Source organism: Eulemur rufifrons, chromosome 8 (assembly GCF_041146395.1).
Source record: "Eulemur rufifrons isolate Redbay chromosome 8, OSU_ERuf_1, whole genome shotgun sequence".
NCBI lineage: Eukaryota > Metazoa > Chordata > Mammalia > Primates > Lemuridae > Eulemur > Eulemur rufifrons.
Window position 1 is genome coordinate 90,249,305 of NC_090990.1, and position 288,358 is coordinate 90,537,662.

Sequence of the window (288,358 nt, forward strand, 5' to 3'; positions counted from 1 at the left end):
CACATCGAAATTACGAGAGATAGTTTCTTAGCTTTCTCCCTCCTCCGCCGGCACCGCAGAAGGCAGCCCCCGTTGAGGGTTGCTTAGGCTCGGGGTCCTGGGTTTCCTTGACGACAAAAAGCGTTCCGGGAAAGGACGAGGTGACCAAAAGCCAGGCTCGAAACACAGTTTGCGGGCCAGAGGACTGCAGGTATCCGTTTCTGGTTACTTTTCAGCAAGAAGCGGTGCGAACCCTGCCTAACTCCCGAGTCCATGGAATCGGCGTGCGCGAGAGCGCTGCCTGCAGGGGAGGCCGGGATGGGCCGAGCGGCCAGCGGGCGGCTGTCTGTGGGGCGGCCGAGCGTGTCCTTCCCTGCCTGAGCCCCGGCCCTGACGCACCCACAGGCTTCGTAGTCGCTTCAGGTGGCCTGGGAGAACACAGAGGTCTCTCCAAAGAAGGTAAACCATGCTAGATGAATTCTAAACTGCGATCTGAACACAAGCACGTAATGTGTCTTGCTTTTGGTTAGTTGTTTTTGTTTTGTCTGCAGGACGATGTGGCAGGCTGCAAGTCCCAGTATGGCGCCAATTTGTTTATAAATGAGATTTCTGGAGGAATATTTCAAATTACTAAAGAGTGATAAGAGGCATTGTTTATTATGTCTCTCCCGAAAACTCCCTCCACACAGATAAACTCTGCCTCAACATCTGAGGGCAAAAAGTCAAAAGTATCTGTGGCCAAGGAAGATTCAAGAGGTAAACTTCAAGGATCCCGCAGACATGAACACTCATAGGCATAGACAGAAATCACTATCCATTCACCATTTTTCTTAATCTGAGATTTTAGAATACCGTAATTAGCTGTTTTTCTAATACATGTTTAAACAAAACCAAAAGCCATTCCTTTTACAGTGGCTTTGAGTCAGAGACCTGTTTCACTACTCCATTGTGTTTATAGTTTTTTCACATGCTGATGAATTGTATATTGCTTTAAATTCACCCTATTTTAAATACCAATAGTTATATGAAACAGCACTTTTTTTTTGTTTCTGACTTTAAGGAACTTTAAAAACGTAATAGTGGAGATAAGAGAAACACATGCAATTTAGCACAACATGCCAATTTATTTTAGTAATTTTTCTAAATGAGAGTAATTCCTTAAGATTTTCATTCATATAGAGATAAATGCAGATCTGTACTAGAATAAGAATCAACTAGTGTTACCCTTACCCCTATTATGCTGAAGCTTTCTGGAGCCTTACCTTTACCTTGTGTTTAGGGGAAATTGTAATAAAGCCCCACTCAACAATTTTTTTCCTAGTTTTTTTTTTTTTTTTTTATCCAGAGAGAGAGAGATAGATTCATTTAGTAATATAAACCGTAAGAAGTTTCTATGGTACATGATACTTCCTTCCAGAAATAGATGTATACCATACTATGTGAGGCGCATAGATTAAGGACAATGATAACCCAACTCTACTTGGCTGACTTCATGGGAGAGCTTTTCCTATATTGGCCCTACAACTCCCCTTTATAACCTCTCTGTCCTAGTCAAGCTGAGTAGAACACTCTTTATGGTTCTTATTTCACCAATTTGTTCAGATTGTTCCGCTCTTCTCCTTTCCAACAGTCCCAGTTCCACTTTTACTTTTAAACCCAATTCAGTTCCCTTCCACTCTAAAAATGCCCCAATTTTATTTTATTTATTTATTTATTTATTTATTTATTTATTTTTTGAGACAGAGTCTCGCTTTGTTGCCCAGGCTAGAGTACAGTGTGTCAGCCTAGCTCATAGCCTCACAGCAACCTCAAACTCCTGGGCTTAAGCGATCCTACTGCCTCAGCCTCCCGAGTAGCTGGGACTACAGGCATGCGCCACCATGCCCAGCTAATTTTTTTTTCTATATATATTTTTAGTTGTCCATATAATTTCTTTATATTTTCAGTAGAGACGCGGGTCTCGCTCTTGCTCAGGCTGGTCTCGAACTCCTGACCTCGAGTGATCCACCCACCTCAGCCTCCCAGAATGCCCCAATTTAATGAAATTCTCACTTTTGAGTTTATGTAAGAAAAATTACTAATTTGACAATTTGGGGGGAGAGGAGTTTTTTTTTTCTTCTTTCATTTTTCACATCAAAGGGAAAACAGACATTCATTCCCATCTTAAGGGTATCTCAGTTAGCTAAGCAAATGAAGTGAGTTTGATTTTCAGCTTTAAATTTGGAATAATGAAGGTTCATCTTTGTACCTGAGTTTTTGAAACTGTATAATGTAATGTGAGTAGAGTGGGCAATATGTGTTATTTCTCTTGACTACATGATGTTCAGTGTTTTAAGTATTGTTACTCTTGTCAACTAGACGTAATGTTTCTCTGTAAGAAACATATAAATGGGTTGATGAGGCAGTCTGGGAAGGTCCATCTAACACCACAAAACTGTAGTAAGAGCTTTTCTTTTCCATTACTTTCTTAGGACTTCCTGAGCTAAGGGAGAAAAAAAATATGGTGGATCGTTCAAAACCCCTTCCTACTTCCCTTCAGAATGAGTTCATTCCTCAGGAAGTTCTTCTTTCTTTGACCTATGCAGCTAATGCTGGTCCTTGTCCTGAAAACTTATTGCCTCCTAAGAAAATTAAAACCCCAAAGGTGTGTATATACATAAGTAGAGTACTTGGGAACATCTTTTTGGCATCTGGTTCATTAAGTATTTATTGAGCATATGTTACATATTCCAGATAGCCTTAAAATGTTTGTTAAAGTAATTTCCTAGACTGAAAACTCAAATCTTTTGAATGAATATTTCCAAGACTTTTGAGTATTTCTATTAACCTGTTTTTATGCAGATTTATTAAAACGATCATTACTACTCTCTTAGTCTTACTATTTTTCATTTACTGTAGAATTGTTCTAGTTTTAGTCTTTCTTAGTTGTTGAATAAGAATTCTACTTTCTTTTTTTCCTTAGAGTATCCAAGTGTCCTTAATATAAATATTGTACTTGCTCAAAACTATTAAGAATAGATTTCATTTGACTAGAACACCCTCTGCTGGATATTCATTTGTTTTTGCTTTTTCCCAGGGTACCCTTCCACGCACTGTAGACCATGTCTGGCACAACCCTATTAGAAGAAATAAATTTAAATACCTGATTGACCATCCTGTCTCTTTAACAGGAGCTGGAAGGTAAAGAAGGAAGAGAGTGGGGGTAGATGCAGATAAATAGAGTTATTTTCTCATTTTGTATGGTTGCTTTGGTGGGGATCAGGATTGGAAAAATCATAGAATCATAGATTACAAAACTTGCAGTATATTTGATGAATTAGAATACAATCAATCCTAAAGGGCCAAGGGTCATCATTTTGTGTAAGATTATTATGGGTAGGATGGCTATAGGTGCTGGCTTTACATACTTTTGGCTTGTTTAAATTTGTTTTTTGCATGACATTGTATACTTGTCCCTATCCTCTCCTGTTCCCTATTGTACGCTAGTAAAAGGGGCAAGATCCAACTGGCAAAATCCCTTTAGAGCCTCCTTTATCTATATGTATATCTTTTTTTGTGATTTTAGAAGAAAGGGCAAGTAACATAACTTCATGATCTGGAGAATCTTGAAAAACAAAAGCTTTAATTCCTGGTTCTCATCAAAGGGAACCCTTAACTTTTACACTGTTTCAGATCAAATCAGTAAATAATATTTATTGTTTTTATATTATTTATAAAAAATATTCTAAATGTCAACATTTCCCCGTGAAGATTGAGACCTGCTCATTTTCTACATATTTTCCATTAATCGGTTTACTCCATGCATACCCCTTATTTAAATGTCACTTCTTCTGAAAGAAATGTTTAAACTTACCATATTTGGGTAGGTTAGTCTTTCTGAAGTTCCATTTTCTCATCTATAAAAAGTGAATAATGTGCTTGCTCAGTTTTGTGTGCCTCCAAGGAACATTGTAAAGCACAAATGAGATAATGGCTGTAGGAGCACTTGTAAATCTATAAAGTGCTATTTAAATGTAAGGTGTTATTATTCATCTATGTCTGGGTATAAGAAAAAGTGGCAGAAACTTGTCCTATTAACTTTTATATCCTGGGGCTTTAGTGTCATAAGGTATCTGTACTTTATTTTGTGCCTTCAGATCATGGTTACAATTATTAGTGATAATTAGTAGTTATGCGTTTGAAGTACTTTGAAAAATTAATTAGCTATATCTGCATTTGGCAATAGCTGATATTAAAGTTTTAATGTCAAATGAATTCTGAGTTGGAGTTTTTAAAAATGTGAAGATCAAGGTCTGGCTTGGGTGGGGCAAACAGCATTACATGTTACCAAAATATTTGTACCTCCATAATATCGCAAATAAATAAAAAAAAATGTAAAGATCAGGTAGACAGGATAATACCTCCTTACCCCCTCCCCACCCCCAAACATCCTCACTGTAACCCCAGAACCTGTGAATACATACCTTACATGGCAAAAGGGACTTTGCAAATGTGCTAAAGGTTAAGGACCTTGAGATGGAGAGATTATCCTGGATAGATCATCAGGGTAGGCCCAGCCTAATTACCTGAATCTTTAAAAGCCTTGAAAAGGAAGGCAGTCAAGTGGGTCAGAGAGAAGAGATAGAAGAAGACAGATTTGAAGTATAAGAGGAGTTCACCCTCCCATTGCTGGCTTTGAAGAGGGAAGAAGAGAGAACACAGCCAAGAAATGCAATTGGTCACTAGAAGCTGGGACTTCTAGTGACAACTCAGCTGACACCTATCAAGGAACCAGTGATCTCAATCCTATAATTGCAAGGAACTGAATTCTGTTAACAACCGAAACGAATGGGATCTTCCTCTAGAGCATCTAGAAAGAAAGACAGCCCTGTCAACACTTTGATTTTAGCCCTGTGAGATCTGTGTTGGACTTCTAACCTTCAGAACTGTAAGATAATAAATTTGTTGTTTAAGCTGCTGCTAAGTTTGTGGTGATTTGTTATGGCACCAAGAGAAAACTAATGCACATATGCATAACCACAAGTGTTTGTAACAAGAGGTAACTTGTCTAGCAACCTCAACTATACAGAACCCAGCAGTAAAATACAAAACAACAAAGCAAATAACTTCTGAGTAATAGTTTTTGATGGCTCTGTCAGTCAGAGTTCATGGCAGAAAATCACTCTAGGTATATTAAGCAGGAAAGAATTGAATGCAGAAAATTGGGTATTTACAAAATTTTTAGAAGGGTTAAAGGAGCTAGTATGAAGTGGTACCTGTGGGAATAACTCCCAGAGCAGGATTGAATTGACCTCCCGAGGAAGCTACTGTCTCCAAGGCTGTCACAAGAGCTTTGAGTTCAAGAGTGTGCCCCTTGAATAGACATTTGTGCAAAGAACACAAAAATGGCCGATAAGCACATGAGAAGATGATTAACATCATTAGCCATTAAGGAAATGCAAATCAAAACCATGAGATACTATTTCACACCCACCAGGATGGCCCTGATACAAAAGGTGGACAATAACAAGTTTAGGTGAGGGATATAGAGAAATTGGATGTGTCATACATTTCTGGTGGGAATGTAAAATAGTGCAGCTCCTTTGGAAAACAGTTTGGCCATTCCTCAAAAAGTTTAACACAGAGTTACTTTATGACCCATTAATTCTACTCCTAGGTGTATACCCAAGAGAATTGAAAACATGTTCGTGCAAAAACTTGTCCATGAGTATTCACAGCAGCATTATTCATACAGCCAAAAAGTGGAAACAACCCAAATCTATCAATTGATGAATAAACAAAATATTATATATCCATACAAGAGAATATTATTCAGCCATAAAAGGAGAGAAATACTGATACATGCTACTGTAAGAATGAACCTTGAAAACATTACACTAAGTGAAAAAAGCCAGTTACAAAAGGGCACATATTGTATGTTTCTATTTATATAAAAGTCCAGAATAGGCAAATCCAGAGAGACAAAAATTAGATTACTGGTTGCCAAGGGCTGAGGGCGGAGAAAGTAGAGAATAACTATCGGTATGGAGTATTTCTGGGGGCTGGGAAACTACTCTGGAATTAGATACTGGTGATATTTGTACAATTTTGTGAATATATTAACTTGCAATTTGTGAATATACTAAAAACTTGTAAATTGTATCCTTTAAAGGAATGAATTTTGTGGTATGTGAATTATATTTCAATAAAGAAAAATATACCCTGTGAGCTGTGATCCAAAGATCAGGAAGCTGAAATAAAGAAGTTGTCACTGCTGCTGCTGTTACTGCACTGACTCTCCAGACCTGGGTATCTGGAGGATGGATTCTGGAATGTTGCTTCAGAAAAAACACTTTTACGTGATACTGTCAGGAGAATCAGCTAAAACGTGGCAGGAAAAATGGTTTCTGCCTCACTTCAACCTCCAAAATCTCACAAGAGTGCATCTAATTTGTGGAACTTAATTCACACCCAGAACCTTAGCTGCAAGGGTGTCTGGGAAGGTGCTTTTTAACCTCTTAAATCCAAAGAAGGTATCCAACACATAGAAGGGTCTGCTGTATATACAGCACTATTCTAGGTTTTAGAAATATAACCATACATTAGAAGAAACTTCTAATTTTATAATTCATATTACCCAAATTATCAAGAAAAGATATTATGTTATATATAGTCTATTTAAGAATCTTGCAAAAATTTTAAATACATTTTAGAAAGACTCATTGTTTTATTTTAAAAAGTTATTTGGAAAATTGATCATTCCCTGACAACTTCAGATAAAAGGCATGCTTATGTATATACCTAACTCAACCAGTGATGATTTGGAGAAAAATTTCAATTATGAACTCAGTTTAATAATCTGAGGGCTGGAGAAAAGGACAGAAAGAGGATTTCTTAAAATCTAATAAAATACAGTTATTGTGTTATGGCCAAGAATCAAAGTTTTTTGGTTTTTGTTTTTAAATAAAAATAGATTTTCCAGAAGAGTGAAAGCTGGTGATTTACCACAACAGTTTTATTAAGAAATAAAACATCTCTTTATGGCCAGTGAAAAATTATATTTCAACAAATAAAACGTGTTTCCTCTAAAAATAAATCAACTAATCACCACTTAAAGGTCCGATCTCTTAATACTGTTACAATGGCAATTAAATTTCCAGTACATGGACTTTTGGGGGACACATTCAAACTATTGCAATACCCAATAATTCAATAATGTATAGAAGTACAAAAGTCTCCTAAAATGGCTTTTTGAGAAAATTTGACTAATGGTCACCAAACCAACATATTTTTTAGAAAGGGGTGTGTGTGTGTGTATATGAAGCATTCATTATTTTTAGCTAATAAAGCAAAGTTATATTGGCCAACTTCTCCAGCATTTATTGGTGTGATAGAAACTGATGATCCATCATACTGTCAGCAGGTTTTTAAGTGGTTTTTTGTGACTATCTCAAACCTGTAAGAGGGTGGAATAAACAAAGAATCATGAGGACTGGAAAATAAAGATCTAACATTTTTCCCCTGGGCATATCCAAAAGAGCCAGAGTATCACAGCACAACCCATCAATAGCCACCATGCCCGGCCAGAAATGTTTTTTACTAGTAATATTTACCTTTAAAAATAGTTTATGGTCAATATTGGATATTTCAGGATCTTCCTGGGGCACTAGAATTGGCCTGTTGCCAACAGCCTTACAGGCCACATCAGCTGCCAGCTAACGTTGCCCTCAAAGCACACCTTCTCCCACAATTTCACTATATTGCAAACATTATAGTCATTCTAAAAGACAATTATAAAATGTCATTTCGTCTCTAAAATCTTTCTAGGTTCTCTTGGAATAAAGTCCAACCTTTTTAGCATTCCTTGCAAGACTTTTTCCATGATTTGGCCCCTGTTTAGTTCTTTAATTTCAATGCCTTTGATCTTCACACTTCAACTATATATACAGTCATCTCTCGGTGTATGTGGGAGATTGGTTCCAACCCCGCCCCCCAACACCAAAATCCATGTCATACTCAAGTCCTGCAATATATGCAAAAAGTTGACCCTCTGTACGAGCGGGTTTTGCATCCAGCAAGTACTATATTTTCTGTGGTATTTGGTTGAAAACCAATCCATGTATAAGTGAACCCATGCAGTTCAAGCCTGTATTGCTCAAGGGTCAACTGTACTGAACTTCTTTTGATTCTTTGGAGTTACCCTGTACTGTCCTGTTTCAGGGCCGATGTGTTTGCTATTCTCTCTACCTGAAATACTTACTTAGTTGCTTATCTAAATCCAAATCAGTTTTTTGTTCTAATTGTCACTACCTCCTGAGGCTTTCCCTGACTCAGTCTAGATTGTAGTTAGGTGTTATTATTATATAATAGTTATTCCTATAACATTCTGTTCTCAATCATAATAGTTTCCATATTACACTTTTTTGTTTGTGAATCAACCCCTGTATGTTGAAAGCCTCACAATGGTAGGGACTGTGTCTTTTTTTTTTTTTTTTTCAGTTCTATATCCTTTTTATCTAGCATATTTTCTCTCACTTATAATATGCTCAATAAATATTTGCTGAAAAAAATTAATAAATTTTAGGCATTTCCATGTATAATCCTAGAACCTGATATATGTAGTTTTGTCCTGGTTGTAGACATTGGAAACACTCTCTGGTCTGGAATATCCTTGAATTTTAGCTCATACCAAATATGAACTCAAAAATTTAGTGTCTCTAGATTTGTGGGTTAAGTTTGGAGTCTTTGGACCTTAGATCAAGTTACAATTTCCTCAAATGAATGGCATTCCATAAGGGGTTTGCAACTCACCCTCCAGAAAGAGATTTGTAATCAAGCAGACCCTTTAGGATGGCTTTGGATCATGCTATTCTACCCAGTACCAGATATCTGCTTGCCTTATATCCCAGTTTATCTAAGTCAACACCAAAGTTAATGTCTCCAAACCATTCATCACTATCAAGTTTGCAATCGCCTCATATGGCTAGAGTTTTCTTTCTGTTTTCCCCACCTTTTTACTGCACTGGAAATGGGTTATAAAACTGCAAAGAAAATTAAGGAAAAGATTAGCATAAGTCAAGATAGCAGTCACTCTTAGGGAGTAAGGGAGATTATGGAAGGATCATGTGAAAGACTTCTGGGGTAACTGGTAAAGTTTTGTCTCCCAACAAGGATATTTATCTCATAATAAATCTATAAGCTATGTATTTATTTTATGCAGTTTTTGAATTTTACCAAATAAAACAAAAACATTTAAAAGTAATCAAAAGGAGAGCTTAATATGGTTGCTAGATACATGATCAACATATTCCTATACACTGGTAATCATCAATCAAAATAAAAAATCTCACAATAGCAAAGACAAAAACACTTAGATATCCTCAAAGGTATGTAGGAATAAATCTATCAAAAATCTGTAAGACCTTTATGGAGAAAATTATATATCTTTGTTGAAAGACTAAAGGAAGACCTGAGTAAATAGAGAAGTGTGCCATGGTCATGAGTAGGAAGTATCAATTAAATAAAGATGGCAATTATTCTCAAATCTATAAATTCAATGCAATTCCAATTAAAATTTCAACAAAGTTTCTCATGGGATTTGACAAGCTAGTTCTAAAATTCTCATGGAAGAAAAAAGGAACAAGGTGAGTTAGGCAATTTTGAGCAAAGAAAGCACATTGCTGGTGATTAATACACTATAATACCATTTAAGATATTAAACATTCAAAATTATGTTGCATATTTCTGTATATATCTATGTAGTAAACATAGATAAAACCATGCATGGTAATGATAAATACCAAATTCATGAAAGGGAGGGAAGGATGAATATTTTTTAATCTGAAGCAATTTGGTTATGTCTCTCAAATTTAGAAATGCATACATTTTGACCTAGCAATTTCACCTCTAGGAATTTATTCTGCAGATATACTCACATGAGAAATGGCATGTTGGCAAAAATATTCATTGCAGCAGCAAAAGAATGGAAACAACTGAAATGTTTAGCAATTAGGGAATTAATAATGATATATCCATACAATGGCATACTACATGATGAGCTTTTTTTTTTTTTTTTTTTGAGACGGAGTTGTACTCTGTTGCCTGGGCTAGAGTGCCATGGCATCAGCCTAGCTCACAGCAAACTCAAACTCCTGGGCTTGGGCAATCCTCCTGCCTCAGCCTCCCAAGTAGCTGAGACTATAGGCATGGGCCACCATGCCTGGCTAATTTTTTTCTATATATATTTTAAGTTGTCCAGCTAATTTCTTTCTATTTTTTTAGTAGAGATGGGGTCTCGCTCTTGCACAGGCTGTCAAACTCCTGAACTCAAATGATCCGCCCACCTCGGCCTCCCAGAGTGCTAGGATTACAGGCGTGAGCCACTGCGCCCGGCCTACGTGGCGAGTTTTTAAAAAAACTCATCATGTACTGATATGGGGTGATCTCTATGATAGTTAAGTGATAAAAGTAAGGTTTAGAACTACATAAAAAGGGAGAAGGATACATATATTGGTTTATATAAGATCAACATAAGTGCCTGTTGCTCCTTGTCAATGTAGTATTTTATCAAACATTTTTTTATTCTTGCCAATTTGATGGTTGAAAAACGGTATCTCTGGTTGGTTTTAATTTACATTTCTCTTACCATGTACAAGATCTATCATGTTCTCATTTGTTTAAAATCTATCTGCATTTTTTTTCTGTGAATATGTTTTTTTAATGCTTAAGAGTTATTTGTATTTTCTGGGAATTGCTTAATTTTCTAGTCAATCGATGTTTTTTTCTTATTTATAGGAAATTGTCTTTTTGTCAGTGATATAACCTGAAAATTCTCAGTTTGTGAGCTTCCTTTTGCATTTGCTTTTGGTGGGTTTTGTCATGTAAAAGTGTACGCAGTTGAATCTACCAATCTTTTCTATTATGGCCTCTATGCATAAAATCTTTTCAATGTAAATGACCCAGGTCATTGCTGTGACTTTAAATAACAAGATGACTGTTATAGAAATTTCAGAATATGGGTGATGAAATGTGAATATTCAACACAAATTTATTCTACAAATATTTAATTATGTCTGCCATATGAAAAGCATGGCTCCAGGTATTCTGCAAAACTCCAAGTGCTAAAAAGACGGAGCTCAGAGGTAGAGGAGACTTATTTTGACTGGGAATGGTAGAACTATTTTCATGAAGGTAACACTCGAATTAGACATTGAGGATTTGGATATGTGAGTCTGGTGAAGAAGGCCTTCTAATGCTTAATGCTTGAGTAGGAAGCCATCTAGTTTATGAAAACAGTAATATAGGAAAGTTGAAGGTGAGAGGTCACAAATTGAAGGAAAGCCTTTAGTACTCAGACTTCAGAAAAATCTGAATTTAAGGCAGCTCTGGAGAATCCGGTAGAAGGATCTGACAGTCAGCAGGGGCATCATTGTGGGGATGAATTAATGCCTGCTGTTTTCTGTCTTGGAAATCTTCCCTTAACATTCAGTTGCTCGAGATTCAGTCTCCCAGGAGAGTGTATTTATTTGGCCCAGCTTAGAACACTTGCCCATATCTTGGTTACCAGAGCCTTTTTTTGTTTTTTCACTTTTCACATTTCTTTATTTTGTTTTATTAAACTTCTAAGTTTGAAATAATCTTAAGACTTACATAAAAGTTGCAAATGTGATCAACTCTGGAAAATATTCCAGGGAAATGTAGTGGAAGATAACTGATATGAGATTGTTTGGTTGTTTTTTTGAGCATTCTTAAGTTTACCTGGGCAAACTGGGGGTGAGAGGGCCTCTTGGTGGTGAAGCGTGGCCTGTGCTGACAACGCAGCACCTGGCGGGGGCAGCAGGAACTTGATCCTGGAGTGGTGGAGCGGCTCGACTGCCCGTCCGCGTCGTTTGCAGGCGGCGCTCTCCTCTGCCTCCACGATCTGCACGGCCGGGCGCCCGTGTCTCGGCAGCACTGGGTGGCGGTGCCCGCCGTGGTTAGGTCCCGATATTCCCGGTACATATTGTGGGCGCCGCCGCGGGAGTCGTAGCGCCGCCAGATGCCGAAGTTCTTCACCCACAGGGGGATTACTTGAACACCTGCCCACAGTAGATAAATTCCCCCTAAGACTTCATCTCCTTTAGCTGAGACACAAAGTATCAGAAGCAAGACTGGGCGACAACATGGTCAGGCGCAAAGATCTTCACGCGGTAGAGGGGCGGTGGATGGCATTTGGGGGTGGGCAGCGTGCCGCAGGCCTCCAGGGCACTCTCCGCGCCCGCGGGCCGCCCCCCACAAAAGATAAGACATTGTTAAACTGGCAGTGGTAAGTCATCATCAGCTTTCTGTATAATGGTTTCGGAAGAGAGGTGTGGATGGAAGTCAAACTGCAGGAAGTTTCAGGAAGTTTGACATTTAACAGAAAGTGAGAGATGATGGATGGATTGATCAAAGATCGACCATGATAACAATGACAGCAATGCATAGTTAAGGGAAGATTTTTAGAAGGAGAAAAGACTTGTTATAGACCAAGGGGAATGTTCCAATAGAATGAGAAGATACGCAGAAGTTATGATTGATGAAATGAGATTCCTGAGGATATGGGCAAAGATGGAATCAAGGACCTAAGTGGAGGGAATAACCATAGGTAAGAGAATGTGTCTTAACCTGAGATAGGAGGAAAAGAAAGCTTGTGATGTGAATGAGAAGTTTCAGGTGGAGAAGAGGAAGAATGTGGTGGAAACTTATGTTTAAATGCCTGTCTTAGTAAAGTATTTGGTAAGGAGATAAGTTTTGCTGACACAAATGAGCATTTTACCTACTAGAAGGACATGTGTGGACCTTACTCTCATTTAGTAGCCAGACAGAAAATTTATTTTGTAAGTATATTTTTCTTATTTTTTAGGGACATTTCTTTTCTGTATGATGTTAAATATGTAAGAGGAGAGACTAGGGAGAATACAGTTTGTCCCCCACAATTGGACCGTTCACTACAGTCACATGATGGTGTCATTGTGCCTCATAAGGTAAAGTATTTTACAAATAACCTTTTCTCCTTCTCTCTCCTTTTAAAAATCATTTCCCCAAAATATAAACCAATGTCATACTGTAACAACAATCTGCATTGCTTACCAGTGTTCGTAGCACTTTCCAATTATTTATTAAAAGGGTATTTAGCCAGAAAAGATCAAAGATATCTTATTTTAAGCCATTTTCCTAACCACAGTTGTCCACTTTAGAAAATACTGTATGGGAGACATTTTCTCCCCAAGAAATCTACATTTAAAGTAGAATTCTTATCTTTGGTATTTTGCTAAGTTGAGTTTTAAATTTCCTGCTGAATTTAAAAGAAAATAATGAATAAATTTCTGACTATATGGGATATGTGTAACTAATACTAGAACCAAAGTTTTCTGATTCATGGTTATTTTGGAGATTTGTGCTCTACTTCGTTTTTTGTTATTTGCTATGACCTATATTACTAATATTGTTATTTCTCTAATCAAAACCTCTCAACTTAATAAATAGTATCCCTTTGGGTTAGGAGTTAGGACTTGTGGAACTCAGTTTTTTTCACCTATTAATGTATTCATTCTTTCCTTTTTTTTGTTTTTTTAAAGCCAAAGACACTAACAGATACTTTAATTCCTGAAGAATTTCATGTTGTGTCAAATACAGGAGTTTCAGGTTTGGAGTGTTATGATGAGTGAGTACTGTGATATATATTAAATATCTGACAAGTTGATACCATTTCCTCCTTCCCAGATGTAGAAGAATCTGAGGACAGTGTACTCATGTTCTTGGGCAGTAGCTACACTGAACTGAGGAAACATTTGGGCTAGCCATCCTAATACAACTTAAGAAAGATATATAAAAAAAGAATTAATGAAAAGGACTTAAAGAGTTTGGGATTTTAATGATTAAATTGTTTTCTATCTTTTCCTACCGTTTAATTTGGAATTTTTTAAAAAATGGAAGTTTGTTCTGAGTGCTCGACTATGCCCTTTAGGAATGGTTTTCAGCAATGACCATGGAGACAAAAGGAAGAAGACCTTTAAGCCAGAATCTCATAAAACAGCAGTCCCTGATCTTTTTGGCACGAGGGACCAGTTTCATGGAAGACAGCTTTTCCAGGGATGGGTGGAATAGGGGTTGGAGCTCTGAGCCCGATCCTTAGCAGGCCACCACTGGTACTGGTCAGTAGTCCCGGGAGGCTGGGGACCGCAATCGTAAGGTATGCTTCAGGGCTTCGCTTTATACTGCAAACTGATTATCTTGTTTTCTTTGATTCTTCTTTATGGGATTGAAAGTGGGATCTTACTTTTATTTTCTGAAACAACACTTGAATATTCATAGTTTAAAAAACTAGAACTTTAGACTAAATTTGTATAATAAAATATCCAGAGGCCGTCACTATTTTTATCTTATGTGATACGTATGTTATGTGTCATTTCTTCATGATGGTGGGTTTCAGAACAATATTTTGCCGAAGAACTAAATGGAACCCATTTTGGGGTAACTTTTTATATAATTTCAAACTTAAAAAAAGTTGCAAAAATAGGAAAAGGAATGTCCAGAGTATAGAGGGTATACTCTATCCTGATTCACTGGGCATTTACATCTTGCCTCATTTGTTTTTATATACACACACACATACACGCACTCATGTACATATTTTAAAACATTCAACATGGCCCTCCATTACCAAGTACTTTAGTGTGTATTTTCTAACTACTGAGTTACAGATCTTTTGATGACTTTTTTTTAGCTTCATCATTTCTTCTATATTTATTAGTTGGCATTTTACCCTATCTATTTTATTTGATGGGTTTTAATTCTTTATTATTATTTATTTTGATGCTCAAATTTTTCCAGAGTTAGCAAAGGGAATCTCTTTGAGCTGGCTTTTATGTTCTTTTGACATGTCCCTATCATTATTTGAACACTTCCTTATTTTCTGGCTCGATAAGATTTCTAGGTTCAGCTTGTATTTCCCAACTCCAGCCCTGGAATGAGCCATGAGTCACTTTTCTAAGAAGTACTAATTCCTTTTAGTGGAGAATGGTACTTAGAAACCAAGATTCTGGGTGATAAGTGTGCTAATTGATAAATAGGCCAGAACATATTTTTAAAATAACATTTACCTGTCTTATTTATTGCAGCAAATATACTACTCTCCTCACAGACAGTGAGAACAGGCTATTGCTGTTCCCATCCATGTAAGTACAGCTTATTTTCTAAAGTGTATCTCAGAAAGAACAACTATATACATATATATTACTTTTCCTTGGTACTTTGTTAAACAAAGATATTAAAATTAAAGCAGAAACCCAAGACAATAATTGCCCACAATTCCACATCTAATCAGTGTTTGCCTTTGTCTAATTATGTGTTCAATTTTACAGATTTATGCATTTACATATATAGCATAATATTTAAGTACTATCAAATACTTTTATATTATACATTTAACCATTAGTATTTCTCCATTTTGCTACAGTTTTTTTCTTCTTCTTATCTTTGTCTCTTTTCTTCTCTCCATTGTAAGGCAACCAATGTTAACATTTGGTGTTTCCTTCTCCACATTTTTTTCTATGTTCTTGCAATCCTGTACAATAGGTATACAGAATTTTAGGGAGGAGCATTTTTTTCTTTTCTTTTCTTTTTCTTTTATTTGCATTTTTCTTGCCCTTTTCCACTGTATTACTGATGTCCCAATAGGTTAATGGATACATATCTAATGCTTTAAAATACAGTCAATATTCTATGGTATATATATTCTCTTTACATGTATTATATTCTTTTTGCCACTTGAGGATGACCTGTTATAATGCTGATTACATAGGTCTGTCACCTTAATCTTTTAGGAAACCTAATAAAAGAGTAGAAGTGGTCAAGCTGAATGATGTGATGGATACTATGCTAGAGAAGGCTGGTATGGAAATTCAGGAATACACAGGACCAACCAAGGTAATTGCAAAGATCAGTGTAACCTTCGGTTAAAAGCATGCACTCTGGAGGCAGAATGCCTGGGCTGGAATCCTGACACTGCCATTTATTAGCTGGTGACCTTGGGCAAGTCATTTAATGCATTTGTGCCTCAATTTCCTCATCTATAAATTATAGATAATAATAGTATCTACTTCATAGGGTTTTTGTGGGGATTAAATGACATAATAAATGTACAGTACTTAGAACAGTGCCTGGCATGTGGTAAACACTGTAAAATTAATTGTATTTGTTATTTCATTGAACAGAAGGTACTTTCTCTTACCTGTACATAATAGAATTATCAAAATCAAGAAACTTAATGTTAATATGACAGTATTTTTTTAACATAGTCCACATTGAAATTTCATATTTCATCAATTGTCCCTATAGCTTTTATAGCTACTTTTTACCCCAGTATAGGATCCTAGGATCACACAATGCTTTTAGTTGCCCTGTTCCTTTAGACAAAGTTAATCTGAAACAGTTCCTCAGCTTTTCTTTGCTTTTTTTTTGACCTTGATATTTTAAAGGGCACAGGCCATTCTGTAGAACGTTCCTCAATTTTGGTTTGTCTGATATATACTCATGATTAGATCAAGTTTTGTGTTTTAGCAGGTATAACATAGAAGTGATATTGTGACCTCAGTGCATCATATAAAAAGGCACATGATTAGATAAATCATATATCACCTTTGTATGTGTGTGTGTGTGTGTGTGTGTGTGTACATTTACATGAAAATGTAAGTGAAATAAATTAAGATGTTTCTAAAACTTACTCACATTCAGGGTGCTTACCTCCTAAAATGGTTTTTACTGATAAGACTTTAGTAGGTACTGATTATGTTACTTATCTTCTGCCAGATGCACAAACTACTACACATGTTGAAGAAGGAACAGACCATTTATAATACAGTATTTCATGAACTTATTAGACAAGTCAGTGTGGACTGTGCGGATAGAGGAGAGCTACTGTCTAAAATCAGGTTAGAGCTATTATTGGGAATAGTCCAGTTTTCTTTTGAATTTTATATTAGAATTTTGTTGATATCTATTTTCGAGAAAGCCACAATAGTATACTTCTCTATTCTACTACTACTAAGGAACCTAATTGCATTTTTATTAAATTCTCTATAGTGAAAATATAATATAGTAGTTGAGAACTTCCTTAAGATGATTTCTATTCGGATGTTTGACATCATATTTTTTTATGATTGGGAAATAATGTAAAAAGTATAGGTTCTGAAGTCAGACTGATCTGGTTTCAAATCTTCATCGAGGTGTGTGACCTTGGTAAAAATCTGAGCCTTAATTTTCTTATATGTGAATGAAGATAATAGCTACTGTGAAACTTTTCATTTGTCTATTTGTTTATTCATAAATCAATGATATTTGTTGAGTATCTACTCTGTGCCCAGCATTGAGATGCTTCATAGGGTTGAGGTGAAGTTTAAACAAGAACATGGAGGTAGGTACTCAATAAATATAATTATCCTCAACGATGATAAATACTATTTTTACTGTAATTCTTTTTATGACTATTGTACTTCCCCAAAAGCTGAACGAAATAGTAGAATCAGACGACTTGGGTTCAAATTACATACCTGTAGCTCACTTGCCATGGAACCACAGGCAAATTATTAGATCTCTGTAATAATATCAGTTTCTTCTAAATGGGATTTAATAGTATCAGTTTGCCTGATTTGAGAGAGAGCAAGAGGGGGTGAACCCATTCCCACAATAATAACGAACCCATTCCTGCGATAATGGCATTAGTACATTCATGAGGGTGAAGCCATCATGACCTAAATGTCTCTTAAAGGTACTATTTCTTAATACCGTTACAACGATAATTAAATTTCGATGTGAGTTTTGGAGGGGACAAACATTCAAACTATAGCAGTTATTTTGATTGGTTGGCAAACATTGTGAATTCTACCTTACTGGATACTGTATATTTTGGGACACAATTAAGTTATTTAAAACGAGTTTGATCCTTTTAGGTCTGTAGGTGGGACTAGAGCCATGTTCAATTTAGGGCTAATTAATTCTGAATAACAAGGTACAACTTTTTTTGTGTACCATATCCAATTCCATTAATAATGAGTTTGTATAGTCTGGTTGTTTGGAAGAGGCACTATATCTAGCCCTTTGTGAGTGCTGTGCACTCTTACCTCTGATTCTTTCAGGTAATTCTTTCCCTAATCTTATGTAGTTTCTTCACATTTATGCCTTGATCAGTACTTAGCTGAACCCTTGAGGGGGACTCTTATAGATCCTGTGCAGCTCTTTTCTTTCTGTTACTCTGCCCTCAGGACTCTGGCCACTTTCCCCTCTCTAGTCTCTTAATTCTGTCTCCTTAACTCATGGAAGCCACTGGGGTCCTCCTGGATTTCTTTTCCTTGTGCTATAGCCTGGAAACTCACCAACAACACTTGCAGTGTTCACCTTACTTGTTTCTGGTCTCTCAGGAATCACTTTCCTTCATTGTCTGATATCTAGTGTACTAAAAATGATTTCATATACTTTGTCTTTTTCTTGTTGTTCTTTCAGATAGGAGAGTAAATTTAGTTCCTCTGGATTTCTTGTATATTCCCTGTACCAATATCTATACCACAATTCTATATATAGATTAATGTCTTTCATAAGTTTTGGAAAATTATCAGTGGTGGTCTCTGACTAATGTCTATACTGCACTCGCTCTGTCATCACTTTCTGGAACTTTGATTAGATTTATATTAGATATTCTCATTCTATCTTCTTTGTCTCTTAATCTCTTTTTCATAATTTCCATCTCCTTTCCTCTGTGATACATTCTGGGTAATTTTTTCTAGAACATTATTGCCTTCTTTAGCTGTGTCTGTTCTGCTGTAACCCATCTGTTGTTAATTCAGCAATTATATTTTTTCTCCTAAGATTCTATTGGTTTGTTTCCATATGTGTCTCATCATATATAATAATTTTTAATTGCTTATTTTTGTATTCCAACTTCTATTTCTCAAACATTTCACACATAGTTTGACATTCCAATTCTGATAATTTTAATATATGGAGAACTTTAATATCTAAATCTACTGTTTGTTGTTTCTTCTGAGTCTCATTCATGGTTGATTTACATTAGTGTTTTGCAGTGTTTGTTTGTGGAGCTATTATTTGGCTGATCTGAACCATAAAATCCTCAGGGTATAAATCAGGGATGCTTTCCTGAAGACAGTATTTGCATTTGCTCCCTTCTGGAATCTGGCCTTCATGCAGTAGTCCTATACTTGCCCACGTTTCTCATGTTAATGTGGGTCCACGTCTCAGTCTCTCAGTCCTAGTGTTATTAGGTTGGTGCAAAAGTAATCATGGTTTTAGCATTCTTGAAATTTGCCCTTTGATATTGGAATACGTTCTTAAATAAATGTGGTCATGTTATACATCATTTTAATGCACATTTCTCGCTTCATTTTTTTTCCCAACACAATTACATTTCAGCATTTCTCACTTTATGTTTTTTTTGCTAATGACTTGTTACTTGCTATTTATTTTAGACTATGGAAATGATGTTAGACAAAAAACAAATTAGAGCAATTTTCTTATTCGAGTTCAAAATGGGTTGTAAAACAGAGGAGACAACTTGCAACATCAACAATACAGTTAGCCCAGGAACTGCTAATGAATGTACAATGCAGTGGTGGTTCAAGAAGTTTTGCAAAGGAGACAAGAGCCTTGAAGATGAGGAGCACAGTGGCTGGTCATCAGAAGTTGACAATGACCAATTGAGAGCAATCATCGAAGCTGATCCTCTTACAACTACATGAGAAGTTGCCGAAGAACTCGATGTTGACCATTCTATGGTTGTTCTGTAGTTGAAGCAAATTGGTAAGGTGAAAAAGCTCAATAAGTGGATGCCTCACGAGCTGACCCAAAATCAAAAAAATTGTCATTTTGAAGTGTCATCTTCTCTTAATGTACGCAACAAAAACGAACCATTTCTTGATTGGATTGTGATGTGTCACAAAAAGTGGATTGTATATGACAACCGGCTATGACCAGCTCAGTGGTTGGGCTGAGAAGAAGCTCCAAAGCACTTCCCAAAGCCAAACTTGTACCAAAAAAATGTCATCACTGTTTGGTGGTCTGGTGCCGGTCTGATCCTCTACAGCTTTCTTAATCCCAGCAAAACCATTGCATCCATTTGCTCAGCAAATCGATGAGATGCACCAAAAACTGCAATGCCTGCAGCTGGCATTGGTCAACAGAAAGGGCCCAATTCTTCTCCACAACATGCAACGCATGTCATACAACCAATGCTTCAAAAGTTGAATGAATTGGGCTACGAAGTTTTGCCTCATCCGCCATATTCACCTGACCTCTTGCCAACCGACTACCACTTCTTCAAGCATCTTGACAACTTTTAGCAGGGAAAACACTTCCATAACCAGCAAGATGCAGAAAATGCTTTCCGAGAGTTCGTCGAATCCCTGAGCACAGATTTTTACGCTGCAGAAATAAACAAACTTATTTCTCATTCTCAAAAATGTGTTGATTATAATGATTCCTATTTTGATTAATAAAGGTGTATTTCAGCCTCGTTATAATGATTTAAAATTCATGAACCGAAACCGTAATTACTTTTGTACCAGCCTAAATAATTTTCCCGGGGGCAACTCTGACCTTGGGTTTGCTTACTGAATACTGCTTGCAACTCCTGTTCCATTTTGAATTTATTGTCTTTTGTTTATTCTTTTTGTTTTCCATCATTAGAGGCTTCTATTTCTTCCTGCATGTTCCATAATGCTTTGAAAAACATGCTGTCTTACAGATCTAGTTGTATTATAAATGGAAGGGCCCTTCAGAGTATCTACTCCCTATGTTGTTAAGAGGCGAAATACTAAATGGATGGCTTTCTAATGTATGAGCTGATAAACTCCCTGTCACTTTAAATGTTTATAATTCTTTCTCTCAGTGGGTGAGAAATTAAACTAAATGACCAGTCCAACTCAAAGATATTGCAATTCAAGGACCTCAGGCTTACGGTATAACACCTAGATCACTTTTAATACAAATGAATACTATTCAGGTATAGTATTTATAATTTATCATCTGTCATCACTTCCAAATATTTTGTTTGGTTTTATTAAGAAGCAGAAGAAACTACTTCTTGGCATTACATTTTGGGAAAAGTAGCTTTATTCAGAACTGAACTACTTATGAAAATCTCACTATATTCAAGGCACTCTGTTAGCTGTTGTAAAGATAAAAATATGTATGACATGGTTTCTATTCTCATAGAATTTATAATCTAGAAGAAGAAATAAGACAAGTCCTTATTTTTGTTTTACATCTCAGATATGTTATTCCAAATAATTTTGGCTCTGGTTACAATTCTCCACAATTGTTCATTCATTTGTATGGCATGGCAAAAAAACACAGCCTAGATTCTTTTTTTTTCCCTCCTATCTGTTCTTCCTACATATCTTTTGTGAATGTCTATTTACTATTTCTTTCCCTAATATTACTTTCTTGCATATTTTCTGACTCCTTTTTCTTTTCTTTCTGCATGATGTCTTTTTTCCCTTCTTTCTCATGCAGAGAGAGGTATGTACAATTGCTTGACCAGATTGCTCGGCAGATGATTGATTTCTACAAAGACTTGGTAACTCAGCGAGTGATGGACCAGCGCATTTTAGAAGAACTGTGTAATTTTAAGCATGTTATTGAGGAACTGACCAGGTAAAAACTGCAATTATCTTAAACACAAAACAAAATGCAAAGTCATTTGTTCAGGGGAAGTTGAATGATTAACGGTAAAGGCTTCTTTCATGTTTAGCAAGAGAACAGAAAGAAGTGGATATCATTATAGATACAGATGTAGAGAAATGCAGGTTAACACAAAACTAAGGTTCTCAGTATATTTGACAGGGAAAATATTGTTACTCTTCCTTCCAAGATCCAGACACTTACCTTAATCAGGTTTACAGAGCAGTATCATGATTATGGATATTAAGGTTCAAATCTCAAAGAGAATAAGTACTGCGTAACAGTCAAGGTTAGTGATCATCTAACCTTGAGGTGAGATGATTAGTGGCGAGAATAAAGAGGAGAGGAGAGGCACACCAGAGAGTGGGGTAGAGCAGCATGGAGGCCTGTCAGTATCTGCCTCCACTCCATTCTAGAGGATCCTCCTTCCCTCATCTTCTTTCTGCTTTTTCTTGCCAGCCTGATTCCGTAGCCAAAACTGTTGAGATTCCATCCAGAATGTCCACTAGATTTCTGGATTTGGTTTATAAGGTGGAAAAACTAGGAAGGGAAGAACACATAATAACTGAGAAGATACATCAGTATAAATCTGATTTCCTGAGTAGAAACTTTTTGAAGTTTCCAACTATGAATTTAAATTTTCTTTGCTTTATTTCAGAGAACTGTGTCTGGTTCGGGCACACGATGTGAAATTAACAAAGGAAGCAGAGAAGGCCCACAAGGATTTGGCACAAGCTCTTTTAGATGCTGAAAAGAATGCCAAGTGAGTTGCTTAAAGTTTGTGAAGCATATATAAGGGAAAGAGGAAAATCCTATATAGCTTCTGAAATGATAAATACGTTACTAACTTCTTGAATTCTAAAAACACATAGCTTACTTTATCTGAATTTAGTTGGTTTCTCATTCTGGATGGAAAGAAAATAAAAGATGATCTTTCTCTGAGATACAGACTATTGGTTTCAGCATTAATAATTTTTTTGAAGGAGGTTTGCAGCCTATTACTTCCTGGTTTTCTAGAAGAAGGTATAGAGAGACAGTATGAGCACAGACTCTGGAAGCATACCACTTGCTGTGCAACCTTGGGGAAGTTGCTTAACTTTTCTGGGCTTCAGTTTGCCCATGTTTTTGTAAAATTGGGATTATAATATAACCTACCTCATAGGGTTATTATAAGTATTAAAGGAATTAATATAAGTAAAGCAGTTAGAATGGTGCCTGACACCATAGTCAGTGCTATGACAGTATGAGATATTATTCTTATTCTAGTTCCATTTAATGAAATTTTTTAAGGTATGAAGTATTCCAAACATTCAGAAGAGGAAAGCATTATAATGAACACTTATGTACCCTCCATCCCAATTGTTAGCCATTGTGTCATACTTACTTCACCTTTTGTTAGAAAATGAAATTTTATAGAAACATTTGAGGTTTTCTTTCAAAATCTCTCTCTCTATTCTTCTTCCCTCTTCAGAGTTAATCATTAGTCAGCAGTTGTTATGTAACTTTCCTGTCCATGTTTTTCTACTACATATTTACGTACCAAAAACCATATATATATTATTGTTTCATATATTTTCAAAATTTGCTTTTACCAACCAAATACTATTCTTTTGATATCTGTCCATTATGATGCATATAGAACAAATTAGTTTATTTTTACTGTTATATAGTATTAAAATCATATAGTAAGTATGACATAATGGCTAACAACTTGAAACAATGTCTTTCAGTATATAGTTGACCCTTGAAAAATGTGGAGATTAGGGGTACCGACTCCTGTGCAGTCAAAAATCTACATATAACTTTTGACTCCTCCAAGACTTAACTACTAATAGCTTACTGTTGAGCTGAAGCCTTACCAATAACATAACCAGTCAATTAACACATTTTGTGTATGAATTATATAATGTATTATAACAAAGTAAGCTAGGAAAAGAGAATGTTATTAAGAAAATCATAAGGAAGAGAAAATACATTGACAGTCCTGTACTGTACTTACCAATAGTATAAGTTTGCATCATCTGTTTATAAGGTCAGTCATCTGTCTGAAATGGCGGCAGCTGCAGCCGCAGACCTCATTCTATGGTACATATCAAGCAATTCAACTTTTTTCTTGTAATATTATGACTTTTCTCTGCTTCCTGGGAGTATTTCTAGTATCACTAGTGGCACTTCATATCGGTCCCCTGGTGTTATTCAACGTTTACAGTATTGCACTAAACATGATGAAAAATACATGAGAACTGTGTAAGAGATCACTTTTTACTGCTATATGCAACTTAATGGAGAGATAGACTGCTCACGTGGTATTTTAAGCATGTACAACACTTGAGTTCACTGCAATAGCACCAACAGGTAGCTACAAAATTATTACAGTAGTACAGTATGTACTACAGTTACTTTTTAAAAAAATTTCAGAATATTATAGGGGTACAAACATTTTGGTTACATAAATTGCCTTTACACCACCCTAGTCAGGACTACAAGCATGCTTATCTTCCAGACAGTGCACTGCACCCATTAGTTGTGAGTTTACCCATCTCCTCCTCCTCCTCCCACCTGCCCGACACCGAATGAATGTTACTTCCACATGTGCACTTAAGTTTTGATCGATTAGTACCAATTTAATGGTGAGTACATGTGGTGCTGGTTTTTCCATTCTTGTGATACTTCACTTAGTAGAATGGGCTCCAGCTCCATCCAGGATAATACAAGAGGTAGTTTACCATTTTTTTTATGGCTGAGTAGTACTCCATGGTATACATATGCCACATTTTATTAATCCACTTGTGTATTGATGGGAACTTGGGTTATTTCCACATCTTTGAAATTGTGAACTGTGCTGCTATAAACATTTGAGTGCAGATGTCTCTTTATAGAATGTCTTTTTTTCCTTTGGGTAAATACCCAGTAGTGGGATTGATGGATCAAATGATAGTTCCACTTTTAGTTCTTTGAGGTATCTCCATACTACTTTCCATAGAGGTTGTACTAGTTTGCAGTCCCACCGCTAGTGTATGAGTGTTCCTATCTCTCTGCATCCATGCCAACATTTATTGTTTTGGGATTTTTCAGTAAAAGCCATTATCCCTGAAGTTAAGTGATACCTCATTGTGGCTTTGATTTGCATTTCCCTAATGATTAGAGATGTTGAGCAATTTTTCATGTGTGTGTTGACCATTATTCTGTCTTCTTTCGAAAAGTTTCTGTTCATGTCCTTTGCCCACTTTTTGATAGGGTTGTTTGATTTTTTCTTGCTGATTTTCCTGAGTTGTATATATTAATAAATTCTAGTTATCAGCCTTTTATTGGATGTATAGCATGCAAATATTTTCTCCCATTCTGTAGGTTGTCTATTTGCTCTAGTGATATTTCCTTGGCTATGCAGAAGCTTTTTAATTTGATCAGGTCCCATTAATATATTTTTGTTTTTGCTGTGATTGTTTTTGGGGTCTTCATAAATTCTTTGCCTAGGCTGATATCTATAAGAGTTTTTCCAACATTTTCTTCTAGAATTCTTATAGTTTCATGCCTTACATTTAAGTCTGTTATCCACTGTGAGATCTTGTTTCAGTCTTCTACATGTGGCTATCCAGTTTTCCCAGCATCATTTATTGAATAGTGATTCTTTTCCCCAGTGTATGTTTTTGTCTGCTTTGTCAAAGATCAGATGGCAATATGAGGATGGTTTTATATCTGAGTTCTCAGTCCTGTTCCATTGGTCTATGTCTCTGTTCTTGTGCCAGTACCATGCTATTTTGGTTACTATAGCCTTGTAGTGTAGCTTGAAGTCTGGTAAATTGATGCCTCCAAATTTGTTCTTTTTGCTTAAGGTTGCTTTGGCTACACGGGGTCTTCTCTGGTTCAAGATGAAGTGTCGAATTATTTTTTTCTAGATCTGTGAAAAATGATGTTGATATTTTAAAAGGGATTACATTGAATCTGTAGATCACTTTGGATAATATAGACATTTTAACAGTATTGATTCTGCTGATCCATGAGCACGGTATTTCCATGTGTTTAGATCCTCTGCTATTTCCTTCCTCAGTGTTTCATAGTGCTCCCTGTAGAGGTCTTTCACCTCCTTAATTAATTATATTCCTAGGTATTTTATTTTCTTTGATGCTATCATGAAAAGTATTGAGTCTTTGATTTGGTTCTCAGCTTGACTGTTGTTGGTGTATATGAATGCTACTGATTTGTGTACATTGATTTTGTAACCTGAGACTTTGTTGAATTTGTTGATCAATTCCAGTTGTCTCATGGCAGACTCTTTGGGGTTTTCTAGATATATGATCATATCATCAGTAAAAAGCAATAGTTTGGCCTCTTCTGCCCCCATTTGGATGTGCTTGATTTACTTCTCTTATCTGATTGCTCTGGCTAGGACTTCCAGCACTATGTTGAACAAACGTGGTGACAGATGGCAACCTTGTCTGTTTCCTGTTCTAAGCGGGAATGCTTTCAGCTTTTTCCCCATTCAGTAGATATTTACTGTGGGTTTGTTGTATATGGCTTTTATCTTTTTGAGGTATGTCCCAACTATGTCTATTTTGTTAAGCATTCTTATCATAAAGTGGTGCTGAATTTTGTCAAATGATTTTTCTGCATCTCTTGAGAGGACCATATGTTCTTTGTTTTTACTTCTATTCATGTGGTGAATTACATTTATAGATTTGCATATGTTGAACCATCCCTGCATCTCTGGGATGAAGCCCACTTGGTCATGATGAGCAGCAGACTTTGGTTTGCTAGGATTTTGTTGAGAATTTTATATTCATCTATATTCATAAGGGATATTGGTCTGTAGTTTTCTTTTTTTGTTGAGTCCTTTACTGGCTTTGGTATCAAGATGATGTTGGCTTTGTAAAATGTGTTGGGGAGGATGCCTTCCTTCTCGATGTTGTGGAATAATTTCTGCAGGACAGGTACCTGTTGTTCTTTGTGTGTCTGATAAAATTCAGGTGTGAAACTATCTGGCCTTGGACTTTTTTTTTTTTTTGGAAGATTTTTTACTGCTGCTTCAATGTCAGTACTTGATTTGGCCTGTTCAGGAATTCTATTTCTTCCTGATTAAGCCTAGGGAGGCTGTGTATTTCCAAGAATTTGTCCATTTCCTCCACGTTTTCAAGTTTATGTGCAGAGATTTTTATAGTATTCAGAGATGATATTTTATATTTCCATGGTATCAATTGTAATTTCTCCTTTTTCCTTACTGATAGAGCTTATTAGAGTCCTTTCTTTTCTGCTTTTAGTTAGTCTAGTGAGAGGCATGTCAATTTTATTTATATTTTGAAAGAACCAACTTTTTGTTTCATTGATCTTCTGTATTAATCTTCTTTTCTTTTGTTATAGATTTCATTTAGTTCTGCTCTGATCTTGGTTATTTCTTTTCTTCTGCTGGGTGTGGGATTGGTTTGCTCTTTCTTTTCCAGTTCTTTGAGATGACTCATTAGACTGTTGATTTGTGATCTTTCTGTCTTTTGGGTGTAGGCATTTATGGCTATGACTTTTCCTCTCAGGACTGCTTTAGCTATATCCCACAGATTTTGATAATTTGTGTTCCTGTTATCATTTAGTTCAAAGAATCTTTTGATTTCCATCTTAATTTCCTCCTTGACCTGACTATCATTCAGCAGTAGGTTGTTTAGTTTCCATGAGTTTGCTTAGAGATGAGTGTTTCTGTTGGAGTTGATTTCTAATTTTATTCCACTATGGTCTTAGAAGATGGATGGTATAATTTCTATTTTTTTAAATTTGTTGAGACATGTTTTGTGGCCTAGGAAGTGATTAATCTTAGGAAATATCCCATGAGCTGATTAGAAAAACGTATATTCAGTGGTTTTTGTGTAGAATGTTCTGTAACTGTCTGTTAGGTGCTTCTGTTCTAGAGTTCTGTTTAAGTCCATTGTTTCTTTGTTTATTTTCTGTTAGAAGAATATATCCTGTTCTGTCAGAGAGGTGTTGAAGTCCCTGGCTATTACGGTACTATTGGTATATTGTTTAGATCAAGTAGGGTTTGGTTTATGAATCTGGGTGCACCTGTGTTAGATGCATAAATATTTAGAATTGTTATGTCTTCTTGTTGAATTGTTCCCTTTACCATTATATAATGACTATCTTTGTCTTTCATTACTTTTGTTGATTTGAATACTACGTTATCTGATATAAGAACTGCTACAGCAGCTTTCTTTTGGTTTCCATTTGCATGGAATATTGTTTTCCATCCTTCACCTTGAGTCTGAATGAGTCCTTGTGAGTTAGATGTATTTCCTGGAGACAGCAGATACTTGGCTTAAATTTATGTTTCCATTCAGCCAGCCTATGTCTCTTCAGTGGGCAGTTCAAGCCATTCACATTTATTGAAAGACTTGAGAAGTGGAGTGGATTTCTGTTGATCCTGTTGAGTAGAACTTTGTTGCTTTGTTTTCTCTCTTGAGCCATTGTGGTATCTGGCCTTTGACCTTTAGCTTTTAGGTAGTTTTACACTGGTGGATGTCTGTTGTTCTTATCTGTATATAATGCAGTTCTGAGTACTTCCTGCAGAGCAGGTCTTATCTTAACAAATTCTCTCAGTGTTTTCTTGTCTGAGAAAGACTTTATTTCCTCCTCATATAAGAAACTTAGTTTTGAAGGATACAAAATTCTAGGCTAGCCATTATTCTGTTTGAGAAGACTGAGAATGGGCCCCAATCCCTTCTGGCTTATAAGGTCTCAGTTGAGAAGTCTTCAGTTAGTCTGATGGGTTTTCCTTTGTAAGTTACCAGCTGCCTTTGCCTCATGGCTTGCAGGAGTGCCTCTTTCATATTTATTTTGGCCAGTCTGAGGACCGTGTATTGTAGTATTTGCCTCTTTGCAATGAATCTCCCAGGTGTCCTTTGAGCTTTTTGTACCTGGATATCTAAATTTCTAGCAAGGCCAGGGAAATTTTCCTCAATTGTTCCCTCAGTAAGGTTTTCCAACCCTTGTGTATTTTCTTCTTCACTCTCAAGGATGCCTGTGATTTTTATGTTAGGGCTCTTTACATATTGCTATATTTCTTGTAGGCTTTGCTCATTCCTCTTATATGTCTGCTCTCTGTGACTGACTTATTTAATTGAAAGATATTGTCTTCAAGCTCTGAGATTCTTTCTTCTGCCTGATCTAACCTATTCTTGAGGCTTTCCACTATGTTTTGTAATTCTTTGAATGAATTTTTCAGTTCCAGAAGTTCTGTTTGATTTTTCTTTAATAATATAATTTTTTAGTGAATTTTTCATTCATTTCCTGTGTTGTTCTTGTGGTTTCTTTGTGTTGAGTTTCCATTTTATCATGTGTTTCATTGACCTTCCTTACAATTTATGTACGAAATTTTTCATCTGTCATTTCAGTATTCTGATTTTGGTTGGTATCCATTGCTAGAGAACTGGTGTTCCCTTTTAGGGGTGTCCTTTCACTTTGATTCTTTATACTTCCAGAGTTCTTTTGCTGATTCCTTCTCATCTGGAGCAGCTGTTGCTGCTTACTTTTGGTTTTTCTTTTGTTTTATGTTCATCTCTATGTTTATTTATACTTGTCTTGACTGCAAATAGTACCTTGTATGGTCTGTAAGTGTTTGTGTGCCTAAGTTTTGATATTAACTTTTTATGATAGATTTGTTTATATTTTATGGTATTAGAGGATCAAATAGACTGGTATCCATATATATTTTATGCATTCATGATATACCTTTTTCTTCTTATTTATTTATTTATTTATTTTTTTGGTATTCCTAGATTATGTTGTTCATCTACAGGTTTTCTCAAGTTGTCACAACACTCCAAAAAATTTTCAAATGTATTTATTGAAAAAAATTCTTGCATCTTGTCAATAAATGCCACTTGATGATCATGGTGAGTTGTTGTGTTTTTGTTTTTGTTTTTGTTTTTGATGTGTTGTTAGATTCAGTTTTCTAGTATTTTGTTGAGGATTTTTGCCTCTTTGTTCATCAGGGATATTGGCTTGTAGTTTCCTTTTTTTGTCATGTCCTTGTCTGATTTTGGAATCAGGGTAATGCTTGCTTCATAGAATGAATTAGGAAGAATTTCTGCCTCTTCAGTTTTTCAGAATACTTTGAGATGAATTGGTGTTAGTTCTTTTTTATAAGTTGGGAAGAATTCAGCAGTAAAGCCATCTGGTCCTGGACTTTTCTTGGTTGGTAAACTTTGACTACAGATTCAATCTTGTTACTTGTTATTGATCTGTTCAGGTTATCTATTTCTACCTGGTTCATTCTCAATAGGTATGTGTCCAGGAGTTTATCCGTTTCCTCTAGGTTTTCCAATTTGTTGACATATGGTTGTTCATAATAATCTCTAATTATCCTTTGTATTTCTGTGGTATCAGTTGTATACAGTAGCTGAGATTACAGGTATCTACTTGTGTTTCTGATTTTATTTATTTTGGGTCTTCTCTCTCTTGGTTAGTCTATCCAGTGGTTTATTGTTTTCCTTTATCTTTTCAAACAACCAACTTTTCATTTCATTGATCCTTTGTATTTTTTTAGTCTCCATTTTGCTTAGTTCTGCCCTGAGCTTTATTATTTCTTTTCTTATACTAATTTTGGGTTTGGTTTGGTTTTGCTTTTCCAGTTCCTTGAGGTACACTTTTAGGTTCTTTATTTGAAAACTTTCTACTTTTTTTTGGAGATGGGGTCTCGCTGTGTCACCCAGGCTGGAGTGCAGTGGCACAGTCATTGCTCACTGCAGCCTCAAACTCCTGGACTCAAGCAATTCTTCTGCCTCAGCCTCCCAAGTAACTGGGACTACAGGTATGCACCACCATGTCTGGCTATTGATTTTTTTTTCATTATTTTTAGAAATGGGTTCTCACTATGTTGCCCAGGCTTGTCTTGAACTTGTCTCAAGTGGTCCTCCTGCTTCAGCCTCCTGAGTAGATGGGATTATAGGCATGAGTCACCATGCCCAGCTCATGAAAGTTTTTATTTTCTCCTTAATTTCTTCATTGACACAATGGTCATTGAGGAGCATGTTGTTTAATTTCCACATATTCATATAGTTTTCAGAGTTTCTCTTGTTATTGATTTTTAGTTTTAATCTATTGTGGTCTGAAAAGATACTTCATATGATTTCAGTTTTTAAAAATTTGTTGAGACTTTTATGGCCTAACACATATTCAATCCTGGAGAATGTTCCTTGTGTGGATGAGAAGAATGTGTATTCTGCAGTTTTTGGATAAAGTATCCAAAATGTTGGATAAATGTCTGTTAGATCCATTTGCTTGAAAGTGCAGTATAAGTCCAATGTTTCTTTGTTGATTTTCCATCTAAATGATCTGTCCAATTCTGAGAGTGAACTGTTGAAGTCCCCAGCTATTGTTGTATTATAGTCTATTTCTCCCTTTAGATCTAGTAATATTTGCTAGTAATATATTAGATCTAGTAATGTTTAATATTTGCTTTAGATCTAGTAATATTTGCTCCCTTTAGATCTAGTATATCTGGGTGCTCCTGTTATTGGGTGCATATGTATTTCAAATTGTTATATCTTCTTGCTGAATTGATCCCTTTATCCTTACATAATGACCTTCTTCATCTCCTTTTACAGTTTTAAACTTCAGTCTATTTTATCTAAGTTTAGCTACTCCTGTTTGCTTTTCGTTTCCATTTGCATGGAATATTATTTCTATTCTTTTCTTTTAGTACTTTCATAGTTTTGGGTCTTACGTTTAAGTCTTTAATCTGTTTTGAGTTAATTTTTATAGATTGTGAGAGATAGGGGTCTAGTTTCATTTTTCTGTATATGGATATGCAGTTTCCTCAGCACTATTTATCAAAGAGACTGTTCCTTCACCTTGAATGTTCATAGTGCCCTTGTTGAAAATCAGTTGGCTGTAAATACATGGATTTATTTCTGGTTTCTATTCATTCCATTGGTCTTTGTGTCTGTTTTTATGCTGGTACCATGCTGTTTTGGTTACTGTAGGTTTGTAGTATATTTTGAAGTCAGATAGTGTGATGCCTCCAGCTTTATTCTTTTTGCTCAGGATTGCTTTGGCTATTTGGGGTCTTTTGTGGTTCCATATGAATTTTAGATTTGTTTTTTCTATTTCTGTGAAGAATGTCATTGGTATCTTGATAGGGATTGCATTGAAACTGTAGATTTCTTCGGATAGTATGGTCATTTTAACAATATTAATTCTTTTAATCCATGAACATGGTATGTCTTTCTACTTTTTTGTTTGTCATCTTTAATTCTTTCCTCAGTGTTTTATAGTTTTCCTTGTAGAGATCTTTCACCTCCTTGGTTAGATTTATTCCTAGATTTCTTGGTAGCTATTATAAATGGGATTGTCTTCTTGATTTCTTTCTACTAGTTCATTGTTGGTGTGTAGAAATGCTGCTGATTTTGTATCCTGCAACTTTACTGAATTCATTTATTAGTTATAAGAGTTTTTGGTGGAGCTTTTAGGGTTTTCCATATATAAGATCATATTGTTTGCAAACAGGGCCAACTGACTTCCTCATTTCCAATTTGGATGCTCTTTATTTCTTTCTTTTGCCTAATTGCTCTGGCTAGGACTTTCTCTATATATTTTTTATAAAAATTAGATTAAGTAATATATAATTTTATCATTTGGATTTTTCACTTTATATCATAAAGAATTTTCCTTAATACTTTCCAAAGTATTAAGAACATGGTCTTTAGTTAGTTGCAGAGTGTTTTTATCATAGAACTACATCATGTTTTCATCTGGCCAATCTCTTATTGTTGGACATTGAGATTGTTTCTGGATTTTTTGCTTTTGCTATTATAAATTAGGGTCATTAGTTCCTTTTTTAAAAAAAATTGAGAGGTCTCGTTTTCAGACAGTAAAGTGCACAAATCTTAAGGGGACAGCTCAATGAGTTTTTCCATGTATATTCTCCTGTATGAATTTCTTCTCAATTATTTTGAACAAATGGAAGCCTCCAAATAGGAAGAGGCTTCAAGAACTGATGTGATGGTTCCTGACTTTTGCTAGATTGGTAGAATTCTACATCATTGGCCTTTAATTCTTGTATCAAAGTTAACATCCTTTAGGAGGAAGGGTTTTGAAAGATTTCTGAAATGCTACTTGTCCTTTTACAATTTCTGTGTTCATCTTTACCTCAGAAAGGCTTTTAATTTTAAGAGAAGCTTCTGTGTAAATTAGAAGGGAAAGTTATGTTCTGGTAGACATAAAGAAGCAATATTTCAGAAAAAGCTGATTAATTATACTTAAGCTTTTGGATTGTTGGGAGAGAATTTTCTTGAATTTTGTACTAATTATATATAATTTGAAATTTTAGTGCCTCACAATTGTTGAGCTTTGTGCTGTCAATAAAGAATCCTAGGTCTATGAGCAAAAAAGCTTAATAATAAAACTACTACTTTACTGTTACTTGTATTCTGAATTTTTCATTAGATATGCTGTTGTTATACCATTGGAATATTATGTTCTGAAAATGCTAGTGAATAAATAGAAAAGAATAAAATAAAAAGTGTTTAGAGCAGGTAACAATATATTGGATTTTCACTTTCATTAAGACTATTGTAAGATTTATAAATAAATGTGAATTTTTTCTTTTCACTATATATGTGTTATCAATATATTCAGCAATTATGTCATAATTACCTTATGATGAGTCTTAAAGGAACAAACTACCTATTCTAGAATAAAGTTCTTTTTTTATAAAAAATATTTGTTTGAATAGCTGTTTTGCAATTTTTCTTATAGAATGGTAGAAGAATACCATGACTTATATACACTACAAAGAGGCAGGATGGAGAATGATATTAGACAATTAATGGCAGAAAGAGATATCTGGAGTTCAGCCACATATGAATTGGCCCTAAAGGTTAGTTCATATGGATTCACTACTCAAACTTATTTTTTATAATTTTCAATAATCTAGATAAAAACTTTAAAAAATGAAGATGTATATGATTAACAAATAATATAGCCTTTGTGGGTCTTGAAAAGGGAAAGTTAAACTTTTTCTTTGTTTCTTTTCTTATTTGGTACATAGCTATTACACAATTAAGGGCTCTTTTTTTCACCAAAATCTATGAAGTATGAAAAAGAATTCCTTTTCTGTTGTTTGGGAACATGTTAAAGTCTTCAACTTTAATTTATACTATTTTGTAAGATTTATACTATTTATCATAAGTTTATATTAACTTATACTATTTATTATAACTTATAATAAAGTAGGAAAGGTGGTTCTTATTTTTTTCACATAACATAACCATATTAGAATCACTGGATATCATACTCTATTATCTTGGTACACAAGGTAACAAGTCTGATGTCTGGGACTTACTGGTATTAACAGTGAATTTTGACCCTAAACAGATTAAAAAATTGGTTCAGTTGGATTGGTTCATTGCTCCATTGGTGGCAGGTCACAGAGTTCTCCATGGAGATATTCTGTATTAATACATCTACATTAGAGTTCTGTATTAGACCCTTCCCCATGTGGTTTGCTAATTATTTGGATGAAAATGTAGAAGGCATCCCTGTCAATGTACACATATGTCCCAAAGCAAGAGAGAAAGCTAATACGCTAGATGGTGGAATGAAGACATGTTTATTTAGGAAATTTCATTTACTTGACAGAAATAATTATTATAAATGTAGAACATTAATGGGGACATGTTAGAGCCATTCCCATTCAAGAAAGGTGAAAAGATTTCTGCTATCACTAGAAGCTCTAATTCACTAATGAAATGCAAATAAAATCAAGAGGTATAACTACTGAACGGAACCTACAAAATCACTATTGTTTGCTTATTATGCAATTATCTACCCAGAAACCTGGAAAAATCAATTTAAAGATTAAGTTAATTAGCTTTTGATAAGGTAGCTGGATACAAGATAAATATGCAAAAACTAACAGATTCCCTACATACCAATGATAAGCAATTAGAAATGCAAAGAGGGAATAAACTAAACAAGAAAGATAAGACCTATATGTTGAAAACTCTAAAACTATATTAAAGAACTTAAAACTAAATAAAAGGAGAGCTATATAATATATCACTGGTTGAGAACAATAGTCAATATTATATAGATGTCAATTCTCTCCAAATTAATTGATAAATTCAATATAATTCTATTAAAAATCACAATATCTATTATTTTTAGGAGTAAGTTGGTTATAAAACACATCTGGAAGAATCTGGACATGAGAATAATAAAACATTCTAAAAGAAGATTAATAAATAACTTGCTCATTATCAATCTCTAGTGTTTAAAAAAAGGAAAAAAAAGAAAAAAATAGTTTGCACTTCTAGACATCAGAATGTATTCCAAAGTTAAAGTAACTAGGATGTGGTTCTTGGGTAAGAATAGATAAATGCAAAAGAACAGACTAGAAAGTTCAGAAATAGACTCATGTGTATATGGGATATTCAAATTGGTTTGGCACAATTTGTTATCCAATTGTTAAAAAATTTAGATCTCTACTTTATAAAAAAGTTTACATAAAAGAGTAAATCCCAAAAGGAATAAAATATGTAAAAGTAAAAACAATGAAACTATAAATATGTTAGAATCAAATATATGAGAACTTTTTATAGTACTTCTTTCCAAATATGATATGAAAACTTAAAATTATAACTTTCACGTGATGACAGTCACCAGGAACAATAGTAAATAACAGACTGGGAGAAAATGTTGGTACCTTATATTACAAACAGTTAATATTATTAGCGTGGTCTACTAAATAAATTTTTAAAATAAAAATAATCTAATAAAACAATGGGAACAGAATATAAACAGATAATTCAGAGTAAGAAATTCAAATGGCTAATAAATATATGAACATATTTTCAACCTCACCAATAATCAATAAGATGGAAAATAAAGAATAATTAGATACCATTTTTAGCTTAACAGATTAGCAAACTTTAAACAGATGATAAACATGGACACTTTCATATACTGTTGATGAGAATATAAATTGGTACAGCCTTTTTAGAGATTTTTATATGGGCTAACAATATTTTAAACTTTTACCTCTTTGATCAAGCAATCCCACTGGCAAAAATCTGTTCCTGTGAAATACTAGTACAAGTGAATAAGGATGTGGATGTTCATTTCAACATTGCTTATGTTTACAAAAATACATTAGGTTATTGAAATAACCTACATATCCATCAGTAGGGGAAATAAATTATAGTTATCCAAACTGTATTAGAATACTTAGTATATTAGAAACTAAGCAGTCATTTAAAAGAATATTGTAGATATACATGTGGAAAGAGGGCTATGATAACTAAAAGAAACAGCAAGTTTCTAGCACTCTGGGAGGCCGAGGCGGGAGGATTGCTTGAGCTCAGGAGTTTGAGACCAGCCTGAGCAAGAGCGAGCCCCTGTCTCTACTATAAATAGAAAGAAATTAGCCAAACAACTAAAAATATAAAAAAAATTAGCTGGGCACAGTGGCGCATGCCTGTAGTCCCAGCTACCTGGGAGGCTGAGGCAGAAGAATCGCTTGAGCCCAGGAGTTTGAGGTTGCTGTGAGCTAGGCTGACGCCACAGCACTCTAGCCCAGGCAACAGAGTGAGACTCTGTCTCACAAAGAAAAAAAGAAAAAAAAAAAAAAAAAGAAAAGAAACAGCAAGTTTTAGAATAATATAAAATGCTATGTATATTTAATTAAAATTATCACAAGTATAAAGTACACAAATTTAATGTACTTAAGAAAAAGGAAAAAGGCATCACAAGTATATAACAAACTATGTATGTGTAGTTTGTACATGCACACACACATAAAATCTTCACTCAATGGATCAAAAAACCAATAACACTATCTTTAGTAAGGGTTGGGTGGGCTGCTGGGAATTTTGAATTTTTACTTTATACTTCTGTGTTGTTTGACTTTAACAATTATGTCTCAATTATTTGGCTAAGAAAGGTAATTTTTGGCCGGTCACAGTACCTCACGTGTGTAATCCTAGCACTCTGAGAGGCTGAGGCAGGAGGATCGTTTGAGCTGAGAAGTTCAAGAGCAAGAGTGAGACCCATCTCTACTAATAAAAGAAAAATTATCCAGGTGTAGTGGCACGCCCTGTAGTCTTAGCTACTCAGGAGGCTGAGGCAGGAGTATTGCTTCAGCCCAGGAATTGGAGGTTGCAGTGAGCTACCATGAAGCCACTGCACTCTAGCCAGGGCAACAAAACGAGACTCTGTCTCAAAAAAAAAAAAAAAAAAAAAAGAGAGAGAGAGAGAGAAGAAAAGAAAAAGAAAGATAATTTTGAGGATCTATCTATACTTCTTTTTTTTTCTTTTGAGACACAGTCTCACTCTGTTGCCCGGGCTAGAGTGCTGTGGCGTCAGCCTAGCTCACAGCAACCTCAAACACCTGGGCTCAAGTGATCCACCTGCCTTGGCCCCCCAGAGTGCTAGGATTACAGGTGTGAGCCACTGCACCTGGCCAAGGATCTATATATTCTTTTAAGAAAACTTTGAGCACCTGTTATGTGTGAGACATTATGCTATGTACTGGTTAGTGAAACAAAAATAATTAAGACAAAGTTACTGCCCCTAAAATCTTAGGGTATTCAAATATCTCAACAATTTAGAATTATTGACCTATCCAGACAAATGAAATATTGGTGGGATAAATGTGTAGATTAATCTTATTAATATGATTAACATTATTATCATAATTAATATTATTATAAAAATGTAGCAGCTGTCATTTATTCAGTTATTACTATGTGCCAGATATTTTGCTAAGGGAATAATTAGCATAGTTCTTACAGTAATCCCAATTACCCACATTTTTCAGACAAGGAAATAGACTCAGAGTTGTAATTTGCTTAAGCTCACATAGTTAGTAAATGGTGAACTTAGCAAGTCTGACTCTAGAGCCTGAACTCCCAATTATCATGCTATACTACCTTCAGGGACAAATAGACAAACAAAACTCAGGACAACCACCTAAAGGAGGAGAACCCAGTGTAAGAGCAGTCCATGAAGGAAAAAAAAGATCTGAGACGTTGAAATGACTGTGAATTCACCATAAGGCAACTGTATGAAATGATTCTTAAAACATTTCTAACTCTTACAAGATTAAAAGTAAAGAGACTAAATAGAAGGAGACAACTCTCCCCTTTTCCTCTGGAATGGTCAGACTTCATCTAGAACACAGTGTTCTATCCCGATGCAGAATTTTTAAAGGGACATTGACATAATTCAGAAGAAATAATCATGACAGTAAATATGTAAGAAACAAATATGAGTTAGGCATGTTCAACAAGAGGAAAAAAATACAAAAGACAAGTGAGCTCCATCATACTAAAAGTATTTAAAAAGTAGAGAATTGACCCAAGTAGAGGTTTCTATAGAAGAGTACCTTGCATTGATGGGCTCTGTGCTAGATCATCCCTAAAATTCCTTCCAACCAGAAGTGACAGCTAGAATGTCAACTCCCTGAAAATAAGGACTTTATCTCTTTTGTTGATGGCTATGTCCACAGTGTCTAGAACAGTCATTTTTAAATGACTATACAATTGATTAGATACATGAGTGGTTCTCAAAGTGTGGCCCAGGGACCCCCCTGCAAGTCTATGAGACCTTTTCAGGAGTTCCATGAGATCATAACTAGTTTCATCATAATACTAAGATGTTATTTGCCTTTTTCACTCTCATTCTCTAATGGGTACGCAGTGGATCTTTTGAGAAGCTACTTGGCATGGGACGTTGCAACAGATTGAATGGAAAAGCACATGTGAGAATCCAACTCTATTCTTTTAAGGCAGACATTTACATTTGTAACAATGTAAAACCATGGCACTTTTTCACTCATGTTTTGAAAAAATATAGTTATGTTTTCATAAAATGCTGTTCATGTTAATACAAAATGGGTTTATTAATGTTTAAGTGAATTAATATATACATATTTTAAATAATTTTAATTTAATTTCCAATACAATAAATATCAATAGATATAATTCATACAAATAAAAACACTTTGGAGTACTCAATAATTTTTGAGTGTAAAAGGGTCTTGAGATTAACTTGTTTGAGAACTTCTGCTGTCTACTGTAATTTGGTTCCAATTCAGTAGTTTTAGAAAATATGAATTTGTGATTCATATTAGTTAATGATTTAAATAAGAAATTTTGGTTGAGTTAATGATTCAGTGAAAAATAGATATATTTAATCAGTGTAATAAATTATAGTGGTTTGTTAATGTTTTAGGTTCTTGACTATAGTACATTATTTTTATAGGTAATTGAAAGAAACAGAGTCATATTGGCTAAAAGACTTTACCTTAATGAAAAAGGCTGGAATAAATACACTAAGCATTTCATCATACTGCTTTCAACTAAGGTAAAGCTCAATTCATTTAAGTTATGGGAAGAAAAACTCCAAATGTTGAGGGTTGAGACTATAAGAAATCTTTGCTAAATTTACAGATTTTTAAGCATGGCTTTATATTTGTGCTTTATTGTGGGCAGAATGAAAAACCTAAGGAAAGGTGAATAAAGGCTCTCAATTCCTTATATTTGTTTTCTACCCTAATTAAAATAATTTATCTAAGTTTATCAACATTTCAAAGTTGTTCATAGAATTATGGTTATATTAGTGCTTAGACTAAAGAAAAGTAAGTAGCTATGTTTATTTATTTATTCATATTTTTCTGAGACAGAGTCTCACTCTGTTGCCCAGGCTAGAGTGCCCTGGCATCAGCCTCGCTCACAGCAACCTCAAACTCCTGGGCTCAAGCGATCCTCCTGCCTCAGCCTCCCGAGTAGCTGGGACTACAGGCATGCACCACCATGCCCAGCTAATTTTTTCTATATATATTTTTAGCTGTCCAGATCATTTCTTTCTATTTTTAGTAGAGACGGGGTCTCGCTCTTGCTCAGGCTGCTTTCGAACTCCTGACCTTGAGCGATCCTCCCACCTTGGCCTCCCAGAGTGCTAGGGTTACAGGCATGAGCCACCACGCCCGGCCAAAAGTAAGTAGCTATGTTTATTGATAGTTGCAGTATTGATGCATTCTATGCAATTTTATGGGAAAATTCAGTGAACACACTGGGGAAGAAAAGGAGGGAACTGGCATCTAGTGTGTTTCTACTGAGTCAAGCCATATACACTAGTCATTGCATTTAATTCTGAAAACAATCCTATCTGTGAGATAGGCATTAAGTTCTTTATTTTATGGATAATAGAAATCAATGACAAATAGATTAATAGATTAACGTCACCCAAGGTTACACAGCCAGTAATGGCTATGATTCACATGTGGTTCCATTTGGCTTCGTGGTTCCTGTTCTTCCTAATGCGCACCACATGGCTCCTGTGAAAGTCCTGTGGGAAAATTGGGTTTGTGTTGCAAAGGAAAAAAATCTTGTCCCTAATACTTTATGTACCTTGGAAAACCCATCACCAAATGAACTATGTACTGATGATATTTTGAAAGAGGAATATCTTCAATTTTTTGATCAATTCCTTATGGATTTCTCTGTTATTACAATATTAATAATGGCCTGGTATATATTAATGAATATTTGTTGCATAAGTTAAATGAATAGGTTGTTTGATTCATGCTTTTTATCTAGGACACTGCAGACCTTGCACAGTTGCAGAAGTTGACACAAAAATGGAGAAACTCAGTGAATAAATTTAAACTGGAAATAGAACATACTGAAGAGACTACAAAGGAGAAGTTGCAAATTGTTAAGGACAGCCTTATCAAATGGCAGCAGTTCTTCGGAAACAATAAATGGATCACAAAGTATTTTGTTTTTCTGATTATATTATATCATGTCTGATAACTCAGTCCAATTCTGTTTCTCTCTTTTGGCTTATGATTACGCTAACATTGATTTGGGGGAGGTAATCAGCAATCCTTACAAAGGCACAATCCTGAAAAGGATCTTGAATAGTCTTGTGGTTTCTAGTGGTTAGTATCTTTGGAGTCCATCCTGACCATCCCCCTCCATCCAGCTGCTGCTACCTCCATTTGAGTCCAACTCTTTTTCTTGTCTTTTCTCTCTTTTAAAAATAAAGTCAACTTATGTCATTAGTATTGGCAAAGTTGAGTATCTGGATCCATCTGCAAATTCATGTGCGGAGAAGTAAAACCATGGGGTGGCAATTACAGGGAGAGTGATTTTGATTCGTTGTTATGCTTTGTAATGATTAGAGAAATCTGACAACGGAAGAAGCTTCTAATAAAGTAGTTAATTTGAGGCCAAATACGTAAGTCGTTGCCAAGGTTAATGAGAATCTATACTTTGGATGCAGCCCGGACTAGTTGATTTCTAAGGTTCTTTTAAACTTTAATATACTTTGTTGAGGAGACATATTTGGGTGCCATTTCCATTTTAAATTGAGAACAATGGTTTCAGTTTTTCATACCCCATAAAGGATTTCCCACTTAGTAGATTTGGAAGTTCTAGAAGCTGAAGCTGGTACATCTCCTAGCTGTTTGCTGCTGCCATGTGCCCATTTCTATTGTATGTGATGCTTAGCTGGGCAGGGAGCACAGGTGACCATGGTTCTCTTCTCTCTTTGTCTTCAGGAACTTCTTTATCAATAGCTTTCACCTTGTGAAACTTCATAGACATTAAAGGAAACTCTTTCTTACCATAGTTGGGACTCTTGACTTAAAAGTTGAGCCTTGATTATTCAGCAGGCTTTCTTTCTATTTATATATTGTTTTGGGAGCTGTATTTAACAGGAATTCTCATGATGATCTAGTTTTGAATTCTCAAAACTCAGAGACCACTCTTAAAAAAAATACTGTCATGGCCCATGGCCCTGTAGCTTGGTTACTCAGGTCTAATTGAAGCCTGAATTTATAATTTTAAAGATAAATACCTATGGAGAGAGGGGCTGGACCTGGAACGCATGCTTGAAAATCATTGAGGAGAAACATAATATTAATTGTTTAGTTTATGGACTTACGATTTTCTTTGTTTATACTTTGTTATGAAATCTTTCTCTTGTTCTATTTTCTTCTTTCAGTGGAAAAGGCATTTTATCCCCTAATAGGAGAAATACATTCGATTCAGTTCTTTCAGACTTCAAGCAGTGGCAAAAAGTAAGACTTTCTATTAGTAAAAAACAGCTTGGTAATCAAAGTGCTGGTTGTGAACTTGACATTCCTTCGTACAACTGAGACATATCTCATCCTTTAAAAATGCCATATAAATATTTATGAAAGGCAAGGAAAACATAAGACCATGGGAGATTTTTAAAATATCCTTCAATTTTTTTCATTTCTATTTCAAATTTTAGGGCCAAATACAGTTAGGCTACTAGAAAAGAAATTGGGAAAAGATACTTAAGTGGCAGCAAGGGTAGTTCTGATTCTCTTATCTAATTGTCAGACATAAGTAACATTTGTGCCTCTCCTGTATCTGGCTTTTGTTTTAAGGACAAAGTGGACTTTTAAAATTAATAACATGTTTTTTATTGTGGTAAAATATACATAACATAAAATTTACCTTTTAACTATTTTAAAATATACAGTTCAGTAGCATTAAGCACATTCACATTGATATACAACCATCACCACCATCCATCTCCAGAACTCTTTCATCTTCCCCAGCGGAAACTCTGTACTCATTAAATAGTGACTCCCCATTTCTGCCTCTTCCTAATCCTTGGCAGCCATTATTCTACTTTCCGTCTGTGAATGTGACTACTCTAGGCACCTCGTTTAAGTGGAATCATACATATTTTCCTTTTGTGGTTGGCTTATTTTCCTTGGCATAGTGTCCTCAAGGTTTATCCCTGTTGTAGCATATTTTAGAATTTTCTTGTTTTTTAAGGCTGAATAATATTCCATTATATGTGTATACCACATTTGCTTTTATCCATTAATAAAATCTTTCTAAAAGTGTTTGAACTTTGAAAATAGGTTTCGTTAATCAGATTACTTTCATGTTATAGTAATCTAACAAAGGAAAATATATGACACTGAAATACTTCCAAAGTGAGTATCAAATCCGTGACTTAATAAATTTCGTTCAGATCCCAAGAAATCATTTTTTCTTTCGGAATGACTTGAGAATACTCTCAAAATTGAAGATGTTTGCTGTTCTACATACAATATACCTAGTTTAGTGACTTTTTTCTACTATTTATCTAGCAGTTTTGATATGCATAGATAAAATTGAAAAACTCATGTTTTTTAATTTATTAGGACTAATAACTCATTTATTAAGCACTTTTTGTGAGGAGCTGAAAATGTTTTACATATATTATCTTTTATTAAGTACTTACTCTGTCAGGAGCTGAAAATGTTTTACGTATATTATCTTTCTTACTCTTCATGGCAGCCACATGATGTGGATCTTATAATCCCTATCTCACAGATGCAGAAACTGAAGCTTAGGGATGTTGAGTAACTTACCTAAGTTATCTATAAATGGTAAGTGGCAGAGTCAGAATTTGAGTCCAGGTGTCTCCAACTCAAAATTCTTATGCTTAATTGCTCTTCTCCACACCTCCCTACACTGATTACTCTTAATGAAGGATGAGTGATATTTCCATTATCTGAGTCACAAATAATGGCAAACTTTATGTATATAAATTGTACTTTATTTTTTCCATAAATATTTATTGATATGTCATGGTCAGGACTTGGACTTGGGGTTAGGGAGATAAATGAAACATAAATATAACCTGTAAATTCTAGGAACTTTCCCAATCTAGTGGGGATCCTGTAAACAGATATATTACAACCTTACTAAAGCAAATAGTAATTAAATATGCTCATCTCTCTAGGAGTTAATTACCTGTCACTAATTTTTTACCCACGTAGGATTTAATAGAATGATTTTTATTCTGGTAAACCATGGGTTATCTCAGAGAGTATCAAAATTAATTTAAATTTACTTTAATTTTAAAAATCAAATATATGTCACATACTATGTCTTTGGAGAAAAAATGGTATGTACAATAATAATAGGATATGCAACTCCAAAATAATTGGGAGTCACTGGGGAATAAGGATCTGAGTAGACTTTGATAAAATTATTACTGAACAATATGCAATTTTCTCCCCTTCCCTTTCACTCTCTAGGTGCTGCATGAAGAGAAAGAAAAGTTTACTGGGGATTTTCTAGTGTCAAAATATGATACTCTCAAGATTATTAAACATTTACAGGAAAACTGGTCAGATATTGGGCTTGGGATATTTGGTCGCCATAAAAGTTTGGAGGGAGAGATGCCACCAGAGCAACAGTACATGGAGCAGATGATCAAAAGCATAGGAAGACTCTACAAAGAATACGAAATAAGAATAAATGGGGACAATGGTAAGGAAAAAGCCATGATAGTTAGATTTCTTGGCATTATAAAGCATTTCAACAGTAATTATTATTTTTAATACAATTAATATTTAAAATAAAAGTCATACATGCATACAGTATTAAAAACAAGCAAAACTGCAAAGCATTGAGAATCACTTTATTGAAATATAATTTATTTACATTGTAATTCATCTAAAGTGTACAATTCAGTGATTTTTTAGTATATTCGCAGACATGTGCATCCATTACCACAGCCAAGTTCAGAACATTGTCCTCAAAAGAAACCTCAAAAGAAACCTCATACCCTTTAGCTCTCACCCTCTTATCCACCCCCATCCGTGCCTCAGTCCTAAGTCTACTTTCTGTCTCTGTAGAGTTCCCCTTCTGGACTTTCCTATGGATGAAATCATATACGATGTGAACCATTGTGACTGGCTTCTTTCACTTAGCTAATGTTTTCAAGGTTCTTCCATGTTTTAGCATGCATCCTTATTCATTCATTTCTATGGCCTAATATTCTTTGTATGTATATATCACAATTTTTGTTTATCATTTCATCTATTGATAGACATTTGTGTTTCTAGGTTCTGGCTATTATGAATAATGTTAATATAAACATTTGTGTACACATTTCTATGTGGACATTTATTTTCATTTCTCTTGGATATATACTCAGAAGTGGAATTCCTGGTCATTTGATAACTCTATCTTTAAGTTTTTGAAGACTGCCACAATGTTTTCAAACTGCAACAATGTTTCATAAATGCATCATTTTATATTCCCACCAGCAGCATATGAGGGTTACAATTTTTCTGTATACTTGCTAGCACTTATCTATCTTGCTTTTTAATGCTAGCCATACTAGAGGGTGTGAAATAATATCTCATTGTGATTTTGATTCGTGTTTTCCTGATGACTAATGATGTTGAGCATTTTTAAAGGCTTATTAGCCATTTGTATATCTTCTTTGGAGAAATGTCTGTTCAGATCTTTTGCCCATGTTTTTTATTTTTTCTCAGTTAGACAAAAATTGATATTTATACTATTGGTTCATAGCACACATAGAAAGAAAAGCAATATTCTAAAGTTGCATACTACTGGAGAACAGACACCATTGTTCAACATTGATGGATATTGTATGTTATTACGTACTATGATTGCTTGTATTAGACAAATGTTCACCAGCTGAAAGCATAACTCTTTGAGAATTTCAAATAAAGTGAGACCATCTGGGATATTAGTCCATGAAATAACATTCTACATCAGTGATTCTCAACCTTTAGTGTGATTCAGAATCACTTAGGGATTTGGTGAAAAATGCAGATTGCTGAGTCCTGCGATCCAGTCATTCTGGTACACTGTGTCTAGAGAGATGCCCACAAACTGGCAATTTTAGCAAGCATCCCAGGTGATTCTGATGCAAATGACCCATGTACCATACTTTTAGAAAAAAATATTCTTTATTATGAGCCAGTTAGTAACTTGCTCTAATATAAATGTAAAACACCCTCCCCTCACATACTATAATGATTCTTTGCCCATGTCTTAATTGGTTTGTTTGTCTTTTTATTATTAAGTTATAAGACTTCTTAATATGTTTTGGATACAAGTTCCTTTTCAGATACATGAGTTGTAAATACTTTCTCCTACTCTGTGGGTTGCCTTTTCATATTTTTGATAGTGTCCTTTTAAGTACAAAAGTTTTTAATTTTGATGAATTCTATCCAATTTATCCATTTTTTTCTTTTTTTGTTTGTGTTTTTGGTGTCACATCTAAGAATTCTTTGCCAAATTCAAAGTCATGACTATTTACCCTTATGTTTCTTCTAAGAGTTTTATAGTTTTGCTTTTATATAATGGCATTTGATTCATTTTGTGTTATGAGTAAGGTTCCAATGTCATTCTTTTACATGTGGATATTCAGTTGTCCCAGCACCATTTGCTGAAAATACAATTCTTTCTCCATTTCATGGTCTTGGCACTCTTGTTGAAAATCAGTTGACCAGAAGTATGGGTTTATTTTGTATCCTCCAGTCTATTCCATTGATCCACATGCCTGTCCTTGTGTCACACAGTCTTGAATACCATTGCTTAATAGTAAGTGTCAAAATCGAGAAGTGTGATTCCTCCTGCTTTATTTTTTTCGTGATTGTTTTGGCTATTCTGGATCCCTTGCAATTCTACATGAAATTTAGAATCAGCTTATCAATTTCTAGGAGGAAGTCAGTTTTGGATTCTGATAGAGATTGTGTTGCATCTGTGTATCTGGGAAGTATTGTCATCTTAACAATGTTAAGCCTTTCAATCCATAAACATGGGTGTTTGTTTTTCAATTATTTAAATTTTCTTTAGTTTCTTTCAACAATATTTTATAGTTTTCTGAGAAGTAAGTTTTATGCTTCTTTTGTTAAATATTTTCTTGAGCATTTTATTCTTTTAGATGTTATTGTGAATGGAATTTTTTTCTTAATTTCATTTTCATATTGTTCATTGTAAGTGTGTAGAAATAGAATTGATTTTGTATGTTGATCTTGTATCCTGCAACTTGGCTGAACTCATTTATTAGTTCTAGTATTTTTTTGTAGATTCCTTAAGATTTTCTATGTATGAGATCATATCATTTATGAATAGAGAGTTTTACTTGTTATTTGCCAATATGGATACTCCTATTATTTTTCTGGCCTAGTAGCCCTGGCAAGAACTTTCAGTACAATGTTGAATAGAAACAGTGAGAGCAGACATCCTTGTCTTTTTTGTTTTTTACAAATAAGAGTATAGGTTTATTTAATTACAATAAGAATATAGATTTCCAGGGTATACATACCTAGATCCACAATATCCACCCTGCTACTTAAGATATTCCCCAATTTCTAGCACCTAGTTTTCTAGAAAAATGGATTATTTGGCAGAGGATTTCTTGCATGTTGTGGAATAAGAGCAAAGGGACAGACATCCTTGTCTTATGCCCTGGCCCTGGAGGAAAGCATCCAGTCTTTCCCCATTAAATATGATGTTAGCTGTGACTTTTTCCTAGATACCTTTGATCAGGATTAGAAAGTTTTGTTCTATTACTAGTTTATTGAATGCTTTTATGTGAAAAGGTGTTGAATATTTTCAAATGCTTTTTCTATGTCTGTTAAAATGATTGTGTAGTTTTTGTTTTTTTTTTCTATTGATCTGATATATTATGTTAATTGATTTTCAGATGTCAATCCAAACTTTCTTGACTGGAATAAATCCCATTTGGCCCTGGTGTATAATTCTTTGTTGCTAGGTTTGGTTTATAAGTATTTCATTGAGGATTTAAAATTTTTTTTTTTATTTTAGCATGTTATCAGGGTACAAATGTTTCGGTTACGTATATTGCCCTTGCCCTACCCGAGTCAGAGCTTCAAGCATGTCCATCCCCCACATGGTGTGCACCACACCCATTAGGTGTGTATATACCCATCCCCTCCTCCCTCTCCCATCTTCCTGACACCCAATTAATGTTATTAGTATATGTGCACTTAAGTGTTGTTCAGTTAATACCAATTTGATGGTGAATACATGTGGCGCTTGTTTTTCCATTCTTGGAATGCTTCACTTAGTAGAATGGGGTCCATCTCTATCCAGGATAATACAAGATGTACTATATCACCATTGTTTTTTGTGGCTGAGTAGAACTCCATGGTATACATATACCACATTTTATTAATCCACTCATGTATTGATGGGCACTTGGGTTGTTTCCACATCTTTGCAGTTGTGAATTGTGCTGCTATAAACATTCTAGTGCAGATGTCTTTTTTATAGAATGTCTTTTGTTCTTTTGGGTAGATGCCCAGTAATGGGATTGCTGGGTCAAATGGTAGTTCTACTTGTAGCTCTTTGAGGTACCTCCATATTACTTTCCACAGCGGTTGTACTAGTTTGCAGTCCCACCAGTGGTGTATGAGTGTTCCTATCTCTCCACATCCACGCCAACATTTATTGTCTTGGGACTTTATTTGATAAAGTCCATTCTCACTGGAGATAAATGATATCTTATTGTGGTTTCGATTTGCATTTCCCTGATGATTAGAGATGTTGAGCATTTTTTCATGTGTTTGTTGGCCATTCATCTATCTTCTTTTGAAAAGTTTCTGTTCATGTCCTTTGACCACTTTTTGATAGGGTTGTTTGATTTTTTCTTGCTGATTTTCCTGAGTTCTATATAGATTCTAGTTATCAGCCCTTTATCGGATGTGTAACATGCGAATATTTTCTCCCATTCTGTAGGTTGTCTGTTTGCTGTCGTGATAGTTTCCTTGGCTGTGCAGAAGCTTTTTAATTTGATCAGGTCCCATTTATTTATTTTTGTTGTTGCTGTGATTGCCTTTGGGGTCTTCCTCATAAATTCTTTGGCTAGGCCAATGTCTATCAAAGGTTTTCTATCATTTTCTTCTAGAATTCTTATAGTTTCATGCCTTAGGTTTATGTCTGTTATCCACCGTGAGTTGATTTTTGTGAGAGGTGAAAGGTGTGGATCCTGTTTCAGTCTTCTACATGTGGCTATCCAGTTTTCCCAGCATCATTTATTGAATAAGGATTCTTTTCCCCAGTGTATGTTTTTGTCTGCTTTGTCAAAGATTAGATGGCTCTATGAGGATGGTTTTATATTGGGGTTCTCAGTTCTGTTCCATTGGTCATTGAGGGTTTTTAAATCCATATTTATAAGATATATCTGTCTGTAGTTTTTTTTCTTGTGATATCTTTATCTGGTTTTGGTGTTAGGGTAATACTAGCCTCCTGAAATGGGTTGGGAAGATTTCCTTCCTTTTCTGTTTTTATAAGAGTTTGTGAAGAACTGGTGCTAATTCTTTGAATGATTAGTATGATTTTGCAGTGAAGCCCTTTGGGCCTGGGCTTTCCTTTGTGGGTAAGTTTTTGTTTACCGATTTAATTCTCTTGTTAGAGTTCCATTTATATTGTATCTTTTTTCTCGGATCAGTTTTGGTTGTCTGTATATTTCTAGGAATTTGTCCATTTTATACATGTTATTCAGTTTGTTGGCATAATTGTTCATGGTATTATTTTATAGTCTTTTTTATTTGTGTTTCATTTCTGATTCTAGTAATTTGAGTCTTCCTTTTTTCTTGGTCAAGCTAGCTAAAGGTTTACTAACTTTCTTGATCTTTTCAAAGAACCAGCTTTTGGTTTCATTGATTTTTTATATTGTTTTTCTATTCTCTTGGTTTTCTATTCTCTTTCATTAGTTTTCACTGTAGTCATTATTATTTCCTTCCTTCTTATTGTTTTAGGTTTAGTTTTCTCTTCTTTTTACAGTATTATAAGGTAAAGGTTAGTTATTGATTTGAGATCTTTCTTCTTTTGTTATTTTTTTAATATAGACATTTAAAGCTATAATTTTTCCTTTCAGCGCTACTTTTGCTGCATCCCATGAGTGTTGGTATGTTGTATCTTCTTTTTCATTAATCTCAAGTATTTTCTGAGTTCCCTTTTGTTTTTTTCTTTGACTCATCGGTATTTTCTGAGTTCCCTTTTGTTTTTTTCTTTGACTCATCGGTTATTTAGGAGTATGTTATTTAATTTCCATATATTTTTGAGTTTTCCAAATTTTTTCATTATTGATTTCTTATTTCACCCCATTGTGGGATGATATTATTTCTATCCTTTTAAATTTTTTTTTGAGGTTTATTTTATGGCCTAGCATCTTATCTTCCTGGAGAATGTTCCCTGTGTACTTAAGAAGAATGTGTTTTTGTTGGGGTAGAATATTCTATAGCTGTCTGTTAGGTCTGGTTGGTTGGTAATGTTGTTGGAGTCTCATATTCTTGTTGACTTTCTGTCTGGTGGTTTATGAAGTAAGATACTGAAGTATCCAACTATTATTTTTATCTACCTTTCCTTTCATTTCTCTCAGTTTTGCTTTTTATATTATGGTGCTTTGTTAGTAGGTACATGTATGTTTATTATTGTTATAGCTTCTTGATGGATTGACCCTTATTATTATCATAAAATGTCTCTCTTTGTTTTTAGTATTATTTTTTGTTTTAAAGTCTGTTTTGTGGTATACTTTTATAGCTACTCCTGCTTTCCTGTGGTTGGTTGCTATATGATAATTTACTTTTTCCCATTCTTTTCCTTTAAATTTATTTATGTTTTTGAATCTAGACAACATATAGTTGGATCACATTTTTTAAAATTCTAGTCTGCCACTCTCTGCCTTTTGATTAAATCATTTAATGTATTTACATTTAATGTTTTTATTGATATAGTTGGATTCGCATCTGCCATTTTACTTTATTTTCTATGTGTTTCATGTCTTTTGCATTGAGTGAAAAATTTTAAATGTAGCATTTATTTTCTTTAATAATTTTTTCACTACATTTTAAATTTTTTGGTGGTTTCTCTAGAGTTTACCACATATATCTTAATTTATCAGAGTCAGCTTCAGATTGATAATAGCTTAATTCCAGTATCATATAAAAACATTACTTCTATGTAGACCTCTTCCCTTTTCCACCTTTTGTGGTATTATTGCTAATCATATTATATCTCTTAATGTTATAAGCTCTAGAATACATTGTTATAATTATTACCTTGGCATCTGTTATTATTTCTTTAGCTCATTTAAGTTTGCTCCGTTATACCTCCTCTGTGCTGTTTTTATTTTTGGTAAACATATTATACATATATTACATTTCTAATATGTTATTGGCCCCAAAGTATAATATACATTAGTTTATACAATTTCTTTTTAAATCAGTTAAAAAGGTAGGAAACACACATTTATACCTTTTGATTTTCTTTCTCTTCTTCTTGTTTTTTATTGAGGCAGAGTCTCATCATGTTGCCCAAGCTGGTCTCAAACTCCTGAGATCAAGCAAACCTTCTTACCTTAGCCTCCCAAATAGCTGGGATTACAGGGACGTGCCACCATGCCTGTCTAGGAATTTGAATTACCCCCTGGGGTCATTTGCTTTCAGCTTGAAAAACTTCCTCTAGCATTTCTTATAAAGTGGGTCTGCTTACAATAAACTCAATTTTTGTCTATTTGGGAAAGTCTTTATATCACCTTCATTTTTGAAAGATAGATTTGTTGATTATAGGATTTTTGGTTGACAGGTTTTGTTTGTTTTGAGCAGTAGGAATATGTTATCCCACTGCTTTCTGGCCTCTATTGTTTCTGTTATTCTTATTGGGGTTCCCTGATAAGTCCATGCATTGTTTTTCTCTTACTGCTTTAAAATGTTCTCCTTGTTTTTTACTTTCAGCATTTTTACTATAATGTGTCTGTGGTATCTTTGTATTTATCCTGCTTGGAGTTCATTGCACTTTATGGATGTGTAAGTTATTATTTTTCAGTAAGTTTGAGAAGTTTGCAGCCATTATTTATTTGAATATATTTTCTGTTCCTTCCTCTCTCTCTCTTTATGGTACTTCCATTATGTGTATATTGATGCATTTAATGATATTCCATATTTCTCTGAATGTCTATTCATTTTTCTTCATTATATTTTCTCTCTGTTCTTTGTCTTTCATAATCTCTATTGATCTGTCTTTAAATCTGCTAAGCCACTCTTCTGCCAGTTTTAAATATACTATTCAGTCCATTTAATGGATTTTTTGTTTCAGTTATTATACTTCATAACTACAAAATTTTCATTTGGTTCCTTTTTAAAATAATGATTTATATCTTTTCATCAATATTCTCTATTTGATACAAAATTGTCATCAAACCTTCCTTTACTTATTTAACCATGATTTCCTTTAATCCTTTGAGCATATTTATAATGGCTATGTTGAAATATTTTCCTATTAAATCTGACATCTGGTTGCTCTTACAGGCAGTTTAGGTTTCCTGCTTATTTTCAGATGTATGGGTCTTACTTTCCTGTTTCTTTGCATGCCTTATAATTTTTTACTAGAAACTGGACATTTAGATAATAGACCTTAGCACTTTTTGGTACTGGTCTCCTCCACACCCCAGTTCCCTGGCCAGATTGGGGCTTATTATTTTCTTGTTTATTTGTTTTGTGACTGGCTGTATTATTTTAGTGAAGTCTATTCCCACACATCCCTCACAGAGTTAAGCCTCTGATATTGCTCCTCAGGGAGGTGTAGCTTTGAGTATGCCTACCGTTACTCTAGGATGACAACAGTATTGGTAGGGCTCTCTTTTTCTCTTTCTCTGATCACATCCAACTATTAAACTCTAGTAATTGCCTGACAAATTTTCTTTTGTTTTCAGCAATGCGCTGGGCACAAATTCCCCTGCAAACTTATCTGATGAAAGTGTGGTCTCTTCAGTGGAATAGTTTTTGAGGTCAGTGTTTGATATTTGTTCTGACTCCAGGATGACTCCTCTCAGCTGTCTTATTTCTGGTTCTATCCTGCAAAGTAGCCAGTATATAGTCTAGGCTTTATCTTCATTAGATCCACAGTTCTCTTCCCAAGTGCCTTTCACTACAGCCTCCATTGTTCTTGAAAGTGGCTTAGGTTTAAACTCCAGCTCTGTTACAAATGAAATCAGTTAGTGAGGCAAGAAATTAGAAGCTATCTGCTTTTTGGCCTGCTTTTCTCCCCAGGCAAAATCTCTGAACTAGCGCTCTGGATCTGAGGCCTATGAAAAGGGAAAGCTTCTCTCTTGAGTGACACCCTGCTCCAGAAGCTGAATGCTCTGTGAATGGAGTGCAGTAACCTGAGGCCCTCCTGGTTTGCCTCTCTTCTAGTGGAACCACTGCCTCATGAGCAATCAGGGCCCAAGTATTCTCAGTGCATCACACCCAAGTTAGAGCCTCCATACCACGTGTTAGTGCTAGGTGGTAGAAGGGAGCCCCCACCTCTTGACCACAATTATCCCAGACGTAGGCTCAGAATCCAGCATGTGGGACAGGAGGAGAAATGATGAAGTTATGCTCTTCCCAGAAGCAGAAGAAAGCCCTCTTAACGGGACCTGGGGTGACAGGGAGCCCTGTGGTCTTAGCTGCAGTAGGTGGAAGTGGAGTCTCTGCCTCATTGAGCTGGGAGTAGGGAGGGTGCAAGTGTTCTTTGTTCAAATACCATAGATTGTCATAATTATTAACAAATTTTCATAGATTTTCTTGAATAGATGTTTCTTCATTTGCTGTTTGCCCTGAGGACCATTTCCAGAGGCTTTATGACATTATTTAAAAAATAATTTTCACCAGTTTCACTGGGTAATGGGTCAGCAGAGCTCTTCACACTGTCATGGCATAATTCAATCTCTTTACCTTTATATTCTGCTCTATTATCCATAGTCGTTATCTCTTGACTCCCTAGTTTGTGAGATCAGGATATTAATATCCCTAACCTTCTTTCCATGTCTTCTGTGATGTGCTACCTCCCAGCTTCTATCATTTGGGATTTTTCATTTTGTGTTGTGAAAGTTAATAACATTTATATTTTATTCTGTATCTATAATTAATACTTCCATGCTTTCTGTACAGGCTAAATCTAAGCGTTCAAAATAAATAGTAATTACATTATTTGGCAATGTAATTTCCCTGCATAGCTAGATATTATGACTACATTTTCTTTTTTTTTTAAAAAAAAAAGGCCTTTTATTTTTACTGTGGCTTTTAATTACATTTCTCTTTTTTTGTATTATCCATTTTAAAAATTATTTCCTTAAGTTATTCTGAACTCTTAAGAATCATATCAACTCTCTTTAATTCTTTTATTTGTTTGTTATTTTGGCCAAATTTACCTCCCTCCTGACACCCGTCATCCTCTTGCTGACTTTTAAGGTCTGTATACACACTGCTATCCTAGGACTTTTTAAAAATTATTCTTCTGGTTTGCATTTATTGTTTCTTGCCTTCTATATCTTTCTCTATCATGTTTTATTACCTCATTTTGCTGAAGCACATCCTCAAGTAATCTCCTATGAAAAAAGGGCAAAGTTTCTTAGTCCTTGAATGTCTGAAATTGTTTATTCTACCATCTCATCTAATTGACAGTTTGACTTGATATAGTTCTCTAGGTTGAAAGCAAAAACTTCTCCTATAATACTGATGGGTAGTCTTCTGTCAGTCTGCTTCTCCTGTTCTCATACATAGTATTTTTTTCTTTCTTGAAGTTTTTAGGATTTTCTTATTTTGAAATTTTACAATGATGTGTTTATGTGTGGGCACATGGTAGAGACCCAGTTAATATGTTCTTCAACTTTATGAAATTCTATTATTTCTTTAAAAATTTCTTTCCCTGAATTTTCTCTGTTCTCTCTGTAACTTTTATGCTTTGGAGGTTGAACTTCCTGAGTTGATATTCTGTAACTGTTCTGTTACCTACTTCTATATAACAAACCATCCCAAAACTTAATGGTATAACACAACAATCTTTTTAATATGTTTCACAGTGGTTCTGTTTATCAGGAATTTTGGCAGGGCATAATGGAAATGGCTTATCTCTGACTCAACTAGAGTGGCTCGAATGGCTAGAAGACGTCTAGGATGACTGTCTATCAAGTGGGTTCCTCAGCTTTGGAACTGAAATACCGGATCTGAAAACATCTAAGATGACTTCTCACTCACATTTCTGATGCCTAGGTGGGATGGCAGGACCAGGTTAGGGCTGTCAGGTATTTTTCTCCATATAGCCTTTTCATATATCTAGATTGGGCTTTCTCAAAACAGAGGACTCTTAGGGTAGTCAGATTTTTTATATTGAAGCTGACTTTCCCCAAGAGCAGAAGTTGCTAGGCCTCTCAAAGGCTAGAACTTATGCAGATCACTTGTATGGCATTTTATTGGTCAAGACTGTCAAGGGGCCAACCCAGATTCAGGAAGAGGTGAAAAAGACACAACCTTTTGATGTGACTACCTTTTATCTACCACACTGACTCTCATCTTTTCTCTCATTTTTTATCTTCTGAATTCTATTTTCTAGAAGATTTCTTTGACTTTATCTTCTACCCTTTATAATGAATTACTTAAGTTATAGTTTTAATTTCAAGAGCATTTCCTTATTCTCAGATTGCTCTTTATTCATAACATTCTATTATTGTTTTATTGATGATATATCTTCTTATCTCTCTGAAGAAAATTAGTTTAAAAATTTTTTTAATTTTCTCTATTTTCTGAATTCTTTCTTTATTTACCCTACTGTGGCTTATAGATATCTTTCTTTCATTTTTCAGGATTCTCCCAAATGTTTGAATACCCTGGTTATCTATTTATATTTTAAAATGAGGCAATAAGAATCTACCTGGAAGTACATTGATGTACTCTCATCTTTTCCCTTTCTATGTCTTTCTCACTTTCTATATTCCTCTGTTCCTGTCTCTGTCAGTCTCTCTCTCTCTCTCTCTCTCGTCATATGTGTGGTTTGTAGATTAGTGGTCTTTGCTTTAGGATAGTTGGGTTATGCTGGGCAAAATAAATGCTGAAATTTGGAGTTCTTTGATGTAGATATGTCTCATTTTAAAAAGAGAAGTCTGTGTGTGTGTGTGTGTGTGTGTGTGTGTATGTATGTATGTAGCATAAATGACTAGCTGTCAAACATTACTCGTGGGGATGGGTGGATGATCAATTATTTAATCTATAGATTTTCAGTTAGTTACCCTGTTTTTAGCTCCATGTCTCATTCCCACTCCCTGTTGTACTTGATTTCTGTAAATCAGGAGCCTCTTCCTGATATTTCAGGGAAGTTTAACTACTTCCTTGTTAACTTTTAAAATTCTCTTCTTTAAATTTGCCCCTCTCCCATTATGTTTAGCATTGTCAGTTTGCATTTTAAAATTCTTTATTATTTTGATAGACTCTGAGAGAGAAAGGAGATTTTTTCAAAAGTCTATTCTCATTAATCAGAAGCCAGTAATTATTTTAAAATTCTATTTTTATAGATAATACGGTAAACATATGTAGTGTAAACCAGATTGTGTACTCTGGCCCAAGCAGCTATCTCCCAAATGCATGTTAATGGTCTCAAAGGGGGACTGGGTAAGAAAACAAAATCTACTTTTACTAACAGAAAAAAAAAAATGCAGAAAAGTGTTCTGAGGAAGAACCACTGCTTTCATCTGTATATACCAAATACAGCCACATTATTATTTTTAGTTTTCTTTATTAGTCTAATTGTTAGAGGTACACTTCCCTATCTGATCTACCTGCTCAACTATTAGTCATCCTTTAAAATCCTGTATGGTCATCACCTCTGTAAAGTTTCTTTAATATCCCTTTGACAGAATTACTTGCTCCTTCCTCTCAACTCCTTTTGTACCTCTTCAGATACTTTAATTTTTGTCCATATTATTCTCTCTTATAGCCTCATATCTATATATAGTGACAGAAAGTAGTTTAGTGTTTGCCAGGGCTGTTTGCCATCCCTTTGCCAGTGTTTGCCATCCCTTTTGGGGATGATAAAAATATTGTGGAATTAAATAGTAGTGATGTTGCACAATTCTGCAAATATACAAAAACATTGCGTTATACACTTTAAAAGGATGAAGTTCATGATATCTGAATGGCACCTCAATAAATCTGTTAATCTTTTCTGTTACAGTGAAGCCAAACTTACTATCATCTGAAAGTAGTGCTGATTGAAAATATTTGGAGAAAAGATAATAAAAAAATGACAATAAAAATAATACAAATAAAAAACCACAATATAACAACTATTTACATAGCATTTACATTGAATTAGGTATATAAGTAATCTAGAGATGATTTAAAGTATACAGGAGGATATGCATAGGTTATATGCAATTACTATGTCATTTTATATAAGGGACTTGAGCATCTGTGGATTTTGGTATCCACAGGGGTCCCGAAACCAACCCTTTCTGGATACTGAGATATATCTGTATATAGTGGGAGAGAAAAACAAGGTAGCAAATAGAGGAAGTCAAAATGATGAATGATGGTAGAATTAACATATCATTCTGAATATTTCTAAAAGATCAAAATTATCTGATGACGGCAACGAACATATTTCAATCAAGGATAGAAGAAACATTTTGCTTTTTAATTATTTCTCTTTATTAAACTCTGAGATGGGAGCATTTTCATTTCTTATTTTGCAAATGAAATAAGACAAAAAGAAGGTATTTTACCATGATCTCATGGTGAATCAGTTCACTGAGTCCACACTCAATCTTTTTCCAGACCAAAAACTACAAACTTCGTGAAAACCTGATCAATGACCTTAATGATGATTCAAGACCTATGATGATCTATTTTCATTTCTGTTATTAACTATCCCATAATCATGAAAAAGCTGTTTATCATCATTGTCCTCTTGACAGAATAACTTAATTAATGCCTATTACAGAAGATTGTAGTTTAATGTTTCAGGTTTAATGCATTTGATTCTCAGCTGAGAAGACAAGACACATAAAATATAAATTTTCATTGAATAAATTGTCCATTAGTCTTGAAAGTATGAATTACACAGTGTTTATTCATTAAACATTTATTTAGGAACTGCTCTCGTAAGGTTTTCTGCTAGGCAGGCTGTAGGATAATAAAAAGTTGAAAAAAGATATATGCCTTTGCCCAGTAGGATTTTATGGTATTGAAGTAGTAATCTTGAAGTAGCAATCTAAAAGTTAATGCTTTTCTCACTTTTCTAGGTATCTCTAAAATTCTTCCGTATTTGATTAGTTCTCTCGAATTCTGTACTTTCAAGTTGGAAACCCTTCTGGATTTTCCTCAGATGGCTCTCGAAGAATGGGAGGGAGTTAATGAAAAAATTAATGAAATGAAATCACAGTTGGAGTCATCGTTAAACATTATTGGTACTGTGCCACAGTACTTAGACGTGGATTCTGGCTTGTAAGTTTCTATAGGTTTTTTTTTTCTCCTTTTGAGAGAATTTTTTAAAGCTTTATTGCAATATAATTCACATATGATACAATTCGCCCTTTTAAAGTGCACAATTCAGTAGCTTTCATTATATTTATAGGTATAAACAACCATTACCAGTCAATTTTAGAATATTTTATCACTTCGGCAAGAAGCCTCATATTCTTAAACTATCACTCTGCCATCCTTCATCCTCTCCCACCACCCTGCCCCAAACCCTAAGCAACCACAAATCTTTCTATCTCTGTTGAGTTCCCTGTTCTGGACATTTTTTTTGAAAGGAATCATATACCATATGGTCTTTTGTGACTAGCTTCTTTCATTTAGCATAATATTTTCAAGATTCATCCGTGTTGTGGCATGTTTCATCAGTATTTCATTCATTTTTATGACTATAAAGTATTCTACATGTGGATATACCACATTTTATTTATCCATTTATCCATGGCTGGACATTTGGATTATTTCCTTCTCTTGGCATTCATGAGTAATTGTGCTATAAACATTCATGTACAAGCTTTTTGTGGACAGAGATAGGTTTTCATTTCTCTTGGATACGTATATACCTAGGAATAGAATTGCTGTGTCATATGGCAATTCTATCTTTAGCAATTGAGGAACTGCCAGACTGTTTTCCAAAGTGCTTTTGGAAGACATACACCATTTTATATTCATACCAGCAGTCTATGAGGGTTCTGAATTCTCCACATATTCGCCACTACTTGTTATTTGACTTTTTATTTTGTTTGTTTTGTTTTGAGACAGGGACCCACTCTGTCTCCCAGGTTTGAATGCAGTGCCATCATAGCTCACTGCAGCCTTGAACTCCTGGGCTCAAGTGATCCTCCCACCTCAGCCTTCCAAGTATAATAACTAGGACTACAAGCATGCACCACCATGTCAGGCTAATTTTTTTTTTTTTTTTTGAAGAGATGGACTCTGGCTATGTTGCCCAGACTGGTCTTGAACTGTGGGCCTCAGGTGATCACACCTTGGCCTCCCAAAGTACTGAGATTACAGACTTGAGCTATTTTCCATGGCCTGTCATCTGACTTTTTGTTTCTAACTATACTAGTGATGTGAAGTAGGTATTTTGGTTGTGGTTTTGATTTACATCTCCCTAATGACTAATGATGTCAAGCCTTGTTTCATGTGCTTATTGTGTATTTATTTATTTTCTTTAGGAAAATGTCTATTCAGATCCTTTGCCCTTATTTTAATTGGGTCATTTTTATTTTTATTATTGAGTTATGAGTGTTCTTTTTTTTTTTTTGAGACAGAGTCTTGCTCTGCTGCCTGCACTAGGGTGCCGTGGTGTCAGCCTAGTTCACAGCAACCTCAAACTCCTGGGCTCAAGCGATCCTCCTGCCTCAGCCTCCCGAGTAACTGGGACTATAGGCATGTGCCACCACACCTGGGTAACTTTTTCTATTTTATTAATAGTTGCCTAGATAAATTTTTTCTATTTTTAGTAGATACAGGGCCTCGCTCTTGCTGAGGCTGGTCTTGAACTCCTGACCTCAAGTGATCCTCCCATTTTGGCCTCCCAGAGTGCTAGGATTACAGGTGTGAGCCACAGTGCCCAGGCTGTTTGCTAGTATTTTGTGGAGGATTTTTATATCCATATTCGAAGAGACATTAGTCTGTTTTCTTTTCCTGTGATGTCTTTGTCTGGTGTTGTATCAGGATAATGCTGATCTCATGAAATGAGTTTGGAAGTGTTCTCTCCTTTATTTTTTGGAAGACTTTGTGAAGAATTAATGTTAATTCATCTTTGGCTCTTTGGTAGGATTCTGCAGTGAAGCCATCTGTGGGTAGATTTTTGATTACTGATTCAATCTCTTTACTTGTTATAGGTCTATTCATATTGTCTATTTCTTCTTGAGTTAGTTTTGGGTTTTTGTAGCCTAGGAATTTGGCAATTTCATCTATGTTGTCTAATTTGTTGGCACAATTGTTCATAGTATTCCCTTATAATCATTTTTATTTCTGAAAGGTCAGTACTAGTGTCCCCTTCTCTCATTTCATATTCTAGTAATTTGAGCCTGCTCTCCATTTTCCTTGATCAATCTAGCTAAATGTTTATTATTAATAATATTGTTGATCTTTTCAAAGAACCATCTTTTGATTTCATTGATTTTCTCTAGTGTTTTTCTCTTCTTTATCATATTAATTTCCATTCTAGTCATTATTTCCTTTTTCATGCTTTCTTTAGATTTAGTTTATTCTACTTTTACATTGTCTTAAGGTGGACTGTTAGGTTATTGATTTGAGATCTTTCTCCTTTCTTAATGTAAATTTTATAGCTATAAATTTTCTTCTAAGGACTGCTTTACCTGCATCCTACAAGTTTTGACATATTGTATTTTTATTTTAATTAATCTCAAAGTATTTTATTTCTCTTTTGATTTCTTAATTGACCTATTTGTTATTTAGAAGTATGTTATTTAATTTTCACATATTTGTGAATTTCCAAATTTTTTCCAGTTATTTATTTCAATTTTATTCCATTCCATTGTGGTGTGTGTATATATTTTACATTATTGTAGCCTTTAAAATTATTGAGGTTTGTTTTATGGCCTAGTATCTTGTCTGTCCTGGAGAATTTTCCATGTATACTTGAGAAGAATGTATTAATATATTCTGTCATTATTGGAGGGAGAATTCTATAAATTTCTGTTTAATATAGTTTATAGTATTGCTCAAGTCTTCTGTTTCCTTGTTGATCATCTGTCTAGTGGTTCTATCCATTATTGACAGTGGAATATTGAAGTCTCCAACTATTATTATTTGTCTCTTTCTCCCTTCGTTTCTCTCAGTATTTGCTTCATGTATTTTAGTTCTCTGTTATTAGGTGCACATATGTTTATAACTGTTATATCTTCTTGATGGATTGCCCCTTTTAGCATTATAAAATTTCCTTCCTTACACCTAGTAACATTATTTTTTTAATTTCAGAGTATTACAGGGGTACAAACACTTTAGTTACATAAATTGCCTTTGCACCGCCCAGATCAGAGCTACAAGCATGCCCATCCCCCAGACAGCATGCACTGCATCCATTAGGTGTGGATTTACCCATCCCCTTCTCTCCACTCCCACCTGCCCTGCACTGATGAACGTTACTTCCCATATGTGCACATTACTGTTGATCAATTAGTACCAATTTAATGGCGAGTACATGTGGTGTTTGTTTTTCCCTTCTTGTGATAACTTCACTTAGAAGAATGGGATCCAGCTCCATTCAGGATAATATTAATACAAGAGGTAGTTCACCATTTTTTTTTATGGTTGAGTAGTACTCCATGGTATACCTATACCACATTTTATTTATCCACTCATGTATTGATGGCCACTTGTGCTGTTTCCACATCTTTGCAATTGCGAATTGTGATGCTATAAATATTCTAGTGTAGATGTCTTTTTGATAGAATGTCTTTTTTTCCTTTGGGTAGATACCTAGTAGTGGGATTGCTGCATCAAATGATAGTTCTACTTTTAGTTATTTTAGGTATCTCCATATTACTTTCCACAGAGTTTGTACTAGTTTGCAGTCCCAACAGCAGGTATGAGTGTTCCTATCTCTCCACATCCACTCCAACATTTATTGTTTTGGGACTTTTTAATAAAGACCATTCTCACTGGAGATAAGTGATATATCATTGTGGTTTTGATTTGCATTTCCCTGATGATTAGAGATGTTGAGCATTTTTTCATATGTGTGTTGGCCATTCATCTATCTTCTTTTGAAAAGTTTCTGCTCATGTCCTTTGCCCACTTTTTAATGGGGTTGTTTGAGTTTTTTTCTTGCTTATTTTCCTGAGTTCTATATAGATTCTAGTTATTAGCCCTTTATCAGATATATAGCATGGAAATATTTCCTCCCATTCTATAGGTTGTCTGTTTGCTCTAATGATAGTTTACTTGGTTGTGTAGAGCTTTTTAATTTGATCAGGGTCCATTTATTTATTTTTGTTGTTGCTGGGATTGATTTTGAGGTTTTCATTTTTTTGTTTTAAAATCTATTTTATCTGATACCAGTACAGCCACACCAGCTTTGTTGTGGTTGCTGTTTATAATTTTCCATATTTTACTTTCAATCTATTTGTATCTTTGAATCTACAGTGTGTCTCCTGTAGAGAGTATGCAGTTGATTCATGTTTTAAATCCAGTCTCACAATCTCTGCCTTTTTATTGGTTTATTTAATCCATTCACATTTGATGTTATTATTGATATAGTTGGATTTACATCTGTCGTCTTATTGTTTGTTTTCTATGTTTCATTTCTCTTTTTTTTGTTCCTCTATTTTCCTTTTACTCTTTTTATTTGCATTAAGTGAATATTTGCTAGGGTAGCATTGATTTCTTTACTGATTTTTTGCTACTTTTTTTTTTTTTTTTTTTTTTTTTTGAGACAGAGTCTCACTCTGTTGCCCAGGCTAGAGTGAGTGCCGTGGCATCAGCCTAGCTCACAGCAACCTCAAACTCCTGAGCTTGAGCGATCCTCCTGTCTCAGCCTCCCGAGTAGCTGGGACTACAGGCATGCACCACCATGCCCGGCTAATTTTTTCTATATATATTTTTAGCTGTCCATATAATTTCTTTCTATTTTTAGTAGAGATGGGGTCTCGCTCTTGCTCAGGCTGGTCTCGAACTCCTGAGCTCAAACGATCCGCCCACCTCGGCCTCCCAGAGTGCTAGGATTACAGGCGTGAGCCACCGCGCCCGGCCTTGCTACATTTTTAAAGTTTTTTTTTTAATGATTGCTCCAGAGTTTATCATAAACCTTTTATCAGAATAAGCTTCAGATTTGTACTAGCTTAACTCCAGTGATATATAGAAATGTTACTCCCACATAGTCCTGTTCTGTTTTCTACCTTTTGTGGTATTACTATTATATATTATTAATAAGTGTCTTAATATTACAAACACAAAAGTACATTGTTATAATTATTAATTTACCATGTGTCATCATTTCTATATCCTGTTTAGGAGTTTACTCCCATCTACCTTCTCTGTGCTACTTTGCCAAAAACATTAGACACATATTACATTTTTATGTTATAGGTCTAACTATACATTATAGTATATTATTTTATACAATTTTTTCTTAAGTCAGTTAATAAATAGAAAAATGTGCATTTATATTATCTATTAAAATTATATAATTATCTTTACATATGCTCCTTGTTTTTTCATGTAGATTATAATTCCCATTGCTTTCAGCCTGAAGAACTTCTTGTGGTATTTCTTGTAAGAAAAGTCTGTTAATAACAAATTTTTCAGTTTTTGTTTATCTTGGGAAGTCTTTACTTCACCTTTATTTTTGAAAGATATCTTTGCTGGATATAGGATTCTTGATTGACAGTTGCTACTTTAAGCAGTAAGAATATGTTATCTCACTGCCTTTTTGCCTCTATCATTTATTCTGAGAAGTCAGTGCTTAATCCTATTGGAGTTCCCTTGTAGGTTATGTGTTGTTTTCCTGTTGCTGCTTTCAAGATTTTCTCCTTATTTTGATTTCTGGCATTTTTACTCTGATGTATCTGTTTGTGGATCTCTTTGTGTTTGTCCTTCTCGAAGATTTTTAAGCTTCCTGAGTGTTAGTTGTTGTTTTTCAATAAATTTGAGGAATTTTCATCCATTGTTTCTTTTAATATTTTTTTCTGCTCCTTTATCTTTTTTCTTCCAGTGCTCCCTTTATGTGTTCTTGGTTTGCTGAATGTTATCCCACATTTCTCTGAGGTCATCTTCATTTTTCTGCATTGTTTTTTCTCTTTGTTCTTTGGCGGTATAATCTCCATCATATTATCTTCAAGTTCAATTATTCTTTCTTCTGCCAGTTCAAATTTACTGTTGAGCCCTGCTAATGATTTTTTAAAAATTTCACTTATTGTACTTTTTCACTCTAGAAATTACATTTGTTTCTTTTTTCCAATCTATGTTTCTATATTTATATTCTCTATTTTCTGCAACATTGTTATCATACCTTCCTTCACTTCTCTAATTATGGTTTCCTTAGTTCTGTGAACATGTTTATCATGGCTACTTTGAAGTCCATTTTTGAAAAATCAAATGTCTGGTCACTCTAATAGGCAGTTTCTATTGCCTGCTTTTTTCTGATGTATATGTCATACTTTCTTGTTTGTTTGCATGCCTTATAAGTTTTTGTTGGAGATTGAACATATTAGATAATGTACTGTTACTGCCCCCCTCTTCCTCCTATTAAGCCTCTGATGTGTTCTTAGGGAGCTACAGCTTTGGGTATGCCCACAGTCACTCTGCAATGACAGTGTTTTGTCAAGGCTCTCTCCCTCTTTTTCTCTGTCACACCGCTATTAAACTCCACTAATTTCTGTTTGATTGCTCTATTGTTTTCAATAATTCTCTGGGACATATATTGCTCTACAAACCAATTTCATATAATTCTGACTGCTTGGAAAGAATAGTTCTTGAGATTAGTGTTTGATATTTTCTGATTCCAAGTGACCTCCTCCCAGCTGTCTTATTCCCTGGTTCTTTCCTGCAAACTATTAAATAGTTTAGGAGCTTTTTTCTTGGCTTCTCCCTCCAGGCAAAATCTCTGGGGTAGGACTCTGGAGGCTGGGTGTAGGAACAATGGAAACCTTCTCTCTGAGTGACACTCAGATTGTAGGAGCTGAGCACTTTTTATAGGGGAGAGTAGCAGCCTGAGGTCCTCTTGGGTTGTCTCTCCTGGAGTGGAACTCTACCTCACAAACCCAAGAAATCAGGCCCCGGTATTTTCAGCATGCTATGCTTAAGATAGAGTCTCCATTCTATGATGTAAGTATGGGCTGGGTGGAGGAAGGGAACCCCCACTTCTCAACCACATTTGCCTAGTACCTAGACCAACTAACAGATAGTTGGGGACAGGATAAGAAACCCTGATGTCCTCTTTCCCCTGGGATGAAAGTTATCTGGGAGCTGGAGGGATAGGGAGCCCTGTGTTCTTGGATGCAGCATTCTGGAATGGAGTTTCTGCCTCAGTAAGCTGAAGAAGAGAGGGAAAAGGCTTGTTTTAAATACCATAGATTCTTGCCTTTCTTACTGAATCTTCAAAGATTTTCTTCAGTAGATGTTTCTGCCATTTTTGTTTATCTTTAGCACCATTTCCAGAGGCTTTAAATGGTTTATTAAAAAATAATTTTCGCCATTTTCACTGGGGAATTGGCCAGCCTTGCTTCTCACGCTGCTCACACAGTTATGCTGGAAGTAAATCATCAAGAGAATTTTAAAATTTCATTCTTCTCATTATGTGAGAAGACCCTACTGGTCTAGAAGTGAATATAAAGGGCGTTAAGTTTTTACAGTAGAGAGCTAATGTTGCAGGTAAGATCTACTTTGTCCAAAGTGCATAATGCCAGTTGCTACTTACCTGGGCGTTAGGAAAGCTATGTCAGTGACTAAGCCATCGTACCAGATAATTCAGGGCTTTTACTCACCTTTTCCTGAGTTCTCAAGATATTGTCACACCTAAGTTTACTATGACTGGCCAAATAAAACTCTTTCTCTTAACTGATAATTACTTTTATACTCTAAGCCAGTGGTCTCCAACCTTTTTGACACAGGGACCAGTTTCATGGAAGACAATTTTTCCATGGACTGGGGGTTGGGGGGATGGTTTTGGGATGATTCAAGCACATTATATATATTGTGCAGTCAGACCTCTCTGCTAACGATAATCTGTATTTGCAGCCACTCCCCAGCACTAGCATCGCTGCCTCAGCTCCACCTCAGATCATCAGGCATTAGATTCTCATAAGGAGCCACAACCTAGGTCCCATGCATGCTCAGTTTACAGTGGGGTTCAAGTTCCTATGAGAATCTAATGCTGTTGATGATCTAACAGGAGCCGAGCTCATGGGGTGATGTGAATGATGGGGAGTGGCTGTAAATACAGATGAAGCTTCACTCACCTGCCCGCTGTTCACCTCCTGCTGTGTGGCCCGGTTCCTAAAAGGCCACAGACAGGTAGTGGTCTGTGGACCAGGGTTTGGGGACCACAGCTCTAAGCAAATTATTTATCTTTATTTTACTTGATTTTTCCTTCAGGGCACTCCAAGAAAATATATTTAACATGATGCAACAATGGCTTTTGAAAATAGGCAATGAAATTAACAATGGTAACGTTGAACTTCAGCGCCACGTATGTACTTATAAGGATTTGTGAGGTTATATTTTGCTTTGTCTGGGAGTTTTCTTCAAGAAAAAACCAGGCCCTCCCTATCCAATTGAGGCAGGAGGGGAAGGGCAAAATGGAAGCTTATATAATAATTTCTCAGGTGATTTTCAGTGGATTTTTAAGTGCAGAAAGTTCTTGCCTCTGGAATGGTATTTTTGAGTTCTAATTATTAGTTCTATTAGTTCTAATTATTATCTTTACTCTTTACTTAGTATGCTGAAATTTTTTCCTCGATGAAATTAATCTGGGATGTGACCATTTTAATGATTTATGTCAGATTATGTTTCTTCCATCCCTTCAGCCAATAAGGGCAGAAACATGTTACTAACAGGAAAGAGAAGATGCCACAATGCTCTTGGTCTGTAATTACCAGAACAAATAGAATTATTCCACAATTCTGAAGAGCTGAACCTGTGGACTTCTTAACTAGCACAACATGAAATAATTTCCAAAGGATGTCTTAGTTTACTTCATTTATCCCCACTTCCTATTCTTGTTTATAATCTAAATTTACACAGGAACCTCTTAGTATAAGTAAACTTAACATGCAAATATTTTATCTTACAAAATTGATAACATGAATTTGATTTATTTGAATATTTCTTAAATTAGAAATTTGAAAGGCAGAGACATCATGTTATTGGGAACACTACTGATGAAACATTACATTATATTACAGTTCTATTAGCATATTATAAACATACAGTTACCAAGAGTTGAGGAGTAATTATGTTAAGGCTGGAAGTATAGATCCAGGGGATCCCCAAGCTTGGGAGAAATTCTTATGACAACCAATATGAAAAAGAAAAAGGATAGAAGAATGCCTGTCACATAGTGGGACTCAATAGATATTTGTTGAATGAAGTTAGGAAGAACATTCCAGCATTGTTGGTGTCTCATGTTGCTACTACATCAACCTCTTCTTTGGCAAAATACCATCAGGAATTTATCTCCATGGAATCCTATACTTAATTTTTGGTATTCTAGAATTCAATTTTTATGATAAGATTATTTAGAAAGTACCTTTGTATATGTCTATTTTTTTTTTTTTTTTTTTTTTTTTTTTGGAGACAGAGTGTCACTTTGTTGCCCTGGCTAGAGTAAGTGCCGTGGCGTCAGCCTAGCTCACAGCAACCTCAAACTCCTGGGCTTAAGCGATCCTACTGCCTCAGCCTCCCGAGTAGCTGGGACTACAGGCATGCGCCACCATGCCCGGCTAATTTTTTCTATATATATTTTTAGCTGTCCATATAATTTCTTTCTATTTTTAGTAGAGATGGGGTCTCGCTCTTGCTCAGGCTGGTCTCGAACTCCTGAGCTCAAACGATCCGCCCACCTCGGCCTCCCAGAGTGCTAGGATTACAGGCGTGAGCCACCGCGCCCGGCCTATGTCTATTTTAATACTGAATTATTATGGTATAATGAATCTGTATAGAAAGCTTGCAAGATTGTAAACTCTTAGAGGAACTATGTGTATCCATATTTACTGGTATAAGTATTTAAAAATGGAAAAGTTTGTCTTTTTTTTATCTACCATTTATTTTCCTTTCTGATCCATTTTCTTACCTCCAGTTATTGTTGTTTTTCTTTTGTCCCCTTACTCATTTGTATTACATGGCTGTATAAAACAGCAATCTCTAAACATTGTTGATCCAAGTACCACTATCCCTAAAAAATCTTTGAGCAAGTCATTTCTAGCTTACTATTTATAATTTACATGCAAGAATTACTCTATTGACATGTTTTGTACATTATAAACACATACAAAATGTCAAACAATAAAATAAACAATATTTTAAAATAATTTTTAGTAATGGTTCAAAAAACTAATGTGATTGAACAACTTTCATAATTTTTATAATCACAGGTTAATACTTAGTGATAAAGCTATTCAAAGATCTGCTTCTAAGTTCTGTTTAATACTTGTTTTTAATGACTGTCATAGCTGTCATTGAAATCCAGGTCACAAAGAAATATGAATCCAAATTGAAGAAGTGCATCATTGGCTGTATTTATTGAGTGATAATACTCATTTTTCAATTCTATCAGTCAACTATGCAAAGGTTTTTTTAACTGACGAGTAAATTTCCTATATATCGTAATGTCAATCAGTTGTTCTTACAAACATTAGACAGTAGAGCATTTCTGTATTTTAACAAAGTATTTTCAGACCACTGAAACACTTTATTTGTAAGATTTTAAAACAGTTTGGAAATTTACTTCCAGATTTTTGAGTGTATACATTTGAGACTTTTATTTTATTTTTTTAAAGTTTAGCATATAATCTTTATTTTTTCTTTCTTTCTTTTTTTTTTTTTTTTTTTTGAGACAGAGTCTCCCTCTGTTGCCTGGGCTAGAGTGAGCGCTGTGGCATCAGCCTAGCTCACAGCAACCTCAAACTCCTGGGCTCAAGCGATCCTACCGCCTCAGCCTCCCGAGTAGCTGGGACTACAGGCATGCGCCACCATGCCCGGCTAATTTTTTCTATGTATATTTTAGTTGGCCAGATCATTTCTTTCTACTTTTAGTAGAGACGAGGTCTCGCTCTTGCTCAGGCTGATCTCGAACTCCTGACCTTGAGCGATCCACCCACCTCGGCCTCCCAGAGTGCTAGGATTACAGGCGTGAGCCACCGCGCCCGGCCCATATAATCTTTATGATTTCAGAATTTTCCACCAGTCATGTCAAATTTCAGTTATGGTTTAAATATAGTGAACTATGTATTTCAATCAAAATATTTATAGCTTCTAATTCTAGAGGAAATAGATTTGAAGTAGAAATAATATATTCATAGGAATTATATTAAAATCGTCTATATTTGAAAAACACTATCTTAGGCAGTAAGAACAAATGTAACATCAATTAAATAACAGCAGTTAAACTAAAAGGAAATAAATCAAAATTACTCCTAAAGAGAGAAACACAGATATCCTGTTTGGGGTTGTCCAGGGGTCATCGGCAAACCTGGATCAAACCTGCAGGTGACCTGGACCCCCGAGCCCTCATGGCTTACCCCTCCTCCTTCCTCAGGGACCTGATGTCCTGATCCAGGGGATTCCCTGACACTCTTGGGCCTCTGCCTAGGGCTGCATGTGGAACAGCCGGAGCCACTTGGGGAAAGCTAGAATTTAAACTCTGCTTCAGCCAATTTTTGCCTATTGTGACCATCTTCTTTTCTTTGCTCATTGAGCTTTCTCTCAGTCAACAGAGCAGCCAACCAACTTTCTTGTGCTTTTTTCCCCTCATGATTGATAGATAATCTGTCTTTGAAGGAAGGAAGTGGTTCTTTCTACCGTCTTCCAGTAGGGTCACACTTCTGATGCATATGGCTGGTTTTCATGTACTTTGGGAAGTTTCTTCTCTATTTCTAAGTTGTAAACTCCCTCTTCAATTGATTATCTGCAAAGTTACCTTATGTTCTTTTTAAATTATTTTTATTTTTTTTAATTTTGTAATATTATGGCGGTACAAATATTTTGGTTACATAAATTACTTTTGTACTGTTTGACTTTTAAAAGGTGAACTATGTATCATTTTCAGACACAAACTCACACCAAGATGGAAATATTTCCAACTATCCATTTTCAAAATGATCTCTCCATAGCATAAGTTTCTTTTACTCATTGTTAAACCTCACTTATATTTTGAAGGGACAAATATGCTTTTTAATTTTTTTTAATATCAGCTAAAAAGTGGCTAAGTGGCCACTTGTCCCTGAAAAGATTAGTAAATTTGGAGCAAGTCTTTTCATATGTGAACTAAAAATAAAATCCTAAGCCGTCTGCTAACTGAATGGACCCTTCTTGGCCAAGGGGACCCCAGAAACACCTTAAAACTGAGTTCCCAGCCATGATGGGGATAGGAAAGATAAAGAACAATTACATGCATGTGAGATACCTTCATAAATATTCATGCCTCCTCCTATAGCTTACTGAATATGTATATTTGACCACTGGCTGAATATAAAATCTTGTTCCCTTTTGTTCTGTGAAGCACATGTGCCTGGCTTGTGGCTGAGACTCTGCTTCCCAACCTGTGGGAATGGCCACCCAACAGGCTGCTACCCTTTATGAAAAATAAAGCTCTCCTTTTTCCAAAGTATAAATCTTGTTAATTAATTTTTTAAGTTAACACATAAAAGAAAAGCACTTAATTCGTCTTAAAATTCCCTTTAAGAATTTTATATCAGAATCATAGTAAATCTCTCTTTTAGTATAAAAATTATCATATTCACTTTCCTTCTCATTAAAAAGAATGATTATATATCTTTGTGAAAATAAAAGATACTCTTCTGTTTGATTTGATTTTAATTTTAAATTTAAGTATGATTTTTTGCATAACCTTGATTCTTTTTTTTTAAGTCACCCAGACTCTCCTGAGCATGACCTTGATTCTATCATTTAAACTCTCTAATATAATTTTGAAATGAAGATAATAGCATCTATTTGTGTTTATTTCATAGGGATGGCCCAAGGATTGATTAATATTTTATTTAAGCAAAAATGAGTTAATTCAATGACAGTATAATCTAGGCCATTGCCATATGAAAGAACAGCTAGGAATTTATTTACTCTCATTGAGAAGCAGTAGGAGCATAGCTAGTGGAATGTATGGGGGAAGTATCTTTGATTTGTGAAAAAGGCTTGTCTTTTTCCTCAGGAAAACGTTGCCCTTTTTCCAGATATGTTAATTCAGATGTAAAATACATTAATCAACATTGCTTTAGGTCATTAACAACTTTTCCTTCCAAATTAAGAGGCAGGAAGTTTGGATGTTTTATTTTTATTCATTCATTCAATAAACATTTATTAATATTTACTCTCTACTGTGTATGGTATTGAAGGATAAAATGATAGCTCATTCCTTAAAAAGAGACACACAAGCTAATTGAGGATACAGATTTGCAAGTGATTATAACAAAGATATGTAAAAAGTACTATCAAAACATGGGAAAGGAAGCAAATTAAAGCCAATGGAAATTAAAAAGTCTTCTCAGAGCGGATAATGTTTAAGCCTAGAGAAATACTTAGGAACTGACCAAACAGAGAAAAGAAGGTAGGGCATTTGAAGAGTATGGTGTGTCTGATGTTTGCATTTTATAAGGTTTCCTGCATTTTATTTCTGGGACCCAGAGTCAGCAAACGCTATAATGCAGAGGTTTCCAAACTTTCTCTGTTCATGGTACCCTTTGGGTTCTAGCATTTTCATACTCCTAAGCCAAAAGAAATAACCTCACAGTCAAGTTTATTAAGTAAATAAGTTCAAACAACTTGCTAAACATTTAATGTCCTAACAATTTAGTAAGTGTTTGGAAAAGTAATACACATATATTGAAAGAAAAATACATTTATTTTATTCTTATTTAATCAAAATAAAAATGAAATACATGTGCTTATTGGGCATCGTGCAGCTTCTCTAACCGTGGAATCAGATCAAGCACTACCACCTTCATCTCCTGTTCCATGTTACCTTCACAGAGTACTTGTTTGTATCATACAACCACCATTCAAACCAGCTTCAAAAAAGATACATCATTGAAAGTGATATAGTACATCTAAAGCTGAAGCTGTGAACTATGTTAAGTTCATTCTGTGTCCCGCAGATGTCACATATCAGTGTTATTTCCCTCCATTTAAGGTCCCATGGTATCCTTGTGAGTTTGCTGTGGAGCCCTGGAATGCCTTGGCACACAGTTTGGGAACTGCAGCTTTAATGGGTTAATACCCTTAGCCAATCTAAAGAAGGGGGAGTAGTTTAATGTGGTATGGTGAGCAAAAGAAAATAAGGCCACACTAGCTGAGTAGTGATGATTTGATTTCATTCAGAATTATAGCGTTATTGAAAGTTGGACACCGGTATGATCATTTCTATTTTTAAATTTGGTGTGGTTTTTACTGTTTGATTTATTTAAAATTGGTCATTTGTATTGTGATCATTTTTTAACAGATAGATGAGTTGCATATATCTATGATCCAGTGGATGGTAAATTTGCTGATTGTAATGATACCTGACTTTACTGATCAAGACACTCTTCCAAAGTTAGAGGAGGAAAGTGCTGAGAAACATGATATAGGAGTTGCACAATTAGAGCTGGATGCGATTGCACTGACAAAAAAGTTGTCCCAATACTCCAGCTATTTGAGCAGGTGAAACTCTCTGGTTATTTAATTGCTGCCCTTTTGAAGATTAAATGTGACATAAAGCAGAGAAGAGAAAAGCAGTGAAGTAGCAGCAATAAAGGTTATTTTAAAACCTTGAAAGAAATACTAGTTTGATTTTTCAACTAACTTCAACACTATACTCAGTTAGAATATGAGATTTTGGTGTTCTCCCAGTGGCCTTAGAATTCTTTTGAAAACAGTGTTAACATTGGAAAGATGGGAATTGTATGTATATGGGATGAGAATTAGTTTAAAAAAAACCTCACTTGCTAAATAAGATGATACATTCTGTGCTTTTGCACATAGTAGGGGGGCATTTAAGAAGAAGCTTATATAGTTTCCTGTATAATCACATGCAAAGCTGAATGTATACTTTTATGTGCTTCACTAAATACCAACCAAAACGTCTCTTTTAAAAAATGAAAAAAACCCTTATATCTGAAAAGCTAGAAGATTCCACTGAATAAAGATGAAGTCTAAAAAATTATAATCTATTAACTAAGATGCATACTGTCACTATGATTACTTTAAATTTGGGAAGTAGCTTTTACAATCTAGATAATTTTTCCCTTCATTTTAATTAATGTTACCAATGGTCAAGGGTGAGAGAGGTGGAGGGAGAAACAGGAGAAGAGTGAGAAACTGATAAAGGGACAAATTATTCTTCTTGGTGAGGCAGTAGCTGAATCATTATGGTAAACTTCTACTGCCTGGATTTTTGGATTTTAAACACTTAGAAGAGGAGCCAACAATAAGCAGGTCATGCTGAGTGTGCGTATGCTTTATAAAACAATTTCAATTTTTATCATTTCTTTTGCAGTTGTTGCAAAGGGCTGGTAACAACAATGGCTCTGAATAAAGCATTTCACTCAGAAAAAGGTGCTGCTAAGGAACTTCATGAGCTAGACAGGATGACGGTAATAATTCTGTCTTCCCCTTAATTTTGTTTTATTTGTTTTTAGCAGATTTTTGAGGTTTAATAGATATAAAATAAACTGTACATATTTAATGTGTATAATTTTATAAGTTCTAAAATATGTGTATACTTATAAAAATAATCACCACAATAAAAATAGAAAATATAGCCAACATACCCCAAATTTTCTTGTAATTCTTTGTACTCTCTCCTTCTAGCCTTCTCCTGTCCCCAGGAAATGTCTGATCTACTTTCTAATACAAAGATTATTTTTAATTTTCTTGAATTTATATAAATGGAATTATATAGAATATACTCTTATTTTGTCTGACTTCTTTGACTAAACATAATCACTTTGAGATTCACACATATTGTTACTTTTATCAAAAGTTTATGCTTTTCAGTTCTGAGGAGTATTTCATTGTAGGGATATATACATAATTTATTTATATATTCTCTATTAATGGTCATTTAAATTGTTTCTTGTTTTTGATTATTACAAAGCTTCCTTGGATATTCACGTACACATCTTTAATGGACAAATCCTTTCATTTCTCTTTAGTTTAATATTAGGAATGGAACGGCTGAGTCATATGGAATGTATGTGTTTAACTTTGAAAGAAACTGGCAAACTATCTTCCAAAGTGGTTAATCGGTACAAAAATTCAGTGGGATAGAAGGAATAACTTCTAATATTTTAGAGTACAGTAGGGAAATTATAGTTAACTATAATTGATTGTATATTTCAAAATAGCTAGAAGAGAAGAATTGTAATGTTCCCAATACAAAGATAATTGAGGCGATGAATATCTCAATTACCCTGATTTGCTCATTACCCATTGTATACACGCATCAGAATATTACATATATCCCCCAAAATATGTACAACTATGATATATCAATATTTAAAAAGTAGTTAAACCATTTTTACACTACTGCTAGCAGTGTATGTGAGTTCCATTTGCTTCATATCCTCACTGACACTTTGATATAGTCAGTCTTTTTAATTTTAGACTTTCTAAAAAGTGGGTATTCATATGTCATTTTGGTTTTAACTTACATTTCTTTAATGACCAATGATGTTGAACCTCTTTTTATGTGCTTATTTGTCATCCATATATCTTTTCTAGTGAAATGTCTGTTCAAATTCAAATCTTTGGCCCATTTATTGTTTGTTTATTTTCTTATATTGAGTTTTGAAAGCTCTTTGTATATTCTGGATCCCAAGTCTTTTATCAGATATGTGATTTTCTCTCAGTCTGTGATTTGTCTTTTCTTTTCCTAATAGTGTCTTTCAAACAGGGAAGTTCTTAATTTTGATGAAGTTCAATCTATATTTTACCTTATGGATCTTACTTTTGGTATTATATCTAAGGAAAATTTTCCATAATAACATCACAAAGGTTTTCTCCCATGTTTTCTTCTAGAAGTTTTATAGGTTTAGGTTTATACTCAAGTCTTTGACCCATTTTAAGCTAACTTTTTTAATATATGGTGCCAAGTATGGATTGAAGTTCATTTTTTGGCATTTGGATATCCAATTGTTTTAGCATAATTTGTTGAAAAGACTGTCCTTTCTCTATTGAGATGCCTTTGCATCTTTGTCTTAGTTCATTTTGTGTTGCTGTAAAGGAATACCTGAGGCTGGGTAATTTGTAAAGAAAAGAGGTTTATTTGGCTCACAGTTCTGCAGGCTGTGCTAGAAGCATAGCATCCTCATCTGCTTCTTGTGAGCACTTCAAGCTGCTTTCACACAGGGCAGATGGCAAAGCAGAGCCAGCATGTGCAGAGATCATATTGTGAGAAAAGAAGCAAGGGGTGGGAGATGCAAGACTTTTTAAAAAATTATTATCTCTTATGGAAATGAATAGAACAAGAACTCAGTCATTACTGCAAGGATGGCACAAAACCATTCATGAGGGATCTGCCCCCATGACCCAAACATTTCCCATTAGGCCCCTCCTCCAACACTGGGGATCAAATTTCAACATGAGATTTGGAGGGGACAAATAAACCAAACCATAGCAATTTTTATTGAAAATCTGTTGACCATATATGTGTGGGTATTATTCTGGACATTTTGTTGTGTTCTATTGATCTCTTTGTCAACATTATCACCATTACCAAACTCTCTTGATTACTGTAGTTTTGTAATAAGTTTTGAAATCAGGTAGCATAAATCCTGTACATTTGTTCTTTGTCAGGATCAAGTTATTCTAGGTCCTTTGTTTTCCATATGAATTTTATTATCAGCTTATCAATTTCTCCAAAAAAGCCTGCTGGAAGTTTGATTTGGATTATATTTTATCTATTGATCAGTTTGTAGAAAATTGACAGCTTAACAATATTGAGTCTTTGGATCTGTGAACATAGTGTATATTTTTATTTCTTTGTTGTTTCTTTAAGCAAAGTTTTATAGTTTTCAATGTATAGGTCTTACACATCTTCTGTCAGATTTATTCCTAAGTATTTCATATTTTGGTGCTACTGTAAATGGTATTGTTTTGTAATTTCAATTTCTGATTATTCATTGCTAATATACAGAATTATAGTGAATTTTTTTAATACATTGGTCTCTTGTCCTGTGACCTTGTTAAACTCACTTATTTCTTCTAAGAGTTTTTTTTTCCCAGATTCCTTAGGATTTCTACGTACATGGTCATGTCATTTGCAGATAGGAACAGTTTTATTTCTTCTTTTCCAATCTATACATTTTTTACTTTTCTTGCCTTATTGTACTAACTAGACTCTCCAGTACCAGGTTGAATAAAAGTAGTAAGAATAGACTTCCTTCCCTCATTCCATCTTATGGAAAAAGTGTTTATTCTGTCATTTTAAAGTATAATGATAGCCATAGGTTTTCCATAGATACCCTATATCATATTGAAAGAATTCCTTTTTATTTCATGTTTGCTAAAAAAGAATTTTTTTTTAGTCAATAATAGGTGTTGGATTTTATCAAACTCTCTTTTTTTTTTTTTGCATCTATTGAGGTGCTCATGAGTTGTCTTTTTTAGTCTGTCAATATGGTGAATTACATTGATTGATTTTTGAATTGAATGTTAAACCAACCTTGTATTCCTGTGGTAAACTCCACTTGATCATGATGTATTATCTTTTTTATATATTGCAAATTCAATTGGTTAAATTTTTGTTTAAATTTTTGCATTGACGTTCATGAGGGATATTGATTACATAGTTTTGTTTGTTGATATCTTTGGTTTTGATACCGGAGTAATACTGGCCTCTTAGAATGAGTTCTTACTCTTCTATTTTCTGGAATAATTTATGCAGAATTGCATATTATTTCTTCTTTAAATGTTTGGTAGAACTCGCCCATGAAGCCATCTGAGCTTTGTGGGAAGGTTTCTAACTAACAAATTTATAGAGCTATAGGGCTATCCAATTTCTCCAATAGTCTTAAGGAAGTTCCTTTACCAGATATAGAGCTATTATCTCTTTCTTCTTGAGTGAGCCTGGTAGCTTTTGTCTTATAAGGAATTCATAATCTCATCTAAGTTGTCTAATTTATTGACATGGAGTTGCTCACAATATTCCTGTTACCCTTTTAATAATTGTAGGATATCCACTCTCTTATTCCTATTATTGAAAATTTGAGTCTTTTCTCTTTTTATTTTCATTGATCTATAAAAAGATTTATCAATTTTCTTTATCTCAAAGAACCAGCTTATGGTTTTATTAATTTTTTTCTACTATTTTTCTGTTTTCCATGTCCCTAATTATTTCTTTTTGCCTACTTACTCTGGATTTAATTTGCTCTTTTTTGTCTAGTTTCCTAAGGTATAGCTGAGATTATTGATTTGAAACCTTTTTATCTCTCTCATATAGGCGTTTAGTACTACAGAATTTCTAAGTACTGCTTTAGTTGCATCTCACAGATTTTGATATGTTATATTTTCATTTTAATTCATCTAAAATATTTTTTTAATTCCCCTTTTGGGTTCTTCTTTCACTCATGGGTTATTTAGAAGTATGTTTAGTTTCCAAATATTTGGATATTTTCCAGAGATATTTCTGTTATTGACATACTTGGTAACACTTGATCCTTTTCAAATTACTGAGACTTGTTTTACAACCCAGAATCTGATCTATCTTGGCAACTATTCTATATGCAGTTGAAAAAAATATTCTGTTATTTGATGAAGTGTTCTATAAATGTCAATTAGGTCAAACTGGTTGATAGTCTTATTCAAGTGTCCTATATCCTTGTTGATTTTCTGCCTACTTGATCTATCAATTATTAGGAGAGGGGTATTGAAACCTTGACTATAATTGTGGTTTGCCTATTTTTTTGGAGTTCTGTCAGTTTTTGCTTCATGTATTTTGAGGCTCTGTTATTAGGTACATAAACATTAGGATAAATTGACCCTTTATCATTATGAAATGACTCTCTTTATCCCTAATAATATTTTTTCCTTGAAAACCCACTTTGCTATTAACATAGCCACTCCAGCTTTTTAAAAATTAATATTAGCATGGTATATCTTTTGCATCCTTTTATTTTTAACCTATTTTGTGTCTTTATAATGAAGTAGGTTACTTATAGGCAGCATATAGTGTGATCTTGCTTTTATATCTAATCTTAGAATCTCTTCCTTTTACATTCAATGTGATTACTGATACATATCCATGTTGTAAGTTCTAAGACAAACATTAATAAAAGTACAAAAATAGAATATATAACTTCTAATATATAAGGGGAAATGAATGATAAAACAATCCAAAAGAAGGCAGTAATGGATAAAAATAATAGAAAACATGGGAGAACAGAAAGCATAAAATAAGATGGTAGATTTATATCAGTCATTTCATTAAATTAAAGGGATTTAATACTCCAGTTAAAAGACAAAGAGTGTTAGATTAAATATAACAAAACACCATATGCTATTTATAAGTGATACATCTAAAATATGAAGATAAAGAAATATTGGGAAAAAGAGGATGGAATAAAATTACACAAGGCAAATATAAAAATTGACAAAACTGCAAGGAGAGCTAGATGAATCCATAAACACATTAGGAGATTTTTCTGCACACCGCTCAGTAATTGATAGAACAAGTAGGTAAAGGTATGGTATAGAAGACTTGAACAATGATTAAAAATAATTGACCTATTATACATATATAGAACACTATAGCCAACATCTGTAGAATGCACAATATTTTTAAGCACACATATGCTTAAAATGACATGATATTATAGTATAATGTCATACAGTATAATGTAGTATTATAGTATTAAATATAATATCATATAGTATAATATAATATACTATAGTATAATGTAATATATAATAGAATATGTGATATTATATAAAAATTGATATTATGCTATATAAAAATTGACATTATACTATAAGAAATTATAATGCAAGTCTCAACAAATTTCAAAGGACCCAAATCGTAAACAGCATGTTCTCTAACCACAATGCAAAAAAGCCTAAAATCAATATCAGATAACTAGAAAATATTCTAATGTTTGTAAATTAAGAAACACACTTCTAAATAATGGGTCAAAGAATAAATTGCAATGGGAGTTAGAAAATAGTTTGCATCAAATAATAGCAAAAATATTACATATCAAAACTTGAGGAATGCAAATAAAGGAGAATTTATTGGGAAATTTATAGCCTTTAATGATTATATTAGGAAAAAAATTGATAAAGCCTCAATCTCAAGATTTCAGAAAAATAAGCAAAATAAACCACAAAATATAGAAGAGTGGGCATAATAAAGATAAAAACCAAAATTTAATGAAAAGAAAAAGTCATATAAAAAGAGGTAATCATCTTAGGTATATACTGAGAGAAATAAAAACATATTTCCACATAAAAATTTGTACACAAATATTCACAGCAACATTATTCATAATAGCCCCAAAGTGGAAACAACCTAAATGTACCTCAACTGCTGACTGAATAAACAAAATGTAGTATATCTATTTAATGGAACATTACTCAACAATAAAAAGAAGCGCCAATACATGCAACAGCATGGAAGAACCTTGAAAACGTGCTAAGTGAAAGTCGACTGAAAGTGAAAGTCGAAAGACCACATATTGTATAATTGTATTTAATGAAATGCCCAGAATAGGCAAATCTGTAGAGACAGAAAGATTAGTGGCTGCCTAAGAGGCAAGAGAAACAGGGAATGAACAACTGCTAATGGTTACAGGCTTTCTTTTGGGGGCGATAAAAATATTCTAGGATTAAATTGTAGTGATGGTTGCACAACTTTGTGAACAACTAAATATCATTGAATTGTACACTTTAAATGAGTGAATCATATATTATGTGAATTATATTTCAAAAAGTGTTTTTAAAAACCTAGCTAAAAAAGAGATGATAAATAGAGCCAAAAATTGGTTTGTCAAAACAATAAAATTAACAAGCTTTTGGCAAAATTAACGAAGAGAAAAAGAAAATGCAAAAAAATTATATCAGGAATGAATAACTCAGATGATGCCGATATAAGAAAGATATAGGAAAATATTATGAAGCACTTTGTCACAAAATTTGAAAATTTAGATGAAATGGATAATTAAATATAACCAAAAAAATTTAAGAATAAATAAAAAACCCTAGTAGTCCTATAACCATTAAAGGAATTAGTCAAAAAACTTCCCCCAAAAGAATTCTCTAGGTATAGACTGCTTCCACAGCAAGCTCTATCAAATATTTAACAAATAAATAATTCCATTATTATACAAACTCTTCCAGGGTGTAGAAACAGAGGAAATACTTTTTATACAAAGGCCCAGAAAGGACGGTACAGGAAAGAGAAATTATAGACCAGTCTCACTCATATGAAACACAAAATCCCTAAACAAAATATGGGCAAACCAAGTCCAGTAATAAATGAAAAGAAGAACATGTTATGAACTTGTTGACTTAATTCTAGGAATGCAAAGTTAGTGGTATAACATTAATAAATCAATGAATATGATCTACCACATTAACAGGTTAAAGAAGAACTACTTTATCATCACAATACAGTTAGAAAAATTGTTTTCATAAAATTTATTATCTATTTATTATAAGGACCTTATCAAGTTAGGAATAGAAGAGAACTTCTCTAATCTAATAAAATACATCAGCAAAAATATAGTAGACATCATATTTAATGGTGAAGCATTAAAAGCAATCCCTTTAAGATCAAGAACAGCATAAAGGTTCCTGATAATACCATTTCTGTTCAAAATTTTTCCAGAGCTTCTATTTGGTGCAATAAGAAGGAATAAAAGGTATAAGGTTTGTAAAAGAAATGAAGGTATCATTATTCATAGTTGATATGAATGTAAATATAAATACAAAATACAGATACATTATTAGAATCCATAACACAGCTTATCAAAGTTTCTGAATACAATTTGATTGATAAAAATTAATGGCATATATATATATATATATATGGCATCATTAAGTAATTTGAAAATGAAATAAGAAAAAGATAACATTTACAATAGTTTCAAAAACATAAAACACTTAGGAATCAATCTAATAAAAATTGGTCACTACCTTTCTGGAGTATATTTGAAACTTTATTTGAAAGACATTAAAAGACATAATTAAATGGGGAACAGGAACACTCGGTATTGTAAAGATGTCTATTCTCCTAGTAATGCTGTGCAGCTGTTCTGTCCAATACAGTAGCCACTGGCCACATCTTGCTATTTAAACTTGCATCAATTAAAATGTAAGACTCAGTTCTTCAGTCACATGAGCCATATTTCAAGTGCAGAATAGTAGATGTAGCTGGTAACTAACATATTGGACTGTACAGATCTAGAACATTTCCATCATTGTGGAAAGTTCTATTAGACAGCACTGATCTAGAGAGTCACAATCAAGTTTCCAACAGTTTCTTTTTTATTTGACAAACTGTCTCCAAAAGTATGATAAAAATTTACAAGCCAATAGAACAATGGGCAAAAAACTTGAATGTATACTTCATAAAAGAGAAAATCCAAATGGCTAACAAATATATGAAAAGATGCTCAATTTCATAAGTGCTTTGGGAAATATATTGATACATTAATGTCATTACATACCAAATTGGCAAAAATTACAAGTTTTGACAATGCAAGTGTTAAGAATGGGAGAGCAACAGATACTCTCTAAACTGCTGGTGAGAATGTAAATTTGTACATTCACTTTGGAAATCAGTTGGCAGTATTTGTTGTTTTTTTTTTAAATTGTATCTTTTTGTTTTGTTTTGTTTTGTTTTTCTTTTCTTTTTTTATTTTTTATTTTATTTTTTTGTTTTTCAGCTCATTATGGGGGTACAAAAGATCAGGCTATATATATTGCCCATGCCTCCCCATCCCCCCGAGTCTGAGCTTCAATTGTGTCCATTCCCTAGACAGTGCACATCGCACTCATCATGTAGGTGTGCACCCATCCCCTCCCCCCACTCCATCCCCCCCAGTCAGAACTTCAAGCGTGTCCATTCCCCAGGCATTGCGCATCGCACTCATCAAGTAGGTATACACCCATCCCTTCCACCCAGCCCCGACCTCTGTGTGATACCCAATTGGTGTTATTCCCAAATGTGCACTCAGGGAAACCAGTTTGCTGGTGAGTACATGTGGTGCTTATTTTTCCATTCTTGGGATACTTCACTTAATAGAATGGGTTCCAACTCTCTCCAGGAGAACCAAAGAGATGGCATATCACCATTATTTCTAATAGCTGAGTAATATTCCATGGTATACATATACCACATTTTGCTAATCCATTCATGAACTGATGGGCATTTGGGTTGTTTCCACATCTTTGCAATTGTGAATTGTGCTGCTATAAACATTCGGGTGCAGGTGTCTTTTTTATAGAATGACTTATGTTCCTCTGGGTAGATGCCCAATAATGGGACTGCTGGATCAAATGGTAGGTCTACTTGAATCTGTTTAAGGTATCTCCACATTGCTTTTCCACAGGGGTTGCACTAGTTTACAGTCCCACCAGCAGTATATGAGTGTATCTGTCTCTCCACATCCCCGCCAACATGTATAGTTTTGGGACTTTTTGATAAAGGTCATTTTCACTGGAGTTAAGTGATATCTCATTGTGGTTTTGATTTGCATTTCCCTGATGATTAGAGATGTTGAACACTTTTTCATATGTTTGTTAGCCATTTTTATATCTTCTTTTGAAAAATTTCTATTCATGTCCTTTGCCCACTTTTTGATAGGGTTGTTCGATTTTTTTCTTACTGATTTTCCTGAGTTCTAAATAGATTCTTGTTATCAGTCCTTTATGTGATGTGTAGTATGCGAAAATTTTTTCCCATTCTGTAGGTTTTCTGTAAAAAGCTTCTGCACAGCCAAAGAAACAGTCATGAGAGTAAACAGACAACCTACAGAATGGGCAGTATTTGTTAAATTTGAAAATTCCCACACCCTGCAGCATAATAATTCCCTTCATCAGTCTATACACTAGAGAAACTCTCATATAACTGCACTAAACTGAGAGATATATATGGGAATATTCAGAGAATATTTCTAAACGTATCTCCAAAGTGTCCATATACTGTTTATATCCATAAATAGTTGGATGGATATTATGAATATTATAGTTTATAAGGATTGGCATACAGGGTGCTGGCAATTTTCTGCTCTTTGGCCTGTGTGATGTCACTATACATAGGTATTTTATACTCCTCTGCATGTGTGACAGATCTCACAATTTTTAAACAGTGTATTATAAAAAAATTTATGTACAACATCTTGCTAAGAAATTTAAAAATATCTAGGAGATGGAGACTTTTTAAGGAAAATATAAAGTAACATTACCTCTAGAAGGAGAAAATCTGCCAATTTTCAGGGAAGAAATAAACAGATGCATTAGGAAAGGGGGGGAAAAAAAGCTAAAACTTTTGCCTGGACTCCACATACAAGTGTTTTTAGACTTTCAAGGAGCAGGTAATCCTCATGTTATATGAAGAATTCAAGAGCATAGATAATAACTGAAAGTTTTTCCTGTTTATTTTATACAGCTAGCAAAGTTCTTAAAAAATCCCAATAAGTTCCTAGGAAGGATGAAGGAAATAGGCTTCATAAATAGATGCTAAATCCAAATTTATAATAGCAGATTTCATTCAGTAGAAACTGAATAAGAATAAAACGCTATGAACAGTTAGGGGAGTAAGAATATTTTGCTATTTGAAAATGTGTTATCATAGCTACATATATATCACTTACCAACTAAGTGTTTAATGAAATGTCTCAGTTTTAGTTTGGGTTCTGGGAAGGCTTCAGGGGTGTCCTTCACAGCAGACTAATGTGCTTCTGAACGGAGCAGTCTCTTGGAGCTTGCAGCCTTCACTCTACATCTGGAGATGTTCTCCTATCTTCTCAGGCCTGCTGTGACCAGCCCCTCCTGCTACACACCCCCAGGTGTGGTGGGGATCCTGATTTTGGCATTCTGGACCTGCCATAGATGTTGGTGGGAACCCACTGGCTGGCCCCATGACACTTAGTCCTTATTTACTTAAAAGGGGGTAGACAGAGCTCTGTGTGGTGAGACCATGTTTCCAGGTAAAGGCAATTTTAGAATGAGGATTTCACCTGTAAAAGTTAAGGCTATAGCAATATGGGGGACACTATTGTGAGGGGCCCTTCCTGAAGGAACCCTGAGGATCTATATAAAACCATCATATTGGGAGATTTTGTGGAGGTGGGGTCTTGTGATGTCCAGGATGGTCTCAAACTCCTGGGCTCAAGCAATCCTCCTGCCTCAGCCTCCCAAAGTGCTGGTATTACAGGTGTGAGCAAGCCACCGAGCCCAGCTCATACAGTTGTTTTAATAGAGTAACCAGATCTCCTTTCCCAGAGAAGACAATGTTTCCTAGTTTTCGCTGCTTTTACTCGCCAATAAGGAATAGTGTACCTTTTAAACATTAAAACTAGATGTTCGCTGTTGGGAGACCTTGGTAAAGTAAAGATAGTTTTACTATTTGCTTTAGGTGGATGAGGCCTACTGTAGACTTTTCTGTATCTCAGTAGATAAGGGGTGAGTACCTTTTCCAAAACAGTCTCTCAAATCTTTATTTATTCCCTTTATTTGGGGCAGAGGGAATAATATTATTATAGTGGTTAAGAGTACAGACCACCTAGATTAGAATCCAAGCATCATGCTTAACTGTATGTCTATATCTATGTATGACCCTGAGCAAGATATTGAACTGTTCAGTTCCTCATCTAAAAAGAAATGGGTATCATAACAGTTCATATCTCATATTAAGGATCAAATTAGTTAATATGCACAATGCTTAGAAAGAACAGTCTGGCATATAGTTAAATACCACGTCTTTGCTATTTCTATTATTATTATGCAAGCATAATAATATTGACCTGCTTGACCTGATCACTTGCATAAAATTTATTGGGACAGACCACTTAGGTATTAGTAAATCTGGCAATCTTTCTCTAGTTTTGTGGCATTTTTGTGGCACTTCACCTCTCCCTTTCCCATTACAACCCAGATCCCAAAATCTGTCAGTAAGAGATAACATGATTTAGTTCTTTGTTCATAGTAAGTCACCTCTCCAAAAATCTTTGAACTGAGCTGATACAAAGAGAATTGAATGGAGTTATATTTAGAGGACTATTTAGGAGCTACTCAATAGGAGTAAGTGAATGAATGAGTTGGTGTAATCTGATTTTTTCTGCTTAGTAATTTTTTTTATCTCTTCTCAGAGAGAATGTTATGAATGGATCAACACATGCTCTCACCTCCTTTCTGATATCAAAGGCAGAAAAATAAAGTTGTTTACATATGAAGAAATAGAGCACCTACTTGGAGAAGAGGTATTTGCACTGGTCTACTTGGAGAAGATGTTAGCGCTGGTCATTTATTCAGGTTCTTCCTGTGTTTCAATAGATAGGTTCAGCAACTTTTTCCAAACAATGTTCTTTTTTATTTATTTGTTTGTTTGTTTTTCAGCTCATTATGGGGGTACAAAAGGTCAGGCTATATATATCGCCCATGCCTCCCCATCCCCCCGAGTCTGAACTTCAATTGTGTCCATTCCCTAGACAGTGCACATCGCACTCATCATGTAGGTGTGCACCCATCCCCTCCCCCCACCCCCTCCCCCCCAGTCAGAACTTCAAGCGTGTCCATTCCCCAGGCATTGCGCATTGCACTCATCAAGTAGGTATACACCCATCCCTTCCACCCAGCCCCGACCTCTATCTGATACCCAATTGGTGTTATTCCCAAATGTGCACTCAGGGAAACCAGTTTGCTGGTGAGTACATGTGGTGCTTATTTTTCCATTCTTGGGATACTTCACTTAATAGAATGGGTTCCAGCTCTCTCCAGGAGAACCAAAGAGATACTATACCACCATTATTTCTAATAGCTGAGTAATATTCCATGGTATACATATACCACATTTTGCTAATCCATTCATGAATTGATAGGCATTTGAGTTGTTTCCACATCTTTGCAATTGTGAATTGTGCTGCTATAAACATTCGGGTGCAGGTGTCTTTTTTATAGAATGACTTTTGTTCTTCTGGGTAGATGCCCAATAATGGGACTGCTGGATCAAATGGTAGGTCTACTTGAATCTGTTTAAGGTATCTCCACATTGCTTTCCACAGGGGTTGCACTAGTTTACAATCCCATCAGCAGTGTATGAGTGTACCTGTCTCTCCACACCCACGCCAACATGTATAGTTTTGGGACTTTTTGATAAAGGCCATTTTCACTGGAGTTAAGTGATATCTCATTGTGGTTTTGATTTGCATTTCCCTGATGATTAGAGATGTTGAACACTTTTTCATATGTTTGTTAGCCATTTTTATATCTTCTTTTGAAAAATTTCTATTCATGTCCTTTGCTCACTTTTTGATAGGGTTGTTTGATTTTTTTCTTACTGATTTTCCTGAGTTCTAAATAGATTCTTGTTATCAGTCCTTTATCTGATGTGTAGTATGCGAAAATTTTTTCCCATTCTGTAGGTTGTCTGTTTACTCTCATGACTGTTTCTTTGGCTGTGCAGAAGCTTTTTAATTTGATCAGGTCCCATTTATTTATTTTCAGAGGCATTCATATACACCAATAACAGTCAAACGGAGAACCAAATTAAGGACTCAATACCCTTTAAAATAGCAACAAAGAAAATAAAATACCTAGGAATATATTTAACTAAGGAGGTAAAGGACCTCTATAGGGAGAACTATGAAACACTGAGGAAGAAAATCGCAGAACATGTAAATAGGTGGAAAACCATACCATGCTCATGGATCCGTAGAATTAACATTGTTAAAATGTCTATACTGCCCAAAGTTATCTACAGATTCAAAGCAATCCTTATTAAATTACCAACGTCTTTTTTCACAGATACAGAAAAAATAATTTTACGCTTTGTATGGAACCAGAGAAGACCCCATTTAGCAAAAGCAATCTTAAACAACAAAAACAAAATGGGAGGTATTAATTTGCCAGACTTCAAACTATACTACAAGGCTGTGGTTCTTAAAACTGCCTGGTATTGGCACAAGTGCAGGGACACAGACCAGTGGAACAGAACAGAAAATCCAAATATAAAACCATCCTCATATACAAATCTAATCTTTGACAAAGCACACAAAAACATACTCTGGAGAAAAGATTCCTTATTTAATAAATGGTGCTGGGAAAACTGGATATCCACATGTAGAAGACTAAAACAGGACACACAGCTCTCACCTCTCACAAAAATCAAATCACGGTGGTTAACAGACTTAAACCTTAGGTCAGAAACTATTAGAATTCTAGAAGAAAACGTAGGAAAGATTCTTACAGACATTGGCCTAGGCAAAGAATTTATGAAGAAGACCTCTAAGGCAATCACAGCAACAACAAACAATGTTCTTAATCCTCATTCCTTTACTCTAAGAGAAGAGAGTTTTGGTTTTGACCAAGAGTATTGACAGCTCTTCTCCCCTTTAAGGAAGAGAATCATCCACCCAAACATCTTTCCTCACTTTCTTAGCAGATGATTTTATAAGAGAAAGAATGGGTTTCAGGTGGGAGTTCCCTGCCACTTCCTAAAGCAGATCCTCAGACTTACCTGCTTCTGCTCTCACCCTTCTTCCTCCCTTCCACTTTCAGTCTTCCCACCCAAGGTTATTTCTTCCTTGAGCACTTAATTCCATGTCAAGTGTCCTCTCTCTCTCTCTTTTTTTTTTTTTTTTTTTGAGACAGAGTCTCGCTCTGTTGCCCAGGCTAGACTGCCGTGGCATCAGCCTAGCTCACAGCAACCTCAAACTCCTAGGCTCAAGCAATCCTTCTGCCTCAGCCTCCCGAGTAGCTGGGACTACAGGCATGAGCCACCATGCCTGGCTAATTTTTTCTATATATTTTTAGCTGTCCAGATCATTTCTTTCTACTTTTAGTAGAGACAGGGTCTCGCTCTTGCTCAGGCTGATCTCGAACTCCTGAGCTCTAGTGATCCTCCCGCCTCGGCCTCCCAGAGTGCTAAGATTACAGGCGTCAGCCACTGCGCCCGGCCAGTGTCCTCTCTCTTTTGTATCTTTAATGTCTTCCTCTCTAATAGTTCCATTTTTATCAATCTTAAAACAGTGTAAAACATGGTCATTGCTCCCATACTAAAAAATATGTCCCTTGATCTTGTCTCCTTCTATACTACTACTTTTTTAAAAATTTTGTATTTTGGATATCTGAATCTCTGGTGATACCAGGGAAGTTTTCAATGTTTTTTACTTTTTCTTCTTATCCCTCAGGGATACCTATAATTCTTGTATTGGCTCAATTCACATAGTCTCGTATGTCTCTGAGTGATTTTCATTCTTCTTTGTTCTTTTTTATGCATCTTTGACTGATGCGCTTAGTTCAAAAGCCTTGTCTTCAAGCTCTAAGAGTCTTTCTTCTCCTAGGTTTGGCCTTTTATTGAAGCTTTCTGACATATTTTGAAATTCCCTAAATGACTTTTTCTTTTCTTTAAGTTTTGTTATATCCTTTCTTATGTTGCCTATCTCTTTAGCAACTTTTTATTTTTTTCACTGATGTCCCGAGATATTTTTTTGGCTTCTTTGTGCTGGTTTTCAACTTTCCCTTCAATTGCATTCATCTTATTTGCCACCCATATTCTGAATTCCATTTTTCACATTTCAATAATTTCCTTTTGGTTGGGGTCCAGTGCTGTGGGTCTATTGTGATCCTTTGGAGGTGTCAAACTAGCTTGTTTTTTCCTGTTGCCAGAGTTCTTTTGGTGATGTCTTCTCATCTGAAACCTCTTTTCTCAGTTCAGGGCAGATAGGTTTCTGTTCTCTTTTGCTTGGAACTCTCTACTTAGTGAGAAGAAGGAGAGGTCCCTAGATGGGGCTTTTGTGGCCTACTCCAGAAGACTGATGTGGCAGGAGAGGGACGGATGCACTGATAGCCTGTAATGTAGCTGCTTCCTGTCGTCCCATTCCCCTGTGATTGTCACAGTCTAAGCTGGTGATGGATGATCTTCATGTGGAGTGGTGGGTTATTACCCAGGCCACTCTTGGGAGCTCAGGTTGGGGTGAGTCCCTCTCCACGGAGGCGGGCATTATGGGAGATTGCTGTGCCTGGGTCTCGCCACGGTAGTGGCGGTGGTAATGGCAGCTGGGCAAGGCTATCCAGGCAGTGGTTGCAGTGGGTGTCAGGGCTGTGGACATCCACTCCACCTGGGTCCAGGTGCAATGGCGATTCCTGAATAGTGGTTCCTTGGCAGAGCTTTGGACCATGGGGGTGGTTCCTACCAGTCACTGTGTGGTGACCATGGGAACGTAGACAGGGTCCAGGTGGCAGCACAGGAGCCACAGGGGCAGTGCCATGGGGCCGGGTGGCAGCATAGGGGTTTTAGGGGCAGAGCAGTGGGACCCGATGGCAGTTCAGGAGTTGTGTGACTGGCACTGCAGGGCATGACAGCAGCACAGGAACTTAGAGGGTAGGGCTGCAGGGCCAAGCAGCAGTTTGGGAGCCTCAGGAGTAGGGTCGTAGGGCCAGCAGCATGGGAGCCTTAGCAGCATGGCCATGGGACTGGGTGGCAGCACAGGAACCATGTCGGGGGAGGGCATGGGGCCAGGTGGCTGGGCAGCTGGGGCTTTCTCCCTGCCCATGTCCCACTGAGGCAGCCACCACAGTGTTTGTCAGGCAGGAGTTGGTGGTGGTGCCCACTCTACTCCAATCCCCTGTTAGGTGCAGGTGTGCCCAGCTCCCAGTCACGGTGTGCACAAGTGCATCTGTTTTCTCTGATCCCTCCCCAGCCCAGCTGGGGCCATGTGGAGGCATCTGCAGCAAATCTGAGTCCTGTGTAGACCAGATGCTCTGTACCTCAGAGCTCAGAATAGTGTCAGTTGCAGCCACCCAGGAACGGAAGGTATCAGGTCCCTGCTGTGCCCACTCTCTGGTGCCCTGTTGCGGCACAGACTCCACTCAGCTCCTTGATCAGTCTAAAGGTCTACAGTGGTTTGGGGCCCCCTCACAGCTTGGCTCGCAGTGTCCGCAGGGGGACATGGAGCCCGAGGGTTCTATCCTCTTATTTTTCCTTACGTGTGGATGCCTCCCCTAGGTACCTTTCAATCTTGCCAACTGGATCACCCTGTCACCTTCTCCTTCACTCTGAATGTGTCCCATTGCTTCTCTGATGATTCACTATGCTCTTTCCAAGAAGTTCCATCTGTAGGTGAGCATCTACTTGCAACTTTCAACTCTCTCTTTGAGAGCGGTGTGTGCCAGCTGCTTCTGTTCTGCCATCTTGCTCTTGCTCAGTCAATATTTGAGTAAACTCCTTTGAGGCTTTCAATACCATTAACTTCTCTGTTCTCCTTTGGTTTCCTGGTGGCTCTCTCATACTTCTGAGGCTACTTTTGGCCTCCTTTGCAGGTTCCTCTTTCTTCCCTGGTGCTTTATGTGACTACAGTCCTATCTTGAGGTCTAGTCCTCTTGCTACTTCACATGTTTGCCTTTGGGATATAATTTACTTTCTTAACTCTAAACTAAATGCAGATAACTGTCTAGCCTCTATCTTTAGCCCAAATCCCTCCATCTAAACTCCAGATCCATATATTTGGCTATGTGTGAGATACTTGGGTATCTCAGTGGTACCTCAAACTCACACAGCCTAATTTGAACTCATCCCTCTCCCCAAACCTGCTTATTTAACTTTGTTCATTATCTTTGTAAATGGCACCATCATCTCCCTAGTGGCCTAAACCATAAACCATAAACCATCTGTCATTCAAGATGCACCTTTTCCCAACCATCCCATATCTAAGAGCTACCTCTTAAATATCTCTTCAGTCCTCATCCTATTCATTCCCACAACCACGGTGTGGTTCATTCCCTCCTTGTGTTTTGCTTCTCTCCCTTTCTTCTTCTCTCTCCCCCCTCCTTCCTCCCTCCTATCCTTCCTCTTCTTTAAACATACTCTCCTGTTGCTAGAGTGATTGTTTCAACTGCAAAGCAGATCAATCAATTTATTGATGCCTTCAGAATAAAAACCAACCTCCCTGGCATAACAATCAAATCATTCCCCTATGATTGTGCCCTGTTCATTTGCCTCTCAGTTTCTGTCCTATTGAACTATTAATACTTTTATTCTCAGAACCAATCATATACATAGAACATCTTCAGCCTAGAAGTCCTTTGTGCCTTCTTTTTTCCCTTCTTAATCCTTCAAGAAGAAACTCAGAATTATCTCCTTCTGGAAATATTCCTGACCAACTCCCTCTTTCACTCCTGTCCACTACCTGGTCTAGGGTAGGTGCTCCTACTATGGGGCTATATGCATCCATAGCATTTTCTTGTCCATGAAATTGTAAGCTTCTAAAGGGCAGGGAGAATTCTTATTAACCTTTGTATCATTACCACTAGCACAGTACCCAGTTATAGGATTGGTGCTCATTAAATATTTGTGAATGAATAATTATTAATATTTATATACACTAAGCTATGATTATATTGTTTCATTTCACAGGAAGCTATAAAATTATTCATTGAGCCTGAAATAGATATATCTTTTAAAGAGGATGAAGAAGAAAGTGAGGAGGATAGGAAACTTCAGGAGGAAAATGAAGAAGAGAAAGCAGAAGAGGTGAGATTATTTAGTAGTATTTTTCCCTTTATCTTTTTAAAGTACACACACACACACACACACACACACACACATTGGAAAGTAGAAGTAGATCATATGGGCTGGGCACAGTGGCTCACACCTGTAATCCCAGCACTTTGGGAGGCTGAGGTAGGAAGATTGCTTGAGCCCAGGAGTTTGAGACCAGCCTGGACAACATAGTGAGGCGCTGTCTCTACTAAAAAGTTTTTTAAAAGCTTAGCCAGACATGGTGGCACATGCCTGTAGTCTGAGCTACTTGGGAGGCTGAGGCAGGAGGACCACTTGAGCCTGGGAGTTGGAGTTACAGTGAAGCCACTATATGAAGCCACTGTACTCCAGCTTGGGCAACAGAGTGAGAACCTGTCTCAAAAAAAAAAAAAGACAAAGAAAAAGAAAAAAAGGAGATCATCTGGAATGAACTCTTCAATTTCCTTTTTTTTTTCCTCATATATATTTAACCATACCTGCAGACACACTTATCTTTGTCATTTTATTTTCCTTTCTAAATCCATCCATTTCCCTTTAGTCACTTCTCATCTGTATTCTTATTAACTACACAATCTACTTCTCACCCTGGTGCTATTTTTTTTTTATCCCTTCATTGCCAGGTTTTTCAAATAATAGTTTAAAACTCCGTTATCTTTACTTCGTCAGCACCCATTCTGAACTGTCTTTCCCCCTCCTTCCAGGTCATCTCCACACCTCTCCTTCCCTTACTCTGTCTTCACACCTGCTGGGATATTTGTAATAATAACAACACTTCTGGGGGCATTTTAAAAATAATAATAATAAAATAACTACCAATAATTGAGTGCCTATCATGAGCAATATTCTCTGCTCATGTTATTTCTGATCTACACAACACAGCTTTGGTATGTGTATTATTGCCCCAATTTTACAGGTAAGAAAGCAGAAGCTCAGAAAGTTTGAGTGACTTACCCAAATTCATACAGTTATATGTGGCAGAACCAACATTCAAGCCCTGATAAATCTGGCATAAAAGCCCTTGCTAATTCCTAGATTGAGTGCCACTGCCTTTGGCTTCCAGAACTCATGATGGCCTAACACTCTGTACAATATCTTGGTTCACATCCCTGATGTGTTTCTTCTTTGCATATAGTTTAAATGTTGAGCATGATCCCAGGCTCTGTCCTAGGCCTTCTACTCACTGTACAGGCTGGACAACAGAACAAAAAAAATTGTACAACACCCAAGCCTCTTTGACCAGCATTTTCTGTTTTATTTCTGGTAAAGTGCTTGGCATACAGAAGGCACAGAATAAATAGAAACCATTATTATTGTTGTCGTTGTTGTTGTCGTTATCTGTGGACTTAGTTCAGGCCCTTTCTTCTCTATTATACAAATACCTGTTCAGCCTTCAAATATCATTTTCTTTGTGAACACTTCCTGAAGTGTTTAGGCAGAATACAGGGCCCTTTTCTGGGTGCACGCAGCCCTTGGAATACACCTGAATGCTAACAGTAATCCTGTTGTACCATAATCATTCCTTCTGTTGTCTATCTCCCCTGGTGTACTGTGAGTTCCTAGAGTCTGGGAGAAATACTCTTTGTTTTTCCTGTAGTTATAGCCCCTTATCTCCACTCTCTCACCTCCATCCATTTCCCACAGTGTTTGCTGTGTATAAGTCTTCAAAACAAATAGAAAACTAAAGTTTCTGACATGGCACAAGGTAACTTGATGGGCCACTGTGCCACACTCCACCTCGCTAACAGGTCTCTGGTGTTTCTCTGCTCCAGCAACTTTCAACATCTGCAGAGAAGGAAAAACTCATTCGATTCATTGGAGAAGATGAAAATATTCATTCTAAACCTCTATTACGTACAGATGAGTTGTCTTCCTGGGTATGTATCTGAAACCCAACTAGGAAATTCAAAATTATTTAACATTATATGAAAAGTATATGGTTCTAACATAACTTTTAGCTCTTCCAAGAGGGCCAGGAGCTCCTAAGTAATGTATTTTACATATTTTTTTCTTCTGTCATAACCCGTGGAAAACTCTTATTTTTTTACCTTGACTTTACAAAGACCTCTCATTCTCATCTTTAAATATCATTTTAATATCACTATTTCATTCCTTTACTTAGTTTTCCAATCTCCTGGTCAATATTTGACCAATTTTTAAATATTAAGTAGACTTCATTGAGAGCTGTGATAAGCACATACCTCCAACCACAAGAATTATTGGGAAATTGGAAACTTAGAGACAATGGCTATGGAAATACGTCAAGAAAGCAGATTTAAAATTTCTCCACAGAAATTTCATTCTAGGACCATGGTAGGCTTAAGTTGGCTCTGGATTAATATCTCACTGCCTACATAATGCCCTGACTTTAGGAGTCTATGGATGGGCTGTATCTCATTAATCCCCTGAAATTGTGTGCAACATTTTGTGCATGTGTTCATATGGTGCATTTTCTTGGATTGAGGTTGGGGGGAGGAATCAATTTCATCACAGTTCTTGATCCTAAAGTTAAGAACCATTTCATTGCTAGGGGGTCTGATTCATTTGAGTAGGCGTGTTGTATGCAGTGGAGGCGACGAGGCTTTGTGGGGGCTAATTGTGGATTAGCTCGATCTCCAAGGTGAAGGCATGGCTCAAAGTAGAGGCAAATTGCAGGGATGTATATCCAGGGAGGTTGCTGGAAACAGGATCCAACTCTGGTAGGAAGAACTAGAAGAAACCATGTGGAGAGTCAGGTGGGAGCTGGCAAGATTGGGGTGAGTGTGGTGCATGGGGTGAAGGGTTATATGTACATTCTCCCAAAGTGGTGCCTTTTCAATAAATTTTATTTTATTTTTTTTTCAATTTAATTTTACAGAATCAAAGAGTCTAACAGTATATCTTGTTAGATACAGTATGTCCTCATAATGTATACATTATTTCTTGTACAATGATATGAAATAATATGGGAAATATTCATGATAAATTATTAAGTGAACAGTGCAAGTTAAAAACAATAGTTTCATATTTTTTCCCCACCCCCCCTTTCCCGAGTCAGCACCTTCAAGTGTTACCACTCCCCAAACGGTGCGCAATGCACTCATTGTGTAGGCATACCCCCATCCCCTCCCCCACCCCCCACCTCAGTCTGATGTCCAATTGGTGTCGTTTCCAGATTTGTATTTAGGTGATGATCAGGGAAACCAATTTTCTGGTGAGTACATGTGATGCTTGTTTTTCCATTCTTGGGATACTTCACTTAATATAATGGGTTCCAACTCTCTCCAGGAGAACCATAGAGATGTCGTATCTTCATCATTCCTTATAGCTGAGTAATATTCCATGGTATACATATACCACAGTTTACTAATCCAATCATGTATTGATGGGCATTTGGGTTGTTTCCACATCTTTGCTATTGTGAATTGTGCTGCTATAAACATTCGGGTACACGTGCCTTTGTTACAGAATGACCTTTTTTCCTTTGGGTATATGCCCAGTAATGGGATTGCTGGGTCAAATGGCAGGTCTACTTGAATCTGTTTAAGATACCTCCATAATGCTTTCCACAGGGGTTGCACTAGTTTGCAGTCCCACCAGCAGTGTATTAGTGTTCCTGTCTCTCCACACCCACGCCAACATGTGTTGTTTTGGGTTTTTTTGATAAAGGCCATTCTCACTGGGGTTAAGTGATATCTCATTGTGGTTTTGATTTGCATTTCCCTGATGATTAGAGATGTTGAACTCTTTTTCATATGTTTGTTAGCCATTTTTATATCTTCTTTTGAAAAATTTCTATTCATGTCCTTTGCCCACTTTTTAATAGGGTTGCTTGATTTTTTCTTGCTGATTTTCCTGAGTTCTAAATAGATTCTTGTTATCAGTCCTTTATCTGATGTGTAGTATGCAAAAATTTTTTCCCATTCTGTAGGTGGTCTGTTTATTCTCTGGACTGTTTCTTTGGCTGTGCATTAGCTTTTTAATTTAATCATGTCCCATTCATTTATTTTTGTTGCTGCTGTGATTGCCTTGGGGGTCTTCTTCATAAATTCTTTGCCTAGGCCAATGTCTGTAAGAGTCTTTCCTACATTTTCTTCTAGAATTCTGATTGTATCACGCCTAAGGTTTAAGTCTGTTATCCACCGTGATTTGATTTTTGTGAGAGGTGAAAGCTGTGGGTCCTGTTTCAGTCTTCTACAAGTGGCTAACCAATTCTCCCAGCACCATTTGTTGAATAGGGATTCTTGTCCCCAGAGTATATTCTTTCCCGCTTTGTCAAAAATTAGGTGACTATATGAGGATGGTTCTATATTTGGATTTTCTGTTGTGTTCCACTGGTCTGTGTCCCTGCACTTGTGCCAATACCAGGCTGTTTTAAGAACCACGGCCTTGTAGCATAGTTTGAGGTCTGGCAAATTAATACCTCCCATTTTGTTTTTGTTGCTTAAAATTGCTTTTGCTATACGGGGTCTTCTTTGATTCCATACAAAGTGTATAATTATTTTCTCTCTGTCTGTAAAGAATGATGTTGGTAATTTAATAGGGATTGCATTGAATCTGTAGATCACTTTGGGTAGTATAGACATTTTAACAATGTTGATTCTTCCGATCCACGAGCATGGTATATTTTTCCATCTATTTGCAAGTTCTGCTATTTCTTTTTTCAGTGTTTCATAGTTTTCCTTATAGAGGTCCTTTACCTCTTTAGTTAGATATATACCTAGATATTTTATTTTCTTTGTTGCTATTTTGAAGGGTATTGAGTCTTTAATTTGGTTTTCCGATTGACTGTTATTGGCATATATAAATGCCTCTGATTTGTGTATATTAATTTTGTAGCCTGAGACTTTGCTGTATTCGTTAATCAATTCCAGGAGTCTCTTGGTTGAATCCTGGGGGTTTTCCAGATATAACATCATATCATCAGCAAAAAGTGAGAGTTTGATCTCTTCCTTCCCTATTTGGACTCCCTTGATTCTGCTCTCTTGCCTGATAGCTCTCGCAAGGACTTCCAATACTATGTTGAAAAGTAATGGAGACAATGGGCAGCCCTGTCTGGTTCCAGTTCTAAGTGGGAGTGCTTTCAGTTTTTCCCCATTCAGTATGATGTTGGCTGTGGGTTTGTCATATATGGCTTGTATCATTTTTAGGTAGGTTCCATCAATGCCTATTTTGTTAGGCGTTTTTATCATAAAAGGGTGTTGAATTTTGTCAAATGCTTTTTCTGCATCTAATGAGAGTATCATATGGTTTTTGTTTTTGCTTCTATTTATGTGGTGAATTACATTTATAGATTTACGTATGTTGAACCACCCCTGCATCTCGGGGATGAAGCCCACTTGGTCGTGGTGGATTACTTTTTTGATAAGTACTTGGATTCTATTTGCTAGTATTTTATTGAAAATTTTTGCATCTATATTCATGAGGGAAATTGGTCTGTAGTTCTCTATTTTTGTTGTGTCCTTTCCAGGTTTTGGTATTAATGTTATATTGGCTTGGTAGAACGTGTTGGGGAGAACTCCATCCTTCTCAATATTGGAGAATAGTTTAGGTAGGATGGGCACCAGTTCTTCTTTGTATGTATGGTAAAATTCAAGTGTGAACCCATCTGGACCAGGGCTTTTCTTTTTGGGAAGGCTTTTTTATTGCTGTTTCGATTTCAGTTCTTGATATTGGTCTGTTCAGGTACTCTATTTCTTCCTGGTTGAGCCTGGGAAGACTATGTGTTTCTAAAAATTTGTCCATTTCCTCCACGTTCTCCAGTTTGTGTGCATAAAGATTTTTGTAGAATTCATAGATGATATCTTGTATCTCTGTAGCATCGGTTGTGATTTCTCCTTTCATGTTCCTAATGGAGGCTATTAGAGATTTTACTTTTGTGCTCTTGGTTAGTCTAGCCAGAGGTGTGTCTATTTTGTTTATCTTTTCAAAGAACCAACTTTTTGTTTTATTAATTTCCCTTATAGTTTCTTTGTTGTCCTTTTCATTTAGTTCTGATTTGATCTTAGTAATTTCTCGCCTTCTGCTGGGTTTGGGATCGTTCTGTTCTTCTTTCTCCAGCTCTTTGAGTCTATTCGTTAGGTTGTCTATTTGCATATTTTCTGTCTTTTTGATATAGGCATTTATGGATATGAATTTTCCTCTCAGGACTGCTTTAGCTGCATCCCATAGATTTTGATAAGTTGTATCTCCATTGTCATTTAATTCAAAGAAATTTTTGATTTCCATCTTGATTTCTTCTTTTATAGAATAATTATTCAAGAGAAGGTTATTTAGCTTCCATGACTTTGAGTAAGAGTGAGGGTTTCTGTTTGTGATTATTGTTACTTTTATTCCGCTGTGATCTGAGAAGATGCATGGTATAATTTCTATTTTTTTGAATTTTTGAAGACATGATTTATGTCCTAGGACATGGTCAATCTTAGAGAATGTCCCGTGAGCTGATGAGAAGAATGTATATTCTGTGGACTTTGGGTAGAATGTCCTATAGATGTCAGCCATGCCCATTTGTTCTAGCATTCTATTTAGGTCCATTATGTCTTTGTTTATTTTCTGTTTAGAGGATCTGTCCTGTACTGTCAGTGGGGTGTTAAAGTCTCCAGCTATTACAGTATTGTTATCTATCATTTGGTTGAGATCTAGTAGGGTTTGCTTTATGAATCTAGGTGCACCTAGGTTGAGTGCATATATATTGAGTATAGTCATGGCTTCTTGATGAATTGTGCCTTTAATCAGTATGTAGTAGCCATCTTTGTCTTTTATTATTTTTGTTGGTTTGAAAGCTAAGTTATTGGAAATTAAGATTGCCACACCAGCTCTCTTTTGGTTACCATTTGCTTGAAATATCGATTTCCATCCTTTTATTTTCAGTCTAAATGCATCTTTGCAGGTTAGGTGAGTTTCCTGAAGACAGCAGATACTTGGATTGTATTTTTTTATCCATTGGGCCAGTCTATGTCTCTTGAGCGGGGAGTTCAAGCCATTCACATTTATTGAGAAAACTGATAAGTGAGACAGTTTTTTGTTCAGCTTGTTGGGTAGAACTTCATTGTGATGTTTTCTCTCCTGGGCCATTGTGGTATCTGGAATTTGATCTTTAGCTCTTGAGTAGTTTTACATTCGTGGATCTTTCTTGTGCTGATCCGTGTGTAATTCTCTTTTGAGTACTTCTTGGAGGGCTGGTCTTGTCTTGGTGAATTCCCTCAACCTTTGTTTATCTGAGAATGTCTTGATTTCTCCTTCGTATAGAAAACTTAGCTGGGTACAAGATTCTAGGCTGGGCATTATTCTGTTTCAGAAGCGTGAAAATGGGGCCCCAACCTCTTCTTGCTTGTAAGGTTTCAGCTGAGAAATCTGGCGTAATTCTGATGGGTTTTCCTTTGTAAGGTACTTGTTTCTTTCTCCTTACAGCTCGGAGAAGTGACTCTTTAGTGGATATTTTGGTCAGCCTGATGACTACGTGGCGTGGTGTTTTCCTATTTGCTATGAATCTCCCAGGGGTCCTTTGAGCTTCTTGAATCTGTATGTCTAGAGTATTGGCAAGGCCTGGAAAATTTTCCTCGATTATGTCTTCAAATAGCTTGTCCAACCCTTGCTTGTTATCTTCTTCACCCTCAGGAATGCCAATAACTCTCAAGTTAGGTTTCTTCACATAATCCCACATTTCTTGAAGACTCAGATCATTTCTCTTACTTTTTCGATCTATCTCTGTGACTGACTTATTTAGTTGGAAGAAGTTATCTTCAATTTCTGAGATTCTTTCCTCTGTTTGATCTACCCTGCTCTTGAGACTTTCCACAGTGTTTTGTAGCTCTCTGAGTGAATTCTTCACTTCTAGGAGTTCAGTTTGGTTTTTCTTCAATATTTCAATTTCTTTAGTGAATTTTTCCTCCAAATCCTGTATTTTTTTTGTGTTTTCCTTGTGTTGTTTATCCATTGATTCTTGTATATTATTCAGCTTGTTTATAATCCATAATTGGAATTCTTCCTGTGACATGTTGGTGTTTTGAGTCTGGTTTGTGTCAAATGGTTGGGATCTGGTATTTCTCTTTGGGGATGAGCTTTCCATTTGATTCTTTGTGCTCTCCATGTTTTTTCGCTGGGCCCTTCCCATCTAGATTTATCGTTGGATCTTTACTTATAGGTTTAGTCTGGTTAACAGGACTCTTTGTGCTCTATTCTTAGGCTGTGAAACAGTCTAGGTATGTTGCTTCTTTTGGCAAGAGGGGGAGACTGTTGTGTATTGTTCAGAGATTTTTCTGTTTCCGTTGGGGGACTGCTTCCGATGGGTCCAATCCTAGAGGATTGGAGTGATCCAGGACCGCTTTGGTGAGTTAGGACACTGTGTTGTGGTCTTTCAGAAGGCAGGCAGGGTCCACACTAATAGTAGACCGAAATTCTCTTTGTTTGTTTGTTTGTTTGTTTCCCTTTGGTTCTTCCTCTATAGGGGAGGTTTCTGACTCTATCTGCCGGCAAGATACTAGCTATGGGGAGAGGACGGTGACTTCGCTTGCTCAGCGCCCCAGTTGCTGTAGCTCCCACGGGCAAAAGTCTGTCTTGGCCCAGTGACCCCAGGGATCAGGTTCCACACTCTCACTTCTGGAGAAGTATTCAGTGTTTACACTTGGGCGGGGATCCTATATAAGGTCCATGGACCAGGGGAGAGGGCCGTCCAGGGAGCCTCTTGGTACCCTATTGCTCCGCAGTGACTTGGCTGTGGGCCCTAGAGTGGCAATTGCGTGCCCGCAGATCTCCGGCCCTGGGGGTGACTGCTCAGGATCCGGTATGTACCAGAGCCAGGGACCTGGCCCGTTCCGAAGCTCACCGTGGATCCCCAGTTAGAAGGCGAAAAGAGAGGAGAAAGAGAAGAGAAAAAAAAAAAAAAAGAAAAGAAAAAAGAAAAGGAAAGAAAGAAAAGAAAGAGGAGAAAACGAAAGAGAAAAGAAAAAAAAGAAGAAAAAGAAAGAAAGAAAAAGAAAAAAAAAAGAAAAGAAACGCAAAAAGCGAAACCAAAAACGCCAACAAAAATGAACAAAAACAAACTACATAGCACCTCACCACACCGCAAGGCAGAAAGATACACAAATCTGAAGTATATAATTCAGCGACTCAATGTTTTTTTGTTTGTTTGTTTGTTTTACGCCTTAGCACAGCTCCGCCCCTTCACTTCCGCTTGGCTGGGTCTGGAGCGGCCATTAAATGTTTTTGTTTTTACGCCTTAGCACAGCTCCGCCCCTTCACGCCCGCCCGGCTGGGTCCCGGGCAGTTTCGCAGTGGATTTCAAGATGACGTCTGCGCGCCCGCACAGCTCCGAGGGTGGTGGGGATCCAACCTCCGCGCTCAAAAAGGCGCGGCAGCCAGAGGCCCAGAGGGCAAAGGTGCCCGCCGAGGCTGTCCGCTGCCGGAAAAAAAAAGAAAAAGAAAAGAAAAGGAAAAAAAACAAAACAAACAAACAAACAAAAAAAACCCCAAAAAAAACAAACACAAACACAAACACAAACAAACAAAACCCAGAAGAAATTTACCAAGAATAAAATATACAGTTCGGCGAGCCTATTCTTCTTGTTCGTGTTTTGTTTTTTTTTTTTTTTTTTTTTTTTGCCTTAGCGCAGCTCTGCCCCTTCACCCCGAGCACAGCCCCGGCCTATCCCGCACTCCTGGCGTTGGTTCAGAGACCAGCGGAGGGCACCGGGCAGAGAGAGCCGCTCGGCACTTTATGGCTCCCGAGCGGTTTCGCCCTCGCTTTCAAGATGGCGCCTGCAGAGCTCCGGGGCTGGAGGAGACCGGCTCCCCGGCAGGCAGAGACCGCCACTGCCCGGGGGCTGGCGAGCAAGGACACGCACTGGGGGTCACCGGCTGGAGAACCGCCGAAAAAGGCAGCACGGGCAGAAAGAGCTGCTGGGCACTTTATGGCTCCCGAGCGGTTTCGCCCTCGCTTTCAAGATGGCGCCTGCCAAGCTCCGGGGCTGGAGGAGACCGGCTCCCCGGCAGGCAGAGACCGCCACTGCCCAGGGGCTGGCCAGCAAGGACACGCACCGGGGGTGACCGGCTGGAGAACTGCCGAAAAAGGCAGCACGGGGTACGACGCTATTTGCTGTCCGGGAGTCTTTTGTGTTTTTCCGCCCTGGGGCAGATCCGTCCCTCCTCGCCAAGCGCTGTCTCAGCTGAGATCCCCCAGGTTCTAAGGTAATTTCGCAAAAAAGCCTCCTGTCTCCAATGCGCCACGTATCCCTCAGTGATTCTGTGCTGGCCTGGGTCAGGGCTCTGTTCAATTGGGAGCGGAGGGCAAGCCGCTTTCCCGAGAGGCTGCTCCCGCCCCGGCTGGGGGCGGGTGTATCCGACCCGCGCTCCGCTGGCTAGTGTCTGTCCCGCATTCCCAATTTTCGTTCACCTCAGACCTCACTCGCTCTGTTTGTCCCACGCTGATTCTCCGTGGATTCACACCGCTGTTCCTGTGTGGGAGCGGTCTTCTAGCGTTGTGGCAGGTCCGGATCGATGCCTTCCTTCCCGGGAGCGCAGATTCAGGCCGTCACCACCACTCCGCCATCTTTGATCTCCTCTCTTTTCAATAAATTTTAAAAATGATACATTGATATGTCAGTCATTAAAACTATGAGGCAGGTATATAAGAGGAAGCAGTGGGAATGGAATACAATGTCATGAGACATGTTAAAAAAAAAAAAGGAAACAAAAGATAGCACCTTTTTATCTGCTAATTCCCACCAGTCCCAGCCACAAGCCCTACTGCCTTAGACTTGATTCCCAAGGTAAGAACCCTGCTGTGCCACCCGGGATAGGCATCTGGGTCAGGCCTTAGAGCCAGGCAGGAAGCGGGCAAGAGACCAGGAGCCTACAGGCTGGGGCAAAACCCAGGAGCATTGCCACACAGTAGTGGTGTGGGGCTCACTGCTCCCAGAGGCTGCCATTTTGTGTGGCACTGTGTGGTGCCATGTGGATAGCCCAGCTGAGGAGGACATGGCCCAGAAAGTCCAACTCTAGGCTTTTGAAAATTTGCTGCTGCTACTATAGATCACTGAAGACCTAGCTGTCTAGGTTCTCACTAACCAAATAGTCTGGAGAGTGGACCAAAATGCCATACAGATGTACAATTACTTACAAGTTCCTGGAGATCAAGAAGAGCCACATTGTTCCTATGGAACGGTGTCCGGTGTGCTGCACAGGTAGGAAAGGATCACCGGGTGCTCAAACAGAAGAGGCTTGTTGGCGCGCAACAAGGTTGATATTTGGAGATATTGGTACCCAGAGAATAAAGTTTCCTTGAACTGCTTGTGATGTTAGAGCTTTGGGCCAAGGAGCAGAGCTGGGGAAAGCGTGTCTTGGTCTTAGACGGCACCGCAGGATCCTGGCGCAGGCAGGGGCTGCGCGCCACGTTAAAGACAGCCGGGCTCCTTGTGGGCGGTTTAAGGTTTGAAAACTTTCACTGTAAGTTTTTGTTTTGTTTTTGTTTTCCTTTTGTTTGCTTGTTTTCCTTTATTGTTTTTCACAAATACTCAGCCTCTGGTCCTAAGAACAAAAACAACCATTTAGTAGGGATACAAGCACCAGACCTAATGGGTAGCTGCGCTCTTCTCTTTCTGGTCTAAAAACACAACTCTCAGGAGGCAGTACGTTTGATTGACATTGGGGAAAGAAAGAAAAAAGGAAGGAAAGGATAGAGAAGCAGAAACCTTGGGGTCTGCAGGGGTAACTTTTGCCATGTCTCTGGGAGCTGAGTTTTAAAACATCAGAGCTCCGAGAGATAGCTGGGTCCTAGCTTTCAGGTGAGAAGTAGCCCCAGACCACGAGGCTAAGGACCTGAGCATGGACAATTTCAGCTACTTCTTTTGTCCCCTCATGCACATGACTACCGTAGGGGATTTTCTAGGGGCTGAGATATGAGTGATATCTCAACAGGAGTGGTAGTAAGTCGCCATCAGGCTGGGCAGGCTAACTGCTTGGCCTGATCAATCAGGGCCTCATTCATATTGTTACCTGATGCTCCCGAGTCCTCCGTAGCAGATGTCTGACAATCCGTCATTCAGAGCTCTCAGTTAGCCGGAGATAGGGCTTCGTGGGAATTGCTGGGGCTTGTACTGAAAGCCGGCAACCGGGTACAAAGCAACCTGCCGTGCCACATACGAGCTCGGCTTCTCAGTCTGGCACTGGGCCTGATTCACCGATCTCATTGAGCAGCACTGACTGTGCCTGTGCTCTTCTTGGGGAAGACCAGTCTGCCTTCAGATCTGGCCCAGTTTAATCAGTTCTGAGAACAGAAACCCTGTGGTCCTCTGGAGTCAGTCATTCCAGTATTGTCCCTGTAGGGCAAGCAGCCTGAATTCTTTAGCATTTCATCTGACCAGTGGAAATGTGGGTTGACTAATTCAGCACACCCTCCCAGAGACTACTGAAAGTGTTTAGAGCTACAGGGGATCCTAAATGCAGGTGCTCGGCTGCATGAAGAGGTTGCCTTTAGCTCAGCTACCCTAACAAGCAGACATCAGAAACAATCTCAGGCTCATCTGAAAACCATGGGTCCCAACTGTACATGAAGAGTGTGTGGGGAAGACCAGGAATTCTGCTGGATCCCCTGCGAGCTCCTTTGGAAAGGAGAGCAGGGGCCAGACTTGGGGGATCGGCAGTATTTCCAATACAAGAGTAGACATTTTGCCTTCACCTCTGTCATTTGGGCTGAAAGAGGCCCTTAGAGATCTGTGTTTTCCTCATGCAATACTGTGTACCCCGGGCATAAAAATTAAGAGCAGTGATTCATTTACCCTTTTTATAACAGCAACAGGGAAGGTCCCTTGATATTGGTGACTCTAGAAAATATGTCAAAAACTGGTAAGAGCCTTAAGTCCAGCCAGGAGTTCAGTGCTGGGAATTGGATCCCAAGGAGCTGAGCCTGGAGTCAGACCTTCCCTGAGGCACACCCAAGCAAAAGAGGTTAGTCCAGTCCCAAACCCATTGGTAAAGTCAAGGCCCAGGAAGACCAAGCCTAAAAGGCCAAAGATAGAATTGGAGTCAGACAGAAACTAGCTTGAAGCTACAGCAGATAGGCACAAGCGAAGAGGGTCTAATGCAAATGATACCAAGAGCCATGTTTGTCTCCGTCATACAGTGGGTGAAAGAACGTAACAGGCGGAGGAAGGGTAAGAATATGAGAATAGAGCCCATGGCAGTACCTGTGATTAGCCTCGAGGCATCTGCATTAGTATATGGGTGATATCACCTGGCTCCCATCGAAGATGCCAGCAGCCCAAAGTGCAGCATTTCAGACCATGGGAATTTCCCATGAAGGGTTTTAAATGGACCACAAAACATTAATCTATACTTGCCAGTCCCAAAGCAGAGGGGCGTTTCCCTGGTACATTGTAACTAATTATATATTTATTGATAGAATGAGAGAGTCAGAAGGCTCAAATGCAATTAACAGTGTAAAATCCTGGCTTACCTTGGGTTCCACCTATAGTTATAATTGTTTCACAGGGCTGTAAAACCATGTGTGGAATTCCAATTCTAGAAGCCTCTGCTCTGAAACCTTTATTTTGTTAAAAATCAAATAAGTCAGTAGCATGTTACTGTGTGTATAGGCACAGCCACATCACGTGCTGCTAGTTCAGGCTGAGAAATGACAGTATTTACATGCAAAACAGAAAGAGAAAAATATGTGACAGAGAAAATAAGAAGAGAGATACCTAGAATAAAAGTGAAAAAGTTAGCACAGTTTCTTTTCTCCGATTTTCTTTTAGAAAGACGAAGCGTAGTGTGATGAGATGTGTGTGTTATAGTGAGGACTGTGAGAAATGACTATCTAGAGACCAAATTGAGTCAAGTTATGAGTTTTTATTAGCTAGCTAGTGACCACCCCCTGCCCTGTTAGGGTACAGGTACAGAGAATGGTGTTGAGTCAAAAAAGTAGGGAGGTTTTATATTATTTTAAGTTAGAGTTATGTGACTTTAGGCACAGTGGTTGACATATTATATAATTTTTTTTTATAGCTGTGGGGTCCAGGACTAGTCTTGGACCACCCGTTTCAATTACAATCTTTAAGCAAGCAGGCTTACAGAAGCAGATAGCATCTTTTAGGCGTTAACCAAGCACAATAAATTTTCACTACAGGCAGTAGGAAAGTTTAAACAATCAGTTACAAGTTAATTGCTTTGATTTATCTCTGTAGGGTACTTTTTCCCAATTACAGACATAGGTCAAGCGAACATAGGTCCCCTAGCAAGTGGGCCTTTACAGTGTGGTTGAGGATGAGAGGCCTGGAAGCCCCTGCTCTGGCGCAGTGGGCAGCGCTGTGCTGGGCAGGCTGCCTGCCCTCTCGCCCCTCTCTTCCCATCTACAATGTAGAGTTTACCTTGTGCTCGCTTCTGATTGGGAAATATGGATAAATGAGATTTCTAAAAGTAAAGGGTTCTGGAAAAATGTCATAATATTCATTAGAAAATATGCTAATAATTTTTGTCCTCTAAATTTCCTCTCTCACCTCCCTTTTATTTTGTTTTGGGGAATATATCCAGAGTCAAAATAAATTAAAGAGATTCCTTTTTTTTCATATTTTCTCTGCCTGGCAAGATTTATACTTTTAACTGATATTTATGAAGTTGCCTAAGGAATTTAGAGATCTTATTGGATTTTGTAGTATTGTATGTTTAGTATAATGAAGTAAATTATTAGTAAGATAGATACACAAGTTAATTTCCTTGATTTTTAACTCGATTAATTAGAGAAACATGTTGGTCCTTCTCTTTACTTTTTAAATCTCTTTTCTTTCTCTGTTTCTTTGTATTGTTATTGTTTTCCCCACCTCTCCTTTACAGCTGTAATCAAATTCATGTCCACCTGGAGCATGAATAATTTGGAAGCTGCTGTGCTATTTGGCCACAGGCAATCCCTTTTCTTTTTTGGTATTAAAGGTGTGTTTTACCATCTACTAGATAAATATAAGCAGTAGAAAATGAATATTCCAGAAGGCTTGATCCAGAACATCCTGAAAAAGTAGAGTATTAATTATTGGAACTCTCAGTTTATTTATATCACGTATTTCCTTTGTCAGAGAAGAGAAGCTAGCCAAGGTACATTGGCCCAAAAATATCTTGAAGCAATGGCTGTAATTGAATATATGCAAGATAAGTTAATGTAAGTATAAGGCACCACAATGGTGAGAGGATGAATGTTGCTGGCCAGGGGGGTTGGCCAAGAAATCCACACCTCTGGGCTTACCTTTGGCTCTCCTACTTCATCCTCACTAGTGGGACAGGGATCTCCAAGTTTTCTGCTAAAGGCAATGAACAATATTGGTGTGATAGGAACATCCATCCTTACCCACAGTGGAAATGGAGGAAGTCAAAGAAATGTATTTGTATGTGTGGGGGGAGGTTATTAGGAGTGATCCAATTCAGTATATTTCTAAGAGATGACTTAGGGAAATAAATGGAACTGGGAAAAACTATTGTGCTTGAGAAAGAATGTTTCATAACCCAAAGAGTAGGAAGGGCAATATAGTTGAGATAGCTGAGGGTGCCAAGAAAAGACCATAGCCTTATAGACGTATCATATGTGTGGTAGGCACATCCCAAACTAGTTTTCTTTTCTTTTTTTTTTTTTTTTTTGAGACAGAGTGTCGCTTTGTCGCCCTGGCTAGAGTGAGTGCCGTGGCGTCAGCCTAGCTCACAGCAACCTCAAACTCCTGGGCTTAAGTGATCCTACTGCCTCAGCCTCCCGAGTAGCTGGGACTACAGGCATGCGCCACCGTGCCCGGCTAATTTTTTTTTCTATATATATTTTAGTTGGCCAGATAATTTCTTTCTATTTTTTTAGTAGAGACGGGCTCTCGCTCTTGTTCAGGCTGGTCTCGAACTCCCGACCTTGAGCAATCCACCCGCCTCGGCCTCCCAGAGTGCTAGGATTACAGGCGTGAGCCACCGCGCCCGGCCCCAAACTAGTTTTCTTGATTGTAAAGTTTGGTTTTAGAGTTGCTAGAAAAGAAGGGATGCTATTGGATTTTTTTGTTGGATCATATCAATTAAAAAAAAACAAAATTAACTCTTAAAAGGGGTCTTCCTGGCAATTTATAGAAAATTCCCAATACCCAAAGTCAGATTTTACTAAGAAATGATAAATATGTTGTATTCTTAAAGGACAACATAACATCCAAAGTAGTTCCTGGGCCCCCAATTCTTGGTTAATTATCGATTCTTTTGCTTCCCTTATTTCTCCCCTTCAGACACATTTATCTAATCCTATTGCCTGTTTTAGACAATGAATTTCTATGTCAAAGATACTTTTTTGACCCTTTTCATTTTGTTGTGTGTTTCTGATGCGTTTGTCCACATCAGGGAGGTTGAAAGCAGAGCCAGACAGGCAGAGGAGAAGTTTGAGGATGCAAATGAGAAACTCCATTATACCCTTATAAGAAATAGTGATCTGGAGAAGGAACTAGAGGAAAAAGTTGGGACATCTAGAAAAAAGGAATCTGAAAGAGAAGAAGAAAATGAAGGAAAAAGAGAAGGAGAAGGCAGGCCAGCAGAAGGTTCCTCAAAATCTCTAAAGAAAGGTAAGGCATACTTTCTCATCTTGCTTTACTTAGGTTATATTTATGAAAGAAAACTTGACAGGGCCAAGAATACTTTAGAAGGGTGTCAATGTCTTTAATGCTGACATACTGGTTTATACTTCTCATAGGAATGCTCACCCATTTAATAATTGTCTTATTCAGACAAGTCACAAAAAAGAAAACCAAATGACTAACAATTGTGAATTAATAAACTAACATCAGATATAATTTTTATTTACAAAATGGCAAAGATGTTTTGAAAATAAAAGAAAACACAATGCTGATCAGAAGTGGCAACATACAATAGTTAGTTTTACAGATAATACTTGTGGATAGATGAACAGATATAATAGCTGTCTTAGAAAATAATTTGATAGTATGTATGGATATTCCTTAAAAACATGCATATATTTTGACCTAATAATTTCACATTTGAGAATCTAAGAAATAATGCTAAATACAGAAAAAAATTAATGCACAAATATGTCTAGTATATTGTTGTATATGATAGAAAAAATAGAACCAACCTACCTGTCCAATCATGGAAGAAAGATTAAGTAAATTATGCTATATCAATATACATCAATATTATATAACTATTAAAATGTTGTTTAAAAAGAGTTTATAGTGATATGGGAAATTTTTATATTAAAATATCAAATGCAAGAAATAGGGATATGACACAATTTTTTAAAGCTAGAAAAAAGGCTAGAAAGAAATATGTCCAAATATTGACAGATATTGTCTCTGAGTTATGGAGGTTTATGGAGATTTTTGTCTTTATTTTATTTTTTTGATACTTGGATTTTCTTTGATTAAAAATATCTTCTTCAGGAAGAGGGATTTAACTTTTCATTTTCTTACTTTTAATTAGTGCTGTTATCTGCCCACAAGTAGTTCTCAATATTCCCAACACTGGAGGCTACTTCTTCATTTTGCTTTCATCTCCAACATGTAGTCTATTCCCAGGACAACTCCTGGTGCAAGGGATAGCACTGGGAAGATGCCTCCTTAGTGGTGTTCTCTGTTACCCCTGCCTCTCTCTGCTACCTTCCCGGAAAAAACAGCAAAGTTAGTCAGCCTTTCACAGTGCCAGACCCTGGATATAGGGGCATCAACACTGTTTAGAGGAGTCTGAGCTCATTTTCTCTACTTCTTTCAATTCTGAACTAGTGAAAATGTTATTTATTCCAAGTGTGACAATCTGTTAGTTTTAGGTTTGAATATGTAAGAGATAGTTTTCATAAATTGTAAAAATTTCATCCTCTCATGTTCTGGATGTAGTTTTATCCCAATAATTTGAAAACTAGACCTTTTCTAGATTTAGAAAGATAAATATGCAAACCATACAAAAGGCTTACTTATTAAACTAAAGAGGTTACTTCAATATGGAATGAGGGTCCTTAGTTTTGTCCACTCCCATGAAGGTCTTGAGGATTAAATTAAATCCAGAACTGAGAAGTTTTAATGATTTAAGATAGGGGATAACTATTAACATATGTAGTCCCCAACCTGCAAACAATAACCTACACTAACACATAGCCACTCCTCTCTCCCTTGCTCACCCTTCTCCCCACCTTCACCACCATTAAAGTCATTGCCAGGAGCTCAAAAGTGGAGCATAGAAGCCTTGAGAAGCTTAGGAGAGCTGGCTCCTAAGCAAAGCAGTCCTCACGCCTTGCAGGTGACCTGAACAGAGAGTCTCCAGAAAATCCATAAGTTAGACATTTCTTAGGGTTAGCAGGTAGTCCCTTGAAAAAATGCAAACTCCTCTGGAGCAATCTGATGCTAGTATATTTGTAAGAGCACAAAGAAATCACTTTTTTCCTGAGAATTATGAAGCGAAGGAATGGAAAATTATATTATGGTAAAGGAAGGAGCCTTGTGAACGCTGAGTAAGGAGACTACCCAGGCAGAGTAAAGGGACATATTTAGTTTTGTTTTTATAAAGTCAGTATTTTTAATAATTAGCAAATCATTGTGCTCTGAACTGCGAGTGAAGAAAGGAATGGAGCGAGGAGTTTACAAAGGTGAGTATGGCTCAGGCCTTGATCTCAGTGGGGTCTGCAGCTGGGTGTGGGGTGATACACTAAAAGCAACACAAAGTGTGAGCAAAGGCAGCCAGATATAGGATGCAGGTGGCGGCAGCCAGTCTGAAGAATTCAAACTGGGAAGTTGGTTGTCATGGAGCCGCTTTTCATGTCATGTCAGGGAGAGCAGCCTCGATGGCCAGAGCCTCCCGCACACGTCCCAGGGTGGGGCTTGTTTGGGGTCCGTGCGTGGGAGACGGGGGGTGGGGAGGAGGGCTGGGAAGACAGGAGAGGGGCGCAGGAATGGATGACGGAGGATTCTGAAGAATAACTCTATTAGAAATTTTTTTTCCACCAAGCTTGGGATGTGTACAAGAAAGAAGGAAGAAATGTTCTTGGTCTTTTTCTTCTTCGCTCCTTGACCACATAGTCTCCTGCCCCAAGACCCAGAACTCAGACAATTAACTGACCACATTGAAATTTTGGGAAATGAATTATGAATCCCAATAACCAATCTGAGTCAATTTTTTGCGCATAGCTTGTTTGTAGCTTAGGGGTTACTTAGGCAGAATGAGATTTAAAAACTACTTTGTAAAGTTAAAAGCTCTTAGTAAATATATTATTTCTGCAATACTCTAAATATTTTTTCTTTGTAGAGGTACCACACAGGAAGGATGCTCTCAACATTAAATCCAAAATCCAGACCAAATTCAATCACAGTATGAAACCTAAGTAACATCCACAGAGCACTGGGGTTTACAATGGCTGTATCCACTAAACACACCCCAGATATAGCTATGCCATAGAGCTGACCGCGTGGCTCAATTTGAGAAACTCCCTTTGTAACGGCTACTAGAAAAGCCACAGCATACAACCCAAGAGCATTTTCTCTTTAAAAGTCACAGTGATGGCGGTAGGGAATCAGTGCACTATCCTTACTTCTCAGTTTAAATATAGGTTGTGCAAGAGTTTGGTAGCCTCTTCAGTTGATTTCCTAACAGAAGTCTGTGAGAAGTGTTAGTTTCTATCAAGAAAATAATGCTTTTTGAAGACTGAACTCTGCAGAGAAGACTGGCAAATAAAAAAGCGTTAATTTTTCAATTTACAAGAGAGGATTCTGATAATACCCGTAGGCTCTTACAGCATTTTTGGATTTCTTATCATTTTGGGCATTCTTATGATTTATCTGATCTTCAGAATTACCTTACAAAGTAGATGGGGAAGATACTGTTATCCTCATTTCTCAGAAGATGAAACAGAGGACCAGAATGGTTTAAGACTTCCAGAAGTCACAGAGCTGATCAGTGTCAGAGCCCCCAGCTCGCTGGACTCATGTCTAGACTGTTTGACAATGGTGAAGGCCACCAGGCCATTGCTCAGACAGTCTCCTTCATAAGAGCCTGTGTTACTGAAGATTTACCCAGAATCTCCATTTTTTGCTTTTATTGCCTTGTGTGTCTGCTCTGTTTCTGACCCTGAATCCATCTAGGCTCAAGCGATAGACTCTAACCTGCAAAAATCAGTTGCAAATGACAAATGGATGTTCTGGGCAATCATTCAGGAGGGGTTCCCTTCTACCTCACTGCTCCTGGACCACTTGCATTTGCTCTTATTTCTAAACACCTATGGCGAGATTTCAACACCTGCTTTGATTCCACATATTTGGTATTCCTTTGGATTTATCTCCTGGAATTTTAGACCTTTGGCTGCACTTTCAGCCTCAGAAATCCCCTGACTTCTGAGCCCCCAGCTTTAGTTAAGCAACACCCTGGCCATGCCTGCCGTTAACCATCATCAAAGCATGAGGGATGCGTTTCAACGCTGCTTAGGATATACCTGAGCCTACTGGATGACATCTGGTCAATTCCACTCTTTATCTCTTGGGGGAAGAAAACATGAAATTCTTCACACACTGGCTATACTCATGACCCAACTGACAGACACAGCTGAAGCTATTGGCTCATGCTTACAGTTGCTGGAGCAGGGACAATTCTACTTTTTCTCTTTTCCAAAGAAATTCCTGGATGACTACAGCAAATTTGGGGGCTTTTTTGTGGGGTTTCAGAATAATCTTTATTAATTTTCCATTTCACAGGAGTGAGTGGTCATTTCCATACAAATCGGTAGCCCCCATCCCTGAACATGAGACCCTTGTACCTCAGAATGTGTCAGATACCATGTCAGCTCCTTGGGTGGAAGGCTCAGGCTCTACATGCCAGAGTTATGTCTGCTGCCACTACAATTAGAATGACACACTTAGTATCACAGACTTAAGTTAGTTGAGGTGGTTTGGTTACAAGCCACAGAAACCTACTCTTGCAAACCCAAGTAAAAGGATAATTTATTAAAAGAATGTTAGGGAGCTCAGGGAATTGAAGGGAAGGCTAGAAACAGACAGGGACCAAGTAGCTGTAGATGATCTCAGCACAGTAATTGCTTCACCTTTTCACCTCAGGCCACCACCAAACAGACCCCAGCAATTTCTTCCATCCTTATGTTATTCTGCCAAAGTCTCAAAATCCCAAGAGAAAGAAAGTGTATCTCGTGGTCACAAACCACCCTATCAATGTGCCAGGGATGGTGAGAAGACTTCAGTGATCTCTCTAGCTTCCTCAAAGGGCAAGAAAGACATCTTGCTGTACTGTTCTACTAAGATGGAACACAATATGGTGAAAGAAAATGTCCCCTCAAATCAGGGTTGTGTCAGGAAGGCATAATGAATGCCTAAAGGTGGTTTAAAAAACAGTGTGCTACATGAAGGCGTCTGCGCTGTTGCTCGCTGCAAGTTAGCCTGGCAGCTCCACTCTGCCAAGTAATGGTTGTGGACAGTTTTAGATAGTGCCTGAGACCCTGCCACACCTTCTCAGGGTGACCCTGAGGTGGTTTCCCAAGCAGAGTGGAGGCAGGAACTCTTGGTGCTCATCGCTAGCAGTCAGGCTGCAAGGGGAGGCTGTCGTGCTTGTGTTATGGGAGACCAGCCACTCTGTGCTCAGATGTCCAGACAGAGCCGTGCTGACCTCGTCTCCAGAAAGCTGCCCTGGCTCTTCAGTAGAGAAGAAACTGGTTGGCCTCATTACACTCTTCTGTGTCCCAGCCCTCAATCTCAGTGGCAGCACGTTCTATGTCCCTGTGAAGCTGAAGTGGTAGTGTTTCAAGGTGCCTACCATAGTGCACTTAGGGACTTTAGGAAGTTTGGTGAGCAAGCCCCTTGCCCACCAGGCCTGGATCTTCACCATACACCCGTGCCTAGTCCATGCACATGGGCACCACGAGAGTCTCCCCTGAGAGATATGGTCCTACTCACACAATTGGTCACACAGATTTGACCATGGTTAGGCAATGGTCTAGGAAACCTACATCTTGCATTTCACTTTCAAAGACTGTTGAGAATTGTTTGCAGGCCTGCCCATTTCTAGACTCCAAATAAGTGTCCCATCTACCAGCAAGTATTTTCCTATGTGAAGCAGAGAAGTTTCTCTAAAATTAGTAATATAATTGTTGTAGCCCTGCTTACCTATAAAACAAATGTTTGCTAGCTGAGGCTGTGGCTGAGACACTCTGTAGGTATACTGATATGAAGTAGTGCCTAGAATTCATCAGGACTTCCATCTCTGCCTCAGAAAGATGGAGAGCTCATTCTAGCCAGGTCTACCACAGCCTCAAGGCAATCAGTGTCCCATTCAGAATTGCTAAACAGGTCCACTAATCTTTCTGACCTCCGAGAGTAACTCTGCAGAGTACAGATTTTCAAGAAATGCAACTTGTCTAAAATGGTTCATCTAAGAATATGACCAGTGGAAGGCAGCCTTCCAGAAGTTCCTTAAGTAATCCCAGTATACAGCAGTGCCATTTGGCCTGGACAGTGCTCCTGTTCTTGAATGTCTGATGAAAGGGCTCCTGTAAGACTGGAGTGGCTTGGGTTTGTTTGGAGCATCCTCTTGTATTTGCAGGGTTTGAGCCCCATGAGCACCTGATCTGGCAGAGGCACACTTTAGGCTCCCTTCAGGCCAGCAATGAGAGATGCTTTTGAAAGTCTAAAGATAAGATTAACAGTTCCCATGATCTGTCTTGCCAAGGCAAATGGCTTTTTGGCAGGCAAGATACTCCCACTCCCACTCCTAACCCAGATGTCCAACAGATCGTGGAGTTCACAAAGTACTCTTAGTAATATGTCTCCCATTTTCTTCTCTGCCATCCGCATAGTCAAACGTAGGCAAAAAAGAAAGAAGGAGATTGTATGATTTGGGGCTGTAACTATTGCCCACCAAGAGGAAAAACTCTTCTGTCCTACTTTTGCTCTACTATGATCCCAAACATGTGTGCACTTTGAAACAAATGCTTGGACTATCACAGTGGGATTCAAACACAGGAGACCACATGTGCACATTCTGGTTCAGTCCCAGAACCACCCTGGGAGCAGGCACCCCTGGCCATCGGGGCTGCCTTTGAAGTATGAAAGCAATGTTTGGAGGGGGCCAGGCTCCTGTTTGAATGCAGCCTGACTGCTGTCATTTATTGCCACTGGGATAAAACCAGAATAATAGTAATAGCCATTATTTATTAAACATTTATCTTATGTAAGCATTGCACTAAGCATGTCTCACACATTGTCTCATTTAACCACAACTCTGTGAGGTGGGCTCTACTTTTATCCCTATTTATATTCAGGATTACTAGCATGTCCTAGGTTAAACACCTAGCCAGAGATAGAACCTGAATCAAATCTAGGATGTCTGACAGCAGAACCCAAGGTCCCAGCTCCAGTGCTATAATGCCTCTCCATGCTCAGCAACAGCTGGAAGTACAGTTGATGATCCCTATTTCAAAGGACTTGACTTCCACATCCTCTACTTAATGTTCAGCTCAAATACTGATCAAATGCACTGGCACAAAAGCCAGAATTTTAGGGGACATTGGAACCCTCGTAGTCCCAGTAGACCCTCTGGCAAAGAACATTGTAGTGGCCAGGAGCAATGACCTACTGAGCCTTCCAGGTAGGGGATTCCAAACTGCGGAGCCCCAGCTCTACCCTGATACTACTGGTGAGCTAGGGTGGCCCTTGAAATTCTAAAGAGGGCCTTCAGAGCCTCCTTAGGGCACCTTTCTGGTGATTTTGAGTCCAGCAACCTGCAATCCACCAGTCCTTAAGCCATCTGCCTGCAAAATAAATACAGGTCTAGACTGATCAAAGGGTTATCACATCACTGTCAACCCCCAAATGCCCCGGAATGCCATTGTCATAGAATGTGCCATAGATTTGTCCCACTCTCATGACCATGTCATTTTGGTCATGGTGGATTCCAACACCAAATTGGAACCTCTTATTCTCCTTTATCAGCTTACTGCCACTCTATTAATATTAAATTAAATACCAGAAAAAAAACATTCCCACAACATATCATAGTTTTGAATTTGTACTGTCTAGCTTGTCGTCCACCCATCATTTCAAGATCAGCAGTCAGCTGGAATGCAGCACTGGGGCTCAAGAGAAGACCTGCCACTGAGACCTTGCACACAGCACTATCAACTCGCCTTGCTAGTCTCTGAAGAACTTGCCTTTGACTCTTCACTATACCTTTTCACCCAGAACACAGTTTCATAGCAACTTATCCCTGTTATTTATTATTTCTGTCCCATCAAGCCCACCCACCCCAACAACTGGTTAACTTGAGAAACACCACAGGCCACTCAAACAGACCTGAAAGGGGCCTTCTGGCATGCCAGTGAGAAATGTAAACATTGACCAGTGCCAGACATCAGAGAAGACCAACCAGTGGGAGATACCATAGGCACTCCCCAGATTAGTGAAATCTGACTTTGACAAAAAGAACTGTGCTGTAAGGAACTACAAAGACTCATAAAAGCCATTATTCCCCTGGCATTCACGGCCAAATGTTCTATTTCTGGCTTCTGTTATTCCTGACCCAATGTGACTATCTCCTTTTTCATTATTCATGCCAAAATTTGCTAACTTGAAATCAGGAACTGTTATATATGGTATAAAAAGTGACCAGCAACACTTGATGTTGTCTTAACTCCATTTACCAATAACGCCGGGATGGGTATGGCAACACAGTGGTAATGAGAACTACTTCCCACTTCAGTGATGTTCTAACTGCCACTGGCACTTTAAATGGGCTGAACCATCCAAGACCATGCCCTGGGGCTGTTCCATAAAAGTAAGCTGCAAACCCTAATAGATTAGACTTTCTAGGAAATCACCCATGAGTTCCCCAGCCCACATCCTATCTAGTGCTGCTTCATCAGTGTTGCTTTCCTCTTTCTGACACCATATTCCTGGGTCTGGCAGATTTTGTTACCTGCCTTTGGCTTACTTGGATATGACAGTCTTTCAGAGTCCACATTTTGTATTTTGGTACTTCTGCATGGTTTAGAGCTTTGCCTGTTCCTCTGGCTTCAGAATCTCCCATTGCCTCCAGCAGAGGCTACTCAATGTATGGGTTTCAGCACTCTCACACCCCCATGGCCCAGTATGGTCCTTGGGAAAAGGGACTGAGAAGATTTTTCTTTTAATAAGATATGGAAATATTTTCCAGAACTGGATGAAGTAGGCTTTTGAAACAAAACTGAAAGTTATCTCAATATATAGTAACCGCATAAGTAGATTGTTATATCAATAAATGAATTTAGCATGGTTATATGAAAATGTAGGTTTTAAAATTATCTGATAGTCCTAGGTTTTCCCAGCTGTGGATAGAGGAGGTGCCTAGAGACATATGACGTAGATGATCCTGACACTGGCATCATTGCACAAGATAATGGCAGTGATTTCCCCCCTCCCCCCTTTTTAGAGGGAGGGAGAGGGAGATGGCAAAGAGAAGGAATGTTGAGGTGACTGAGAGATAATAGGATAGACCAAGCATGCATATCTTGGGCCTTGTTACTTAAACATAGTGGAAAACAGGCTGTGTTCAACAGACAAAATGCTACAAAAGTTCCTAGGTTCATTGCCAGGAGCTCAGTTGCACTTTCTCACTGAAATCGTGTTCAGCAGAGTTTTATGGGCTAACATTCATAAATAAAAATCCGGTATGGGTGTTTTATGGAAAATGTTTTAAGTTCCCACTGTGGATAGCAGGAACACATCTCCAATATGAAATAATAACATCAGATGACATGAGAAGTACAGAGACAGTTTGATGGGGAGAAAACCAAACAAAGAGGCACTGGGATAAGTAGCCACCGTCTGTCTCTCTGTGCCGGCAACATGGAAATTCCATTACAAGTAGCATTTTACTAAGATTATTTCAGTCATATTTTAGTCATGTTAGTAATGTTTTGTGATTTTTTTAAGTTTATAGAGAATCTGCTGTAAACTTAGATATGCTTTTTTATTTACTTGGCTTACTTTTTCTTTAGATATGCATTTCTAATTGTATAAGGCAAATTAATAGCAACAAGTCTTACAGGAATGCATTTATATTAATAAATGTACAAGGAAAAGAATACATCAGGGCATGTGTAGAGTACACAGTGTTGTTACTATTTGAAGAAATAAGCAAGCTGGTAAATTCTATACTGAAAATACATTACTCTTAGTTCCCTTTTTATAGTAATTCTTATTAGATTTTAAGCAATGTGTATCAGATAAACGTTCTGTCCTTTTATTTCTTTATTTAAAAAAAAGAGATCTCCATAAAAAGAATTCCTTTTAAATTCTTTAATTAGGTGTAAATTACCTGAGTACATCTCTTTCTCCTTCCATTCACTCAGGAGCATTTAAGTGTCACTGTGGCGTAACTATCAGGGTTAGGCATGAGGATGCAGGTGGTTCAAAAGGAGTGTGGTAAGGGACATATGACTAGGGCGTGCCTTTGAAGAACTGGCAGTGTAGCTGGAGAGAAGCCTGCTTCTTAAGCACAGGATTACAACGGAGTGTGACAAGCCGAGGAAAGGATCTCAGAGGAAGGGCGGTGGGAGCTGCCAAGACCTTGCCTAAGGGGCATACGGTAAAAAGGCCATTTGAACTAAATTCTTCAGAAGCCAAAATTTAACCACATCAAGACTAAAAGTCTTTTCCAAAATAAAATGTTGACTAAAGCTCTTTCTCATAATTGCTCTCATAAGGTGATCCATCTAAACTTGTCACATGCCTTCTCTGTCATTACGTCATCTGTCTTCCCACGTTATGTTGCTGCATTGTGACTTCACATATTCCTGGGCATTCCCTACGGGCAACCATAGGAAGGGCAGGAAGTGAGGACAGAGGACTTCACTCAGGAATGTGGCTTTTCTATGGCAGGCCCCTTTATACTCACAGTATCCTTTGCCCATCCCCCCTATAACATGGGAGAGTCTTTCTTTTTAGGATTTAGTGGTTCAACGGGTTTGGAAGTACTTGGGAAGGGGAGGCTTCCCTGAGTTCTATTGCTGGGAGAAGACAGGCAATTGAGCAGGTCAAATGGCAGGGGTAGAACCACCGTGGAAGGTTTCTCTGTGGACAAAGACTGAAGGGTGTGGAGGTATCGAAGCTGAACAGCAGCTGGGGTGCCTGACAGAATCTCAGCTGCCATCCTCAGGGACTCTGAGGCAGCCTTTTCCCCTTCTGCAGCAATCATCTAGAAAACAGATGTGGAGAAAAGCAAAGTCATCGTTCTTCATTCCATGAAGGTCTTAATCGCTGTTCAGTGTGACTCAGCAGACAAGCACTGAGTGTCTACTGGGTGGCGGGCATTGTTGCACACAGAACAGGTTGGGCCTTTTTTCTGAAGGGTCTTGAGCTAGGGAGACAGATTAAATTATTAGTTATAATGTAAGGTAGAAGCTGTTAAGGGCCATAAATGAAGGGGACTTATTAATGCCTGGTGGGCCTTGGAGGATTAGTAAGATTTTGTCAATATAGAGAAAAGTTGGCCAGCATTCCAGGCAAAGGCATGGAAGTAAGAAAGGGTAACTCCCAACTTGGGCAAAGTGAATGGGTAAACACTTCAGGAGAGAATGTGCCAGCGTCATCACCGAAATGCCACCTGAAAGTAGGCAAATCCTCGAGGACTAGGCTCAGAGACCTAAAAGTAACTCTGCCCAGGGGACCACCTTTCGCCCTTCCCTCTTCGCTATCTCCCCTCATTGCCCCAAAGTTATTGATCCTCTTAAATGATTAGGATTTTTTCCTTACTTATTCTCCGTTCTTTGAGAGAAATCTGCCTCCCTTCATTCCTCATTTTCCTCTTCCCGACACCCCACCCGCCCATGCCTCAATCATGAGAAGCTGCCGGCAGCCAGATCTGTTTCTCACTGGCTGGCCTGCATGAGCCCGTGAGCAGCGCAACCTGCTCTTGGCTCTGGCATCGAGGGGATTGGGCCCTGATCATGGTTGTCCCTCCAAAACTTGCACTGCGCTAGGAATATAGTTCTGGGCTAACCTAGAGGTGATAGGTGACTGAGATTATTATTCAGGGGACAATGCCAGCACTAGAGAAGAGGGATGGGATGATGTTTGGGGAAGAGATGCCTTTAAGGGGAGAGAGTGAAGGCAAGGGTCAAGGAGGAGGCGGTCTCTGTTATCAGCAGTTTCAGAGAGAAGGAGAGATGTTGCATTAGTCAGTTAGGAAGCTACTAACACACTTTAAGAGAGCAATTTAGCAGAGTGGTAAGGGCACATGCCAGATTCTGCCCTGTGCCTGGCTGAGTAAAAGGTAAAGAAGCAAAGGGGAAATGTTCTCCCTGAGCAGGCCTTCTTTTGCATTCTCTGGTGCTCCTCAAAGGGCAGTTTCGGTGGGAAGACAAGAGTGCTCAGCGCTGGCTCACCCGCACTTTGGCCTGTCTTTGAGCTTCGGCTTCCACAGCCAGGGAGTGCTGAAGCCCGGCCGGCAGCCTCACATCCTTGCTGAAAAAGAAGGAGCACAGGCGTGTCTGTGTGAGCAGTAGCACAGGGGCCAGGGCTTTCGCACACACTCGCAACTCTCTCCACTGCCATCTTAGGATGAGCAGCAAACTCTGAGTCAGCAAAGTGTGCTGTCCCTAGACCTGGGAGGTAGAAGGTGAGCAGACAAGAGCATCTCCAGTGCTGAGGCTCAGATGCAGATTTGTATTATTACTGATTACAGTGCAGCTACGGTTTTCTCTTCATACGCACAGCAAAGTTTGTGTTGATGAGTTGTGCTCATTTTTCCCACTTAGGATTTAATCTAAACCACAACTGTTAAATTTGAACAATGAAAAACAGCTTTGAAGACCTATACTATTAAATAACAAAGATAAGAGGAATTCATCTAAGTTTATAAAGAGAAGAATTGATTTTGAAAAGGGTAGAACTGACCAAATAAGAACAATACTTAATGTATTGCATAAAAGATATAAACTTGTCTTTTTACCCTGATTATAACTATGAAAAATGTATACATGGAAAACCATTTAGTAGTTCCTCAAAAAGTTCAATAGAGTTACCATATGACCCAGTAATTCCACTCCTAGCTATGAACCCAAGAGAACTGAAAACATATTCACACACAAAAATTACAAATCAATGTTCATTGCAGCATTATTCACGATAGCCCAAAAGTGGAAACAATGCAAATGTCCACCAACTGATGAACAGATAAACAAATTGTGGTAGAGCCATACAGTGGAATATTATTCAGCCATGAGAAGTAATGAAGTGCTGATTCATGCTACACTATGGCTGAACTTTGAAAACATCATGCTCAGTGAAAAGAAGCCAGACACAAAAGGCCATATATTGTATGAGTCTGTTTATGTGAAATGTCCACAACAGGCAAATCCATTGAGACAGAAACTAAAGTAATGGCTGTCAGGGGCCCAGGTGCTGAGGGGTGAATGGGGGTGTCCCACTTAATGAGTACAGGCTTTCTCTGGGGAGTAATGAAAATGTTATGAAATTAGATAGTAGTGATGGTTGTACTGCTTTGTAAATACACTAAAACCATACTTTAAATGGTTAAAGTGGTAAATTTTATCTAAAATATTTTTTAGATGCATAGAGGAAAAAACATGAGAGTAACTTGCCCAAAGGTTACAGGGGTCATGTTAGGGCTATGAGATATTAGGTAATTTTTTTCTCTTTTTCCAAATTTATGCTAATGTAGCCATAATTAATACTCAATAAAAATAACTTTTCAAATGAAAAATTTTATATTAAACCAAATATTTTCCTTTATCATACTGTTCTTCCCAGTTAATTTCCTACCCACATTTCTGTTCTTTCCACTTTGATTCCCCAGATACAGGTCACTGAATCCAAGGCAACCTGTGGAGGGAAGAGTTCAGATGTCAGTGAGAGCCTCCAGGTCTGAGTAGAGAGTGTCTAACTAAGCCCCGATGGCAACTGTTCTGAACTAAGAACATTTCCTTTCAAAGGACATTATTTGCCTGCTTTCTTTTGTTTAACTTCATAGTCCCTTGTGAAGAGCTGTTTAACTTGCATAATGTCAGTCAATAAATATTTGTGGAATTCAAGATGGTGTGATAAATTGAATAATGGTCCCCAAAGATGCCCATGTCCTAATCCCTGGAACCTGTGGATGCTACCCCAAGAAGGACTTTGCTGATGTGATTAAGTTAAAGGATCTAGAAACGGGGGATTATCCTGGATTATCCAGGTGGGCCCTGAATGTAGTCACAAGTGTCCTTACACCAGGGAGGCAGAGGGAGCTCTGACTACGGAGGAGGGAGGGGGTGATATGATGATGGAAGCAGAGGCTGGAGTGATGTAATTTGGAGATGGAGGACGGGGCCACAAACTGAGAAATGCAGGCAGCCACTAGATGCTGAAAAAGGCAAAGAAACAGATTCTCCTCTCAGAACCTCCAGAAGGAAACAGTCCTGCTGACACCTTGACTTTAGCCCAGTGAAAATGATTTTGGATTTTGGTCTTCAAAACTGTAAGAGAATAATTTTTTTTTATTGTTGTCTTATGCCACCACGTTTGTGGTAATTTGTTACAGAAACAATAGGAATTAATACAGATGGCATATTTGTTGAATCTGTTTTAAAATGCATTGATTAGAGAACAAGAATTTCTTGCCTCTCTTTCAAATGGCTTTCATTTATAGGGTATTTTCACCCTTACTGCTGGTAGCATCAGTTTCCCCTTGCTTCCCAGCCTCCTGACTCCCCCATGGAAATTGGAAACAGGAGAGGGAAGAAAATGAACTGTGGGTTCTGGAAAAAAGGAGCAGGGCATGGAATTCTCCATGTCAGCCCAAACTCTTCTGTTTGAACTTATTTTCTGATGATCTCTTAATGGCTAAATAAATAGTAAGATTAGTGCAGTGAGAATGCTCAGAAGAATGACTAATTTGGGGGATTGGTGAGAGTGAAGAAAGTTGACGAACACATCACAGAGGAGGTAGTATCTTAAAGGATAAATAAGATTTTGCCAGTAGAGAAAAGGGAAGTATTCAACGCAGAGGAAACAGCTGTAGAGGAGGCATGGATGTGTAAGTACAAGTGCTGAATGCAGGAAAAACATGACGTAGGGTAGAGTTCTAGAATCAGTGGGGGAAGGATGGCAAAAGGTGAGGCTACAATAGTTGGGTCATTTATTCATTCATCCAAAAAACATTATCTGTCTGCTGTATGACAAGTCCATGCTGAGGACAAAGAGATGGACAAAATATGGCCTCTGCCATTATGGAGTTTATAATCTGAGAAGACTAATGTGTAAATATAGACAGTCCTCAACATACGATGGTTCAAATTATGTTTTTTGTTTTTTTTTACTTTATGATGGGTTTATTAGAGCACTAAATGCATTTTCAACTTATGATTTTTTTACTTTACAATGGGCTTTTTGTGACATAGCCTTGTTGTAAGTTGAGTAACATCTATATATATATTATTAATATAGTTCAGTGTAACAAGGGCAAGCCTGAATGCCAAGCATCTGGACTTTATCCTTTAGAGGAGAGGGATAAATAAGGAAGAGAGGGTGAAGGGAGGCATCCTTTATGGGACAGAATCATTATCAATGCCTATAATTCTCAGGGTCCCTCCAGTTGAGGTCCTCCTTCCCGCTAGACATGATTCACAACCTCCTAGCCCAGTTCTGCACCTGGGTTCCTCCTTGGCTCCAGTGCTGCTGGTAATTGCCACTTGACTGGCTGCCTGCATTCCTGCTTTCTTCTCACCTCTCTTCTTAATATGAATACCGTTTGCCAACTTGTCTTGGTAAGAATCAAAGATGACTACCCTGGCTATGGATGAGATTGCTGGGCTTGCTGCCTGTGGGCCACATGAGGCGCCTTGCTCTTCTCCCCTGTCTAATTCCAAATCAATTAAATCTAGACAATTGATTGGGTAATTAATCATGCAAGGGTCTGGGACATCTTACCTCTTTTTATCTGAAAGTTTCATTTGAACTTGTTATTTAACTTTGTACACACTAAGCTTGTGTCCCCAGGTAGAATGTAAGTTCCCAGGAACCATGCCTTCTCAGCTTTGTGTAGCATCAGCCCCCCGTCCATCCCCAGCAGCCCCACCACTCTTGTCAACAACCATTCCCAACACTCTGTACTATGTGAATACTTCACAGTGAATTCAAAGTTACTTGGGGAGAGTTGAGAGCGAAAACTGTGGCAATGATTGACTCACCAGTACCATACTAGTGACTATAATTGACTGAGGGTCAATTTGGCCACCTCTGAACTAGCTATAAGCTCCCTAAGGGATGGTACCTTGAACAGTGAATGCCTGGCACATAGAAGATTTAATAAATGGCCAATAAACAAACGAATAAAATATATTTCAGCACATTCAATATTAAATTTATGTAAGTACCTTCACATCTTGGGCAATGCTTTTCCTCTCAAGAAGAATTTCAGTGAAGGATCGATGTGCTAGGAGACGCTTCATGGTGGTTTGCACAAGAAATTGGACAGCTTTGGACACATGAGCAAGACTGCTTAGGAGAAGGGAGGCATTTTCCATTCGGTAGTAGCAAACAGCATCTATCTCCATTATAAACATGTCTTTGGTCACAACCTAGGCAGAAAAATGTTTGGATGACAGGCTTAATTCTTGGGCTCCTTTCCCATGAGAGGACAGAGGAACTAAATGTATTCAAAGATAATTTTCTCAGTGTAAGATTATAGCAAGGAAAAAAAAAAAAAGAATAGTTGACCTGCCCTTTATTCAAAATAGACATGTTTTTGAAAATTATAAAATTTTTTTTTTGTTTTGTTTTGTTTTTTGAGACAGGGTCTCTCTTTGTTGCCTGGGCTGGCTGGAGTGCAGTAGCGTCATCATAGCTCACTGCAGCCTTGAACTCCTGGGCTCAAGAGACCTTCCTGCCTCAGTCTCCCAAGTAGCTGGGATTACAGGCATGCACCACCAGGTCCAGCTAATTTTTCTATTTTCCGTAGAGGCAGGGTCTCTCTATTGTCCAGGCTGGTCTTGAATTCCTGGGCTCGAGCGATCCTCCCACCTCGGCCTTCCAAAGTGCTAGGATTACAGGTGTGAGCCACTGTGCCTGACCTGAAAATTGTGGAATTTTTATTAAATACACTAATGAATTCACAATTTAAATGAATCCGGTTATAAATTCTTTTGTTAGAAAATTCAGGAATATTTTTCTTCTCTTAGAACATTCAGTTCATTCTGTATCAGGTCTTTGTAAACTGATGCCAAAAACAAAAAAAAAATCTGCTAGAAGAGAATCATGTTCTAGGAAACAAGTAATCTAATGCATTGCTTGCCAGACTGTATGCTAGGGAGCCATTTGGTGATACATATCAAAAGCCCTAAAAATATGCATATTCTTAACATTTCCATTTTCCGATACTTATCAAAAGGTCATATTTTAGGGATTTAGCTAGAAGGACATTATTCACGGTATTCCTTATTGGAATTAAAAAATGGGAAGAATTTAACATCAACAATAGGGAATTGGTTGAATAAATTGTGATACAGCCACACAATGAAATGCTATGTGTCTCTTTAAAATAAAGGAGTAGAAATATAGCTAATATATGAAAAGATAATCACAATATATTGTATAAAAAGGCATGTTACAAAATAGTATATGTGGTATGATACAATACGTATATGTGTGTATATATTACACACATATGTAAATATATAATAAATTATTTTTATTTGTAAAATATATTAAATATTTATTTAATGTAAACATTAATATAACCACATACATAGAAAAGTTTGAAAAGATACACTCCAAATATCAAGTTATCTGTGGGTAGTAGGATTAGGGCTCAGATTTTTTCCTTTTTTTTTTTTTTCTTTTTGCGACAGAGTCTCGCTCTGTTGCCCGGGCTAGAGTGAGTGCCGTGGCGTCAGCCTAGCTCACAGCAACCTCAAACTCCTGGACTTAAGCGATCCTACTGCCTCAGCCTCCCGAGTAGTTGGGACTACAGGCATGCACCACCATGCCCGGCTAATTTTTTCTATATATATTTTGGTTGGCCAGATAATTTCTTTCTATTTTTAGTAGAGACGGGGTCTCGCTCTTGCTCAGGCTGGTCTCAAACTCCTGACCTCGAGCTATCCACCCGCCTCGGCCTCCCAGAGTGCTAGGATTACAGGCGTGAGCCTCCGCGCCCGGCCTCGTTTTTTAAATTGTGTTAAAATACATATAAAATTTACCATCTTACCCATTTTAAGTGTACAGTTCAGTGATACTGAATACATTCATAATATTGTGACTACTCTCCCCACCATCCATCTCCATAACTCTCTGTATCTTGTAAAGCAGAAACTCTGTACTCATTGAATAGTAACTCTCCATTTCCCTCCTCCAGCCACTGGCAACCATCACTCTACTGTTTGTCTACGATTTTGACTATTCAAAGTACCTCATATATATGGAATCATACGGTATTTATCTTTTTGTGACTGCTTATTTCACTTAGCATAATGTCCTCAAGGTTCATCCATGTTGTAGCATGTCAGAATTTCCTTTTTAGGGATGAATAATATTCCATTGTATGTATATATGACATTTTGCTTATTCATGTATCTGGTGATGATCACTTGGGTTGCTTCCACATTGTAACTATTGTGACTAATGCTACTATGAACATCTGTGTACAAATATCTCTTTGAGATTAGGAATAAGTTTTATTTCTTTCTTTTGTTTATCTAAATTAAGCTTTTTAAAAATTTTTTTATTGATACATAATAGTTGTGCATATTCATGGATTACATGTTACATCTTGATACAAGCACACAACATACAATGATCAAATCAGGGTAACTGGGACAAGATTCACCTAAAACATTCATCACTGCTTTATGTTGGGAGCATTTGAAAACTTCTAGCTATTCTGAAATATAATAAACTATTGTCAATGATAGTTGCCCCATTGTACCACTGAACATCAGAACTTCTTCCTTCTATTAAACAGAATTACCCCTTCACCAACATCTCTTCATTACCCCTTCCCACCACCCTTACCAATCTCTAGTAGCCACCATTCTATTCACTACTTCCTTGAGAACAATTTTTTTTTAGGTCCCATATATGAGTGTGAAAATGAAATATTTGTCTTTCTGTGCCTGGTTTATTTCACTTAAAATAATGTCCTCCAGATCTTCTATTTACCCAAAAAAAGAATGAGAAAGAACCTCAGACTAAAAGTGGGAGACAATTTAGGAAAGACTTATAAGTCTGAATCACTGATAGAAAAATCTGGATATTATCTCTATTTTTCTTTTAAAAAAATTTTAATTGTGGTAAAATATAGATAACATAAAATTTACCATCTTACGTGTACACTTTGTAGTGTTAAATATATTCACATCGTTGTGCAACCAATCTCCAGAACTCATTTCCTCTTGCAAAACTGAATCCCATTAAACAACAATTCCCCATTCTTTCCTCCTGCATCTCTTGTCAACCAGCATTCTAATTTCTGTCCCTGTGAATTTGACTGCTCTAGGTATCTCATATAAGTAGGATTATACAGTATTTTTTCTTTTTTGTGTGTGCAACTGAATTATTTCACTTAACATAATATCTTCAAGATCCATCCATGTTGTAGAATATATCAGAATTTTCAAGGCTGAATAATATTTCATCATAGGTTATATATCACATTTCATTTTTCTATTCAGCTGTCAGTGGACACTTGGGTTGCTTCTACCTTTCTGCTATGAGCATAGGTGTACAAATATTTCTTCAAGACCTTGCTTTCAATTTTTGTAAATATATATACAGAAGTAGAATTGCTGGGTCATATAGTAATGCTATTTTTAACTTTTTGAGGAGCTGCCATACTGTTTTCTATAGTGGCTGTACAATTTTACATTGCCACTAACAGTGCACAAGGATTCCAATTTTTCTACATCCTCTTTAACACTTGTTATTTTCTGGGTTTTTTTAAATAGTAACCATCTTAAGGGGTATGAAGTGGTATCTTGTTGTGATTTTGATTTGCATTTCCCTAGTGATTTGTGATGTTGAACATCTTTTATCTGTTTGTTGCCCATTTGTATATCTTCACCTTCTTTGTACGTCATCTTTGGAGAAATGTCTATTGAAGTCTGTATGAGTCAGTCTTCTTCAGAGACACAGAATAGAATGTGTGCATGCATATATACTTATTAATATATATGGCACACATATGCCCACACATACACACACATGTAGAGGGGAGAGAAAGAGAGAGAGAGAGAGAGAGAGAGAGAGATTGATTGATCTTAAGGAATTGGCTCATGTTATTGTGGGGGCTGGCAAGTCCAAAATCTTCAGGCTGGAGCCAGGGAAGAATTGATATTGTTTCCTGGCAGAATTCTCCCCTCCTCAAGGGGAGGTCAGTTTTTTTTCTTGAGGCTTTCAACTGATTGGATAAGGCCCACCCACGTTATAGAGGGTAATCTGATTTACTCAAAATCTACTGATTTAAATGTTAATCTTATCTTAAAGAATACCTTCACAATAACATCCAGATGTGTTTGACCAAATATAGGTCAAATGATCATGGCATAGCCAAGCTGACACATAGGATTAACCATCACAAAGTCCTTTGCCCATTTTTAAATCAGGTTGTTTGCTTTTATGTCATTGAGATATATGAGTTCTTTGCACATCCTGGATATTAACCCCTTATGAGATATATGATTTGCAAGTATTTTCTCCCATTCCGTAGGTTGCCTCTTCACTCTGTTGATTGTTTCCTTTGATGCACAAAAGTTTTTAAGTCTGATATAGTCCATATCTCCACTTTTCGTTCCTACTTTTGAACATAATCAGTTATTTTGCCCTGGGCCAATGTTGGTAGGTAGGCCATGGAAAATGTAGAGAGAAAGTAAAAGCCACCCTTTGGCTTACCTCATGAAAGGGTATCTCCAAAGTTTGGAGACGAAGGTCAACCTTGTGGTAGGTATCCAGGCAGGGCAAAAAAAAGAAAAGACCTAGAGGAAGGGGAGGGGGAAGTGACAGGTGAATAGCTAGCATAGAGATGTTTGGGGTTCACTTTTTCAGGTCAAGTTGCATGCTACATTGCTGCTTTTGGCTTCCAACTACACACAGACCATTGGACAATCCCACCTCCACCCCTCTACTATCTTTGTTGTATCTGAGGTTACCATATAATTTGTTGCTCAATCTGAGACACTTTTGAGGGTAAAAGGAGAAAGAACACTATTACAACTTGCTCCAGGATAACAAGTATAAAGAGGGATTATCCTCAGCAGACTGGACTGTGTGGTCACTTTAGTCATGGTGTTGGGCCTTCCAGATCTCAGTTACATGTCTGTCCCTTCACTAGGAGCTCCCTAAGTAGAATTTCCTATGCATTATTGTTATCCTTAGTGTATGACTTAGTGCCTATTAGGTGCTTTTTAAAATTGTTTTTGAATCTATGAGTGTACCCAGGTGTCAAATTTTAGAGCCAGCAACTTCTGTGTGGTATTTCTTAAAATGTGAACTCCTGTTTGTAACTAGCCTGGGCAACATAGGAGACTCCCATCTCTACAAAAAATAAGAAAAAATTAGCTGGGCATGGTAGTGTGTGCCTGCAATCCCAGCTACTCAGGAAGCTGAGGCAGGAGGATCACTTGAGCCTAGGCGTTTGAGGTTGCAGTGAGCTATGACCAGACCAATGCACTCCAGCCTGGATGACAGAGTGAGATCTCATCTCTTAAAAAAAAAAAAAAAAAAAAAAAAAAAAGTGAACTCCAGAATTAATTAGAATAGCAATATCATGATACCAGCCTTCTCATTGGCTAGTTAGTCCTCACCCAGCCAATATAATGTACAGGGTCAATGTGTAATACACATGTGTAGGTTAATTTATAGAGATTTTCTGAGAGCCCATTGGTTGCTATGGGCTCCTGCAAGAGCCAAAGCTTTGTTGGAAGAAAGAGAACCTCACAGAGCGCAGGATCCATCTGGGGAGCAGCCCAGCTACTAGCCTTTCTCAGCCCCAATCAAGAAGGTTCCCAAAAACCAGGGACAGAACAAGACATCCATGTCTTAGAACTACAGGGTCTGGTTCCACTTTTGTATGGACCCATCTATTGGTTCTAAATATTCAAACTCTGATTTATGTCTCTTAGTCTGGTCTCTATTCTCTACCTGGTTTTGTAGGTCTGGCTTAGAACTCAGACCCACTCCAATACATGCACAATGGGACTCTGTTCCTTCTCATACCTTCCTGGCTGGCTTCGATCTCCAAACTGCAATTACTAGACTTTTCAGACTAACCATACTACTCTCTGTGCCCCATTAACAGCTTGGACTTCTGGATAGCAACTCCACTAAGACATCAGAGACTGTGTCTTATTCATCCATATTCGCATCCTTGATAATGCAGTGTCTGAAACAAGAAGTGCTCAATCTATGTATCTTAAATCCCACCAACTAAAGACCAATTTGTTACTTAGATGCTGAACTTTGCCTATCTCCCATGATTTGGTCACCCCCAGGTTTCTGAAGTAGCTAAGCTTTTCTCTGAGAATTCACAGGACTCTAACCATACACATATTGTATTCAAACCAGTCCCCAGCCATGGGTCCTAAACTAACTTGCTATTTCAGCCAGCGTGGCCCTAGCATGTGGGCGCCTTTATTTCTCTTGGCCACCTGTGACCTGGTAGTAATGCTCTCTGAATAATTTCTTAATAACCTGTATTATAGGTAACAGATTGGAAGATTCAGATATCATGAATCAAGTCACTTCATGTAATCTGAGGTCCACATCACAAATATGCATGGATCGAAGAAATTGGCAAGTCAGGAGGTGGATGTTAAAAAAAAGAAAGGATGTTTCTTACCAGGGCCTTTGGCTCTTCCAGGAAGCATATGTCCCAGTCGGAATATAATTACTCTTTCATGCTCCTGTACAACCTAAAGAGAAATTTAATACTTTCAAATTACTCCAAGAAAGAAAAAGAAAGTCTTCAAAAGGCCTTGGCACAAGAGTGATCCTAGGTATCAGAAATATTTTTTTTTTTTGATAACCAAGAAAAAATTTCTGTTAATACTTAAAGTTCTAAAATCTACATTTAGTAAGAGTAGAATTTCAGAAATCAATGAAAAAATATATTGGTCTTGTTAATTTTTGAGCACAAGGATGGAATTTTGATTGAAGACTCATGATTATCTAAAAACTAATGTTTCTACTATGTCCAACTTTCCCTAAATCAAAGAAATCGTATCAGGGCATGTTTAATCTTGTATTTTACAATGACTTCTACATTATTAGCTTTTATATATATATATCAATCATATCACTCATTAGCTATTTAACAGAAAGAGGGAATATATTTTAATACCACTTGTGATATTTTATTTTAAACTGCAATTTTTTTCTCAGGCTGCTTCAAAGCAATTCTATTGGATTTTAATTTGTCAATTCTCACTGGTGATAGATCTAGAAAAATTGTGTCTTGAAAGTGTGTAAAGGTATTTTTAAGTGACAAAAAAAGATCTCTGTTTAGAAATGTCTGTCTATTAGAAGAGAACTAGGAAAGTTTCTGCATACTACTTTAAAAATAAACTCCACTTTCTGGCCCAGGATCAAAATCTGAGTTCTGTTGCTTGTTTATCATTAATTTGTTGGTCTGTTTATTTTTATATATATTCTACCAGACTATGAACTCCTTGATAACATGAAATAAATCATTTCTTCTCAATGCCTAAAAAAATGCCTGATACATAGTAAGTATTCAATAAATAATGAATGAGGAAAGGAATGATTTGTGACTGTAGACAGTCATTTTCCTTCCTCATCCTCCCTATACTTTAAAAAGCTCCATTGAATAATAACTAGCCAAATATAAAAACATAATAGAGATCAAAATAAACACACTTTGTAGTGTGTTTCTTAAGGTAACGGGTTCTACTACCTGTAAGTCCCTTGAAGTTAGGAACCATGTCTTGTTTGTCTTTGAGGTTTACAACTCCTGTGCCAGAACACTGCCTTGCTTGTTGAAACAATAAGAATAAATGATAAGGTTTGGTTTCCAGAGTATACCCCAGCAATTCCCAGTTGCTTCATTTCCTAGCAGTACTTATTTCTTTTCTGCTTGTATTGGAAGAAACAAATCTTCCCAGAGATGAAGGGGGGAGTCTTACTCCTTCAAGACCTTGCTCAAATGTAACTGCCTGGTTCTACTGCTATGTCTTTTACTCAGTTGGTTTCTTAGGCTTTACCATCTTAAGTGACCATATCTGAGAGCCTTTTCCACCACCCATGACTGAATCAGTGTTGGATCTTGCAGTCATACAGGTGCTCAGATAACCCTTCAAGAAGAGCCTCTTGCCAACTATACACTGTCTATAGGAGAGACACACTTTATATTCAAAGATATGAACAGACTGAAAATAAAAGACATAAAGATATATCACACAAACAGTAACCAAAGGAGAGTAGGAATGGATAAACTAATATAAGGCATAATGGACTTTAAAACAAAGAAGCAAACATGTTACTGGCAATAAAGAGGGACATTGTATAATGATAAAAAGGTCAATGCATTAGGAAAGTATAACGATGATGAGCACATATGTACCTAAAAACAGAGCTCCAAAATACAAGAAGCAAAACCCAAAAGAAATGAAGGTAGAAATAAGAGTGGGAGACTTCAGTACTCCACTTTCAACAAAGGAACAACTGGAGAGATCAACAAGAAATAGAAGACTTGAACAACACTATCAACAAATAGAACTAACAGACATCGATACATAATTCCACCAGCAACAGCAGAATACATATTCTTCTCACGCATACATGAATCATCTCTAGGACAGATCATATATTAGGCGATAGAACAAACTTAAAACAGATTGAAAAGGACTGAAATAATATAAAGTAACTCTTTCTCAAAAAAAAAAAAGAAATGAAATTAGGAATCAATAACAGAAGAAAATTTGGGAAATTTACCAATATATGGAAAGTAAACAACACACTCTAACCAATAGGTTAAAGAAGAAATTACAAGGCAAATAAGAAAATATTTTGAGATGAATGAAAATAAAAATACAAGATACCACAATGTATGGGATGCAACTAAAGCAGTACATAGAGGAAAATTTATAGCTATACATGTCTGTAATAAAATAGAGGAAATATCTCAAAATAATACCCCAATCTTCTGCCTTAAAACACTGAAAATAAAAAAGCAAACAAAATCTAAAGCAACAGAAAGAAGAAAATAATATAGATTACAGTGGAAATAAATGCAATGGAGAATAGAAAAACAATAGAGAAAATCAATGAAACCAAAAGTTGAGTCTTTGAAAAGATCAACAAAAGTGGCAAATATTTAGCAAGTCTGATGAAGTGAAAAGAGAGAAGACTCAAATTATCAAAATCAGGAGTGAAAGAAGGGATCATTACTACTGTCCTTACAGAGATGAAAAAGACTATAAGAGAAAACACAATGAAAAACTGTCTGCCAACACATTAGATATCTTAGATGAAATGGACAAATTCCTACAGAGACATAAACTAGCAAAACTAATTCAGGAAGAAAAAGAAAAACTGAAAAGACCTATAATTAAAAGATTGAATTAGTAGTTTTAAAACTGACCACAATGTGGAGAAAAGGCAACCCTTGTCCACTGTTGGTGGGAATATAAATTGACACAGACATTATGGAAAACAGTATGGAAGTTCCTCAGAAAATTAAAAATATAACTACCACATGATCCAGCAATCCTACTTCTGAATATATATCCGCAGGAAATGAAATCAGTATCTTGAAGAGATATTCAGCCCCATATTCACTGCAGCATTATTCACAATAGCCAAGATATGGAAACAACCTAAGTGTCCATTAATAAGAGACAAATGAATAAAGAAAATGTGGTGTACATATATATACATATATGTACAGGGGTATGTATATATACACATGTATATACACATGGATATAAATATTATTCAGTCTTTAAAAAGAAGGAAATCCTGCCATTTGCAACAACATGGATGAACTTGAAGGACATTATGCTAAGTTAAATAAGCCAGACACAGAAAGACAAACACCACATGCTTGCACTTTTATGTGGAATCTGAAAAGGTTGAACCCATAGAAGCAGAGAGTGGAATGGTGGTTACCAGGGGCTGGGGGGGTGGGGAGGTGGAGAATGAGGAGATGTCGGTCAAAGGATACAGGTTCAGTTATGTAGGAAAAGTAAATTCTGGAGATCTAACGTACAGTATGACCATAGTTAATAATACTGTATTGTATATTTGAAGTTTGCTGAGACAGTTGGGTCTTAAGGGTGCTTACCACATGCGCACACACACAAACAAAATCATAATTATGTGAAGTGATAGGTTAATTAGCTTGATTACGATAATCATTTCACAATATATGTATATCAAAACATCACATTGTATACCTTAAATATACATAATTTTTATTTGAGTATACGTCAATAAAGCTGGGGGAAAATTAAAAATAATTAAAAAAATTAAAACTTCCCACAAAAAAAGCTCAGGACCAGATGGTTTCACTGGTGAATTCTGCCAAACATTTTACAAGGAATTAATCCCAGTGTGCTGAGGCGGCGGTGGAGCGGAGGAGGCGGAGGCTGGGCAGGCGGCGGGCTCCGCCGTGCCGCGCGCCGGCCGAAAGCGTCCCCAGGGGCCGTTCCACTCCGGGAGGGCGAGCGCGGAGTGTGCTGTAGGTGGGGACTGTGAGGCCGCGAGTTGGGGTGAGGCGCTGGCGCGGGGGCCGGCTGTCCTCGGTGGCCAGGCGCTAGGCTCGGCTGCGCTCGGTGACGGGCAGACACTGCGCGGGGAGCGGGCCGCAGACACGCCGAGGGTTCGGTAAGGCGGGCGCGCGGGAGGGCACCGCGGGGTAGACTGCAGGGCCCTTCTTTCTTTTGTAGAAAAAAATTGTTTTCAAAGTAAGGTTAGGGATCGAATGTTCTTGGAGGCTCCTCTCGGGTTTCTCCCCCGCCCCCGGGGCTCATCTCCCGGCCACCCAGGGCTGGCGGTGCTGCGGGCCCACCGCCTCCTGCACCTCCCCGCGAGCTGGGCGTTTGCAAGATTTCTGGCCGAAGGCCAGCCGGGACTCCCGGGAATGGCCACGTGGGGGCTTTGGGGACACAGGCGCTCGCAGAGGAGCCTCAGCGGGAGCGTTTCCCTCCTCTGCCTGCAGGCGACACCGCAGGCCCGCCCACCGGTGTGCGTGGGGGCAGCTGAGCAAGATGTCTCTGCTCCCTGGGACTCCGGTGGGGTTTTTCCTCTCATCTTTCTAATTGGTTGAAGTTGCCGCTGCATGTTGGACGACAGTGGTGACTTAGTGCCTTTTTCTTCTTGCTTCCCCCGCCACCTCTGTATCATGCCTTTCTCATTTTTCGTTGGACTTAATTAAATATTTATGTTAAAGATTCTCTTAAATAGCACACAAGGAATATTAGGGAGAGAAAGTCAGACCTGATTTCTTAGTTTTAGCCTGCCTTGGACCCTTTATGGCCTCACCTCTGTAGCTGAAACTTGAAGAAGGTGGAGGGGAGGAGGAGACCCACAGCAGGATGCTTGGGATGCAGTTTAATAATAGTCACCTTTTAGGAAACAGAATTTGAATAATTATAATTTGATCTGAATGCAGAATTGCAATCTGCTTTTAAAATGCTTGGGGCACTGTGTGATTCCACATGGATAGCTGGCAGCTTGGCTGTACACTGTTGTCAGCATTTCTTTTATTTCCCATTCTTTCAGAGATTTGTTTGGCACAGATTTAGACCTTTTAAGTCAATCTGAATGGGAATAACTTTTCTGATACATTGGTTGCTTTTTATAAACATTGTCTGCATTTATATTTCTATTGGAAGAAGAAGAAGCAAATGGTGCAGGAGTACAGTGGCTCCTAGAGTCCACAACAGGTGCTATAATAGTTCGAGCCAGTAAGTGGATTTGTTGTTGTAATATTTTTTAGTATTGATAGTTGTGATTCAATAATATATTTTTCCTTATTGGGTACATTGAAGTCTAACTCAGAATCAATATTTGTTCCTTGGATTTGAATGTGAAGGAAATAGAAGCTTTAATTGCTGCTGCAACATGACCTCAAAGTTTTTCAAGTAAAGACAAAAGGAATTAATACCAATTTTTCACAAATTCTCCCAAAATATAGAACATAGGGAAATTTTCCCAACACATTCTTTAAGGCCAGTGTTACCCTGATAACAAAACAAGACAGAGCCATCACAAGAAAAATACAGATCAATAACTCTTATGAATATATTAATAGATGCAAAAATCTTCAGCAAACTATTAGCAACCTGAATCAAGTAACATGTAATAAAGATTATAGATCAAGTGGGATTTTAATATCCCAAAATTAATGGATATGTAGACCATATCAATACAATAAAGTCCAAATACCATGTGATCATCTCAATAGATGCAGAAAATGCATTTGACAAAATTCAACACCTTTTCATGGAGGAGCAGGAGGGGAGGAAGGGGTGGAGGAGGAGAGGTAGGGAAGGGAAGAGGAAGGGGAAGAAGCCTCTGCCTACCATTGAGGAGTACAACCAACAAGAGTCCCAGCAGCGTCTGTAGTGTTTCATCAAGAACATGCTCTTCTTGACAGCTCTAGGCAATGACTAAGAATGTCATTTGCTGGAGTCATTTGTAAGACTAGGTCCTTGCCATTTCTGCCCATCGTGGGACTCCTATGAAGCAAACTTTGCTCTAAGGTTCCCGTTTGGGCTGGGCAAGACTTTCTCAGAGCTGCACCACAGTCTGAGGCTCTTTCTGCACAATCTTTTCTTCCCCTTCTCACATCACAAGTGTCAGATCTGCATCATTGTCTGAAGACTTCCCCAGCCTACTCTTGTTCTCTCTCCCCTTAATCTTTCACAGGCAATGCCTCCCAGTAAACCCCTTATTCTTCTATCTTGGCATGTGCTTCCTGAACTGACACAGGTCTTCATTTACGTGGGGTCAGTCATGTGTAACCACCTGTGGGCCAAAGATAGCCATCACTCATGGTCTATAGAAGCAGCCAAAGAAGTTTCCTGGAAGTGTGAGGAGAGGATGTCATGAGCCATTCTGGGCCAGTCTTTGTGTCACAGAGTGCAAATGAACTAGATGTAGTCCCTGCCCTGAAGTGCCTCTCAGTTTAATGGGAGAGATAGGGTGTCAACAAATATAATAGACACAGGAGCACAAGGAAGGGAATGATAGTCTGGAGGAGTCAAAGAAGGCTTCACAGTTACATTTGAGCAAAGTATTGAAGGAGTAAAAGCTCTCCTGGAAGATCAGTTGGGGATAAGGGCATTCCATACAGAGCAACATGTACCAAAACACAGAGATGAGAATGGGCATGGTGCAGTGAGTGAGAGGCAACAGGAAATTACCTCTTGGGTCCTCATGGAATCTCACCTTTATGCAGAACCAGATGGAAAAAGGGAAGGTCACAATGATGAAGATCAGGGAAGTGAGGACAAGAAGCCACTCACAGGCCCCTAAACCAGAGGTCTTGATGCCTTAAAAGAAAAAAAATAATTATATTGAAACTTCACCATATTCATTGACTAGCACTTGTTGGTCCAGTTCTTGGTACTGGGGTCAGAGCAGCTTGGAGATTTTCCTGGAAATATTAGAATGAGCCAGATATCATAGTCAGAATTCCCAGGGCTTGGGGTGTTGTCTATGTGGGCCTACAGAAGGTGGAACAGGCTCCTAGAAAGGTAGTAGGGTACACTGCAACAGCACAGAGTCTGGGAAGAAGGTCTTGGTTCTAGTTCTGCCTCTACCATTTCATATCCATATGACTTAGGCAAGGCATATGACCTTTTCAAACCTCAGTTTCCCCAACTATACAATGCAGATGCTAATATTTCATAACTATCTCAAAATAACTGGCTCATGAGTTATATCTCCTATCTCTGGCATAAGGGTAAAATGACATACACACATAAAAAGCCCTGAACTGTGCTTTACATCTGTCAGCTTTGGTATTTGAAGTGATTTGAACCACATGTGTCCAGAGGCTCATCTTTCATGAAATAACTTCCCCTTCTACTACCTGCCCTAATGTCTGAAATAACTCCATTAGAAACCCCCTTTGGATGAAGGTCTTGATCTCCAGACAAGTCTCTGAAAATCATGTATATGGGGTAATATTAGCCAACTAATGTCTGTAAAAAAAGTTATAAGGAACTGGGTTGAAAAACATCCAGGATGCTTGGGTGATAAATGAAATGGTATCAAGGAAAGTCAGCCTCGAGAACACAAGCTTCTTGGGGGCTTGTCTTGTTGACATTGTTACCCAGGGCTTAAAATAGTGCCTGACATAATATAGATGCTCAATAAATCTTTGTTGAATGTAGGAAGAAAGGAGAAGTGGATAGTGACAATGATTTAAATGTAATTGTTATGAAAATCTCAAGAATTTTAATTTCCATGTACTAGAAAACTGGCCAAAGTGATACTATTTGCCAGTTGAAAAATCTCATAAATAAAGCTATGGTCCCCAAGCCCCAAGATGGGGCCATAGAGCTCCACTGTGCCACCTCCCCTCTCCAACTCCCCCCAACCCCTGCCCAAGTCTTCCATGAAACTTAGGAGAACCCAGCTGCACAGCGGGAGGTGAGCGGTGGGAGAGTGGCGAGTGACGCTTCATCTGCATTTACAGCTGCTCCCCATCACTTGCATCATTGCCTGAGCTCTGCCTCCACCACCCCCACCCCCATCTGTGGAAAAATTGTCATGAAACTAACATGAAACTGGTCCCTGGTGCCAAAAAGGTTGGGGACTGCTGTAGAGGACTAGAAGGTGACTAAAGATTAGGAAATGGTAAAAAGCCTATTTTTAAGGGATGGGGAGGAAAAGGATAACTAACTGTTAGGCATGAAAATTTGATTTTCATGCTTGGAAAGGTCATCACAAAATTGATCACTTGAAGAAAACAGATATGTAAGCTGCACCAGCACAAAATCAAAATCAGCACTAAATGTCATTGCATGGCAGTTCCAAAGGCTGTTCCCACAGAATACTAATCCCACAAGGTGCCCCACAAAGGAAACGTTTCCTGGGCAAATGAGTTTAGAGAATGCTGGGCATTGTATCCCATTCCTGGAGTTCCCAGTGCTTGTCAGTATGTTGCAGTTATGAGAATCTCTGCAGTAAAGAATCATTCTTAGCTTTGTTTACTCTAGTGTTTTTGAAGCATTGGACCAGGTAATATTTTCTGTAAGGAATATTCATTGATGTTCTATGGAACTTATTCCCCTTGGAACCTACTTTGGGAAATGCTGCTCTACCAACATCATATTAATTTTTATAATCTTAAGATACTAACAGTAGCACTGCCCTTTTTAATTAGTTACCAGTGGTAGCCATGGCAAGTAAAAATAAATGCACATACAGACTGAATTACATTTAATAAGTGTAGAAAGGCCTCAAAAATTCTTTAGTACAGTAGTTAGGGATGTGAAGAGAAAACTGGTTTCTATACTCAAACCTAACTTAAAGCTTTACTTACAAAATATTATTCTCTTGGAATAAGTTGCTTTAATATCCAATTTCTTTGGTTTAATAGTGAAACATTAAAAGTTGAAGCAGGAAGAGCCTTTAGACATAGTCCAAGGATCCCCTAAATTTTAGAAAGGTGACACTTGTCTTAAGTAGCCTGCATATGGGGGAGTGGTGCTAAGTGAGAAAAAGGAGGCGCTGTTGCTCCCTATTCCTTGGGAACAGGGGAAACCTCCGTGACACAAAGGCTGCCTCATCCTTAGTGGGACTTCTCACCCATTTTGGGGGGTCTCTTGCTCTAGTTACCTCGTAGCTGGAGAGGTTGAGGCCCACAAAGGTGCCCAAGACCACAGCTAGTTGGTAGCTGGGACCATGACCAAAAATCAAGGGCAGCACCATGTAAGGGAGAGCATTTTAGTGAGACTGTCTTACTCTGGCATTCTGGCTTTCCGCTTTCCAACTATGGGACTTGGGCAACTTACTTAATTTCTCATCTGTAATAAGAGGATGATAAGGGATTAGATAACTCAGTAAACAACCAGTGTGTGCTTGGCACATAGCAGGGGTTCCATAAATGGCAGTTCCCTTCCTTTCCTACCACACCACTGTGATCTGCCACACAACGGCTATGAGTCCCCTAACCTCAACATTGCTATAACATTGAACATAACAACTCTTTAATGACTAGAGGTTTCTGACTGATGAAAGAGCATCATTTGGGCAAAACAGTATTAACATGGTCCATTTAAACTACATCCCAACTGCAGAAATCTTTCTCAAATTGTAGCTTTCAGTGATCCAGCATGTACCTCATTACTGGTAGCCAGGAAATGTTAAAACTTTATAGCCAGCAGAAAAGCAGTATAACACACTATTCTTTATTTACTTTCTGTTAAACATCTGTCATCCTACTACTTAAGTTGTAATGATTTTTTCCTTCCATGCAAAAGGACTGGAGGTAGATAAATTTATTCCTAAGAGCTGCTTCACCTATAGAAGCAAAATAGACGCCTTTCTTTGCATTCCCTCCTTTGATCTAACTTGCCTCTTTTAGCTTGGAAGGATTCTGCTAAAATGGTGCATGTTTTTTGCTCCAGGCTTTGTAAAAAGTGCTTTGGGTGCCTTTTCTAATTTTATCCTCACGACTACCCTCTGAGGCAGCTACTGTTGTTATTTGATAGATAGTTAAGGCCCTTCCTGTGATCACATGGCCAGCAACTAGTTAAGCTGTGATTTAAACTCAAGTCTGGCTCTTCCACTTGGCTTTTCTGCATCTGCTTTTTTTTTATTATTATTATTTAAAGAATTATCATCTCCAAAAATAGTTTAAAATATGCTTAGGTAAGACTGAGGGGTGAGGAAGAGGAGAAAAGAATAAGCCACATAATTGCCCAGAGCGCCCAGCTAATACATGTCTTTACTTAAATTAGGCGCCCGCCCGTATGCCCTTCCAGGGCCACAAAAACCAACTTCATGGTTCCTTTACTATGTTGATCGGTCCCCAACCTGGACCACGCCGTCTCCCACCTCCCATCCATGGCTGGCCCCTGAGATCAGAGGTATTTAGTAATGTTACTCGAATTTCTTCTGATTACTTTGTACTGCACTATAGCAGATAGCTGGGTTCCTAACTCATGCCTTTCTTTTCCCGGCAACGCGAGCGTCCAGCAGTCTGCTCTGGCTTCGGTGGCTCTTGGTGGTGTGACTCATTCCACCTTATGACATTCCTGGGGCATGTGAGAAGGCGGCTTCCCCGCCCGGTGCCCGACCTGTCTGCAGTCGTACCTTCCTCCGGCCGCTCGCTCTCGAGTAGCGCCACCACCTCCGTGCCCTCCTCGCCGGAGCCGCGGACTTCATCCACGTCCACCACGGTGGCTGCGGGCGCTCGGGGCTCCCCCGGCCCCCCCGCCCGTCCAGAGCCCGTCCGCTCGGGCCTGGCATCCCGGCGCCCGCGGCCTCCGCCGCCCCTCTCGGCCTTCGCCCTCTTGTTCTCCTTGTGTGGGGACCGGCCGCCTCGCCCGTGGGCCTCTCGGGAAGAGCTCCGCACCCTCCTCTCCATGCTTGGAGCTGCCGGGTAGCCCGAGCTGCAGGCGCGGACGCGGCTCGACCCGGGAGGGCGATCGCAGCAGAGTCGCCGGCAGGTGTGCGCGGTGCGGCGGGGACTATAATGACCGTCAGGTGGGGGCGGGCCGGGGCGAGGGGCGGGACGCGGGAGACCAGCGGGAGGCGGAGGCTCTGCTCGCCGTGAAGCCCGGGGAGCCCCAGACCACGCCTGGCAGCCCCCGAAACGAGACGGGACGCGACGCTAACGCAGTGACAGTTTAGTTTGGGAGCCGGCATGGTGCGTGGTGTTGGAAAGCGGGTTTCTATAGATGAAAACTTGAGCTGTAAAGAAGATTCAGTTACTTGAAATGCCACGGAGGCCCGCAAATTGCTGAAGGGGTGATGGCACTTTGTTTTATGATTTGTAAAAGTGGTATGGAATAAGTTATGTGTTCCTAGGTGTAATAATGCTAGAGAGTTGAGGGAGATACAAAAGGCCATCGAATTAGGGTGACTTTAAGGTAAAATTAGAAATTTCTCCTCAAGCCTTCCCTTTCCTCCTTGGAGTTCTTTCAAGGGTGACTTTCCCTACTTCTTTTTTTTTTTTCCCCCCTACTTATTTCTTTATATCCTGGCCCTACTTTTTCTGCTAATGCACTAACAGGCAATGATGTTGCCTGACTACTCCTGGGAGTATTTACGTTTTAACAGGAGAGAAAGAAAACGCTCTTTGAGATTAGTTCTCTCTCTCTCTTTCTCTCTCTCTCATTATTTGTGTTCCTTTATTTTTATTAATGCTTAAACCTGTTGTTGATATAATGCTTCTTGAAGATTATAGAAGGGAAGGGATCTGGTTTAACCTCTGTTTTTAGGAAAGGGACTTTTGTCCCTGCGTAGGCCCTGTTCCCTTGCTTCCTTGATGAAAGCTGGAGTTTTGCTCTTTCCAGGTTCACTGGCCAGGCTGGATCTAGCAGCAAACTAGGGAGCTGTCTGTTCCACCCACTTCTGAGGGACTTGAAACATTGAATAGGTTTCTCTTTTACTTTCTGTTAATAATGTCTCACTGAATGGGAGGTTGGTCTAAATAACCCATCACACAAGATTTATGATTCCACCCAAATAGTTCAGATCACACAATGGTAATAATAAGTTTCACTTATTTTTTATTTTTCAATATTTATTGAGTTCACACAGTAATAGCTTTTTTTGTTTTTCCTCTCAAAAACCTTATTAAAGAGTGAAGACCTGAAGTAACTCAAATGGGTCTGGAAAAACTATTCCACTACCTACTTTCATGTGTTCCAAGTTAGGCCTTTGGGAATAAAAGATTAGTAATAAAGTAATTTAAATAGTTTAACTCTTTAAACCTGATTATAACATGGGCTTCGTGAGGGAGGGCAAATGTTTCTTCTCAAGTGCCTGCCTCAATTAATAGGTCCTGCCTAAAACCCTACAAGGAGACAAATTCTGAAGCTGCATTTGGCCCATAGAGGGAAAAGTATCGTGATTATTTAGTATTCCCCCAAATTAATTTTTGCTATTTAACATAACTAGTTTCTTTATCATCCTGTAGAGATTTCCCTGTTAGGAAAAGCATGAAATTATTCCTAGCATTTACTGATTTTTTTTTTCCTCAGCCTTTCATGAGTTAGCTTGATCTGTGCTTCTAGCTATAGATTCTTATACCAAAGTTGCACCTCAAATTTTACTCTAAGAATGAATCAGGATATCTGGCCAAATGCTATTCTCCAGACCGTACTCTGTCTCCCAATAAGGTAGAGAAATTTCTTGTAGGAGAAAAACTAATGAGAAAAGGCCCTACTGGGTTTTGGACCCCATGCTGGGCACTTGTCCGCAGTCTCCTTTGCTCTTTTGACCACTGACAAGTTACATAATCATTCTTCATTTTCTATCTCCATATATAACAGCAATATAAGTACCTGCTTATCATACAGGTCTATTGGGATTATGAACGACAATGACAACATCTGAGAAGGCATATCATATTCCATGGTAAAAAAGGTCAACATCGCATGTCTGGAAGGTGGAGGAGGTTGGGGAGGGGAATGCTGAGTTAGCATATGAGTCTAGCTGGTTGGCCTCAGCTACTCTTAAAATGATGCTGCTGTTTTCTTTTAGATTCTTTTGTAATTGAAAGTGTTGCTCATCCCTTTGCTGAAAATATTATATGCACATATTTTTAAAGTCCTAATGCTTTACTCCTTGTTTGGTTTTAAGAGACTGACGTTTGTAGGAACCGGGTTACTAGAAGAAGGGGAAGGTCAATTAAAGTTGTTAACTTTTGAGTTTGTGTTTCCAAGGTGAAAGGTCATGAAACATTGCAGGGCTTTCTAAATTATTATACTTATTTCCATATAGTGTTGACATTTTATATCCATATGGATAAATGAAGGCATGAGCACTGATTTATATGGATTATTTAATGGAAAAGCTAAAATTCATTGGCCCTAGATGAAATTGCCAATCTTATCATTTTAGAGCTGGAAACTCTAGGGACTTATTAAACTTGACTCACTTAATTTGTAGATGGCAGAGAGACCAACTAGGAGGACACAACAGGGATAGAATCAACAGAATTTGATGATCTTGTGGGGTTATGGAGTGGGGACCTTGACGGGATGGAGGAATTGAGAAAGATGGAGATTTTGGCTTTAGTAGGCCGAGCAGGTGGGCATAACTGCAGCTCCTCTGGCTGATCCACTTCCCCTAGCTGTACTCACCCTAAGCCTCTTATGTTCCTGCTCTTTTTGCCTGGAGATGCAAATGTTGGCCTACTAGGTGCTGGGGTGAGATAAGACTTACTTGACTTTTGTATCATTGATTCACTCCACCAATACTTAGTGAGCACCTATATGTTTAGCACTGCTCACGTCTGAGGACATAAAAGTAAGATATGGTGCATGCCTTTAAGGAACTTATAACAGAGAGAGAAATATGTAAACAGATAGGTGTGATAAAGTGTTGTGCATTAGGGTTTCTCAACTTCAGCACTATTGATATTTTGGACCCAGTGATTCTGTGTTGTTGGGGGCTGTCCTGTGCGTTGTAGGATCTTTAACAGCATCCCTGGCTCCTACCCACTAGATGCCTGTAGAACCCCACCCTTAGCTGTGATGACCAAAGATGTCTTTGACATTGTCAAATGTCTGTCTGGTGGCATCAAAATCACTCCTGGCTGAGAACCACTGATTTATATGGCATACTGTAAGGTTGCAAAAAGGGAGTAATTCTACATGAGTAGTGTCAGAGGAGATCCAGTTTGGGCAATATTAAAGAGATGAATGGGTGATCCTTCCAGGAGAACTTTGAGAGCTGGGCTTTCCAGCCAGAGGGAGAAGTGCAAAAGATAGCACCTCATATATGGCAGGTCAATCAGTGGTTTGACAAATTGGCAAAAGAGGAGACGAGAGAGGTAACCAGCTCAAGAAATGAGAAGCCTTTTACACCACATAAGACAAATGGATTTCATCTTACAGGCAAAAGAAGCCATTGAGGCATTGTAAGCAAGAAATTATATGGTCAGATTTGCAATTGAAAAGAGCCATTTTGTGAACAAGGTGGAATAGGAAGAGAATGGAAAGAGACTAGCCAGGAGATTCTTGCAACTACCCAGGTGAGAGGGAGGATATTAGTTATGTTCAGAGGAAAGGGTGATGAACTCGGGACTCTGGTCAAAGTGACTGGTGAATGAGGCTGACATCCAACTGAGGGAATACAAGAGAGGAAACAGATTTTGTTTAAAGATAGGTGGGCACAGTAAGTTCAGTTTCGGAGGTATTGAGCTAGAAGTGTCTACAAGATATTTGTCTGGAAATGTACAGTAGGCAATATTTAGGTTTGAAGCTCAGGAGGGGTCATGTTTCTGTGGCCAAGATCCTGAATCTTTCACTAGTTTCTGACGCTGGCCGCAGCATCCTCTCCCCGGTCTTCAAGAGAGAAAACCGCACATGGAAAAGTGATCCAGGGCAGCTTGGGCTCCGATACTTTTATTTATAATCTCCCTGTTCTCATCACTAAAGATACATTTTCTATTTCTGGTGGCTTGTGTGACCCTGAGTATGCTACTTTGTCCCTTACCAGTTTCAATGTTATCAAGGGGTTTGGGATGGAAGAAGGTGGGGAGAGAGAGGCTGGAGTAGGCGCACAGATCCCAGATCAGTACTTCCAGTCTTTTTCCATTAAGGCAAACACAGAAAATGATACTATTTGAATGGCATACTGGGGCAAACTTAAGGGGATTTTAGGGCATCTATATAGGGTTTAGTGAGAAAATTTCATTTTTGATATACAATCATGGTTTTAAAAAGTATTAGGAATTCAATATTAAGAAACTAAATTTGTATACAAATAAAATACTTTTAAAATTTAAAATTGAATCTTGAGTTTGCTTCCACAAGTGTAAATTTTATTTTTGAAATAGCAACATGAAATTCCTAGTCAAGACTTTTTAATGATAAGCTCTTTAAATTTTTGTTACCATGGATGAGAAAAGCGTTTACACAATTTAAAAAGTTTTAAAACCATTTTTACAATCACTTAAAAATTTACAGCAGTTTAACTTAAAGAATCTAGTATCTTTTCTTTCATCAACAAATGTAATTTTGATATTTCTTGTGATAATAAGAATGGGTTTCAAATCCAATAAACTTTTTCGTAACAAAATAATGACGAAGCGCTAGAGAGCCTAGCACGTACATTAATAAGAGCGGCCAGCCGCAGTGCACCTGGAGCAGATGCTACTGCAAGTGTGGGACAGGTGCCCTGCAGGAAGCCTGCCCCGCGCGTGCCTCCACCTGGCTCTGCCCTGCGCATCCTCCGTGCGCAACTTCACTCGCAGATCTGGCCCGGAAGCGGAAGTAGATCTTTGGCAGTTTCTTGCCCGCAGATCAGTGATTGTTGGATGGCTTTTATCAAGCCACCTGGAGGCCTGCGGACATGCCTGCTTACCCCACTTGGTTGGCTTCTGAATTTTCTGGGTAGTCTGGGTGGGGGCTACTTTGCACTCAGGCTCTCAGCATCTTGGTTATCCCCAAGCTGGCTCTATAGGCTGAGAAAAATCACTATTAGACTGCCCACCTGTAATCTATTCAGGGCAGGAGAGGTGGGAAACTGCTCTAGAGCACGCACCAGGATCACTTGGAGTGCTTGTGGAAGCACAGATTGCTGGACTCCATCCCCACAACCGCACTTTCTGATCCAGCAGGTCTGGGATAGGGCCTGAGAATTTGTGTTTCTAACAAGTTACCAGGTGGTGATGTTGGTCCAGAACCACACTTTGAGAACCACCGTGAGACAGGTTAGACAAATGTTTTCTAAATACTCCACTTAAAGCAGCCCCAGTTCACTGTCTTATCTTACTTTATTTTTCTTAGGAGCACTTATCACTTGACATTATATATTTTATCTGCTTTTTTCTTGTCCTTGGCAAGCAAAGGAAAACAGGAACTTTGTTTTGCTCACTGTTATAGTCCCATCTTCTAGGACAGTGCCTGGCACATAGTAGGAGCTAAACGATATTTGTTATTGAATAAACATAACTTTTGGAAGGCATCAGCTAAAGCTGAACCCATGAATGTTTATAGCAGCACAATTCACAATTGCAAAGATGTGGAAACAACCCCAATGCCCATCAATTCATTAGTGGATTAGTAAATTGTGGTATATGTATACCATGGAGTATTACTCAGCTATAAGAAATAACGGTGAAGGAGTCCCTTTGGTTCTCCTGGATAGAGTTGGAACCCATTCTATTAAGTGAAGTATCCCAAGAATGGAAAAACAAGCACCACATGTACTCACCAGCAAATTGGTTTCCCTGAACATCACCTAAGTGCACATTTGGGAATAACACCAATTGGGTATCGGACTGAGGTGGGGGGTGGGGAGAGGGGATGGGTGCATAACTACATGATGAGTGCGTTGCACACTGTCTGGGGAATGGTCACGTTTGAATGTTCTGACTTGGGGGGCTGAGGGGTGGGGGGAGGGGATGGGGTATAACTACATGATGAGTGCAATGCACACTTCTGGGGAATGGACACGCTTGAAGTTCTGACTCGGGATGGGCGGGACATGGGCAGTGTATGTGGCCTGAACTTTTGTACCCCCCATGATGATAAGCTGAAATAAAAAAAAAAAAAAGTCACCCAGGAAGAGGGTGGAGAGTAAAAAGAAGAGCCAAGGACAGACCCTCTATGAAATGTACACACACAGTTAACAGAATAACAAAAGTAGGCAATAGAGTAGACAGCTAGGAGACAAGCTCAGTGCAGCATCATAGAAACTCACAGAGAAGAGATTTTCAGAAAGGGAGGGACACCTACAGTAAACAGCAGAGATCATCTAAGATGAAAGACCAAAAAGTCCATGAAATGCATCAATTAGAGGATTCGTCATTGATGATTTTGGGAAAAGTAATTTAAGAAAGATGTCCTGAGTAGCAGGCCAATTGCTTTGGACCGAGTAGTGGATGGTGGATGAAAAAGTGGAAAAAACTGAGTGTAAACAGTTGAATCCAACATTTGGCTGCAAAGGAAAGGATAGAGGGTGATGTAGGTCCAGAGAAAGTGTTTCTCTCACTTTCTCTCTCCCTGTGTCTGTGTTGTGTGTATGTGAGAGAGAGAGATTAAAAGGATCAGAGGATAATTTTTTGTTATAGGAAAGGAATCGGTAAAGAGATGAGTATACAGGATTGTTTCATAACAACCAAAGGGCAAAGTCATGGTCCTAGAGGAGTTGGGGGGATAGAATCAACAGTAAGGTGGATGACCCCTCACCCACTGAGACCAGAGGGAAAGACGGGAGGGGGGCTAGTTTAGAGGACTGGGCTGGAAGATGAGGGGATTCATGTATGACAACCTCCATTTTCTCTAGGGCTGGGAACAGGAGTTGGGTAAGAGTTGTAAGAGTGATGGCAGAGTTATTGCTGGGGGAAATGGACTTGAACAATGGCATCACATGGCCCCAGATTGGGCATAATTTTAAAAAAAACTTCGGGAGGCAGGTATGTTGCATTGGTTCTACCACATGCTTGTAACTCACCATTCCCAATCTTTCTTCAAAAGATTCTCTTATCCTTGTCATAAGGCTCCAGAAGTTTTAAACACACACACACACACACACACACACACACACACGCCCCATTACTGGCTGTTTTCTAAGGCAGGAATGCTGGTGGGAGCAACTGCAATTAAAATACACTCCCAGTTGTAAGCAGGGAACAGAAGAGGCCAGGTGGAGGCAGTTAATTACTAGAAGAAAAGTGGGCTCTGGTCATCAGAATAGGCAGCAAGGTGGAAAGCACATTGGTCTGACCCACAGAGCTTGCTGGTTGTGGTTAATTAATTGTAGGATCCCAAGGAATGAACTCAACAAACAACCTGCTAAGTTTTTTTGATTTGAGTAACAAAAATAAACCAACAAAAAACACAGCTCTAGGTCTGGGGAACAGAGACCTCTTATGAGTGAGAGACATGAGACTTATTACCATATTCCCAGCAATAAGTCAGATCCCAGACCCAGAGACTTCTGAGCATAGCCCAAATATTCTTGAAGAGAGATGCTGTAGAAATGCTGTACCTAAGAATGCATGCAAACTTTCATCTCAGCCTTTCCCCCAAAGCCATGTGATCCTTAAAGATAACTGCTCAGGAGAAAAGGAAATTCCTAAACTTTTTGGTGATTATCACTTGCTAATTCCAAATGAACACTGATGTCTGGGACCTAAAATGTCACTGCCTGCCATTAACATTTTGAGCTTATAGAGGTTAGATGACACATGAACTGAATTCTGGCCCAAGTTCACCCTGGGACAGGGCAGAGGGACTGTGAATTCATCCTATAGTTATGGACCTGAGTTGCCAAGTGAATAGTTGAAATAGGAATCTTAGGAATCTTAGTGAATAGGAATTCCTACATTGGCACACTCAAGCACAGAGTAAGGGCTATTCTGGTAGGAAGCACCAAGTGGGATGCCAAAACAGTACATCAAAAGCAGTGATCACAACTCTGGAGAATTGCAGAGGTAAGTGTCACTACCAAAGGAGAGAAAGATGGGTCTGTGATGGTCCCCACCTCATTCCCATTCACTTCACAGGTCAGCCACCATAGGAGACGTGATGAGTTATGGTTACTGTAAACCCAATCAAGTGGTGACTCCAATGGTAGCTACTCTTCCCATTGGGGTTTCCTTAATGAAGCAACTTCAAAGAGCTCCTGACACTTCATTTGCAGTTACTGATCTGGGATTTCGGTCCAGAATATCTTTTAAAAATCTTTCTCTTTTTCATATTATGTACCAATAACTTTTTGATTTAATCATAAATTTTATATTTTTATTGCCTATCACTCTTTCTTATTCCCTTGTTCATGTCTGCATATGTTTCTTCACTTTAAAGTGGGGATCAAACCAGATGCAGTGGCTCACACCTGTAATCCCAGCTACTCGGAAGGCTTGAGCCCAGGAGTTGGAGATCAGCCTGGGCAATGTAGCAAGACACTGTCAATTATATATGTATATATGGATAATTGTACCTTTCTCAGACTTAATGAGAAGAAAATTAGGTACTCTATGTAGAGAGCATATAGTAAGTGCTCAATATCTGTTGCCTGTTATCATCTCAGATAATTGGGGATGAGAATCTGGGATATCTTTTTTTCTGATTCATGTTCATTTTGTAGGATTTATTCTCAAGTCATTAGTTGATAAACTTTCTGATTTCTTGCATGTCTGAAAATGTTTTTACATTCCCCACTATAATGCTGCTTTGCCTAGATAAAGGATTCCAGGTTCAGCTTTGAAGATATTGCCATTGAGAAGTTCAGTGGCAATCTAACTTCCCTTGTTTTACAGGTAACATTTCTACATAAAATCTCCTGATTCTCTTTCTCCTAGGCTTTGTCTAGGATTGAATCTTTTTTCATTAGTCATTCTAAGGACTCAAGTGGGTCCTTTTAATCTGAAGATTTGTGTTTTTGTTCAAACCTAGGACATTTTCTTATTTAACGCCCCAGCCCCCAACCCTCACCACCATTCTTTCGGTTGTTTCTGTTAACTTTTGTCATTCAGATGTTGCAATGTCTGGATCCATTTTCCATGTCTTATAATTTTCTTTTTTGTTAATTTGTAAACTCAGCTCTGCCCATTCTGCTATAAACCAGTCCACAAATCTTGTTATTTTCTGTCTTTCAGGGATTCCTCAACATTCCTGGCTCACTGATGGAACATTTTGTCCCCTTGGGCTTTTAAAAATTTTTATATTATGTCATGGGATTTTAGGCAGAAGACAGGGTGGATGTGTGTCCTCAGTTCTCTTAATTGATTCAGATTCTTTGGTTTGTCTTGTTTCCTTAATTATGCATTTTAAGGTAAAAGTCTTTATACTAGGCTTCCGTATTCTCTATCTTTTAAACTACTGTTTTCTGGTTTTCAAGGATTTTATAAATCATACATCCTCTTCTTTTTTTTTCTGTCGCCCCGGTTAGAGTGCCTGAGTGCCTTGGCGTTAGCCTCGCTCACAGCAACTTCAAACTCCTGGCTCAAGGGATCCTCCAACGCGGGGCCTCCCAGAGTGGGGCCTCCCATAATTCTAGGATTAGAGGCGTGAGTGACCACGCCCAGCCAATCCTTTTCTTTAGTCTCCCAACTCTTTTATCTCCAGTGGCAGCTGGAATGTTCTCCAGTCATTCAAAAAGTCCTCCTAGCTCCACTCATTCCTCTCTTCTGGGAGGCAAGGTGCATCTAGCTTTGTAGTGATTCTCAACCAAGAATCAGAATTGCCTGTAATTCTCCCCAAATAAACCTAGAACCTACTGGATGAGAATCTCTGCTGATCAGACCTGGGCATCTCCCCCCCCCCGCCCCCCCGCACCTTAAACAGCTCCACAGGTGATTCTGAGGAACACTCTGGTTAAGAACCACGCGGCCTCCTTCCCTCCTCGCTGCCTGCCCCCAGGCGGGACGCCACAGCCCCTGGCCCCAGTTCAGGGAGGGGGGTGGTTGGAGAGGTCCACGTGCCGCGGCCCCACCTAGCATCTTTGAACCGCGTTGGAGGAGGTAGGCGCGGGTGATCCCAGAAGGTCGCTCATGCTTCCTAGGAGCCAGGCCAAGCGGTCGCGCGGCTAGGAGGGACCCCACACCTCACCCCCAGCAGCTAGTCCTGCCTAACCGTCCCACTGGCCACGTTCCCTCGGGGTGGAACCCGGAGCCCCGGAACACGCCTGCGGAGCTTTGGGCACTGGTGCGCAGGCGCGCAGGACCGTCTTGGCGGCTACAATTCTCTGCCGCTTGCTGGGAGAGCGCCTCTGACTCACCTCAGCGCACAACGGCAGCGTCGGCGTCTGGGGGGGCCACACGGGTTAGGGACAGCCAGGCAGTGCCGGGCCGAAAAGGGCCGCCCTGCCACCTGCCTTTTCACGTCAGGTCTCGGCCACCCGCGGGGGCAGGTGGAGGGGGCACTTCCCACTCTCGCCAGGGGCGGTGAGAGACGTTGGGGGCGAGGAAGGGGAGCTCCACCCCGGACAGTGGGGAGAGGGCGGGCGAAGACCCGTTGTTGACTTCCGGTAAGAGGAAGTGGGGAGCCTTCCCCTCGGTTTGGGGTGGAGAAAGCGTGCGAGGGGGAGAGTCTTTACGTTGGGCTTTCTCTTGGCATTGGCGTAGGTGGTATTGTGTTTGCCTCATTTGTTTCTTTCCAAAGAGCGGACGAGAGTTTGTCAGTATCGAAGTTTACATTGGAGAATAACGCCTCACACACTAGCTAGTGGCCGTGATTTCTCAGGACACGTGTAGTGTAATCAACACAGGGTTTGAATTGTGTGGGGGCCACCATGACAGTATTGCTTCTGCCTTATCTTAAAACTCTCATCTCAGTTGTTTACATTCCACTATAGGTTGTTAAAGAATTTTTTTTTCTCTTGGGTTTGCCTGCTCATGAGCAATGTTTCTGTCTTAAATCCTATAGGGTGCAATGTCGGAACAAGAGCGTATACAAGAATGCCTGAGGAAAGAAATAAGGTCACTTCTCATTTCCACCAAAGATGGTTTGACTGCACAGCAGTTGGAAAAGGAGTACCTCCTGATGGTTGGCAGCCATCTACCACTCCGAGTCCTTGGGTATCGGTCCACTATGGAGCTGGTGTTGGACATGCCTGATGTTGTTAGTGTCTGCCCCTGTGGGGATGGTACTGTAATATTGAAAGGTAGGTTTAAGATATTTTGAAGGTCTGTAAACTTTGTAATAAAAATAATTACTTAGTAAAGTATTGTTCTAGTTCTGCAGTTATCCCAGGCAGAGGATTTTAATTTGCTGGGGGAGGAGGAAATCATAGGTACCTTTGAAATTGTGGACAAAGTTAGAGACTTAGCAAGATTAGGAAACCATTCCCCAGACAAATATGCATTCACAAAAATTACATTTGCATGTGATTTCAGATTATTGTACCTTAAGTCAGGAGAGACATAACAATAGGACTTCTCAATTATAAGAACATATTTTAAATTCCATGAAGCACAAAAAAACCATTGTAGGGATGATACATGGGTTCTCTGTTCATCAACTGGTAGTGAAGCTAGTAAGCTGTTACCCAAAATGCAGTAAATGGAGGAGTCATGGGTTCGTGTTTGTTGTGCTACAGTTTCTTGGAAAGTTAACTGTATAAGCACAGATACAAAGGATAAAGAAGGGAATACATTTTTCATCTATGATTTCTTTTTTCACATCTCCTTAGCCATTCCAGATGAATCCACCAAAGGAATAGCAAGTTTAGTTGCAAAACAGAGGAGCAGCCATAAGGTTCGAAGCTCCATGCAGAAGGGAAGGGCCAGTGTGTGTTCCGGGGCAAGCTCCCGTCGGCGAGTACCTTACCGAGGAAGGGTTCCCCCTATTCTTCCCGCTGTTGTGAAGAGTGAGTTGAAAGACCTGTTGGCGTTATCTCCTGTTCTCCTTTCTGATTTTGAAAAGGCATTTGCCAAGCGATTTGGACGATCATTCCAATATGTGCAATATGGATTCCTCTCTATGTTTGAAGTGCTGAATGCAGCTTCGGATATCATTTCTGTAGAACAGACCAGAGCAGGTTCTTTGTTGACACTAAAGAAAAGTGTGCCAGAGGACAAGCAGAGAAGATGGTCAGCAGGTAAGCATGTTAGTGTTAATAATTATACTGTGGATCAGCAGATGTTGGAGCAGTCTGGCACATACAGAGGTGTGTAATGGCCAAGCTCCATGAATTTGTTAAAATTGAAACCTGGCCCTACCACTTACTAGTTGAGTGATCTCAGGCAAGTTACTTAATTTGTCTAAGCCTTAGTTTCCTTCATCTCTAAAATCAACATGGTAATACTTGCCTCTTGGGGTTGTGCTGAGGACCTTACATAAGATGAAGTCTGTAAAGTGCCTGAAATTTAGTAAGCTTGCAATAACTGGTAGCTATTATTAAAAACACAAGTTCAGCTCTCAAACACCGTAAATGAACTTTACATGACTATGTGTTCACATAAACAAGATATAACATGGAAAATGAAACGTTAAATAATAAAAGAAAAACATTATTAGCATTAGCCCATCAGATCTTTGCTATCACTTGGTATATTCTAGGGGGCACTTAAATAATTTATATAGTGCAATGATAACCACCTTATTTGTATAGCATTTTATCTTGGATTCTTATTACCATACTACGTAGCGTGAGTAATCCTCCCTTATATTAATAGATGAGGAAACCAAAGCTCAGGAAAGTTGTATCTTTTCCAAAGTCACAAGGCTGGAAAAGTGGTACAGTTGGGGTTAGATAGATACCAAGCTCTTATTGCTGCTCATCCAGTGCTTTTTGACCTAATTGTTGTGTCTATTAAAGGCTCAAAAGACCAACATGATCATTTGTGTAGTATCTCCCTATAGATACAGTGTACACATTGAGCCTATGGGGAGCCTATTTGGGAGAATTCTATGCCTATTTCAGTGATTTTTTTTTTCTTTTTCTCCAAAATCTGCATTTAGAGTAATGTAGGTGAACTATGAGAATGTATCACGAGTTTATAAACCAATATTTACACTGTGGTGGGTAATGAAGTTTGAGGATATGCTCTGGTCAGGGAAGGCTGTGGAGGCCACTAATTGTTTCAAGTCTTGACTTCAACCTTGTCAGTATTCTTGATGTTTTCAAATTTAGGGGAATGAACTCATACTGTTAGACTTGCAAGAGGTTGATTTTTTTTTTTTTAATAAAGCAGTTTGCCAATTTATTGAATAGTGAGGGTGGATATTCCTTCCAAGTGACTAGACTGCTCATGTTCCCCATCCATGGTCCCTTCTTCCTGTCATTAGAATACCTTGGAAGTAACTGATTTTTTTGGTGAACTTGACCTTAGGGTAAAGAAAGAACTAGGCCACGGTGAGTCCAGTGATATATCTTTCATGTCGTGTGACAGAATACACCTCTACAGTGGTATTCCCCCTTCCTGTAAATCTTGAAGAAAGAAATTTATACTCTAGAACAATATCCTTTTATCTGTAGCTTTTCATCTTCCCTCCCTCCATACTAGTAGGTGGTTGTCCAGTTTGAGAAGCATAGTTCTGAGCAGACTCATTGCTTGGAGACTTTTTGGTCTCCTAAATGGGACACAGCTTTTTAGGTTTTTACCGATTAAAGCCCCACCGCTCTGTAATTATATTCAGGTGCCTTTAACTGAGTTTTAGATAGTCCCAACTTTTTCGGTGATAAACATATCTCTTGACTTTCTGTGGCTGACTAATCACTGATACTGTATGTAAGTTTTATTGGCTTAATATAAAAATATAAGCTTGATTTCTTTAATTTTTATTTCTAGGTTGAGGGCAGTTAGTACACAGTAGCCTTTATAAATGACCACCAGAAAATAAACTAGAAATTGCTAGTGACAAGTTTTCTTTCTTCTTCTATTACTCACAAAAGGTAAAATTTTTACCCAGCCACTTAGAATGAAACAAGGGCCATACTGCACAGGCTTCCCGGTGGCAAAGGCATGCTTTTCACAGCCCACCGCAAATGTGGGGCCACCGAAGCAAATACTGAACATGGAGAAGACTTCCAAGTTAAATGTAGTGGAGACTTCAAGACTGAATCACACTGCAAAATTAAACCAGGTGAGGATCTGAGTTTAGGGATATAAATATACTTAAAATATTTTTTTAAGTTCTGTGTTGTTGTCACTTAGATCTGATAGAAAGGCTGACCTTCTAAAAATTGAAGTCATTCATTTATTACAGATTTGACTAAGCATTTCGTATGGTTCTGTGGATTAGTAAGAAGTGAGAGGTGTCAGTGAGGGAAAAGTACAATTTTATCAACTCGATGGTTTCTACTATTTTCTGCAGATGACTCCCAAATCTGTATCTCTAGTTCCAGCCAATCACCAAAGTTATAGAAGCATATTTGAAACTTACCTCATGAATATCTTCACCTGAATGGCTGGCCCTGAGCACCACAATCCTGCTATTTTTCTGTAACTATAATGCTGAAGGACTTTAACTAAAAACTAGTAGAATATAGCCAGTAAAGGCCTGATAAAATTACCATGTTAAATAGAACTCAGAATAAGCACATGGAAATTTAGTTCAAGACATAAAAGTGCCTTATTTCTATAACGTAAAATTAGCTTCAGTAACATACTTTACATGTAGTAAAATTTACCCATTTTAAATGTACATTTGAGTTTTGACTAATACGTAGTCATATTATCACCATCAAAAAAATCCAGAATGTTTCCATCATCCCCCAGAAGTTCCTTCATGCCACTTGGTAGTCTCTTTCCCCAAATGCAGCCACAGACAACCAATGCTTTTTGCAACTATAAGTTTGACTTTCCAAGAATTTCATGTAGATAGAATGAAACAACATCTATTTTTTTTATTTCAGCATATTAAGGGGGTACAAATGTTTAGCTTACATATATTGCCTTTGCCCCACCAGAGTTAGAGCTTTAAGAGTGTCCATCCCCAGATGGTGCGCACTACACCCATTAGGTGTGAATATACCCATCCCCTCCTCCCCCTCTGACCTGCTCGACCACTTGATGAATGTTACTACCATAGTGCATATAGGTGTTGATCAGTTAATACCAATTTGATGGTGAGTACATGTGGTGCTTGTTGTTCCATTCTTGTGATACTTCACTTAGTAGAATGGGCTCCAGCTCTATCCAGGATAATACAAGCGGTGCTAGATCACCATTGTTTTTTGTGGCTGAGTATACTCCATGGTATATATATACACCACGTTTTATTAATCTACTCATGTATTGATAGGCACTTGAGTTGTTTCCACATCTTTGCAATTGTGAATCTTTAACTTAGTAATATACTTTTGAGATTCACCCAAATTGTGTATGTTAGTAGTTTGTTTCTTTTTCTTGTTTAGTAGTAGTCCATTGTACTGATACACCTCAGATTGTTATCCATACCCCATTAGATGATATTTGGGTTGTTTCCTGTTTGGGCCTTTACTAGTAAAGCTGCTGTGCATACACTTTGTATGGATGTAGTTCATTTTTCTTAGGTAAATACCTAGGAATTGGATTACTGGGTCATATAGTAAGTGCATGTTTAACTACTGTTTTCCAAAGTGGTTGTATGATTTTACTTTCCTATGAGAGTTCTAGTTGCTCCATCTCTTTAACATTTAGTATTGTCACTCTCTAAAATGTTAGCCATTTGAGTGGATATGTATTGCTATCTCATTTTGGTTTTAAGTTGGATTATAATAATAATGCATTATGAACATCTTTTCATATGCATACTTATCACTTGTATATCTTTTTTGAAGTGTCTATTCAAATATTTAGCTCATTTAAAAACCTTGGGTGGTTGTTTTATTGAATTGGAAGAATTTTTGTAGTCTGGATCTAAGTCTTTTATCAGAGATATCTTTAACAAATATTTTCTCCCTGTTTGCCTCTTCATTTTCTTAATTTTGTCTTTTGTGGAGAAGTCTTTTTTTGATGAAGTCTAACTCATATTTTTCTTTTATGGTTCTTGACTACCTAATAGATCTTAATCCAAAGTCACAAAAACGTTCTTGTATGTGTTTTTCTAAAAATTTTATGGCTTTAAGTCTTGTATTTAAGTGTATTATCCATTTCAAGTTAATTTCTGTTTAAAGTACCAGGTATGAATCAAAGTTATCTTCATGTATTAATAAATAGCCAAATTATTCCAGCCCTACCATATTACTTTGGTACCTCTATCAGATCTCTGTTGACCTCATATACGTGTTGTTCTATTTTAGAATTCTATTCAGCTTCATTTATCTCCGTGTCTGTCCTTTTGCCAATACCATGCTGTCTTGATTACTGTAGCTTTATAATATCTTAATTATATACAGTTATGTGTCAATGACAGGGATACGTTCTGAGAAATATGTCATTAGGCAATTTCATTGTTGTGCATACATCATAGAGTAGTATACTTACACAAACCTAGATGGTATAGCCTGCTACATGACTCATTGCTCCTGGGCTACAAAGCTGTAGAGGGTGTTAATTGTACTGAATACTGTAGGCAGTTGTAACACAATGGCAAGTATTTGTATATCCAAACATAAAAAAGGTACGGCAAAAATACAGTATTATAATCTTAAGGGACCACCATCGTATATGTGGTCTGTTGACTGAATTGTCATTATGCAGTACTTAGCTGTAGTTAAATCCTGTGACTTTGTCCTTTTTCAAAAGTGCTTTGGATAGAGTAGGTTCTTTGAATTTCCATATACCTTTAATTTGATATAAGTCAGCTTGTCAATTTCTACCAAAAATTAAGCTTGTGATTTTTATTAGAATTGCATTGGGTCTGTAGGTAAATTGGGATGGGGGGATGACACCTTAACAATATTGAGTTTGCTGACTCAAGAGCATGGTATTTCTCTTCATTTATTTAGGTCTTTAAATTCTCTGTGATGTTTTAGTTTTCAGTGCATAAGGCTTGTATATATTTATGCCTTAGATCTATAATAGTGATAGACATGTATTGGTAATCCTGACCGTGTGTTAGCCTAGGCTAATATGTGTGTCTTAGCTTTTAACAAAAAAGTTTAAAAAGTAAAAAAATTAAAAAATAGAAAACTCATAGAGTAAGGATATAAAGAATATTTTTGTACAGTCTACAGTCATACAATGGGTTTGTTTTAAACTGTTATTACAAAAGTCAAGGCTTATAAAGTAAATTTATAGTGAGCTAAGGTTAATTACTGAAGAAAGATTTTTATAAACAGTGTAGCGTAAGTGTATTGTGTTTATAAAGTCTACAGTAGTATACAAGAATGTCCAAGGTCTTCACATTCACTCATCACTGACTCACCCAGAGCAACACCAAGTCCCATGAGCTCCATTCATAGTAAGTGCCTTGTATCATTTTTTATCTTTTGTACTATATTTTTACTGTACTTTTCTATGTTTAGATAAGTTTAGATACACAAATACTTACTGTTTATTACAGTTGCCTACTGTATTCAGTACAGCAGCATATGCTGTACAGGTTTGTAGCCTAGGAGCAATAGGCTATACCAAATAGCCTAGGTGTGTAGTAGTCTATACCATCTAGGTTTGTATAAGTATGCTCTATTATGATTGCCTAACGATGCATTTCTCACAACATATCCCCATGTTAAGTGATGCACGACTGTATCTTTCAAAGAACAAGCTTTTGGTTTTATTGATATATTTTTCTTTTTCTGTTTACTAGTTCATTGATTTGTGTGTGTGTATGTTTTACTTATTTTTTTTTTTTTTTTTTTTTTTGAGACAGAGTCTCGCTTTGTTGCCCAGGCTAGAGTGAGTGCCGTGGTGTCAGCCTAGCTCACAGCAACCTCAAACTCCTGAGCTCAAGGGATCCTCCTGTCTCAGCCTCCCGAGTAGCTGGGACTACAGGCATGCACCACCATGCCCGGCTAATTTTTTCTATACATATTTTTAGCTGTCCATATAATTTCTTTCTATTTTTAGTAGAGATGGGGTCTCGCTCTTGCTCAGGCTGGTCTCGAACTCCTGAGCTCAAACGATCCGCCCACCTCAGCCTCCCAGAGTGCTAGGATTACAGGCGTGAGCCACCATGCCCGGCCTGTTTTACTTATTTTTATTTTCTTCTATTTACTTTGGGTTAATTTCCTCCTCTTGCTCTTAAGGTAGAAGTTTGGTCATTGATTTCTAATATAACCATTTAAGGCTATAAATTTTTTCTAAGTATTGCTTTAGCTACATCTCACAAATTCTGATATGCTGTATTTTCATTTTCAGTTCAAAATATTTCAGTCCAAAATTTACTGATTTCCCTTTTAATTTCTTCCTTGTCTCATGGATTATTTAGAAGTATGTTTAATTTCCAGATATTTAGGAATTTTTCAGATGTTTCTGTTGAGTTCTAATTTAATTTCATTGTGGTTCAAGAACATAGATTTCATTCCTGATAAATATATTGAGACTTGTTATATAGCTCAGAATGTTCAGCTTGGTAAATGTTTCATAATCCACTTCAAAAGAATGTGTATTCTGCTATATTTCAGTATTGTGTTCTATTGATGTCTATTGAGTCAGATATAGTGTTGTTCAGGATGTCTTTATTTTTACTGATGTTTTCTTTGTTTTTCCTAAATTACTGAGGGAGGAGTACTGAAATCTTCAAATATTGCTGATTTGTCTATTTTACCTTTTGGTTTGGTCAGTTTATGTTCTGGGTATTTTGCATCTGTTAGCTGCATACACATTTAGGATTATGTGTTTCTTGTGAATTGCCCCATTTATCACAATGAAATGCCCCCTCTTTATTGCTCATAACATTACTTGTTCTGAAGTCTACTTTGTCTGATGTTACAATAGTCATGCCAGTTTTCTTTAGATATAGTGTTAGCATTGTATATCTTTTTTACATTCTTTTGATTTTAGCCTACTTATTTTATACTGAAAATGAGTTTCCTGTAGGCAGTGTATAGTTGTCTTGCTTATTAAAAAATCTAGTCTGACAATCTCTCTGTCATTTAATGGGAGTGTTTAGCCCATTTATATTTAATGTAAAAATTACTAATGTAGTTGAATTTAAATCTACCATCTTGCTATTCTGTTTTTTCTTTTCATTGTTTTGGATTACTTTTTAAAACTTTAAGAGAAGTTTTAGGATCACAGAAAAATTGAGCAGAAACTTTAGAGTTTCCAAGTAACCCATTTCCTCACACTTGCATAACCTGCCCCATTATTGGCATTCTGCACCACAGTGGTACATTTGTTACACTTGATAAAACTACATTGACACATCATTATTGCCCAAAGTCCATACTTTACATCAGGGTTCACTCTTGGTGTTGTACATTCTATGGGTTATGACAAATATGTAATAACATGTATCTACCATTGTAATATCATATAGAATAGTTTACTGCCCTGAAAATCCTCTGTGCTGTGCTTATTCATCTCTCTCTCTCTCTCCCTTTTCCCCTGGCGACCACTGATCTTTTTACTGTCTCCATAGTTTTGTCTTTTCCAGAATGTCAGATAGTTGGAATTGTACACCACGTAGCTTTTTCAGAGTTGCTTCTTTCAGTTAGTAATATGCATTTACAGTTCCTCCATGGCTTTTCATAGCTTGATAGCTCACTGATTTTTAGCACTAGTTAATATTCTGTTGTCAGATGTACCACAGTTTATCCATTAACCTACTGAAGGACATCTTTGTGGCTTCTAAGTGTTGGCAATTATGAACAAAGCTGGTATAAACATCCGTGTATAGATTTTTATATGGACATAAGTTTTCAGATCACATGGGTAAGTACCAAGGAGTATGGTTGCTGAATTGTGTGGTAAGAATATGTTTACTTTTGTAAGAAAATGCCAAACTGTCTTCCAAAGTAAGTGGTACCATTTTGCATCCTCACCAGTGGTGACATGAGTGTTTCCGTTGCTCCACATTGCTTGTCAGTGTTTGGTGCTTGTCAGCAGTTTGGATTTTGGATATTCTAATAGATGTGTAGTAGTATCTCATTGCTGTTTAAATTTGTAATTCCCTAATGACATAGGATGTTGAACATCTTTTAATATGCTTATTTGCCATGCATATAGCTTGTTTGGTGAGGTGTTGGTTCAGGTCGTTTACTCATTTTTAAATTGGATTGTCTGTTTTCTTATTGTTGAGTTTTACAAGTTCTTTGTATATTGTGGATAAAGTCCTTTATCAGATGTGTCTTTTGCAAATATTTTCTTCCAATCTGTGACTTGTCTTCTTACTCCTTTGACATTGTCTTTCATATGGCAGACATTTTTAATCTTAATGAAGTCTAGTTTATCAATTATTGCTTTCATGGATCATGCCTTTGCTGTTGTATCTAAAAAGTCATCACCATATCCAAGGTCATCTAGGTGTTCTATGTTGTTTTCTAAGAGTTTTATAGTTTTAAATTTTACATTTAGGTTTATGATGCTTTTTGAATTAATGGTTGTGGTTTTTCTTTCTTGCAAGTTGATGTCCAGTTGTTCCAGAATCATCTGTTGAAGAAACTATCCTTGATTCATTGTATTGCTTTTCCTCCTTTATCAAAGATGAGTTGACTATATTCTAAATCTGAGCTCTCCAGTCTGTTCCTCTGGTCTTATTTGTCTGTTCTTCCATGAGTACCACACTATCTTGGTTACTGTAGCTTTTTAGTAAGTCTTGAATTTGGGTAGTGTCAGTCCTCTGACTTTGTTCTTCAATATTGTATTGGCTATTCTGGCGCTTTTGCTTCCCCATATATACTTTAAAATCAGTTTGTTGACATCCACAAAATAACTTGCTGGGATTTTGATTGGTATTCAATTGAATCTTTATTTATTTATTTATTTATTTATTTTTTGAGACAGAGTGTCGCTTTGTTGCCCTGGCTAGAGTGAGTGCCATGGCGTCAGCCTAGCTCACAGCAACCTCAAACTCCTGGGCTCAAGCAATCCTACTGCCTCAGCCTCCCAAGTAGCTGGGACTACAGGCATGCGCCACCATACCCGGCTAATTTTTTCTATATATATATTTTAGTTGTCCATATAATTTCTTTCTATTTTTAGTAGAGACGGGGTCTCGCTCTTGCTCAGGCTGGTCTCGAACTCTTGACCTCGAGTGATCCACCCGCCTCGGCCTCCCAGAGTGCTAGGATTACAGGCGTGAGCCACCACGCCCGGCCTCAATTGAATCTTTAGATTTAAGTTAGGAAGAACTGACATCTTGACAATATAGGGTCTTCCTATCCATGAACATGGACTATTTCTCCATTTATTTCTGCTTTGATATCTTTCATCAGAATTTTGTAGTATTCTTTATATAGATCTTTTACTTATTTTGTTGGATTAATACCTAAGTATTTTATTTTGGGGGTACTGATGTAAATGGTATGTTTTTAATTGCAAGTTCTACATGTTCATCACTGGTGTATAGTAAAGTGACTATTGTGCATTAACCTTGTATCCTACAACCTTCCTATAATTGCCTATTAGTTCCAGGAGGCTTTTTTATTCTTTCAGATTTTCTACATAGATGATCATGTTATCTGTGAATAAAGACAGTTTTGTTTCTGCCTTCCCAATATGTATACGTTTTATTTCCTTTTCTTGTCTCATTGCATTGGCTAGGACTCCAGCTAGATGTTGAGAAGCAGTACTGAAAAGGCACATTCTTGCCTTGTTCCTGATTAAATATTTTTTAGGATTCAAATTTATCTTTTATTTCTTAACTATACTTCTTTGTTTTATATTTTTAGTGGATGCCTTAGGGTTTTCAACATATATTTCTAACTTAGCACAATTGACCATCACATATTATTTTTATTTTATTTTAATTTATTATTTTTTTATTTCAGCATATTACGGGAGTACAAATGTTTAGCTTACATATATTGCCTTTGCCCTGCCCGAGTCAGAGCTTCAAGCATGTCTATCCCCCAGACCGTGTGCACCGCACCCATTAGGTGTGAATATACCCATCCCCTCCTCTGCCCTCCCACCTGCCTAACACCCGATGAATGTTACTATATGTGCACATAAGTGTTGATTAATTAATACCAATTTGATGATGAGTACCTGTGGTGCTTGTTTTTTCATTCTTGTGGTACTTAGTAGAATTGGCTCCAAGCTCTATCCAGAATAACACAAGAGATACTATATCACCATTGTTTTTTGTGGCTGAGCAGAATTCCATGGTATACGTATACCACATCTTATTAATCCACTCATATATTGATGGGCACTTGGGTTGTTTCCACATCTTTGCAATTGTGAATTGTGCTGCTGTAAATATTCTAGTGCAGATGTCTTTTTGGTAGAATGCCTTTTTTTTCCTTTGGGTAGATGCCCAGTAATGGGATTGCTGGATCAAATGGTAGTTCTACTTTTAGTTCTTTGAAGTATCTCCATATTACTTCCCATAGAGGTTGTATAGTTTGCAGTCCCACCAGCAGTGTATGAGTATTCCTATCTCTCCGCATCCACGCCAACATTTATTGTTTTGGGACTTTTTGATAAAAGCCATTCTTACTGGAGTTAAGTGCTATCTCATGGTGGTTTTGATTTGTATTTCCCTGATGGTCAGAGATGTTGAGCATTTTTTCATGTTTGTCAGCCATTAGTCTGTCTTGTTTTGAAAAATTTCCATTCATGTCCTTTGCCCACTTTTTAATGGGGTTGTTTGATTGGTTTGTTTTTTTTAGATGGTGTAAGAATTTTAGGACAGTAATTTAAATTTCCTCTCTTCCATCTTTTGCATCATATGTTTTAATTCTCATGTGACATGTCTCTTGAAATGTTGTTTTTGCTTCAAAGGTATTTTGTTTTTTAATTAGTTACCTTAAATAAAAAATATTTATTTTAATAATAAATTAATATTTATTGAATATTATTGAAAAAAATCATTTTTTTTAAGAGACAGGGTCTTACTCTGTTGCCTAGGCTGGAATGCAATGGCATGATCATAGCTCACTGCAGCCTCAAACTTCTGGGCTCAAGGGATCCTCCCACGTCAGCCTCTGAAGTCCTCCACCAGGCCTGGCTAATTTTTTTTTTTTTTTTAGAGATGGAGTCTTGCTTTGTTGTCCAGGTTGATCTCAAACTCCTGACCTCAAGCAGTCCTCCTGCATTGGTCTCCCAAAATGCTGGAATTACAGGCATGAGCCACTGAGCCTGACCAAAAGTCAATTTTTAAAAGATTAAAAATGAAAAACTTGTTTACCCACATTTATTATTTCTGATGCTCTTGAATCCTTAGTGTCCGAATTTCCCTTTAGTATAATTTTCTTTCTGCCTGGAAAATTTTAACATGTCCTCTGAGATAAATCTGTTGGTAGTGAATATTCTCAGCTTCTATTCATCTGAAAGTCTTTGTCTTAATTTTTGAAATATAATTTTGTTGGGTATAGAATTCTAGTTTGATAGTTCCCCCTCCCTTTTAGCACTTTAGAGATGTTATTCCATTGTTTTCTTGTCTGCATGGTTTCTGACAATAAGTCTATAATAATTCTTCTGTGCATAATGTGTTTTTTCCCCCTCTGATGCTTTCAGGATTTTTCTCTTTGTGATTGGTTTTCTGCAATTTGATTCTAGTGTCCCTTGGTATAGTTTTATTTTTATCCTGCTTGGGATTCATTAAGCTTCTTGTATTATTGAGCTTCTTATATATGGGTTTATAATTTCCATGAAATCTGGAAAATTTTTCTTTAAATATTCTCTTTTCCTCTTCTAGGGTTACAATTACACCTATTTTAGGCTGCTTGTTATTTTCTTGGGGGTCACTGGTGCTCTATTTCTTTCTTTGTTATTCTCTTTTTCCCCCACCATGTGTTTTATTTTGGATAGTTTCAGTTGCTGATTTCAAATTAATCTTTCCCTCAGAATCTAACCTCCTAATCCCACCCAGATTATTTTTCATTGCGGATATTGCATTTTTAATCTCTAGATGTTCCACTTAGGTTTCCTTGTTTTGTTTTGTTTTTCCTGCAACCCTCAGTACTTGGTAACACTAGGTCTTTTTTATATCCTCAATTTCTCTCTTCATTGTATTCATGCTTTCCTTATATATGTGATCTTATTTATAAGATTTATAATTTATAAGATTTATAATTAATGAGGTTGTCTAATTTTATCATCTGTGTAATTTCTGAGTTTTTTTTTCCTGTTGATATCTTTTTCCTCCTCAATCTGATCATATCCTTTTACCTCTTTGCATGGCTAGTAGCTTTTTTATTTTATTTTATCTTATTTATTTATTTATTTTTATTTCATCTTATTATGGGGATACAAAAGTTCAGGTTATATATATTGCCCATGCCTCCCCATCCCCCCCAGTCAGAACTTCAAGTGTGTCCATTCCCCAGACAGTGCGCATCACACTCATCAAGTAGGTATACACCCATCCCCTCCCCCCAGCCCCCACCTCTGTCCGATACCCAATTGGTGTTATTCCCAAATGTGCACTTAGGTGATGATCAGGGAAACCAATTTGCTGGTGAGTACATGTGGTGCTCATTTTTCCATTCTTGGGATACTTCACTTAATAGAATGGGTTCCTCTCTCCAGGAGAACCAAAGAGATGCCATATCACTGTTATTTCTTATAGTTGAGTAATACTCCATGGTATACCACATTTTACTAATCCATTCATGAATTGATGGGCATTTGAGTTGTTTCCACATCTTTGCAATTGTGAATTGTGCTGCTATAAACATGCGGGTGCAGGTGTCTTTTTTATAGAATGACTTTTGTTCTTCTGGGTAGATGCCCAATAATGGAATTGCTGGATCGAATGGTAGGTCTACTTGAATCTGTTTAAGGAATTTCCATAATGCTTTCCACAGGGGGTTGCACTAGTTTGCAGTCCCACCAGCAGTGTATGAGTGTCTCCGCATCTCTCTGCATCCACGCCAACTTGTGTTGTTTTGGGACTTTTTGATAAAGGCCATTCTCACTGGAATTAAGTGATATCTCATTGTGGTTTTGATTTGCATTTCCCTGATGATTAGAGATGTTGAACATTTTTTCATATGTTTGTTAGCCATTTTTATATCTTCTTTTGAAAAATTTCTATTCATTGTCTTTTGCCCACTTCTTGATAGGTTGTTTGATTTTTTCTTACTAATTTTCCTGAGTTCTAAATAGATTCTTGTTATCAGTCCTTTATCTGATGTGTAGTATGCTAAAATTTTGTTCCATTCTGTAGGTTGTCTCTTTATTCCCGTGACTGTTTCTTTGGCTGTGCAGAAGCTTGCCTACACAATGAGTGCATTGCGCACCGTTTGGGGAGTGGTAACACTTGAAGGTGCTGACTCGGGAGAGTGGGGGTGGGGAAAAAATATGAAACTATTGTTTTTAACTTGCAAAAAAAAAAAAAAGAAAAAAATAATCAGGTCCCATTTATTTATTTTTGTTGTTGCTGTGATTGCCTTAGGGGTCTTCTTCAAAAGTTCTTTGCCTAGGCCAATGTCTTCCTACATTTTCTTCTAGAATTCTAATAGTTTCACACCTAAGGTTTAAGTCTGTTATCCACCGTGATTTGATTTTTGTGAGAGGTGAAAGCTGTGGGTCCTGTTTTAGTCTTCTACATGTGGCTATCCAGTTTTCCCAGCACCATTTATTGAATAAGGAATCTTTTCCCCAGAGTATGTTTTTGTCTGCTTTGTTGAAGATTAGATGGCTATATGAGGATGGTTTTATATTTGGATTTTCTGTTCTGTTCCACTGGTCTGTGTCCCTGCACTTGTGCCAATGCCAAGCAGTTTTAATAATCACAGCCTTGTCGTATAGTTTGAAGTCTGGCAAATTAATACCTCCCATTTTGTTTTTGTTGCTTAAAATTGCTTTTGCTAAACGGGGTCTTCTCTGGTTTCATACATAACATAAAATTATTTTTTCTATATTTGTGAAAAATGATGTTGGTAATTTAATAGGGATTGCATTGAATCTGTAGATAACTTTGGGCAGTATAGACATTGTAACAATGTTGATTCTTCCGATCCACGAGCATGGTATGGTTTTCCACCTATTTACATGTTCTGCGATTTCCTTCCTCAGTGTTTCATAGTTCTCCCTGTAGAGGTCCTTTACCTCCTTAGTTAAATATATTCCTAGGTATTTTATTTTCTTTGTTGCTATTTTGAAGGGTATTGAGTCCTTAATTTGGTTCTTTGTTTGACTATTATTGGCATATATGAATGCCTCTGATTTGTGTGTATTGATTTTGTATCCTGAGACTTTACTGAATTCATTGATCAATTCCAGGAGTCTCTTGGTTGAATCCTTGGGGTTTTCTAGATATAACATCATATCATCAGCAAAGAGTGAGAGTTTGATCTCTTCTGTCCCTATTTGGACTCCCTTGATTCTGCTTTCTTGCCTGATAGCTCTCGCAAGGTCTTCAATACTATGTTGAAAAGTAATGGGGACAGTGAGCAGCCTTGTCTGGTTCCAGTTCGAAGTGAGAATGCTTTCAGTTTTTCCCCATTCAGTATGATATTGGCTGTGGGGTTGTCATATATGGCTTGTATCATTTTTAGATAGGCCCCATCTATGCCTATTTTGTTAAGTGTTCTTATCATAAAAGGGTATTGAATTTTGTCAAATGCTTTTTCTGCATCTATTGTGAGGATCATATGGTTTTTATTTTTGCTTCTATTTATGTGGTGAATTACATTTATAGATTTGTTTATGTTAAACCATCCCTGCATCTCTGGGATGAAGTCCACTTGGTCGTGATGGATTTTTTTTTGATAAGCACTTGGATTCGATTTGCTAGGATTTTATTGAAAATTTTTGCATCTATATTCATAAGGGATATTGGTTTGTAGTTTTCTTTTTTTGTTGCATCCTTTCCTGCTTTGGTATCAAAATTATGTTGGCTTGGTAAAATGTTTTGGGGAGAATTCCATCCTTCTCGATGTTGGAGAATAGTTTATGTAGGATGGGCACCAGTTCTTCTTTGTAGGCATGGTGAAATTCGGGTGTGAACCCATCTGGTCCAGGGCTTTTCTTTTTGGGAAGGTTTTTTATTGCTGTTTCGATTTCAGATCTAGATATCGGTCTATTCAGGAATTCTATTTCTTCCTGGTTGAGCCTGGGAAGGCTGTGTGTTTCTAAGAATTTGTCCATTTCCTCCAGGTTTTCTAATTTGTGTGCATAAAGATTTTTGTAGAATTCATAGATGATATCATGTATCTCTGTGGCATCAGTCGTGATTTCTCCTTTCATGTTCCTGATGGAGGTTATAAGAGTTTTTTCTTTTCTGCTCTTGGTTAGTCTAGCCAGAGGCGTGTCAATTTTGTTTATTTTTTCAAAGAACCAACTTTTTGTTTTATTGATCTCCCTTATAGTTTGATTGTTGCCTTTTTCATTTAGTTTTGATTTAATCTTAATAATTTCTCTCCTGCTGGGTTAGGGGTCGGTCTGTTCTTCCTTCTCCAGCTCTTTGAGTCTATTCATTAGGTTGTCTATTTGTAAGTTTTCTGTCTTTTTGATATAGGCATTTATGGAAATAAATTTTCCTCTCAAGACTGCTTTAGCTGTGTCCCACAGATTTTGATAAGTTGTGTCTCCTTTGTTGTTTAATTCAAAGAATCTTTTGATTTCCATCTTGATTTCTTCATTTATAAAATAATCATTCAGGAGAAGGTTGTTTAGCTTCCATGACTTTGAGTAGGAATGAGAAATTCTGTTAGGGTTCATTATTACTTTTATTCCGCTGTGATTTGAGAAGATGCATGGTATAATTTCTATATTTTTAAATTTTTTAAGACATGCTTTATGTCCTAGGATATGGTCAATCTTGGAGAATGTCCCATGAGCTGATGAGAAGAAAGTATATTCAGTGGTTTTTGGGTAGAATGTCCTGTAGATGTCAGTCAGTCCCATTTGTTCTAGCATTCTATTTAAGTCCATTATTTCTTTGTTTATTTTTTGTTTGGAGGATCTGTCCTGTACTGTCAGTGACGTCTTAAAATCTCTGGCTATTACAGTATTGTCATCTATCATTTGGTTCAGATCAAGTGTGGTTTGCTTTATGAATCTGGGTGCACCTAAGTTGGGTGCATATATATTAAGTACAGTTATGTCTTCTTGTTGAATTGTACCCTTCACCAGTATATAGTAACCATCTTTGTCTTTCATTACTTTTGTTGATTTAAAAACTAAATTATTGAAGATTAAAACCACCACGTCTGCTTTCTTTTGGCTTCCATTTGCTTGAAATATTGATTTCCACCTTTTTATTTTCAGTCTAAATGCATCCTTGCAGGTTAGATGAGTTTCCTGAAGATAGCAGATATTTGGGTTGTATTTTTTTATCCATTGGGCCAGTCTATGTCTCTTGAGTGGTGAATTCAATCCATTCACATTTAATGAGAGAACTGATAAGTGAGAAAGATTTTTGTTCATCTTGCTGGGTGGAACTTCATTGTTATGTTTTCTGTCTTGAGCCATTGTGAAAACTAGGTTTTGATCTTTATCTCTCGAGTAGTTTTACATTCGTAGGTCTTTCTTGTGCTGGTCCGTGTGTAACTCTGTTTTTAGTACTTCTTGGAAAGCTGGTCTTGTCTTGGTGAATTCTCTGAGTTTTTGTTTATCTGAGAATGTCTTAATTTCTTTTTCATATATAAAACTTAGCTTAGCTGGGTACAAGATTCTAGGCTGGGCATTATTCTGTTTCAGAAGAGTGAGAATGGGGCCCCAATCTCTTCTTGCTTGTAAGGTTTCAGTAATTCGGATGGGCTTTCCTTTGTATGTTACTTGTTTGTTTCTCCTTACAGCTCGAAGAAGGGCTTCTTTAGTGGATAATTTGGTCAGTCTGATGACTATGTGGTGTGGTGTTTTCCTATTTGTATGAATCTCCCAGGGGTTCTTTGAGCTTCTTCAACCTGTATATCTAGAGTTTTGGCAAGGCCTGGGAAATTTTCCTCAATTATATCTTCAAATAGCTCATCCAACCCTGCTTATTATCTTCTTCACCCTCAGGAATGCTGATAACTCTCACGTTAGGCTTCTTCACATAATCCCACATTTCTTGTAGTCTCTGGTCTTTTCTCTTATTTCTTTGTTCTATCTCTGTGACTGACTTATTTAATTGGAAAGCGTTATCTTCGATCTCTGAGATTCTTTCTTCTGGTTGATCTACCCTGGTCTTGAGACTTTCCACGGTGTTTTGTAGCTCCCTGAATAAATTCTTCATTTCCAGGAGTTCAGTTTGATTTTTCTTCAATATTTAGATTTCTTTAGTGAATTTTTCTTCCTAAGTCCTGGATCTTTTTTGTGGTTTCTTTATGTTGGTTATCCATTTTTTCTTGCATAATATTCAGCTTATTTATGATCCATGTTTGAAATTCTTCCTGTGACATGTTGGTATTTTGAATCTGGTTTGTGTCAATTGGTAGAGAGCTGGTAATCCTTTTGGGGGGCAAGATTTCAGTTTGATTCTTTATACTCCCAGAGTTCTTTCGCTGAGCCCTTCCCATCTTGATCAATCCTTAGATCCCTTCTTTCAGCTTCAGTCTGGATAGAGGCACGCTGTGCATGCTGTTCTTAGGCTGTGTAGCAGCCCAGGTGAGCTGCCTCCTCTGTCACTAGGGGGAGCCCGTCACGTGTTGTTCAGGATTTTGCTACCTCAGCTAGGGGGCTGCTCCTGTTGGGTCCAGCCCCAGAGAATTAATTTGACCCCAAACCGGTTTGAGAGTAAAATCACTGGGCTGTTCTCATTACAGAAGGAAAGCGTCTTTTTCTTGCCTCTTGCTCTCCAGAGGTGGTTTCTGCCTCACTCTGCGCGAAAGACAGTGGCTAGGGGGAGGGGGCGGTGCCCTCATTTGCCCAGCGCCCCAGCTGCTGCAGCTCCCACGGGCGATGGTCTGCCCCGCCCCAATGTCCACAAGATCCACGCTCCACTCTCGCGACTGGGGAAGTACTCAGTGTTCACGCAAAGGCGGAGCTCCTAGTGGGGGTCCACAGACTAGGGGAGGGAGCCACCCAGGGAGCTGCCCGGTACCCAGTCACTCTGCAGCGGCTAGGCTGTGGACCCCGACAATGGTGGCTGCCTGTCCACAGATCGCTGGTGCTGGGGTGAATGTTCAGGGTCCGGCAGGGACTGGAGGAGCCGGGGATTGAGGGAGCCCAGCCACCCGCGTAAAGGAGATAGTTGGGCGTCTCCTAGTTGCCTTTCCTGCAGCCTAGCACAAACCTTCTCCTGCCAGGCGCAGTCCACGCACAGAGCTCCGGGGTCCAAAATGCCTCCCGTTATTGTCTCCTCTCCACAGAGCCCTACATCTCCTGTGGTGATTCTGCACTGACTTCAGGCAGATCCCTAATTGAGTGAGTGTGGAGGTCAGTGGGGAAACAAGCTGCTTTCCTGTGGAGCTGAACCCACCTCACTCGCTGGTGAGGCGGGTACAGCTGTCCCAGGCTCCCCTCTCTATTGTCCGTCTTGCACTCTCCAGATTTTCGTGATCTTATTTCCCACTCACCTCAGTCTTTTCTTGCTTTTTGTGTCCCACGCTGATTCTCCATGGCCTGACACTGCAGTTCTTGTGGGAGAGCGATCCTCTAGCATTGTGGCTGACCAAGATCCATGCCTTCCTCTCTGGGAGCACGAATCCAGGAGGTCACCTCCACTCTGCCATCTTCTTCTACCTCTTTCAACTCTGCTCGTCTTTCTTTCTCTGGCACCAACCATCCAAAAACCTTACAGGGAATCACTCCCACTTTTCCACAGACATTCAGTGGTCAGCAGGCTACCAAGTTTCTTGGAGGCTTTTCCACCCCCATGAGCCCAGACATGGTGGCAAACACAGTATAGTGGGGGAAACTTGCGTGATCCCAGAGTTTGGACACTGTGCAGGAATCCTCTCCAGGGGAGAGTGTCTGTCATAAGAGGGCGGAGAGCCAGTTTTCTTCCATTCAGATGCTTCCTTCCCTGCCAGCTAGTAGCTTTTGATTGGATACTAGATGTTGTGAATTTTTCATTGTTAGTTTTACATAGTGAGTTACTTGGACTCAATTTGGTCATTTTAAATTTTTCTTTTTTAAGCTTTATCAGGATGCGTGCTATGACTGAATTGTATTCTTCCAAAATTTATTATGTTTAAGCCCTAACCTCCAATATGTTATTAGGAGATGGAGTCTTTGGGAAGTAATTAGGGTTAGATGAAGTCATGGAAGTGGGGTCCTCATGATGGGATCAGTGACCTCATAAAAAGAAACACTAGAGAGCTAGCTTTCTCTCCATGTGGACACACTGAGAAAAGGCCATGTGAGCACACAGCAAGAAGGTGGCCATCTGTAAGTCAGGAGGATAGTCCTCACCAGGAACCAAATTGGATAGTACAGATTGAATAGCCTTTATCTAAAATGCTTGGGGCTGGAAGTGTTTCAGATTTCAGATTTTTTTGAATTTTCATGCACATATCTTGGAGATGAGAAAGGTTCAAATAACCTTTCACTTATGTTTCATATACAGAAAACTGACAGATCTTTAATTTGGAAGAAATGGAAAGGTGTATTTTTTACAAATAGGATTATGTAGGGTCTGATAATTATGTAGAGTCTATCCTGCTAGAAATTAAAATACATAGTTTAGGAATTAGAGCCCATGTCTCAGAACAAGATTTAAATTGTTCTGGTGGCAAAAACTTCAATTCAAAGTGAAATGTGGTTAGTAGGTTGCATCTCTGAGGAATTCTTGCAGCTGCAAAACAAGATAAAACTCAAAAGAAAATATAGAAGAAAGTATATCTACTATATCTGTCACTCCTCAACTTGGAACCATGCCATGAGAAAATATCTTAAACTTTACATTTGTTATTGCCTAGCTCTCTTGAGGCTTTGTAGGCCAAATGGTCTCTGTTGTAACTACTCAACTCTGCCTAATTGTGCAAAAGCCAACATAGACAATATGTAAATGAATGAATGCGTAATCATAGATATCAATATTCTTCTTCTTCCCAGATCCACATGGGAATGCCCAGGAAAATGCGAAAATAGGGAAATAACCTTAAAAGCCAGATAGGGAGCCATTCACCTGCCAAAACTTTGAGGGATTTCTGCTGAATGTGGTGCCAATGATATTGGGTGAAAAGAAGAGTAGTGAATTGCCTGAGAGAATCCTGCCAGGTTGAGTGCTGCTTGCCAGAGGGGCAGGCAAGGGTCATGTTGAGCTCACATGTGTGCCAGGCACCACGATGTGCATTCATTGTGCCTCACCTCACTAGTTTCACATCACATCAACCTCATGAGAGATTGAGATTATCTTCATTTTCAGGGGAAACTGAGACCTAAAAAGTCACACGGTTTGTAAATAATGACAGGCCAAGTGACAGCAAGATGAAAGACCCAAAGGGAAAGTTTAGAAAGAAAAAATATTAATAGTGATTGTGTCTGGGTGATAAGATTTTAGGTAATTTATATTTTTCTTTATACTTCTGTGACTTTTCTGATTTTTATATTAGTTATCAACTTCAGGGTTTTGAGTGAACCTAACTCCAGGAGGATCTTTGACTCTAGTTTAGTTCCCCACTGCTGTGGCTATTCACTGGACCTTCATTATATGGATATGCTTCCTGCTGCTTTCCTGTGTTTCCAGCTTATTTTTAAACTATTCCCATGCATCAACTTTTTACTTTACTGGGGCCTGTCTGTGCCTTTGACTTCTCTCTACTAAAACCCTCAGATTCCTGCTATCTTAACTCAGGCCCCTTCTGTCTTTACTTCCTACCAACTTTAGATTATCATCCATTATTTCTTCAACTTATTTTTCCACTTTTTCTCTTTTGTCATATCTGACCTCCCTCCTCTTTCCCTCTACTTTTAGGAGCGGGCTTTGCTTCTGAACTCAGAGAATACTGAAGCTATCAGCTAGTAACTCTCTCTACCTTCTGACCCTACATTCACAGAGCCTTTCCGTGTACTCCTATCAGCTCTTTTCCTTTTCTTCTATTACAACAGAAGAGGTTTTCCTTGCTGCCCTTTTGAGCCAGTCATTCCACCCATGCCACACTCACATTCATTCCGACCCCCCAGGGACCTTCCACATCCCCTCTCTTCCCTACATTAGGCATTCACTAAGTATGTCTTTAATAAACACTGAATACTTGTGACTTGACTTTTTTCTTTTTTCATAGTTGGAGAATACATTCAAATCAGTTATTGCACAAATTGGACCTGGAGGAACTATCAATCCAGAACTAAAGCGTAAGATAAAATTTGTAAGTATTTCTGTTTCTGGGACACAAGAATATTTGATTGTAAATTTAGGTATCATTTGTGGTTGAATTAGTTTGCAAGTACTTATTAGTTTTATATTTGTATTAATCATATTTAATATACTGCAAATGAAGTGGCATTCTGTTAAAGTCAGAAAAACACAAATACATACTCTTAAAAATTTTTAATGTAAAATTATTTAGAAAACAAGTTTTTCCATAAATACTCTCTTCCATTCCTTCTTCCACTCACCCCAATAAATCACTGTTGACAAACAGTTCAAGACCTTTCCAATTTTATATACATGTACATCAAATATTCCAAACAATATGTGGTATCCCATCATGTTGATGTACCATGTTTCATTTATGAGATCCATGATTGACTAAAATTTGGGTTGTTTATAGTCTTGCCTACCGAAATGTCCATGAACATTTATCTAGAAGTGGAATTGCCAGGAAAGGTATTAAATATTTTATGTTTTGATTACAATTATTACTAAATTGCCCTCTAAAGGTTCGAACAGGTTAATGTTACTGTCCAGTCATGTCGTTTTAATTTATTTCTCTTGATTTTTACATGGAGCATCTTTTCATATGCTTAGTAATCATTTATATTTTTTATGTGAATTGGCTGTTCATGTCCTTGGCCTCATTTATTTTGTTTTACTAATAGGTGAAAGCTCTTTGGTTGCTATATGTTGGACCAAAGGGTATGTATACTTAAGTTTGTGGTGGGAGCTGCTAATCTTGATTTGAGTAACTGGGGTGACATTACAACTCGTACTAATATTATTCCATTTCAACCATCATGATTCTACTGGGAGAAATGCAAAAACCCTGATGCATTCAGGTACTGTTATTTTGTTTGGACACTTAAGCAAGTGCCCAACAATTATTTGTGAAAGGATGCTCAATATGACTTTTTTATGGTACTAAAAAATTAGAGAAAAATTAAGCATTCGTTGATATAAAGGATTGGTTAAATTATCCACCCAAACTAGGTAATATGTGACTTATAAGAAAATTTAGTTATATTTCTATTAGTTTACATGAAGTATCTCTTTGACATATTGTTGGACTTTAAAAACAGGTTTTATTGTATAGCACATTTAGTATTGTCCTTGCATTATAAAACCGTGAATAATGGTGAGCATATGTGTGCATAAAGAGGTTTCTGAAAGGATGTTTTTTGAAATGCAGCAATGGCTGTCTCTGGGTCACAGGACTTTGAAATAACTTTTACTTTATATTTTTCTGAGGCTCAAATTAGAACTTTGTATAAAATATATCTGAAAAACTCTAGGAAAACAAAGCTTTTTATACCTTATTGGGGTAGAGTAAGTCCAATTCTAGAAATTTATCCTAGTAAATCATTGGACAAGTGTGCAAAACTCAAGTATGAGGATAATTATTGTAATAGTTATGATGAAAAATAAAATAAAAGATCAGATAAACTTGAGCATATTGATTATTTTGAAAAATCTGTAGCCAGTAAAAATGTTGATCTGTATTTACTGACATGAAAAGATGTTTATGGTATGATCTTTAAAAACTGGTTATAGAAATATTGATCTTATTTTTATATTAAATATAGGTATTTTATGTGCATATATACAATAAAACTATTTATGGATTTTTCTTTGCTTAACTGTATTTTCCAAGGTTTTCTGTAGTGTTCATTGCTTTTCTACAATTAAAATGCTTGAAATTATGCTGTAGAATATTAATTTTATGTGAGCTGAAGTTAAATATGTTAGCTGAGTTAAAGAAGTATAGGAATTTGTGAAGAGTTGTGGGATTACAGTATCATGTAATAATTTCTCAACTCTGGAAATATTGTAAATCACTTTTTTGTTATAATATTTTTTAAAACTGGAAACTGATTTTTTTTAAATGTGACTGTAATTCATTCAACAGTGTTGTTTTTTGCCTTTGTTACTATTTAAGTTTGTACTATCTTATTTTGATATTGTGTTACCCAGCATTCCTGTTATGTCTATATTGTATTTTGCTTTCTATTTATTAGGTTGTATCTAAGTTTCCAGAGGGTTTGTTTATTTCTAAGCTGCTTAGAGAGTTTGAGGTAAGTGTTTTTTTTTTTCCAACAACTTGATTTTTTTATGGCTTATGTTTCTTGTAATAGACACAAATTTTATTACTACTCCTTGGATCCTCTAAATCTATGCTTTGAACATCCTGTTTTGCAATTTAGTATATTTTTTCTTTATTAAGAGAGTTAAGAATATTGTCCTTAACAAATACTTGATTATGCATAAGAGAAGTTTTTAATCACTTATTGTTATTGGAATAGATTAACTTATTTTTAATGTCTGATATTCATAATACCAAGTGTCAGTGGGGATTTGGAGAAAAAGAATACCTCATACGTTGCTTGTGGGACGAAATCCTTTTGGAGAGCATTTTGGCATTATGAAGTAAAATTGAAGGTGTATACTCCCAGGAGTCCAGCAGTTCCATTTCTACATATGCACTCTAGAGAAACTCTTGCACATGGACACATGAAGACATGTATAAGACATACACATCACAACACAGGAAAAAAACTAAATGGCCATCAATAGGGTGATGGATAAGTACATTGAGATTGACCATTTACACAATGGAAATAGTATGTAGTAGTGTAAAACAAATGAATTAGATCTGCTATATGCAACATGGGTCATTTTTTGAAACCAGAATGTTGAGTAAAAAAAATCAAGTTGCAGAATGATAATTTATATAATGCCATTTATCCAAATTTTAAAAAGGTAAGTACTATATACTATGTTAGCTGTGTGCCAGGCTTTTGAGTGTCTTTGATGTACTTATTCATTTGAGTTTTCACCGTAAATGGAGACACAGGGAAGTGTAACTTGCCCAAGGGTCTGAAAGCTAGTAATGGGTAGAGCCAAGATCTGATCTGGGGCAGCCTGGCTTCAGAATCCTAACTCTTAACTACTATGCCATGGAAACTATAGTATATTTACAGATACAAACACAGATATTGTGACATAGTATAGTGTAATAATTAAGATACATTACCTCTATATGCTATTTTATAGATGATAGACATAGACAATGAAAGCATTTCAGAAATACATGCCCTCAATACAGATGTAAACTGAAAGGTGCCATTTCAAAGAGATACAATAAAATGATACAAGATACAAAAGAACAACATAAATCTGAATTACATGAATTTTGAAATAAGGTGGCAGGAATTGGGAAAGAATTAGAAATGAAACCTTTGCTACAAGTATTACAAGAGAAAAAACTACAACAGATAGTGCATTAAGAAAAAATAGTAGGTAAAAAAGAGGAACAATCCGAAAGCCAAAAGGAAATGAAGGAGGTGCTGAGGATCCAGGCATAAAAGTCTATCTAAGGTTTTTGAAGTATATTGAAAAACTCGAGCATGCAAACATATTAAGACAGTATTATGTCTGAGTAGCCTATATTAGAACAATCCTATAGTTAACCATTATAAATTTTTGATAAAACATAAAAACCGCTATCTGTAGAAATTGGCCAAAAGCAGGCAGAAACTGGAGGGAAGTCAGAACCTGAAAGAGAGAATGGCACCTTATTTGTTTGCCTGGATCTTGGTCTGATGGCAGTCACCATCCAACGCCTGGCATTGGGGACTTGAATTGAAATCAGAAGGTTTACTGGCTTGAGAAACCAGATGATAGAATTTGGAGCTACCTAAGCAGCTTAAAAATGAGGGGAGAGGAGAACATCTTAGGATGGAGAAAATGTATCAGTACAAAGAGGGAGCAGTAAATTTTGCACATAAAATCTGCCCAGATCTCTGGTTAAACTCTGAACTGCACATACTTGGGGCAGACTCAGAGCAGCCCTTGTTCTTTTAAGGCTAAAAGAACTTATTTCAGTTGTTGTCCATCACAGGGTGGCAGATTTGGGGTTTAAGTTCAGCCAGATTAACTTCCTGCTAAAATAAAGCAAAAAGCAATACTCTCTGAAGGAGTATAAAAGATTTCAGCGTCTCTACAACGCATCTATCATGATGCCCAGAATACAAACCAAAATTACTAGTTATAGTAAAGAAGAAAATGTGACCCTTGGTAAAGAAAAAAAGAAAAATCAATGGTAACTGACTCTGAGATGGGGCAGATGTTGAAGTTAGCAAAAAAGGTTTTAAAGGAACTCTCATAACCACATTAAAGGACATAAAGGAATATATATTCAGATTCAGGATATCTTAGTAGAGAAAAACTATAAAAATCAAACAATTTTCTAGAACTTAAAATACCTGAAGTAAAAAATACACTGAAATATCTTAAATTGGAAATGGCAGAAGAAAAATTATCAATAAACTTTAAGACAGATTAACAGAAATTATCCAATCTGAAGAACAGAGAGAGAGAAACAAAAAAACTAACAGAACTTGAGAGACCTTGAAACTTGTGGGACAATACAAAGTAATCTAACATATATGTAATATAAGTCCAAGAAAATGTAAGCAGAGAAAATATTTGAAAAAATAATGGCCCCCAATTTCCTGAATCTCGTAAAAGAAGCCCAGAAAACCCCAAAGAATACAGAGAAAGCCTTACATAGGCACATCATAGTCAAACTGCAGAAAACCAAATGTATATAAATTATGAAAGCAGCTAGAGAAAAATGACACATTTGCATATAGGGAAATAGTGATACCAATTATGGCTGACCTCTCTCTTATCAGAAACAAGGCCAGAGGATAATAGAATGACATCTTTGAAGGGCTCAAAAGCAAAACACTGTTAATCCATTATCTTATATCCAGTGATAACATCAAAAATGAAGGTAAAATAAAGACATTTTCAGATAACCAAAAATAGAGAATTGTAAACAGAGCTTCACTACAAGAAATGCTAAAGAACGTTCTTCATGCTGAAAGGAATGATGTCAGGTTGGAACATGAATCTCTAGGAAGGACTGAAGAACAAAGGATATGGTAAATATGTGGGTATTTATAAAAAACTGCTTTCTTTCATCAATTAAAATATGACCGTTTAAAGCAAAAATTATATAATTGGGTTTATAACATGAAAATGTAATACATAGAAAAACTATTGCATAATTAGTAGAGGGTTAGTACATGGAACTTACAGAGTTATAAGGTTCTTAAATTTTATGTGAAGTGGTACAGGAAGACTGAAACGTTTAAGGATGTATATTGTAATACTTAGAAAAACCGTAAATGCAGATTTATAGCTATAAAGCTAATCAATAAAATCATATAAAAACACAGTAAACTCAAAGGAAAACAGGAAAGGAAGAACAGAGGAATAAAATACAAATGGGATGACAGAAATTTAATAACAAATGGTAACTAAATCCAATTATATTAATTTCATAAACGTGAGTGGGCTAAATATGATAATTCAAAGGTAGAAATTGAGACTGGATGAACAGAGAAATGCAATTATATGTTGTCCACAAGAAGCTCATTATAAATATAAAAATATTAATTCAAAATAGAAGTTGAAAAAGTTATACCATACAAGGAGTAAGCATTAAAAAACTGAAATGACTAAAATAACATTATGTAAAACAGATACCAAGACAAAATGTATTAGACATAGAGGGACATCTCATAAGATAAAGGGTCAATTCTTCAGAAAGACACAAGTCATAAAAGCGTACTAATCTAGCAATCAAGCTTTAAAATAAATCATCTAAAAATTGACAGAATTAAGAACTAATTCCACAAATTTAGTTGGATATTTTTAACTCTTCCCCCATAGTTCATAGGATGGTTTAAAAAAACGAATAAGGACACAGAAAATCTGAACAACACTTTCTACCATCTCAATCTATTTTGCTCTTATAGAATACTATGTCCAGCAACTGCAGACTGCACATTATACTCAACTACACATTGAACTTTTGCCAGGATAGATCATGTAGCTGGCTATAAAATAAGTCTCAACAAATTACAAAATACTGAAATCTTACAGAGTTATGTTCTCTGGTTAAGATGGAATTAAATTACAAATCAATACAATAAGTTACATAAGAATTAACAGATATTGGAGTCAATGCATTTGTAAATAACTTAGAGGAGAAATCACAAGGGAAATTAATGAAAATACAACATATCATCACTTGTGAGATATAGCTAAAGCAGCACCCAAGGAGAATTTATATCTCTAAAATACTTAGAAAAGAAAAAAGGTATAGAATTATCATTGACCTAAAGATATACCTTAAGAAGTTTTAAAAAAGAGAATCAAAGTAAACTCAAGAGATGTTGGAAGAAGGAAATGATAGAAATCGATAAAGTAGCAATCAAGAAAAATTAAAGCCAAATGCTGATTCTTTGAAAGATCAGAAAAACGAATAAACCACTGGTTAGTCAAAAAAGACATAAATTACCAGTTATCAGGAAAGAATACATTATTATAGATCCTACAGATATTAAAAAGGACAATAAAGGAATATTATAAACAACTCTGCCTATCATTTGACAACTTAGATGAAATGGCCAAAAAATTCACATTACCAAACTGAGGCAAGCTGAAGTAGAAAATCTGAATGTCTCTAAAAGTATCAGAGGAATGGATTTTGTTGGTTTAAAAAAAACAAAAAACAAAGAAACAAACCAAAATCCCCTCCATACAAAGGAGAGGATGGGAAACAAAACAAAAACTCAAGGCCCAGATGGTTTCTCTGGTGAATTCTGTTAAACTTTTAAAGAAGAAGTCATATTAATCACATACAAATTCATTCATAAAATAGTACTACCCAAGTCATTTCAGTGAGTACATTATCCTGCTACCAAAGCTTGACATAAACATTACAAAAAAAGCAATTAGATAGTGTTGCTTACAACATGCACACAAAAATCTATTACAAAATAGTAATAAATTGAATCCAGCAATATTTAACAAGAGTAGGTTTATCCCAAGAATGCAAAGTAGGAGTAACATTTCAAAAGAAGTTAATGTAATTCACCATGTGAACAGAATAAAGAAGAAAAGCCATGTGGTCATTTTGATAGACACAGAAAAAGAATTACCAAAATTTAATACCTATTTGCTATTAAAACTTTCAGAAAACTAGGAATAGAATAGAAATTCCTCATTCTGATAAAAGGGCATCTGTGAAAACCTACACTTTTCATACTTAATGGTGAAACACCACTTTCCCTTTAAAGTCAGGAATGAGCCAAGTATGTTCAGTCACGCTGCTTTGGTTCAACATTGTACTGGAAGTCCTAACTAGACAAGAAAGACAAAAGGCATGAAAACTTGAAAGAAAGAAGTAAAACTGTTCGTATTTGCATGAATAGTGATTGTTTATGTAGAATATGCTGAGGAACCCATGACAAAACTACTAGAACTAGTGAATTTATTAAGGTCAAAAGATAAAAGGTTAGTATACACAAAAAATGAATATGCCCATATATAAGTAGCAAACAGTTGGAAAATAATTTTTAAAATTCTGTTTACAATAATTTTGACTTATGTCACTTCGAAATAAGTAACAAAAGAAACACAAGGTGTCTACCCTGTTTTCAGGTAGGTGAAAGAAGTTGAAGAAGTTGAAGAATACTAATAAATGGAGATAATAAATAATATTCCCATGGGTGAGAAGACTCAATATTGTTATTAATCTACAGATTCAATATAATATCCATCATAATCCCTTCAGACTGTTGTAGATATTGACAAATCCATGAATTTGTCCTTACAGAGTGTTCATAAGGAGATCCACCCATATGTACTCAAGTGATTTTTGATAGAGGTGCCAAAAGAATTCTATGGGGATAGGAAAGTCTTTCCAACAAATGATGCCAAAACAACTGAATGTGAGAATAAGATTGAATACGAGAAAAAATGAACCTCAACCCCAACCTGACACCTTGTACAAAAATTACTTCAAGATGTGTCACAGATTTGAGTGAAAATTAAAACTCTAAAACTTCTAGAATTAAAATATATTTATGACTTGGACAGAATAAAGTTTCTTAGGACAGAAAAAGAAACAATCATTTAAAAGAAAAGTGGTAATAAGACTTCATCAAAATTAACTTCTATTTAGCAGACTCCATTTAATATTGAAGAGGCAGACAACAGGGAAGAAACATTTACAGTCACACATCTAACAAAAGGACTTATACCCAGAATACATAAGGACCCTTCTGTAGCTCCGTAATAGAAAGCCAAACGACTCTATTTTTTTAAATGGCAAAAAGATTTGAATACAACACTTCACAAATGAAGATATGATTAATAAACATAGATAGTAAACTTTCATATACTTTTGGTACAAGTATAAAGTGGTAAAACTCCTTTGGAAAATGTTGTAACAATTTATTATAAAATAGGTACATATTTATCCTTTGTCACAGAATTATAATCCCAGATATTTATTCAAAGCCTGTGTCCCCAAAGAAGACTTATATGATATTTATAATAGTTTTGTACGTAATAGCCCCAGACTGGAAACAACCCTATTACCCATCAGTAGAACAAATAAAGAAACTGTGGTATTTTTGTACAAGACATTGCTCAACATTAGAAAGAGACTGCTAATACATGAACTGATATGAATGAATCTGAAAAACACTTGCTACTGAAATAAGTCTTGTGCAGAAGAGTACATACTGTAAAATATCCTTTATATGAAATAATACAATAGCCAAAGCTAATCCATGGTGGGGTAAAAAAAGATTTGTTTGCCTCTAGGAGTTACAGGGAAAGGGAAAACTTTGAGGTGCTGGAAGTGTTCTGTATCTTGAGTAGGGATTTGGGTCACACAGTTACGCATTTATCAAAACTATTTGAATGGTAGACTTAAGTTGTATGCATTTCATGGTATGTAAATTTTACCTAAAAGAATAAGTTAACAAATACTGAACTCTAGTTAATGACATACTTTGGGGAAAAGGATACTGATGTCTTCAGCTCAGTTTGAAATGCATAAAAAAGATAAGATGGATTGGTGGATTTATACATAGATCCACCAAATATAGCAGAATACTAACAATTATTTAATATATAATCTAGGTGGTGGAGTTCACTGTTCAATTCTTTTACCTTTGTCTGTGTTTGAAATTTTTCATAAGAAAATGTTAGGAAAAAAACAAGGAAAGAAAAAAGATTCAGGCCGGGTGCGGTGGCTCACTCCTATAATCCTAGCACTCTGAGAGGCCGAGATGAGTGGATCGCTCGAGGTCAGGAGTTCGAGACCAGCGTGAGCAAGAGCGAGACCCCCGTCTCTACTAAAAAAATAGAAAGACATTATCTGGACAACTAAAAATATATATAGAAAAAATTAGCCAGTCATGGTGGCGCATGCCTGTAGTCCCAGCTACTCAGGAGGCTGAGGCAGTAGGATCGCTTGAGCCCAGGAGTTTGAGGTTGCTGTGAGCTAGGCTGACGCCACGGCACTCACTCTAGCCCAGGCAACAAAAGGAGACTCTGTCTCAAAAAAAAAAAAAAAAAGAAAGAAAAAGGATTCAAGAGAAACTGTTAAAAATATTGAAAACAGGCAAAGAAGAACCAACATGTGAATAATAAAACTAAAGAATGGAACAAATATACTGAAAACTATAATTCAAGTAAGTTTTACTGAAATGGAAGAATTGAAACTAAATGTTGAAAGAACACACTACTTACCTGAGAATATCAACCCAGAATGACCAATACCAAATTACTAGACTTTAAAGAAAAAGGAAAAAACTCCATTGAGCGTTAAGGAAAAAAATAAAGCAAGTGACTTAGAAACATAATTAGATTATTAGAAATTTTTATAATATCATTTTATGCTAGAAGAAAGGGAAGTGGTGTATTTTATATACTCAAAGAAAATGTGAGCCAAGGATTTTATAGCCAGGAAGACTTTCAGAGAGTTGGACAAGCTAATGTCACCATACAAGAATTCAAGAACTATGAAGCCCTTCCAAAGGAATCTACTGGAGAAATAAACTCCAAATGACCAAAATCACTAGAGACACATCAGCAAAAGGACGGACCGTAATTTATTTCCTCTTACACAACTAAGACCAAATGAAGGCTGGGAGAGAATATAATGTATAATAGCTATATATTCTGACAATGTAGATAAAGTACAGTTACACAAAATGGTGGAAGGAGGAGTGAGCATATGAAAAATATTTTGTTTTTATTGGTGATGGTAATAGTGATAGTAGAATTCCGAGACTGTTGTGTAATTTGGTATAAGCAAATAAATAATTAGATAATTCTAATTGTATTTAGAAGGATATTCTAATTATATAAATTGAGCCTGGAACATCTTGTTATACCAGACCAGCAAGGGAGCTATTAGACTAGATTCACATGAAAGGGCTTAGGGATCCACTTGAAGAGTTATTTCAGGCCTTCAATAAGGATAATAATTGCAATGGTTTGAAGCCCACCAAATGTATTTAATTCCATGAGTTCATATGATATTTAAAAAACTAATAGGTCAACATGGAAGATGATAGAAAACATTTCTTTAAAAATGTTAGTGAGAAAGAATCAATCACTTATGTTGGCTTTCCCAAACTGGTATGACTGGATCACCAACTAGATGAAGGAAAGCATACCTCTGTGGTAGTATTCCAACTAAATAATAAAAAGGAGTTGATAGAATTAGAATGTTTCTGTGTTAAAACCCTCGATAAAGTAATGGCTCCTAACAACACCAGAAAAGAAACAACCAGACATTATGTGCCTCCTTTTAGAATACAGCATCAGTTACCATATTGTCAAAGAGATCAAACATGAGTCTGATCAAGCCTGTGGATCCAGTTCCCAATTTGCAGGAAAAAAGTGTTTGCACTATGCATTTATTTGTCTGCAAAATCCAGACTGGAAGGAAGCAAAATCATATAATAGGAATAGATATATATATTTGAAGGCATAAAGCTAAACTCTAAAGAAAAAAATAATATAAGTAAAATTGGGCTGGGGTTGGAAGTAAAGTAAGAGCGGGAGTAGAAATAACGTCAATTTCTTCATGACACATAGTTGGGAGTCAAAGCAGAAAGCGTAACAAAGGAATTAGGATAAAATGTACCTGACATACTAATGAATTAACTCACCTTTTAAAAGAAACTGACTTTCAGGACCACAAAGCAAAACAACTGTGTTTTATGTACTGATCATGTACTGATATTATTAACTGGAAAAAGCAAAATATGTATAATATATGTAGTTTGTGTTGAAGTATGTTTGAATTTTGACAGATTTCTGGAAAGTTACAACAAGAAACTGTTAATAATGGTTACTTCCAGGTGGGTGATTGCTGGGTGGGTGACTAATGAATGTATTTTATGTATCTATCCTATATAGATTATCTCCTATCTTTATTTGGTCTGACTTTTCTAAGGCAAGAAAATCAAACTGTATACTATAGGAAATACACTGCTAGACATCAGTTTGTTTAGTCCAACTTTAAGGTGAAATACTAAACAAAATTTAAGGAAATATTTTTAAATAGTAATATCTTTCTGCATGTTGGAAGTGGTAGTGAATATTGCCTTTTTTGGGAATTAGAAAACTATCAATAGTTCTATTATGATTTTTGTATTTTGTACATTCCCCTCTTATTTTTTTAAAGATTTTTGCTTTATGGTCAGACATTGTTAAAAATGAGTGGTTAAAAGTTCCTCTAATTTTCACTTTAATTTACCACATTCTCTAAAATGAACTTTATGTTGTCCTAGAAATTTTTTGGTAAGGGATCATTGGTCTCTTGGTTTGTATTATACTGGTATGGAAGCAAGCCTTTATTTACTGTAATACTTGGGTTGAATGACCCTTAAAGAGTTTGTTTAGCTAAGTTCAAATTAGAACATTGTCCAAGTACCTCTTTACATGTTATATTTCTGTTATTAATGTTCCATGTAATTTCTAATTTTTGTGACAGCTAATTTTTAAAGAGCAGCTTTCACCAAAAAAATTGGGCTTCTTAAATGTGACAGAACTTGTTGGAGCTCTTAGTGACATTCTCCACGTTGAATTCAGGGAAGGAGAACAAGACTTAGTAGTGTTTGATGCTGATATGAAGCCTCTACCACCTGGTGAGTTGAACCATAGTATGACAAATACCTCATTTTTATTTGTCCCTGTAAGAGAAAAAGAAAGCATGGAATAATGCTTAGCCATGAAATGTTTTATATAATGACCTCCTTTCTGGTGGATTTGTTGTAATTAGGTTAATCTGTATTCATAAAAACCATCTGATTTTTTAAAATTACTTTCTTCATTGTCCAGATTTCTGGATAATTCTGAAGGAAATAAACTTTCTAAAATGGTGGTCTGATAGTTCAGTGTTTCTTAACTCAGGCTGTGCATCAAAACCTTTTAGAAATACATGGAGATTCAGAATAAATAGGCGTGTATTGGGCCCCAGCATTCATATTTTTTAAAAATAAACTTTTTATTTTGGGATAATTTTAGGTTTACAGAAAAGTTATAAAGGTAGTAGAGCATTCCCACATATCCCTCATCCAATTTCCTCTAATGTTAACATCTTACATTACCACAATAACATTCGTCAAAACTAAGAAATTAACGTTGGAACATTACTATTAACTAAACTCCAGACTTTATTCTGATTTTACCAGCTTTTCCAAGAATTTCTTTTTCTATTTTTGTTTCTGCCCCAAGATACTACATTGTATTTAGAGCACTTGATTTTTGTTTTTCTTTTGTGGGGCTTAGAGTTTTCTTCTTTTGAAGTTTGTATTAAGATAATTGTATATTCACATACAGTTGTAAGAAATAATACAGAGTGATTCCGTGTACCCTTTATTCAGTTTCCACAAAGGCAACACCGTGCAAAACTATAGTGTAATATGGTACTTGTATTTTTATAGGCTTCTACAAGTGGTTATGATGGACAGCTATTTTTTTTAAAAACATAAATGTCTTTTGTTTTTAACTTTATTTCAGCGTATTACGGGGGTACAAATGTTTAGGTCATGTATATTGCCCTTGCCCCACCCAAGTCAGAGCTTCAAGTGTGTCCATCCCCCAGACGGTGCACACTGCACCAATCAAGTTTGTATATGCCCATCCCCTCTTCTCCCTCCCATCTGCCCAACACCCAGTGAATGTTATTACTATATATGCACTTGAATGTTGATCAGTTTTCTGATTATTAAAATAACTCATGTTCATTCTGAAAATATGTAAACAGCACAGATGAGTAGAAAGTGAACATTTCCCATCATTTTACCCCCCACCCCCAAAACAATGCTCCTAGAATGTTTATGTAGCCTGCCAGACTTTTTTCAATGTATATAAAAGACATGGCTCAATTTTCTTTTTAAATCACAAAAGCAGTATATGCCATTTAAACAATTCCAACAATACGGAGGTAACTAGCATTAATAGTTTTAATGGACCTCTTGTGCATATAATATAGTTAATCATCACATGTATAATTTTTCCTACAAAAAACAGTAGTATATAAATATAGATGCTCCTCAACTTACAATGGGTTTATATCCCAATAAACTGATTGAAAGTAGAAAATGCATTTAATACACTTAACAGAACATCATAGCTTGGCCTAACCTACCGTAAAAGTGTTCAGAACACACACGTTAGCCTGCAGTTGGGCAAAAGCATCTAACGCAAAGCCTATTTTATAATAAATTGTTGACTAGCTCATGTAATTTATTGAATCTTGTAATGAAAGTGAAAAACTGAATGGTTGTGTTGGTACTTGAAGTGTGGTTTCCATGGAATGCAGATCACTTTCACACCTACAGTAAGTCAGACTATCTTAAGTCAGGGATGTCTGTATTGTGTACATCCATGTTTTTATACTTCATATATTGTGGATATTTTTCCATATTAGTATGTACAAGTTTATTTCATATTTTAAACTGCATATAATTTCCTGTAATTATAATTTAGTTTGATAAATATTTTTAGATAAATAAGGGAACATTTAGATTAATTCCAGTTTTCGTCATTATAAAAAATACAGTGATAAATATTTCTGTGCCTACATCTTTGTGTACATATGACTTTGTTTCTTTAGGAGCCACTATGGTTGTAGGTCTATTTAGAGTCTGTCCTCTACGGACTCTACAAGAGGACATCCTCTTGTAGTTATCTTACACGTGTAAATTTGAACAAAATGTGATTGATTTGGGAATTCCCTGAAAATTAAGGAATCATTTCATGGAATATTAAGTAGTCATGTACATTTTATGTTAAGCAAAATGAATGTTCACTGCTTAATTTGAACAAGAAATAAACTGAAATCATGATACTGAAAAAGTAAAAGCCTTTTACCAAAGTTTAAGAAGGCTTACCAGACCGCAAGCCCTCCTCTTCCTACCACAAATAATTTAGGGTTTGTTTCTATCTAGGACTTCCCTTATCTCTCTCCACACTGAAAGGTCTGCAGGAATAGGTTCATTATCTCTCATTTGTCATTGTCTCCCCAGTGCCTGGCATAAAGAATGTGCTTAGTAACATTTGAACAATTATTTTAACAAATATGTATAGGCTATTCTATTGGACATTTCAGATGGAGCTGTTTCATCAGTCAGAAATTTGTGTTTAGTTCAATCAGATAAGAAAATAGAAGCCAAAGCTTATGTATCCAGTCCCCCTAGAAATTCACTGTCTACTGCTGCTATCAAGGAGACTTCATGGGATTTCCCTTCAAAAAACCATAAAGAGCCACAACAGAAGATTGGCAAGAAGCCTAATCTGGTGGTGAAGCCTTTACAGCTGGTGAGTGAAGTTTAAAGACTTTCTGCACTGGAGATTCAGCATTATGGAAAGTAATTGAATGAATATTTCCTTAAACCAAAATTCCTTTTAGAAAAGTTTTATTTCTAGATTTTTCATTTCTTGGAAGACACCAGATCTTTGAAGTTACCTTATATAGCATTTGTTCTAATTTTCAATATTTTATGTAACTAGCTTTTTCCCTCAAGGCTCATTTTTAAGTTTTCAGATGGTTTTGAGGTTTGATAGTTCTCTCATGATGACATTGCTGATTCTCTATCCATGTGTTTCAAAGTGTAGTCTTGAAAATGCTCAGGGGCTTTAGAGGGAAGAATTGAGGATCTCTGTTTTGGCTCTGTGCCTCAACAACTGTGGCAAATTGCCTCTACACCCATCCTCAAGTATAGGGTGCTTTTAGTTTTTTCTCTTTTATTATATCTTCACACATAATTCTCCCTTTTTGTGTTCTCATCTCTTCATTACTTATTTTGCTGTTACCAAGGAATCAATTGCTTATTCCTCTTTCTTTCTACTCTCTATACCTGGCTTCTTTTTTGGAAGGAAAAAATTTTGTTTGGAGAGCCTGCTATATTTTCTGGAGGACAATAGGAACGCCTAGGGGCAAATAATATATTTTAGAATGAGAATATTTGAGAAACCCTATTTTTGGTAGGAATACTAATCTGAAATTTAACCTGTTCCTTAAAGTTACCTTTGGCAGTTGATATGGTTGGATAGGATGAGAATCTACCTTAGTTCAACCTGAATATATATTTTTTTATTTCAGGTTATTATGGGGATACAAAAGTTTAGGTTATGTATATTATTGCCCGTACCCCCTTACTCCCCCGCCGAGTCAGAGCTTCAAGTGTGTCCATTCCCCAGACAGTGTGCATCGCACTCATTATGTAGGTATACACCCATCCCCTCCCCCCCACATCTGCCCAGTATCATATTTTCAATTTTGTATAGTGCAGTTTCAGTAAACTGTAAAAAGTAACATATTTTTAAACTCTTTACCTAATATCACAAGGCAGTAGTTTTCTTATTTTAACATAGGTAAGAGTCACTTGGGGAATTTTTTTTAAATGCATAATTGTGGGCCCCATTTTCAAGTATTCTGAATCACTAAGTCTGAATCACTAGAGCCCAAGAATCTGTGTTTTATAATTTTCCAGGTGATTCTGATACAGATGATTCATGAAATATACTTTGAGAAACATTGTCATAGGGTTTGAAATGTTTCCCAGAGATTTATGATGGTTTCTTTGATTTTTTTTTTTTTTAACTTGTAGCAACTAGAGATAAACAAATCACAGCTCAACCTACCGATGGCAAACCCTGATATCCCGCCAGATGCTGTACGGGACAAGAAATTATGCAGACTCCCACCGTTAGATACCAGTACCCTTGTAGGGGTCTTTGTGGAGTATATCATCTCTCCTAGTCAATTCTACATCCGTATCTATAGCAGGGATTCATCAGAGTTACTCGAAGACATGATGATTGAAATGCGGTAGGAGTCTATTTTTCATGTATTTTTCACTCTTAATCAGCAGTTCTTAGACATTTGGTCTTAGGACTCTTAAAAAGTTAGGAACACACTGGGTGCATTGCTTTATGCCTATAATCCTACCACTTTGAGAGGCCAAGGTGGAAGGATCACTTGAAGCCAGGAGTTCAAGGCTAGCATGAGCGACATAGTGAGACCCCCATCTCTACAAAAAGTAGAAAAATCAGCCAGGCCTGGTGATGCACACCTGTAGTCCTAGCTACTAGAGAGGCTGAGGCAGGAGGATCGCTTGAACCCAGGAGTTTAAGGTTGCAGTGAGCCATGATGACACCATTTCACTCTTGCCTGGGCAACAAGAGTGAGACCCTATCTCAAAAAAAGAAAAATTAGGGACCCCAGAGAACCTTTGTTTATCAGTATTTATATAGAAATTAAAACTGCAAACTTTAAAAACCCATGTGTAATATGAATAACATTTTATTAACCATTTTCCAAAAAAATTTAGAGTTACATTGTTTTATATTTTAACAGATCTCTTTAATATCTGGCTTAATAGAAGAAGTTGGATTTTAAGATTTGTTTCTGCATTTAATGTGTTGGTGTTGAGCTATGTTGTTTTGGTTGAAGGATATGAAAACATCTGGCCTCACACTGATATGTAGTTTGGGAAAAAGTATTTTAATAGCCTTTTTAGAAAATTATGGATATTCATTTTTGATATTCTGCCAAAACTTGACAAATGGTAGTTTCCTAAAGATTAGTTGCAATGTGAAATTTGAACTTTTTATACTCTGTTATATTGAAATCCATTGGTCTACTTTGCACTTTGAATGGATTAAGACTGGTTATGTAATTGTAGACCCTGGTGCCAAATTAAAATGCAGGGCTCCTTGTTTAAAAATTAAGAATTTCACGATAGCAATAGCAGAGCATTAAAGCAAGCATAGGGCTCTTCTAAGCATAGACTCAAATGAAAACAGCCCTGAATGGATCTTTTACCTACATATAACTTTATAACATCACGTATTGGTGATTTCGAAAATACCTAGTTCACTGAGTTATGCAGATCTTCCAAATGTTGACACATTTCATCATGCAATATTTTTTAAAAATCACATTCATTAATATTACCACTGATCTCAGAGAAGTATTAAGTATTGGAAAGCTGTCAGGCTCATGGTAGTAGATGCAGCATTTCCCAAATCCTAACTTCTATTTGAAAGTTTGAATTTTATCATTGATAACATTTACTGTAAGTTATTTTCCTTGAAATGATAGGCTCACTTCATTTTTGAAAAAATGTGTGTCAGATATCTGAGTCTGAATAAACATAGTTTGCTAGTGGTTCTTTCAAGCCAAGATGATATACGGTGAAAAAAAAACGGCTAGTTCATCTTCTAAGTAAAAATCATGTTCTATAAAAAAAGCAGCTAGTTTAGTTCACAACTCACACATTTTTCCTTGAAATAACTTGGGAAGTGCTTTATGTATAATTCTGCTTCTTATCACAGAGTATTGAAAAGACTATCACTCAGTAGTTGACATTTAATAACCTTAATAAATGTTACTGCTTTATTAAGGATATTTTTAAGTGAAACTGGCTGCTTTTTTCTTTTTTAATGTAAATGCATGGCAGTGACAAATGCATGACTACAAATAAGTGAAGTTTGGTACCATTGCTTTGATTTAGCTAACACACCTGGAGATTTACTCACTGTTGCTTTTATCCCAGCAATGCAATTATCAACACAGTGAAAAGGGCAAATACTTTAGTATTTATTATGGAAATAGTTTTAATCTTGTGGATGTGCTGAAAGGGTATCAGAATCCAGGGGTTCATGGACTATACTTTGAGAACTACAGCACTAAATTATCTCTTTCTCTCCTAAAAACTGTGTCCTTTGTTAGGAAACAACATGTTAAATGTGGACATTTTCAATCACTTTAGATTTACTCATGAACAGCAATGTCTGGTTTTTATATTGGTGTCACATATAAGAATGATTTATTTCATTTTTTTATCTCCAAAAATATTCCTTGGTTTTTTTGTTTTTTTTTTTTTACCCCATTACATACTCATCTCCTACCCCAGAACACCTAATATATTAAGTCACATAATCATTTAGTAAAAATATTATCATATATTCCATTCTAGTATGCCTATGAGATTTTTGTATGTGTTTTAAAGCACACTCACTGGCTCTATGACCTTGAAGTTACTTTAGTTCTCTGGGCCTAGTCTTCTTATCTTCAAAGTGGGATAATACAATAACAGTACCTACTTTAGAACTGTGAAAATTAAAGTACTTACAGTCTAGCTCAAATGTTGGCTGCTGTTGCTATTAATACTGTAACTGCCATGTGTTTGGTGTTGGGATGCTGAGGCACTAGCACTATAAGGATAAGTAAGGCACGGCCTTTGCCTTTGTGAACACCATGACTAGCTTGGGGGAAGGTAGAGGATAAGTGGGATATTGTGGAAGGAAGTGGGTCTGTCTAAGGTTGAGGAAAGCTTCACAGAGGAGATAATTGAGCTGGGCCTTCAAAACAAGTTAGAATTTGCCAGTCAAGGTGTGAGTAGGTATAGTCAGGTCCTGTCACTAACACCAAGGCCAACATTAACAAAGGAGTGAGTAGTCTGCTCTGGGAACAATAAATTGGAAAGTGAAGTTAGCACTAGGTAAGGTTGGGAGGCAATGACTGAAAGTGAAACTGGAAGACTAGGGAAGAGCCAGATTCTGAGTACCAGGGGAAGGAGTTTTAACTTATTCTGTAGACAGTGAGAAACCACTGAAGGTTTTCAGAAAGGAAGGATATCAACAATTTGTATTTTAGAAAGATAATTCTACTTGTAGTATAGAACTGTGGTCCCCAACGCCCAGGCTGCGGACCAGTACAGTCCGTGGCCTGTTAGGAACTGGGCCACACTGCAGGAGGTGAGCAGCAGTCGAGTGAGGGAAGCTTCATCTGTATTTACAGCCTCTCCCCATAGCTTGTATCACCACATGAGCTCCGCTCCTGTCAGATCAGCGGTGGGATTAGATTCTCATAGGAACTTGAACCCTACTGAAAACTGTACATGCCGGGGATCTAGGTTGTGCTGCTTATGAGAATCTAACGCCTGATGACCTGAGGTGGAGCTGAGGCAGTGATGCTAGCGCTGGGGAGTGGCTGCAAATACAGATTATCATTGGCAGAGAGGTTTGACTGCACAATATATGTAATGTGCTTGAGTCATCCCTAAACCATCCCCCTGCCCCCAGTCCGTGGAAAAATCGTCTTCCAGGTCCCTGCTGACAAAAAGGTTGGGGACCACTGGTACAGAAAATGGATGGAGTGAAGGGAAGACGATCCATTAATAGGCTAGTCTTGGTGAGAGTGAGAGTAGAAAGGAAGAGATAAATTGGAGAGAAGTTAGGAAAGTGAAATTGTCAGGTGATAAGAATGGAGTTGAGACGAGTAAGGCAGAGGAGGAGACTATAAAAACTGTTGGCTTTAGAGATTGGGTAGGTTTGAGCTGGGGTGAGAAGTTAGAAGTTTGCACATCATGCCTCTAAGGAGACTGTGAGGTAGTCAATTGGCAATGTTGAATAAACAATATTAGTTTGGATTAGGTTTAGCCACTGTTACAAAGACATACTGTAGTAGCATAAAGAAGATAAAAGTTTATTTCTTCTTACCATAATAGCCCAGGTATAAGCAATACAGGCTTATATAGCAGCTCCGTCCCTGTTAGAGATGCAGATGTTCCCTAATCTTGCTGCCCCAAATAATGTGCTGTCCCTATCCCCGTGGTCTTGGAGGTGACTCACCACCACATTCTTCCACTAGGAAGGGGAAAAAGAAGTGTGTGTTGGTAGATATGCCTTTTTTAAAGACACAAGCTGGAATTTTCACACTTTTTAGGACATGGTGGTAAAATACACATTAAAGTTACCATTTCACAATTAGACTTTATTTTTTCTCATATGCTATTGGCCAGAACTTAGTATTCATGTAGCTATACCTAGATGCAAGGGAGCCTGGTAAATCTGAATGGCCATAGACCCCATTAAAATTTAGGCATTCTATTATAATGGGAAAAGAAAAGAGGAGAATGGGTTTTAAGGGACAACTAGCATGTCTTCCATATAGTTGGAAATACAGTTTTGAAGCTGGAAGAGGGATGCAAGGTCTTCTAGAGATAATACTGGGAATCATGACGTTTTCAGTAGTGGTATAAGACGTGAAAGTAGATAAGACAGTGTCCAGGAAGAATAATAATAAATAGCTAATACTAGCTATTAATGTTTACTACATTTGTACACTATCCTAAATATTTTAACTGGGGTTTTATTCCATCTTCAACAAGGAAACTGAAGCACAGAAAGATAAAGTCACACAGCTAGTAAATGATGGAGTCAGAATTTGAACCCAGATTACTGTTTCTTGAGCTCTTATTGTTAATACTTCCTAAAGATAGGATCCTAGTGACCCTAAACTTTTCAAGCAACACAGAGCCAATAAAGAAATAATCATTGACAAGGAAGGAGTAGGAGAAAATTATCTTAGAAACTAAATAGGGCCGGGCGTGGTGGCTCACGCCTGTAATCCTAGCACTCTGGGAGGCCGAGGTGGGCGGATCGTTTGAGCTCAGGAGTTCGAGACCAGCCTGAGCAAGAGCGAGACCCCACCTCTACTAAAAATAGAAAGAAATTATATGGACAGCTAAAAATATATAGAAAAAATTAGCCGGGCATGGTGGCGCATGCCTGTAGTCCCAGCTACTCGGGAGGCTGAGACAGGAGGATCGCTTGAGCTCAGGAGTTTGAGGTTGCTGTGAGCTAGGCTGACGCCACGGCACTCACTCTAGCCTGGGCAACAAAGTGAGACTCTGTCTCAAAAAAAAAAAAAGAAACTAAATAGGAAAGAGTTTGAAAGAAGATAGTGTAATGCTGCAGAGATCAAGTGTATTGAAGGCAGAGGAGAGAGGCCATTAGATTTGGGAATTAATGGGTCATTGATGTCTTAAAACTAATCCATTTTAGGAGTGCTGGGGAATGAAGTCAGATTACATTCTATTCAGCAGACAATGTGAGATAAGAAAACGAGGATATAAATTTTTCTTTGAAGAAGTTTGTTAGTGAAGAGAAGGGACTTGGATAAGAAAACAGAAAACAATTGACGTTAATAAGCATTAGCTGATTGAAAAAGGCAAGATTTTGTCTTTGCAGTTTGCCAAGACTTTCCAGCTCTTACTACATCAATAAAAATGATCTTTAATTTTTTCTTCCCCTATGGGTTTCTCTGTATTATGAAACTCCACAGGCGCTGTTATTCTAATCAGCTGGTTTCTGATCGCTATGTCATGCCCGAATATTTTATCCAACCCGGACATCTCTGTTGTGTAAGGATTTCGGAGGATAAGTGGTGGTATCGGGTCATTATCCATCGAGTCCTTGGGAAGCAGGAAGTTGAAGTGTTCTACCCAGATTTTGGAAATATTGGAACCGTTCAGAAGTCCTCTCTGAGGTTCCTCAAGTGAGTTGAATATAATAAGAACAATGGACTAATTAAATTTTAATCACAGTGTTGAAGCTCTGTGAGGTGGTGATCTCTCTTCATTTTCTTTTGCCTTCCTCCCCCCCTCCATCCTTCCCTCCTTTCCATCCCTCTTCTCATAGTGCACATTTGATAACTGGTTATTTAGTTTTGCAGTTGGATTATAATCTCTTGTGTCATCTTTCACATAACTGTGAATTTCAGTGGACTACGAGACTAAATTTCAGTGTCTTATGAAGAAAATGATTCTTTGGCTCATGCTAAGAGGTGCATTTAATATAGCAGGAAGGTTGAACTGATAATTGCATGGTTCTCAAAAACCATTATGTTTCATAGTTTTATTTCTTAGACTGATTTAAAGTATAAGACATTAATTTTAAATTTGATGAATAAAATACTCTGAAATTGTATGAATAAATAAAATCAAGAAATGGATTAGACATCCCACAAAATGTAGTTTTTAAAATATGAAATATTTATATATTTGGTTCTCTATTGCAGGTGCTGCTACACAAAGCTTCCAGCTCAGGCCATCCCTTGTTCTTTGGCTTGGGTGAGACCAGTAGAGGTATGTTTGCTTGTTTTCCACTTAATCAGCAAACATTTGAGGCCTTAATAGGTATCAAGAACAGTTTTGGGTTTTCAGGATACAAAAATATAACGTGGAACTAGTCCTCAAAGAAATCATATGGAAGATCAACACATAGAAACAAACTGTATTGTGTCAAATTTGCTATAATAGAGGTTTTTCCTGTGTGTGGTAGAAGTACAAAAGGAAGACTACTTGTCTATATCCAAGGTAATCTAGGGAGGGCTTCATAATAGCAGTGCAATCTGAGAGGAACTTTGGAGGAAGATTAGGAATATAAATGGACCAAGAGAAGGAAAGGCATTTTAGGCAAAGAAAGAGTAGCATGAAACATCTCAAACTTGAAAAATTTTAAGTAGTTATACAGCTACAGAATATAGGATGAGCTGGAGTGGGTGCATGGCAAATAATGTCAAAGAAACAGGCAGCAACCTAATGTGGAGACCCACAGTCCAGAAGTCTGAACATTGTCCCTTAGGGTTCTGGGGAGCAACTACAAGGTGTAAATAGGAACTACCACAGTCATGTGTGTGTGTTTAAGAGAGTTCTCTAGTAATATTGTGGGAGAGGTTTGGAGTGGCACAGAGCAGGAGGCATTTTCATTCACATAGGTACGTTTGTTATGTAGTTATACACCTAACTTTATATTTTTCCTTCAGAACTCTTAATAACACATACCTACACATTCATTACAACATATTTGTCTTTTTAATGTAAACAACTTATCATTTGCTTACATGTAAGTGGATTATTACTTTTAAAATGTTTTTATCTGAAAACGATAGTAAAGAGGACAGGAAAAAAAAGTTACCAATAATCCTACCACTCCAACATATCCAGTTTAGAAATTTGTTCTGTATTTCTTCTAGTTTATTTTTATTGGATATTGGTAGTAAGGGGTTTTAATAGGATTTTCAGGGTTACATAAAATAGTAATCAGAGTGTATTATTTTGTATTCTGCTTTTTCACTTAGCATTATACCATAAATACTTTTTTTCCCCATCTTATTTCAAAGTATTAAGGGGGTACAAATGTTTTTGTTACATGAACAGCTTTTATAATGCTTTAGTTAGGACTGTAAGTGTGCCCATCACCCGAATAGTGTTCCTTGTACCTGTTAGGTAGGTTTTTACCTCTTCCCTCCTCCCCGCTTCTTGATTTCCAATGATTTTTACTTCTTTCTGTGCCCATGTGTGCCCATCAATTAGTTCCAAAATATTAGAGTACATGTGGTATTTGTTTTTCCATCGTTGAGACACTTCGCTTAGGATAATGGTCTCCAGTTCCATCCAAAATGCTGCAAAAGACATTAATTCATTTTTTATGTCTGAATAGTACTCCATGGTGTGTGGGGGTGTGTGTGTGTGTGTGTGTGTACACATATACCACATTTAGTTAATCCACTCATGCATTGATGGGCACTTGGGTTGATTCCACATCTTTGCAATTGTGAATTGTGCTGCTATAAACATTCCAGTGCAGTGTCTTTTTGATAAAATGACTTATTTTCCTTTGGGTGGGTATCTAGTTGCAGGATCAAATGGTAGGTATACTTTTAGTTCTTTGAGAAATCTCCATACTGTTTTCCATAGAGGTTGTACTAATTTGGAGTCCCATCAACAGTGTGTAAGCTTTCATTTCTCTGTGCATCCATGCTGGCATCTGTTGTTTTTGGACTTTCTAATAAAAGCCATTCTAACAGGGGTAAGGTGATATTTCATTGTGGTTTTAATTTGCATTTCCCTGATGATTAGTGATGTTGAGCAATTTTTCATATGGTTGTTGGCCATTTGTCTATCTTCTTTTGAAAAGTTTCTGTTTGTGTTTTTTGCCCACTTTTTAATGGGGTTGGTTGTTTTTTTTCTTGCTGATTTGTTTGAGTTCTTTGTAGATTCTGGATATCAGCCCTTTATCAGATGTATAGTTTGCAAATATTTTCTCCCATTTTGTAGGTTGTCTGCTTGCTTTGTTGATTATTTCCTTTGCTGTGCAGAAGCTTTTTAAAAAAAATTAATCAAGTCCCATTTATTTATTTGTGTTATTGCTGTAATTGCCTTTGGGGTCTTAATCACAAATTCTTTCCCTAAGCCGGTATCTAAAAGAGTTTTTCCTACATTTTCTTCTAGGTTTCATACCTTACATTTAAGTCTGTTATCCATTTTGAATTAATTTTTGCAAGTAGTGAAAGATAGGGGTCCTGTTTCATTACCTTGCCTGTGGCTATCCAATGTTCCCAGCACCATTTATTGAATAGGGCTTCTTTTCTCCAGTGTATGTTGTTGCCTGCTTTGTGAAAGATAACTTCATTGTACCTAGATGGTTTTATATATGGATTCTCTATTCTGTTCCATTGGTCTCTGTCTCTATTTTTGTACCAATCCATGCTGTTTCGGTTACTATAGCCTTGTAGTACAGTTTGAAGTCTGGTAATGTGATGCCTCCAGGTTTGTTCTTTTTTCCTAACATTACTTTAGCTATTTGGACTCATTTTTGGTTCCAAACAAAGTATAGAATTATTTTTTCTAGATCTGTGAAATATGGCATTGGTATTTTGATGGGAATTATGTTGAATTGATGAGTCACTTTGGGCAGTAGGTATATTTTAACAATGTTGATTCTACTAATCCATGAGCATAACATGTTTTCCATTTGTTTGTGTCATCTGCAATTTCTTTTTCTTTCTTTTTATTTTTTATTTCAGCATACGACAGGGGTACAAATGTTTAGCTTACATATATTGCTTTTGCCCTGCCCCAGTCAGAGCTTCAAGCATGTCCATCCCCCAAACAGTGTACACTACACCCATTAAGTGTGAAGATATCCATCCCCTCTTCCCCCCAACATGCCTGATACCCAATGAATGTTACTACTATATATGCACATAAGTGTTGATCAATTAATACCAATTTGATGGTGAGTACATGTAGTACTTCTATTTCCATTTTTGTGATACTTCACTTAGTAGAATGGGCTCCTGCTCTATCCAGGATAATGTAAGAGGTGCTCTCTCACCATTGTTTTTTGTGGCTGAATAGAACTCCGTGGTATACATATACCACATCTTATTAATCCACTCATGTATTGATGGGCACTTGGGTTCTTTCCATATCTTTGCAATTGTGAATTGTGCTGCTATAAACAGTCTAGTGCAGATGTCTTTTTTGTGGAATTTCTTTTTTCCTTTGGGTAAATACCCAGTAGTGGGATTGCTGGATCAAATGGTAGCTCTTCGAGGTATCTCCATATAACTTTCCATGGAGGTTGTACTAGTTTGTAGTCCTACCAGCAGTGTATGAGTGTTCCTATCTCTCTGCACCCACGCCAACATTTATTGTTTTGGGACTTTCTGATAAAAGACATTCTCACTGGAGTTAAGTGATATCTCATTGTGGTTTTTGATTTGCATTTCCCTCATGATTAGAGATATTGACCACTTTTTCATGTTTCTTGTCCATTAGTCTGCTTTTGAAAAGTTTCTGTTCATGTCCTTTGCCCACTTTTTAATGGGATTGTTTGATTTTTTCTTCCTGATTTTTTTTGAGTTCTATATAGATTCTAGTTATCAGCTCTTTGTCAGATGTGTAGCATGCAAATATTGGATGTGTAGCATGCAAATATTTTCTCCCATTCTGTAGGTTGTCTGTTTGCTCTCATGACAGTTTCCTTGGCTATGCAGAGGCTTTTTAATTTGATCAGGTCACATTTATTTATTTTTGTTGTAGCTGTGATTGCCTTTGGGGTCTTCTTCAAAAATTCGTTCCCTAGGCCAATGTCTATAAGAGTTTTTTTTAACATTTTCTTCTAGAATTCTTACAGCCTGATGCCTTAGGTTTAAGTCTGTTATCCACCATGAGTTGATTTTTGTGAGAGGTGCAGATCCTGTTTCAATCTTCTACATGTGGCTATCCAGTTTTCCCAGCACCATTTATTGAATAAGGATTCTTGTCCCCAGTGTATGTTTTTGTCTGCTGTGTCAAAGATTAGCTGGCTATATGAGGATGGTTTTATTTCTGGGTTCTCAGTTCTATTCCATTGGCCTGAGTCTCTGTTCTTGTGCCAGTACCATGCTGCTTTAGTTACTGTAGTCTGGTAGTATAGCTTGAACTCTAGTAAACTGATGCCTCCCAATTTATTCTTTTTGCTTAAGATTGCTTTTGCTATACTGGGTCTTTTCTGCTTCCATATGAAACATAGAATTATTTTTTCTATATCTGTGAAAAATGATGTTCATATTTTAATAGACATTGCACTGAATCTGTAGATCACTTTGAGTAGTACAGACATTTTAACAATATTGATTCTGCCAATCGATGAACATGGTATGGTTTTCCACCTGTTTAGATCTTCTCCTATTTCCTCCCTTAGTGTTTTTTTTTAATTCACCCTGTAGAGATCTTTCATCTCCTTAGTTAAATGTATTCCTAGGTATTTTATTTTCTTTGTTGCTGTTGTGAAATGTATTGAGTCTTTGATCAGAAACTTTTCAAAAGAAGATAGACTAATAGCCAAGAAACATATGAAACAATGTTCAACATCTCAAATCATCAGGGGAATGCAAATCAAAACCACAGTGAGGCCACGGCACTCTAGCCCAGGCAAGAGAGTGAGACTCTGTCTCAAAAAACAAACAACACAGTGAGATATCACTTAACTCCAATGAGAATGGCTTTTATTAAAAAGTCCCAAAACAACAAATGCTGGTGTAGATGCAAAGAGATAGGAACACTTGTACATGGTTGGTGGGAATGGCAAACTGGTACAACCTCTGTGGAAAGTAGTGTGGAAATACCTCAAAGAACTAAAAGTAGAACTACCATTGGATCCAGCAATCCCACTACTGGGTATTTACCCAAAGGGAAAAAAGACATTCTGTTAAAAAAGACATCTGCACTTTAATGTTTACAGCAGCATAATACACAATTGCAAAGATATGGAAACAACCCAAGTGCCCATGAGTGAATTAATAAAATGTGGTATATGTATATCATGGAGTACTAACTACTCAGCCATAAAACAAAAAAATGGTGAACTACTATCTCGTGTATTAACCTGAGTGGAACTAGAGTCCATTCCTCTAAGTGAAGTATCACAAGAATGGAAAAACAAACACCACATGTACTCATCATTAAATTGGGACTAATTGATCAACACTTATGTGCACATATGGAAATAACATTCATCAGGAACCAAGCAGATGGGAGCAGGGAGGAGGGGATGGGTAAATTCACACCTAATGGGTACAGTGTACACTATCTGGGGGATGGGCACATTATAACTTTGACCCAAATGGTACAAAAGCCATTTATCTAACCAAAATGTTTGTACCCCTGTAATATTCTGAAATAATAAAAAGAATGGTTGAATAACATAGACTGAGGTTGCCTACCTCCAGAGAGGATTTACATTTGCTTCTGCCAGGTGCCTAGGAATACTGGCACTATATTATAGTATAGTCTGGAACTATATTAATTTAAATTAACAGCTTGAGGATTTGTGGAACACCCTGGTGATGTGAAAATTGAGCTGCAAATCCATATGAGGGCTAGTTTATTTCTTTTCTCTCTTACCCTGAAAGTGTAGCCCCATAGGGACTCAGCTTGATATGAAGGAAAGTTCTCATTTAAACTCCCTACCATGGATGGACCCTGGCTTTGATATCCACCCCTTTGACCTGTTAGACTGTCAGAACCAAAGTTCAGATTTGCCTGGATTATCAGATACCCTTAAAGCAAAAGTAGTTCCCACTTTCCCTTCAATTTTGGCCTGATAATTTGTTACTAGCTTATCAGTTATGTGATGCTTTTTGGACATATTTTAAAAAGTATTTTACTAGAATTTTTGGTTGTTTTCTCTGGGAGGAGTGGTCTAATAACCTAACTCACCATTTCTGAAAATGAAGGTTTCTCATCATGTAATTACATTTTTTTCCATGATCACATTTTCATCATTTTTCCTTTATTTTCACTTTTCTCATCCCCAAATCATAAATATCTTCCTATATGTTATTCTATTACTGTTTCATTTTTCTACTTAAATGTCTAGTTCATCAGAATTCATTTTGTATGTGGCTACTGTAATGCATGTTTAAATCTGTCACCTGAAATCTACTATCTTGATTATATTTCAGGAACACTGGACATGCAGAGCTATTTTGCAGTTCCAGAAGTTGTGTGGTTTGAAGCCTTTAGTAGGGGTAGTGGATGAATATGTAGATGGAATCCTTAACATTTTTCTGTGTGATACATCCTCAAATGAAGACATCTATTTCCATCATGTCTTGAGAACAGAGGGTCATGCTATTGTTTGCCGAGAAAATGTCCCTTCTAAGGTAGAGCAGTCTGGATGTTTTTGGTAATGTATTTTGCTTAATCTCAATATTTCCAGGTACAAGAGAATTTAATTCAGAAGGTTATTTGGTTTATTCTTTAATCTTAAAGATACCCATGAGATTCCTGTCTTCTTAATGCAGAGCATTCTCTTAATTTTCAGAGGAACACAAAAAAACTACATTTGGCTAAAGTGTCCTTTAGAATGTGAATACTTTTATTTCAAAAGTATTCTCTTACCCCAAAGTATTTAGTTATCTTGTCCTAGAGAAGAACAACATTATTATTTGCAATTATTGGTAGTGATAGCTACATCACTGTTAATGTTGATATTTTTGTAACTATCAAAAATTGTCATTATGGAGAAACTTTTTAACTATTAAATTTGGAAGATAATATACTTCCACAGCATTTGAAAATTATTAACTGCTAACCTTTTCACCTTTTCTCTCTTGATCATGTAAAAGTAAACCCTTTCTTCTCTTGTTTTAATCCTAGGGTTTCAGAGAACTCAACCCTTTAGCTTTATACACTACATCCAGTGGAGGGCCAGAGGACATTGTTTTGACGGAACTGGGTTATCCTTCCCAACACCACTATTTTAATGAAGACCGAAAGATAAGTCCACAATCAAAAGAGAGTGAGTTACATACCTTGGTAAGAGGTTTTTGCAGATACTGTAATTCTTTTTATTACTATGATCCTTATTTTATAGATGAAGAAACTGAGGCTTTTAAAACTTAAGAGAGGTTCAGAATTTTGCTCAATGATCTTAAAAATTACTTTGTCTCATTTGCCAGTCATGCTTCCTCCTGAATCATTTCTTTCTTATGCTAAATTCCATTGCAGTGTTTGTGCAGTTGTGACTTCCCCTACACTCAATCTGAATGCTGTTCTTCTTCCCTCTACACACGCAGGTTCTTCAAGTGTTGTCATTTGTTACATTCTTTACAAACATTTGTCAACTCCCCCCTTACAGTAATAATATTATTGTATAATATTACATATTATTCCAGCCCACAATAATAATAATGTTATTTGTTGAACTTATACTACATGGCAGGCACTGTTGAAAAGCAGTGACATGTATTAGCTAATTTAATCTTTACAACACGTTACCAGTTTGGTACTTTCATATCATCATTATAAATATAGGTTGAGCATCCTTAATCCAGAATTCCAAAATGCTCCGAAATCCAAAACTTTTTGAGGTGCCAGCATACACCACAATTGGAAAATTCCACACCTGACCTCAAATGATGGATCACAGTCAAAATGCAGTCAGAACTTTGTTTCATGCACAAAATTATTTAAAATATTGTATAAAGTTGCCTTCAAGCTATATGTCTAAGGTATATAGGAAATGTAAATGAAAAGTTATTTGAACCTTTCCCATCCCTAAGATATCTCATTATGTATGTGTAAATACTCCAAAATCCAAAAAAATCCAAAATTCAAAACACTTCAGGTCCCAAGCATTTTGGATAAAGGATACTTAAACTCTATAAAAGGCATCTGAAGCATATCGTAAGAACTTAATGTGTCTTGAACAAATAAAAATGTCCTCTGAGATTACATTCCTCATGACAACTGGTACTGGGATAACAGTATAGGATGTATTTAATTTGAGGGCCAAAAGTGTTTTGTTTTATTGATATGTCTATTTTTTGAATAAAATATAAAAATATTCTTTTGTTTAGTATGTTTTATATATTTGACTTTTTTTTTTTTTTTTTTTTTTTTTTTTTGTTGTTGTTGTTGTTGAGACAGAGTCTCACTTTGTTGCCCAGGCTAGAGTGAGTGCCGTGGCGTCAGCTTAGCTCACAGCAACCTCAAACTCCTGGGCTTAAGCGATCCTACTGCCTCAGCCTCCCGAGTAGCTGGGACTACAGGCATGCGCCACTATGCCCGGCTAATTTTTTCTATATAGATTTTTAGGTGTCCATATAATGTCTTTCTATTTTTAGTAGAGACGGGGTCTCGCTCAGGCTGGTCTCGAACTCCTGACCTTGAGCAATCCACCCGCCTCGGCCTCCCAGAGTGCTAGGATTACAGGCGTGAGCCACCGCGCCCGGCCCTATATTTGACTTTTAAAATAAAATTATAGAGATGATTTTTTACAGTATTCATTGACTTATTATTAGAAAAGATAAGGAAAGGCCAAAGGCCATTCTGACTACTGGGAGATTAACCTGTGATGAAAAATATGTATGAACGTTTCCTGTTCCATGTTCAAAACAAAATAAGGATTTTAGATTTCTAGTTAATATTCAGATTAGTAGAGCTTGTATGCCCATAACACTTTCTGAAGTCTGAATTTTTCTTAGTCATTATTACTGGAGTAGAATAATTATATTTCTTCATTCTTAGTGAACTGAATTCAACCTTTAAAATTTTTAGAATATTATATCATCACTCTGTTGATGTCTTCACGTAATCATAGTTCAGTCCTGGAAATGAAATAAGACCATCTTCCCTATGAAAGAGAAAACTCTCCTACCCCACCACAGTCTGTATTTTGACATAGTAAGACTCCTACATGCTATGTACACACATACCCCTACCTCTAATCACCCATCCTCTGCTGATTCCTACTTATCTTTTTGGGATCCTAACAGTTTGTGTTAACCTCCTTCATTGTGTCTTCTCAGACATCCTCCTCCCTCTGTCATATTTTGGTCATAGCTCTGTGATGGCTCTGCTCAGAAGACTGCACCGGATTGTTTGTCTTCCCACTATTCTTTTTTAGTTCCTTTAGAGATGGAACCTGTTGCATTCATCTTTGTATCCACAGAACCATCCTGTAGATATTTCATAATATATGTGCTCAATTAATGCTTATTGGCCTGAACTAGTTTAGCAGAATGAGAAGACCTAGGGTCATGGATAAAGCTGTGAAATAATGCAGCATTTGTATGAAAAATCCCTCCCAAATTTATAGGCATATTGCTTTTGGAAATAGCATTAATATTGAAACAATTTCTCTTTCATATCTACTAGCAAGATATTAATGTTGAGAAATCTGCCAGTCACCTTAAATCTGAGTCAAAGGAGCCATTAAAGGATTCTGAATTCAGTTCTTTGAAAACCCATAAGAGCTGTGAAGACGATCCAGAGTGGTGGTCCATCCCAGAGGCAAAGGATCTGAAGGAAGAAAATGAGGTAGGAAAACGAAAGATAGTTTTGTGAATATGTAATCAATAAATTCATAAGTGAAGAGAACTGGAATAAAATAGTTCTTTAAACCTCACTGCTTTCAGTATTACAAATTCTCTTTTCAACGGTCACCAAGACCACAGTGGTAGCAAATAGCCGTGATCACAAAAAAGGCATTATCTGGCTTTGATAGGTTGGTGATTATCCCATGGCTTTGGGCAATTTTTAAAAATTATGCCATGTTTAGAACCTAGTATTTAGAAACAGTATTAGCAAAAACGCATTAGGAAAAATGTTTATAACTTTCTAGAGGATGTATTTTTATATTAATCAAATGGTTATATACACATAACCTAGAGTCCTCCCCTTCTCCTACATTTTCTATTTCCCAGAGCAACTATTTCATCTCTTTTAGATGCTGCTCTTGGAATTTACCTCTATGTCTTTCATTAAATAACATGCTTATGTTATTTCCTGATTTTTCAGTTTCAGTATCTATGGATTTCCAACTATGAAAGATGAGGGTTAGTTCTTTCATCCTTTCACCCCCACCACACACAAACATATCCTTTCTGTCCCCTCCCCTACCATCTCACTAATATATTAATAGTATATCAAAATTTCTATTAGATTACCATTCAGTATTTACATTATTATGATTATGCAAATGCAATTCATGGCTTAGCCAAGTAGTATGCCATGACACCTTTTTCTTTCCTGCATAATTTTCTTTCATGTTAATATTTCTTTCTTTTTAAATTAACATACAGTAAAATTGATTTTCTTTTGGTGTAATGTATCAATTTTAATACATGCTTAGATTTCTGTAACTAGTCTGTAACAGTTCTGTAAAAATTCTGTAACCAATACCACAATCAGGATGCAGAACACCTCCATCACCTGAAATAACTGCTTTGTAATCACAGTCTCCCCACATCCCTAACCCCTGGCAACTATTGATCTGTTTTCCGTTAGTCTAGTTTTACTTTTCAGGACTGTCATGTAAGTGGAATCATACAGTATGTAACCTTTTGAGATTGGCTTCTTTCATTCAACATACCTTTGAGATTCATCCAAGTTGTTTTGCATGTATCAATAGTTCATTTTGATTGCTGAATTGTATTTTATTGTATGGATATTTCACAGTTTGTATATCCCTTCACCCATTGAAGGATTTTGGGTTGTTTCCTGTTTGGGGTCATTACGAATAGAGTGGCTATAAATATTCGTGTACAGGCTTTTATGTGAACATAAGCTTCATTTATCTAGGGTAAAAATCCAGGAGTAGGATTGCTGGCTTATGTGGTAGGTGTATGTCAAAGTGTTTTCCAGTGTGGCTGAACCATTTTTCATTCCGACAAACAATGTACAAGTTCCAATTGCTCCATATCCTTCTCAGCGCTTGGTATTGTCGGTAATTTTTATTTTTAGATATTGAAATAGGTGTGTAGTGGTTTCACAGCATGGCTTTAATTTGCATTTCCCTAGAGACTAATTATGTTGAACATCTTCCCATGAGCTTAGTTGCCATCAGTACATATTTCTTTTTTTTTACTTTCTTTTGATTTTTATTTCATATTATGTCAATTCATTATAAAAGCTTTTGGGGGACAATTTTATTTTCCCAAATATGTTCAAATATGAAAGAATCATGTAATTAATTTATTTTCTGGAATGATGAAGACTGCAGAATGTATTTATAATAAGGCAGAGGACCAAGAGTGACAAACAAAGCTGGTCATCTTGTTTACATCTATTTGAATTTTCTCCAAATGTTTGCATTCATTCTTGTTCCATAGACTGTAAAACAGCCATTTGGACTTGTTTAATTCCTCGTATCTTTTAAAATCTTACCTTGGGATACAACCATTGAAAATCTTTGTGGCCCTGATACGTTGTGGTTCTATTAGTATAACCCATCGTGGCAAGAGATTTTATTCCTACACATCAAGTTAGTATTCTGTTAGACAACCCTTTCAATTCTCAAAGAACATCACAAGCTGATTTACTCTTATGTTCACTAGAAAAAAGGATCCAATTTCTTTCTCTTTTCCCTGCCATTTTCTGACTGTTTTACCTAACATTCTCTTTACTCTTTCTGCTTCCTAACACTGTGTATTCTTTAATATATGATCCTTGATCATCTGCCTCTCTCCAACGTATCTTCCCTCTGTGAGCCTGTCTCAGAGCTCAAATTATCCTTTTCTTTTTTTTTTTTTTTTTTATTTCATCTTGTTATGGGGGATACAGAATTGCAGGTTACATACGTTGCTCCTGTACCGCCTTTCCCCCCAAGTCAGAGCTCCAGGCGTGTCTGTTCCCCAGGTCGTGCGCGTTGCACCCATCATGTAGGTATATATCCCTCCCTTCCCCACTCCCTCCTTCCCGAGTCAGCACCTTCAAGCGTTACCATTCCCCAAACGGTGCGCAATGCACTCATTGTGTAGGCATACCCCCATCCCCTCCCCCACCCCCCACCTCAGTCTGATATCCAATTGGTGTCGTTCCCAGATTTATATTTAGGTGGTGATCAGGGAAGTACATATTTCTTGATGAAATGTCTGTTCAAGACTTTTCCCCTTTTTTTGATTGGATTGTTTGTTAATATTGAGCTTTATGAGTTCTTTATATATTCTGGATACTAGTTCTTTGTCAGATATGTGATTTTCAAATATATTCTGCCACTTGTGGCTTGTCTTTTTATTCTCTTAACAGTGTCTTTCATACAGCAAGTTTTTAATTTTGAGAAAATCCAATGTATCCACTTTTTTCTATTATGTACAGTGTTTTCAGTGTAAGACACCTTGAGTTAATTTTAATACAAGGTGTAAGATTTAGCTCAGGATTTATTTTGTTGAATATGTATGCATATGTTCCAATACCATTTGTTGAGGAAACTATCCTATCTCCATTAAATTGCCTTTGAAGACCAAAAATCAGCTGTCCATATTTCTAGACTCTGTATTCTTCTTTGTTGATCTATATATCTGTCCTTTCATCCATACCACACTGTCTTGATTACTATAGCTTTATAGTACCTCTTAAAATCAGGTAGTATGGTTCCTCCTACTTTATATTTCTTTTTCAAAATTATTTTCAATATTTTGGTTCCTTTTTCTTTGTAAATTTTATAATCAGCTTATGCATACCTAGAACTTTGGAGTATTAAATGTATAGATAAATTTGAGAAAAGTTGATATCTTAATCTGTATATATAGCATATTTTTCCATTTACTTAGATTTTCTTTTATTTCTTCAACACAGTGATACAATTTTCAGTATATGGAAACTGTACATGTTCTGTGAGCTTTATACCTAATTATTTATTTTGGGAGCTATTGTAAATGATTTTTTCCTCCAGTTTCATATTTTCAGTGCTCATATATAGAAATTGTTTTTGTGGGTGTGTTTTGACCTTGTATCTTGTGGACTAGCTGACCTCACCTATTAATTCTGGGAGGTGTTTTGTAGATTCCTTTGTGATTTTTCTACATAAAGTTGTCTGCAAACTAATGCAGTTTTATTTCTTCTTTCCCAAACCGTAAGTTTTTATCTTTCTTTCCACCTTGTTATTGCACTGGCTAGGATCTCAAATATGATATTGAACAGGAGTGTGAGAGAGGACTTTCTTGTCCTGCTGAAAGTTTTTATCATGCATGGATGTTGAATTTTGTTAAAGTATTTTTCTGCATATATTAGTATGATTTCTATTTTATTCTACTAGTATGTATTACATTAATTTTCAATTATTGAATTAATCTGGCATTCCTGGTATAAACTCCAAATGGTCATGGAGAATTATTCTTTTTATGTATTGCTGAATTCTATTTGCTAGAATTTTGTTTGAGATTTTTATGTCTGTTTTCATGAGGGATATTGATTGGTCTGTAGATTTCTTGTACTGTTTTGTCTGATTTTTATACCAGGGTAGTGCCTCATAAAAGGAGTCTGGAAGTGTTGTCCCCTCTTCTGTGTTCTAGAAAAGATTATATAGAATTGATTTTATTTCCCTTTTATGGTTTTTATAGATCTTTATTTTCCTGTTTTTTAATTGACAAGTAAAATTGTATATATGTATGCAATGTTTTAATATATGTATACATTGTGTATGTATATGCATTACCTCACATATTTATTTTATTTTATTTTTGGCGAGAACACTTAAAATCTACTCTCAGCAGTTTTGGGGTACACAATATGTTATTAACTGCAGTCAACATAATGTACAGTAGACCTCTTGAACTTATTCCTCTTGTCTTGAAATTTTGAGACCTTTAATCAACATCTCCCTAGTCCCTCTATCCCTTAGCCTCTGGTAACCACCATTTTACTCTCTGTTTCTGTGAGTTCAACTTTTTTAGATTTCACAGGTAAGTGGGATCATGTGTTATTTTTCTGTGCCTGGCTTATTTCATTTAACATAATGTTTTCCAGGCTCATCTATTTTGTTACAAATGACAGGACTTTATTCTTTTTGAAGGCTGAATAGTATTACATTGTGACACATATTTATCCATTCATCTGTTGATGGACGCTTAGGTTGATCCATATTTTGGCTGTTTGTGTGTAACACTGCAGCGAACACGGGAGTGCAGATATATTTTGAGATACTAATTTCATTTCCTTTGGACATACACCCAGTAGTGGGATTATTGGATCATATGGTCATTCAATTTTTAATTCTTCAAGAAACCTCCATACTGTATTCTGTAATAGCTGTGCTAATTTACATCCTCACCAACAGTGTGCAAGGGTTCCCTTTCCTCCAAATCCCTGCCAATACTTATATTTTGTCTTTTTTATGCTAGCCATTCTAACTGATAAAAAGTGATTATCTCCTCGTCGTTTTAATTTGCATCATTCTGATTAGTGATGTTGAGCATTTTTTCATATACCTGTTGGCCATTTGTTTATCTTGTTTTAAGAAAGGTCTATTCATGTCCTTTGGGCATTTTTAAAATCAGGTTATTTGTTTTCTTACAATTGAGTTGAGTTCCTTTGGAGATTAACACCTTATCAGATGTATGGTTTGCAAATATTCTCCCATTCTTTAGGTTGTTTCTTTACTCTGTTGATTGCTTCCTTTGCCAAGAAGCCTTTTAGATGGAGGTAATCCCATATGTCTATTTTTGCTTTTGTTGCCTGTGCTTTTGGGGTCATATCCAAAACATCATTGCCCAGACCAATGTCATGGAGCTTTCCCCCTATGTTTTATTCTAGTTATTTTACAGTTTTTAGTCTTACATTTAAGTCTTTAATGCATTTGAGTTGATTCTTGCATATGGTATAAGATAAGGGTCTAATTTCATTCTTCTTCATGTAGATATCCAGTTGTCCCAGTACCATTTTTTGAAGGGACTGCTTTCTCCATTGTATGTTCTTGGCATCTTTGTTGAAAATCAATTGACTGTAAATGTGTGGATTTATTTCTGGGTTCCTTATTCTGTTCCATTGGTCTCTGTGTCTGTTTTTATGCCAGTACCATGCTCCATGTTTAAGCTATTTTAGGTTCTGTGCCTTTCCATATAAATTTTGGAATAAGTTTGTCTATGTCCACGAAAATACCTTGCTGAGATTTTGATAGGAATTGCATTAAATTATTTGATACATTTTAGGGGAGATCTTTATTATGTCGTCTTCTGATACATGAACATTGTATATCTCTCCATTTATTTAGTTCTTTTTCTTACCTCAGCATTTAAAATTTTTCAGTATATAGGTTCTGCACATGTTTTACTAAGTGTATACCTAAAGTTATTTGGTGTGATTATAAATAATGTTTTTAATATCAGTTTCTGCATGTTCATTGCTTGTATATAGAAATGCAATTGATTTTTGGGTATGTGTGTCAATCTTATATACTATGATCTTTCTCACTTAGGAGATTTTCTTGTAGATTCCTTGGGATTTTCTACATACACAATCATGTCATCTACAAATATGGTCAGTTTTATTTTTTTCTTTCTGATCTACATGCCTTTTATTTCTGTTTCTTGCCTTATTGCAATTGGCTAGAACTTCTAGGACTATATTGAACACAAATGGTGAGAGACAAACTTGTCCTTATCTTGGGGGGAAAGCATTAAGTATAATGTTAGTTCTAATTTTTGTATAGATGTTTTCATTAAATTGAAGTAATTCCCCCCATTTCTATTTTTCTGAAAGTTTTTCTCACAAATTGGTGTTTATTTTGTCAAATACTTTTTCATCAGTTGATAAAATCATTTTTTCTTTGGATCATTCATATGGTGGATTACATTGATTTGAGTTTCAAATTTTAAAACAGTCTCACATATATAAAATAAACACCACTTGGTCGTGGTATGTAATTCTTTTATGTTGTTGAATTTGGTTTGCCAATATTTTGTTGAGGGTTTTTCCCTCTAAGTTCATGACAGATATTGGTCTGTAGTTTTCTTTCTTTGTTGTTGTATCCTTTAATATCAGGGTGGTACTGACTTTATAAAATGAATCGGGAAGTGTTCCTTTTCTATTTTGGAGGAGAGATTATGTAAAATCAGGTTTTTTTTTTTGGGAATTAATCCCTCAATTCCATAAATATTTGGTAGATTACTTTAGTAAAACTGTCTGGGCCTGGGATTTTTTTTTTTCCCAGGAGAATTTAAACTACAAAGTCAATTGCTTTAATAGATACAATATTATTCAAATTCACTATTTCATCTTAGGTTAGTTTGAGTATTTTGTGGGTTTTGAGGAATTAGTTCATATTATTTAAGTTACTGAATGATGAATTGGTTCATTTCACCTAAGTTGTCAATTCTATGTATGTAGAATTATATACATTAATAGTATTTCCTTATAATCCTTTTATTATCTGCAGGTCTGAAGTGATAACCTCTTCTTTCATTCCTAGTGTTCACAATTTGTCTTCTGTCAGTCTTACCAGAGATTTATCAATTTTATTGACTTCTACCTCCTCACCCTGCAAATAAGTGTTTGATGTCATTGATTTTACCTGTTGTCTTTCTGTTTTCAAATTCATTGATTTCTTCTCTTTATTCTTTTACTTTTTCTAATTTTTCAAACTGGAAACTTAGATTATTGATTTGAGACCGTTTTTTTTTTTTTTTTTTTTTCTTTTTCCCCGTAGAAGTTTGTCCTATGAAAGACCTTTCTTCTTTTCTAATATAAGCATTTCAGGCCACAAGTCTCTACATATCACCTTAGCTGCATCTCACAAATTTGAATGATTGTATTGTCATTCAGTTCAAATATTTTTCTAATTTATTTTGAGATACCATCCTTCACTCATGGATTATTTAGAAGTACGTTGTGTAATTTCCAAGTATTTGGAGATTTTCATGTTAACTTTCTGTTATTTATTTACAGTTTAATATGGTCTTAGAACATACTTTCAGTCTTTAAATTTGTTAAAGTTTGTTTTGTCAACACAGGGTATGGTCTAGCCAGGTAAATGTCAATGTGTTTTTGAAAAAAATGTGTATTCTGCTGTTGGGTGAAGTGTTCTGTAAATGTCAGATCCAGTTGATTGGGGGTATCATTTAGTTCTTCTATATCTTTGCTATCTACTAATTTTATAGATTACTGAGAAGAATGTTGAGGTTTCTACCTATAATCTTAGATTTTGTCTATTTGTCCTTTCTGTCAGTTTTTCTTTGTATATTTTGAAGCTCTATCCTTAGGTCTCATCCATTTAGGATTATTATCTTTTCTTGGTGAATTGACCCTTTTATCATTATGAAAATGTCTTTCTTTATCTGTAGTTACTTTTTTTGCTCTGAAGGCTACTTTTTTCCCCACTGACGCCTATATTATCTGATATCAATATAGCCATTCCAGCTTTCTTTTTTCTTTTTTTTTTTTGTTCTAGTGTTTGCATGGTATATCTTTGTCCATCCTTTTAGTTCTAGCCTACTTATATCATTATATTTGAAGTAATTTTCTTGAGATAGCATATGGTTTGGTTATTTTTTAAACCATCCTGACAATCTGAATTTTAATTAGTGTGTTTAGACCATTTACATTTAATGTGATATATTTTGATTTTAAATCTACCATTTTATTATTTTATTTGTTCCCCTTATTTTCATTCCTCTGTTTCCAATTTCCTGTCTTGTTTTAGGTTATTTGAGCATTTTTAGTATTCCATTTTAATTTATCTATTTTTATTATATCTATTTCCATAGCTTTTTTGGTGGTTGCTCTAGGAATTACAATATACATTCTTGACTTCTTACCGGAGACTTAATCAGTATTTTATCACTTTGAGTGGAATGTTGATATCTTACCACCATATAGGTCTTTTACCCCTTTCTGCCTCCTTTATACTATCCATGTCTATTTTATTACATCTACTGATATTAAAAATTTATGGTGTTGTATTTTTTGCTTTCCACCTTTTGACACATTCTATTATAAAAAAAATCCAATAGGAGAAGAATAGACTATTAAATTTAAGCAAATATTTATCATTTCTGTTGCTCTTCCTTTTTCTGATGTTCCAGGTTTCCTTTTGATATCATCTTCTTTCTGTCCAAAGAACTTCGTTTGGCACAGGTCTGTAGATAATGAATTCTCTTAGTTCTTCATTGAAAATGTATTTATTTCTTCATTCTTAAAGGATATGTTTGCTGGACATAGAAATCTGTGTTGCCAGTTCTTTTCTTTTAGCACTTTAACAATTTCATTCCATTTCTTTTAGGCCTTAATGGTTTCTGATGCAAAAATTTACAGTAATTGAAATTGTTCTACCTCTATAAATAATGTGTTATTTTTCTCTGGCTACATTCAAGGTAGTTTCTTTGTCTTTAGGTTTCAGCAGGTTGATTATAACCTGTCTAGGCATGGATTTCTTTGGATTTATCTTGTTTGGAGTTTGCTAAACTTCTTGAATCTGTAGCTTTATAACTTTCACTAAATTTGGGATTTTCAGCCATATTTCTTGAAATTATTTTTCTGCGCTGCATTCTTTTTATTCTCCTTCTGAGACTTCGATGACACAAATGTTACATATTTTTCTTATTATTCCACAAGTCCCTGACACTCTGTTTTGATTTTTTTGTTTGTTTGCTTTTTGGGGTCTTTTCCGGTCTTTACTTCTCTGTTGTTTAGATAATTTCTCTGACTCTGTTTTCAAGTTCATGCATGCTTTCATTTCTGTTTTACTGTTGAAAAGAGGGCCAGGAATCTATCTATTCAACATAAAAAGCTTCACTTAATTTTTAAATAATTTTTACTATGCTTGTTCCACCCTCAGTTTTACCCTGCAGAATATCCCTCTGGTCCTTCCAGAAAACTATCTGCTCTTCTTGCAGGTAGAAGAAGTATAGTTGCCTGAGTCCTTGGAATAGGGGAAGGTATCTGGAGATCTAACTCCTGTTCACACAGACTTTCAACCAGTGTTCTTGTTTTCGTTCCCATTTATCCCCTCACTTCCTTAAACCTTGTAGTACCAATTTCTGAGTTTTCAAGATATGTATGGTATAAATTTGGGTTGCTTTTCAGTTTTTCACACTACTGGCTCAGGATTCCACTTTCTCAGAACTGCTTAATCAGTTGTCACTTGTCTGCTTTCCTGTATCCAAAATGTAGATGGTGCTTTCTCCTCTTCTGTTCTCTTTGACCATGAAGTATATACCTTAAATCTCTTTATTTCTATGTTGGTGACATTTCAGGAGGCAAAGAGTAATAAATTCTGTATTCAAATTGCCAGCAGTACCTGGAGTCAGGAAAAAATTCTAAACCTAAATTTTAAAACATGCTCATATAGGAACTGTAAATTATTGTTTTTCTCTGTATTCTGATACATCATAGGATGATATCCCCACTGGAATGCCATGCCTGGAGTCAGTGACCATAGGTGATGATATTTGGGATGAGAACTGGTTACCTCTGCAGGCTAAGATGGGAAACAGAGATGATGCTGCCTCCCATCTATTTACCTCAAGGCTTGGTGGAAAGAAACAGTATCCATCATGTGAAGAAATGCCACAGAAGGTTGGAACCTTGGAAAATAGAAAGCAAATCACTACTGATCAAAGGAAATTTAAATTTAATTGTTCAGGCCTCAGGAAAGCTATCATTCTAGAATTCAAAAGGACTTATCAGAGCATAATTAAAAGAATAAATGATTTTTTAAATTGGTAGTGGTAGGTAGGGGGACAGAGGATTCTGCAGAGGAATAAACCATGGGCTTATTGAACATACCTGGCTTTTCAATCATTATGATTTTTATCTTATCGTTGGCCCCTAGTCAAGCCCTAAGGATCTATAAATAAACTAAAGAAACTATTTTCTCTAATTTTATTTTTGTTGTATTAGCCTTATATATAACCTCTGGATTTCTGCAGACAGATATTTGCTAAGTTGGGCCCAATTATATATATTTAAAATTTATTTTCCACAGTTGTAAGAAAGAAATATCTGAAGTTGCTCCGTAGTATTTGTGTTGTTTAAACACTGCATGATTATGGAAATCATCTAACCATGAAAAAAGTATTAAAGAAAATACTACAAGAGAGTTGTATTTATTTTTGAGATCCAGGTGTTTAAAGAAGTTCAAGATGTTGGGTATGGACCAATAAAACAAGGAGGAAAATCACACCTATATAGAAAGTTAATACCTTTTCTTGTTTAATATGCATTGCCTCCTTGCCTTTACCTTGCCCAAGTTATCCTCTTTTAGGACCATGTGGCACCATATTTCACATTATTGATGTAGTTTTTTTCTTCATAGGATTGGTGTTTTTCTACATCCAAAGATATATGGGATGATTCATGGCAGCTTTCAGGCCCTGTGAATGGAATGAAAGTAGAAGTTCAAAAACCAGAAGGACTGGGTGCTCAGGAAAAACATACTGGCACAACTGGGATTCAAAAGGTAAATATCTAATGAATGTTATTGTGACAGGTTTGCATGAGAAAGTACTTTCATTTTTAGAAAGTAAAATTGTGGTTAATAACTCTTAGCAGTTGGTAGAACACATATACATAAAATATGTGTTGATTTTAAATTATTTCAATTAACTTAATATAGTTATTCATCTCTTCAGAAGAAAAACCTGATCCTAGAATTAAAAGAATAAGTCTCTATGTTAGGGAAAGAAAAAGTTGGTATTTTCCTATAACTTAGCCATAAATGTTAAGCTCTATATCTGTCCTATAATCTAGACCCATTTATTTTAACATTGCCTTGGCCGAAAGCAGTAACCTTGGCACAAAATCCTTTTTTTCCCCATGTTTCTCAAATATAGTATAAGCATCCTGAAAACAACAGGACAATTTGTGTGAATCATGAAATTTGGCTACCAGGCCTCTTTACTTTTATGAGTTTCATTGAAAATAAAGACCTTAAGTCTAGAAGACTTGTGGAAAAGCAGATTTGGGGAATGTGAATCTTCTAAGTGATACATTTCCTTGCCAATATGGTTACTTTGTGTGACAGCAATGATAAAGTCATTCTGGATTACATACAACAGTTGGTTCCAGAAATGTAGTTTCCTTAAGAGCATAGATTTAGTTTTAGGCTATAATAGGATGTTATATTTTGTTTCTCATGTAGCTTTTTAAAAAATAACAGCTTTATTGAAATATAATTCATATAATATTATAATCCACTATTTAAAGTGTGTAATTCAATGTTTTTCATGTACACAGAGTTGTGCAAAAATGACTATAATCTAGTTTAGAACATTTTTATCACCCCCTCAAAAAAAACCTCATACTCATTAGCAGTAAAACCCTTTCCTCATCCTCCCACAGCCTTAGGCAACTACTAATCTGCTTTCTAAATCTACAGATTTGCCTATTCTTAAATGTTATACAGTATATATGGTCTTTTGTGATTGTCTTCTTTCACCTAGAATAATGTTTTGTGGCATGAATCAGTACTTTCTTCCTTTTCAGGGCTAAACAATATTACATTGTATAATATACCACATTTTGCTGGGTCATACGGTAACTCTATTTTTAACATTGTGTGGAACTGCCATACTGTTTTCCAAAGTGGTCATATCATTTTACGTTCCCACCAGCAAGTAAGAGGGTTCTAATTTCTCCGTATCACTTATTATCTTTCCTTTTGGTTATAGCCATGCCTAGTAGGTATGAAAGGTGTGTCATTATGGTTTTGATTTGCATATTTCTGATGGCCACTGATTTGAGCATCTTTTCATGTGTTTATTGGTCATTTGTTTATCTTCTTTGGCAAAATATCTATTCAGATTTTTTGCCCATTTTTAAGTTATGCATCTTTTTAATATTCAGATATAATAAAATATTATATTACAAGTCCCTTATCAAATATATTTTCAAATTTTTCTATTCTGTTGGTTGTCTTTTTACTTTCTTTTCTTTTTTTTTTTTTATTTCAGCTTATTATGGGGGTACAAAAGTTCAGGTTATATATATTACCCATGCCCCCCCATCCCCCCTGAGTCAGAACTTCAAGCGTGTCCATTCCCCAGACAGTGCGTATCACACTCATCATGTAGGTCTTTTCACTTTCTTGATGGTGTTCTTTGCAGGACAAAAGTAGTTTTTTGGTTTTTTTTTTTTAAATTAAATCCAATTTTTTTCTTTCGTTACTTGAGCTCTTGGTATCATGTCTAATAAACCATTGCCTGATCCAAGGTTAAAAAGATTTACACCTATGTTTTTTCTAAGAGTTTTAGCTCTTAAATTTAGGTCATTGATCCATTTTGAGTTAAATTTTTTTTTTTTTTTTTTTTTTAATGGTACAAGATAGGAGGTCCGACTTCATTCTTTTGCATGTGGACATTCAGTTGTCCTGGCACTATTTGTTGAAAAGATAATTTCCCCATGAATTGTCTTGGCACCCTTATTGAAAATCAATTGAGTATAAATGGTCCGGTTTATTTCTGGACTCCTAATTCTATTTTCTGTATGTCTGTCCCTACACCGGTGCCACATTGTCTTGATTACTATAGTTTTTTAATAAATTTTGAAATCATGAAGTATGAGTTTAAACTTTTATGTAGTTTTATAATATTACTTTATACTCCATAAAGAGTATTTATTTACAAAGGTAAAATAATTCTTTACTGTGTCATAATGCACCTCTTAGGGTATATTTTCTTTTTCTACCCCTATTCTAAAACAACAGAGTACTTACCATACAGGTTGACTATCCCTTATCTGAAATGCTTGGGACCAGAAGTCTTTCAGATTTCAGATTTTTGGGATCTTGGAATATTTGCATACACATAAGGAGATGTCTTGGGTCTAAATGTGAAATTCATTTATGTTTCATATACACCTTATACAGGTAGCCTGAAGGTAATTTTATATAATATTTTAAATAATTTTGTGCATGAAACAGTTTCGACTGTGTTTTGACTGCAGCCTGTCACATAAGGTCAGGTGTGGAATCTTCTACGTTGTGGCATCATGTCAGTGCTCAAAAAGTTTTCGATTTTGGAGCATTGCAGATTTTGGAATTTTGGATTGGGGTGCTCAACTGTGTTTCAGTTTGAAAATAAAACTAAGTATTTAAATCTATTAAGTCATTTGACTTTTAAATCATTAGCCTGTTTCATAGATTTCATTATGACATATTTCATAAATTTAAATTGTATCATTTATGGTCTTAGATTGAAGTTCTAGTCTCTGGCAAGATTGAATTCAATGTGATTTTGATGGCTGCTGAAGATTCTGTCTTAGATTAACTGTATATACTTTTAAAAATATTGAGAAGACTTTGAAGTTTGTGTTTCAGGCCCTTTTTTTTCAGCTTATTATGGGGGTACAAAAGTTTAGGTTATGTATATTGCCCATGCCCCACCACCCCCCAGGTCAGAACTTCAAGCATGTCCATTCCCCAGACAGTGTGCATCGCACTCATTATGTAGGTATACACCCCTCCTCTCCTCCCACACCCCCACCCCCCACATCTGCCCGACACCCAATTGGTGTTATTCCCAGATGCGCACTTAGGTGATGATCAGGGAAACCAATTTGCTGATGAGTACATGTGGTGCTTATTTTTCCATTCTTGGGATACTTCACTTAATAGAATGGGTTCCACCTCTTTCCAGGAGAACATAAGAGATTCTATATCACCGTTATTTCTTATAGCTGAGTAATACTCCATGGTATACATATACCACATTTTACTAATCCGCTCATGAATTGATGGGCATTTGGGTTGTTTCCACATCTTTGCAATTGTGAATTGTGCTGCTATAAACATTTGGGTGCAGGTGTCTTTTTTATAGAATGACTTTTGTTCTTTTGGGTAGATGCCCAATAATGGGATTGCTGGATCGAATGGTAGGTCTACTTGAATCTGTTTAAGGTATCTCCATATTGCTTTCCACAGGGGTTGCACTAGTTTGCAGTCCCACCAGCAGTGTATGAGTGTTCCTGTCTCTCCGCATCCATGCCAACATGTATTGTTTTGGGACTTTTTGATAAAGGCCATTCTCACTGGAGTTAAGTGGTATCTCATTGTGGTTTTGATTTGCATTTCCCTGTTTCAGGCCCTTGTATGTTTACATTGAGCTTATGTAGACATATGTTTTTGTAGCATTAACTACTTAGCACTAGTTCCAGAGACTATGGCTGAATATGAATACATTTCAGTATGAAATATATATAGTAATAGTTAAATATAGAAAAACTATCATCAGTTGCTTGTACTGCCAAGTAGAGTACTAGACTATAAGTAGAAAAACTTTATTTCAGTATGAAATATATATAGTAATAGTTAAATATAGAAAAACTATCATCAGTTGCTTGTACTGCCAAGTAGAGTACTAGACTATAAGTAGAAAAACTTGGATTCTTGTTTTCTTATGAGCAACTCCATTTATAGCCACAGAATAAGGTTTACTTACTCTGAGTGTGCATGGGAAGTTAAAGATTGAATGTTGGAGTGATATTTGGAAAAGGAAGAGGATAATAGGAAGAAAAGGGCACTCCTCTGGAGGCCTACTTCTTGTAAGGCAGGAGATACAAAATGAAGATACTCTACTTTTAATCTTGAGAAACAGGAATCAAATAGCATCTCTAAAGTGAAGTAAAAATCAAGGGACTAGAAATCTTCCTTTAAAAGGAAAAGGAAAATGTAGTGATAGATCAGTAATAAATATCTGTAATGACAAAGGACACCTATAGTTAAGATTGGGTTTTCTCATCTCTATCGCTGGTTCTGACATTTTATTGTACCTATAGTGAAACTAAATATGTTCGTGAACAGGTACCCTTTCTTTATATCCTCTTTTTACTTATGGCAGTGATGACTTAGGGCTCTAAAACGAGAATATGAGAAACATTTTTTTAGGTAAGGAACCACAGGCTTACACTAACTCTGAATTATTACATTGGCAGACATAACTCAGGCATTTTTGTTTCTGCCTGGCATTAATGGGAATACTTACAGCTTGTTAGAATACAAGTAAGTAAGAGATTATAATAGGCATTTTATGTAAAGTTTAAACCAGGAAACTACAGGGCAGGTACTTCAAAACTTACCAGTTGATACCAGCTTCTACCTTGCCGCTTTTCTTTAACAGTACAAGGACCATCCCTTTGTTTGAATGTACTTCTCGAATAACAGTACAGTATTCAGTAAGTACCAGACACAGTTCTAAGGCCTTTTATGTATATTAACGCATTTAATCCTTACAGCAATCCTGTGAGGTAAGTATTATTATTTTCCTGATTTAACACATGGCAGAAGTGAGTCACAGAGAAAGTAAGTGATTAGCCTTCATACATTTTAAGATCTGATTTTGTCCAATGTTTATAATGTTAGAGTGGAGAGGGTTAGTCGGATTCAAGTTACTACGCCATGACTGGAACTGGAAGTCTTACTACCACACATTATTTTTGATAGCTATACATATCTTTGAATCAAGAAATCACAGGGTTTATCCATCTCTGATTCTAATGTATTTGTAGTAACTGCATTTCTGTTCAAATAAATGTGTTCTGAGCCTTTCAGTTGATAAAGTTAATTTGCCCATTGGTCCATAAGAAGTTATAAACTTCATGATAATTAGGAGCCCCATCTCTGGAGTCAAATTCCTGGTTTAGTACTTGGCTTTTACTATTTAATATCTCTGTGACCTTTGTAAGTTGGTAATAAAGATATTATTAATTACTGACATTTCTTCAATACTTACCATTTGCCTGCCACTGTTCTAAGCACTTTATATACATCTAACTGTTACCTCATTTAATCTTCACCATCTTAAGAGGTGCTACTATCCCCATTTTTAAAAGAGAAAAATTTTTTTTTCTTTCTTTATTTATTTATTTTATTTATTTATTTTTTATTTTATTTTATCTTGTTATGGGGGATACAGAATTGCAGGTTACATATGTTGCTCCTGTACCGCCTAAAAGAGAAAATTGACACAGAAATTAAGTAACTTGCCCAAGGCCTTCCAATAAGTAGGTTGTTGGGTATAGTAAGTGAAATGAAGCTCTTAGTATATTGCCTGGGATATAGTAAGCAATCAGTAGCTGATAGAAGTAGTAATAATGGTAGTAGTAATGGCAATATTATTAATATGGTTAATATGGGCTTGGAAATCACGTTGAAGTTGAAAAAAATTCATAATTTTTGTTATTGAGGAACTGTAACAATTTGGAGATAGGCCTGGATGTCAAAAATGGGCAATTCTGTAATTTTTCCAAAATGGAGAATAAGTTGGATTATATAAAATCAGACTCAAGGTTCTAGGATTGATTACTATAGATGTCACTTATGGAAATTTAGAAGAGGAAGCAGTGATTACAATTTCTGACTTTGGAGGGTATTCACTAAGAATAAATGTCAATACTATCATTACTTTCTTTGAAAATTACTGGGTTCATGTGTTAGGGGAATGTGTAGTATATCCTATGTACTTGGATTTAAGTAAGCATTTGAAAATGTTACCCATTATTTCCTTGTAGAACAGAGTAGATGAAAGGAGTTAAGTAAAGGAGCTATTTGACCGTATGTAAAGGGTATGACTAATGGATTGGCATCAACTTAAATGGCTATTTCTAGTAGAAGGAAAAATGCTCTGTTCTCAACCATATCCTTTCACTGTTTTGTCAGTTTCTTGTTTGAAATTACAGAAGTTCAACCAGCAAAAACTATCAGGGATGTGAAGCTGGGAGGAATCATCCATCTGTTAATATCTTGGATGGGAGCTTTCCTATTACCCTTCAACTAGTCATTCCATCCATTACCATGTTAATGGTGATTCTGATTCATGATACAGTTATTTTATTTTGTTATTTTATTTTATTATTTGTGGAGACAGGGTCTCACTTGGTTGCCCAGGCAAGAGTGCAGTGGTGTCATCATAGCTCACTGCAAACTTCACACGCCTGGGCTCAAGCCTCCTCAGCCTCAGCTCCTCAGCTCCTGCCTCAGCCTCCCAAGTAGCTGGGACTACAGGAGCACACTATAGCACCTGGCTAATGTTTCTAGGTTTTGTAGAGACAGGGTCTTGCTCTTGCTCAGGCTGGTCTTGAACTCCTGACCTTAAACAATCCTCCTGCCTTGGCCTCCCAAAGTGCTAGGATTACAGGCATGAGCTACCGCACCCAGCCTATACAGTCATTTTATATATGCATGTGTATGTATGAGTATGTATATGTCCAAATGCATGTTATATACATGTATATATTATATAGTCATTTACTTATATATATAAAACAATCATATATAAATATTACATATGTAACATTTTCTGTTAAATTGTGTCTTATTTATTCATTTTATTGCTTTGGTCTGTCTTCCAATTTAATTAACTGAGGTTTTGCACTTGAATTTACAGAAGTGAAAGCTAACTGAACAACTGTAAGAAGGGAGCAGCATATAGCTCAGGATGAGTACAAAATGTGTTCTTGTCTCCTCCAAAAAATGTCAGTGCAATCTTAGAGTTCAGTAAATGATGAGCTTAGTAGTCTTGTTTTCCTTTACATCCACTGAGAGTATTGCATTTCTTTCTGGGAAATGCACATTGCAGATACTGGAATAAGTTAAAACTTGTTTACTGGAAATAATCCATCCTTTCTTCTTCCTTGTCACCAAGAAAGAAGTGTCTGTATTCTTTTCCTATGCTTAGGATTCAGTCCTCTCCTTCCCTCTGTATCTTCAACCTCTTTTCTACTGGCTTATTCTCATAAGTATTTTAAAGTGTTTATGTACCTTCCATCTGAACAAAATTTTTTTTAATTTCATCTTATTATGGGGGATACATAATTTCAGGTTACATACGTTGCCCATGTACCGCCTGTCCCCCCAAGTCAAAGCTCCAGGCATGTCCGTTCCCCAGACAGTGCGCATTGCACTCATCATGTAGGTATGTACCCATCCTCTCCTCGCACCCCCCCTCCCCGAGTCAGCACCTTCAAGCCTGACCATTCCCCAAACGGTGCGCAATGCACTCTTCATGTAGGCATACACCCATCCCCTCCCCCACCCCCCACCTCAGTCTGATATCCGATTGGTATCATTCCCAGATATGAGTTTAGGTGATGATCAGGGAAACCAATTTTCTGGTGAGTACATGTGATGCTTGTTTTTCCATTCTTGGGATACTTCACTTAATATAATGGGTTCCAACTTTCTCCAGGAGAACCATAGAGATGTCATATCTCCATTATTTCTTATAGCTGAGTAATATTCCATGATATACATATACCACAGTTTACTAATCCATTCATGTATTGATGGGCATTTGGGTTGTTTCCACATCTTTGCAATTGTGAATTGTGCTGCTATAAACATGCGGGTACATGTGTCTTTGTTATAGAATGACCTTTGTTCCTTTGGGTATATGCCCAATAATGGGATTGCTGGATCAATGGTAAGTCTACTTGAATCTGTTTAAGGTATCTCCATAATGCTTTCCACAGGGGTTGCACTAGTTTGCAGTCCCACCAGCAGTGTATGAGTGTTCCTGTCTCTCCACATCCATGCCAACATGTGTTGTTTTGGGATTTTTTGATAAAGGCCATTCTCACTGGAGTTAAGTGGTATCTCATTGTGGTTTTGATGTGCATTTCCCTAATGATTAGGGATGTTGAGCATTTTTTCATATGTTTGTTAGCCATTCTTATCTTTAATCCCATATCCCTATCTAGCTACCACCTTTATTTCTCATCCCCTATGCAAGCAAACTTTTTTTGCCTTTAAAAATTATTATAGAAGTACTACATATGCAGGATTAAAAAATTCAAATAGAGGCCAGGTGCAGTGGCTCACACCTAATCCCACCTTGGGAGGCTGAGATGGGAGGATCACTTGAGGCCAGGAGTTCAAGACCAGCCTGGGCAACATAGCAGGACCCTGTCTCTACAAAAATTTTTTTTTTTTTTTTGCGTGTGTGTGTGTGTGTGTAAATATAGTGATGTACACATGTGTCTATGAGAATATTAGGTTGAATCACATGAAATTTTCATTTGTTTATTTACATTGTGCAAAAAATAGCACAAACTGTCATGATATGTCTCTTAATAAATATACCTTGAATGTCATGGACGAAGTCACAGGTTAACTTCCACACACAATTTAGTAGTTATTTTTATGTTAGTAGACAGCATCATAATTCCATAGTACAAATAATAAAGGGTACTGATTTTTTTCAGAAAAGCATCATTTTAAAATTCAAACACCATAAGCTAAAACAATTTATGTGTGTATGTCAGGTATACCTCAGAGATATTGCAGGTTTGGTTCCAGAACACCACAACAGAGCAAATATCACAATAAAGCAAATATTGCAATAACGTGAGTCACACGAAGTTTTTGGTTTCCCAATGTGTATGAAAGTTGTGTTTATATTACGTTGTAGTCTATTAAGTATGTAATAGCATTTTGTCTAAAAAACAATGTACACATCTTGATTTTAAAATACTTTCTTGCTAAAAAATGCTAAGGATCATCTGAGCCTTTAGTGTGAGTTGGAGTCTTTTGCTGGTGGAGAGTCTTGCTTTGATGTTGATGGCTGCTGACTGATCAGGGTGGTTGCCAAATCTTGGGGTAACTGTGGCAAAAAAATTTTAAAATTAGCCGGGCATGGTGGCATGTGCCTGTAGTACCAGCTACTCCAGAGGCTGAGGTGGAAGGATTGCTTGGGCCTAGGAGTTCAAGGCTACATGCAGTGAGCTATGACTGCATCACTGTACCCTAGCCTGGGTGACAGAGCGAGACCCCCATCTCTTTAAAAAAAAATTCAAATAGTTCAGAAAGTTATAGAAAAAATAAAGATTTCCCTGCCTCTTACACTCCCGATGCTACTCCACCATAAGCAGTTTCTTGTGTATCCTTTCAGAAACTAAACATGTATGCAAAAACTTAATATACATACTATTCAATCCCTTTCCACATCAGTACATATAAACCTACTTCATTTCTTTAAACTCCTACAAAGTACAGATATGCCACAATTTACTTAAATGGGCTTACTGATGAACATCTGTTCCTATGATTTTGTGTGATTATAGACAGTACTACAGCGAATATCCTTCAAGTTGCAATCTAGGAGTAGATCTATCCTTCTAGTCATCATATAGGAGTAAATGTTGCCAAATTAAGTTTCAACCTTATTTTACCTAATTTCTCAGCAATATTTGACATTGTTGACCCTGCATTCCTTCTTGAAACATGATCTTCCTTTGGCTTTTGTGATACCATGATCTTTTTCTTCCTGTCTCTCACGATAATTTCTATGCTTGCTTCCTGTGGTGTTCCCTGGAATTCTGTCCTATGCTTTTTTCTTACTCCTTGTCATATGTTTTCATTTATCTTATGTACATAACTAGATAAACATATGATAACCCTATATTTAACATTTTAAGGAACTGCCAGACTATTTTCCAAAATATCTGCACCATTTTATAATCCTACCAGCAATTTAAGAACACTCTAATTTGTCTACTGCAACACTTCTTGTCCTTGCCAATACTTGTAATTATCTGTATTTTTATTATAGCCGTTCTAGTGGATGTAGAGTGATTTTCAGCAGTGCTTTTGATAGCATTTGTTCATGTTTCTTGAAACCAACCTCTGGCTCCATCATGGTATATTACTAAGCAACTATGAGGGAGTCAATCATTGATAACTACAAAGGGATAAATCTTGTAGAGCAGTGTTCCACAAACTATTGTATAACATGCATACAAATCACCTGGGATTCTTATTAAAATGAAGATTCTGATTTAGCGGATCTGGGGTAGGGACCAAAACGCTTCATGTCCAGCAAGCTTCCAGATGATGCTGATGCTACTGATCAGTGAACAATATTTTGAGTAGCAAGACTCTGGATTACTGTTGGAATAAGAGAGTCTTATTTTTCAATTAGTTGCTTAAATTGACTTCAGGGGCTTCTTTCAAAATGTCATACAAATTTAGAAGACATTCACCTATGTTCTTTTTTTTTCAGAGTGAAAAGCTATCCGAAAGAAAAAAGATACAGCTTTTTAAAATGTTTCTGATTTTTAATGTCGATTAAACAGGGCATAGTGTAAAACCACTGGTCCAGAAGTTGTATAATCCAGGGCCCAGTCTCTACCACTGACTAAACTTGCAAGTTTGACAAGTTACCTTTTGGGGTCACAGTTTGCCCGTCTGCAAAGGCCGATTTGAAATAGTGATCTTTCTAGCTTTAAAAGTTTGATATTAATAAATATTTATTTACTTAATTATCATTGCAGCTTTATTGAAAGAACACACTGATGTTCAGCCTTATTTTAAATGAGGATAAACTTAAAAGGTAGCTAAACCACGTGTGAGTTGCATAAACCAAACAAAAATTTGAATCCAGGTCTTTGGCTTCCTAAAATAACATTGTATGGCCCAGTATAGCTACAGAATTTTATTTCTACTACCAGAAAAGGTACACACAGCCGTTTGTATATTCTATAATTACATAAGCCACATTCATGGCCCCCATCTTTGAAAAATGAGCTGCTATATAGATTTTTGCCACAGAAGGAACATATACTGATACTTAAATGTCTATCACATAATGAGCCTGAAAAACATACAAGCCTAAGTTTTCTATTTGTACAATATTGTTTCATTTTGCTATAGGCAAATCCCAGGCTGTAAGCTCCTTAGCTCAGTTTTTGTTACAGTTTGATCCTAACAGGCCCTCTTTGGTCATATTAATGCCCACCAACATCACAGATGATAAATGCTGTTAAATTACCATAGACACTACCTACTTTAGCAATGATTATATGGTATGAAATAGGATCTGCTTCCTAATGGCTAAAATTTGGCACTTCATTCACTTTAGCTCAAGTTCAACCTCTGGGAAGTCCATAACTCCATTTTGTCAATTCAGAGGAGGCACCTTTTGTGTTCTAGCATTTTGTCCACACCACAGAATGTGGCTGTTGCTTCCTTTCATGTCTCACTTGCACATACACTGTTTCCCTGAGGACTCTGAGCTTCTGAGGAACAGGGATCACATCTTAGGGGTGGTGTGGGCACAGAGAACATAGACTGGCCCCTGCTGCTTACTGATAGACATTGAATAACTTAGCCTCTCTGTAAAAAGCATTATGCTAAGTGAAAGACATAGCAACACATTCCTTGAACATTTGTTCTGATGTTTAAATGAAGAAACACATGCAAATAACGAAGCACTGTGCCTGACAAGTGCTAAGTTAATGTCTTCTTTTGCATCCTCCCCACTTCCTTCGCTGTGTATGGTAGCACTCAGTACCATGTTTGCTCATAGTAGGTATTCAGCGTTTCTTGAATTGAATTTATGTTCATTAAGTTAGAGAAGGACTTGCTTTTTCTAGAAAGTATCTACATTCTTGAAAATGAAGAGCTTTATTAATTATATGAAAAATATTTATATTTTGGATATAAGGAAACAAAAAGGGCTTATTTCTTCTTCTTATACTAACAATTATTTTTCATGCTTTTGTTCCATTTTTCCCATTCTGCAGCAACCAAACTCAAAGGGTTCTTCAGTTTCTTCTACGCTGCCCAAATTGGAAGAATTCTGCATCTCTCTCATCCAGTCACAGCAGTCAGCAGAAGGGGGCCAATTTGAACCTAACAACATTCAGACTCAGCCAAATCAAATGCAGCTATCCACAGCAGTCCTAGATTCAACTCCTGCAGTGGTTGATTCCCCAGAAAAACAATCTGGTTCTGGTAGGTTTACGCTTATTGTGTATGCTCACAATTGACAAATGTGATGGTTTGCTATGTTGCTAAAAACCTTCATTTATCTCTTTTAGAACATGCCTTGAAAGATTGCTGACTTTAGCATTTGTCTTAAGACCTCATCTTATGTTTGGACTCCAGTTGTTCTCTTTAACTTTGTGCTCTTCTTTTTTTCCTGCAATTTTTTGTGGGGGCTCACATTTTTATAGAGTAAAACTTGCCAGTTTTCAAGTGTAGAATTGAGTTTTGACAAATGTGTGCAGTCTTATAACCACCGCCACAATCATGATATAGAACATTTTTATCAGTCCAAAAATTTTCCTTACTTGTTGGTCTCTGGCATACCATTTTCCCTTTTCTAGAATTTCATATAAATGGAATCATGTAGTACATAGTTTTAATGTCTGTCTTCTTTCACTTACCGTAATATTTTAGAATTTCATTTATGTTGTTGCCAATATCAAAAATTTCTTCCTATTTATTGCTGAGCAGTGTATGCATATACTGCAATTTACCCACCAGTTAATGGACATCTGGGTTGTTTCCACATTTTAGCCATTATGAATAAAGCTTCTATGAACATTTGCACGCAGCTCTTTGTATAGACTTGTTTTTATTTCTATTTAATATATACCTAGGAATGGATTTGCTAGGTCATATGGTAACTGCATGTCTAACTTTAAGAAACTACCAAAATGGGCCAGGCGCGGTGGCTCATGCCTGTAATCCTAGCACTCTGGGAGGCTGAGGTGAGCAGATCGTTTGAGCTCAGGAGTTCGAGACCAGCTCTGAGCAAGAGTGAGACCCTGTCTCTACTAAAAATAGAAAGAAATGATCTGGACAGCTAAAACCATATAGAAAAAAATAATTAGCCGGGCATGGTGGCGCATGCCTGTGGTCCCAGCTCCTCGGGAGGCTGAGGCAGAAGGATTGCTTGAGCCTAGGAGTTTGAGGTTGCTGTGAGCTAGGCTGACGCCATGGCACTCTAGCCTGGGCAATAGAGTGAGACTCTGTCTCAAAAAAAAAAAAAAAAAAAAGGAAACTACCAAAATGGTTTCCAAAGGTGCTGTACTATTTTGCATTCCCACTAGCAAGGTATAAAAGTTCCAGTTGTTCCACATCCTTGCCAACAGATGGTATTGTCAATCTTTTTTAATTTTGCCAAGCTAGCGGGTATGTAGTGGTATATTATTGTAGTTTTAATTTGCATTTTTCGTTTACCATGATGTTCACCATCGTTTTCATGTGCCTATTTGCTGGTCATCTATCTTCTTTAGTTAAATGCCTATTCAAGTATTTATTCACTTTTTGAATTGGGTTATCTTCTAACCTATTTGTCAAAGTTCTTTATTCTGGACACAAATTCTTTGTCATATATATATGTCATATATATGATGACTTGAAAGATAGATGGTTCATCTGCTCCTAGATTGCAACTTGAAGGATATTCACTGTAGTACTGCCTGTAATCACACAAAATCATAGGAACAGATGTTCATCAGTAAGCCCATTTAAGTAAATTGTGGCATATCTGTACTTTGTAGGAGTTTAAAGAAATGAAGTAGGTTTATATGTACTGATGTGGAAAGGGATTGAATAGCATGTATATATTTATATATGTACATATATGTGTATATATTTATATATAAATATATTTATAAATTTTTATGTATTTCATATATAAATATATATTTTATATAATATATATATATGTATCTGACATATAGTTCCTCTAGCCTGTGGCTTGTCTTTTCATTTAACAGTGTCTTTGGAAGAGCGAAAGTTTTCATTTTGATTAAAGTCTGATTTAGTGATTTTTTTTTCCTTATAAATTGAGCTTTGTGTGTCCTATTTAGAAATCTTTAACCCAAGTAACTAAGATTTTGTCCTCCTACATTTTCTTATAAAATTTTTATAGTTTTAGGTCTTACATTTAGGTCTGTGATCTAATTCAAGTTAATTTTTGTATGTGGTATGATGTGAAGATCAATGTTTATTTATTTTGCTTACATCTGAATATCTAGCACCATTTGTTAAAAATATCTCCATTAAATTGCCTTGATACCTTTGTCAAAAGTAAGTAGGCTGTATATGTTGAGGATCTGATTTCTATTTTGTTCTATTGGTCTGTCTTTATACCACTGTCTTAATCACCTTGGCTTTATAACAAGTCTTGAAATCATGTAGTATTAGTCCTCCAACTTTGTTTTTCTCAAATTGTTTTAGCTATTCTAGGTCCTTGGATTTTCACATAAATTTTAAAATTAGTTTGCTAATGTCTACCCAAAGCCTAGGATTTTGATTGGCTTTTTTTTTTTTTTTTGGTCTATAGATCAGTTTGAGGAGAATTGACATCTTAATATTAAGCCTGTAAGCATGCTATATGTAAGCATTTAAATCTTCTTTAATTTCTAGCACCAATGTTTTATAGTTTTCCATGTATAGGTGTTATTGATCTTTTGTTAAATTTATCCCTAAGTATTTGATATTTGTATGCATTTTTATTTCAATTTTTGAGTGTTGTTAGTATATAGAAATACAGTTGATTTTTACATATTAATATTATCATTATATTCTGTAACCTTGCTAAACTCACTTGTTCTAGTAGCTCTTTGGTAGCATCTTTGGGATTTTCTGTATAGACAGTCATATCATCTGTGGGGGAAAAAAAAAACAGTTTACTTCTTGTGAAAGTGTTTGCCTTTTTTCCTTTTGTTTACACTGATTAGGACCTCTAATATAAGTTGAATAGAAGAGGTGAAAGTGACATCTTTGCCTAGTTATTAGTCTTACAGGTAAACCTCTAGTCTTTCATGAATAAAGTATAATGTTAGCTGTAGCTTTTGTTGTAAATGCACTGGTTAGGTTGAGGAAGTTCCAATTTATTCCTAGATTTCTGATAGTTTTTATCATGAATGGATGTTGAATCTTATCAAGTGCTTTTTCTGCATCTGTTGAAATGATTATGCTGTTGTTTATTTTAATCGTCTGTTTACAGGATGGATTACAATGATTTTCAAATGTTACACCAACCATGAATTCTGGGATAATGCCTTTTTGATCATGACAGTGCTATCCATTTTATATAATGCTAGACTCTGTTAAAATCTTGTTAAGGATTTTTATGTCTGTGTTCATGAGGGATATTTTTCTATAGTTTTCTTATGTCTTTGTCTGATTTTGGTATCCAGAGAATGCTCATAGAATGAGTTGGGAAGTATTCTCTCTTCCTGTATTGTCTGGAAGAATTTGTGTGGAATTGATATGTTTCTTCCTGAAATGTTTGGTATAATGGAATTCAACAGTGAGGACCTCAGGACCTAGAGGTTTTTTTTTTTTGTAGGAAGGTTTTTTAGCTAATGTCTTTGATAGATACAAGGTTATTTAGGTTGTTAATTTTGTTTGGAGTAAACATTGGTAGTTCTCTGTTTCAAGGAATTTATCCATTTTATCTAAGTTATAAAATTTATTCGTATAAAATATTATTCAAATTTTCCTTTATTTTAATATCCGTAGATATTGGTAATTTGTGCCATCATTTTTCCCCTAATCTCAATGTGCCTAGAAGTTTATCAATTTTATTGATCTCAAAGAACTAGCTTTTGGTTCCATTGATTTTTCTCTTGTTTTTTGTGTGTTCTATTTCATTGGTTTCTGTGCTTTTTATTTCCTTCCTTCTGATTATTTTGGGCTTAATTTTCTCCTCTTTTTCTAGTTTTTCAAACTGAACCCTTAGGTCATTCATTTATAGCCTTTTTCTTTTCTAATGTAAGTGTTTAATGCTATAACTTTCCCTCTAAACCCTCATTTAACTGTATCCCATGAGTTTTGATATGTTATATTTTCATTTTCATTCATTTCAAAATATTTTCTAATTTCCTTTGAGTTTTCTTCTTAATCCATTGGTTATCTAGAAGTATGTTGTTTAATTTCCAAATATTTGGTGGAGATTTTCCAGATGTCTATTGATTTCTAATTTAATTGCATTGTGGTCAAAGAGCATAAATTTCAATCCTTTTAAATTTTCGACACTTGTTTTATAGACAAGAATATGGTCTATTTTGGTAAATGTTTCATCTATCCTTTAGAACAATGTGTAGTCTGATGGGGAAAGTATTCTATACTATCAGTTAAGTCAAGTTGATGATTCATGTTTGAGTCTTCTATATCCTTACTCATTTTGTGTCTAACTGCTCAGTTATTGAGAGAGAATTGTTTAACTCTCCAATTATAGTTGTTGATTTGCCTTTTTCTTTCAGTTCTGTCAGGTTTTGCTTCAAGAACTTTAAAGCTTTATTATTAGGATTATTATACCTTCTTGATGAATCAATCCATTTATCATTATTAAATTACACTCTTAGTCCTTGATAATACTCTTTGCTTTGAAATCCACATAACTGATGTGAATATAGACACTCCAGATTTCTTTTGATTTGTATTCGCATGACATGTTATTTCCATCCTTTTAACCTATCTGTATCTTTATATTTCAAGTAGATGTCTTGTGAACAGCATGTAGTGTGGTCCTGCTTTTATATCAGTCTTGACAATCTCTTCTTTTAACTGGAGTGTTTAGATAATGTAATAATTGATATGCTAAGAATATATTATTTTTCTCGTTTTCTGTTTTGTCCCATTTGTCTTATTCTCTTTTTTTCTCTTGTCCTACCTTTTTTTTTTTTTTTTTTTTTTGAGACAGGGTCTCTGTCATTCAGGCTGAAGTGCAGTGGTGTGATCATAGCTCCCTGCAGCTTCAAACTCCTGAACTCAAGCAATCTTCCTGCCTCAGCCTCCAAGTAGCTGGGACTACAGGCACATGCCACTACATCCAGCTCATTTTTTAATTTTTTGTACAGATGGGGGTCTTGCTATGTTGCCCAGGCTGGTCTCAAACTCTTGGCCTCAAGCGATCCTCCTGCCTCAGCCTTCCAGGCTGCTGGAATTACAGGTGTGAGCCACCACACCTGACCCTCTTTTCCTACTTTTTAAGTGAGTATTTTTTCTATATTCACCTTTATGTCTTTATTGGCTTAGTAGTTTTGTTTTTGCTTTTTTAGCAGTTGCTTTAGGGTTTTAGTATGTATCTTTAACTTACCGCCTTCAAATGATATTATATCACTTCATGTATAGTATTAAAACTTTATAATAGCATGATTCCATTTTTCTCACCCAGCCTTTGCATTATTATATATTTTACTTTTCTTAGGTTGTAAACCCTACAATCCATTCTTATTATTTTTGCTTTATAGTCAATTATCTTTTAAAGAAATTAAAAATCAGAAGAAATCTTATGCGTACTTACATATTCACCATTTCTAGTGTTCTTCATTCCAATGTGTAAGTCAGGATTCAGCAAACTTTTTCTATAAAGAGCTAAAAAGTAAATATTTTTAACTTTGTGGGCCATAAGATCTGTTGCAATTATTCGGTTCTTCTGTAGCCACACACAATAGGTAAATGATGAGAATAGCTGTGTTTCAATAAAACTTTATTTATAAAATTGGGTGGATGTGATCCACAGTGCCAAAAATATTTAATTTTTTGTCATCTCCCCCCCTTTTTTAAACTGTAATTACACATGCAGTAGGCCATTTAGTGGCATTCTATAGCTCACTGACACACTTCGTATTCCCAGTCTTTGTTGTCTCGTGTCTCATTTTGCATAGTTTCTACTACTACGCCTCCAAGTGTACCAATCTTTTATGTTCAGTGTCCTATTCAGTGTATTTTTCATCTCAAATATTATATTTTTCATCTTTAGAGGTTGATTTGGATCTTTTTTATATCTTCCACTTTTCTCCACATCATAGCTACCTTCTTGAATACATACAGTATTCTTCTAACAAGTATTTTAACACCCTTGTCTTGTGATTCTATCATATATATCACTTGTGAATTCTGTTATCTGTGTCATTTCTGACTTTGTTTATATTGATTTTTTTCTCTTGATCACAGGTCATATTTTTCTGCTTCTTTGCACATTTGGTAATTTTTTACTGAATGCCAAACACTGTGAATTTTACATTGTTGGCTTGATTTCTTTTCCTCCCTCGCTTCCTTCCTTTTTGTCTATCTTTATTTGGGGCGGGGGAGGAGGCAATTAAATTTCCCAAAATTGGTTTTTATCTTTCAGTGTTTCTTTTAGGTTTCATTAAGCTGGAACAGACTTTAGTCCAGATCCGATTTGGCTCCGCTATTTAGGCAATACCTTTCTGAGGTTATTGATGGGACTCGATGTCACATGTGTTAGGATGTCTTTCCACTATGGCTTGTAGGAACACAAACTGTTTTACCCCCAGTGTACGTTCTAATGATTATTCTGCCTACTCCTTTAAGGTAGTTTTCCCCCAGTCTTGATAGTTTGTTCACGTAGGAGCCAGATCACTGCTCAGACTAAGACACAAGGAGACCCCTCTGCAACTCCCCAGCTTCTTCTCTCTCTGCAGCTGCCTCCTGCTAGTACTTTATAGCCACAGATTCTAGACACCTCACTTCCCTGAATTCTGAACTCTCTTTTTTCTCAACTCAGTGAGATAGTTTGTTTCTCTTCTCTCAGGGGTCACTGTCCTGTGATGCTTGTTCAGTGTCTGAAAACTGTTGTTTCATGTATCTTGTCCAGGTTTTTAGTTGTGTAAGGTGAGAAAGTAAACATGATCCCTGTTGAATAACACCATGGCTGAAAGCAGAAATTTTGCTACTCTTTTAAATTCTTTGGTCATGTGATCCTGCTTTCATATATCTGTACCTTTTAAAATCTGAGCTCACTTAAGATAATCCTGTTAAATCACATTTTTAATTATAAATCATCTCTTTTCCTCTCTAGTGGGAATTAATTATAGTTTTATGATTAGAATTTCACTGTTGATTGAGACAGAGCCTCACTCTGTCATCCCAGCTAGAGTGCAGTGGTATCATCATAGTTCACTGCAACCTCAAACTCCTGAGCTCGAGTGATCCTCCCACCTGGCCTCCCAGAATGCTAGGATTACAGGTGTGCACCACGTGCCCAGCCAGAATTTCACTTTTTTGAACACACTGTCAAATCCTCCTTGAAAATATCTCATCACAAATATAGAGAACATATACCACATGCTAAAAATGCAAAGATGAAAAAGATTTGGATTATGCCTGCTTTTTCTCTGAATTTTTTGAAATCTATGTTCTTAAGGTATAGAGCAGTACTACTCAAGATGTAGCCGGCATACTGGTGCCAGTCTGTGAAGTGTTTGCAATTTGGGCAACACAATAAGGAGCTTTTGCCAGAATGTTAAATCAACTACATTGCTGAGCCCATTGTTGAAAGAAGTAGTGTATTGGCTTAGATGCCAACAAAGCTCCCTCTCATTGTAGGCAGGTGATAAACAGTTCATAGACCAGCTACTTTGAATAACAATGGTCTAGAGTACTCATCTGAGAATGTTTAGAATCCCCTTTCTTGGCTATTAGCCAGCTCCCAATTCTGGAGCATTGGAGTTCTAGCAATTTCATTTCAATTAAAGGGTTATTCTTAGTTAAAACTAATTCCTAAGGCCTTCATTTTATGGCTGATAATTGGGTTATGGGACTTAGCAACCACAATTTTGGATGGTTTTGTTTTTACACTGGCACAGACTTGGACTTGGAACCACTTTGGCAATAGAGAATGCCTATGGGACACCATTGTGCTCAATGCTGCAAGGAAGTAGCAGAGCTTATGGACTCTTCTCTGGGATTTCTATTATATCCAATTTATTTTTATGGCATTACTGGAAAGAAATCATACCTTCCTTGTTCATAGGTTTATTTTTACCCTCTCTCTTACCCTCATCCTGAGAATTTATTTTATCTCACTGCATGATTCCCCATTTCCTTTCCATTTGTTGTCTAGTTTGAGTCTCATCCTCTCTAATTATTGGTAATTGTCACTGCCTAACAAAAAATGATTGTAACACACATTAGTGAAGAACTAGAATGGGAGAGAGAAGGCAGTGAATATGCAAACCCCTTGAAAAGACTCTTGTGTGTTCTTTTTCAGTGGAAAGCTCTCCAGGGAGCCTAAAGAATGAAGATTTTTCTAGTAGCCATGCCATTACAGTGTTCAAAGACAAGAGTCAAGGAGCCATGGACCAGCTCTCTTTAATCTTGTCTCCTGAACACCAGATTTCTCAGAAGCTCTACATTCCTCGAAGCACAGCCACTGCTGCTTTAGGAGCTGCCGCGCGGTTAGCTATGTCCAGGAGCCTTCTACACTGGTACCCCAGTGTGAAAAGGATGGAAGCATGAGGCAGGAAGGGAGAAAAAAATAAACCAGCTGCTTAGGGCTTGGTGATCTCCAAGCCAAAATAAGGAGGTATCGAAGCAAAAATAGTATTTGATGGTTGATGCTCTTGTCTTTCTGTGTGACTATATGTTAGCTTTATTAGGCTAACAGTCTGTTTTGATGTGTAAGTATTGATATTTAATTTTCATTTTGATTTTATTCTGTATAGTTTTGTTCACCTTTGTTTTTAATGTAGTAGTTTAAAGGAATTTTTGCTTTTTGTTTCTGTGCATGTTTTTCTTGTACATATCATGACTGATAAATGAAAATTAAAAAACAAATGTTTTGTGAGCCACATTTAGCAAGACAAAATATATTCTCACATCCCTATCTTCAGAAAAAGGATGTCTGAATCTTAGGGCTGCTACTTTCTATATAATTTGAAATCTTTTGTATCATAGAGCATCATTATTTCTTTAAAATATTAGGATCAGTAAGAAAATTTACACCCTGATATTACTAGGTCATATAAATACATTTACATTTTTAAAAAATTAAGCTGTTTTCAGTATAGGCAATTTCTAAAACATAGCTGAGCCAGTTCTGTGGTCATCACAGTTCCCAGGAGCCTTAATGTAATAGCAGTTCAGCAGTGGTATTGTTTAAGCATTTAGATAACATGATGTTCTTTCTCTGAAGTCAAATTGTGTGAAATACTATGTGTCAGTCTGTTGAGCTGATAGTATAAATCATCAAGAGAAAAGGCTGAAAGGTGAAATTTTAAAATGTGAATGATACTAATTAATTTCTTGGTGCTAAAGTACCAGACTTATACCCAAACTTTAAAAATAATATTATTGTACCCACAGAATTAACCCTCAATACAGAATCATTTCTTAGAAGTAAAATCAGAAAGAGGTATAAATTGCTGGCATGTTGATGTAACTAGGTTCTTACCTGTCTAGCTGCTTTTCTAAGGCCTCCTATTTTGGCATTAAATGGTAGAGCTGGTCTTCTAGTTCCTCTCTCTTTTTACAATAAGGGACTTCTCCTCTTTCCTTCTCAGCTACTTAATTAGCAAAATATCCACTAAGGAAGGGAGTGGGATGGAAGTGCATTTTGATTATTACTGGCTGAACCTTCTTTGAGTTATGTAATCATGAAACAGAATTAAACTCAACCTTTAATACTGATAAAATCCTTAAAGAAAACATTTAATGTAATAAAACTTAAAAATCTAGACTCACCTTTAATTACAATATATCTGTAAGAATAATGATACTAATTGAGAAAAAAAGACAAAAGTAATCTGGAAACATCACTGATAGCTGATCCAACAGATAGAATAGATTTGGGCTTTTGTGATTTTATATCATCTTTATTGGAAAAGACAGGTGGAGAGTTGTATGGAGGGTCAGTGAACCATTAAATATCATATGATGGTTAAATATACATATATGATGCTTAACTGATATGAACTAGTGAAGCTATGTTTCATATAACTTTAGATAATTATCCATAATTTGTTTCTAAAGAAGAAAAGTCATTGTGAAATGATGCCTCTTAGTATTCTTCCTTTAAAAAGGCAGGTCTGAGTAATATACTTTACTTCTCTAGATGAGCACTTAAACTGGGTTTTAGGCAAGGTAAATCTGGTAGAAGCATATGTCATTAAGTGGAAGGGTTGATGGCAGTACACGTTTTAGTAGGTTAAACTGTAACCCTCTCTGTAATAACATCCAGATACCAGGAGGAAGTCTGCCAAAGCTAGGTAGCCATATTACAGGTTTGATAGTTGGTTTCATAACTTGACAGGGACTAATTTTTTACACCTTGCAAATTAGATGGGGGTTAGGAAATAACTGTGCTATGGCTTTTTCAGAATCCCATCCATTTGCAAATGCCTGGCAAGAATCATTTAGACAGAAGCACACACTTTGAAAGAAGCCTATTTAGTAATTAATGGTTAACATCTTATTTGAGTTAGAATGAAGATTTGAGAGGATTGTACATTTTGACTTCTTGGCTTTGGGACAATCTACCTTCTCCCCCCAAAAATGGGCTTTGTTTAATAGTTGACCAAAATATCAACCCCAAGCTGCAAACAAATTAAATAGATCATTTGAAAATGAGTAAATGGTTTTCTGTATTTGGGCAGGAGCAACAATGAGAAAAAACAGTACACAAGATAAGCAAATGCTCGGTGGTTTGGGTTTAAATTTTATTGTCAAAAGATGGGTTGACATCTGTGCTTTGAACAGCCACCCTGACGTTTTTGGTGATAAGGAGCTATCAGCCGTAATGGAGGTCCCCAAGAAATGCTGACTGAGAAGTGGGGCCTGAGGTGTGTGAGAGGAAATAGGCGAAAACATACAGGAAAATCCTGGTGCTAAACTCTTCAGAGGGACTGGCTTTACTAATAGCCACTCAGGTTTCAACGCTAGTGGTTTATAGCCAATACTACCCCTCTCCCATCCAAAAATACCCCCATGAAGTATCAAAAGAGGAGCCATTCTAGCAGTAGTCAGCCTTCCCCCTCTAACCTTCACATTTGAGACACCAATTGCCCATTTTAAGGCATGAGAATAAGTAAAGGCTTCTGCCTACATTCAGCCTATGTCTAACCTAGAGACTTAGAATTACAGAATTTTGATCTATAAAGGGGCCTTAGAAGAGGAAATTCGAAGCCTAGAAAGACTGACTTTCCTACAGTCATACAACTTGAGTTCTCCTAACTGCTGACTCATAGGTCCGTGTCCTTTCCATAGGAAAACACTGCTGCTCCATCTTGTGCACTTTAAATGATTGGATGGCAGAAGACACAGTTTCGGCAGCACAGTCCATAAGAATGTGGTTCTGACAGCTGAACAAACCCTTGGTGGTGGGGGGGCGAGGGACTGATTTACAAAGATCTCATTCTTGAATGTGGATAAACATAACAGTGGGCCAGTGCTACAGACGAAGGATCTGAAAAGGGGGTATAAGGAATGAGAAACCAACATCTTACAAAGGAATCTTCCTGAAGCTTTCTATTAACATTTATACTATATATAGCTAGGTTTTCCTAACAAGTTTTCAATATATTTTTGGAATTTAGTTTCACGTATACAGTATCATGGACAGCATTCACTGTATGTCTTATTCATAATTTTGCAGGTATTATAACTAAGGCATTGAAGCTATTTCATTTTCTGTATCCCATTCAAATCTTGACCTTTTCCAGGATGCCAAGGTGCATAGCTGTGCCCACTCAATCTGCCTTTGCAGTTTGAATTTAGCCCCATTCCTAACAAGTGCCATTTGTCTCCTGTAGGCAGTCACCAGCCTGCCTACCAAGTTTGTGGTACCATTGGCCTACTGAAGCCAGAATCCTTTAAACACTTTTGTTTTAACCTTGTGATGGAAAATGTTTTAACTGCTCCATCAAGGACTTCTCTAATGTTGAGTATCATAATTGTTTGCCACTTTTCATGTGAAATTGAGTGTTTAACCATACCTCAAACTAAGTATAGAGTTTATTCACAGTTAATTTTCTTGTTTGTAAACACAGTTTTCAGGAAATGCTTTTATCTTTCTATTTCATGTAAACGTTTATGTTTCTGTTAAAATAAATTTTTTTAAATTATGGAAAAATGGTTATAAGAAACAATGTTTACTTGATTATAACTTCTTGGTGCAATTTAAATAACCTGATGAGGAAACCAAGTTTATGACTCCATCTCTGCTCTCTAAACTTTTGTTACAGAACTAATGGAAAGTTGTTGGGATCAACAAATGATGATTAGCTTAGTCTTTGGAGTTTGTAACAGTATTTTGTTTGATTTAAATATCTATGAAGTTGGAATTTGTTTTATAAAAAATGTCCAGGTATTTCTTTGTAATTAGTTTTTGTAGTGTTGATTCTGTAGGAATGCAAATTTCACTTAAATATGTGACCCAAAGAACTTAGTTGAGTAAAATATAAAATTCGTGTAGTTGAAAAACAGAATTGACATGCTTTTTTTTTCTTTCAAAATACTAAGGGGGTACAAGTGTTTTTGTTACATGGATACCTTATATAATGCTTAAGTTAAGACTTTTGGTGTACCTGTCACCAGAATAGTGTTGATGGTACCCCAAAAGGTACGTTTTTATCCCTTACCCCAAAAGGTAAGTTTTTATCCCTTACCCCCACCTCCCTCCCCTCATCTTGGTTTCTCATGTCCTTTCTATCACTTTGTGCCCATATGTACCCATCATTTAGCTCCTACTTGTTAGTGAGACCATATGCTGTTTGGTTTTCCACTCCTGAGATACTTAGGATAATGGTCTCCAGTTCCATCCAAGTTGCTGCAAATGACATTGTATTTTATTCCTTTTTATGGCTGAGTACCACTCCATGTGTGTGTGTGTGTGTGTATGTGTGTGCAGGTATTTTCTTTATCTGCTCGTGACTTGTTGGGCACTTAGGTTGATCTCACATCTTTTCAGTTGTGAATTGTGTTGCGATAAACATTTGATGACATGCTTCTTGACTAAACCATTTTTGTCTTCATTTTTGGCATGACCTTTTTATTTTTAAAGTACTTGGCCTTTGTAAATTTTTGCTATTTTGTAGTTAAATAATTTTATTGCATGAAATTGGAAATTCATTATTGTTGGAGCCACTTTTTAAGTACCTGAGAGCTACATTACGAAGACTTGTGTTATTTCTCTTGTGTATAGTGATGTGTCCATACCCGTCTAAGCCATCAGCCAGGTTCTTAAATTCTCTTTTGAGACTGTTCCACACACCAGGCACCAAATCTAGTCCTGCACAAGTAATTCAGTGCTCTTTCAGCTGCCTCCTTAATTTCTTGATTACATATTCAGAGCCTTTGCTGCAGTCCAACTCTTCTGCCTAGAGCAGATTACTTCTTCTAGGTGGTTCTCAAATTCCAGAACTTTTCTTTAATCTGCCGTTCTGCTGGACCATAAGTTAGAAGCCAAAGAGTAAGTTCAAGTCATTTCTTCCTACAACAAATGGCTCCCTGGCAAAAGTATTCGTTACTGCAGTGATATTACTCTAATGGAAAAATCTCTTAGACCATATATATGAAAACACCTTTCAGTTAGTTAAACAAGACTGTGTGCACCATTTAGGATACTATCAGGCAGAAAATATCCCCACAGGATGCTCCATATTTCCTCCTCATGATAACCTCCGTCCTAATGGATAATTTCTTCCCCTTTGCTTAGAAAGATGAAACTTAAACATACATGATATGGGCCTGAGCCAAAAGTTTATCCTTTTCTGAATTTTAAAATAACATTGCTTTACAATTCTGAAGTTGGACAGTTAAATTTGAGTGTAGAGGGGTGGAACCCTTGGCTGTAATTGATGACATCCTTTTTACATATATTATCAGTTAGAATGTGTTTTGCAACATTTTCAGCAACTGATGCGGATGTCTTTGCTAAACTTTTAGATTCAGAAACATAACTCCTCAAAAGATTTTGTTGGTATTTATCTAGTTTCTATTTGGAATTGTCCAACAGTTGACTTTATCCAAATTCATGAGGCTCAACACCCTATACTGGCTTGGCTTTGGATCTTTTCAGATTTACAGAGTCATTCACCATATTGTGTAAATCAATTTGTAATATCAAATTTAGTTTTTGATAGCCAGGCTAGAGAGGAAGTCCTATGGTATTTTTGTCAAGTCAAGTCTCTCAGCTAATTTGAAACAAATTTTCAACTGTCACTGTACTACCCTGTCCTTGTACGAGATCATAAGCATACGGCACTCTTGAGACACAGCTTTATTAATGACCATTTGCTTAAGCAATTTGGTAGAACCATCTGTTTGATCTGAGTGTAACATAAGAATTTTCAAGTTTCTATATGCTATGGCCTAGTGATCCCTAACCTTTCTCTTTGGGGTCATTAACTGTCACACACTGAGGACTGTCTCCCCAGAATGTACACAGTCATACAAAATTATCCCCTAATTTCTAGGGGTTCATGCCTCCTGAAACCTACCTTAGACTTTCTTGAACAGAAGTTCAGAAATATCGTCTCCTGCCCCAGCCCACCTCTGCCCCATGTTCCTCGCCACCATCCACTAGTCCCAGATATTAACCCAAGAACAGATACCTCCTGGGCTGCTCCCTGCCCTTCATCCCCACACCCAATCCATTATAAAGACCTGTTAAATTCCACCTCCTAAGTATTGCATTAGTCCACCTATTTCTTTGTAGACCTACTGCTAACACCCTAGCCAAGCCACCTTCATGTCTTTCCTGGCATTTGATAGCTGCTCTGTACATTTTATTGAGTGACAGAATGACTAGACAGGACAGAGAATAGGATATAAATAAGGTCAATTGAAATCTCAATCTTTTTTCTACAGCACTATTTTCTGAATATAAAGAGACTGGGAAGAGTCTAATCAAACATGAGCAAATATTCCATTTAAACTTTGCATTTAGAATTGAATAAAAAGCATATCTTCTAGTTGAGAGAACTGAGTAGAAAGGCAGGAAATATTTTTTCTAGGTTATTCTTACGCACAAACCATACTTGATCATTTTTCTGGTTTGGTTTATGAAGAAAAGTGACCTTAAAAGAGGCAGCTGGATATTTGCTGCTTCTCAGCAACAGCTTCTCTCAGAAAAGCTTGGTTTACCAAAGTGGCTCCTCTTAGTTTTGTTTTGTTTTGTTTTGTTTCTTTAAATAATCTTGTAAATTAAAGAATCTTGGAGGATAACCTCTGACTTCCCAGTTTATGTTCCAGAAAAATCTTCCTGGTACCACACACCCCAGTTTAGTAGGCAAATAACCCAAAAGAAATTCATTTAAAGGTGCCTTTAGGGCTAATATATTATCTTGGACTTTGACTGCATTTTGTGGACCTTCTGGTGGCCTCAAGGTTTGTGGCTAAATCAAGTTGTGCATGTGAGAGAGAGGACGTGCGAGCACTAGTTATGTGTTATGCTCCACACGTGGACTCCAGGGGCAAAAGCAAACTGAACAAAACCAAAGAATCTGCTCTTCTTAGCAAGAAACTACTTTTTTGCTGGCTTTTCTTCCATTACTACTCTTTAAGTACCTACTTTTAAGATTAAAATTGTGAGATTTTTGTTCTGTTTTGAAATTCAGTGTAGCACAAAAAATGTGATTTTAAAAACTAATGCAACTAAAGAAATGAGCAGGAAAAGTACCACCAGCTTTAAATTTGTTAGATGACAAAAGTTAAATTATGGATTCACACCAAAGAATAAAATACATTAAAATAGTCATTACCAAGACAGCAGGTAAGAGCAGCAGTTTGCAAGCTTTGCACTTTGATCTCCTGGGGGAGCATTTGAGAAATTCCACCACTTGGACCACATCCCCCAAAGACTCGGATTTGATGGGTCCCCTGTGATTATGATGAGCAGCAAGGGCTGAGAACCATGTAGGAAGATAACCCCAACCGCATACAAGAAAAACCATACACACACTTGTCCTGACCTTTCTCACTGAAACTCTAAAGTCGTGATTGTCAAGGGAAGGGGTTCAAGGTGCATACTGCCTGGAGGAATCTCCTCATGCCACCCCCTCCTCCCTGCCTCATTTCCTCTGTCCTTCATTTCTGTCAAACCCAACTAAAACAGAGTTGAGAAGTCAGGGGAGAAAGCACTCAGGACACAACATTGCTCTGAAAACATGGAGCGAGCCTGGCTGCTGAAACTGACTGCCGTAACCTGAAACCAGTTTTATCTAATAGGTGCTGAAACCCACCGCCCTCACTCACCAGCCAAAACCTGCCAGCTCCCCAGAACCTTGCTATGCTAGTCCCAAAGAACTTCCTCAAAAACCAATACATAACAATTCTCTTTTTGATAAAATCTCCAACCTTCTGTTTGTTTTTCGGACATACTGAAGACCACCTAGTCTGCGCATATGCCCCAAACTGCAGTTCTCTCTTTCCAAATGGAAGTGAGAGTCACTGTGACACACCTGAGGGGTTTATCCCGTGGACACACTGGCCTGGGAACAGTAAGTTGAGAACTATCATTAGAAAGTCATCTTTATTTTAAACAAATGAAACAGGGTAATAATAGATTACTTCAACTCAACTTGATCATCCACTATCTAAGTTCTATATTCTCTTATCTCCCATGGTGACATTTTCCTTCTAAACACTATAAAGATTTAACGTGGACAATATCATGGACAGTGCTTGAATTGTGGTGACGTTTTTCCCTTTTCACAATAATGGCCAAATGTATGGCAACATGGGGAGGATTGAAACAACATTCCCAACAGTGGACAGCCGGTAGCAACTCTCTTATTGTTTATTAATGCAGTGACATGGGCAAGATAAACTGGTATCACTGGAATCTTGATAAGAAACTTAACAAAATTGAATTTCCTGTTGTCTTTGGAACAAGTCTGTAGGAATGTCAGGGTGGTCTGGTGTCACAAACAGCACTGGGTCAGGGTCCGTTGGTAATGCTGCCTGGGTGAAAGCAGTGTGTGAAAACCTCATTTGCGATTTCAATTTGGGGATTATAAACTCAGATTTCTCCACCTGAATTACTCCTCAGAGTAGACTTGGTGAGGGGAATATTTCACCAAAGCTGGATTTTTTAAAAACTTGTTCTGTTCTAAAAGTCTAATGGAGTTATTCTTTAGAGGGGTTTGCTTTTCCTTGGTGCTAGGTGGCGCTCTAGGATGGGAATTATTTTGCCAAGCAGGCCGCTAAACATCCTTTCCTTGAAATACTTCGTATTTCACAGTAAGGTAGAGTTTTAGAGTTAGAAATGGAGCTAGGAGCTTGCTTCATCCAGCCCCTCTTTTAACTTGAAAAAACAAGTTAAGTGACTTATAAGTAAATTCTTTGGGAAATATGGTCTTAGAGTAATTCTCATAGGGTGATCTCCCCACGGTTTAAAATTTCTTTTTTTTCCTTTTCTTTTCTTTCTTTCTTTAAAAAAGATGGGTTCTCACTCTGTCACCCAGACTGGAGTGCAGTGGCATGATCATAGCTCACTGCAGCCTCGAACTCCTGGGCTCTAAGCCATCCTTCCACCTCAGCCTCCCAAGTATCTGGGACTGCAGGTGCGTGCCACTACACCTGCCTATTTTTAAAAAATTCTTTGTAGTGGGAGAGACTGTCTCACTATGTTGATAAGGTTGATCAGTCCTGGCCTCAAGTGATCCTCCTGCCTCAGCCTCCCAGAGTGCTAGGATTACAGGCATAAGCCACCATGCCCAGCCTAAAATTTCCGTTTCTAATTTTACCATACAGGAAACTGCCACAGAGCACTCTATTTGTACAGTACTTAGACTTTAATAATGTATACCCATCTATTCCTTGAAGGTGATGAGGAAATGCCAAGAAGCCCCTAATCACATTAGGAAGCTACAAGTACTAATTCTATCTTGCTCCACTGAAAAAGTTCTAAGGAAAAAAATCATCTTGCCATCTTTATTTTGGACTTTCCAACCAGATGTTTTCACCTCTTTTATAAATTTCTGTTGTAGAAAAAAGTGCAAAATTCTTATAATTTAGGTACATTTTTGAGTCTTTAAAAGGATTTTCTTATTCCAGGCCATTGAATTTTATGTTTGTATACTTTTCTGGAAGAAGGTCCTTGGCTTCCTCAGATTCTCAAAAACAATTAAGAATGCCTACAGGAATTTTGCATCCTCTTGATATAAAACTGTTTGTTCACAGAGATGGAAAGCAACTGTTAACCCTTGTGACTTCACTCTCAAGTGAAGACAAGCAACTTCTGTGGCACATGTTTTAGCTCATATCTGGAGTCAGTTCTAATAATCACCACTTGCATAGGACTTTACAAATCGCAAAGTATCAAAGGTAGCTACCAACAAAAGTTGGCATGTTATTGCAAGCATAGTGTCTGAGACAGGAATTGTAAGTTTGACGCTCCCTGTTCACCTCTGTATAACAATGCATTTACAAAGGAGACAGACCGGCATTCACAAGAGAATTGATTGGATAATAAGAACTTTGGGGACTTCTTATAATGTGCCACAAGCTGTTTATTCTAAATGCTTTATGTAAACTATCTCACTTAATCCTTACAACACTATGGGGTAAATACTATTATTACTCCTGTTTTGTAGATAAGGAAATTGAGGCACAGAAAAGTTACATATCTTGCCCACATCATGACAGAAATTAATATTGTTTCATAATGTTAGTAGCCATTTACTAAATACTTACATGCCATTACTTTTACATATTTAATCTTCACAGCACCCCTACTACTATTCCTTGTTCACAAAAGGAGAAACTTGAGGATCAGAAAAGTAATTTACCGAGTCATGCTAGAAGTGGCAGGACCTAAATGTGAGATTTCTCCAAAGAGTTGCCATCGCTGTTTTCTCATTATGCTCCCCTATTCCCTCTTGAACCCAGCCCAGTGTCACCGGCCCCACTCTGCCAAAACTGCTCCTGTCCAGGGCTCCGGTGGCCTCCGTACTGCTGCACCCACTGGCCAGCCCTCAGGCGTCTTCCCCCCTCCAGCCTGACCACCCTCTCTGCTCCCAGAACATCCCATTCCCTAGAGTTTCCTCTTACTCATCTGTCAAGCCTTGGCATCTTCTCATCTGCCTCTCTTTTCCCTGACGTCTTAATGCTACAGGGCACCTGGGCTCATTCTCTTGGGAATTCCTTAGTCTCATGGCTTTTGTTGCCGTCTGTACGCTGCGGAGCCCCCTGCTGTAACAGCAGCCCAGACCTCTTCCCGAACTCCAGACTGCAATGCCTGCTTGACCTCTCCACTTAGATCTCCTAACAACATTTCAGACTTACTATGTCTAAAGTGGGACTCAGGGTCTTTGTTCCATCTGCACCCAAACCAGGCCACCTACAGAGTCTTCTGCAACCCAGCTGATTGTAATGCCCTTCATCTCCCTTTGAAGGCCAAAATCCATGGAGCCATCGCGGACTCGTCTCCTCCACACCCGGCATCTGATTATCCAAGACACCCTATAGGTCACACCTTCAAAATGGGTCTGGAATCTGCCTGCTGCTCACAGGCCCACTCGGCCCCCTGGTCTGAGTCACTGTGCTTGGCCTGGAACCCGTCGCAGCTTCGTGCTGCCCACGCGCCCTCTCGCCGTTTGCCCCACAGCAGCCGCAGCGGCCTGGTCAAGCTCCAAGTCAGACGGCGCCCCCCTCTGCTCGCGGCCTCACGGGCTCCTGGTCTTCCTGAGTCCCCACAGTCGCCCACTGTGGTGCTCCAGAGACAATGCGGGATGCCCAGTTAAACTTGGATTTCAGGTAAACGGCTAATAATTGTTGATAAGTGTGTTTTGTGCAAGATTTGAGACATATTACTTTAAAAGCCATTCATTGTTTATCTGAAACTCAAATTTAACTGGCATTCCATATTTTTATTTCCTAACTCTGCCAAGCTCACCCTACGTGATGCCCCCGTTGCCTCTCTGACCTCACCTCCCATGACCCCCCCCCTTATTCGCCCCATGCCCCCCACACTGGCCTCCCCACCCTCCTCCCTGCTGCCGCTCCCCGCTGCGGGCTTTCCCTCGGCGGCTCCTCCTGCAGTTCCCGCATCTCCTCGCCGCCACAGGGCCGGTGCCCTCGACCCTGCTCCGCTCTTTCCCGCAGCACTTCTGACACGCCGCGACGCATCCTTTCCATCGCGCAGTGTCTGTCTCCACCACCCGGAATCTAAACTCCACCGGACAGGTATTTTTGTCCACTTTGTGCATTATTGTGTCCCAAGAAGCTAGACCAATACTGTGTAGGCGCACTCGCAATGAATATCTGTTGAATGAATGATTTCAGAAGCCCATGCTCCTTTCCACCGCATTATATTCCTTCTGTTTCAACTTTGTGATACACATATGAAGAAACTGAGAATGTGGTCCGGAGAAGACATGGGCAAAGGTGGAGGGAATGCCTACAACTCGGCTGGCATGTCCTTTTGTCTTGGGACATTCTGGGTCAAGGCACAGAACTGTTCAACAGCTCTGCCCAGGCAGTGGCCACATTATCCACACCCTCAGCGTTTCCCTCTATTGAACAACAACAAAAAAACTTGCTTGTTTCCTATGTTCCAGGCCCAAGGCTGAACTCCAAGGATGTAAGAATAAACAAGATCATCCCTGCCTAGAAGAACCTTACTGTGAGTTTGAGGTTCTTACCTGCCTCATAAAATGAAAGAGAACTGGGCCTGACCGGCCAGAATCACTGCAAAAACCAGAAACCCTTAGATCCTGTAATCTCTCCCTAGGTTATTTCCTACTTTGGTAACCCCCAAGAGAAAACTGAAGTGAATACTAAGCAGGAGCAGTGAGAAGAACATCTGCTCTAACCTCTCCGTGACCCCAGCGCAGTGCTCAGCAGAGATGAATTAAAGCGCAGGAAGCTGCTTGGCGTCAGTCTCGGTTGACGCCAACAGGAAGGTGGAGCAGAGAAGCAGATTTGCTGCTGAAAATCATTTCCCCCCAGAGAGTCCCAGGAGAAAAAAATCATTACAGCTAGGATAATAATGTTTACTCAACAGCTTTGTATACATTTTCGACCCACCTTATTTCTGCACTATTAGGTTCCTGAATTACTGATTAGACAAATTACCATCTTAACATGCAACTACTAGCTAGAAAAGTCTAGGGCAGTTTGCAGGGGTGTAGAGTAACATGAGTAAAACACATAAAATAGAAAATGGAGAAAGAAGTATCTTTGGGGGAGGATGGTTTCCAAAGCTCTTTTTTATTCTCTCTTTCCCCTTTCATTCCAGGTGGACTCTCCAGCATGTCCTAGTTGCTGAATTAGAGGGCTGTTATTTCCTAATTCAATGAAAATTTACTAGGGGACTGTTTGACTCTGGCTGTGTAACTTCCTGTTTCCAGGGTATTAACTTTACTAAACCAGCTCATCCTTTCCTGAAAGAGGACAGCTTTTCTAGTGCAGCTGTGACCAGGCACAAAGAGGATAAAAGTAGGCGTTGGCACCAACTAAATGCTCATAAGGAGAGCTTGTTCTTTCTTATTTTTTTTTTAATTTATTTATTCATTTATTGTGGGTTTGTTTTTGTTTTGTTTTGTTTTGTTTTGTTTTGAGACAGAGTCTCACTCTGTTGCCCGGGCTAGAGTGCCGTGGCATCAGCCTAGCTCACAGCAACCTCAAACTCCTGGGCTCAAGCAATCCTCCTGCCTCAGCCTCCAGAGTAGCTGGGACTACAGGCATGCGCCACCACGCCCAGCTAATTTTTTATATATATTTTTTTAGTTGTCCAGCTAATTTCTTTCTATTTTTTTTAGTAGAGATGTGGTCTCGCTCTTGCTCAGGCTGGTCTGGAACTCCTGACCTCGTGCGATCCGCCCGCCTCAGCCTCCCAGAGTGCTAGGATTACAGGTGTTCTTTCTTCTTTAAAAAAAATGATCAGATGCTAAAACTCAGGACACCTTGGATGATACCCCAACATTCTGGATGAAAATTCTAGACCTGGCAGACCTTGTACGGCAGAGCTGGCCCGGCACAATTGGGAGGAGAGCATGTGGGTCCTCAGCATTCTCTGATTTTCATTTTCAGCTCTTTTCCCTCCAGCCATTATTTGACTCTGCCCCGGGACTGGCCACAAGGTCCTCCTTCCCTGACCTCCCCCATCACAACCCACCTGGGCCCTTGCTAGGTGGCGCTGACCCCTGTTCCACATTTTAGAGTCTGAAATTATTGCCTAGTCTTCTTCCTTATAAAAATTCCCTGGGAACTTCATAATCTTGCAGGAAAATGTGACAAAACCAGTTCAAAAGGAAACAACTAATTACTGTCTAATAGTTTAGATAATTCTTCCCAGAGTGCTTGCGTTTTGGAGAGGCAATGAATGAATAAAAAAAAAGATGAGGCTCTAAATGTCCAGGACCAAATAGAAACTTCTTAGATCCTATTCCTCAAAGTAACAGGGGAATTAACTAAAATTCTGAGATTAATGCCAAGGAGGAAACATGACATTGACCCTAATCATAACTAACTTTCGGTTCTGAATCAATCCTCTCTTTTTCCAGACAAATATCCGTGAGTAGGTCCCTGATTTCTAATTCCTCTTCTATGGCAACATGACATGGCACTATTTTAACTATGAAAAGATGTTAAATTTCTTCATCACTTTATCAAAAAATGTATAATTTAATCACATGTGAGATGAAAGATGGTTGTTAAAGATTTCTTCCAAGATAAATGTCTGTAGATCCTCCCAGACTCAAAGGACCCATGTTAAACTGATGAATAGGCTCTAAGACGAGATACTAAAACTAAGTGTGAACAAATGTCTAGACAATTGGTTCTGGATGGCTAAAGTTCAGCTTCTTCATTCAAACAACAAATACCTGTTAAGGACCTACTGAGTCCCAGGCATTGTGCTAGATGCTGAAGACAAAAGACTTCCTGTCTTTAAGGATCTCACAGTTTAGTGAGAGGATGGGACCCGGTGGAAGAAACTTATAATTAAGCATAATTAAGCAACTACAACAGGCTATGGTAAGTGCTGTTATGCAGCATGTACAGGGAACCTGGGGAGCACAGAATGCTCTGCCCAGCCTAGCATTGGAGAGAAGGGTCCATTGCAGGGAGATTTCTCAAAAGAAACCTGTGCTGGATTTTGAAGGTCATACACTGTCTCTAGTTTTAGTACATGGAAAATATTACAAAAGCACTTAAAAGGTGTTTCAAAAGTACAAAAGAAAGTATGGGAGATATTAATATATTCAGTCGGTTGAGGGAGAAAAAGTAAAAAATAAGTTTAAGGAAAACTACTCAAAACTTGTAAATAAGGTAAAAGATAAATTATATGACCTTTCATGTCATGCGTAGAGCATTTTCTAATGAGTCTGCATATCTGCATAACTGCTCATGGCTCAAACATTTTACAAGTCTGTAAAATTTATAAGGTAATTTTATTTTCTACAAATGTAAAGAAGATAACCCTTGAAGTTGATAGAAAGTGCTCTTTACATGCGTAGAAAAGGTTTATTGTCCTGGGGGACAATTTGTAACTAATTTAGCAAGTTCACTGCAGAATTCCTTTTTTCTCCCTCACTCATTATAAAAATTCCAATTTCTCAAACTGTCTTTGAAACCAGCTTGGCCACCCTGCTTGTTTCATCATTAAAGAGGTAAATAAAACTTTAAAATGAGCTCACTATTTTTGTATAAGAATTAGGTTTTTAACATTTTGAGAATTGTACATTGATGGCATAAGTATGAGGAGAAAAAAATCGCTCATTACAAAAGCATATATTAAGTACTACATACTGTTTAAATAGAGGAGTTGTTTGGCTTGGTTTAAACAACACATTTATCTTCTCACAGTTCTGGAAGCTAAAAGTTCAAGGTCAAAGTGCCATCATAGTTGGTCTCTGGGGCGGCCCCTCTTCCTGGCTTATAGACAGCTGCACTCCCTGTGCTCTCGCGTGGCCTCTCCTGTGCATGTGCCTGCAGAGAGGAAGATGGCAAACTCAGTGGCATTTCTTCCCCTTTCTATAAGGATACCAGTCCTATCAGATTAAGGCCCCATCTTTATGACCTCATTTAACCTTTATTATCTCCTTATAGCCCTGTCTCCAAATACTGGGACTAGGGTTCCAACATATGAATTTTGTGGACACATAATTCAGTTCATAACAGACTGTTTTGAGGCTTTCAGGACATAGATTTCTTTTCTTTTCTTTTCTTTTCTTTTCTTTTCTTTTTTTTTTTTTTTTTTTTTTTTTTTGAGACAGAGTCTCATTCTGTTGCCCTAGCTAGAGTGCAGTGGCATCATCATAGCTCACAGCAACCTCAAAATTCTAGGCTCAAGCGATCCTCTTGCCTCAGCCTCCTGAGTAGCTGGGACTACAGGCTCGTGCCACCATGCCCGGCTAATTTTTTCTATTTTTTAGTAGAGACAGGGTCTCACTCTTGTTCAGACTGGTCTCAAACTGCTGACCTTGAGTGATCCTCCCTTCTCGGCCTCCCAGAATGCTAGGATTACAGGCGTGAGCCACCGCACCTGGCCAGAGCAGGACACAGATTATAGAAGTTGATAGAAAGTGCTCTTTACATGCGTAGAAAAGGTTTATTGTCCTGGGGGACAATTTGTAACTAATTTAGCAAGTTCACTGCAGAATTCCTTTTTTCTCCCTCACTCATTATAAAAATTCCAATTTCTCAAACTGGTATGTATTTAAGGTATATATGTGATGACTTATGAAGAAATTATGAAATGATTACCACAATCAAGCTAATTAACACATACATAGTTACCTTTTTTGTGACGAGAACACAAGATCTATTCTCTTAGCAAGTTTCAGTATACCCTACCATATTATTAACTACAGTCACCATGTTGTGCATTAGATCTCCAGAGCTTCTTAATCTTATGGCTGAAAGTTAGTACCTTTTGGCCAACATCTCCCTATTTCCCCAACATTAACCACCATTCTATTCCCTGTTTCTATGAGTTCAGTTGTTTTAGATTCCACAGTAAGTGAGATCAAGCAGTGTTTGTCTTTCAGTGCCGGGCTCATTTTACGTAGCCTAATGTCTTCCAGTTTTATCTATGTTACCACAAATGGCAAGATTTCATTTGTTTTTTTAAGATGGAATATTCGTTTTATACACACACACACACACACACACACACCACATTTTCTTTATCTATTCGTCTATTAATGGACATTTGGGTTGTTTCCATATCTTAATAGTTTTGTGTTTTACTCTTCATACTTAAGATATAAGTAATTTGCTTGTCCCAAATACATTATTAGAGTATTCTGAATATGTCTGTTTTCTCTCTTTTACCAGGGAGTTTAATGTCTTTAGATGTTTTCTTGTTTCACATTAGCATCTATATCTTTCAGATTGAAGAACTCCCTTTAGCATTTCTTGTAAGACAGATCTGGTGCTGATGAATTCCCTCAGCTTTGTTTGTCCAGGACAGTCTTCATCTCTCCTTTATGTTTGAAGAGAGTTTTGCTGAAAACAGTATTCTTGGTTAGCAGTATTTTCCCTTCAGCACATTGAATGTAGCAGCTCACTCTCTCCTGGCTTGCAGAATCTCTGCTAAGAAATCTGCTGAGAACCGTATGGGGATCCACTGAATGTGATATGTTTCTTTTCTCTTGCTGCTTTGAGTAGTCTTTCTTTGTCTTTTATTTTTGCTAATTTGTTTATGATGTGCCTTGAGGAATTCTTCTTTGGGTTGAACTTAATTGGTGACCTCTGAGCTTCCTATACTTTGATACTGTCATCTTTCTCCAGATTTGGGAAAAATTTCAGTCATTATTTCCTTAAATATGTTTTCTAGGCCTTTTCATCTCTCATCTCCTTTGGGAGTTCCTATTATGTGGAAGTTAGCTCACTTGATGGTTTTCCCATAATTCTTGTAGACCTTCTTTACTCTTTTTAGTCCTTTTTTCTTTTTACTCCTCAAATTGGATAGTTTTATATGTTCTATATTCAAGCTTACTAATTCTTTCCTCTATTTGATCAAGGCTGCTGTTGAAGCTTTCTAATGAGATTTTCAGTTTACTTATGATATTTTTTTTAATTTCAGAATATTACAGGGGTACAAAAACTTTAGTTACATATATTGCCTTTGTACCACCTGAGTCAGAGCCACAACCATGCCCATCCCCCATAATGTGCACACTGCTCCCATTAGGTGTGAATTTACCCATCCCCTCCTCCCTGCTCCCACCTGCTTGGTTCCTGATGAATGTTACTTCCATATGTGCACATAAGTGTCGATCAATTAGTACCAATTTAATGGTGAGTACATGTAGTGTTTGTTTTTCCATTCTTGTGATACTTCATTTAGAAGAATGGGCTCCAGCTCCATCCAGGATAATACAAGAAGTATTAGTTCACCATTGATTTTTATGGCTGAGTAGTACTCCATGGTATACACATACCACATTTTATTAGTCCACTCATGTTTTGATGGGCAGTTGGGTTGTTTCCACATCTTCACAATTGTGAAATGTGCTGCTATAAACATTTGAGTGCAGATGTCTTTATTATAGAATGTCTTTTTGTCATTTGGGTAAATACCCAGTAGTGGGATTGCAGGATCAAATGGTAGTTCTACTTTTAGTTCTTTGAGGCATCTCCAAATTACTTTCCACAGAGGTTGTACTAGTTTGCAGTGCCACCAGCAGTGTATGAGTGTTCCTATCTCTCTGCATCCACGCCAACATTTATTGTTTTGGGATTTTTCGGTAAAAGCCATTAACACTGAATTTAAGTGATACCTCATTGTGGTTTTGATTTGCATTTCCCTAATGATTAGAGATGTTGAGCAATTTTTCATGTGTGTGTTGACCATTATTCTGTCTTCTTTTGAAAAGTTTCTGTTTATGTCCTTTGCCCACTTTTTAATGGGGTTGTTTGATTTTTTTCTTGTTAATTTTCCTGAGTTCTATACAGATTCTAGTTATCGGCCCTTTATCGGATGTGTAGCATGCAAATATTTTCTCCCATTCTGTAGGTTGTCTATTTGCTCTAAGGATAGTTTCTTTGGCTGTGAAGAAGCTTTTTGATTTGATCAGGTTCCATATATTTATTTTTGTTGTTGCTATGATTGCTTTTGGGGTCATCTTCATAAATTCTTCACAAATTCATTGGTCTAGGCCAACGTCTATGAGAGTTTTTCCAACACTTTCTTCTAAAAGTCTTATGGTTTCATGCCTTAGGTTTAAGTCTATTATTCGTCATGAGTTGATTTTTGTGAGAGGTGTGGATCCTGTTTCAGTCTTCTACATGTGGCTATCCAATTTTCCCAGCATCATTTATTGAATAAAGACTTTTTTCTCCAGTGTATGTTTTTGTCTGCTATGTCAAAGATCAGATGACAATATGAGAATGGTTTTATATCTGGGTTCTCAGTCCTGTTCCCTTCATCTATGTCTCTATTCTTGTGCCAGTACCCTGCTGTTTTGGTTACTATAGACTTGTGGTAAAGTTTGAAGTGTGATAGATTGATGCCTCACAATCTGTTCTTTTTGCTTAAGGTTACCTTGGCTATATCGGGTCTTCTCTGGTTCCAATGGAGCATAGAATTATTTTTTCTAGATCTGTGAAAAATAATTTTGGTATTTTAATAAGGATTGCATTGAATCTGTAGATCACTTTGGGTGGTATAGACATTTTAACAAGGTTGATTCTGCCAATCCATGAGCATGGTGTGGTTTTCCATGTGTTTACATCCTTTGAAATTTCTTTTCTCAGTGTTTCATAATTCTCCTTATACAGGTCTCTTGCCTCCTTAGTTAAATATTTTCCTAAATATTTTATTTTCTTTGATGCTATTGTGAAAGGTATTGCATCTTTGATTTGATTCTCAGCTTGACTATTATTGGCATATATGAAAGCTACTGATTTGTGTGCACGGATTTTGTATCCTGAGACTTTGCTGAATTCATTTATCAATTCCAGGAGTCTCTTGATTGAATCTTTGGATATAATATCATATCATCAACAAAGAGTTTGACCTCTTCTGCCCCCATTTGGATGCCCTTTATTTCCTTCTCTTGTCTGATTGCTCTGGTTAGGACTTCCAGCACTATGTTGAATAGAAGTGGAGATAGTGGGCACCCTTGTCTGGTTCCAGTTCTAAGTGGGAATGCTTTCAGTTTTTCCCCATTCAATATGATGTTGGCTGTGGGTTTGTCATATATGACTTTAATAATTTTGAGGGATGTCCCATCTATGCCTATTTTGTTAAGTATTCTTATCATAAAAGCGTGATGAATTTTGGCAAATGCCTTTTCTGCATCTATTGAGAGGATCATATGGTCTTTGGTTTTGCTTTTATTTATAGAGTGGATTACATTTATAGATTTGTGTATGTTGAACCATCATCCTTGCATCTCTGGGATGAAGCCCACCTGGTCATGATGAATTATTTTTTTGATGTGCAGTTGAATTTGGTTTGCTAAGATTTTATTGAGAATTTTTGTATCCATATTCATAAGGGATTTTGGTCTGTAGTTTTCTTTTTTTGTTGTGTCCTTTCCTGGTTTTGGTATCAAGGTGATATTGGCTTTGTAGAATGAGTTGGAGAGGCTTCCATCCTTCTCAGTGTTGTGGAATAATTTCTGCAGTATAGGTACCAGTTCTTCTTTGTAGGTTTGGTAAAATTCGGGTGTGAATACATCTGGTCTGGGATTTTTTTGCCAAGTATCTATTGTCTCGAGGAAACACATCTTACCCACAAGGACTCATTCAGCCTCAAGGTGAAGGGATGGAAAACAACATTCCAGGCAAATGGAAACCAAAAGAAAGCTGGCATAGCCATTATTATATCAGACAACATAAACTTTAAAGCAACAAAAGTAAAGAAAGACAAAGACAGTCACTATATAGTGGTGGAAGGAAAAATTCAACAAGAAGACTTAACAATCCTAAATATTTATGCACCCAACATAGCAGCACCCAAATACATAGAGCAAATCTTGCTGGATCTAAACAAAATTATAAACAGCAATGCCATAACAGCTGGAGATTCCAACACCCCACTGACAGAAGTGGACAGATACTCCAAACAGAAAATAAGAAAATAAACAATGGACTTAAATAGAACCCTAGAACAAATGGGCGTAATAGACATTTACAGAACATTCTACCCAAATAACACTAAATATGCATTCTTCTCATCAGCTCATGGAACTTTCTCTAAAATTGATCACATCCTAGGCCACAAAACAGATCTTAACAAATTTTAAAAAATAGAAATTATACCATATATCTTCTCAGACCATCATGGAATAAAATTAGAAATCAATTCCAACAGAAACACTCATCTCTACACAGAGTCATGGAAATTAAACAATCTATTGATGAATAATTGTTGGGTCAAGGAGGAGAGTCAGATGGAAATCAAGATTCTTTGAACTAAATGATAATGGAGACACAAGTTATCAAAATCTGTGGGATACAGTAAAAGCAGTTCTGAGAGGAAAACTTATAGCCTTAAATGCCCACATTTAAAAGACAAAAAGATCACAAATCAACAAATTAATGAATTGTCTCAAGGGACTGGAAAAGGAAGAGCAAAACAATCCTAAACCCAGCAGAAGAAAAGAAATAACCAAGATCAGAGCAGAATTAAATGGAATCTAAAATAAAAGAACTATACAGAAGATTAATGAACCAAAAAATTGGTTCTTTGAAAAGATAAGCAAAATTGACAAGCCTCTTGCTAGACTGACCAGTAGCAGAAATCAAAGGACTTTAATAAGCTTAATTAGAAATGAAAAAGGAGAAGTCACAACCAATATCATGGAAATACAAAATGTAACCTTTGAATACTATAAAAATCTCTATGCCCCAAAACTTGAAAACATGAAAGAAATGGACAAAATCTTAGAAACACACAACCTCCCTAAGCTCAATCAGGAAGAAATAGAACTCCTGAACAGACCAATATCAAGCACCAAAATTGAAGCAGCAATAAAAAATCTTCCAGTAAAAAAATAGTTATGGTATTCTTATTTCTAGGATTTCTATTCAGTTTTTTAAAATTATTTCTATTTCTTTGTCAAATCTCTCATTTTCTCCCTGGATTGTTTTCCAAATTTCATTTATTTTTCTATCCATGTTTTCTTGTGATTCCCTGAACTTCTTTAAAAGGATTATTCTCAATTCTCAGTCAGATATTTCCTAGATCTGCAAATCTGTTTCTCTTGGCATTGTCATATTTCCTTGAATTTTCACAATCCTTGCATCTTTACATTTACAACTGTGTATTTGAGGGGAAAGCTGCCAGCTCTTGCAGTTTTTGTAGATGTGCTTTGATGGTGTTGAAGCTTTACTACTTAGTGTCAGAACTTAAATGCTGGCCTCTTGCTGCTTCCCATCCTAGGAGAATGTATAGTGAGCACTGAAACTAAAACACTGCACAGGAACTAACTCATTATGCTGTCATTGTTTCCTGTCTGGGAAAGACTTATAGTGAACACCAGAACTTAAATACTGCCCAAGAACTATATTGCTGCCCTCCACTGTTTCCCAGTCTAGGGAAGACTTACACTGGAGCTTAATCTCAACCTTTAGTTGTTTCTGGGCCAGGGGAAATTTCCACACAAGCACCTAGGCTTTGACGAAAATTCAGCCAGGGATTCAGGTCTTCCACGGATTATGCCCTCTGAGGTGCTATGGTTCTGGCCAGTCTCTTTAACATGGTGTCCCCACTGATCAGGGCACAGAATAGCAACCAAGATCCATGTGCCAGTTGCTGCAACCAGTTCCCCACTCTTTGGCCCCAATTCACTCCAGGTGGTTCAGCCCTTTTGGCAGTCTCAAAGGTTCCTGTAGGGTCAGACCATGGTGAGCTCCCTTTGAAGAGTCCCAGATTAGTAAGGAGATTGAATTTCCACTTCCAATTCTCTCCTCTCGCCTCAGAAACCACAGGTCTAGGGAAATTCTCTGTGAGTGGCATGTTGGCTTGGAAGGGGGTACCACGGTTTGAAATGACCATCTCTTACCAGTCATGGCTTCTCTTGATTCTGTGGGCCCAGGGGTTTTCTCTACTTCTCCTCTGAGTTCTGGTGAATTCAGGGTGGTATTCTTATCTTTGAATAGTTTCTAGTTGTATTTTTGTGGGGGAAAATGATTCTGGGAGATCTATTTCATCATCTTGCTGAAATCACCAGCCTATTTCAATATCTTGGCTATTGTGAATAATGCTACAAACATGAGAATGCAGATATCTCTTCAAGACACTGATTTTGTTTCCTTTGGATGTACACCCAGAAGTGAGATTGCTGGATCATATGGTAGTTCTATCTTTAATTTTTTTGAGGAACCTCCATACTGTTTTCCATAGCAGTTATACCAATTTACATTCCCACCAGCATTATACAAGAGTTCCCTTTTCTCCACATCCTTACCAACACTTATCTTTTGTCATTTTTATAGTAGCCATCGTAACAGGCATAAGGTGCTAATATTTCATGACTTTGTTTTGCCTCTCCTTGATGATTAGTGATACTGAGTATCTTTTAATATGCTGTTGGCCATTTATGTCTTCTTTTGAGAAATGTCTATTCAGGTCCTTTGCCTATTATTTAACTGGGTTATTTACTTTTTTTGCCATTGAGTTGTATTAATTCCTTGTATATTTTGGATATTAGCCCCTTATCAAATATATTGTTTGCAAATATTTTCTCTCTGCAGGTTGCCTTTTCATGCCTTTGTTTCCTTTGCTGTACAGAAACTTTTCTGTTTATTGTAGTCTTGCTTGTCTATTTTTGCTTTTATGTCCTGTGCTTTTTGTGTCACATCCAAGAAATCATTGCCAAGACCAACGTAAAGAAACTTTTCCCCTGTGTCTTCTAGGAGTTTTACAGTCTCAGGTCTTATATTTAAGCCTTTGGTCCATTTTGAGTTGATTTTTGTATATGATGTAAGATAAGGGTCTGACTTCATTCTTTTGCATATGGCTATCCAGTTTTCCCAGCACCATTTATTGAAGAGACTATCCTTTTCCTATTGTGTTTTCTTGGTACCTTTGTCAAAGATCAGTTTACTGTACATGCATGGCTTTATTTCTGGGCTCTCTATTCTGTTCCACTGATCTATGTGTCTATTTTGATGCCAGTACCACACAATTTTGATTCCTGTTGCTTTTTAATATAATTCAAAATTGAGAAGTGTGATGCCTCCTCCTTTTGCTCCTCTTTTTCAAGATTGCTTTAGATATTTGGGATCTTTTTTGGTTCCATATAAATTTAGGATTGTTTTTTCTAATTCTGTGAAAAGTGCCATTGGAATTTTGATAGGCATTATATTGAATCTGTAGATCCCTTGCAGTAATATGGACATTTTTACAATATTAAGTCTTCCAATCCATGGACATAGAATATGTTTTCACTTATTTCTGTCTTCTTCAATTTCTTTCATAAATGTTTTATAGTTTTCAGTGTACAGATCTTTTACTTCCCAGCTAAACTTATTCCTAAATATTTTATTCTTTTCAATACTATTATAAATGAAATTATTTTCTTTATTTCCTTTTTTGATAGTTCATTGTTAGTGTATTAGAGTGCTAATGAATTTTGTGTGCTGATTTTGTATCTTGCAACTTTAATGAGTATGTTTATTAGTTCTAAAATTTTTTTGGTCATCAAACATTTCAATTCACTGACATTGCCCAACCACAATTAACTATATTATCTTCTGTTTTTCTATCATAAGAAACATAATGATTTTTGGTAATGTTCTAGATTCAACACTTTCATCTAGGCAGTGAGTTCAACTATTGTTCTGCCACCTAATGTACACCTGGGTACAGATTGAAATAGTTTTTCACTGCTTCATTTAGGGCCCTTATGGAGATATTAATTTATGTTTTTCCTTATGGTTTAAATATTCTCTCAGAAAGTATATACATTTACAGAGATTCATTTGAGAACACCAAAACCATATAGTACCCTGTGAAAATTCAGAAAGTGTACACCTGCCTGGAAATCACCTTGACTCCTGCTAGAAGTAATGTAATACTGTGATTAGGGGACGTATACTGAGTTTGACCATCCCAAGATCCAAAACTTTTGACATGACTTTAAACTGAGTAATTTTTAAATTAGTGTATGGCTATTTTAAAAGGAGTTCATTTCTCCTTTGCTTAATTAATTGCACATAAACTGACAAACAACTGAATAGAGGAAATAAGATAGAGAGAGTAGATATGAGCCAAGGAGAAAGACCCATATGTACAGAGGCATAAAGATATGAGGAACAAAAAGCACAGGGTAGTTGAAGAATTCCAAGTAGATCAGTATGATTGGATCATTGGGTACATATATGGTGATAGAAAAATAAGGCTGCCCAAATATGCAGAAGCCAAATGAAAATGGGCCTTGCAGGCCATACAAAGGAGTTGGGATTTTTGAGGGCAATAGGGAGCTATTGAAGGATTTCAAATGCACTTTATCAAGATCACTTTGACAGTAAATATGAAGCATAGATGGGAAGGAGGCAAGATTGGAAACAGGAAGGCCAGTTAAGAGATTATTACAATACTCCGTAACACATGCAGAAGTAATGAAGGCTTGTAGTAGGGCATAGGGGATAGAGAAAATCAGATTGTCTCCCCTTTTAAAGGGAAAAATCCAAAGATCTTACTCAGAAAATGCAACTCTTTTCCACATCCTGTCTCCACAATCTATCTGTATGAACACAAAAAGATAATACAATTCCAAACAGATATTTTATCTGTGTGTCTTAAGTCTATTCACAGAACAGTAATCCATTGACATTTGGCCTCTCCAGCTATATTTTTCCCCCAGCTATATTTCATTCTGTACATATATTTAAACACTCAGAGTTCATGAAAATTTCCCCACATTTCTAGGAAGAATTAGTCACCTGGGAGAAATATTAAACTCCCAATCTTTTAGAAACAGAAACTTTCCATTTTCATAATTCCAATGAATCACTTACAATGAATTGAAGCTTCATAATAAATCCATTATTTTCTTTTGCCAAACTTGGTATTTTCTTTGGCATGTAGGAAAGACAAGTAAGTTGATCTCTGAGAGAAGTAGGGTCCTAGCTGGTTATTTAAGATCGAGGGCCGGGCTCGGTGGCTCATGCCTGTAATCCTAGCACTCTGGGAGGCGAGGCGGGTGGATCGTTTGAGCTCAGGAGTTCGAGACTAGCCTGAGCAAGAGCAAGACCCCGTCTCTACTAAAAATACAAAGAAATATATAATAAAAATATATACAGAAAAAATTAGCCGGGCATGATGGCACATGCCTGTAGTCCCAGCTACTCGGGAGGCTGAGGCAGGAGGATTGCTTGAGCTCAGGAGTTTGGGGTTGCTGTGAGCTAGGCTGATGCCACGGCACTCTAGCCCACGCAACAGAGTGAGATTCTGTGTCAAAAAAAAAATTGAGGAGGAGACAACTGAGGAGCCCAGGACCTAAAGAATCTGGGAAGTTGGCCAAGTAAAGGTCTCCAAAAATCCTCTCCTCCATAAAGGCAATGAAAACACTGACAAAACTGTCAGAATCAACTTTTTCAGAAACTCTGACAATAACCAAAGGCTTGAAGCAATCCAAAGAATTTTACTCAAGAAAAATAGCTGATACTTGGTAAGAAGAGCAAAGTTTCTAGCATATTAACTTGTCCTATTCCATCCCTTCTCTCCTCAGCTCCATGGTAGCCTTGAAACCAACAGCCTCAAAATTACAGTGAAAACCAGTAATCTGGAAGCCACTGAAGGGGACACAACAGGACTGGGGCTTCTTCAAAGCCTCATTACCAGAGAACTATCATTATTTGACCTGTCTAGTGGCTCCCTGGAAGACCTCACTAGCAAGTATGTATTTGGCCTGATTCAGAACTCAACCTGTGCAAACAGCCTTTTCCTTGGGAGCATTTATCAAAAATAATCAAAGGCAATTGTTTTATATTGAGACTGCTTGAGGCAGTAGATAACAGTTGGGACAACAGGCCAACCAGAAGACTTAAAAGAAGAGCTGGGGAATGAGGTGTACATATAGACCTTTGAAAAACTGTCACATATTCTTGGGAATCTAGAAAGCCATACTCACATGCAAGGCTGTGCACATACTCAGGAAAGGCCTGAGAAGGCCCTGAGCTCTCACCTTTGTCTAAACTTGAGGCTCTGTGCAAGCAGGAAATGAAGGGCTAAGGCGGAGTTGTGAGCTGCCTGGCTGAGTGTTGAAGGCATGCCCCAACATGCACACAGAGGTCTTACTGGTCTCAAGCATTTAAGGAAATTTCTACCCAATTATTAACTAGCCATTAAGCTATTGGAGTAGATGTCAGTGGCCATGCACAACAAAGAGACTATACAAAATTAGTTCAATAAACAAACAACAATAACAAACAGCAAACAACAAGAAATCCTAAAGAGAACAGGGAATCTGATTTCCAGAGTTGTCTATTATTTAAAATGTTCAGTTTTCAATAAAACATTACAAGGCATACAAGGAAATAAGAACATATGGTCCATACGCAGGAGAAAAGCATTTAATAGAAACAGTCCCTGAGGAAGCCCAGACTTAAATGAGGAAGACTTTAAATCAGCTATTTTAAGCATGTTTGAAGAGGTAAAGGAAAATATAAGAACGATGTCTCTCACCAAATTGAGAAAATTAATAAAGAGGTAGAAATTATTGTTTAAAAAGAAAACAGAAATTTGGGAACTGAAAAGTACAATACCTGAAATTTAAAATTCACTAGAAACTTTCAACAGCCAATTTAAGCAGACAGAAGGATCACCAAACTTGAACACTATAGACTTATAGGATGCCATCAAGTGTACCAACATGAAGAAGAGAGAAAGGGGAACATAAAGAGTATTTAAATAAATAATGGCCAAAAACTTCCCATATTTGATGCATAACAAAAGCTAAATGGACTCCAAGTATCCACACATAGACACATTGTAATCAAACTATTGACAGACAACAAATATTGAAGGCAAAAGACAAAAGCAATTCATCACATACAAGAAATCTTCAATAATGTAAATAGCTGAATTCTCATCAGAAACTTTCAAGCCATAAGGCAGTGTGATAACACATTCAAAATGCTAAAAGAAACCAAGAATTCTATATCCAGCAACATCCTTTAGAAATGCATGAGAAATTATGATATTTCCAAATAAATAAAAACAAAGAATTTGTCACTAGTAGACTTGCCCTACAAGACATACTAAAGTGAGTCCTTCAGGCTAAAATGAAAAGCCGGTAGATAGTAACTCAAATCCACATGAAGAAATAAAAAATGTCATTAAAGGTAACTACATAGGCAAATATAAAAGACAATATAAATATATTTTAGTTTATAACTCTTTTTCTCCTGATTTAGAAGACAAGTATATAAAATAATAATTATAAATCTGTCTTAGTGGGCAAACAATGCATAAAGATGTAATGTGTATGACAATAGTAGCACAAAGTGGGGGAATGGTGCTATGCAGGAGCAAAGTCTTTATATACTATTTGTTTTGATCAGGATTCACCAGAGAAACAGAACCGATGAAGTAGGGAGAATATATGTGCGCGCGCACGCGCGCGCACACACACACACACACACACACACGTATCAAAGAGAGAGAGAGAGAGAGAGAGAGAGAGAGAGAGACTGATGTGTTATAAGGAATTGACTCATGTAATTATGGAACCTGACAAGTCCCAACATCTGCAGGGTGAGTTTGCAAACTGGACACCCAGCAGAGCCAGTGGTGTAATTCCAGTCTGAGTCCAAAAGCCTGAAAACCAGAAGAGCAGACAGTGTAGTTCCAGCCCAAAGGCCAGCAGGCTTGAGAGCCAGGAAGAGATAATGTTTCAGTCGAAGTCCAAAGGCAGGAGAAAGTTGACGTCCCAGTTCAAAGCAGTCAGGCAAGATGAATTCTCTTTAACTTGGGGAGAGGTCAGCCTTTGTATTCTATTCAGGCTTTTAACTGATTGAATGAGACCCATCCACATTAAGGAAGGCAATGCTTTACTCAGTCTGATTTAAATGTTAATATCTTCTTCACAAAGCACCCTAACAGAAACACCCAGAACAATGTATGACTAAGTGTCTGGGGACTCCATGGCCCAGTGAAGTTGACACATAAAATTGACCACCACACTATTGAAATAAAGTTGGTAGAGAATCTGAACTATATTGGTATAAATTAAGATGTTAATTATACTCTATATGGCAATCACTAGGATAACACAAAAATAAAGAAACCACATGATCATCCTAATAGATACAGAAAAAGCATTTGGCAAAAATATAACACCCTTTCATTATACAAATACTTAACAAACTAGGAATAGCGAACTTACTCAACAGGTAAAGGGCATTGATGAAAAACCCACTGGTAAAATTGTACTTAATGGTAAAAGATGGAAAGAGTACCCCTCAAGATCAGAAACAAGACAAGGATGTGCACTCATGCCACTTCTATCAACAGTATACTGGATATGCTAGTCAGGACAATTAGACAACTAAAAGAAATATAAGGCATTCAGATTGGAAAAGAAAATCTATCTATATTTGCAGATAACATTATCTTATATAAATGAAAATTCTAAGAAATCACACACACACACACACACACACACATGCACACCCATACTAGAGCTAAGAAACAAGTTTCACCAAGGTTGCAGGATTCAAGATCCATACATAAAAATCAATTGTATTCCTATATACTATCAATGAATAATCTGAAAATGAAATTAAGAAAACAATTCCATTCACAATAGCATCAGAAAGAATAAAACATGAATTAATCTAAAAAAAGAAGCCCAAGATGTGTACATAAGAAACTACAAAACATCACTAAAAGAAATTAAAGAAGCCTCTCTTAAAACATGTGACGTTTTTAGCCCTTTATGGTAAGTTTAAATTAGATTGAATTAGAATTTGATTACTCATTTCAATTCATTTGTAATCACTTACGGTAATGCTCTTTTATGTTTATTATGTGTGCTACATAATAGCTACTTATTAAATAGTTTTTGCATTAGTGAATGAAATGAGAGCACTTTAGATCTTATCTTTAGTAACAAGCTCCTGGATTATAGAAACCTGTTAAAAGAAACATATTTTAAAATTTAAAAATATTTTATTGTGGAAGTATTTTTATTTATTATGGATTAAATTAGATTGGGGAAACAATATACAGCTTATTTCAGAACTACAAATACTAGAGTATCTGTGTTTTCCTCATTCTCAATATGAATATTTCCTTGTGGGGGGATAGGGAAAAAAAGAAAATACTGTACAACTGCTGTCTTTATTAATAGTGAAACAGAGCCTCATTAATTTGAAGTTTTGAAGGACAAATTGTCACTAGTTACTACAAAACCTTTTTTTGACAATAAACACATCTGTATAATTTATTATTAACAGTTTAAAAAAAAGAAATTAAAGAAGACCTAAATTAACTGAAAAAGACATTCTAGGTTCATGGATTGGAAGCCTTAATATTTTAAAGATGTTACTATTCCTCAAATTGACCTACACATTCAATGCAATCTTTATCAAAATCCTAGCTGGCTTTTCATAGAAATTGACAAACTGACCCTAAAATTCATATGTAAATACAAGGGACCAAGAATAGCCAAAACAATCTTGGAAAGAACAACAAAAAAACAAACAAACCCCAAAGTAGTCACACTTTCAGATTGCAAAACTCACTATAAAGCTAGAGTAATCAAGACTGTACTTGTATAAAGATAGACATATAAAACAATGAAGTAAAATTGATGGTCCAGATATAAACCCAGATATTTAGGGTCAATTGATTTTTGACAGGGTACCAATGTGATTCATGGGGAAAGGATCACCTTTTCAACAAATGGTGCTGGGACAAATGGATGGCCACGTGCATAAGAGTGAAGTTGGACTCTACCTCACACCATATACAAAATTAAGTCAAAATGAATCTAAGACCTAATTGAAGAACTAAAACCTCAAACAACAACAACAACAACAAAAAAAAAAAAAAAAAACAATAAGCAAGCCAGGCACAGTTGCTCATGCCTGTAATCCCAGCACTTTGGGAGGCCAACGAGGGAAGATCACCTGAGGCCAGAACTTTGAGACCAGCCTGGGCAACCTAGCAAGACCCCATCTCAATAAAAATTTTAAAAATTAGCTGAGCATGGTGGCACATGCCTGTAGTCCCTGTTACTTGAGAGGCTGAACCAGGAGGATTGTTTATGCCCAGGAGTTCAAGGTTGCAGTGAGCTATTAACATGATCATGCCTCTGCTCTCCAGCCTGAGCAACAGAGCAAGCCCCTATCTCTAAAAAAAAAACCAAAAAAACCATAATCACAAATCTTAGTAATCTTGGGATTTAGCACTATTTCTTGGCTATGACACCAAAAACACAGGCAACAAAAGAAAAAACAGGACTTCAAAAGAAAAAAATAGATAAATTGGACTTTGTCTAAATTGATAACTTTTGTACTTCAAAGGACACCATCAAGAAAGTAAAAAGAGCCCACAGAATGGGGGAGAATTTTTGCAAGTCACATATATGATAAGAAACTTATATCTAAAATTTATAAAGAACACTTACAACTCAATAACAAAGAGGCAAATAGCCCCACTTAAAAATGGGCAAAGATTGCTTCTCGGCCTTTTGGCTAAGATCAAGTGTGTAAAAATGAGCAAAGAATCTGCATAGACATTTCTTCAAAGGAGATATACAAATGGCCAATAAAGACATGAAAAGATGTTGAACATCAACAGCCATCAGGGCAATGCAAAGCAAAACCACAATGTAGTAACTTCACACTCACTAGCATGGCTATTAAAAAAAGACAGATAATAACAAGTGTTTGTGAGGATGTGGAGAAGTTGGAAACCTCATACACTGCTGTTAGGAATGGAAAATGATGCAACCACTTTGGAAAACAGTTTGACTCAATACAGAATTACCATCTGACCCAGCAATTCCATTCCTGGCTATATATCCAAGAGAAATGAAAAGTTATATCCTTTAAAAAACTTGTAAATGAAAGTTTATAGAAGCATTATTCATAACAGCCAAAAGGTAGACGCAACCCAAATGATTCATGACAACTGATAAAAGGATAAACAAATGTAGTATAGCCATATAATGGAACATTATTCAGCCATAAAGAAGAATAAAGTACTGATTCATGCTACAACATGGATGAACCTTGAAAACGTTATGGTGAGTGAAAGAAGCCAGACACAAAGGCTACATATTGGATGATTGCATTTATATGAAATGTCCAGAATGGGCAAATCCATAGAGACAGAAATAGATTAATGATTGCCAGCATCTGGGGGAGAAGAGAACAGGGACTTACTGCTAAGGGGTATGGCGTTCCTTTTTGGAGTGAAGAAAATATTCTAGAAGTACATAGTAATGATGTTTTTACAACTGTAAATAAACTAAAAACCACTCAATTGTATTAATATATTTTAAAAATATGGATTTTATGGCATGTGAATTACATCTGTTTTTAAAAACTTAATAAAAAACAGCCTTTTGATGGGAGGAAAAGGCCATATATGACCAGGCAGGGAACTGTTGACATGACAGACTCCAGAGGAGGCTTAGGACAGAGAGAGTACTATGTAACACGGTGATGGGTCTTAACCAGAGACATGTAGTAGAATCACCTATGAAGTTCTTCAGACATACAAACAGGCCCACTTTCAAGTTTTATGATATAGTGGGTCTGCGGTGGGACCTGGGGATCCTTATGTTTTCCAAGAGTGTTTCCTTGCCCTATTCTATCCTAAAGTGTGGCTGAGACTGAACATAGATTTTTACATATTCCTGATTTAGATGTTCAGGACTTCCAAGCTGTTAGAGGACAACACTAGATATCAGAATTATTACAGGAAATCCAGATGCCTCTCATTGTAAGTCATTTGATTCTATACCAACATTGATCTTCCCTACTCTAAGAACAATTGATGTCCACCCCTCACGTTTCATGAAGAGTATTTACAAAGTATATTGGTCACTGACGCTTCTTTTCCCAAACACATGCCAAAATCTCAACTGTGTCAGGCATGTAGGAGATATTCAATAAATGTTATTTACTTTCTCTTCACTATATCAATTTATGTCTGAGTCCCTAAACCTTTTGAATGAATAGCTTTCCCTAAGAGTAGCTTTGAAATATGTCAAAAATAAAAAGAATTTAGCTAAGGATTAATATTGGCGACTCTAAAAGGAAATATGAATTCCAATGAAAATCAGAAATCTCTTTCATCACTGAGTGGCATTATGTAAATCTGTTGCTCACAGCCTCAGTCTTGGCAAGTATTAGAACACGAACTCTCCAGGGTTGTCCCAAGAATAGTGGCTCCCAGAAAAAGAAGAATGACTTGTGACAAGAACCCTGAGGAGCCAGTGCCTCAATCTTTTTCCATGATTTATGACAATGATTCCCACCATTTGGTCCAGACCTGCGAAAGGTTATGTTTGACATTTTAGCAGAGATATGGGCATATACCATCCTGAATCTATATTGGGCTCACGAATCACACAGAGATCACGAATCACCTGTCTTCCCTGCAAAGTTATCAGCTGCTTAATTATAGATGATAAGTTTGCATCTGTGGCCAGGAAGCAGGGCCAGGTTTAATAAAACCTGACTGGCTCCTAGTTTCCAAGGACGAACAACATTAAGGAAACCCACTGCATGCTTTCCCAGGACTATAGGGTTGATGAAACATCCCAGTTTTCAGAAGTAGAAAATTTCCTCAGATTCATGAATGACTACTGACAATTTATAATAAAACAACTGCTAAAACATCTGGGTTTGGGTGAGAAGGAAAAAAAAGCCAAAGCCAAAGGTGATCTACAAAAATAACTTCCCATCTATCTCCATTCCTCTTCTTAAAGAAAAACACGGAGGGCAGTTTGGTATGGTCCTGTAAGAAGTAGAGGAGAGAGATGAATGACTCTCAAGATTCTTCAGCTTCCCATTCTGTAAAATCCAGTGTGTGGGAAATTTTGTGTAATTATTAATTTTATAGCTAAGACATTACACATTGTACAAAACTTCAAAGATTGAAAAAAAGGTCTACAGAAAAAAGTTTCTATCCATCCATTTCTTTTAATCCTCCACTTTCTTATCCCCTGGGGAATGGTGCCAGGCACTATCTAAGTACTGGGGTTAGAGCACACCATGAACTTACAATCTATTTTGTGTGGAGAGACACGAAATAGCTTTGGGTACTAATAAATCCCATGAGAAAAATAAAATAGCCTAAGAAGGAGCAAGAGGGAAACCAGATGAGTATGGTTTCATAAAACCTAGAAAATAAAGCATTTCAAGAACGAGAGAGCTGTTAGCCATCAAATTCTACAGAAAGGTCAAGCGGGGTAGGGATGAAGAGTTGACAGCAGACTTGACCAAGTGATGCTCATTGGTGATCCTGATAATTGTTTCAGTGGGCTGGCACTAGCAAAAGCTCAATTGAAATTGATTGAAGAGGGGATATAAAGATTATAACTAATCTTTTGGAGGAATATTGCTTTAAAATTATGTGGGAGAAGAAGCAGAGCCCAGATGAAGAGAAATATAGATCAAGAGAAGTTTTTCTTAAAATGTATTATACCAATGCATGTTTATAGGCATATGAAATAATCTAAAAAGAGAAATTAATTCAGGAAAGAAGGGGATCATTTGAGAAATAAACTCAAGAAGGTGAGAGAGAGTGTGAACAAGACACAAAAGGAGGGCTTGGCCTTAGGTAGGAACAGGATACTCCTTCCATTTTAACAGATGAACATCCTTTCAGAGGATCTACACAAATACACATATGTGAATGAGAGTGTCTATATATTTTTAAACTCAATAGCAAATAACAGCATGCTCTGCACACTGTTCTGCATCTTGCTGTTGTTTTTTTTTTTTAACTTAACAGTATATCTGTTAAGGAATGACTTTCTCATTCCTTTTGACAGCTGCATAGTGTTGCCTTTTATTGCTGCATCATAATTTACTTCTAATCCTCTACTGATGACCATTGGCTGTTTCCAATATCTTTCTATGGCAAACAATGCTTTAATGAATATCTTCGTACAGATGTGCTAGTGTATCTACAGAATATATTACTAGAAATGGAATTGCTAGGTCAAATAGTATGACCATTTTTCATTTTGAAAGCTATTACCAAATCGTGCCTAAGTTATACCAATTTATAATCCCAAATGTCTATTAGAATGCCTGTTTCTGCCTCATCCACTCAGTATTAAACAGACTTTAATATTTATCAGTCTGACAGGTCAAAAATTATAACTCATGGCTTTAATTTGCATTTATCTTGTTACAAATAAGGTTAATCATCATTTCATGGTTAAAATCCATTTGTGTTTCCTTTTCTGTGAACTCTGTACATGTCTTTGCCTTTATTCATTAATGTGTAGGAATTCCACATATCAAAGGACTTAGAATTTTGTTTGTCATATGTTGCAGATATTTTTCCTAATTTGTTGCATGTTTTGTACCTTATTTTTATGTATCAAATTTTATAATTTTATGTAGTTTATGTAGGTTTGTAGTCTATTATGTGGTTTATATATTTTGTAGCTTATTATGTAAGTCTATGTAGTCAATTAGCCTTTTCTTATATGACTTCTGGGTTTTGTGTCATGCTTAAAAGTACTCTAAAGTTATGCGAAAAGAATATTGATTTTTAAGTTTAAATTTCTGATCTATTTTAGACTTATTTTTATTAAGAAATAAGTTAGGGACCCAACTCAATATATTTTGTGGCTATCCAGATTCCCAATGCCATTTATTTATATAATAAAATGCTGTCTTAACCGTGGACTAAGTTCCTGACCATGCCAAGGGAGAAGTGGTTAAGAAAAAAGAGTATGCATTCAAATATTTGTTGAATGAGAATAGAAACATTCATGGGCATTGGAACACTGGGAATGAGAAGTTTATAAAAAAAAAATCACTTGGCAAAGACTATGCACCTGACTTGTGTGCAGCCTTCTTGTCCAGCCCAGTTTATGCTTATGGTCTTGGGAGACTAAAATGTTCATGTTGAAGGCCCATCCAGTGACTTAGGCTTGCAGTGTCTTCACCTTGACTCCGCTGATTCTCATCTTCCCTCCATTCCCTCATCCCCCCGGCTACATTTTGGTTTTCATTTGCTCAGCTTCTGAAATATGGAACTCAAACATCCTGCTTTCTGACTGCAGCCTCCTGCTGTTCTGGCTCTTGGCTTCCCCATCACTACCATACATCATCACCCATGCACACCCCGGTCCCCTGGCCTTTCTGACTTCTCTCATCAGCATTGTCTGCCTTTCCCTTCTTTTTCTCTCCAATCATTCTAAGAACTCTGGTCAGCTCTGAATTCCTTGTTCTTTTTGTCTTTTTCTGCACCCGTGTGTCAAAACACGAGCCTGGATTAATATGAATCTGACTTCTCCATTCATATAGGCAATATGCCACATACTATTGGGAAAAATCATACTCTATACAAACTGGTACAAGTACAAATTAATATTCCCAAACTCAGCTGCATCCTCAGCACTGCCTGAAAACCATATTTATCCCCAAGCACAATCTCTGCTTAACACTCTCACAACTCTCCTCAAATCTCCTACCCCCTTTCCACTTCCACAATGACACACCAGACTGGAGGAACCAACCCACTCCTCCAACACTCAGGTGACGTGGGTATTACTCTCCCCACTCTACAGCGAAGAAACTGAAGCTTAGAGAGGCTAAGAAATTTGACCAAGTATATAAAGTGGTAAATTAGGGATTCAAATCCAAGTCTGTCTAATCCCAAAGCCAATGTTCTTAACCACTATGAGATATTGGCTTCCTAACCAAATCCTTTCTTTCTATTACTCATAAATCTCTTAAAGTATCACCTCATACCCCACACCAAAGCTCTAGGTAAGGTGTCATTTCTTGTCCAAGTTATTGCAATAGCCTCTTAATTGCCTCTTTCCTTTCTCCATTCTTAATGCCTTGAATTTACACTCTATGCTGCCACCAACTTCATATTTCTCAGAGATAAACTTAATCAATTAGTGCCCTGCTAAAAATATTTCAATGCTTTCCATTGCCTTCGGGAGTAAATTCAAGCTCCTCTGAACAGTGCACAAGGAAGGCCCTTTGCAATCGATCTCCAAGTTCCATTTTTTTCTACTCTGTCTCTTTCCACTTACTCTCACAACCTATCCTCCAGCAACACCCTCCTTGCCTCTGCACATGCTGCTCCCTTTGCCTAGAGTGACTTTTCCCTCTGTCTTCCTCCAGCTAATTCAGCTCAGGGCATCATCTCTAGGAATCTGCCACCTACTCTACCCCATCTGTCCGGACTGTGTGTATTTTTTGGTCCCCTCATATTCCATGCTAACCTTTTTGAAAACTTATCATGCTATTGCAGAAGGCTGTTTAAATGACTGCCTCCCTAGAGGGGAGTGGTTCTCAAAGCTCAGAATGCATAGGAATCATATGGAAAGCTGATTTATTAGGTTTTAGGTCTTGAATCCAGGAATCTGAATTTTAGCAAGCACCCCAAGTGGTTCTGATGCTAGTGGTTGTGGGACTACATTTTGAGAAATAGCAAATATGAGCTCCTTGATGCCAGAGAAATATTCTCAAACAGGTTTTTCTTTCCTGTGCCTGGAAGATTGCTTGAGAGATGTCAATAAATATTTTCTTCAACAAATAATTGTTCAAAGGTTTATCATGTGCAAGGAACACACCCGGATCTAGGGTACAGACACAGTGTTTACTTTCACAGGGCCAACGGGGCCACGTTTATTGACTGAATGAAAGAGATTCAGATATCAAATGCATAATTGAACCAGGAAAACCTTAAAAGTCACTTCTAGGCCGGGTGTGGTGGCTCATACCTGTAACCTCAGCACTTTAGGAGGCCGAGGTGGGAAGATCACTTGAGGCCAGGAGTTCAAGATCACCCTGGACAACGAAGCGAGACCCTATCTCTATAAAAAATAGAAAAATTAACCAGTCATGGTGGCACGTGCCTGTGGTCCCAGCTACTCGGGATGCTGAGGAAGGTGGATCACTTGAGCCCAGGAATTTGAGGCTGCAGTGAGCTATGATCATGCCACCGCACTCCAGCCTGGGCAACAGAGCAAGACCCTATCTCTTAAAAAAAAAAAAAAAAAAAAAAGAGTCCTTTCTGTTAAATCTTATAAAATCCTATAAAGTGAAGAAGTGTTATTTTTTTTCTCTGAATCAGTAACTAAGTTTTAGTAGCTAGCTTATTATGGAACACTATTAAGTAGTGATTTTAAGAGTGTGGGCTCTGAAATCTTGAGATCAAATCCTAGGTCAAAAACTTAGAGCTGTGTGATCTCTGAGCCTCAGCTTTCTCAACATAATTTGGGGTTAAAGTGAGATGTATTAATTTAACTGATAAATATTGAGCTCCTTCTATTTGCTAACTCAGTATTAGGTGCTGGAGAGATGCAATAAACCTGGACAAACTCCCACGGCTGTGCAGCAGACAGTCTAGTAGGGGAGAAGGAGAAATGAACAAACAAGTCACACATTTAAAGTCACTAAGTGCTCTGAAGGAAACAGCAAGTTGAGAGCATAACTGTGGGGGGTGATAAGGGGACACTTTGGACAGTGTGACCAGGAAAGACTACTCTAAGGAAATGACATTAACTTGAACTGAGGTCTGAAGATTAAAAAGGAATTCACCCTATGGTGAGGCAAAGAAAGCTTTCTAGGCAGAGTGAACAGCAGGTGCCAAGGCCCTGAGATTGGATCTTCTGAGGAACAGAAAGGAGGCTTGTGTGGCCACCATGAAGTGATCAGCAGAGATGGTGGCAGGAGATGAATGTGGTGGCGGTGGGCAGAAACTAGATTATACCAGGCTTTCTAGTTACACAGCAGGGAGTTAGGATATTATTCTAAGAGCATCACGAAGCCATTGACATGATCTTGCACTGAGCGAATGTGGGGTGTTTTGGAAGCATAGAGAAGAGAAGCTGTCAAGAAAAACATGGTCAGTGCTGTCAAATGCTGCCAAAATGCTAAGTATGAAGTAAGATGTGGCAATGTGTCTACCAGATTTGCCAACATGAAAAGATTCGGTGACTTTGAGAGTAGAGGGTAGGAACGGGAGCTTGATTATAATGGGAAGAAGAATGAATGGGAAATGAAATGATGTTAGACAACTCACTCTAGAGATTTTGCTGTGAGTGGCAGAAGCATGAGGCGGTTGCCAGAGCACTGTTGCACAGGTTAGAAGAGACAGTGCACAGAAAGTGCTAAGCCTGGTGCCTGCCACACAGTGAGCACATAGCTATTCTTAGTATTATATTTCCTATCCTTGGTCCTTTCTATGTCTACTCAAAGTCCATTTTTTTCCTAAAAATGTTTTCAAACTGATTGTCTTGAGTTTTGGGAATGTATAGGGTGACTCAGAGAGTCACCAACAGTTATGAATGATTATATCTTTGGCCACTACCAACAGAAGTTACTTTTCCAGGAATTGTAAATGGAAGGGCTTTGTGTTTTCAGTGGCCTGTCAGAGTACATTTGGTGCTGGCAGGATGAGGTTGGATGACAGCTCATTTCAGCCTGAAAGAGCACTTTGGAGGGTGCTGCCAAGTGCCCATATCGGCAGTAAGTGACCTTTCTCCTTTTTCTCTCTGTGGCTTCGGTCCCACCTTCAGCTTGCTCATAGCACAGATGTACAAGCACCCAGGGAATTCATGGTCTCTAGACAGGTTTTATGGCATTTCCATATCTTCCTATGACAATTTTGGAAGGGTGTTGTGATTTGTTTGCTTTGGGTCTTTTGCTAAATAACTGCCACATAGACACATTTTCCCAGTGTTCACTATTTATGAGCACTTAAGTGGCCAAAGATTAGCCACAGGGACAAAACAACAAAGCTACATGCAACCATGGTAAACTACCCATGCAGAAGGGAAAGAAGACTAGATGGTTTTTGTCCTTAAGTCACTGTAGTGCCTTTCCTCAGGGTGCCAGCCCACTGCCCAAGCAGTAGATCCATGTTTGTTTCAAGATCTGGGCATATATGCAGCATCTAAGTCCCGTTAAAGAATCAGTTAACCCAAGTTTCTCAGCAAACGCATCTGTTTGTAGCTGGTTAGTTGGTTAGCTGTTGTTCTGGAAAGAGAACGACATTTTTCTCATCTTCAAATGGACCCTTTGCCTTCTCTTCCTGCCAGCTGAAAGGCAGCATCCTCAGGCTTCTCTACTTGGACTTGTTGCTTCTCAAGGCCCTTCCTTGTTGTTTTTCTGGCATAGCCTCCCTTTCCAAAGCAACTTGGTGTCTACTCATCACATGTCCCCTTGTATTTGTGACTTCAATCGTTGTCTTGCATTGCTATATGGTCATTCTGCATGTGTCTCATTTTGCCAACCGTATTAATATAATTGTAAGCTCCTTAAACTTCTTTGAATTCTCTTCAGTTAGGTATATAGAACAGACATGTTATAAATATTTTTGAATTAGTTTTAATGCATTGCTCCACCCTCAAGGATCTTATAGTTTCACGGGGGAGGCAAGAGATATCAGGTGAAATAGGTCAATAACAGGGCAAAGCAGCAACAATTCAGTGCCAGACGTGGAAATACAGACCCAGGAGATACTGTGCTGAGGCTGGCAGAGGAGAGAGTCACTAGGTTGGGCCACTCTGAGAAGGCTCCTTCTTGCCTGTAATAGTTGTTATTGCCCCAAGAGAGTAAGTCAACAGCTGCTTTCCAAGTTGGCCTGGTTTTACAAACGAATCTAGCTAGCATAGTAGCATTACTGCAACTGTCATTTTGTCCTTTGCACACTGATATCTCTGCTTCCCAAAAGGGATTTATTCTACAGACAAGCCCAGCTCCTGGCCCCTAGAAATATCACTACAAAGTTTACTTCTGTCCTCTTTTCCCACTCTCCTAAGCCCTTTCATCACCATTCTTCTTCTTCTTTTTTTTAACCTCTGTTTCTATGAAAAGATTTATCTTTACGGTTCAGCTCGCTAAAAGAAAGAGCTGAGAGCAGGACAATGGGCATAGTGAGGATGCATGTGCTTCCCTGCACGGCTTTCTGGATGCTGCACTTGTGCTTTTAATACTGCTGCTGTCAAGCTCCATTAGGAGATTTAAGCATCAGCCTCCTCCTACCTTTGGGGCCTGGCCTCTCAGCAGCCCTGGCTGAAATGAGGACAGTGTTTCAGATTGGTAATCAAAAGGAAGCATAGGTCAGGCGTCACAAAGAGCCCCGCCCCAATTCACTATCCTGACAGCACAGTCACCTTTGCAAAGCGCATGGGGACATTTATCCTCCCACTTGCAAGCACTGACAACCATGCGGGGAAGCCATCAGAAGGCCATGTGCTGGCGTCCACAGAGTGATTTAAACAGCAGCAGAGGATAAAGGCTAAGAAATGGATTTCCTCTTTCTGGGAACAGAACAGTGCCGAGGGAGAAGCCCCCACCCCCATCCCAGTTATTCAGATCAATCCTGGCGATGATGGGTGACAGATGTTACAGCCTTCACATCTGGCCTCTGAGGCAGCTTTGGTGAATCAGAAGCAACACTCACACTCTTGCCTCCGAAGATTGGCACTAAGTTGACTGGAAGGAAAAGGCCCCACGAGTGACATCCCCTTTCTCTGCATTTGATGTAAAGTAGAAACTAGTGCCACAGAAAGAATCAGAAGGAGGCATTTGTTTGTCCAGCTGAAGTTAACATCCGCTCAGATATGCAAGTTATTGTGCTTGACCTAAAACCAGAATCTATTTATTTTTTGTGTGAGCTCCTAAGGCTCTGTTCTTAAAACTATTTGTGAGTGTGTGCATGCATGTGTAAAAAAGCACTGATTTGCATTCAGCAAATCTTGAAAAATATATGAGCAAAACAATAAATAGATGGAACAGAAAGCTCAGAACCAGCATTGGTTGGGAAAACAAATGGAAAGATTATGAGTGTTGATTCTATCTTGTTTCCACAGCTAAATTGTTAATGAACATGCTGTTGCTTTTAGGAAAGCAAAAAGTTTACATAGAAGTTTCTTTGCTGAGCCAGGTATTTACTTTGAAATTTTATTTTTTATTTAATAATTCTTATTTAATTTAGAATTGAAATGAATTTGAAAAAAAGAAGGTTATATATTAGCACCTACAGTTAGTTTCAGTGACACAAACCTGACACACTCATTTTTTGAAATGGTTAATTGTGCTTCCTTTGTTAGGTTGAAGCAAAGATCTTTCTAGTATTGTATATATAATCAATGGGACAAACATATTTATGTTGGAGGGTTGAGACAGAATGACCTGGGAAGAAATAAGAGATATAGATTATGATGTAATATGCCATGAACAGCTACAAATGTGAGCTTGTATGTGAAGCAGCAAAGGAGGAAGTGAAGTGGCAGTAAATGTCCGGATGACAATGAGCAAATCATTCTTAATGTGAGAGCCTCAGAGTGCAATACTGAATTAAGTACAAGGATTTAGGCTCTTCTCTAGATACTGTTGATAACAGTACTGAAAGCAATTGGAAAGAAATTTCCACAGGAAATGGAACAGTTTACTCTACAAGGCATGAAATATGAGACAAGTAAATTTATGTGCTGGATTTTTAACCATAATTTCTGGTATAGGAAGAAAATATTGACCTTGGGCTGAATAAACAATGCTCTGGACTTAGGCCATTCCAGCAAGACCAAGCATTGTCCAAACTGCAGTGTTTAGAATGGCCCCATCATGACTCACTTGTGTCTGCTGCAGTCTGCTCATTAGTAGAACACCATTCTTCTCCCTCGCGCCCATTTGCCTATTTACACATACGCTATGTAAAGTCATATTTGTAAAGGGCAAATACTACATTGTTGTAGGCAGTGGTCCCCAATCTTTTTGGCACCAAGGATCTGTTTCATGGAAGATAATTTTTCCACAGACGGGGATGGGGTGGGGCATGGCTGTAAATACAGATGAAACTTCACTACTGGGTCACCACTGCTCACCTCCTGCTGTGCTGTTGGGGGGGAGGTGGGCCGGGGGCCCTTCCTAAATTTCATGGAAGACAATTTTTCTGCAGCCTAAGGCTTGGGTACCACAGTTGCAGAGGATGCAGAGGGCAAATATTACATCCTGGAGAGCAAAGAGAGACCATAGTGCCAATGATGAAGTTCTAGGTCTATTAAGATCTTTCTGCATAATCTTGAGTTAGCTACTTGTACACTCTATCACCATGTGTAAATGGGCTAATAATCTCATTTCTCAGGCATCCAGATAAGATCTCAACCATGTGAATTAATTGTTGAATATGGTATTATGTTGAGAAAGATAAATATGTTAACGGCTTGCCTATTTCCAGTGACTAAAAACAGACCAAAGGCCACCTAATTCTATTTCTTTAAATCATTCTCCTTTAAGCTTTTACAGCAGTTGCAGGAACTGCTTACAGAGGTTACAAATCTGAATAAGAAATTGCACCTTACTCATTTACTGAATTACCCCATAGCTCTTCTGTGACTTTTTGTTCAAGAACTGATTCATCCGTAAATATCTTCTGGTGACCCATGCCAAAACAGAAATAGGATGTCAACTTTGCTTTATATGAAAACACAGATGCCCTAAAGCTCTTTGGTGCTGGGTAAAGCTTTATTCGGTGTGGACGTGGTACTGAGTCTCCACACAGCCACACAATTTTTTACCCTCGGTTTGCTGTACCAATTATTAATACTTTAACTCAATCATGATAAAGTCTTCATGATGGTTATTATAATACTTTTGAGTACATTGTTTTTTAATGAGTAATAAATATTTGCACCCTCCCAAGAGAAGAGACTGACCACATTCAATCTTGAGAGCACCTGTGCTGGTTGTAAATGATCATTTACATGATTGTGCATCTCATGCATTAGCCAGTCCTAGAGACAGGGGCAGGTGACAGGAGCCAGAAAAGATGATGTGGACAGAGATCTGCTCAGAAAGGCCACCTACCATGGGAAAGTAAAAAGGGATGTTTGACTAGTAATGTGAACATGAAGCACATACAGAGGAGTCAGGGACCAGGGCAACTCTCAATATTTTTTAAAGCTATCACTTATTGCATACTAACCATGTTTAAGGAACCTGGCTCAGCATTCTCCATATGTACAACCTTAAGAGGTAGGACACATTTATTTCCCATTTTGCAACTGAGGAACTAAAGAAGACTGGCACGAAGAAAGATTAAGTAACTTTCCCACTGTGGCTGAGAAAGGATTCAAACTCAGTTTGTCTGATTATAAGGTTCAAGCTGTTAATCATTTGACTATTAGCTATACTATCTACTTTTGTAATATGATTTTTTTTTTTTTTTTTTTTTGAGACAGAGTCTCACTCTGTTGCCCAGGCTAGAGTGAGTGCCGTGGCGTCAGCCTAGCTCACAGCAACCTCAAACTCCTGAACTCAAGCGATCCTCCCGTCTCAGCCTCCTGAGTAGCTGGGATTACAGGCATGCGCCACCATGCCCGGCTAATTTTTTCTATATATATTTTTAGCTGTCCATATAATTTCTTTCTATTTTTTTAGTAGAGATGGGGTCTCGCTCTTGCTCAGGCTGGTCTCGAACTCCTGAGCTCAAACGATCCGCCCACCTCGGCCTCCCAGAGTGCTAGGATTACAGGCGTGAGCCACCGCGCCCGGCCTGTAATATGATTATTTGAAATGCAATTAAATAATTCTTGGTTACCAAGAAATGACTGTAAAATACAAAATTTTGTCTCAAGAGAGAATAGAGGCTTCACTTCTATTAGGGAGACCAGGAAAGGGAGGAAGTTACAGAAAAAAATGTAAAGCTAAATAAACTTAAATACAAGATAAAATTCAGACCTTTATGAGGTAGCACACCCCGTTCCTTGGATCATTGATTACACCTCACCAGAACCCCAATTCCAAGGCCTCATGAGAACATATGTCTCCTGCCCCATAATTTCTAGGAGTTCTCAGAACCTACTTCCTCAGATTTCTCTCTATGCTCATGTATCCACATGTGCTGCCTCTCTTCTGACCTACTTCAAAACAGGCACAAAGCCAACTTTCTTCACCTGTTCCCACACAGCCACAAATTCACTCACAAAAAATACATGCTGTTAGTATAGAAACTTTGCTAAATATCTAGGGGAAGGTTACAGGAAGGGGTGACACAATAATGCCCAAAGTCTTTTTCCTACTGTGCCTGAGTCCATTGACCTCCTCTCTTCCTCCTTGTTCCTCCTATCCCAGGAGCAACAAAGCCTTCCTCTTGCCTCATGGAGAACATTTGTTTGAAATCAATCATTTTTTTTAAATCAATTTTCTCCCTAATTTTAGAAAGGTAATTTGGTACATTCCTGGTTATTAGCATAACTCACCCCAATGAGTCTGGAGCAGCAAACACATCAATGTTTTTGCAGTAAAATGAAGAAATATTGACACCAAGTGAAATAGATAAAGGCTTAGATAGCCTCACTATAGCTTAAGTTTTGCCACCAAATCAGATCAGCTCAGCTCAGGTTTTGTACTCAAATGAAATCTTTTTCAAACTTTGAATTTCAGAGATTTTTGAAATTCAAATTGTGGATAAGAGATTATAGACCTATGTAGGAGAAAACCACTGAGCTAGGCTTAATCATCCAGATCCTTTCTAGAGAAAGCTGTGGTCTTAATCATTGATTAAACAGTACTTGACATCTTTAAAAAGGAAAACCTGAATGCCAGATGGCAGAATTGGCCAAATGGAAGAAATTAAACTAATACTCCTTTTTGATATCTGTCTTAGTCTGTTCAGGCTGCTATAACAATACCATAGACTAGGTGGCTTATAAACAATAGAAATTTATTTCTCACCATTCTATAGGCTGAGAAGTGTTAGACCAAGGCACCAGGAGATTCAGTGTCCAGTGGAGCCCAGCTTCCTAGTTCATAGACGATTCCTTCTCACTGTGTCCTAACATGGTGGAAGGGACTAATGAGCTCCCTGGGGTCTCTATTATAAGGGTGCTAATCCCATTCATGAGGGCTCTGTCCTCATGGCCTAATCAGTTCCCAAAGGCCCCATCTCCCAATGCCATCACTTTGGGGGTGAGGATTTCAATATATCAATTTAGGGGGGATACATTCAGTCCATTGCAGTATCTCAGAGAGCTTCCACCAGATGAACCTGTCTTTAAGTAAAAAGATTTTCCCCCCAATTATACTGACAACAGAAAACTGCCTTGGAAGAAAGGAATAGTCTCCTCAGATAAGGGAGGAAGAGCTGTTTCCACTGGCCAAGGAGATTAGGTTGAGGTTTTTTTTTTTTTTTTTTTTGAGACAGAGTCTCACTCTGTTGCCCAGGCTAGAGTGCCCTAGCATCAGCCTAGCTCACAGCAACCTCAAACTCCTGGGCTCAAGCGATCCTACTGCCTCAGCCTCCCGTGTAGCTGGGACTACAGGCATGCGCCACCACGCCTGACTAATTTTTTCTATATATATTTTTAGTTGTCCAGCTAATTTCTTTCCATGTTTTTTTTTGTTTGTTTGTTTTTGTTTTTTTTAGTAGAGATGGGGTCCTCACTCTTGCTCAGGCTGGTCTCAAACTCCTGAGATCAAACAATCCACCCACCTCAGCCTCCCAGAGGATTACAGGCGTGAGCCACCGTGCCCAGCCCTAAGTTGAGGTTTGAGCTTTATCCTACTCCTATTAAGTGATGTGCCCTCTGTCTGAATGGTCCCTTAATTTTATAACAAAAGTCAAAAAAATTATTTATGTTACAACTTACTTTGCTAGAATGTACCTAAGAAAGCAAGGGATATGGGTAATTACTTTTTCCTTGATGTAGTCCTGTAAATCTTTAGCAAAAAGGCAGTCTTCACCCAAAATAAATCCTCCCAGATTTAAACAACAATAATAACACATGCACACATGCACCTGGGGAATTTTGCTTCTGATAATGACAGATTAAATAACTCAGACCCATCCTCCTGAAGGTAGAGCTGAAGATAAATGCTGGATAAAATATGTTTAAAATCATCTTAAAAGCTTCAAAGAGCTAAAGGACAGAAGTCAGAAGAAATAACTTACATATAAAATTTGAAACTATAAAACTTCTAGAAGAAAACATAGGGGAAAATCTTCTTGACACTGGTCTTGACAATAATTTCTTGGATATGACATCAAAAGCATAGGACACAAAAGCAGAAATAGACACATGGGACTACAACAAACTAAAAAGTTTCTGCATAGCAATGGTATGAAGAGACAACCTATGGAATGGGAGAAAATATTTACAAACCATATGTTTGATAAGGGGCTAATTTCCAAAATATATTAGGAACTTCTGAAACTCAATAGCAAAAAAGGAAATAAGTGGATTAAAAAATGGGCAAAGGAGTTGAACAGGCATTTCTCCAAAGAAGACATACAAATGGCCAACAGGTATATGTAAAGGTGCTCAACATCACTAATCATCAGGGAAATGCAAATCAAAACTACATTGAGATATCACCTGAAATCTGTTAGGATGGCTATTACAAAAATGCCTCAGATCTAATTAGCAAATGGCCAAAAGACATAAACAGACATTTCACAAAAGGTAGCAAACAGATGAAAATATAGATGGAAATAAAGATGGCAAATAAGCATATGAAAAAGATATTCAACATTATTAGCCATTAGGGGAATGAAATTTAAAACCACAATGAGAAATCACTACACTTGTATCAGAACTTGTAAAATTTTTAAAATATTAACAACACCAAATGTTGGCAAGGATGAGGAGAAGCCAGATCACTCATATCTTGCTAGTGGAGATGTAGAATGGTACAGCTACTCTAGAAAACAGGCTGGCAATCTCTTTAAAAACTAAGCATGCAACTATCATATGATCTAGCAATTGTTCTGGGAACTTATTACAGAGACATTAATATGAAAACTTATGCTCATGCTTCATGCAGAAACCTATACACAAATGTTTATGGCAACTTTATTTGTAATAGCCCAAAACCGTAAAAAAAAAAAAAAAAAACCAAAAAAGAAACCAAAACAGATGTTCTTCAATGGGTGAATGGGTAAACAAGCTGTGGTACATCCATGCCATAGAATACTACTCAGGAATAAAAAGTAACAAAATATTGATACAACAACCTGTAACTCAGGTTGCTGAGTGGGAAAAAAAATCCATTACATTCTTGTTATATAATATATAAATGATTTCATTTATAAAACATTCTTAAAATGGCAAAAGTTTGGAAATGGAAAACAGATAAATAGTTTCAAGAGGTCAGGGACAGGGAGGGGTGCAGAAGGGGAGTAGGTGTGGCTACAAAAGAGCAATACAAGGAATCTTGTGGTGGTAGAATTGTTCTGTATCTTGACTGTGTCAATGTCAATATCCTAGTTGTGATATTGTACTATATCACAAGATGTTACCAAGGGGGAAACTGGGTAAAGGGTACTTGAAATGTCTCAGTAGTATTTCTTACAACTGCTTGTAAATCTATAATCATCTCAAAATCAAAATGCTAATTTTAAAAATTATTCTTGATGAAAAGATATCATTAAATGAGTAGAAAATACTTGCGATCTATACAGACACAGGCATGTAGCTAGAATATATAAAGGGCTTTTATGACTCAATAAGAAAAAGTCCTATAGCTCAAGAGAAAAATGGGCAAACATTTGAACAGGCACTTCACAAAAGAGAAAATTCAAATAGCCTATAGACATATGTAGAAGTACCCAATTTCATTAGTAATTAGGAACATGAAATGAAGATCACAATGAGACACCATTATACATCCACCAGATTGACAAAAAAAAATAAGTCTAATAATATATTTTGGCAAGGTTGTGGAGCAACTGGAACTACCATACATCTCTACTGTGAGTGTAAATTTTATGACCACTTTGAAGAACAATTTGATGTCATCTAATAAAGCTGAATATAAGCATACCCTATACTCCAGCAATTCCACTTCAAGATACATACTCTAAAGAAAAGTTTGCACTTGCATACCAGGAGATATATACATGAAAGTGTTATTAGCAGTATTATGTATAATAGCCTCAAACTGGAAACAATCCAAATATCTATAGGACCAGAATGGCCAAATAAATTGTTATATGTTCATACAAGAGAATATTAAGTAGCAATGAAAATGAATGGACTACAGCTGCATGTAACAAAAGTAGATGATCCCAGAAACACAACCAAATGAAAGAGGCCAGACACACACAAAAATATACGTGCTACATTATTCTCATTTATAGAAAATTCAAAACCAAGGAAAACTATAGTGGTTAGGGATGCATTACAAATTGACAAAGCTATAAAGATATATAAGGAAATAATTACCATACCAGGATAGTTGCTGCTTTAGGGATAAGGAAAGGACTTATGAAAAGAAATGGGTGGGGAAGGGGAGCTTCTGGGCTGATGGCAAAGACCTTGGGGGTGATTACACAAGTGTTTAGTTCATAGCGATTCGCTTTTCCATGTGTAATAGTTTATAACAAAATTACCGCACCCCTTCACAGTTCCTCATTTTGCCTTTGAGAAGAGATAAGATGAGAGAGGATTGTAGGTGTGAGATTTAACTGTGCTGAGAAAAGGTAGTACATAAAAACATGAGGTCAACATTTAAAATTTGTGAGGAGAGAGAGAATAAAAAAGTGGAGTGTTGAAACAACAGTAGGCCTGCTGGAATAAATAGTTGGATAGCTTGCCTTTGATGGTTGTTTTTAAAAAATAGTGCATTAGGAATAATAAAGTTGCTGTAGATGCTAAATTCCCTGCTCCCCTCCTTTGCAATTTGCACCTAGGCTGAGGATCCTTGGTTTTGTCTTTTAAATTGATCACCTTTGCCTTGAATCCCCAGACTACCCTGGATATGAAGAGGAAAACATTTGATGTAGTGAGGACACTCCCTCCCTGAGTATTAACTAGGGTGACCCCATCCTTCTCTCCTACCATCTTCAGTCCAACCAAGAATGCAAAGCAGGATCAGGAGAAAGATGAACAGACCAGAACAGGTAAAAGATCCATCTTAAGATGTTTTGGGCCGGGCGCGGTGGCTCCTGCCTGTAATCCTAGCGCTCTGGGAGGCCGAGGCGGGTGGATCGTTTGAGCTCAGGAGTTGCAGACCAGCCTGAGCTGGTCTTCGCCTCTTACTAAAAAAAATAGAAAGAAATCACAGGGACAACTAAAAATATATATAGAAAATATTAGCCGGGCATGGTGGCTGAGGCAGGAGGATTGCTTGAGCCCAGGAGTTTGAGGTTGCTGTGAGCTAGGCTGATGCCACGGCACTCTAGCCCGGGCAACAGAGTGAGGCTTTGTCTTAAAAAAAAAAAAAAAAAAGAGAGAGAGATGTTTTGGAAGTGCTAAGAAGTGACAGTTTCCATTTCAACCTGTCCTGTTTTCTCAGCACACCTTCTGAATTACTGATGTCAGGACTTAATCTTTTGGAATACAGCAAATAAGCAACTCTTGGAGTTTTAAAACATTAACAGAAGGTGATTTTAATGGAGAAATCTGGAGCACCGTTAACGTTCCTCCTCGTGTAGAGGCATCGCTTCTCCCTTCCTACCTTTTCCTGCCAGATCCTGCTATCACAACTGTAATTACACACCGACTCCTATCCTGTGCCACCACGAGCACGAGGTGCCCCTCAAAAGCGAGGACATCCAGGTGTCACTGGATTTCCAGGGATCAGAGAGGGCCGGAAATAGGAAAACAGATGAGCCGTTTGGAGGCTCTCAGGGCAGTCTCTTTCCAGAGGACAGCGACACACCCTGGTTCCTAAGATTCTCATTCTGTTAGGATTTTCCGTGCTGGACCCGATCTGTAGCACGCAAAGTCCCACGTACTGAGGCGTGTCTGGGCGCCCGACTCCCGAGTTGACGTTTCTTAGGCTAAAAGGCTGCGGAGCTGAGGGAAGGGTCTTTGGAAGGCAGCAGGGGCGCCGTTTTATCCCTTCCCTTCGTCCTCGTGCAATCAGTCTCTCTAGTGGGGGATTCTCCTAGGACTCCGGCCAGCGCCAATCAGGTCGCTCGGTACCTACCCCCAGCCTCGGCCACCTGGAGGGGCGATGAGGCTCTACGCTCGGTGCAGGGCCAGTACTCCGAGCGCCAGGGAGGGCAGAGGAGCCTCACGTGCGCCGCCCCAGCCGCCGGCGCCGGGACGCGCAGACCGTGTGGGAGCCGAGCCGCTCAGCCGCGGTAACCCGCCGGGCGCTCCTCCACGCAGACCCGAGAGGCGCGGGGCGCCGGGCTCCGCGCGTGGATGTGCCTGGCCACGGAGTACTTTCGAGGGTACCTCGACACTCGGGTAAGCGCGCCCCGCGGCCGCCTCCCTCTGCCCACCTCTCCCTTGACTAGAGGCTCCCAACTGGGTCTGGGTCAGCGCTCGGCTCTCCCGCTCCACTCCAGGAACCTCTGGCTCCAAGGGGCGCGGCGGCGCGGGGTACATCTCCGGCCTCCGGGCCAGGCCTCGGGTGGCGGTGCCCCCTCCTTGGGACCGGACCCGCTAGGCCCCTGTCCCCGGGCGCGCGACAGCCGCTCTCCTCAGCTTGTCCTCACCAACCGCTTCGCCGCGCCTTCACCCCACCTGGACCTCACACGGACCGGCTGCTGCGCCTCGGCGCCCGCGACCGCCCAGGGTCCAGGCGACGACCCGAGCAGGCGACGCTGCGCGCTCCGCGGGTTCGCCCGCGCGCCGGGGCCGGGGCTGGAGACCCGGGGTGGGTGGGTGCGGGGGCAGGCGGACGCCACTGGGCCAATCCGCCACCGTCGGTCCGGGCGTCCAGGCTCGTGCAGGCGACTCTAGGCAGCCTTGCGACC

General features: G+C 37.4%; 3 protein-coding genes across 6 annotated transcripts; 2 read left to right on the forward strand and 1 right to left on the reverse strand.

The window, feature by feature from the left end:
• The first annotated feature begins 638 nt into the window (after positions 1-638).
• AXDND1 (axonemal dynein light chain domain containing 1) lies at positions 639-93,034 on the forward strand. The gene is made up of 22 exons (XM_069478399.1): positions 639-735; positions 2,451-2,623; positions 3,056-3,159; positions 12,842-12,962; positions 13,557-13,642; positions 15,099-15,155; positions 15,804-15,906; positions 16,789-16,910; positions 21,502-21,642; positions 22,328-22,432; positions 33,406-33,526; positions 38,911-39,012; positions 40,248-40,423; positions 41,659-41,734; positions 43,724-43,958; positions 57,532-57,733; positions 65,837-65,930; positions 71,913-72,112; positions 72,948-73,044; positions 84,760-84,870; positions 91,023-91,139; positions 92,918-93,034. The coding sequence occupies exons 1-22, from the start codon at positions 639-641 to the stop codon at positions 93,032-93,034; spliced, it is 2,757 nt and encodes a 918-aa protein (XP_069334500.1).
• A 24,979-nt stretch (positions 93,035-118,013) lies between these two features.
• Positions 118,014-140,651, reverse strand: NPHS2 (NPHS2 stomatin family member, podocin). Of its 2 annotated transcripts, XM_069478400.1 has the most exons (8): positions 140,378-140,651; positions 136,499-136,602; positions 129,927-129,999; positions 127,982-128,064; positions 123,472-123,675; positions 120,885-120,940; positions 119,482-119,560; positions 118,014-118,292 (listed from the first exon to the last, which is right to left on the reverse strand). In XM_069478400.1, the coding sequence occupies exons 1-8, from the start codon at positions 140,649-140,651 to the stop codon at positions 118,014-118,016; spliced, it is 1,152 nt and encodes a 383-aa protein (XP_069334501.1). The 2 variants fall into 2 exon arrangements, with proteins under 2 accessions (XP_069334501.1, XP_069334502.1); XM_069478401.1 differs by lacking the exon at positions 123,472-123,675.
• A 10,741-nt stretch (positions 140,652-151,392) lies between these two features.
• On the forward strand, positions 151,393-237,401 carry TDRD5 (tudor domain containing 5). 3 transcript variants are annotated; one of them, XM_069478402.1, is made up of 17 exons: positions 151,605-151,852; positions 152,381-152,788; positions 154,586-154,776; positions 173,771-173,854; positions 175,881-175,937; positions 185,741-185,894; positions 188,399-188,571; positions 189,864-190,084; positions 195,389-195,601; positions 196,124-196,190; positions 202,340-202,540; positions 203,037-203,195; positions 205,539-205,700; positions 215,490-215,672; positions 216,412-216,555; positions 228,609-228,819; positions 236,846-237,401. In XM_069478402.1, exons 1-17 carry the CDS (start codon positions 151,621-151,623, stop codon positions 237,091-237,093), a joined length of 3,108 nt encoding a protein of 1,035 aa, XP_069334503.1. In that variant the 5' UTR covers positions 151,605-151,620; the 3' UTR covers positions 237,094-237,401. The 3 variants fall into 3 exon arrangements, with proteins under 3 accessions (XP_069334504.1, XP_069334503.1, XP_069334505.1); XM_069478403.1 differs by lacking the exon at positions 205,539-205,700 and having other exon boundaries at positions 151,393-151,852; XM_069478404.1 differs by lacking the exons at positions 151,605-151,852; positions 152,381-152,788; positions 154,586-154,776; positions 205,539-205,700 and adding an exon at positions 160,726-160,755.
• Positions 237,402-288,358: the final 50,957 nt, after the last annotated feature.

Bases quoted from the DNA above. Each gene is read 5' to 3' on its own strand.
- AXDND1 (XM_069478399.1), top strand. From the start codon at position 639: ATGTCTCTCCCGAAAACTCCCTCCACACAGATAAACTCTGCCTCAACA. The intron at 22,433-33,405 runs GTGAGTTGCTTA...TTTTTCTTATAG, and splicing joins GATGCTGAAAAGAATGCCAA to AATGGTAGAAGAATACCATG. The intron at 41,735-43,723 runs GTAAGACTTTCT...TTCACTCTCTAG, and splicing joins ACTTCAAGCAGTGGCAAAAA to GTGCTGCATGAAGAGAAAGA.
- NPHS2 (XM_069478400.1), bottom strand. From the start codon at position 140,651: ATGGAGAGGAGGGTGCGGAGCTCTTCCCGAGAGGCCCACGGGCGAGGC. The intron at 136,603-140,377 runs GTACGACTGCAG...TTTTCTTTTAAG, and splicing joins GAGCGAGCGGCCGGAGGAAG to GCATCAAGACCTCTGGTTTA. The intron at 128,065-129,926 runs GTAAGAAACATC...CCCTTCCTCTAG, and splicing joins TGGAAGAGCCAAAGGCCCTG to GTCTTTTCTTTTTTTTGCCC.
- TDRD5 (XM_069478402.1), top strand. From the start codon at position 151,621: ATGTCGGAACAAGAGCGTATACAAGAATGCCTGAGGAAAGAAATAAGG. The intron at 175,938-185,740 runs GTAAGTGTTTTT...TTTTTGTGACAG, and splicing joins AGCTGCTTAGAGAGTTTGAG to CTAATTTTTAAAGAGCAGCT. The intron at 188,572-189,863 runs GTGAGTGAAGTT...TTTAACTTGTAG, and splicing joins TGGTGAAGCCTTTACAGCTG to CAACTAGAGATAAACAAATC.